The 284649-nt window shown below is 45.8% G+C and overlaps 3 protein-coding genes across 6 annotated transcripts; 1 reads left to right on the plus strand and 2 right to left on the minus strand.

The window, feature by feature from the left end:
- Positions 1-63995: 63995 nt before the first annotated feature.
- Positions 63996-192952, plus strand: ME3 (malic enzyme 3). 2 transcript variants are annotated; one of them, XM_066587184.1, is made up of 15 exons: positions 63996-64112; positions 72159-72387; positions 98241-98374; positions 99972-100121; positions 130598-130673; positions 138743-138904; positions 140594-140697; positions 151736-151845; positions 174927-175024; positions 179524-179637; positions 186913-187018; positions 188265-188407; positions 189705-189878; positions 190189-190287; positions 192633-192952. In XM_066587184.1, the coding sequence occupies exons 2-15, from the start codon at positions 72166-72168 to the stop codon at positions 192792-192794; spliced, it is 1854 nt and encodes a 617-aa protein (XP_066443281.1). In that variant the 5' UTR covers positions 63996-64112; positions 72159-72165; the 3' UTR covers positions 192795-192952. The 2 variants fall into 2 exon arrangements, with proteins under 2 accessions (XP_066443281.1, XP_066443289.1); XM_066587192.1 differs by lacking the exon at positions 63996-64112 and adding an exon at positions 64695-64711.
- An 8340-nt stretch (positions 192953-201292) lies between these two features.
- Positions 201293-240342, minus strand: CCDC81 (coiled-coil domain containing 81). 2 transcript variants are annotated; one of them, XM_066587205.1, is made up of 16 exons: positions 240291-240342; positions 239498-239573; positions 232293-232354; positions 227388-227544; positions 225877-226133; positions 224384-224469; positions 221820-221971; positions 219882-219999; positions 215310-215424; positions 210678-210824; positions 210372-210479; positions 208259-208428; positions 205645-205723; positions 205211-205437; positions 202137-202262; positions 201293-201759 (listed from the first exon to the last, which is right to left on the minus strand). In XM_066587205.1, the coding sequence occupies exons 2-16, from the start codon at positions 239562-239564 to the stop codon at positions 201621-201623; spliced, it is 2010 nt and encodes a 669-aa protein (XP_066443302.1). In that variant the 5' UTR covers positions 239565-239573; positions 240291-240342; the 3' UTR covers positions 201293-201620. The 2 variants fall into 2 exon arrangements, with proteins under 2 accessions (XP_066443302.1, XP_066443310.1); XM_066587213.1 differs by lacking the exon at positions 240291-240342 and adding an exon at positions 239905-239975.
- Positions 240343-248057: 7715 nt separating this feature from the next.
- HIKESHI (heat shock protein nuclear import factor hikeshi) lies at positions 248058-276929 on the minus strand. Of its 2 annotated transcripts, none has more exons than XM_066587225.1 (5): positions 276778-276929; positions 264907-265144; positions 258920-259071; positions 250781-250899; positions 248058-249325 (listed from the first exon to the last, which is right to left on the minus strand). In XM_066587225.1, the coding sequence occupies exons 1-5, from the start codon at positions 276805-276807 to the stop codon at positions 249271-249273; spliced, it is 594 nt and encodes a 197-aa protein (XP_066443322.1). In that variant the 5' UTR covers positions 276808-276929; the 3' UTR covers positions 248058-249270. The 2 variants fall into 2 exon arrangements, with proteins under 2 accessions (XP_066443322.1, XP_066443332.1); XM_066587235.1 differs by having other exon boundaries at positions 250746-250899.
- Between the last annotated feature and the right edge of the window lie 7720 nt (positions 276930-284649).

Consider the following 284649-nt stretch of genomic DNA (forward strand, 5'->3'; position numbering starts at 1 on the left):
TGCCCCTTTTTCCTTGTTGCGCTCCACTTCTATTCTTTCTAGTGTCATTACATGTATGAGTTGTGCTTCTACCTCCATTACATCTGGCATTGTTTGTTCTAACCAGTGCTTAAGTAATGCCCGTTTGGCTGCCAAGAGAAAAATATGTAGGAAAGGTGGTAATGGCTGTTGGTCTGGCGTGTCCATTGTCTGTTGGTCTGTCATGTCCATTGTCTGTTGGTCTGGCGTGTCCATTGTCTGTTGGTCTGGCGTGTCCATTGTCTGTTGGTCTGTCATGTCCATTGTCTGTTGGTCTGGCGTGTCCATTGTCTGTTGGTCTGGCGTGTCCATCGTCTGTTGGTCTGGCGTGTCCATCGTCTGTTGGTCTGGCGTGTCCATTGTCTGTTGGTCTGTCATGTCCATTGTCTGTTGGTCTGGCGTGTCCATTGTCTGTTGGTCTGGCGTGTCCATCATCTGTTGGTCTGGCGTGTCCATTGTCTCTTGGTCTGGCGTGTCCATTGTCTCTTGGTCTGGCGTGTCCATCGTCTGTTGGTCTGTCGTGTCCATTGTCTCTTGGTCTGGCGTGTCCGTTGTGGTTCAGCGTGGAATAGCATGGATTGTATATCTACCGGTATCTTTATCTTCCATTTATTCAAGATATGTTGTGCTATGGTAGTCCAGAAGGCGTTTACATATGTGCACGACCATATGCCATGTGCAAAGTCGGTAGCGTGTGCGCCACACTTTGGGCATTCGACCAATTGATTAGGTCTATGCGGTGCTGCAGGTATGTTGAAGCCATATATAGCGTAGTGCATCACCTTGATAAACGTTTCCCTCCATACCTCACTCTGAACATCTCTACGGATTCCGTTCCAGCCCTTCAGTATTTTCCTTTCTTGATCCGTGTCATTGGTAATCGCTTTCCATTGTGAAAAAAACGTATTTTTACCTTTTTTATTGAAATTGTGTCTAATTGCGTTTTGCATGTCGGCCAATGAAGGTGTTTGCTGTATCTGTGCCATCAATGCGTTAAAATCATTGGCCGGGGTTAAATACATTAGTTTGTCTCTACAGAAAGAAACTGCTTGTTTGATTTGTAGGAATTGTGCGCTGGGTATCTTAGATTTGTCATGGATTTCCTTCTGTGTATACCATCTCCGGTCTTCCTCAGGCATGAATTGCCCCGCTGTTGCCAGCCGCTTGCACTCCAATCTTTGTTTGTGATCTTGGTGGTCCAAAAAGTTGGTAGGAGTTTCCTCCAGCACCAAAGTTTGAAAACATTAATCTTCTTCTGGTCCGTTTTCTTCAGTGTCCAACATCTGCAGCCGTAAGTTGTGATTGGGAAGATGTTTGTGTTGACTATCCGGTATTTCGCTGCCTTGCTTATGACTTTGTTTTTCCAGATCTTATCTATTCTTAACATTGCGCTGCGACCTAGAGCAATTCGTCATTTTATTTTAGGTCTTGATCCTCCATTGTGGTCGATTCTTCATCCGAGGATCGGCTTCCATTTCTTCGATGTTGATTTTTTTCTGTACTGTAATCTGCTGTTGCCATGATCTTATTTTTGAATGTACTGATGCCCAACCAATGTTTTCCTCCAAAGAGGAAGATAGGGGTGGGTCAGTGCACATGGCCAGCCCTCTACAGGGGGATGTGGAAACGGAGGTGCCAGCTACCTGAGTCCACTCAGGAGGAAAAAGACAACGAGGAGGAAGAGGAGGTGGAAGATGATGAGATGCTCGACCCAACATGGATAGACAGGAAGAGTCATGATAGCAGCTCACAGGGGTAGGAGAAAGAGGCAGACATTGCAGGGCAGCGCCATGCTAAGACAGGAAGTAGGGTGTTGCAGAAAAACATGAGGGCCGTACCGTCAACATCAGCTACTACTAGTTGCAGCAGCATCAACATCAAGCCAACAGCTAGGTTTCGCTCACAGGACTGTAAGCAACCTATGGGAACCTAAAAAAAATACCACCACAACCACCTGAAAGCAAGTATTGCACAGCTGCTTGTAATGGAAATGCTGCCCAACAGACTAGCAGACACAGACGCCTTCCGCATGGTGATGCTGCGTGCCAACCCACAGTACCAGATGCCCAGCTACTATTTCTGTGCCCAAAAAGCCGTCCCTGCCAAGCACAGCCATGTGCGGGATAATGTGTCCTTGGCATTAAAGAAAGTGGCAGGGCGCACCCAACCATGGACATGTGGTCCAGCAAGCATGGCCAGGGTCATTACATATTATTAAAGAATACCTGCATTTCCAGAAAAAGTTTGACAAGATGGTATCTCTAGTCGGATTCCAACCAGTGCTGCTACACTATGGAAAATTCTGCTGGGATACTATCATGGGGTTCAGGTGCCTAATGAGCAGTGTCACACACAATTACGTCTTCATTAGGTCCCTGAGCTGCCCTGACAACTCTTCATCACCCCACGATCGAAACTCAGGGGGTGACGGTGTGACGGAGGGATCTCCTTTCTATCTAACGGTTTAGATGTCACAATCGTTATTGACCAAGACCAAATTAAGTGGCACGTTCTCAGTTGTGCTACGGGGCCCTATGACTCTTCTGCATACCCTCAACTGACAGCAATATGGCAAATTATAGACCAAAATCCATTTGCAGTCAGATAACTAATATGTTGCTCTTGCCAATGAAATGATGGAGAGGGCAGAACAAACAGTAACCGGGTATCCTGCAGTTCAGCCCCAAATGTGCTCAGACACTTCAAAAGTAAAGGAACTTTTCTGAAGTCTGAAACATCCGCATTTGTGTCCCACTTCAAAGCCTTCATCTTCAAACACTGTTCCTTAAAGTGACAGCGCAGAGTTTGTGACCCCCAAGTCTTTGTATTCACACTTAATTAGTATTTATTTCTGAAGCTTCGCACTGGCACTTTCCAGATACTGACACTAATGCTGGGAGGATTAGTAGGTACATCACACGGACTTCCAGTGTTTGAATGGCGCAGTGCTGTTCTTTCAAGTGACAGAAAGTGTCAGACTGTGGATTCTCGGGAGAACAAGTCAAATATTGTATAAAAATCATTGCAAGGAGAAGACTCAATGCCTAATGGTAAAGAAATAGATAGTGTTTAGTGTGCGAGGGCTTAAAGGGGTTGTCCCGCGAAACAAAGTGGGGGTATACACTTCTGTATGGCCATATTAATGCACTTTGTAATGTACATTGTGCATTAATTATGAGCCATACAGAAGTTATTCACTTACCTGTTCCGTTGCTGGCGTCCCCGTCTCCATGGTGCCGTCTAATCTTCAGCGTCTAATCGCCCGATTAGACGCGCTTGCGCAGTCCGGTCTTCTCCCTTCTCAATGGGGCCGCTCGTGCCAGAGAGCGGCTCCTCGTAGCTCCACCCCGTCACGTGTGCCGATTCCAGCCAATCAGGAGGCTGGAATCGGCAATGGACCGCACAGAAGACCTGCGGTCCACCGAGGGTGAAGATCCCGGCGGCCATCTTCACAAGGTAAGTAAGAAGTCACCGGAGCGCGGGGATTCGGGTAAGTACTACCCGTTTTTTTTTTTTAATCCCTGCATCTGGTTTGTCTTGCGCCAAACGGGGGGGCTATTGAAAGAAAAAAAAAACGTTTCGGCGCGGGACAACCCCTTTAACTAGAATCTTATGGGTCTCATGGCAAAAGTTGGCCGAGGGTCTTTCCCCACCTTGTTGCCTGGATGCACACATCCCAGTGGCGTTGCCTCAGTTTGTAAAGAGGTGTATACCCCTCCACCAACAAAAGTATTAGTGCCCCCCGGGCATTAATAGCTCTCCCTTTAGATTCTATACAGGTGCCACCATATAGTAATAGTGTCCACAGTGTGGCCCTGTACAGTAGTGCCCCCTTTGTGCTGCCATAAGTAATTGTGCCCTATTGTGCCCCCATATATCCATGCCCCCTTTCTGCTTCCATACAGTAATTGTGTCCCTATACATTAGTGACCCCTTTTGTACACCCATACAGTAATTTGCCTAATTTTTGTCCATACATCAGTTCCCTCTTTGTGCCCCATGCAGTGATAGTTCCCCAATTAAGCCCCAACATAGCATTAATGCTAACTGTATGCCCTTGTATAGTAATAGCAGCCCCATATACTAATAGTGGTCCTATTGTGCCCCCATACCATAACAGTGCCCCCATAAAGTAGAAGTGCCCACATTCTACCCCCTTTAAATTGACAGTGCCCCCATATAATAACAGTTTCCACATTCTGCCTCATATAGTAATTGTACCCCCATTCTCCCCCCAAATAGTAATAGTACCCCCATACAGTATTAGTGACCTATTCTCCACTATATAGTAATAGCACCCCCATCCTGCACCACATAGTAAAAGGACACATATTCTGCCCCCAAACTGTAATAGTGTCCACTTTGTGCCAAATAAAATCATCTTTCTGCAGAACGGAGCCCGACACAGATAGCAAGATGCCGGGATATTATCATGTCGCTTGCACCTCCCAGAACCAAGACAGCTCCAGTAGCCATGTAGGTGACTGGTCAAAAGTTGAAAGTATCACCTTCATCAGTATGTGGATGTGCTCCCTTCCTCACTGCACCTAGTCATGGTTGCAACAGCCTCAGAGGTCTTTGATGGTAGATAGAGATGAGCGAACGTACTCGTCCGAGCTTGATATTTGTGCGAATATTAGGGTGTTCGGGATGCTCGTTACTCGTAACGAGTACCACGCGGTGTTCCGGTTACTTTCAGTTTCCTCTCTGAGACGTTAGCGCGCTTTTCTGGCCAATTGAAAGACAGGGAAGGCATTACAACTTCCCCCTGTGACGTTCAAGCCCTATACCACCCCCCTGCAGTGAGTGGCTGGCGAGATCTGATGTCACCCGAGTATAAAAATCGGCCCCTCCCGCGGCTCGCCACACATGCCTTGTGAGTTAGCTGAGGGACAGTGCTGTTTGTACCGGAGCTGCTGTAGGGAGAGTGTTAGGAGTTAGTGTAGGCTTCAAGAACCCCAACGGTCCTTCTCAGGGCCACATCTAATAGTGTGCAGTACTGTGTTAGCACTGTATTTTTTATTTTTTTTCAAAATTGGATCTGCAGAGCATTGCGCCCTGCAATAGGGACAGAAGTGGTGGTTAGGCAGGGAGAGTGTTAGCAGTGAGTGTAGGCTTCAAGAACCCCAACGGTCCTTTCTAGGGCCACATCTATCCGTGCGCAGTACTGTCCAGGCTGCTGTTAGCAGTGTTGCATTTTTTTTTCTTTCTCAAAACCGGCTGTGCAGAGCATTGCACCCGGCATTAATACTACAGGGATAGAATTGTGTAGGCAGGGCCAGAAGACATACATTATTCATTGAATAGACGCAGTGTGGCTTTTCCTTTGAAAAACAAGGTAAAAAATTCTATTTCGCCTGCCTCTGACAGTCCTCAGGGCTCTGGGTACGTGTGTGCTGCATGCATAACGTTAAAAAAAATCAGACGCAGCCAGCTACGTTTTACTGCAGGCTTGCGCCAATTTTTTTCCTGCATGGGAAATCCCTGATCTGCTGGAGCGAATAACTTTGCATCACTGCAGTTCTGTGACACATTTGCAGGGCCACAACACAGTTATTAAACTTAGTAGTATTCATTGAATACACGCAGTGTGGCTTGTCCTTTGAAAAACAAGGGAAAAAATTCTATTTTGGCTGCAGGCTTGCGCCACTTTCTTTCCTGCCTGGGAAATCAAATCACTGGTAATACACCATGCTGAGGGGTAGGGGTAGGCCTATAGGACGTGGACGCGGGCGAGGACGCGGAGGCCCAAGTCAGGGTGTGGGCACAGGCCGAGCCAGTGCGGTGGCCAGGGGTAGAGGCAGGGCCAGACTGAATAATCCACCAACTGTTTCCCAAAGCGCCCCCTCGCGCCATGCCACCCTGCACAGGTCAAGGTGCTCTACGGTGTGGCAGTTTTTCACAGAGACGCCTGATGACCGACGAACAGTGGTGTGCAACCTTTGTCGCGCCAAGATCAGCTGGGGAGGCACCACCAACAGCATGCGCAGGCATATGATGGCCAAGCACCCCACAAGGTGGGACGATGCCCGTTCACCACCTCCGGTTTGCACCACTGCCTCTCCCCCTGTGCCCCAACCTGCCACTGAGATCCAACCCCCCTCTGAGGACACAGGCACTACCGTCTCCTGGCCTGCACCCACACCCTCACCTCTGCTGTCCTCGGCCCCATCCAGCAATGTCTCTCAGCGTAGCGTCCAGACGTCGCTAGCGCCACAGTTTGAGCGCAAGCGCAAGTACGACGCCACGCACCCGCACGCTCAAGCGTTAAACGTGCACATTGCAAAATTGATCAGCCTGGAGATGCTGCCGTATAGGCTTGTGGAAACGGAGGCTTTCAAAAGCATGATGGCGGCGGCTGCCCCGCGCTACTCGGTTCCCAGTCGCCACTACTTTTCCCGATGTGCCGTCCCAGGCCTGCACGACCACGTCTCCCGCAACATTGTACGCGCCCTCACCAACGCGGTTACTGCCAAGGTCCACTTAACAACAGACACGTGGACAAGCACAGGCGGGCAGGGCCACTATATCTCCCTGACGGCACATTGGGTAAATTTAGTGGAGGCTGGGACAGAGTCAGAGCCTGGGACCGCTCACGTCCTACCCACCCCCAGAATTGCGGGCCACAGCTCGGTGGTGGTATCTGCGGCGGTGTATGCTTCCTCCACTAAAGCTGTGTCAGCAGCACGTCGCCAGCAGTCGGTGTCACGCGGCGTGGCAGCACAGCGGTGGGCAAGCGTCAGCAGGCCGTGCTAAAACTACTCAGCTTAGGAGAGAAGAGGCACACGGCCCACGAACTGCTGCAGGGTCTGACAGAGCAGACCGACCGCTGGCTTGCGCCGCTGAGCCTCCAACCGGGCATGGTCGTGTGTGACAACGGCCGTAAGCTGGTGGTGGCTCTGCAGCTCGGCAGCCTCATGCACGTGCCTGGCCCACGTCTTTAATTTGGTGGTTCAGCGCTTTCTGAAAAGCTACCCACGGTTGTCAGACCTGCTCGGAAAGATGCGCCGGCTCTGCGCACATTTCCGCAAGTCCCACACGCACGCTGCCACCCTGCGGACACTGCAACATCGGTTTAATCTGCCAGTGCACCGACTGCTGTGCGACGTACCCACACAGTGGAACTCTACGCTCCACATGTTGGCCAGACTCTATGAGCAGCCCATTAGTACCTCAGCTGTGTTGGGCAATGCAATGGGATATTTCTATGTACCGCCGGTGGCTTCCTGGCACCCACCCATGCTGTGGGTCCACAGGGAATTATAAATGCATCTGTTTCCACTTGTAAAGAACCCCAGTCAGACTGGGCTTGCAGTGTGGGCCGAAGCCCACCTGCATTAAGCACGACATTACTACCTCAGCTGTGTTGGGCAATGCAATGGGATATTTTTGTGTATCGCCGGTGGGTTCCAGGGAGCCACCCATGCTGTCGGTCGACAGGGACTTCACAATAGGGAGTTGTACCTGCCTGTGTCTATGAATTAAAAAGCCCGGTCTGACTGGGGCATGCAGAGACACCTTGACAGAATGAATAGTGTGTGGCACATAGGTTCCCCATTGCTATGCCCACGTGTGCAGCTCCTGATGGCGGTGGCACAGGATTCTATTTCTCATTGCTTCTGTACAGCATTGTGGGCTATCGCCCCGCCCCTTTTAAAGAGGGTCGCTGCCTAGCCGTGCCAACCCTCTGCAGTGTGTGACTGCGGTTCCTCGTCATGGCAGACGCACTTCTAAATAGACATGAGGGTGGTGTGGCATGAGGGCAGCTGAAGGCTGCGCAGGGACACTTTGGTGTGCGCTGTGGGGGGGAGGGGGGGCGGTTGGGCAGCATGTAACCCAGGAGAAGTGGCAGCGGAGTGTCATGCAGGCAGTGATTGTGCTTTGTTGGAGGTAGTGTGGTGCTTAGCTAAGGTATGCCATGCTAATGAGGGCTTTTCAGAAGTAAAAGTTGTTGGGGGGGGGGGGCCCCACTCTTGCCGGTATTGTGGCTTAATAGTGGGACCTGTGAACTTGAGATGCAGCCCAACATGTAGCCCCTCGCCTGCCCTATCCGTTGCTGTGTCGTTCCCATCACTTTCTTGAATTGCCCAGATTTTCACACAAGGAAACCTTAGCGAGCATCGGCGATATACAAAAATGCTCGGGTCGCCCATTGACTTCAATGGGGTTTGTTACTCGAAACTAACCCTCGAGCATCGCGAAAAGTTCGTCCCGAGTAACGAGCACCCGAGCATTTTGGTGCTCGCTCATCTCTAATGGTAGACCTTCATGCTTAGACAGGACAGAGCAGTTTGGGTGGTATGAGGGGGAATACATAATATTAGGCAGGTGGTCTTCAGGTTCAGGTTGATTGGTGTATATGTGGAGTATGACGTCAAAGCATCTCAGAATGAGACTTTTTCATAGAACTTGGCCAGGCACTTTCTAATAAAGCCTAGGATGAATATAGTGGAATAATTCTGTTCAGTCCACAATAGGGGGCATTTATTTATCGCTTAGCTGGCATTGCAGGTCATGTTTTGTTGCTATGACATCCAGACGACAGTGGCAACATGTACAAAGACATAGAGTAATTCCCACAGAGGAAGAAAGTAACAAATCCAAACAATTGTGCTGAGTTTCCATGACTTACTTGAAAAAAAAAATTTGATTTTTGTCGCCATGTTCTGAGCCCCATCACTGGGGGTTGTGAGGGCTTCTTTTTTGCAGGGTGAGCCTTACCTTTTATTGCTACCATTTTAGGGTGCATTCACACGAGAGTGTGCATGTGCATACATAGGTGCGCACAAAACCGTGCATGCAGGTCTGTGCCCATTGCCTTCAATGAGGCCGCGGCTGCTGCTGGCAGCCCCATTGACAGCAATGGGCTGCTGGCATCCCCTGCAGTGATTTTCGGGGAAGGGCTTGAAATACAAGCCCTTCCCTGAAAATCATCCATGGTTTGTGTAAAAAAAAAAATATATATATATATACTCACCTCTCTGCTGCTACCGTGTAAATGTTCCCTGCAGGGAGTTCCCTTTTCACTGAACACTGTGACAGTAACACTGAGTAAAGAATTCCCTGCCACAGCTGTGACAGCTGTGGCAGAGGATCGCAAAGCTCTCCCATTTAAAAGCAATAGGATGCCGACACCCCTGCAGTGATTTTCAGGGAAGGGCTTTAAATATAAGCCCTTCCCTGAGAATCATTCCTATCTAGTGTAAAAAATAGAAAAATACTCACCTCTCCGCCGCTGCCGGTGCTCAGGCGCATCTAGCCCCTTGGGTTCCGTCACTATAATGAAGTTCTTTCAGCAGACAGGGATTTAAAATCCCCGCCTGCTGAAAGGACTGTATCTGATTGACTGAGCACCCAGCCAATCACAGGCAGTGCTCATTCATTCACTGAATTTTTAAAACTTTTCCTTGAACTTTTCTTTATAAAAAAATAAATCTTGTTATTTGTATATTGCCAACTTATTCCACAGCGCTTTCAGGTAATTTTATTTAGTACCCCCCCCCCCCCCCTTCCCCCAGCAAGCTTGGTACACATTTTACCGACCTTGGAAGAATGAATCAACCTTTACCTTTACCTCAACCTTTACCTCAACCTTTATGAATCAGCCGGCTACCTGAACCACACGGAGTGAGAGCTTAGAACTGCATCTCTGCTGTCGTAACGCTCTGCGCCACACTAGGCTCTAACTTTAGCTTTACATCTATCTTTGCTAGCCGGGAGCAGGGAGGTTTTAAATTTCCCAGTCTCTCCGGCCTTCTGCACATGTGCCCGATATTTTACCTTTGGCGCCCATGTGCAGAAGTCGATGGCAGGACCTTTCAGGACCAGATCGCGGTGGAACATACCCAGAAGCCGGAGGTGAGTAGTTTCAGCTCCCCTCACTGATCCTATCCGTGACGGCAGATGAAACTTTAACTTTTTAAAACTTTTTTTTAACTTTTGTGCCATCGCTGTTATCCATTGGATTGGGTGGCACACACCGCGGCCCCCTGCGACAGCTCCTGGCTATCGTCAACCTCCGGCAGCTGATAGCAGGGAGCTGTCACACTCACAGACCCCAGGGCTTTAGGCCGCTTGCACACGAACGGATGTTTGCTGCAGAAACCCTGGTGGGCGTCCGCACTGCGGATCTGCAGCAAACACTGTTCATAGCGTGCTATGAGAAAATGTCTTTTCCTGCACACTTGCAGAAACCAATTGTGGTTTCCGTGAGCAGAGGAAAAATCCCAGAATGCTTAATTTTTGTGCAGTATCCACACGAACAGCTTACATTGAAGCCAATGGCAGCTGTCCGATCCGCGGTCTGTCCGCAATTAACACTGCGGTCAGGTCATGAATACTGCCTCATTGCCTAGCCAAAGCGCAGGAAAAATAAACATTTGAAAAAAAATCTGTATGTCCGACGGCGGCTTGCTGCAACCATCCACAGCACAGAGGAAGAAGAAAAAAGGGCAGGTACGCAGGGTTGCCGGCCGCTGTCAGGGTCGGATTCCGCTGTGGGCTCCCGCATGCGGAATCCAGCTCTGTCATGTACAGGCGGCCTTAGCTTACAGGGCACTGTAGATTAAAGCCCAGACACCCAGGATGTGAAAACACGTATGACTGATCACTAAGGGGTTAATGCACTTTGGGTAGAATTATCACCCAGGTCTGTGTAGGAGAATATCATCAGAAACAAGCGTATCATTTATGCACAGTAAGTGTCAGAATATTCCGAACATCAAAATGCCAACTCTGTAACATTAAAAGTGGTGTAGTTCTGATGCCAACCAGGTGCCCAGGAACAGTGGCACACAGATATCTGTGAAGCAGAAACACAACGTGCTGCCGCTATATAATAAAAGCAGTTATTGATCCTATTAAACTGTTCCACATGAGTTTCAAATCAAAGCGAATCCAATCAAATTTTATAGCTGCCGCTGTCTGCCAATCGTCTGCCTTTGTAGTGCGACTATACAAGTAGGAGAAACGCCTGGCTGGCCAATATTCCACATTATGTTCTTGCCCAGATGAACCGTTTATATACAATATGCATGGTGTTTCATAGCTAGTTCTGTGCCACGATCAAAGGCGGAAACTTTTTGATCCATCACCAACTGCTCCTACATGTTGTTATATCACACGGTTATTCATTATTTGTAACAATGTATTCATATTCGCTGTATGCAAGGGCCAAAAGTATATGCACCCCTTTCTTCTTAGTAGTGGGTTTGGCTATTGCTTACCAAATCAAGTATGCAATCTCTAAAGGCAAAAATATGAAGGGGGGGGGGGGGGTAATGACCAACTTTCAATGTGGCACGGTCAACCCCTTGGTCATGAATAGAAGGCTACATAACCTCACTGTGCATGGAATATGAAATATTTGTCCTCAGTGACAACTTACTGTCCAATTTCAAAGAGTTTTAGAAGGACCGTTAAAACAAGGAGTCTTCGTAGATTGCTTTTCCATTGGCGAGCGGCCACACCAAGCCTGAGATCATCAGGTTCAATGCTCAGCGTCACCTAGAATGTTGTAAATCGTGCCTCCATTGGACTCCGGAAGAATGATAGTGCCTGGAGTGACGATTCACCATTTACCCACCAGAAATCTGAAGGATGGATCTGGTTGTGGTAGATAACCAAAGGGCTTCTAGCCAATCATACGTTCTAAAGGAGAAACGATGATTAAAGAGTGTGTCCTATTAGAAACAACCCCATTCAGTTTGGAGTTCCTACAGTGATCAACTGATCACATCAGGCCCGACTTACTGCACCCTTCACAAGTGGCTGGTTTTGCCAGCAGAGTCTACATCCAGTAAGGTCACTGAATGGAAAAGGTACTACTACATGGTGGTCATCCATCTAACACATGTAGAGCTCAAGTCCACTAGAACAGTTCCCTGGCTGGGGGCTCCTCTCTATGACATCCAGTGGTATTTCCAACCAAATAGATGTATTTTTAGCTATCCATCCCTTTTCCATGACTCACTTATTGATCTCCCCATTTCTCGCTTTTTGTCATTGGGGAAGTCTTTCTCAGATTCTCACCACCAAATAGCAAAGGTAATTGGATCAACCATTCCTTGATCCCCTCCTACCTGGAACCACATAGCATTTGCATAGGTTACGTCCATGGTACATAACCCTTCTGTCCAGTATAAAGCCTTGACCTCTGAGATGAAACCCAAGCCAATCTTAATATGTAACCTTACAATGGTCTTATGTGTGTGTGACCAACTGCAGATCATTTTGTAATCAGACATCCATTAAGCAGTTAAGGATACTTTGGCCTTGTAACGTACAGTACGCATTCTGTGTGAACTTTTTGGAAGTTGGCTCCCTTATATTGGCTTGTCTGTATTCTACTTCAAATTGCATTAAATTGCTTTTTGCATTCGAGTTCTCATGTAACCTGGAGCAATTTATCTGAGGTCTCCACCCGATCCAAGGGAACAATAATTAACTCTGAGGTATTCCATAAAAATGTATTCCAGAACTTTTGGATAGCTGCAAGGCTAGCATGAGTCAGTCTGGGTGTTCACTGCAGAGGGCAGATGTCAAAATATTGGCTCGACTGCCTTATGTGACTCTTCTGTAAAGGTGGAATGGGGCATGTTTCATGGTTTCAGCCTGTGGTGTTGCTTCTCTAACCCTGTAGGGATTATCTATGTGATAGGCATAGACTTGTCTCCATAACATAACCAGAATTTCTGACCTCGAGGGACTGATGTGTCGATAACGTTCTGCAGGCTCTTTTCACACTGCCAGAATCGTGCGAGATACATGATGTCATCTTTGGAATTTCTAAATAACATTTGGTTGGCATGGGTGCAGACTCTGCAATTCTTCGACCTTCGGACTGCTTTAAACAAAGGATTTCTCTATGTCCTACAGAATAAGCTGTGAAATGAGCAGAGAACAAATATCTATGTGAGAGGGCAAGAATTTGCCTACAAATTCTATTAGGGTATTGTTTATCTAACATTTTAGAATTTTTAATCAAATATATATATATATATTTTTTTGCCAGATGTGGAGTGAATGGCCATTTTTATTAGAGTCCCCCATGTAGTAGAGCGTTGGACCTACTTTGACTTTCAGAACCGCAGGAATTTGTAGTGGTGTAGATTCCGCTAGGTGATGAAAATGTACTGCAGGAATATCAGCTTTTTCAGACCGGAAGCTTCTTGTAGTTGCTGCAGATTAGATGACGGTGCTGAAATGTTCTGACCAGCTGACAGGAAGGGGTCAGCGATTCATGCTTCTTGTGCCGAATTCTGCCCTCCCATCAGCACGGAGCAACAGAAATCTGGATTCATCTCTCAGATGTCTGAAGACGTCTGCGAACCTCAATATGTGTTACATTGTTAACAATGCAAGGAATTGTGTAAAATAGAACACTTCCAGCTGTCTGATGAAGAGGTTTGCGAACCTCGAAACATGTTACATTGCTGGTTTAAATTTAAAAAAATAAAACACCTTTGGATCCTGCACTGCTGATTATCTGTTCAGTCGCAACCGACCTGCGGTCATTTTATGGATCAATGCGCCCCATGCATTCCTGTCTTTCACTGCTACTTTCAGTTCTGTTATTGTCATGTTCATGGTGGCCTATAATAGTTGTCTTGGTCTTCTCTTTCCACCGACCTTGCTAAGCATCAGTGCTGTTTCCAGTGAGTTAGTGTGCATCACCTGGCCAAAAAAGAGCCGCTGTTTGATAATTTTGTCCCCCAGTGATATTTTCAGTTTGACGCAATCTAACACTACCTTGTTCACTGTCAGGGTGGTCCAAGGTATCCGTAGCATTCTCCTCCAGCACCAGAGTTGCATCAATTTTCTTTCTGTCTGTTTTCCTGAGCAACCAAATTTTCCATATGTCGTTATTGGAAAGACGATTGCTTTGACCAGTCTGCTTTCACAGATCTGTTCCATTCCTTGCATTGCTTTTCTACCACGTGTGATCCGTCTCTTGATCTCAGGTCCAGATTGCCCGTTGCGATCGATTTTGGATCCAAGTCAGATGAAATCTTGGACCGACTCGACTTCTTCATTGATATTTTTTATGTTCACTATACCGTTGCCTACGGCGGTCATGACCTGTTTTCTTGCTGTTCAGGTACGGATAAGGTATTCTGTAAGCAGGGTGGTGTCATCTGCATATCGAAGGTTGTTGACGATTCTGCCACTGATTTTGACTCCAATTTTTAATTCATCCAAGTTGCATCGCCTCATGAACGTTTCTGTGTACAGATTGAAAAGGACTGGTGATAGAATGCAGCTGTCAGGTTGTGCTGTTGGGATCTGTTGTACTGCTGGGTTCCAGGAGCACACCTTTCACAGGTAAGGGTTAATTGAGTTGGCTGGGTGTGGTATTCTCCGCCAGCCAATCCCCTTTAGTCTGCAGCATATAAAAACCACCATCGCTCAGTAGTTGATGCGGGTCTTTGTACTGTTTTGGATATATCTGGTTTGTGCCCACTCAGAGCTGTGTTTGCATGTAGGTCTGTTGTGTCTCTCTGCTTCCCAAAGATGGTTTGGACACCTGTAGTCCTTGTCTGTATCATTTGCAGACCCCCCTCTTCCCTTCCCTGTCAGTTGCGGCCTCCAGATGTCTCGTTTGTGTGTTAGATGGGTGATGTCTAACTCAGTTCCCTATTTCGGCTTGGTGGCTGACTGTCTATCCCCCTGGTATGAGGACACTTTAGACTTGCTGTGGAGTTTCATCTGTGTGCATGTGAGCTCTGGGTGGAGTCCGTATTGTATGCATTACCTGTTGTAGTCAGGTGTGAACAGTAACTTGTGTTGTAGGTCTGTGCAAGTGGCCACACATGTTGTGTAAGCAGTCCTGTTCTGTGTACAGTGTGTGTCTACAGTGTCATGTCCATTTGTGTTTTAGTGATTTGCTCGAGTAGGGACTGCAAGACATGAGGAGCCTTGCCGTAGCCTTGCAGCTTAAGTTCACTGGCCAAAGCACGAACTGATTCCTCGCTTTTTATATTCAGCTTTTCCATCTACTGTAGAGTGCAAGGTTTGCGTTTCAGGTGGCCAGTTGTCCCTAAACCGTCTTTTCATGTGGGCGCAGAGCGTAGTTGCCCACACGAACGTAACAGCAGCCTTGCCATATGCCTTTCTCGATTCCAAACCAATAAGCTGTCCTGACTGTTGCTTCTTGGTTGTTGTAAAGTGACCTTGTAAGCTGCTCAATATGTTCTGGGCTTCAGACACTTCCAAAGCTTGTCATACTTGACAAAACCGAATGCTTTTCTCTAGTCGCTGAAATACATGTGCACGACCCTTTGATACTCGCAGATCCAGCACTACTGTACTTTATTGGCAACAACTGACCGATTATACTTATAGGTCGCACCACAGCCCTCACTTTTTATTTCCTCACCAACTCTAAAAGAACACTCACTTGGCCACTGGTTGTTCAGCGTACTAGGCCGGCAGCATATTTCACACTTCTCCTACCACACAGCCTACTAGTGCACCAATCTCATCTATTCCTCTTCGGAGATGATCCACCTGTCTTTTCCCTTTGTATTTATCTTACGTCTAGCACCGATGACCCGGCCTCGTTGGAAGTCACTCAGATTGCTGGATTTTCCCATCTAATGTGGATTCACCCTGAAACTCTGGGTGTATGGCTCTAATTTCCATACAGAAAGCTCCAATTGTAAAAGGGCCATTCAGTGTATATCTCATTATTGATACCACTTCTTCCTGGTCATGTAGGGAAGAGGAGAGATGTGGACATATAATGGTTGACAAGTGTCACCAGTTGAATCCTTGTTTAGACTATCCCATTTCAATGACTTTGTCAGTTCTTCTCCCATGAATAATACAAGCAAAATTGAGGTTGGATCTATTTAGGTAAGATTTTTTTGCTTCCTGTCTTTTCCATGACTGTTGCCCTCTCTCCTTCTATATTCCCTATTTCTTGGCCTTGATGACCTCGAGTCCTTATTCTGGCTTGTCCATCTGATTTTGGTCCATATGCTTCCTGCTCTCTACTAGTCCTAACTACATTTCTTAGCTCTTCTGTTACCAATGGTTATAACTTAAGCTACTACCCTCAACTACAGTGTACCAGCCTGCAACAGTTTTGGCCCAACTATTGTCCTCCACTTGTAAATATGATCCTTATGGCTGTTGGTTATGCCAAAGAGACCAAGACTTAAAGATACTGTGCAACAAAGTCCATACCTAACTGCAAGGCTTAGGAGTGAATAAGGGAGCGTTTCCACAGCCTTTTTCACTATGCTGTTCGATGACGCCTGGGGGTTATGTCACAGGTGCGGGAAATGGCATTGTGATGGAACCCCTGTACAAAACCATTCAGTATCCATGATATTTGGAGTACAGAATAATGTTGTTGACTACGCTATTCTATACTCCAAATATAAGAGGAATTAATGGAACACTTAGTGAAACTGACAACACTTTGGTGGTTGTTTGATAATTATAGTGAATGGTTCCATTCTTTTGCATTTGGGGGTTTCATCAAAAAGCTGATTGTGGCATCTATAACAAAGGGTGAATACTGGGAACCGTTGGGATAACACCCTTAGGTTTAGCCCAAAGTCAAACAGCTAAGTTGGCAAAGTGGGTCCACACCTGCTGGTAGTAACAATCTATATGACTATCCAGTAATACTACATTTTCTCTGCACAGCCATCGTATGAGAAATGTTTAGTTGGTTGCAGCTTCCTCTGACAAAATCAGCTGATTGCAGGGTGCGACTCAGGGCAATCATCTGTTCACTCCATGCCCCACATTGCTGTGGTCTGGAGGGCAGGAGAATGGACCAACACCAAGGGGACTATAAGAGGAGGTCTGTGAGATTACTGGGGTTGGTTAAAGCTTTGACCCTCACACATTGATTTGTAAGTGAGCCCGGCCTCAGCTGCAAATTTGGGTATGTGCACCAAAAAGAGTTAAAAATAGTTAGCCAGCAAGCGAGCCACACTAGGTGAATTAGACTGTAAATGAGCTTTTGTTGCTCAAACCCCCCATCTATGGACCGAGACATTTATGTATGGAGGAAAGTAACATGCGTGCTCGAGTAGTGGGCGAGTCTGAGATAAAAGAGACATTACATATGAGTTCTGTACATTGAATTTCTTTGAGATTCCATTAATACCAGTAAAGTGTAAATTGTTAATTACAAGGTGTTACTATTTCTATGTTTCAGGGCTTTTTCCCACAAGCGTATATTGGCCGTCCGTTTTCACAGCCGGACGATATGCGCTGTGATCTGATGCTCCAGCCCACTCCCCCCTTGTGCATAGCCATTAATGGGAGGAGGCGGGATGGGACGGTGCTTAGCTTCACTCCCTCCCATTGCAAAGAACGAGTGGGGAGGAGAGCAGAGGTGAGCCTGCGATGGGGAAGGAGGGGAAAGCGGCGATGGCATGGTGACCTCGGTGCATATGCCCTTTAAGGGAGTCTTCTCCAATGGCCCACTCCTTTTCAGAACGAAGCCTCTGCTGATCATCTCATCGCCTCACATCCACGTTCTCTGTAGTTTTAATTTCCAATAAACACAGTATGAGCCAAGTAACACGTGGAAATTCACATTACACCCACATAGCCATACATTTTCTGCAAGCAGACACCTGGCACATTGTGAATATGCCACTCAGCACTTTACGATGGCAGGTGCCGTCAGGCAATTTTGCATCAAAGTGAAATGTTTTGTAAAAATGCAATCAAGTTTGTGGTTAAAACTCTGAACCCGAAACTGGGATCATACACCTTGAAAATGTAATTTGCCCCACACCTTATGTTTCCTGGGATCGGGCAACCACAGGAATGCAAACAATTTATTGCATCTGTGTCATAAACACCCGAGTCCTATCAGACAGCCCTATTATACGGAGCCGCCATTACACAATATAGTGCATATTAGGTTTTGTACTGTGCGCCTTTAATTAGCCCAAATCCATTACTGACTGCCATCTGTGATTTATAACAGCCGTGACGTAATCTGCAGCATATTACACACAGTATTTCATTCAAGCAACAATCATATTCGCCGAATTTTAGGTCCATGTGAAGCTGTTTGGGATTATTGTTCTCACTTCCATCATTACTTTATTACCCTGCGGTCCCGATTCATCTCAGCGTTCAGTCCATTACATTATGTAGATTTAATATACATTGTTAACCCTGGACCCATCCTGTCCTCCACCCCAAATCCAAAATCAAGCAATTACAGATTTCACACTTGACTAATGGACAGTTAAGGTGAGCCAAGTCCATGATCCCATTGATTAGCATTTTGTGCCACCCATTATGGACGCTCTCTTGTAAGACATGGGAACTTACACCCCGTACAGCAATCAGTAGTCATGAGAAGAGGCAGCTGTGATGAAGTCAATGACAACATGGATGTTAGATCATGTGCTATAAAATTATGTCACAGCTGGAAAGGGTCTCATTAGTAATGAGAACTGAACAGTAGTATAAGCTCTTGACTAACACATGCAATGGCAACTGCTAATACTTTGTTGGCATAGCAAATATACTACAATAGATAAAACTGCATTTCTGTAGACTAGACCATTTATGCACTGACTTTTCCTTAACTTTTTTGCTGGTCACTATGTTAAAGAATATAACTACTATAATACTGCCTCCTATATACAAGAATATAACTACTAGAATACTGCCCCCTATGTACAAGAATATAACTACTATAATACTGCCTCCTATGTACAAAAATATAACTACTATAATAGTGCCCCCTATGTACAAGAATATAACTACTATAATACTGCCTCCTATGTACAAGAATATAACTACTAGAATACTGCCCCCTATGTACAAGAATATAACTACTATAATACTGCCTCCTATGTACAAAAATATAACTACTATAATACTGCCCCCTATGTACAAGAAAATAACTACTATAATACTGCCTTCTATGTACAAGAATATAGCTACTATAATACTGCCCCCTATGTACAAGAATATAACTACTATAATACTGCCTCCTATGTACAAGAATATAACTACTAGAATACTGCCCCCTATGTACAAGAATATAACTACTATAATACTGCCCCCTATGTACAAGAATAAAACTACTGTAATACTACCACCTATGTACAAGAATATAACTACTATAATACTGCATCCTATGTACAAGAATATAACTACTATAATACTGCTCCCTATGTGCAAGAATATAACTACTATAATACTGCTCCCTATGTACAAGAATATAACTACTATAATACTGCTCCCTATGTGCAAGAATATAACTACTGTAATACTGCCCCTATGTACAAGAATATAACTACTGTAATACTACCCCCCTATGTACAAGAATATAACTACTATAATACTGCTCCTATGTACAAGAATATAACTACTGTAATACTGCCCCCTATGTACAAGAGTATAACTACTATAATACTGCCTCCTATGTACAAGAATATAACTACTATAATACTGCTCACTCTGTGCAAAAATGAATTGGAATCAGATTTATATAAGTCTTAGGCTGGCTGCACATGGGCAGTCCGGATTCCTCATGCAGAATCCGACCCTATGCCCAGCCGGCATCCGCGCCTACCTGTGTTTTCTGTATCTTCTCTGTACTGTGGATGGTCCACACAGTTAGTCGTCGGACATGCGCAATACAGTTTTTTTTTTTTAAACCTCTTTTTTTCCCGCATCATCACCTAGCGATGACATGAAATCCGTGACCATTCCAGAATGTCATTGCGGAAGGGCTGCGGATCACACAGCTTCCATTGATTTCAATGGAAGCTGTCCACACAGAATCCACACAGCAATAAATCATGCTGCAATTTTTCCTCTGCGAACACAAAATCGCAATTGATTTCCGCTTGTGTAGAGAAAAAAGGTGTTTTCAGTAGCATGTTATGGGTAGTATTTGCTGCGGAATCTGGAGGTCGATGCCCGCTCCAGATTCCCCATTGCAAATCCTCCCATATGCAAGCGGCCTTTTTTCCCAGTACTATTATAGAAATAACTTTTTACACTTTGTAAGTTCCCCCTCCACATTAATAAGCTGTTCCCACCAGAGTTGAGCGAACGTACTCTGCCAAGCTTGATGCTCTTCGAGCATTAGCTTACTCGATGGTGCTCGTTACTCGAACGAGCATCAAGCCCGGACTCGAGCATTTGGGTGCTCGCTCATCTCTAGTTCCCACCCATCTTCCTTATTGGTATGGTTCTTGCATCTTGTGTCTTCCCAGCATGGTGTTATCTGTGGTGTTTGTACAACTGATATGTTTATCTGCTGGAGTTCTCTAATTATAGCTGTTTCTATCTTTGCTTGTCTGCATCTTCAGATTGGAGCATCTATGCCACTTTGCACACAAGTATTTCTCAGCTTGGTTCTCTGGATAAGACATCTGAACAGTTGAGAGCAGCAGATGATTAGTGCACAATATACAGAGCTCATCTTACAAATTACTGCCTCACACTTGGAAATCATCTTATATATGGAGGGAAACACGAGCCGTGTGATCAGTAAATCAATGACTTCAAATAGACGCAACTGATAGTAAACAGCTACGTAGAGTAATGGGCCATTGACACGGGATGATTCGCTCAAAATTAGTTCAAACGAATGCAAAAAGGCATTTACTATTTGTTCATTCGTCGTTCTTGCTGACTTTCAGTCAACATAAAAACCATCGCTGCATCCCGGGCTTCTCATTCAGTGTAAACGCTCCGTGAATTTGGGGGATAATTGTCCCTTGTACACACGGCCACCACCATCAAGAAATCACTCGTTGTCGGAGTCACTTGGTTTTTTAGCAGAACTAAAACCCAAGCAACAGTCGGGGCATGTAGACAGGGGCTGCTCAGTCTTTGAGCAACTCCTCTTTACTATGAATGGTACAATCCAGTCCACTCCACCTCCATTCACCTGAATGACTATCACTCTTGTGTAAAGAGCAGGAGTAATAGTTGCTGGGCCGGCTGTCAGGCGCTAACGCACCCAACTTTCATACCGTTTAAAGGTACCTTAATAGTGGAGGCCGCAGGGAGACATGATGAGCCCCCACATGGGCTGTTAGTAGATGGGCCGCTGCTGGTGCCTTACGGGCTGCACAGCCGTTACATACATTCAAGGACTGACTTCCAAGTTCCAACACAGTACTTTGTCCAGCACAGCATAACTTCGCTCCTCCTACCCACCGGCTTAAGCGTTCATTGTACTGCGTTGAAACTCGGAAGTCAGTCCCTGTGAGTATGGAATGGTAATGCAACCTGTAAGGCAGCAGCAGGGGCCACAGTTCTGGAGCCACTGAGGGAGAATACCATATTTCAAGTGACCATGGACAGGGCCCCTATTATTAAGGCTAAGAAGGGTCATATTCAGGGGCGTAACTATAGGGGATGCAGGGGATGCGGTTGCACCCGGGCCCAAGAGCATTAGGTGGCCTATATAGCCTCTCCTCCCCATATAGGTAGCCCAGTACTATAAATAAAGTATTATAATTGGGGGCCCTGTTACAGATTTTGCATTGAGGCCCAAGAGCTTCAAGTTACACCTCTGGTCACAGTTACTAATTTTGGGCCACAGTGAGGGTTATATGACTAATTGAAGAATTGAAGATGTGAAAAAACTAAGGACTCTGGTCGACCTATAGTCGGTGTAGTATTATAGAACTAATAAGTTATGTAATCTGTAGAGTCCCAGTTAAGGTATCTAGAGTCCGAGTGAGGATTCAGTATAATCAAGTCAGTGGTGTACAACCCAAGTGACGCCTTATTTATTAAAATCAATGTAACACGGTTCGAGGTACACAGCTTTCTTCCTCAGACAGCTGAAAAATGACTGATAATAGAAAATAAAAAGTACAATAAAGAAGATAAAGGAGATAAAGTATCATGTTAATGGGACAATGGTAAAGAAAGGGGAAAAAATCAATTAGGATTAACCCGTTTAGGACCAGACACTGTAAATTGACGGCGGCTGGTCCTGGGCTTAGAGCACCGTCGATAGTACAATTACGGCGGTGCTTTAAATCTCCTGCTCTGCAATCAGTCAGAGGCAGGAACGGGTTATCAGCTGTTAGTGACAGCTGATAATCTGGAGCAGAAGGCAGGAGGGGTTTTTAACCCTTCCTGCCTTCTGCTTCCCTGATATACAGTGCTCAATGAGCACTGTGTGGGGAAAGTGAAAGTAAGATGCACTTTCACTACAGGAGCCCAGAGGTAGGGGGAGGGGGTCATGTGACCTCCCGGGATTCCCTGCTACTGCAGAGCTGGAGGGTCAGACTAGACCCTGGCAGCTCTGCAGGTGACTAATGTCACTACAGGGGTTGCTTTCCCCTGTACCTGGATGCCTTAGCTGCAGTGGAAAAGTGTCAAATAAAGAAAAAAAAATGTGAATGTCCCCCAGAGGTCTTATATGACGTCATGGGGGACACAGATAGTAAAAAACACAATTACCTACATCAGTAAAACAAAACAACAGAATAAAACAACAATACATACAAAAGAAAGAGAATAACACAAAACCAACAAAAACCCACTGTATGCGCCCTGTAAACCAAAACCATACATACTATATATCAAAACGTCCAAAACAAATAGAGGAACCCATTCCCATACTTTATTTTAGTGTAAATATAAAAGAAAAATCTTTTTTTTTAGCTTTTTACCCCCAATAAAACTAAAAAAACGGGAAAAAAAGTCAGTGAAAAAGATCTAAAAAAAAAAAAATCCTACATGTCACGGGAAAAAAACGCAGCAAAAATAATATTGGTAGCTAAAGGAAAAAAAATAGAGCAGTAAAACCACCACATGGGTAAAATCCCTAAAAGTGTCTGGTCCTTAAGGTACAAAACAGCCTGGTCCTTAAGGAGTTAAAATAAATAGTGGGGTAATAATAAAAAGAAGAAAATAACACATTTTAAATAAAACACAAATGAAACAAAAATTTGAAATAAATACAAATAGTGTAAAAATTAGACTGATATATACCTATGTGACAAAAATGTTTAGTTCATTGGTGAAATACATAAAAAAGACTCAAAAGTGAGACCATATTTAGGTTTACACATTTATAAGTGGGGTTTTGGTAGGTAAAAGTAAGAAGAAAAACGAACAGATTATATGTTTTTTGCTATAATAGTAACATTATTTACATATATTCTGAGCCTATTGGGGGTTAAGGTATTTAATTTATAACCCCAGAACATTTCTCTGTGGTTTAATCTTTCAAATTAAATCCACAGTAGGAGCACTATTACATTGTGGGGCCACAGAGGGGACAGTATTACACTGTGGGGCCACAGAGGGGACAGTAGTACATTGTGGGGCCACAGGGGGACAGTATTACACTGTGGGGCCACAGAGGGGACAGTATTACACTGTGGGGCCACAGAGGGGACAGTATTACACTGTGGGGCCACAGAGGGGACAGTATTACACTGTGGGGCCACATAGGGGACATTATTACACTGTAGGGCCCCAGAGGGGACAGTATTACATTTTGGGGCTACAGAGGGGACAGTATTACATTGTGGGGCCACAGGGGGACAGTATTACACTGTGGGGCCACAGAGGGGACAGTATTACACTGTGGGGCCACAGAGGGGACAGTATTACACTGTGGGACCACAGAGGGGACAGTATTACATTTTGGGGCCACAGAGGGGACAGTATTACATGGTGGGGCCACAGAGGGGACAGTATTACACTATGGGGCCACAGAGGGGACAGTATTACATTGTGGGGCCACAGAGGGGACAGTATTACACTATGGGGCCACAGAGGGGACAGTATTACACTGTGGGGCCCCAGAGAGGACAGTATTACATTGTGGGGCCACAGAGGGGACAGTATTACACTATGGGGCCACAGAGGGGACAGTATTACACTGTGGGGCCACAGAGAGGACAGTATTACATTGTGGGGCCACAGAGGGGACAGTATTGCACTGTGGGGCCACAGAGGGGACAGTATTACACTGTGGGACCACAGAGGGGACAGTATTACATTTTGGGGCCACAGAGGGGACAGTATTACATGGTGGGGCCACAGAGGGGACAGTATTACACTATGGGGCCACAGAGGGGACAGTATTACATTGTGGGGCCACAGAGGGGACAGTATTACATTGTGGGGCCACAGAGGGGACAGTATTACACTATGGGGCCACAGAGGGGACAGTATTACACTGTGGGGCCCCAGAGAGGACAGTATTACATTGTGGGGCCACAGAGGGGACAGTATTACACTATGGGGCCACAGAGGGGACAGTATTACACTATGGGGCCACAGAGGGGACAGTATTACACTGTGGGGCCACAGAGAGGACAGTATTACATTGTGGGGCCACAGAGGGGACAGTATTGCACTGTGGGGCCACAGAGGGGACAGTATCACATTGTGGGGCCACAGACGGGACAGTATCACACTGTGCGCCCACAGACGGGACAGTATTACATTGTAAGGCTAAAGCAGGCACATTGTTACTGTAGGTGGGCACTGAGAAATTAACTAGGGCTTGTAGCAGCAATACAAGGATAAATATGCAGAAAGGTGTTGTAGCTGGAAGAAATGTCAGTGGTGATCTGGACCCAAAGAGAGAAAAAAAACAAATATGGATGACACCAAACAGAGAAGATGTCACCTGTGATCACTATAGGTAACTACGCTATCACTGTGTAGACCCGGCATTTGGGTACAATGTATGATAACTGAATTTAGATGTATACTACAACTGAACTGCTTTGTTGATGCCAGTCACTTGTCATATACTGTATATGCAGATTTTTTTTAGGCGGGGGGCATATTCTGAGTTTTACTATGTAGCCCCATGAGTGCTTTGTATGACCCCGCTTCTACTCTCAGTCTACTCACTAGATAGATCCCTGTCACACTGTGAGTTCAGGTCAGCTGATTCGCTCGGGCTAAACACTCATCTGTATAATGTGCCCTTCAAATAATGCTCAAGTTCCTGGATTGGGTGCTGTATTTATGTACTGAGCTTTACTCTACTACAAGAAACAGTAGATTACACTAACATGAACGAGATAAGATAGACTTGATTTACTGTCAACTATGCTATTTAAAGTATTGGAGCGCTCCCAAGTGGAAAAGTGACTGTTGGGCTGCCTCAAATTACAATCACTGAACCCTTCTACCTAGCCCCTTCTGAGCCAGACCTCCATTACTGGGTAATTACATGTAGTATGTGTAAAGTGCCCTAACCTTGATATTCAATATTCTATTAGGGAATTCTAAGTTAATAGGGTTGAGCAAAGTTATAAGGTTATTTCCTGTGCTTCCACCCATCCCAAGAATGGGGATCCGGTTGGTCCCTGAGTGAATGGAGCAGAGGTCACACAAGCGCGCCACTGATGAATGCATTTCAACAATAGTGTCTGAGCTTACCAAAGCACTTGAATTCAGTAATCTCCAACAGTATCATTAAAGGGTATGAAGTGGTGGACAACCTCCGCTTCATTCCCTCCAGGACTGACCAGACCTCTGTTCTCAGGATCAGTGGGTGGGTCCTGCGATTAGAGGATAACTTTAGATTTTGGGACAACCCCTTTACCAGCGGGGTGTCTGTTTCTGAAGGACCCACTCTTCTAGCAAAAAACTGAATATCCAAAGCAGATACCATCTGCTGCCTTCTAACCTGTAATTGGGACAATTTTGTAACTGTTTCTAAAGCAGGTGCATTGCAGTGGATGAGGTTTATTCAGTGCTTAGCCAAACTCGATTAGGGAGGAGATCCTCACTGGCTAGTATCTCTTTAAGTATCCCCGACTTCTGCAGTGTTGTTGCTGGTGATAGCAGTAACAATGTGCATTTAATCTAGGATTCCTTGTTTACTTCTAGGACCTTTTTCTAGTCTGGTTTATTCTTGTTAATGTGGCCATGTTTAGTCCAGTCTTGTTTTCTCCTAGCCTTGTAGTTTTGTCTTGTTTTTATCTGCCTAGCCTTGGTTCGTTATTCTACTTGATATTTTGACTTCTACTTTGGGTCCTAGTGCCTCTTGTTCTCAGGGACAGTAGTTAACATAAGGAATACCAGTAGGGATCTACTTAAAAACAGTGTTGTCTGGTGTTAGGGTTAGTGTCAGGGAGAGATTAGGGAAAGACCTAGGAGAAGCTAGCATTAGGGAAAGGATTTCTCTGCTTGTTATTTCATCGGCGTACCATGTGCTGCAGTCTCCACTGTCAGTTCACCCATCATCCTCATCATCCAGATACCATCACCTTCTGCTTCTGTCACCTAATTGGGAGTCTTTAGTTTGCATTTGTCTTCTTCTCACTATGTTGCTATGTGCTTCGTTGCTATTATTTTTGCAGCATCTAGTTGTTATTGTATATGAGATAATTCATCTTTGTATAAACCCTTCTAATATCTTCCCTCAGTCTGAGTGCTGTACTTATATCATCCAGCCCAAATGATCATCTCGGCATGTCGAGACTGTACACATAACTGGCACCAGTCCTTGCGGTAGAAATCATTCTTACGATCTGCGGTTATACAAAGAATGGGTTTACCACAATGTTGTGGAGAATACAAGATACCATTGTTTTAGATATTAAATTCCAGAAACTGACGCTGGGCTGGCATGTTTAAAAATGGCCGCAGGCAACTAAGTGGTCTGCAGGATTACTTGGCAGATATTTGACATGTGCCAGCTTCAGGTAAAAAAATGACACATCCTCACCGACATTTCCTTGGCATGTCGAAAAATCCCTTTATTGCTATAGAAGTTGAATTGCAACATTGCTGCTTCGATGCTAAAACTGAACCATAATTGGAGAATTTACAAAACTGTTTTAAAAAGTTGCCCATCACAACCAATCACAGCACAGCTTTAATTTTGTATTCTGCTCAGGAAAAATGAAAGCCGAGCTCTGACTGTTTGCTATGGGCAAGTAAATCGCGGTAAATTGCGATTTTGCGCGATTGCGATTTTAACATCACAAGTCCCATAGACCCCTGCAGAACAAAAAACGCTGCGAATTTCGCAGTGAAAAAAAATTGTAGTGGGCAGCCACCCTTAAAGAGAACATGAAATCTGTGCCCCACCCTGGAGCATGATGGGAGTGCAAGCTTATGAATGTCCTTAATGCCTGAACAGAATTTACGATATATCATACATCATGGATGGAGTCTTTAGTGTCACTTTACTTGCTGTCTGTACAATGTCTCCTGATTTACAGTATTTTTCTATCTGCATTTGGCATGAGACCCGGAGAGATTTGGCAGAGAATATCCCCTATCACTGGAGTCACATAGATTACAAGTATTCGGCAGCAGTTTCACGTTCCTTAAGTAAATCATTGCAGCTGCAACCTTTCCAAGTTCGTCTGAATAGTCGTCGTCAGCTCCCCGAGTGTCGGCTCGTTCCACAGGAGTTTGCTGTAATCTGAAAGAAATACTGTGATTTCCAGCACTTTCATGACATTAAGTGAAGCGGCAGAACTGTAGCGGGTGGCAGATACTGGAAACAGGTCAACATCTTATTTGCTTCCTATTAGGCACAGACGATTGCCGTTTAAAGTAACATTTCAATAAAATGAACTAACTCACCAATTTTTCTATGAGGCATCTGAAAGTTCCATCCTTGAGAGAAGTGAACATTCAGCCTTCCTCCCAACTTCGACTTCTCTATTAGTACAACCCGTCTCCTTAGAGAGATTGTACCAAGATTACAAGTTATCCCCTATCCTGATTGGTGGGTCTCATTTCGGAGACACTCATCGATCTTGAGAAAAGCGGTTCAATGTCCCCCGTACTCCTCTCCACAGGGATACTACACCCCTCACAGTCAGGAGGAGACTGAATGGAGCTGGTCGCATAAGCGCGTTGACGCTGCATTCAGTTTCAGTGGGACTGCGGAGACAGCCGAAGGGTTAGCACTTAGATATTTTCATCAGCCCCACTGAAATAAATGGAACGCAAACTGTGCATGCTCCATTAATTCCGACGTCACTGCGGAGGGAGAAGGCAGAGGGGACATGGGACCCCCGTTCTAGAGATCAGCTGGGGTCTCAGCGGTGAGACTCCCACTGATCAGCCATATATCTCCTATCTTGTGGATTGGGAATAACTTGTAATCGTGGTAGCCAGTTGCTGGGAATGCTTGTTCATGTATCAGGATCAGTTACAGTTCTTACCCGGTTACCAGGAATAAAAATACTTTTACACAAGCTGCTGTGGTCGGAAGGGAGGGAACGAGGGAAAGATTGACTCTGAGCACCCATAGGGCAAATGTACTACACCGCTGCAATAGCACTGAAAAGAGACTCCTCTTCTCCTCCGCCTGCAGCGTAGCTGCTCCACTCTCTCAACTTCTGCTTCAGTGCAGTCCCTTTGCTCTTGCCCCCCTCTTATAGCAATAGTATTGCCATATGACATAACATAGTAGAAAACAATAACATTATTCAAGCAAGAATCTGTACCCCGTTCCAATAGGCTGGCCATCCAGGATATCAGAGAAATGTGGGGTGCAGGCGGCTTGTAACATAAAAAATGATGGGCAAATACAATTCATGACTGTCCATCCAACAGCTATCAGATTGAGCTTCATGGCTGCAATGAATCTCCTCCTGCCTTAGGCATCTGGAGAGCTTGTCCCACCTCATAGTAAGATACTATGTAAGGCCAAAAAATAGACAAGAAAGGGGTTCTTTACTGTAAGAGCAGTTAGACTGTGGAACTCTCTGCCTGAGGAAGTGGTGATGGGAAAATCCATAGAGCACTTTAAAAGGGGACTTGATGTCTTTCTGGAGAGGAAGGATATTATAGGTTATAAATCTTAGGTTATTTGTTAATCTGGGTATACAGGCAGGTAGGGACTATTAGGGGTTGATCCAGGGATTAGTCTGATTGCCATTGGGGAGTCGGGAAGGAATTTTTTCCCCAAAAAGGCTATTTGGCTTCTGTTCTTGTTTTTTTTTGTCTTCTTCTGGATCAACAACACAGGAGGATAGACAGGCTGGACTAGATGGACATTGTCTTCATTCGGCCTAATGAACTATGTTACTATGTGTCCATCCAGTTCAGCCTATTACCCCCATAATGTTGATCCAGAGGAAGGCAGAACAAACAATGAGGTGGAAGCCAATTTAACAGATTTAAGGGAAAAAATTCCTTCCTGACTCCAATATGGCAAACAAAATAATCCCCGGGGAAGGGGGGGGTGGGGAGAGGGAGCAGGTGTGCCAGTTCAGAACTAGCCTCCCTGGATCTCTTCCCTCTATACCTCCTCCTGTCACCCAGCTAGCTGCCTGCTCATCCTGCTCTTCCAAGCTACCATCCACCCTCACATCTACTCCAACGACCATCAAACTCCTTTCCATGTTGTCAATGGATCTCAGTGTTGCCAGTCGCTCATTTAGATCCAGGATCTGAGCTTCCAACATGATCCCATCATACAGCAGCATGCAGCCTCAGAGGGCTGTTCAAGGAGTGCATACATGGCACAAGATGTACACTGGACGGCATTGTCAATCATGGGGCACATTCTAAATTAGGATCTCACAGATAGATTAGATGAAAGTAATGTATGCAAAAATTCAGATAGATAAACAGTAATAAAATACAAAATGACAAAAGTCTCTGACTCGAAAGTCAGTAATCCCAAGTTCCACTTACAACACAGTACAGTTATGTCAGCCTGGCACTCTCACTTAGGTTTGGGTTGATATAACACTGTAGCTGTAGCGCTTCTGTTCCACCTCTGTAGGAATGCAGTATCAGAATGACCAGCAGAAGGTGCTAGACAGGCATTCTGATACCTGAAAAAAGAAATAGAAAGGGTTAACATCTGTGGGTGTGGCAGAAACAAAAGGTTAAAAGTGTCCGTCTTGCCACATTCTGAGGGGAATGCTGGCTGCCAGCCAGAGAGGCAATGCATCAGGACTGTGAGCCTGGCATATATCTATATTCCACAACACTTCTGCTCGATTCACAACCTGATTGGTTGTTTGGGTTGGCTGATTCACAGTATGTTACAGTATACTACCCTTGATACGCCAGCCCGGGTGCCCTAGATCTCACCCACAACCCCTGTCCCTGCCTACTTGCCTCCACTCCTGGCTAACTCCAGGCGGGCAACTGGGCGACGGTCCCTACTCTCACTAGGGACCGATAAAGGGACGCTGGCGTACCTGATGGAAGGGTAGAATACTGACAGAAAAGGCAGATGTAAATAACCAACATAAACAATACTAAGCAGAACTGAGGCAGATGGAAAAACCTGGCGGACAATAGCAAAGTATAGCAGACAAGATGACAGAAGCAGGAGACCAACAGAGGCAGACTAGCTAGCACACTGAGGGAAACCAATAACTGGCAGTGATTGCCAGTCTCTGCCCAACCTTTAAACAAAATCCACCGCCCAGGGGCGAAGAGAGGGAGACAGCCAATTCCCAACAGAACATAATAAAAGGGAGCCCGTGCAAGGCAGTTGCACTCACAGGTGCGTGCGCGACCAGCACCACGCCGCCCACACCTGCCAGGCACCCGCGCCCCCGGCAGCTGGATAACAGGCCAGGTGGAAACGCCCCTGACCGCGAGACCCCGCACACCGCCGCCCCGGGAGGACCAGCAACCGCCGCATGGTAACACAGTGATTGGTTGTTTGGGTTGACTGATTTACAGTGATTGGTTTTTTGGGATAGCTGATTCACAGTGATTGGTTGTTTGAGTTGGCTGATTCACAGTGATTGGTTGTTTGGGTTGGCTGGTTCACAGTGATTGGTTGTTTGGGTTGGCTGGTTCACAGTGATTGGTTGTTTGGGTTGAATTGAGCAAAAGTGTTGTGGAGTATAAATATATGCATAAGCTTGAGGTCCAGTGTGAACCAGTCTGGGCTGTCACATGTCTGATAGAGGAGGATGCCCTCTAGACACCCGCCTGGGGTTAGTGATGGTGACCCAGTGGGGTTGTGAATAGGGATGAGCGAACGTACTCGTCTGAGCTTGATGCTCGTTCGAATATTAGCGTGTTCGAGATGCTCGTTACTAGAGGCGAGCACCACGCGATGTTCGAATTACTTTCACTTTCATCTCTGAGACGTTAGCGCGCTTTTCTGGCCAATAGAAAGACAGGGAAGGCATTACAACTTCCTCCTGTGATGTTCCATCCCTATACCACCCCCCTGCATAGTATAGGGCCAGTAGTGCTGAGGCAGGGACAGTGAAAAACGTGAAAGACATATACTGTCTATATAGGCAGTGGGCTTTTCCAAAAAAATTTGGGACAAAAAAATATATTTGGGCTGCCTGTGACCGTCCTGACTGTACTGCGTCTCTGCTGGGGGTAGTAGTCGTAATTAATACGCAGCCAGCTAAGTGTTACAGCAGGCTTGCGCAAAATTCTTTCCTGGCTCTGCGTTGCCCGTTACATCATTGCTGTCATCCTGTCCAGAGGGAAACAGTCTGCAGTAATTTCACATAGTATAGGGCCAGTAGTGCTGAGGCAGGGACAGTGAAAAACGTGAAAGACATATACTGTCTATATAGGCAGTGGGCTTTTCCAAAAAAATTTGGGACAAAAAAATATATTTGGGCTGCCTGTGACCGTCCTGAGTGTACTGCATCTCTGCTGGGGGTAGTAGTCCTAATTAATACGCAGCCAGCTAAGTGTTACAGCGGGCTTGCGCAAAATTCTTTCCTGGCTCTGCTGTGCGTTCCGTAAGTGAAGTCAGCCTCCCACCACAGGCCAATAAGCGGCACATTTAATTACAGCGTTCTGTTTCTGCACTACTGGTAATACACCATGCTGAGGGGTAGGGGTAGGCCTAGAGGACGTGGACGCGGGCGAGGACGTGGAGGCCCAAGTCAGGGTGTGGGCACAGGCCGAGCTCCTGATCCAGGTGTATCGCAGCCAACTGCTGCGGGATTAGGAGAAAAGCACATTTCTGGCGTCCCCACATTCATCTCACAATTAATGGGTCCACGCGGTAGACCTTTATTAGAAAATGAGCAGTGTGAGCAGGTCCTGTCGTGGATGGCAGAAAGTGCATCCAGCAATCTATCGACCACCCAGAATTCTGCGCCGTCCACTGCTGCAACTCTGAATCCTCTGGCTGCTGCTCCTCCTTCCTCCCAGCCTCCTCACCCCATTACAATGACACATTCTGAGGAGCAGGCAGACTCCCAGGTACTGTGCCCCTGCCCAGAATGGGCAGCAATGGTTCCTCTCCCACCGGAGGAGTTTGTCGTGACCGATGCCCAACCTTTGGAAAGTTCCCGGGGTCCGGGGGATGAGGCTGGGGACTTCCGGCAAGTGTCTCAAGAGCTTTCAGTGGGTGAGGAGGACGATGACGATGAGACACAGTTGTCTATCACTCAGGTAGTAGTAATTGGAGTAAGTCTGAGGGAGGAGCGCACAGAGGATTCGGAGGAAGAGCAGCAGGACGATGAGGTGACTGACCCCACCTGGTTTGCTAAGCCTACTGAGGACAGGTCTTCAGATGGGGAGGCAAGTGCAGCAGCAGGGCAGGTTGGAAGAGCCAGTGCGGTGGCCAGGGGTAGAGGCAGGGCCAGACCGAATAATCCACCAACTGTTTCCCAAAGAGCCCCCTCGCGCCATGCCACCCTGCAGAGGCCGAGGTGCTCAAAGGTCTGGCAGTTTTTCACTGAGAGTGCAGACGACCGACGAACAGTGGTGTGCAACCTTTGTCGCGCCAAGATCAGTCGGGGAGCCACCACCACCAGCCTCACCACCACCAGCATGCGCAGACATATGATGGCCAAGCACCCCACAAGGTGGGACGAAGGCCGTTCACCGCCTCCGGTTTGCACCGCTGCCTCTCCCCCTGTGCCCCAACCTGCCACTGAGATCCAACCCCCCTCTCAGGACACGCAAGTACGCCGCCACTCACCCGCACGCTCAAGCGTTAAACGTGCACATAGCCAAATTGATCAGCCTGGGATGCTGTCGTATAGGCTTGTGGAAACGGAGGCTTTCAAAAGCATGATGGCGGCGGCGGCGGCGGCCCCACGCTACTCGGTTCCCAGTCGCCACTACTTTTCCCGATGTGCCGTCCCAGCCCTGCACGACCACGTCTCCCGCAACATTGTACGCGCCCTCACCAACGCGGTTACTGCCAAGGTCCACTTAACAATGGACACGTGGACAAGCACAGGCGGGCAGGGCCACTATATCTCCCTGACGGCACATTGGGTGAATTTAGTGGAGGCTGGGACAGAGTCAGAGCCTGGGACCGCTCACGTCCTACCCACCCCCAGAATTGCGGGCCCCAGCTCGGTGGTGGTATCTGCGGCGGTGTATGCTTCCTCCACTAAACCACCCTCCTCCTCCTCCTACGCAACCTCTGTCTCGCAATCAAGATGTGTTAGCAGCAGCACGTCGCCAGCAGTCGGTGTCGCGCGGCGTGGCAGCACAGCGGTGGGCAAGCGTCAGCAGGCCGTGCTGAAACTACTCAGCTTAGGAGAGAAGAGGCACACGGCCCACGAACTGCTGCAGGGTCTGACAGAGCAGACCGACCGCTGGCTTGCGCCGCTGAGCCTCCAACCGGGCATGGTCGTGTGTGACAACGGCCGTAACCTGGTGGTGGCTCTGCAGCTCGGCAGCCTCACGCACGTGCCATGCCTGGCCCACGTCTTTAATTTGGTGGTTCAGCGCTTTCTATAAAAGCTACCCACGCTTGTCAGACCTGCTCGGAAAGGTGCGCCGGCTCTGCGCACATTTCCGCAAGTCCCACACGGACGTTGCCACCCTGCACACCCTGCAACATCGGTTTAATCTGCCAGTGCACCGACTGCTGTGCGACGTGCCCACACGGTGGAACTCTACGCTCCACATGTTTGCCAGGCTCTATGAGCAGCGTAGAGCTATAGTGGAATACCAACTCCAACATGGGCAGCGCAGTGGGAGTCAGCCTCCTCAATTCTTTACAGAAGAGTAAGCCTGGTTGGCAGACATCTGCCAGGTCCTTGGAAAGTTTGAGGAGTCTACCCAGATGGTGAGCGGCGATGCTGCAATCATTAGCGTCACCATTCCTCTGCTATGCCTCTTGAGAAGTTCCCTGCAAAGCATAAAGGCAGACGCTTTGCGCTCGGAAATGGAGGCGGGGGAAGACAGTATGTCGCTGGATAGTCAGAGCACCCTCCTGTCTATATCTCAGCGCGTTGAGGAGGAGGAGGAGGAGGTGGAGGAGCATGAGGAGGAGGGGGAAGAGACAGCTTGGCCCACTGCTGAGAGTACCCATGCTGCTTGCCTGTCATCCTTTCAGCGTGTATGGTCTGAGGAGGAGGAGGAGGAGGATCCTGAAAGTGATCTTCCTAGTGAGGACAGCCATGTGTTGCGTACAGGTACCCTGGCACACATGGCTGACTTCATGTTAGGATGCCTTTCTCGTGACCCTCGCGTTACACGCATTCTGGCCACTACGGATTACTGGGTGTACACACTGCTCGACCAACGGTATAAGGAGAACCTTTCCACTCTCATACCCGAAGAGGAAAGGGGTTCGAGAGTGATGCTATACCACAGGACCCTGGCGGACAAGCTGATGGTAAAATTCCCATCCGACAGCGCTAGTGGCAGAAGGCGCAGTTCCGAGGGCCAGGTAGAAGGGGAGGCGCGGAGATCATGCAGCATGTACAGCACAGGCAGGGGAACACTCTCTAAGGCCTTTGACAGCTTTCTGGCTCCCCAGCAAGACTGTGTCACCGCTCCCCAGTCAAGGGTGAGTCGGCGGGAGCACTGTAAAAGGATGGTGAGGGAGTGCGTAGCCGATCGCACGACCGTCCTCCGTGACGCCTCTGCCCCCTACAACTACTGGGTGTCGAAGCTGGACACGTGGCCTGAACTTGCACTCTATGCCCTGGGGTGCTTGCTTGTCCTGCGGCTAGCGTCTTGTCAGAGAGGGTGTTTAGTGCGGCTGGGGGAATCATCATGGATAAGCGTACACAGAGAGTTGTAACTACATGTGTCTACTTCTAAAGAACCCCAGTCTGACTGGGGCATGCAGTGTGGGCCGAAGCCCACCTGCATTTAACATGACATTACCTCAGCTGTGATGGGCAATGCAGTGGGATATATTTATGTACCGACGGTGGGTTCCAGGGAGCCACCCATGCTGTGGGTGCACACGGAATTCCCATTGCGGAGTTGTACCTGCCTGTGACTATTTATAAAAAACCGCAGTCTGACTGGGGCATGCAGACACCTTGACAGAATGAATAGTGTGTGGCACATAGGTTCCCCATTGCTATGCCCACGTGTGCAGCTCCAGGTGGAGGTGGCACATGATTGGATTTCTCATTGCTTCTGTATAGCATTGTGGGCTATCGCCCCGCCCCTTTTAAAGAGGCTCGCTGCCTAGCCATGCCAACCATCTGCAGTGTGTGCCTGCGGTTCCTCCTCATGGCAGACGCACTTATAAATAGACATGAGGGTGGTGTGGCATGAGGGCAGCTGAAGGCTGCGCAGGGACAATTTGGTGTGCGCTGTGGACACTGGGTCGTGCAGGGGGGGTTGGGCAGCATGTAACCCAGGAGAAGTGGCAGCGGAGTGTCATGCAGGCAGTGATTGTGCTTTGTTGGAGGTAGTGTGGTGCTTAGCTAAGGTATGCCTTGCTAATGAGAGCTTTTCAGAAGTAAAAATTGTTGGGAGGGGGGGGGGCACTCTTGCCGCTATTGTGGCTTAATAGTGGGACCTGTGAACTTGAGATGAAGCTCAACATGTAGCCCCTCGCCTGCCCTATCCATTTCTGTGTCGTTCCCATCACTTTCTTGAATTCCCCAGATTTTCACAAATGGAAACCTTAGCGAGCATCGGCGATATACAAAAATGCTCGGGTCGCCCATTGACTTCAATGGGGTTCATTATTCGAAACGAACCCTCGAGCATCGCGAAAATTTCGTCCTGAGTAACGAGCACCCGAGCATTTTGGTGCTCGCTCATCTCTAGTTGTGAACCCTAAATTATGGAATGTGTGTTGCATGCTCTGCCCATACATTTTGCTGTGCTGTACCAATAAATGCCAGATTTGAAGTGAAATCAAGTCTCCTGAGTCTCCTTTCTACATGTGTGGCGGCCAATTTCCAGTCTGAGAGGTCGGCGATCCAAAGGCGAGTGAACCTTCTTGCCACACCCCATCTTAAAGCATTCCTGCACTTTTATATGACTCTTCAGAAAAAGCCGCTGTGTGTACATGAGGAATAACACTAGATCCAACCATTATATGAGTTTTATCCTGCATTTATCACCCCTGCAGGCTGTAACTGTACTTTTCTATAGTGAGTCTCCCTCATCCCTCTTCCTCTGCTCTTCATAGACTTGTGTGGGCAGCATGAGTCATTACCTTACTACACTTCCTGTTCTTCATGTTGTTATTTCTGTTACGAGAAAGTGGTAAGGGGGGTTTCACACCTGCAATGGGGTTCCGTTTGGGGAGCAGGAAAGGGGAATCCTTGCAGCCGAATGGTAACAGCAGAATCGTCCCTTTTGACTATGGGGCTTGTTTGGTTTCTGCTCAGCTGCCCGACATTTAGACAGAAGAAAAATCATTGCATGCAGAGCTTTCTCTTCTGGTATTTTGAGCCGGATCTGCGGTTGAACCTCCAGCCGGGAGTTCGAATTCAGATATGAAACATTCTAAGAAGAAGAAGTAGAAAGTAGAAAGCAAATTAGTAGGAAGTGAGACCCTCGTGGCCAGCACTATAGAGGGATTTTTTAGCCAAAAAACATCACTCTAGCCAAACAAAATGATTTGCACTTTTGCTAGTTATTACATTGGCTATCCTATAGGCACAAGTTGTCTCAAAGTGTGCTGACCATTTAAGGGTTAGTTGGTCAGGGTCAGAGCTTTCTCCTTTACTAGCTGTAGTCTTAAAAGATGACAAGACTCAGCCTCATGGAGGACAAGATGACTGGACTCAGACTCACGTATTTTGGTCATTTAATGCGAGCAGAGTCGCTAGAAAAATCTATAGTGCTTGGACAGATCAGCGGCAAAAGAAGACCTGGCCGCCAAAGAACACGATGGCCGATACTGTCAGAGCTGATACTGGCATGGATATCACACAACTGAAGGAAGCCGTGCAAAACAGAAAAACATGGAGGGAAGGAGTCTAAACGGCTAACAACAATAGTCTTGGGAGCGCGTCTGTCAATCACATTGGCGCTCCTGCAGACTCGGGACCTATTGAGAATTTGGAGGTACCACAGAAGTTCTCACGAACTACTCAAATTCCATGTGTTTATTTTGCCTGTCAAATAGATTCATATTCACCTGCCAGCTGCTGAATCCAGCCGGGAAGATTGTCATTCTTGTCCTCCGCTGGGCAGTCCATAAAATCACTGAGCGGGTGTCAGGAGTTTGGTCTTTGTTATGTCTCTTTTGCTATGTTATCACCAAACTCTAATTAGGGAGAGAACAATGCACATTGCAGCAATCCTCCCGTTAGCCCACACGCTTCAAAGTTTTTTGCAACTTTTGCAAAGTTTGTATTGAATCCCGAGATCTTCCTGTGCCAACTCTTTTTTGTACAAAGAAGAATACACTGGAGTACAATAGTGTTATCTCCGCAGGCAGAGCGTATTGTATAATGTATACCTTCTAAACAAATGCCAAACACTGCATAAATTATATAAAAACCGCAATGACAACAAATAAGGCGTTCATTGAATTCAGTATAATATAGAAAATGCAAAAGAGAAGACTGCAGACCTATCCCTGGATGGATAATCAGTGGGGGGTCTGCTGCTGTTTGCCATGCCACTGTTATGGTATTGTAGGCACAGCTTCCACTGTCAAATTGATATGAACAGGAGATGTCCTTGCAATACCAGGACTGGCCACTGCAAAATGTATGGAGCTATTTGCTTCCTACTTGATACAACATAACAGTAGCCTGGTGAACAACGCATCAGACCCCAGCCAATCAGCTACTAATCACCTATCTTGAGGATGAGTCATTAATTTTTCAGAGCTGAACACACCTTTGAGGCATACATATCAGGATAACTTTTTCGACATACATCAGTGCATGCGACCATATGAACAAGGGTGGATTGAGAACTTAAAGTGGCCCTGTATAAAAAAAATCTAAATGTGGCCCCACTTGGGACATGGAAGAATAATATTAGGTTGGGCATGAAGTAGATGCTAAATGGGTACATTTCAACAAGGAGGTATTGGAAGAATATGCCCATAACACATGTTTTTTTTTGTTGGGACAGGACAACAGAATCCAAACTACTTAATAAATACGATACCAAAACTGAGCTTACTACATTTACTACATAGATACAATATCAATACATAGCGTACTACATAGATACGGTATGAGAACCAAGCTTATTACATAGTTATAAGAACAGAACCAAATTTACTGCTTAGGTACGGTACCAAAACTGAGCTTACTACTTAGATATAGTATCAGAACCAAGCTTACTACATGGATACGATGCCAGAACCTAGCATACTGCCCAGATAAGTTATGAGAACCAAGTTTACAACACAGATACCATATCAAAACCATACTTACAACATAGATAGGCATGAAAAGCAGACTTACTATATAGATACAGCATGAGAACCAAGCTTGCTACATAGATATGAGAACTTACTGCATAGATACGGTACCAGAAATGAGCATTCTGCATAGATACGGTACTAAGAATATGCTTATATTTGCAAGTGTCCCTCCCATTGCAAACAGCAGCGAGGGGCGGAGAGGGGGTGGGAGCTCAGTGCACTGCTCCCGACCCGCCTCCTCCCCCTGCAGAGAGAGACAGCGTATATCGGCCAGGCGTAAAAACCCGGACGATATACGCACGTCGGAATAAGCCCTTAGGTTGAGGAATCTGCAACAAAATTTTGCAACTAAGTCCAGTACATTGTTACTGTATGAGGTTTTAACAAACCCCATTCACTAAGGCTGCTTCACATGGCCGTGAAACTCGTGCGAGATTTGTACGTTGCAAGACGCACAACTCTCACACGAATATGAACCCCATTCTTTTGAATGGAGTCGTACACACAAAGGATGCAGTGCCTTCAAAAATCGCAACATGTCCTATTTCTTCGTGTTCCTCAGAACGCTTCGCCTATTGATTTCAATGGGAGCTTTAAAGCATTGCATGGCTGTGCGATGTGCATGCAAGTGCGATCTGAGGTTTCCCACTGAAATCAATGGGAAACACTTCCGATCCTCTATTGCATGTGAAAGTTGCATGAGAGGATCGGAATTTCACAGATGCGATGCGAGATGTTTTTGCCTGAAAACCATCTTGCATCTGCAGGTAAATTGCACGTTCACGAGGAGAATTCAGCACCATGGACAGCAGACACAGTGTGCGGTCCTGCTTATCAGCTTTTCTGCTGGCCGGGCTGAGAACTGAGAACAGCTGATACAAAGTTATCAGCTGTAATCAGCTCTCCCCAGGCAGAGCACAGCATGCGGTCCTGCTTATCAGCTGTTCTGCCAAACAATGGTTTTCAAGCAGAACTGAAACCATGGTCGACTGAACAGTGAAAGATGGGCACAATTACACACAATGATTATCGCTCAAAAGACGGATTTTAAGTGAATTTTGAGCAATAATCATTGTGTCTAAATGGGGCTTTACACACACAACGCTTCCACATGCCTCATGCCCAGGGGCGTAGCTAAAGGCTCATGGGCCCCAATGCAAAACCTGTAACAGGGTCCGCAACTATAATGGTTTATTCATTGTACTGGGCTCCCTATATGGAGAAGAGAGGCCTTATGGGTCCCCTAAGGCTCCTGGGACTGGGTCCAACCGCATCCTGCATTTCCTATAGTTACGCCAGTGCACATGCCCATGGCCAGGTCGGATTCTGAATGTGAAATCTCGCAGCGGAATCAAACCCGGTGCCCCATTAGTGACCCCCAGAGACCCATACCCACCTGTCCAGATCGGCCGTGAGTGTTTCAGCCGGCGAGCTGGCACGCATGCGCATTGCAAGGCAAGAAACGCAGCGATGACGTGGATTCGTGGCGACTCACCGCGGGACTGATGGTTTCCATTGAATGCAATGTAAGCTGTCCGTGCAATTTTGAAAATAGAGCATGCTGTGATTCTTTCCTACGAGCGGAAAGTCACAGTTGATTGGAAGACTCTTTTAACATGGCATGTCTATGGACGGACATTACTGCAAAATTCGTGGCGGGCATCTTGCTGCGAATTCTACAGCGATAATCCATCCATGGGCCTTAGGGCGGTTTCAGATGCCCGTAGGCACAACTACGCTCGCCGATACGGAGCACAGTTGTGCATGAACCAGTTTTTTTTTCTGTCGGCCGTTCAAACTCCATGCCATAGCACAGGAGTTTGAAATAAATACTGGGAAGATCCTGCCCTGTCTTTCCTGCACGTAGTTAATGCTAGGGCAGGTCCTATCTTTTCTTGCCTGTACAATTAACGAGCGAGAATCCCAATAGTGAAAATGAAATCACTGAAATCAATTGAAATCAGTGGTTTGGTTTTGTCCCGTTAAGCGGATGTGATTATCAGGGCCTTATGACTATCAATGGACAAGGGTTTGCACAGCGTTGTGCTCATACCTGCGTGTACACATGTGCAGGATCTGTTTTCTGGTTCCCACAAGAACCACGTGTGCAAAAAAAAAAAAATGGAAACGAGCTCACTAAAATAAAAAAAATATGCTCATGTGACGCCACCTGAAGTAGCATCTTCCTCATCTTCAAGCCACCTATAATTCCCCTTTTCTGGCCTGCAGAATCTTTGTAAATGTTCAAAAACCTCCTTGGTCCCCCAAAAATGTATCTAGCTTAAAGCCATAATAGAAGACACAGCAGACGAGGAGGAGGATGCAGCGGCAGTAAGGCTGCCTGTCCACGGGCGAGTTTGAATTGCGGCAATAATCCGGCCACGGGGAACCCAATTCAAACTCGTGTTGCTATGGAGAGCGCTTCCCCCCTGTCCACGAGCGGAGAATCATTGCGATTCTCCACTTGCGGTCGGCAGATCACAGCATGCTGTGATTTGCCGCGATTCTGCGCTGTCAGCCTATCTATTAGATAAGGCTGACAGCGGAGATCCGTCTGCCGGCGCCTGCTCCCGCGTGGCGGCTCCCGTGGCGGAGATCCGCCGCGGGATACCACAACGCCCGTGGACGGGCAGCCTAAAGGTGCTTTAAGATGCAATGATTATTGTTAAACAATAAGTCAACAACAATGGCCCGGTCTAAGTGCGAGCCGACAACGGGGTGACGAACAAGAATCATTGGCTTTTCGTTCGTCGTTCATTTCATGCAAGAATAAAAATCATTGTTGGCTCCTTTGCTTATTCAGTTTCAACAACGCTTGTTCCATCCCTCTCAGTCACTTAGGCTGGATTCACATGGCCATAGGCGTTTTACGTGCGCCCGCCACAAGTATGCGTGTACGTGCACACAAATTTAAAGTTTGCACACCCGTTCAGATAGTCCGGGACCGGCGCATATACAGCAAGGCCACAATGCCTTACCTCCCCCCTCGCGGGCTCTCTGCCTCTCTCTTCCCCACCGGGTGTTTGCAATGGGAAGGGGCAGGGGGGAGCTAAGCTCCCGGCCCTTGTCCACAGCAGGATAAGGAGGAGCTTAGCTCTACACTCCTCCTGCCCCTGCCATTGGAAATAGCCAGGTGGGAGGAGAGAGGAGAAGGAGGGAGGGAGTTTAGCAGTCACGCTGCTAAACTCCCTCCCTCCTCCCTTCTCCGGCATCTGTCATAGGCTCCTATAGGAGCCTATGCAACGCCTGATGTATTTCGACTGGAAAGATAATTCCAGGACTATCTTTCCTGCCCGGTGTAAAAGTGCCTGGCGCTATATTTGCCGGCCAGGCGCTTTTACACCACAGGAATACGCCCATGTGATGTGATGCATTGCAATCCCATGCATCAGATGGTAAAAGATATTGACCAGCCGTGAAAATGGCGGCTGAAATACGCTTGTGTGAATAAGCCCATATACAGCGAATGTGAGAGACTGAACGATTCTCGTTTGAACGAGCCAACGATGTATCTGCCTGTCTAAGCAGGCTGCAAGCATGCAAACGAGCTAGCGGTGACGTCACTCATTCAATCAGCTTGTCTAAAAGGACCCTAATGCTGGGTTCCCACGGGATCCTTTCACCATGGAAATCTTACGGTTTTGCTGCAATGAAAAACCACGAGATTTCCGCGGGATAAGTGCAGCTTCAAACTCTGCGGCACTTACCCACGGGTTTTGTAGCGGCTTCACCCGATGCTTTTCCATTGCGGCCGGCTCCCCTATATAGGGGAGCGAGGCCGCAATGGAAAAAAAAAATAAAGGACCAGTTGCGTCATGGGAACCTGCGCCGCAGTGCCAGCTAATGCCAGCTTTGGTGCGACGGATTATTCGCCCCGTGTGACCGAGATTTTTGGCAAATCTCGTCCACACGGCTTGGCCAAACCCAGGATTAGCGTCCGCAAGTGGATTTGCCACAGCATACGCAGTACAGATTTTTCTCTAAACTCCTGCTTTTCCCACGTCGTCACCTAGCGATAACGCGGAATCCACGACCTTTCCACAATGACAACGGCCATATGCTTACTGATAGAGGAGGGCAAACATTTGCACTAACGCAGCATGCAGGCAGCCATATGCCAAATGAGGGAGCCAATTACACCTGTGGAGGACACTGATAAGACAGCCACTCACATGACCTCCTATATAGAGGGGGGTGGCTGCTTGGTCCATACTCTTGCACAGAGTGGATACAAAGTGGCAGACCATTCTGATACATGTAGTTCATCATGCAAACAAGCAACCTATTAATGACGCCATAATAGTTCGGCGGACTGCCCTGCACCTTAAAAAGTGAACCACATTGGTACTGCCACCCTGGGCTTCCTGGGCATTTAAAGCCTCACTGCATGTGAATAATACATAATAAATGTGAGGGATTAGTTGGATTTTGGCCAAAATACTTGAGCTCACAAGCCAATCGTCAAGGCTCCTCGCGTTTTGTGAGACCCTACACTAATATAAATGTATCACAGAAAGGGAAATATAAAAACAAATAATCACTGAAAATGGCCATATACTTACTGATACAGGAGGGCAACTATGTGCATCACCTCAGCATGCAGGCAGCCAAATGCCAAATGAGGGAGCCAAGTTACATATAGGAGGTTGTGGGAGTCTCTGTCATAGGCAGAGAGTCCCACATTTACACCAATTGTCATATGTCACATCAGTCTAAGTAATAGCTGGAGTGGTTTATGCTATGTTCAGTTAAAGACGCACACCACTTAAAGGGGTTTACCAGAATGGACCTTTATCACCTATCCGTGGGATAGATGATAAAAGTCTGATCAGTAGGGGTCTCACTGCTGAGTTCCCTGCTGATCCTGAGAACGGGGGTCCCACATCCTCTTCTTCGTGTCACAGTAGGCTCACTGCACCCACCTACAATGACATCAGATTAAATGGAGTCCCATTCATTTCAATGGGGCTGACGGAAATACTGCATACAATCTCTTGGCTACCCTCAGCAGTCCTATTGAAGTTGAATGGAGTAGCGCCCCAAATGTGCAACTCCTGCTGTACTCGGTCTCGTCACTGCAGGGGGTGCAGTAAGACCGCAATAAGAAGGAGAGGGGGACTCGGGACCCGCGTTCTTTGGATCAGTGGGGGTCTCCGCTGTGATACCTTCTACGATCAAACTTTTGTCACCTACCCTATAGATAGATGATAAAGGTCTATTCTGGTACAACTCCTTTAAAAGGGTTCTCTACTTTGGACAACCCCTACAAAGTATTAAATTTCCCTGCAGCGCCACCACAGGTGGAATGAAGAACTACCACCGTGTCCATTCACTTCAATGCATTGCTGTATAATGCAGGGCAGGTCCTGTCATAGTTATTGATGATGATCACACAGCTCCTGTCACAGGGGTATAATAGAGGAGATCACAGCTCATCCTACGGACTGTATACTTATGGGCTGTAGCTTATTCAGGTGAATATAGAGGGTAATGAAAATTAAACTGTCCCTTCAGCAGGCAAAATGGTATAGCCTCAGTTAATTTTATGCTGATGCATGATGGGATAGATTTAAAACTGAACGTAAAAAGTCTCACCATCAAGATGGTGCTTGATAAGCATCAGACAGGGGGCTGCACTGCAGGGAAGGGACTGCAATACACAGAGGATACCTCCAGAGTGTGACAGGCAGCAGGGCAGCAGGTATTGAAAAATGTGTTTTTGCTGGAGTGGCCCTTTAACCAACTCCCCAAGTTACACGTTTTAAAAGAAAGTGGTCGCTTATTGTCATTTACAACTTTTTTTTGGTGCAGTTTATGCCAAAAACTGGCATGAAATGTATAGTAAATCTAGTCCAGAATGTCAGCTAGGTTGCTTCGACCTACCACTAACTATCTCCTATATATACTAGCTTCTATGCCAGCTAACCTCGTCTATACTACTTATATATGCCCAAGGTTAAAGGAGTCAATAGTATTATATGTTAATTGGCTGCTCTTCTCTAGTTATATGCAGCATTCACCAGTAGGGGGCAGCAGAGATAAATCACCACTGCAGGTTTCCGCTACTTCTTGCTGAAGTTGTGTGCTGTATGTTAATCTCCTTTCAATACTTCCCTTGTTGTGTAATGGATTTTTGCACTCATTTTGCTAACTCAGCATCGTCTGCAGCAAGGATTCTCCGGCTCTTGCAAAACCACAACTCTTAGCGTGCTCCGGCGTCCTGCGGCTGGGAGTTGGAGTTTTGCAACAGCTGCGGGGCTATTGGGGTCTTGGGGATAGGCAAAGGAGAATATTAATTGATCCTAAATTAACCTAAATTAATTAAAGAATATTAATTGACCCTTACTGGCTTGTAAAAAAACAGAACCAGTCTAACAGGTTTTGGTGGGTGGTGTGAGTATCCTGCCCTAAGAAAACATGTGCTGGTATGGAGGACCAGCATCAGCACCAGCTCATACACTGGGCATCAGCACCAGCTCAGACACTGGGCATCAGCACCAGCTCATACACTGGGCATCAGCACCAGCTCAGACACTGGGCATCAGCACCAGCTCATACACTGGGCATCAGCACCAGCTCATACACTGGGCATCAGCACCAGCTCATACACTGGGCATCAGCACCAGCTCAGACACTGGGCATCAGAACCAGCTCATACACTGGGCATCAGAACCAGCTCATACACTGGGCATCAGCACCAGCTCAGACACTGGGCATCAGCACCAGCTCAGACACTGGGCATCAGCACCAGCTCATACACTGGGCATCAGCACCAGCTCAGACACTGGGCATCAGCACCAGCTCATACACTGGGCATCAGCACCAGCTCATACACTGGGCATCAACACCAGCTCATACACTGGGCATCAGCACCAGCTCATACACTGGGCATCAACACCAGCTCATACACTGGGCATCAGCACCAGTTCATACACTGGGCATCAGCACCAGCTCAGACACTGGGCATCAGCACCAGCTCAGACACTGGGCATCAGCACCAGCTCATACACTGGGCATCAGCACCAGCTCATACACTGGGCATCAGCACCAGTTCATACAATGGGCATCAGCACCAGCTCAGACACTGGGCATCAGCACCAGCTCATACACTGGGCATCAGCACCAGCTCAGACACTGGGCATCAGCACCAGCTCAGACACTGGGCATCATGTTAGTCTGCAGACTGCCTGCCTCCGCGGTACAGTAATATTAGTCTGTGCATACTGCTGTTTATTCAATATCAGTATGATGGCATTACCTAGTCACAGTATAGTTATTGGCATAGTAATAAAGGTTGCAGTTGCGACCAGGCCCCTAAAGTAAGGGGGCTCAGAGTTCTCCTCGCTATTAACATTGATGAACCTGCCCCCCCCCCTCCCCCACCACACCCCCGTCCAGTCAAGCAGTATGAACACTGACACTAAACTTTTGCACACAGGCCCGTGAGCCTGTAGCTATGAACCTGGAAACACTGGTGTTATTCTATTACTTTATCGTGATACGACATAATTTACTGACAGCGTGAAGATCATAATAAAGATTCAGGGGAGAGCGGGGGGGGAACGGGGGCTACCCCCTGCTCACTCCTGCAGCCCACCGCTTACCCCCACCGGCACCCAAATCTTTTCTGACGAGCAGGCAGGTACTTGAAAAGGACGATACTCGCTCGAGTGTCTGCCCTTAACAAGTATGCTCACTCATCTCTAATTCCTATTGACTTTTTAAATAAACTGTAACTTGGGCTTGTTTTCGGGGTATGGCTTATTTTTCAAGCCTCCCCGAAAATACCCCCAAAAATCATGCTAGGGCTTATTTTCTGGGTACGTCTTATTTCTGACGAAATATGGTAGTAATACTATCATACAGTTAACATATAGTGGCCAGTGGTGACAAGGTGAATGCAGACTTTACACGATAGTACAGAATTGAGCTGACATAGTCACAGAGTACAGTACATAACTATTAGGCCTCATGTCTACGGGGAAAATCAGGCCCGCTACGGATTCTCCATGTAGAATCCATAGCTGGTCCCTCCTGCCCCGCGGACAGGAGGGCTGAAAATAGAAAATACTCACCTGCTGCGGGCTGTGCGTGTCCTCCCTTCTTCCCGGCCGGACCTTCTTTCTTCGGCCCGGCGGATGTGCTGCGTACCGAGCGCATGCGCCGGGCATATCTGCCGGGCTGAAGAAAGAAGATCCGTTCAGGAAGAAGGGAAGACACGCACAGCCCGGGGCAGGTGAGTAAATTCTGATTTTAGGTCTCCCGCGCGGACGGCTCCCGCAGGCTTCTATTGCAGCCTATGGAAGCCGTCCGGATCCGCGGGAGACCTAAAATCAGAATATACTCACCTGCTGCGGGCTGTGCGTGTCTTCCCTAATTCCGGACGGCTTCCATAGGCTCAAATAGAAGCCTGCGGGAGCCGTCCCCACAGGAGACCCGCACCAAATGGAGCATGGTCCGGATTTTTTCCTGCACGCTGATCCGCGTCTGCAGGGAAAAATGACATCCGCAGGTATTTAACTACCTGCAGGTGTCAAAGGCCTCATGTCCACGGGCAAAAGATTATTTAAAATCCACAGCGGATCACCCGCATGCGGATCCGCACCCCATAGGCCTCATGTCCACGGGCAAAAGAAGAATTAAAATCCGCAGCGGATTTTAACTCTTCTCCTGCACGTGGATCCGCATCCCATAGGGATGCATTGACCACCCGCGGATGGTCAATAAAAGTGATTTTTTTAAAAATGGAGCATGAAAAAATCCGGACCATGCTCCATTTAGGTGCGGCTCTCCCACGGGGTCAGCTCCCGCAGGCTTCTATTGAAGCCTATGGAAGCCGTCCGGATCCACGGGAGACCTAAAATCAGAATATACTCACCTGCTCTGGATCTTCCCTTCTTCGCAGCTTGATCTTCTCTCCGTCGCGGCCGGATCTTTTTTCTTCGGGCTGGCGCATGCGCGCGGCACGCAACTGATGTGCCGTGCACATCCGCCGGGCCGAAGAAAGAAGATCCGGCCACGACGGAGAGAAGATCAAGCCGCGAAGAAGGGAAGATCCGGAGCGTGCGGAGAGGTGAGTAATTGCTATTTTCATCCCTCTTGTCCGCGAGGCAGGAGGGACCCGCTACGGATTATCCATGGAGAATCCGTAGCGGGCCTGATTTTCCCCGTGGACATGAGGCCTAATGCATCCCTATGGGGCGCGGATCCGCATGCAGAAAAAACGCCGCGGATTTGAAATAATAATTTACAAGTGGACATGAGGCCTTTAACTTAGTGACTCACAGGTGAGGTCTTCACTTATTACAATTGTTTCCTTTTCTTCTCCATCTGACCCAGACCGTTATGATGACTTGTCCTGACCACTGCAGAGTTTGCACCCCAGTCTTTTTTGGCCCCTCACTTCTGCAGCCATAGTCAACATCTATATCAACACAAAATCAGACCCTAGATCTGACCACTAAATTAATTCATACTGTGGAGCAGATCTCTAAATTAATCAGACCTTAGAACAGACCCTTGCAGTAATTCAGACTCTAGAACAGGCCCCTGTATAAATTCAGAGACAGAAGAAAATAATAGTTAAATTCAGAGCTCAGATCAGATTCCGTAGAATAACTCAGACCCCAAATCAGACCCCAGTATTAATCAGGCCGCAGACTAAAGGGTTTTTTTGGGCAAATACTATTAATTGGCTGTGGCCTGATGCTCGGGACCCCGGCCAATCAGCTGCCTAGGTATCCGCTGTCAGTGCGACAACACACAGGGTATAGAGTGAAAGCTGCTGCTTCAACCCCTGTAAGTGGCCAAAGCTGGTAACCGCAGGTGCAGCTGTCACTGATTTTAATGGGTGCTGTGCCTGCAATTACCAGCGTTAGCCTCTAGACAGGGGTTGGAGCATCGGCTTCCACTCCTTACCCTATGCATTTGGCCGGTGACAACAGGTGCTGGAACAGCTGATTAGTCTGGGTCCCAAGTAGCAGACTCTGATGATAGGTGATCAATAATATTTGTCCAGAAAACATCTTTAATTATCAGACCCCAGATTAGACCCCTGCATATATACTCTTTGTAAAAAAAATCCGGCCCCTAGAAGGAGTTGTTGTTTTGCAAAACTCGTCCTGCAGTTCCATTTCAGGCAGATCTGTAAATGATGAGGGTTGTGGATGATTAGATGAACAGTCTTAACACCTAAGACCCTAAAAGTGGTTTCCCCCTTGGCCTATAAGAGGCTCTCAGAGGCTCCTTGTGTGTGGTGACCTCTTCTTCCGCTTGTGAAGAGTTTGTTGACCACTAGATGCCTCTACGATGCAGAGAAGAGATTTCACCTCCGTTACCAGAGTCTGAGATGGCCGCATTATTCGGATGTAAGAAGCTGGATGGTCATATCTACGAATTGTCCGCTACCGGGCCATTCTGACCAGACTGTTAGGAGGTGTTGGGACCAGTGAATGTGTGAGGACACACAAGGTGAACGGACTCGGAGCACCCCCTACAGACCACCAGTAGAAAGGAGCATCTGACCAGACTGTTGGGAGGTGTTGGGACCAGTGGATGTGTGAGGGCACACAAAGTGACCGGGCTCAGGACGCCCTACAGACCACCAGTAGAGAGGAGCATCTGACCAGACTGTTAGGGGGTGTTGGGACCAGTGGTTGGGGCACACAAGGTGACCAAACTCAGGGCCCCCGACAGGCCACCAGAAGAGAGGAGCGTCAGACTAGACTGTTAAAAGATGCTGGGACCAGTGAATGTGTGAGGACACACAAGGTGACTGGGCTCAGGACGCCCCCTACAGACCACCAGTAGAGAGGAGCGTCTGACCTGACTGTTAGGAGTTGTTAGGACCAGTGGATGTGTGAGGGCACACAAGGTGACTGGGCTCAGGGCGCCCCCTACAGGCCACCAGTAGAGAGGAGCATCTGACCAGACTGTTAGGAGGTGTTGGGACCAGTGGATATGTGAGGGCACACAAGGTGACCAGGCTCAGGATGCCCCCTACAGACCACCAGTAGAGAGGAGTGTCTGACCAGACTGTTAGGAAGTGTTGGGACCAACTATGGTTCTCCGCTCATGGACAGGGGGGCTGCCCTTTCCATAGCAGATTATCGCCGCGGGGAACGCAATTTAAAAGCACCCGTTATGCCTCCATGCCCATCCGTATCACATCTTACATCCAAGCGAGAGGCGGTAAAACAGGGTACTAGAGCCTCTATGTACCACATCTTGTATCCAAGCTAGAGGGGGTACAACAGGGTACTAGAGCCTCCATGCCCGCCCGTATCACATCTTACATCTAAACTAGAGGAAGTACAACAGGGTACTAAAGCCTCCATATCCACTCGTATCACATCTTGTATCCAAACTAGAGGTGGTACAGCAGAGTACTAGCGCCTCCATGCCCACCTGTATCACTTCTTGTATACAAGCTAGAGGTGGTGCAACAGGGTACCAGAGCCTCTATGCCCACCTGTATCACATCATGTATCCAAGCTAGAGATGGCCCAACAGGCTACTAAAGCCTCCATGCCCACCCGTATCACTTCTTGTATCCAAACTAGAGGTGGTACAACAGGGCAATAAAGCCTCCATGCCTGCCCATATCACATCTTGTGTCCAAGCTAGAGGTGGCTCAACAGGGTACTAGAGTGTACATGCCCACCCCTATCACTACTTGTATCCAAGCTAGAGGTGATACAACCGGGTACTATAACCTCCATATCTGCCCGAATCATATCTTGTATCCAAGCTAGAGGCCGTACAACAGGGTACTAGAGCCTCCAAGCCCACCAGTATCCAAGCTAGAGGTGGTACAACAGGTTACTAAAGTTTCCTTGACAGCCGTATCACATTTTGCATCCAAGCTAGAGGAGGTACAACAGGGTACTAGAGCCTCTATGCAAGGGGTCATTTCTCCACATTAAATGTTCCTTTTGCCCTGATATCACTTACTTATAACAACATTACAATCACATAGAGAAAGTTTCATTCGATTTTGACAACCCCTTCCAGAAGATGTATTTTTTTGTGACAACGAGTATACTCCTGGCATGTCTTCAGCTCTGGGATCCATCTTTTGCGTACACTACATCCTGACATTGGACCCGGTGCGGAGGCACATGATGCTAAAGAGTAGCCATAAGAGTAATTATACAATGCACCTTGACACTTTTAAAATAATTTTCCCTTTCGCCTGTTCTTTGTGTATGCTGTGCAATAAAACCATTTATACTTAATAAGCTTATTTTTTGAATGCATCTCTTACCATTTGCAAATACTACCGTTTTCTCTTTTGTGCGCAGGCTCACTCGACTTGTCCCTGCTGTGCAGCTGCGCACCCGCTCGCTTCCACTCAAGGACGAGCAGTGGCACAGCAATGACAAATTCTGGAAGCGCTGTAGCACCCCTACCACCACCAAAGCAGCTGACGCCCTGGGCAGTCTCACCCCCTGGTTGTATGGCGGTGTTAGTCATGGTATGGCGGTATTTAGTTGCCATATGTGTGTATTATTCAGTTACTTCTGATCGTGTCTCCAATAACGATTATTTTTACAGCTTCACGATTCCCGAAAGGCTGACTGAAACCAATCATTTTATTATACATCACCATTACCCAAAAATTAGCAAAATATTGGCATCTGTAAAGCTGCCTTTATTAGGGGCAGTCAGTGTTAGCATCTAGGGCAGCGTGGGCGGTAATCCATCACGACTTTAATAGTAATGATGAAATTGAGGATAATTTCTGTCTTCTACAAAGTTCTGCTGAAAACATAGTTTTTGCTTTGTCTGAATTCTATTTGCTTTTCACAAAGGGGATTGCTGTTTGTAGGAACATGTTGGCAGAAGCTTTCAGCAAGATCAATGTCTGCAGCCAACGGCAGGTGCCAGAGGTCAGCGGGAGTCATTATTGTGGCTGGAGAAGTGACAACATCGCTGTCATAATTGCTGGAAGTAATTGAGGTCATTCGCTCCACAATGTGAGCTGATTAATCAGCGGCTTCATAGAAGAATTCCTCTAAAGCAGCTCCGGCAGCGCCTCACCGCAAACTACTAAAATAATGCTTTGCTTTGAAAGTAAAACCCTGTGTACTATTATATATGGCCACTCCGTATACAAGGGGTTGACCAAGCGCCCCGGAACCGTACTAGTATGGTTGTATACAGGGCCCGGCGTCAGGGTGCAAATTGGGCAGTTACCCAGGCCCTGCATCCCCAATGCTTGGTGTACCAGGGGCAGAATATAAGGCCGGTGATGGGGAGGCTTCACATCAGTTCAGTGTAACAAACAATGCTGTACGATAAAGAATAAGATGGCAATAATCTACAATGGTATCATAGGTATACAATGCAAACAGTTTACTAGCTTTCAATTAATGGTACTACTTGGTCTGTACTCTACTAATAGGGTGTACTTAACCCCTAAAGGACCAGACAACTTTTAGGGGTTTTACCCATGTGGTGGTTTTACTGCCCCATTTTACAGGGCACATATGGCGACAGTTTTGGTTGGCACCGTTGGCGGGTCATTTTCTTTTTCTATGCATATATTTTTATTTTAATCTTATAATTTTACTTATTTTTGTAACTATTTTTTTTTACCATCTATGTCCCCTATGACATCATATAAGTCCTCTGGGGTTCATTCACATTTTCCCTTTTTTTCTTTATTTCACACTTTCCCACTGTAAGCGGGGCATCATAGGAGCTACAGTTACAGGGAAAAAAATCCCCCAGTAGTAACAATTGTCACTGGCAGAGCTGATCTGGGTGTGCTAGGACCCTGCAGCTCTGCTGTGACAGGGGGCTCCCGGCGGTCACATGATCGCTGGGTCATACAGTGGAAGTAATACTTTCACTTTCACTTTAGAGTATGTAGCACTCATTGAGTGCATTGTAGCCGGGAAGGGAGAAGGCAGAAGCGGTAAAAAAACGCTTCTCACTTCTCTTTTGGGTCCTCTGCTGTCTGACAGCTAAGGACCCGACCTGCTCCTGCTTGATTGCAGGAGCAGAGGCTTTAATCCCACGCTGTACCTCAGCTGTCGGTGGGGATTAAAGCCCAGGATCAAGCAACGTGTATTTGCTGTGCTTGGTCCTGTTGTGCAGGAAATAAAGAATTATCACAGTAAGTAAATAATTAGAAACAGAAAAGTGACTGCAGAAAAAGACCACATGGTCCATCTAGTCTGCCCTTACATCATTTCTCTTTTAGGATAGATTTATGCTTATCCCGGGCAGCTTGAATTCATTTATTGTTGATTTTCTAACCACATCTGCTGAAGGTTTGTTCCAATCATTTATTACTCTTTCAGTAGGAAAATATTTCCCATGTTTCTCTGGTGTTGCTGTGGAGCAGCACACTGCCCCCTGCTGGTATGATGGTCTGGGTGTCATCACATACAACAGTCGGTCACCCATAGCAGTGGTACGAGGGACAATGACAGCTCAGCGATATGTTCAGGACATCCTGCAGCCACATGTGTTCCTCCAAGGTGGCTTCCAGCAGGATAATGCTCGGCCGCACACACAAGGGGGTCACAGGAGCCCCCACAACACTGTTGCACTTCCAAGGCCACCCAGTCACCAGATTTATCACCAATAGAACATGTATGGGACCAACTGGGACACCAACTACAACAGCCTGTGAGTTTGCATGATCTAGAGGCTAAGTTACAGCAAATGTGGAGCGATATCCCGCAGGATACCTGTATGCCTCCATGACTGCCAAGCTAGAGGTGGTACAACAGGGTACTAGAGCTTCCATGCCCACCTTTATCACATCCTGTATCCAAGCTAGAGGTGACCCAACAGGGTACTAGAGCCTGCATGCCCATCAGTATCACATCTTGTATCCAAGCTAGAGGCAATTCAATTCTGACAACTCCTTCTAGGTGTTTGATTTTTTGACAATGAACGTATATATATATATATTCCGTACGCAACCAGAATTCCAAAGAGTTGGGATGCTGTATAAAATCTAAATAAATGTATATAAAAAAAGAATGCAATGATTTGGAAATCTCACATATGTCAACATATATTATTCACAAAAGGCCATAGAACACATCAAAAGGGGACGGGATATATTTTTCCATTTCATTGAAAAAACGTAACTCATTCAGAAATTGTTGGCAGGGCCATGTCTACCATTAAAGATGGTCTGGATCCCCAATTCCCCTTGTTTGCATGATTTGCGGGCTTCTGCTCTCTTACCTTTCTGTCAGGTGTGGTTCCAGATGGGCGATGTCTGTAGGTGTGGATGCTTAAACTATGTCCTGTTCACTGTATGTATGCATGCGTGATGTTCTGTTTGGTGTAGTATTAGTACATTGGTAGGTAAGTATTCCTATATATACACCTTACACCAGCACTTCCTGTTCTCATTATGGTTAGAACCAGATATCCGACCTTGATCATAGGAGGAGCAGAAAGTGTAACAGAAGTGTGGCTCTTTCATTGATTTCAATGGGAGTAAAACCGGTGCTTTCACTTTCTCCCCTGGCTACTGGTGACGACGTCCCAAGGCCAAATGAATCTAACCACACCCGTGGACGGTAGGTAATCTGGTGTGTGGGTGAAATCACCTCCTGGTCCCACCAGGTATGGCACGTGAAGAGGACAGGTGATTGCTTGGGGCCACATCATGACACGATTCGTATAATAAATCCTTCTTTATGGCATATAATGGTTTGCTGGTGCAATAGGAAAACAACAGTCCCTTCTCTTGCCAATTGGCGCCACTTGCACGAGGATCTAGGGTATACGACGCTGTGACACAACAAGTAAGTTGTTTCAACTCAGCGATACAACAGCACAGCGAGAACAGAGCAGCGGTGACAACTTGAGGCTTGTAACGGCGGTTCAGCGTGGTGAGTCTGCTCTTTCCTCTGAAAGGCCTTCAAAGTCTCCAGGGGTATCGGGTGGGACACGGCCAATAAGACAAGAACTATTTTAGGTAGGGTTGTAAACCCGTGAGACTGGCGTTACTGGCGGGCAGAACAGAGGATGAAATGTCCACAGAGCTGTAAGCAGGAGCCACAGAACTCACATCCGATCTCTTCTAGTGTCTCCTGAAAACGTCCGGAACTGGCGAAAGTTCCACCTAGGAAACTGCTCCATGGGGCATTATGGCTAATACTTCTCGGGTTCTATGGATAACACACATGGAGATTGTAACTTACAGTTATGGGAGTTCTGTGGCTGACATGTGTGGTCACCGACACGGGGATGATGGCTGAAATGTATTAGGGCTATCCCGGTTACTTATGGGAAATGTTCCACTAGCACCTACTGTATTTGAAATTATGAATTTCTTTAAAGGGGTTTTCTCATTAAAGACTTTTACCCCTATCGTCAGGGCAGGGAATATATGTCTGATCAGAGGAGTTCAACCTCTGTGACCCCTAGAAACCCCAGTGGTACCAAGCAAAAGGAGCAGCAATGTGCATGCTCGACCACCACTCCATTCACTTTGATAGGACAGAGGGAGATGGGCGAGTGCATTGATGTCCCAAAGAATTGATTGGAGTGGTGGCCAAACGTGCGCACTGCAGCTTCATTCACATGCATAGCAGAGCTAGGTACAACTGTGTCCAGTTTTGGGCACCCCACTTTAAATAAAACATAGACAAACTGAAGCAAGTTCAGAGAAGAGTTACCAAGATGGTGAGCGGTCTGCAAATCATGTCCTATGAGGAACGGTTAAAGGATCTGGGAATGTTTAGCTTACAAAAAAGAAAGCTGAGAGGAGGCTTAATAGCGGTCTACAAATATCTGAAGGGCTGTCACAGTGCAGAGGGATCAGCCCTATTCTCATTTGCACAAGGAAAGACTAGAAGCAATGGGATGAAACTGAAAGGGAGGAGACACAGATTAGATATTAGACAGTGAGGGGGATCAATGAGTGGAACAGGTTACCACAGGAGGTGGCGAGTTCTCCTTCAATGGAAGTGTTCAAACAAACGCTGGACAAATATCTGTCTGGGATGATTTAGTGAATCCTGCACTGAGCAGGGGGTTGGATCTGATGACTCTGGAGGCCCCTGCCAACTCTACCATTCTATGCTTCTATGACAATGACCTCCTAACAGTATTAATACTAGCATAGTGCCCCTATAATCACCCAGTTAAGTGAGTTACGAATCAATGGCTTCTTACTGGTAACTTCTAGATAGCTCAGCAGCTGTGAAGGCTGTTTGGAAGGAGACATGTATGACAGCTTGCATCAGCTGGGACGGAGCTCGGTGTCCTGGGACCGTTATATAGTGTCTGCAATGCAGAATGCTGCCGCCGAAATAGTACCAATAAATGCTACAACTAATCCTACAAAAAAAAGAGCTTCATAAAGCTACACTAATGGAATATAAAATGGTTTTATTGTGCATGAAGTACGAAAACATAAAAATAATATATAGTTGGTATCGCTGAAGGCATCACGGTAATGTCATTTATGTCACACCGGGAATAGTGTAAGAAAAATTTCCAAAGTACAATAGCAGAATTGCTTTTTTATCACCACTACCCAATGAAATCAATACAAGTAATACATACTCCAGAATGGTTCTATTAAAGAATCCAACTCATTCTGCACAAAGCCATCCCTCATACGGCGGCGGCGAAAACTGAGATTTTATGGATCTCGAAATGTGGGGATGGGAAAAAGCTGAAAAAAGAAAATTCTTGGTATTGAAGGCCCTAAATAAGCGGTGTCCTCAAGGGTGGTGTCACACAGGGGGTTCATTGAGGCCAGCAATATGTGCCATGAACCTCGTGAGATTTTTAAAAGCATTTTTCAGATGAAATATACAACCCCAATTTCATAAAAGTTGGGACACTGTGTAAAATGTAAAGAAATGTAAAGAAAACAACGCAGTGATTTGGTAACCTCACATAACCATAATTTTTTCACAATAAAACACAGAACACATCAGAGGGGGAAAGGGAGACATTTTTCCCATTTCAATTTAAAATTTAGAAATTGATGGCAGCAACACATCTCACAAAAGTTGGGACAAGGGTAATAAAAGGCTGGGAAAATGGTACTAAAGAAAAACAGCTGGATGGACGACTTTATAGTAAGTCATGTGACTCTGTAAACAAAGAGCATGTTAGAGAGGCAGAGTCTCTCAGAAGCAAAGATGGTCAGAGGTTCACCAATCCCTGAAAAACTACGTTTAAAAATTGTTGAAAATTTTCTGAAATATATTCCTCAATGTAAAATTGTGAAGACTTTGAATATCCCACCATCTGAGGTACTTAATATCATCAAAATATTAAAAGAATCTGGAAAAATTCATGTGCACAAGGGAGAAAGCCAACAGTCAAAATTGGATACCCGAGGTCTATGGGCGCTCATGTGTCACTGCATTAAGAGCAGGCATGATTCTGTAATGTAAGTCACTGCGTGGGCTCAGGCATACTTCCAGAAATCACTGCCTGTGAACACATTTAGCCGTGCAATCCACAAATACAAGTTAAAGCTGTATCATGCAAAGAAGAAGCCATATATCAACACACTCCAAAAACGCTGACGTCTTCTCTGGGCTAAAGCTTGTTTATAATAGACTGAGGAAAAATAGAAAACTGTTCGGTGGTCAGATGCATCACAATTTAAAATTGCCATGTTCTGCGGACTCACGAAGAGAGCAACCATCCAGCTTGTTATCAGCGCACAGTGCTAAACCACATACTGCACCCATCACACCAGCATGGCTTCACAGAAGAGGAGTCTGGGGGCTGAACTTTGACCAATGGAAAATATCTGGCGAATTATAAAGTAAAAAATCCAGCAAAGACGACCCAGGAGTGTGGAGCAGCTGGGATCCTACATCAGACAAGATTGGGAAAACATTCCTCTCCCAAAACCCCAGCAATTGGTCTCCTCAATCCCAGACATTTACAGACTTCTGTAAAAAGACACGGCCCTGGCCCAACCTTTGTAAGATGTGTTGCTGCCATCAATTTCTAAATTAGTTAATTTTTTTAAATTAAATGGCAAAATATCTCACTTTCCCCTTCTGCTATGTTCTATTGGGAATAATATATGGTTATATGACATTTCCAAACCTTGCAATCTTTTTTCTTTATATTTATTTACATTTTACACAACTTCCCAACTTTTTTGAAATAGGGTTGTGTGTAATATATATATATATATATATATATATTGATTAATATACCCCAGCTTCGCCCAAGTTAATTTGGTAGCGTTGTTTATCAGTTGTTCGCATTGAAAATTTTATGGAGTCATGGTTTCTTCAGAGGAACCATGGAATAAAATATGTATACACATAGAGGAGTGTTAGATTTTCCTCAGACTGCATGCATCGATGTCCTTCTGGAGAATGTGCCACCCCTTCCACTACCCTCATTTTTTACCTTTAAGGGTTACACCCCTTTTTATTCAAATTTACCCCCAGACTGGAGGTTGCAGCCCCTTCTTAGCCTTAAGGGCATGATCCTTCCCTGCAGTCCAAGGTCACTTCCTTATGTACTTTACAACCTTACAGTATATTCTCAGTATATGCACATAGAGGTCAGTTATATTCTCCTTATTACATACACAGAGTAGCGTTAGAGTCTCCTCAGTAAAAACATTTATAACGGTGAGGTAGATTCTCCTCAGTATATACACATAGAGATGAGGTAGATTCTCCTCAGTATATACACACAGAGGTGAGGTAGATTCTCCTCAGTATATACACATAGAGGTGAGGTAGATTCTCCTCAGTATATACACATAGAGGCGAGGTAGATTCTCCTCAGTATATACACATAGAGGTGAGGTAGATTCTCCTCAGTATATACACACACAGAGGTGAGGTAGATTCTTCTCAGTATATACACACACAGAGGTGAGGTAGATTCTCCTCAGTATATACACATAGAGGGGAGGTAGATTCTCCTCAGTATATACACACAGGGGTGAGGTAGATTCTCCTCAGTATATACACCTAGAGGTGAGGTAGATTCTCCTCAGTATATACACATAGAGGTGAGGTAGATTCTCCTCAGTATATACACATAGAGGGGAGGTAGATTCTCCTCAGTATATACACACAGGGGTGAGGTAAATTCTCTTAGTGTACAAATCATTTCCCTAGGCTTTAGAGTTTCTGAGAGAAAGAACTACGTTATGCATCACAGATTTTCAGTTTTTCATGATTAGAATTGAATATTCAAGCTGCAACCCCTTTACTTTTCCTATTAGGGTGTAAAGAATGGTCATGCCAAATTTCAAATTTATATGACACCGGGAAGTTACATAACATAGGGGTGCACTTACTTTTGCACTTAGCATTAAATAAGCAAGTTGTGATTCCTTTACTATTCCTATTTAGGACCTAAAGATTGGTTGTGCCAAATTTCAAGTTTGTACGACACCAGGAAGTTACATAGCATAGTGGTGCACTTACTTTTGCACTTAGCTTTGAATAATCACGTTGTGACCCCTTCACTTTTCCTATTTAGGAGCTAAAGAATGCTCCTGCCAAATTTCACATTTGTAAGACATCAGGAAGTTAGAGAATAAGATTAGATACATTACATAGGGGTGCACTTACTTTTGCATTTAGCATTGAATAATCGAACCAATGAACTGCCATTCAATGATTCATCGAGCGCTGTCCCTGATTGGTTAAGCATCACAGCACTCAGCTAATCAGAGGCAGCCCTTCCAGGAGGCGAGAATTTTTCAATCCCCGGCCAGAAGAGATGATGAAGAACAGTGGCGGGGACCCGTGAAGAAGATGCAACAGAGCCGGACAGTGCTTATAGGTGATGTATCCTTTTTTTTTTTTTTTTATCTGCAGCCAGGGCTTAGTTTAGGTCTTTGACAGTAGGATTTCCATTTTTCGTGCGATGCGAATAAAAAAATCTTTTTTCGTGCGATGCGATGCAACAGAGAGGAAGACTCCATAGGGAAACATGGACTACAAAACCTCATGAGTCGCGGGCATATGCTATAAAACATCGCAAAGGAACCCATAGGAAATTTTTAGACGCGCGAAACACTCGCACCTTCAAAAGATAGATATGCGTGGCTACAATTGCCACATCTAAGGTGCATGCTGCGAGCAAAGATAGGACCTGCGTTTTGTGCTTGAGTTCCTATTGACTCCTATGGGAGCTGGATTAACCCCTTAGTGACCAAGCCTGTTTGCGCCTTAATGACCAGACCAAATTCTGCAAATCTGACACGTGTCACTTCAACATAGAATATCTCCGTAAAGGTTTTGCATATCCAAGTGATTCTGACAATGTTTTTTCGCCACATGTTGTACTTCATTTAGGTGGTAAAAATAGTCCGATAGAATTTGTGTATATTTATTAAAAGCGCCAAAATTGGGAAACATTTTTTAAAATTGTCATTTTTTTCATTTTCAATTGTAATATATCAAATATGTGCAAACATACTATACAAATTTTTGATAAGACATATATTTCCATCTGTTTACTTTTACGGTTTACTTTTTTTTTAACCATTTAGGAGACGTACAAATTTAACATTGATTATCAACATTTTGAGGAACACTTTGTTTTCCTACACCAAGCCAACATTGCAAAGGCTCATAGACGCCAGAATAATAGATACCCCCACAAATGACCCCATTTTAAAAACGACACCCCTTAATGTATTCACAGGGGTCAGGAGTATTTTGACTCCACAGATTTTTTTCAGAAGTTAATGCAATTTAAGGGAGAAAAATAAAATTTCAGATTTCTGCATATATGTCATTTTAAAGGCATTTTTTTTCCTAGAGTGCACATGAAAATGAGTATTTGCACCCCAAAATAGATACCCCTGTTTGTCCTTTGTTCAGAAATATACCTATTGTTGCCTTAATATTATGTCCGTATGCACAACGGGGCCCAAAATATAAAGGAACAGCCAATGGCTTTCAGAACAGACATTTTGATTGAAGGCGAAATAGGCCCCATTGCCCACTTGTAGAGATCCTGAGCGGCCAAAACCATAGAGAACTCCCACAAATTACCCCATTTTGAAAACTAGACCCCTTAACGAATTCATCTAGGGGTGTACTGCTTATTTTGACTTCACAGTTTTTGAATGAATCTAAGCAAAGAAGAAGGAAAAAGTTACGATTTTCATTTTTTTGGCAATTGTGTCATTTTAAAAACAGTTTTTTTTGTACAGCACACATATCAATGAAGACTTTCACCGCAAAATGGATCCCCCTGTTTGTCCTGTGTTCAGAAACATACATATTGTGGCCCTAAACTTCTGTTTGGATGCACATCGGGGCCCAAACTGAAAGGAGCAATGGTGGCTTTCAGAACAGACATTTTGCTTGAAGCTGATTTAGGCCTCATTGCCCACTTGTAGAGCCCTTGAGCGGCCAAAATGATATGACCCCATTTTAAAAACTAGACCCCTTAACGAATTCTTCTAGGGGTGTACTGTGTATTTTGATCCCACAGTTTTTGAATAAATCTATGCAAAGCAGAGGAAAATAAATACAATTTTCATTTTTTTGACAATTGTGTCAATTTAAAAACAGGTTTTTTTTGTACAGTACACACATAAATGAAAACTTACACCCCAAAATGAATACCCCCGTTTGTCTTGTGTTCAGAAACATACCCATTATGGCCCCATTCTGCTTACAGGACACATACTAGGCCCATAATAGAGGAAAAACCCGTTGGATTTCAGGGCACAACTGAATAAATTCCAGGCCCCATTGCCCACTTGTACGGAAAAAATTGACTTCCTAAAAATAATCCCCCCCTAACCCCACCCACCCCCCGCAATCCCCATTTTTTGGCATTCCCTAAATATTAGATAAAAGTAATAATGTAAACAGCGCTTTATGTCCGAAGATGGGGGTAATTACAGAGGCTGGTTGGAATGGGCACATGGAGCAAGAAAACCGGGTATCCCTCCTCCTCCCATGCTTTTTTGGGGGTATTTCGTGACCTCAGCGGCGGGGTTGGGGTGTAAAAAGTGGCGCTCTGTGAGGCTTCATACGCTTGCTGAGGTGCGGCGGTCTCACACAGAAGACGCTCAACAAGCTGCTCTGGGAACTGTAGGAAGGCGAGCGTTCCTGGGAACTTCTTGTAAATTACATATTACAGGTAGCGGTCTGAATAACGCCGGGCTCACACAGCCGCATGTGGAATCCGCTTGCGGAGGCCCGCGGCAGATCCCAGCTGTGAGCCCGGCCATGGCGCTGCATACAGCCGCGTAATGTACTGCGCGTAACTGCAGGCGGTCATACGCAGTACACCGTTTTTTGTTTGTATTTCCTGCGCCGTCACTTAGAGATAACCCGGGTACCCGCAGCCCATACACAATGTATTTGCATATGGGCTGTGAGTATATCCATGGTCATAGAGCACAATGGGCTCTAGGTCGTGGATATCCGCGGTAAAATATAACATGTGTTCTGTTTTCTGCAAGTGGATTACGTAATTCCGACCCGTTAATTGAGGGGGGGATTGTGTAATCCAATGCATGCGATTGATTCATGGATTAGCGCTGATCAAGCGCATGCAGAACCTGTAATTCCTATCTGGTCATGTGAGACCGGCCTAATGTTATATCGCTATTTAATCACGTGACCGGGGAACGCTCAACCGCTCAACGAGGCCACCAGTCACTGCTCCAAGCACTCTGTGACCATTGGTCGCCGAGAGCAAGGAGATTTAAAATTTCCTGGGCTCCCCGCCTCCTGCGAATATGTGCGGTGTTTCGCCGGCAGGCGCAGGCGCAAAAGCTGGAAGGGTACATGGAGGATAACCACATCTGGATTCAAATGCGGAAGCCTCCGAAAAGATCACATCGGTGAGGAGAGAGGAAACTTCCACTTTTTAAAGAACTTTTACGTAGTCGCCATTATGCATGGGGCGATCACGTGACCAGTAACTACACACTGCGGCTCCCGTGACATCTCCAGGCTCTTGGCTTCCTTTGGTATCCAGGAGCAACTGGATGCAGGGAGATTTTGAATTCGCCGGGCTCACCGGCCTTCTGCGCATGCGCCACATCGGCGCATGCGCAGAAGCCAGCGGTGGGTGCCGAGAGCGGTGGGAGGACATGGAGGAAGGGGGGTGAGTATTTTCACCTCCCCTCGTGGATCTGATCCATGAGGGGAGGTGAAACTTTTACCTTTTTAAAACTTTTCTTCACTTTTCCGCGATCGCCATTATCCACTGGATAACAGCGATCGCGGTACCAGGGACCGCTCACCGTGGTCCCCGCTGATATCTCCTGCCTCCCGGCTACCTACAGGTGCCGGGAGCCAGGAGATTTGAAATTTCCTACGGCTCCGGGCCTTCTGTTCATGCGGCTGACGTAATGCTGCCTGGCGCGCATACACAGAAGGCTGGCACCAGGGATTGTGGGAACAAGCAAATTATGCGGGAATGTGGATCGCTCCTTTAGCTTCTTTCACACAATTTTTCCACACGCAAGCTGTGATCTTTTTGTGCAGCTATTTGTGCGCACAGATGGAAATTCTGCAGCGCGATGTCCTACAGAACTTTCACCCGTGCCCGCCTGCACAGGATTGCTGCGACTTGTCCACGTGACAACACACGTGGAAAACAAGTCGCGACATGTTCTATTGCTGTGCTGGTCTCGCAGAGGTCCGCACAGAAATGTCACTGGTGACGGGCCGTCCCCACTCTGCACATGCACGGACAGCGCATAGCAGAGATGCAAGACACCAGAAGTGGGTGAGCTTCAGGCCTCTGCAGGGGCACGGGTCCGCATCCCGCGGTGAGAATTCTCACAGCGGGATCCGACCCGGCCGTCTGCAGGCGACCATACTGTGACAATTTTCTGACTTTTAAAAAAGTTACAGTTCTGAAATTACGTAAAAACCTCCCTCTACTCAAACCCCTCCCTCTTTTTCTAGACACCATGGCACAGAGGTCCCCAACTGCAGTCCTCAGGGACCACCAACAGGTCATGTTTTCAGGATATCCTATGGTAAGGACACCTGTGGCAATGTCTGAGGCACCAACAATAATTACATTACCTGTGCAATACTGAGGAAATCCTGAAAACATGACCCGTTGGCGGTCCCTGAGGACTGGAGATGGAGAACACTGCCCTAGCAGACTGTGAGAGGCGGAACGTGTGTTGTTTTAGGCACAAATCAATAGTAAATCTGTCTAAATTGATGTGCACTACAAAAATCGCAGCTTCCACCAGAATTCTGCTGCATCGCCCGTAGATTTACTAAATAGATTTAAGAATTGTAACTTTTTTAAAAGTACCCAAATTTGTTGCAATCTCGCCCCAGCAGCTGGACGATGTACAAAGTATCTCCACATCCCCAGACACATTTACAGATGCAACACATGTATCAACACTGTGCGACATTTGATACATTTGTCACACATCAAACTGGAGAAGAGAAAAAAAACGCTGCCAGAAAGTATCTACAAAAGTCCCCTGATCATAAAAGGTCATAAAACCTTTTCACCCTTTTTGAATAGTGTTCACGCTCTGTTCTACTCAATAAAGTTGCTGTGAAAGAAAAAAAAAGAAAAAAAAAAAAAAAGGCCGCCTTGTCTGTTCCCTAACACAGAGCAGCGCACTTAACTCCTGCCGTGCTGAGTGCAGCTGCTGATGGTCCCTGCAAGGAGCCTGGAGGTAAATGATACGAGGAGGCGGACATGTCTGCAGCCGGCCTTTGTCTTACGTCTTCTTTCCTTGCACTTTGCGCATTCCCTAGCCGTAGACGGTTGCTTGCGTTGTACATTATAACCATATAATGAGTCTGCTCGGTGCCGGTAGATGCGGGGATGGCTTTTAGGTGGGAATATTCTGTTTACATCAGATGATGGCGAATTACGGAACCGAGCGGCGACCTCCATGTTTAACCCTTGCAATGCAGAGCAGCATAAATTAAATGGAGCTATATTTAGCGCAGGCCTCGGGGTATGTAGACTTACGCAATGATATATGTGTATGTTATTTGCAGAAGCGCCGGCTTAACCTGCCCTGACCGAGACGTCTTGTTTACATCTTGGGAGCATTAAGATGTTTCTTAAGATCTGCCCGGTTGGATCTCGTTCTGCTCCTACATAACCTTGAATCGCGTCGCAAAACGAAACATTGATTTTGTCTTGAAATTTCATTAGATTTAAGAATTACGCTTTAAACCTTCCACTTAAAGGGATTGTCTCGTCACGACGCCCCGTCGCCCGGCACCTCTATTCTTAAAGGGATTGTCGGTGATGAGATGGCCGGTAAATATTGATCCTTGCGCCGTCCTCTCTGTCAAGTCATATTTTCACTTTGTCGTGGTTATATTTGTTTTTGGGAAGGAAAGGGGGACGCAAACAATATGGCCGCCATTATATCACCTACACAAGTTGTATTCACACAGGCGATTTTTTTATTATTTTTTTTTCCCGCACGTATTCTGTTCGAATCTGAGATGGGCACAAGTGTGGAAAAAAAAAATGCATCGCTATCGCGTGGAAGGTGATTTGCATGCAAGTGCAATTTTTCTTTTTATCGCGTGTTACTATGGCGACCGCATGAAAGAACAGGAAGCTCAAAGCAGAAAAAAAACGTGCGTGTAAAACGGATGCAAATTGGGCATAAAAATCATATCCCAAACGCATGAAAATTGCACGGAAAATGGTCAGTTTTTTGCACCATGTGACTGCGCCGTCACCCAGCTTTTCTAGAGCCCTGAATATCAGTTCGGCCCGGTTATGTAGTGATCGACCGGCTGCTTCCTTTAGCATTGTCTCATTCGCATGGATGAGAAATGCATGCCGGAAAAATCCACTGCGGATTTCAACGAAAATCTGCCTCAGAAATGTACAATTACCGTAGATATTTTAATGTGGATTTCCACTTCAGTGTGGCGCGGGTCTGCAGCAGGATTGGCGCTGTTCGGTGTGGGCAATCTGCGTGCATCGTGGGTCCATTGTTATTTTTCCCAAATCCGTTTGTGGGAAATCAGTACCAAATGAACTATTGCGCTGATGTCCATTGAAGTCAGCGGAGTCGTAAAATGGCGCAGATTGTAATGCAAATAAGGGCAAGGAATCCATGCGAATAAAGCTCCGTGTGAGTGGGTGCCTAACTATGTCATACAGGACTCTGGGAAAGCTGGGTGCCGCCTCCTGTGCTGGGGGCCATATCCGTAGATTTCCCATAAACAGATATATGGCCGAATAGGGTTGAATTCACACAGTCGTATGCATGAGGTGCCTAACCAACTTTGGCGCAACTCGCATTGCACAGCACATAGAGACCCGACCGTGTGCTGTCCCACCTGCACGTTGCACCCTAAAAACGGACAAGCGTGCAGACCATCGCTCTGCGGGAAAAACTGTCCGTCTGAATATCCTCATTGACTATTGCAGGGATGTGCGCAATATATGGACGGCACATGGCGCAAAAATATGACCGCCTGAACGCGCCCTTATAGATCGTTCAAACGAGACGAACTTACAGGACGGGTAGGTCCTGCCCTGGTATTAACTACGTGCGGGCAGATAGGGCAGGTCTTATCTTTTCTCACTCCTACTATTAACAGGCGAGGATTCCGCTAGCAAAAACGAAACCATTGTTTTGTTTTCTCCCGTTATGCGGTCGTCATTATCAAGATCGCATAGCGGGACAAATGTCCGTCCGTCTGTTTAACCCTCAAGGCAGAACTAATAATGTAAAAAATGAGCGTAAATGCGTGATATCTGCACGTGTAAAAAGCGCCCGTTAGAGCGCTCAATAGTTGAACTCCATTCAAATAAACGAGCGATAAGATAGCGGTATGCCCCGTCTTTTCGTGTTCCTCGGAACGCATCACCCATTGTTTTCGATGAGACGGTAAAACGCGGCGTATTTTACGTACGATGTTTCCCAATGGGAATTACTTGTCCATCCTGTAACGTGCCTTAAAGCTGCGCCGGAGGATCGCAACCTTACCGAAGTGAAGGGAGGCGTTTTTACATCCGTCTAAAGACGCACGTTGGTGAACGCCGCGTTTCCAGGCCCGATATCTCGTTCGCGCGTGAGCAGGTAGCCTCAGACTGTCTCCTCTCACACAGGACCTGCCAAAGCCTCAGCTGCGCAACTCCACACCATAGTCTGCAGGTGTCACGTAAGCGTAAGCGCATTGACGGGCACTTTTGTGCCATGGGTGTTGCGTATTTGTGCACGTGCGTGTTTTACTGTACTTTTGGCACGTGACGATCGTGCGGATTTACTCGCACACAAAAAAAAACCCACAATCACACTCCCACTTATTAAATTGGCAATTAAGTTAATTAGTTCAATATGTGCTATTTTCACGCGTATTTTTTTGCGTGAATGAAATGCGCGCACAAAATCGCGCATGTGAATCAACTCATTGCCCTAATATGCCCGAGTGATACAGGAATAACTGTGGATTTTGATGCGTAATTGCAGGCAGATTGAAATCCTGCGCATTTTGGTGCAGAATTTACCGCGGCTTGCGGTGCGGAATATTCCATCCAGTATGAAAGGTCCCTTAAAGGGGTTCTCCATTAGTAAGGAGAATCGCCCTAAATATCCTCCATCTTTGTAGTCTTTGGCCAATTATAATTAATTTCCTAAATGAGATGTGGCGTGCTGCGTTGGCGCGGGGTTGCGGCGGTAGCGACAATGTCTGCGCACATCTCCGTAGACTAAGATAAATCTACGCATAAGGGTCTGTATTATGGTCCGTCGTTCTGCAGTGCGGCCGGGAGCGTCTCTGGTTGCCATGGTAACCTCACCGACTCTATTGCTGGATTACTACTCAGATAATCCTGTTTACTCTACAAGGCTAAAGACCAAATTCACGGACATTTCACACCGCGGGGTCAGAAGAGCGCTGCTGATAGCAAGGCGGCAGATTCTGATATGGGGAAATTCCTGTAAACCGGGATGAGCAGGAGCGGGGGCGTGAAAGATTCTGAATTATCAGGCAGTCACAGAGAAGCAGAACCAGGCCTGGATTTTTATGTAATTCCTTGCAATTTATACCTCCGGTCATGCTCAAGTCTGCAGGGTGAAGCAGGCCGGCTCCACACTACTAGGAAAACTGTCTAATAGAAAATGTCTTTGTTGCCCATAGCAACCAAGCACAGCTTTCATTTTACCGCAGCAACCAATCACAGGCCAGCTTTCATTTTACCTCAGCACTGTGACAATTCATATCAACCAATCACAGCACAGCTTTCATTTTACCTCAGCAGTATAAGAACCTACAGCAACCAATCACAGCACAGCTTTCAATTTACCTCAGCAGTATAAAAAATAAAAGCTGCACTGTGATTGGTTGCTACAGGTAACTAAGACAGTGCCCAGCTGTGTAGGATATGTCGCCGGGGAGCCCTTGTAGAGAAGCTGAGACACGTGAGATTTACCTCTCATTCATGTGTTTTTTGGCCACGAAGCCGGCTGTGTAAAAGAGGCCGGAGTCATTCCAGATTACTGGATTATTCTGTGCCAGAAATACCTGCACCATTTCTGGACTATCAATTGCCAAATTAAGGGCTTCTTCAGACGAGCATATACGTAAATACCCCCCTCAGTGCAACGTATTTGTGCAGTGAACAAAACTGATTTGCGCGCCTGCCTGCGCATTTTTTATTTTGTGCGCAACCGCAAAAATATTGTTTGTGTGAAACGACCCATTAACATCAATGGTGTTACGTCCACCTGGTGCATTAATGCATCACTCCTCAGAACGTACGCAAATATGTCCCAATTAAACCACAATCGCCCTCATCATGTGTAGCACAGAGCAACTGCACTTCTCCAGGCCAAGTTGCAAGGACCCCTGACCCTAACTAACCAGGGAAAGTGGGGCACCCCTGCCTAAAAGCGGGGTCATCGTCCTGATAAGGTCGGCCCCACTGTCTTCATCTGGGACCTAGCTAACAAATACCACATAGAATAGGAACCCCACTGAGAGCTCACATGCATATAGATGGTCAACCTTAGCCAGTCCAAGTGTCCTCACACCAGGGAAATAGAGAGTCTGCCACCATGCTGACATAGGGAACAGTGTCACCCATCTGTCACACACACAAGGCATCAGATGTCTGGAGGCCGCACCTGCCCAGGGATAGGGAGAAACCTGCAAGCCTCCTGCACCTGTGTGGTCATCGTACCATACACTACACAATGCACACACCCAGAATGCAAGGAGGGGAGGGACAGCAGGTGTCCAGACCGTCTTCAGGGGAGGAGAGAGGGACACTACAGACAAGCATGCAAGGCTCTGAGTGGGATTAACAGTGAAGAACTAAAATGACCAGCAATCTCTCCCAAAAGTTTGCTGGTATTTATCTGCCACAGACCAGGGGGATTGGCTGGTGAACAATACCACACTAAGCCAGCTCAATTAACCCCTACCTGTGAAGGTGTGTACAAGGAAGCCTGTAGAACTATAGGTCCCAGCTGCACAGCCTTAACAGTACCTCCCCTTTCAAAAAGAGCCTAAAAAAAATTATGCAACTCCTCCAAACCGTGCATGTGTACAGGATTTATCTATAAAGGCCCCGACACCACAGCAAAGATGGCAAAATGGGATGGAGTATCAAATAGTGCACCTAAAAGCAGGACCACTGCGCCTTACACAACCGACCTCAGTCACAGTAGCCTGCAAAATGAGTGCACTAGTCCAGAAGGAAAAGATGACAACCCTCCCTACTGACATAGCGTGCACAGGACTTATCCGTATGGGCCTAGTGTGGACGTCAGACAGTCAGCAAGAGAAGGGAATACTAATAGAGGTACATACCGCACAGGGGTCTGCAGCAAACGGTAAGGCTGGTCATTATGTCACGTCCGCTGGACGCACTAAAGCACCACACCCCTGTACGGGCGCGAGATTGTGTCTTTTTTTTAAACCAGCAAACACTCATACAGCATTTGCACAGACATACTGCACCTCTCCAGGAAGATGGAAGGACCCGTGTCCCTTACTAACCAGGGAAAGTGGGGAACCCCTGCCTAAAAGCGGGGTGATTGTCCCGATAAGGTCGGCTCCACTGTCTTCAGCTGGGATCTGGATATCCCTGATCAGGAACCTGGAGAAGTGCACAAAACACACGTAGGACACGACACTGTTCACACATAGAGCACATGTCTGGCCACCTGCACAGACATATCAAACACGTCGCTGTTCACACCAACACACATAGTTATGCATACAATATATAATAAGAACCCCACCCAGGGCTCACATGCATACAGACAGTAAACCATAGCCAGTCCAAGTGTCCTCACACCAGTGAAATACAGTCAGCCACCGTGCCAACATAGGGAGCAGTGTCAGGTATCGCCCATCTGACACAGATATAGGACATCAGACGTCTGGAGGCTGCAGCTGCCCAGGGATAGAGAGAAACCTGCGGGCCGCCTGCACCTGTGTGGTCACAGGAGTCTGCTGAGCTGATGATGTCTGGAAATCAGCATGGATGTACCACAGCAGAGTGTGTGATGGATGTAGAAGAGCTGTGTGTGTGTGTGTGTGATGTGTGGGGATAATAATGGATGTATCGTGTAGCAGAGCTGTGTAGCACATTGCACCACCAGAAACAGTGGTACTATTAATTTCCTAATAATTACAAGTTATCTACTATTGATCATCAGTTGATCCTTCAACCATTGGGGTTGGACCCGGAACTGTAATAGTAGGCATCCCTCCCACAGTATGCCATGGTCAGTGACCTCTGGGGTTTATCTACCCTGGGCACAACAGGATCACAAATGTCAAAATTCAACATATCTGATATCTGCTGTTCATGGAGAGTTGAGAAATGTGCTTGTACATTAGATGGTCAATGGGTCCGCTGGAATTGGCAAGTTCAATCGACCTTCATGAATGTCCTAAATTCAATGTTCTGAATGTTGATACATTTGTAGAAAGTGTAGATTGCTACACCAGAGTACAATCTCTGTAGTTACCATTAGGTGCAGAAATCAGTAATTCCAATGCCCGCACTTTCATCAAAGCGCTTCATAGGAGTGGTGAAGTATGAGATTATTTTCAGAAGGCTCTTATCTAGTCCAGACGTCCATGAGCCTCCAGTACTTGTCATGTCCCAGCTAGCATGGTCCTTGCAGATATCTAGAACTCAATCCGAAAACACAAAGAGACACATCACAGGCCTGTCATCCAACCAACCAGAACCCTACTGTGTACTAATGAGGTGCAAGAACCATGAAACAGCTGCCTGTGCTTGGGCAGAGTAGATTCTGCTTTGGCTTATATCTATAGTCATGCTACAAGGCCTGTTAGACGGTCAGATATTAACGAAGAACTGCTTCACACTGCCGAGGGCGATATCGGACCGCGATTCACAGCCCGATATAACCCTCGCAATCCGTGTGAAAGACCTGGATGCAAGGCGTTTTTATGTGAAAACAGCCTCTCATCATCACTGCGGGGAATCCCTTCATCACTGTGAGGAATCCCTTCACTCCCGCCGCAGCTGAAGGAATTTCTCCGCTGCGTCTCACGGGATTTCCCCGCCATGTCTAAAGGAACTTCCCGCTGCATCTGAAGAGATTCCCTGTGAGGATAAAGGAATCCCCTGCAGCAGCGGTAAACGATCGCAGAGTTCTCACCTTGCTTGCAATGAGGCCAGCACTGCTGTCACCGGCCCCATTGAAAACAATGGGTGATATCGCAAAAAGATAGATCAGAATTTTATTTTTACACAACATCGCATGAGTGAAAATATGACAGATGGGAATTAAATTGTTGAAAATCATTGGTTTCATAATTCTGCGTTTCCACTCACTCTCGCAACACGTGATTTTCTAGCCCTTGTGTAGCCGGCCTTATAAGGAAGTCGCCTTCCTATCGGTGGCACTGTAGAGGCATTAATCCATCTCTTATTTGCATACCAAATTTCCCAGAGAAGCATTGCATGGCATAAAAGTATCTTTGCACCTTCTTGGTGATCTCCACAAGGTGAAACCGTAACCCTCCTGAAACATGCAACCATGAAGCCTTGCTTTTGGCAAATTGTATTGCCTTTTGCATCATAGAGGCAGATCCAGTCTGGGGTCCCAAAACTGCTGCAGGGGGCGCTCTTGAATTCTGCAACAGAAAGGTTACTTTCCTACAGTGTCAGTCAGTCTGTAGGCCACATGCTTCTAAGGTAACCAGTCTTTAGAAATCTTCCAGATGCCATAGGGGTCAATTTCCTCTTGATCCCATTTTCATTTGATAGATGAATGAGGGGCAGGGCTTCATTAAGGGGTATGTCTTGGGGTGCTACTACTGAGCAGGCCATAACTGCTCAATCTGCATTTTGCGGGTAGAAACTCTATTGTGTGATAGCACCCTCAGTTCGTCTGGTTTCCTTTTGCAGGGAGAGCAGTGGGGCAGAGCTTCTGCTGTGGCCAGTTGCCTTTCAGACTATTTGGATCTGAAGTTTGTGACTAGAATGGGGTAAATATTGCAATATGATACAAAATAAGATTAAAAAATATTAAGGGAGGGATTTTCTACATGTAGTGAAAAATCTAGTAATGCAACAGATTTACCAGCAGTCTTATCACATTGTGATTTTGCATCATCTCAGCTCCGCTACATCCATATCCTAGTGGTTGGTACCATATCATTGATGATGTTGTTGCAGGTTTAGTTCATAGATTTCATGGTGTCTCCAATATGATTATTGATTAAATGATATTTTCTTTCTGTTTTAGATAAAAAATGAACAGCTTCATCATTAAACACACAATGTCCATCGGAAGCCAAGTCTCCAGGTGCGCCCTGCGAATGGGATCATGGCTTCCTCTTGTCAAAAACCCTCACAGAGCTACATGGGAGTTGGTGAGAGTGTGCCACTCGGGACCTGCCGCTGTACATCCGACCAAGACCCCGACCATCAAAAAGAGGGGCTATGACATCACCAGAAACCCCCAGCTCAATAAGGTAGGTCAGTGCCTATGGGTACGCTCTCCGGTATATTGTGGTGATCTCTCACACTTATCTACATTGATACATTGGTGCCACCATGGTGTCTCTCTCAGGGTTTATGGTGAGCAGGACGAGGTCAGAGGCTGTTTTCAGCTTTTTTATATAATTGACAATATATTTATTCAGCGACAGTAAGCAGAGGTCTTAAAAGAATTTTCCAGGCAAATACTATGGATCCTAAGGATAGGTCATCAATAGTATTTGGCTGGAAAACCACTTTAAATAAAGCCACTTTCTCCTGTCTATAAATTCTATCCATACCTCTGGTTTTATTATCAGCAGGTCCGTGGCTCAAAAATCGCCTTTTTTTTAAGTCCATATGCAAATTAGGACCAAACTGTTTAATGGGCTGTTGACTCCTGGTCCCCCCCCTTACACCCATTGTCAATTAATTGGCGTCTCCAGCTCACAGGGATGTGCACAGTGACTTGGCCTGCTGTGTGCATCGGGTTCGCTGACGTCAAGCCCATGCGCATGTGGTGCACATGCAATACCTGTACAGCAAGGTGTGTATTGTAGTGATTTGGGGTGCTACACCTGTTCTGCAGCCTCCCAGTCTGACCTCATTGTACATGGCGGTTTTCCTATTAGTAAGTGCTGCAGCTCTGATCTGGTATCACTTGCTAATCTCTGGGGGTCCGACTGCTGGAACCTCTACTCATCCTTAGAACGAAGAGGCCACGGCGCTGGTTTAGTGTTGGGTCACAGCTGCGCAAGAAAAATGCCAATTAGACCTCTATCTCTTTTTTCTCTGGATGGGCAGAGCTTGGACCCTACTGATTTGCCTTATTATTAAAGGGATTTTCCGGGACTATACTATTGATGACCTATTCTCTGGATATTTTATCAGCAGTCGATTGGTGGGGGTTCGCCGTTCAAAATCCTCCCCAACCAGCTGATTGAAGAGGCTATAAAAGTTGGGTAAGTGCCTCAGCCACTTCTCATGTGATTTTACGCACATTGATTATATGGCATGAGAACAACTCAGTCCCATTCAAATGAGCACCGCTGTCACTTCGTTCTGTGGGATCCTGAGCAGCTGACCCTCACCAATCAACTATCGATGGCCTATCCTGCAAATAGGTTGTCAATAGTGTAGTGCTGAAAAACCCCATTAAATGATGGGAAAATCCCTTTAGTCCCTACACATCCCAGTTGATCCCTCTCCATACATGGCAGGTGCCGCTGTTTTTGACAGTTGACACATGTCCGCAACAGCCACGATCGGCATTTAAATGCCCCAGTTGGTGTTCAGGGGTTCCAAAAGACCCCCCCTGCGATGACATCATGAGGTACCGTTGATTGACATGGCAACTTGGGGCCTTCTAAAAGCCCCTAGGGCTGCCATGACTGAATACCATGCCACAGGCAATGCCTTTCAGAACAAGGTATAATGCAATATACACAAAAAAAAGTGCTAAAAAAAGCCCCCCTCAGCTCATACTCGAGTGAGGTAAAAAAAAAAAATCTCAATACTCCCCTCCCCGCCGGCATCTGTGTCCCCGGCGCGATGCTCTCCTCGCAGTGCGTCAAGCTGTTTTAGTCTTCTCCCCTCTGTCATCTCCCTGTCTTGGTTTTGAAATCCCCACTGTCAGCACTGTGATTGGATCGAGCGCCGGCCAATCACAGCCGGCGATCGATAAACCAATCACAGCCACTCAGTGATGTCATTCTGAATAGCTGTGATTCGTTTATCGAGCGCCGGCTGTGATTGGCCAGCGCTCGATCCAATCACAGCGCTGATGGCGGGTATTTCAAAACCAAGCCAGGGAGATGACAGCAGGGAGATATATTGGAGTATAGCTCGGCTTATACTCGAGTCAATAAGTTTTTTAACAATTTTTTTTTGTGGTAAAACTTATTGACTCGGCTTATACTCGGGTCGGCTAATACTCGGGTATATACAGTATGTTCTATGTACGATCAAAGAGGGGAGTTGAAAAAAGTGAATCAACAGTAGAAACTACAGGACGTCCCACCAAAAACGAGCCCCCGCACAATTATATTGTCGTAACCATTAAATCGTTATGGCTGTCAGAAGATGGCGGCAGAAAATAATTTTAGTTTTTCCAAAGATATTTTATTTTTTAAACGTAATACAGCAAAAAAAAAAAACGATATAAGTTTGGTATCTAAGCAATCATACTAACCCATAGAATAAAGTTTGTCACTTTTTAAGTTTTTTTAGCACATTAGCTCGAATATGGTACATTAAATAGTACCATTAAAAATACAGATAGTCCCCGACTTGCGAACATTCGAGTTACGAATTTCGCTAGATACGAACTATCTGTCCTGCACAGTATGATGTAATGCTATGGCATTACATCATGCTGTGCAGGGACCGGACAGGCTTCTATCAAGCCAGATAGAAGCCTGTCCGGTCACATCGCGGTTGCTGGGCAGCCGGGGGCCTTCTGAAAGGCCCTAGGGCTGTCTATGCAGAGCGCCTATCAAGCCGTGCGCTTGATAGGCACTCTGCATAGGCAGCCCTGGGGCCTTTCAGGAGGTCCCCGGCTGCCTAGCAACCACACAGCGTCCCGCGATCTCATCGTGGGACGCTGTACGGGCCCCCTGAATGTCGGGTGCAGGCTGTTTATTACAGCGCGCACCCGGCGGCAGCAGTTCCGACGAGCCGCGCCGCTCGGCGGAACTGTTAACACTTTAAATACCGCTGTCAGAGCGGTATTTAAAGTGTTAACAGTTCCGACAAGCGGCGTGGCTCGTCGGAACTGCTGCCGCCGGGTGCCCGCTGCAAGAACAGCCGGCACCCGACGTTGTATGGAGCGGCATCCACCCGCGATCCCGCTCCATACTACCATTTGTTCGACTTGCGAACAAAACGGACTTGCGAACGGGCTCCCGGAACGGAACCTGTTCGCAAGTCGGGGAGCACCTGTACACCTCGTCCTGCAAAATACAACCCTCAGACAGCAATGTTGATGGATAAATAAAAAAGTTGTGAATTTTTTGAAAGTGGGGAGGAAAAAACAAAAATGGTTAAAAAAAGGCCGTGTCCTTAAGGGGTTAATCACTCCAGGTCCGTTGTGTAGTTCCAGGTTATTCTGCAATGTCCTTGTGAGGAGCTGTTCCTTAGATTACACCCTGGAGTGTGAGCCGTTACTGTCACAATGCCAGGATTGTACTGGAGAAAGATCTCCCTAGAACTTAAGGTCCGGAGCCCCATTAAATATTACATTAGACAACTGCATAAGTAGCAATTCCCTAATATGGGTGGGCCATGGAGAAGTAGGCCGACACCGCACTCTTATGAAAGCTTCTGTGGTCCACCTTGTATAATGTTATTTTGGGAATTTTCTTCAAGAAATAGCCCCATTCTTGTCTATGAGCTTTCCATGAATGGACTAACCTGTAATACCAGACACAGCCTATGAACGAGAGTGGTGCTGTTTCTGGAGAAAACAAAATTGCAGTAGCAGACCCAATTTTTCTAATTTTGGACAAACCCCTTAAAGTTCTGCTAGCAGGCGTCTGAGATTTCGGCTCTTCTCGGTGGTACCGTTACAATGCAGTTCCACAAGGCCGCAGCTTTGTGCTGAGCCTGCAGGGTGTTTCTGTTTTCTGCGCTGTCAGGACTAGATTGTTCCCTTTTCTTTATAAATACGATTATTTCAGCACTTCTGACACCAACGATTCATGCTGAGCTGGCAAAAAGTGATTCTCACTGATATCTGATGACTTTGCATATAATTGGGTTCTCTAATGTGAAAGTTCACTTTGCGTCCGGAAACTCATTATCTTGTTTACAAAATCCCTCAATATCAATATGTGACCCCCAATACATCCATGACCCCCGACACCCCCAGGTATAAGTCAGAAGTTGTCACTGGTGAGGTCAGGGGTCCATCTCCTGTGACTCCGACTGACTCCTAGAGTAAAGGGGCTGTAGTAGAGCCTTTCACTTTTTCTACATTAGGCTACCTTCCCACAGGTGAGCGCAGTATCAGGCCGATATCTTGCTTGCCAACGTGCGTTTTTCATGGCGATGCAAAGCATTTTTGCTTAAAAACCGCATCACATCCCTTCTGTGCAATTGTGATTCTAACACGCATGAAAGGATCGCAAGTGTTTCCCATTGACTTCAATGGGAAACCTTACATCGCACTCACATACACATCGTACAACATGCGAGCGCCATGCAATGGCTTGTAAGGTCCCATTGGATACAATGGATGAGACGTTCCAAAGGAACCCCCAAGATAGAACATGCTGCGACTTTTCTTTTTCCTTCCGGCATCGCTCGTGTGAATGAACCCATTCAAAAGAATGGATTTCATATTTGCGCAAGTTTTATGCGTATCGCATTGAACAAAAATGCATTCCAGTCTGAATCCCTCTTCGTTAAACCCCAATCTAGTGTAAGATGTGGCCTAATGTATACTGGCCATTGTTTTCATCACAGCGGTTGTTCCCTGTCCCCACGTATGATCACTACTGATGTCCCCACATGTGACTCTGCCCACCTGTATCATGGTATTACTATACACTGAATGGCCCCCAGTAGTGCGTCGGACCTCCGTTGGTCTTCAGAACTCAAGCAATTCATCATGGCGTCCATCCAAAGGTATTAGAGGACCCAGGGTGTGCCAAGAAAGCCTTCCCCACCCCTTTACTCCACCTCCACCCGCCGGACAGGAATGGGTCATTGATTCATGCTGCTTGCGCCAAACTCTGACCTCCCAGAATTCGTGAGACCTCTGGATTCTTCTGATCTAGTGGTTTTTCCGCTCAGCGATATAATTTAGCTTTCTTTTGCCCTCTAGCGTCTCGTCTTTCTGTTTCTCTGAGGGGGTATTCATACAGGCGGTTTTCCCATCCCAGTTCTCTCCAATTCCGAGATTTCTCACAGGAAAATAACACGTTCATCCGAATGGGCTGATTCACACAATGATTCTTCTCTCGGATCGATAGCCGCTGTATGTCTATTTTGGGGTAAATTTTGTTAAAGAACAAAATGTTGTTTTGTTTCTATGGGAGCGTGAAAAAACGTATCGCACTGGCTGTCACTCAGATTGCTGGATTTTCCCATCTAATGTGGCTTCTTACTGGCGAGATGAGTTGCGAGGTACACAAATCTCACACACAGATATGAAACCCATTCTTTTGAACGCGGGCATTCACTATAGGAATGTTTTCCTGCATGGCGCTGCTGCGATGCTATGCAGAGGGGGAAAAAAATTGCAGCATGGCGATATTGCCGAAAGATCGGACATTGTTCTTAATAGGGCCGTCAGCAGCAGCGCCGACCCCCTTGAAAACAATGGGAGAACTCCACGATCCTTTGCCGCGGCTGTGACAGGAAATGCCATGGTGGGATAATCCTTCAGCCCCACAGGAATGCCAGGCTGTTTCCACGTGGATATGTCTCACATCCAGGGGTTTCACATGGATTGCGAGGGCGATATCGGGCCGTGAAACATACTTTCGCACTAAAAAAACGCGCAGAATCACGTGAGAAAATTGCAAGCGGTTGCGATGTTTTGGTGAGAAAAAGCAGCACTTGCGCTATAATCGTGGGAATTAAGACATGATTTTGTCGTGATTTTCTCGCAGCGATATCGTGACCGCCGGTGTGAGACTACCCTGAAACTGATCCAGGGACAACTTATCACGGTATTTTAGGCTGCACTCCGGGGTCACGGGGATAGCTTCCATACAGGGAAGCCCCAATCAAGAGAGGAACGGGGGCTCTAATAAACGGGCCCTTCAGTGTATATGCGATTACCTTATAAGTATCTGTTCCTTCCTTTGTGAACGGCGATAGTACAATAATACAACTTGGAAACCGGAAATCAAGCTTATACAGTCCACTGACGAGAAAGATGATGGAAGTCAGTGTCCCTACTGTTCCCATTCTTTCCCACACGATGGCTTCAGCTCTTAATGGGGCGACACGGGTCATAGAAATATACAGTATTCAAGCATTTAGGTGGATGCAGTTTCTTAGTATATAAATTCTATTCATCAATGGGGAACCAATACTTTAAAGGGCTTGTCTCATCTGTGCAACCCCTTCTGTAAACGGGAGCCTGCTGGTGATCAGTTGATTGCAGCAGATCAGATTGGATGCACATAAATAAATAGGCATTGTGCACTACCACATTTGTCCTGCAGTGGCCACTGCAGGACAAATGTGGTAGTGCACAATGCCTATTTATATGAATGGGGAACCATTGGGGGGCTTTTCCTCTGAATACTAGAGGCAATCATGAACTTGGCACCCCCTTCTTTAAACTCCTCCAGGACCGAATACTGTTCATTCTTCCAGTAATGCAATCCAAAGTCCTAAATCTTCCGTGATGGCCTTGATGTCGGCTCATAGATCCTTATAGTAATATATTATCTCTCTTTCCTCATATTAGTGCAGACAGCTCAATTAGTTAATTATTCTCTATGATAAATGCCATAAAAGAGCATATTGAGACCCGTGAGAAGCTGGAGACGCCGCCGTGTAATTACCAGCATCAGCACTTCATTATCTGTTATATAAGGACACTTGTGTTTAGAAAGGACAAAGATGACATTTCTGGTCTGCTCTGCAGATTACGAGGCTGGGGTCACATGGGGGCATTTATTGGTACGGGTCTATTGGCATTCATGAGTGGTTCTGGTCTGGTACTGGTTGGAAGTTGACCTCTTTACATGTCTTGTAAATTAAACTTGCTAGAAATGCAAAAGTTTGAAGATGGACTACTTTTAAAGGGACACCAACTAAAAGTGTTCTCAATTTGCTGCACTCTTGAATGCATGCAGTTTGTTATTCCCTGTTATCAGCCAGGCTACATAAGGGCTACCTGTAGTGTTCTTCAATGGGAAGACTTACATGTCCCCATGATCGCTACTGTATGTCACGTAAGTGTTAGGACCCCACAAAAGCAGTCGCTCCTCTTATAATACAACTCCACTTTTATAGGTTGCCCACTTTTGGTGTAGTCAGTGTTGCCCACTCTGTGATGGAGACGTGAACCTCTCCCGGGCTTCCAGAAAAATAAGGGCCCTTTACACTAAATGATTCCCGGCAATGAACATTTGCTCGTTCGTCGGCTGATTTTTCTGTATTTTAACCAGGCCAATGATCAGTAAAGTGAACATTAAGCCAACGTTCATACCCAATCGTTGACCCGTGTTAAAGGGCCTTAAGCTATTGCCCTGCTTGCCATTGCTGCAGACTTCTACCTGCAGAGGCCCCTTTCACACTGGCGTTGCGATGTTCGGTCGCTCGCATCGCGGCCAAAAATGGCATGAATGAGAGAAAATTCGACGGTGACTACTGTTGTGTGAACGTGCCCTTAGGGTGCCGGCGTGTCATGATTCAAGGCGATTGAGGGTTTATAGGGGCGTGGCTTGTTATTAAGGGCGTAGCACATCAACAGCATTGTTTAACGTAACATACGTATGTGGCAGACAAACCAGAAAATCCGCTTCAATTATTCAATACAGCGATACATTGTAATGGTCCTTAAAGGAACAGTAGCCCTAGAAATGAAACTGTAAAATAACTTCAGGGTATGTTCACACGGCGCGGACTTTCATTGCAATTTCTGCCTGATAACTGCATCAAAATCCATTGGCATTCTGCCAGGGTGTTTGGCACAGATCCGCACTTGGAATGTGCCCTGTCAATGGGCAAAATCCACATGAGTAATTCAGACACAAAAACCAGTATTTTTGTGTCACCTCTGTATATTGTAAAAGCGATCAGGCAATCACTAGTTCTAGTTCCCTATGGGGTTAAATGAAAGGAAAAAGCCAGTATAATAATTTTAGCAACAATAAGAAAAAAAAAATTTCAAACGCCCTCCTTTCCCAGTTTTTACAGAAAAAATCTAAACAATAAAAAATAAGCACAATTAGTATTGCTGCTGTTTGCAATGGGATGGGAGGGGTGGGAGTGGAGCAATGCCCACCCCTGTCCCACCCCTGCCATTACAAACAGCGGCAAGGGGCGGAGAGGGGCAGGAGCTCAGCACACTTGCTCCTGCCCCGTCCAGCCTCCTCCCCTTGCAGAGAGCGGGCAGAGGGAAGGGCTATCTCCCCCCCACCCGACGGCGTATACACTGCCCTGTACATCACACAGTAGCGTATATCGGCTGGCTGTTTTCATGGCCGACTGATATACACTCGTGTAAATAAGCCCTTAAATAGAAAAAAGGAAAATGTAGCAAAACATAATAAAAACTGTATAACGGGTTATTCGGAACTTCCATCACTGACTTCCCCTAGAATACAGGACAAAATAGCACTGCTTCATCCTGTACATTCCGGCAAAACATCGGACTGCTGGATGGAAATGGACCGCCATTATAGTCCGGAGCCGGTCGCTTCTGTCATAAGATGGAATCATTTGGCCTTTTTTCTTCTTCCTGAGCAGGAAAACAGAATCCACTAACTTGGATGTGAACGAGCCCTTAGTTTGGTATCACAATAATCATAATGACTCATAAACTAAAGTTAAGTCGTTTTACTGGTCCGTAAATGCCGTAAAACTGAAACTCCACCCGAAAATGTTGCAGTTCCCTTTTTTCACCCATTTCACCCCACGTAGAAATTCGGTAAAAGTTTTTTCGGTACATCATAAAGTACATTAAATGGTACCGCTGGAAAATATGAACTCCTCTTGCAAAAGCCAAGCCCCTTGTAGGCTGATGCACCAATAATACAGTTATGGTTTGGGGAATTGGGGATGGAAAAATGAGGACGAAAAAACAAAAATTGGCCTTGTCTCCGCGGGGTTAAAGCGTACTTGTCTCCTATTACAGCTGAGAGCGTGCCTGTTGTAGCCAGCGCTGAACTCTTCTGAACTCGCGGAATGTAAATACATAAATTATTTTTGTACAAATGATTTTTTTCCACATGAATTTATAAATATTTATGTAAAATGAAACCTAGTAAGGAAGTGTCTGCCAGTAACACCATGGATCCTCGGTCCTGAGGGACCCCATGACTCTACATGACCGCTGCTCCGATAACCTTCATGTCTCATCAGCCTCACCTTCTCCTTGCATCAGTAATTAGATCAGAATAGGCTCAACAACCTTGCTATACGAAAAGTCATGTTGGTCGAGGGAGAAAGAACATTCCACGTTTGCTTATTTAGATTGTAAGGGTAAAATATTTAGAATCGGAGAGAAATATGCCGTAAAATTTTAAAGACCAAGGAGCGAGGAAAATCTTGTAACAAGAACTTGGCCCTGAATAAACTGCTGAATGCAATATATAATGCAGGGAGGAAAAATCAAGCAGGAATTTTCTAGTAGGAGAACTATTCTATTAATGCCAAATCCTCTCCAGTCTTAAAGGGAATGTCTCATATGGACACCATAGGCCATGTGGACATCGTAGAGGGGCGTCCCCTGCTCATTTCCCAAAATGGAAAGCTATTTTGTACAAGTGAGCCTTCTTGTATTACATGGGCAGCCATTTACCTGTATGGCCACCAAGTCATACTACATGTCCTTTGCAGTGGTCGAATATATCATAGTCAAAACCCAAGGGTCTGGGTGTATGGAACCTAGGGAAAAACTTTAATTCTCAACACACACAAAGTAGGAAGAACATGTTTGCATTTTGTTGGCAGTCTGCTGTTGGTGGGCAGGGGGTCTGCATGTTGGGATTTCGATTACATATTGAGAGGGGATCCTATGAAATCCTAGGAATCACTTGTTCTTGCCAGGAATGGTTTACTTAACTGAAACTATAAACATACATTTCCCACACAGCGGTCGGGCAAATAACTGGGCAACTGTGTAATATAAGGGTAGGACAACGCCTCCAAATTGGGCACCACTGTTAAATATAGAGGGAACAGGGGAGCCTGTGTGCCAGACTTGGACAGGGGGTCTGTGCCAGGCTGAGGCAAGGATATAGGGAGCCTTCTAACCCAACTTGGACAGGCAGTCCTGTGTGCCAGGCTGGGGCAAGTATACAGGGAGCCTTCTAACCCAACTTGGACAGGGAGCCTGTGTGCCTGGCTTGGAAAAGGAGCCTGCATACTCGGGTCCGCCAGTTTGCCCACGTCATGCTTGCCCAGTTTGCCTACATGCCAAGCTCTAACAGTTTGCCTGCTTGGTGGGCTTGGGCAGTTTTCCTGCCTTTTGAGCTAGGACAGTTTGTCTGTGTGTTAGAGTTGGACAGGGTAACTATGCTGAGCATTTGCGCCCCAACTTGGACTGGGTAAAGTTGTGCCAGGCCCGGACACTGTGCTGCGTGCCATACATGCACATCCCTTAGAATACTCTTGACATTTTACATTTCCACAACTTTTTTCTTGTGAACAGTAGAAATGACCGCTCCAAACAAACATGTAATTTCCTTAGTGTCTACGTAGGTGAGCGCGATTCATCTGTACGGTTGGTCAATATCTAGACCTCCATAGCAGTTGCATGGCGGAGGTGGTGAAAGGTAAACAATTTATTAAGTGCTTGATCGCCACACAATAAAGCGGGTTGCTAAAATCCCGAGTCTTAAATAGCCATTTTGTTCTTCCGTTCCGTTAACAGCAATGCCTGCTGGGCTGTGTATGAGCGCAGGTTTTGTAGCCACATTGATCGATGTGATATTCAGTTTTCGTTAATGCCGTCCGCCGGCCCATTCTAGATTGCTATGTAAGCTAAAATAACTTCAGTCAAATGATGAATAATTTGCACCAAAAAGCTAATGTTCCGCTCTGCCCAAATGTAATATTGAATGGTTTTGTGGAGCACAATGGCCGCTTTTATCCGCAGCTGGCGCCATTGTGCTGCAGAGAATTTTTTAATAGACAATGCACAGTTTTAATCACAATCCTTGAATACCGGGCGGCGACAAATGGCCCCTAATTTACCGGCAATTTCTACTAATCAGGACAAAACCTCCGCGGGTTTTAATGCTTGCAGAGATAAAACGTTCTAGCAGCCTGCGGTTCCTCACCTTATGGTAAGGCGAAAAATAGTTAACACTGTGTTTTCACAAGTGTCTCTGCTCCATTATCTCACAAATTTAATTTTATGGCTTTGGAGTGTAGGAAGAAACTTGTAACCTAGTAACATAGTTCGTAAGGCCGAATGAAGACAATGTCCATCTAGTCCAGCCTTCTATCCTCCTGTGTTGATTCAGATGAAGGCAAAAAAACCCAAGGCCAGAAGCCAATTAGCCCTTTTGGGGAAAAAATTCCTTCCCGACTCCCTAATGGCAATCAGACTGTTCCCTGGATCAATCCCTAATAGTTCCTACCTACCTGTAACCCGGATTAATAATTGACCTAAGATTTATAACCTATAATATCCTTCCGCTCTAGAAAGACATCTAGTCCCCTCTTAAACTCCTTTATGGATTTTGCCATCACCACTTCCTCAGGCAGAGAGTTCCACAGTCTAACTGCTCTTACAGTAAAGAACCCTTTTCTATGTTGGTGATGAAACCTGCGTTCCTCTAGACGTAGCGAATGCCCTCTCATTACCGTCGCAGTCCTGAGTATAAACAGATCATGGGAGAGATCCTTGTATTGTCCCCTCATGTATTTATACATAGTTATTTGATCACCCCTTAACCGTATGCCTCTCTGGGTATTCCAGTCCCGTCATTCCATGTATTAGTTTAGTTGCCCTTCTTTAAACCCCCTCCAGCACTGTAACATCTTTCCTTAGCATCGGTGACCAGAACTGTGCGCAGTATTCCATGGGCACAGCGCACATAGCATACATTACTCTACTTTTCTAGTACCAGGAAGACCCTCTACCCGCCCTCAGAACAGCCTGGATTCTTCATGGCATCAAATCCTTTCTTACATTCTAGTCCATACGGACATGACATCCTCACACAGGTACTTCAGATATGGAAGCCACAGGGTTTTTTTTTTTTTTTAAGGTCTCCCTTTCCATTACATCTCTCAGGTGATTTATCAGTGGTGAACAACTGACTGTAAGCTTTAGGAACCAGCTTGTAAGAACTCTGTTACTGTACCGAAAGTCCAAAAACTGGATACCAGTAGCAAAGTTTTAGGCATGTTGGCTTCCTGGATCCTTTAACTTGTTCAGTCCTGCATTACTATATATGTCATTCTCTGTTTTGGACGATCCCAACTTATTAAGAGGGTCTCTTGTCAGTCAACTGATCCTACAGTGTCTCCCTGCTGACCTGGCGATCAGTTATAATCTAGGCCAAAACCTGGCAGTATTTAGTGTTGAATTTTTCTGCAGCGCCACCGCAGGAGAAATTAAGTATTACACAGTGTTCAATCACACAAGTCTGTGTTATGCAGAATAGGACAGGTCCTCCAGTGCAAGAGAGGCTCTTTTAACCCCTCTATTTTGGTCCGAATTCCCTTCGAAGTTGTTCAAACCAGATAGCCCCTTTAAGGTCCAGTAACTGTACTATCATTGTAGAACACTAAAATTTGGACTTGGGCCACACCCCTTTTTGGCAAAGCCACTCCCTTCTCATGAAGCTATGCCTCTTTACAGACTTGGCAAAAAAGTATCGAAAACACATCATAAACATAGTGCAAATCATGTAAGACAGAAAATTGGTGCATTTTCCATTGTAAATCTGCCTTGTGTATTTGTTTTTTCCTTTATTTGAATCTTAGAATATTGGTGATATTAACACATTGTTAATGTCAGCCAGATCACTTAAACGCCAGACTATTGGATTCTTACATCTTAGGACTCTGAATTACAAGAAATGTTCCCGTAAAAGGAGAAATCGCTCTAAAAATCCATGTCCGGCTTCATAGACTCAACATCGTGTTCAGCTTTATCTATTGTCATCGCTGCCCACAAACATAATTCATATCCTTACAATGGGATGGAGGCACGTTCCTACAGCTATTGAACGCCTATAAATGCTCTCTTTTGTCGGCCCTTTCTCACTATACAAATACCCTTGGTTGTGGGACTTTTCGTCTTTATTGGCATGTAAACCTGAGCCATGAATGCCACAGAACACAATATGATCAATTCCACAGCAGGTAATAAGGTCTATGTAGAAGAAGGAACATAAGTGCTACATGTAAAAACAACAAATGACCTGTAATTAGGCCAACCGTAATAATAATTTATGTGTGCCTGTAGGAATCGTATTAAATCCTTATAAGCCATAACCATGGAGAATAGAAAACTGCACAAAACCTACAAAATGTGCATGCGGGGTCCGTAAAGAATGGAGTCTAGGGGGAGATAATCAATGCCTCCTAGAAAAGTCTGCAAAAAGCAGTAATCATAATATGGGCAGTGCAGAAGGGATTATTTGGCAGTAGCAGCCGCTGATTTTACAGTTCCAATTCTGCCATAATGCGTTGAGCACATCACCTGCTGGACGGGCATCACTCCGGATTACTGCATGATCTGAGCCAGAGCTCTGTCATTGACTTGGCCAACTCTCCAACACAACACTTCTGGGCTATCTAGTTCACACAGGCTCCATCAGTGGTTGGGTGAGGTGTCTCCATTAGTGGTCAGGACAGCCCATCGCGTCCAATCAGTGGCCTCCATGACTCAACTAGCTAACCCATCTTTTAGCCATCATCAGCAATGGCGCTGTGACTTCACAGATAGCGGAGATTATTTGCTGGACACCGAAGGAGTAACAACTCCCTCTGGTGTCAGAGCTGATGGGTTGGTTTGCCTTTCAGCCCAGTCAGCCTATCAGCTTCTATGTTAAGGTACTTTAAAATGGCCTCTTGCTATAAGGGGTGCCGGTTATGCGTTCAGTATACTGGCTATCGCGCTGTGCCACGGTTTCTGAAATGCTGTGTTCAGTAGTCTAGGTATAGTGATTTTTAGGCTTAGTTTCTTTAATCTTTGTAGTTGGTGTTTAGTATCAGGTGTCGCCAAAGCATTTTGGATTGGTTCCCATTGAGATCCTCCTTTTTGAGGTGGGTGTTCTGCTTGAGGGACTGGTCGGGTTCGGGTGGTTCTGGTATACTGGCTTACTAATTTTTTTAGATCCTTGCTACATCTCAAGAAAGTACTCTTATTTAGTCCAAATAAACCTCGGAACACTGGCCCCTTGCTTAGACTTCATGTTTGGTTCCAGTAATTCTCATCCGATGATTCTCTCTGGTCGTACCAGACTCGACCCCATCCCATCAAAGCACCATGACTCTTTTATATAATGTAATGCTCCTGAAATTCTGAATATTAATTTAGAAACAGATCTTGTTAATGACAAGAGGCAATGACGGCTCGTGAAATCTCAAACTGGTGACAATTAAAGCATATGCTATTAGCACACCAGAGTCCTGCTGATGGGCTTTATAATCGGATACTAATTATCATGATTTGTGGTTGTTCATGGGGGATTTTTGTTAATTATATTTAGTGTGTGTCAAAATAAACTCATTCTATTCATGGGCCCCATCAAAATGGAATTGACAAAAACTGGGCAGTCAGTCACTTCTGTCATTTACTTGGCCAGGCAGTTACTGCAGTTGAAGAAAAGACCAAATGCCCTCGTCAAGAGCCTTTTAGCATAGAATGCTATACCTCTTCGTTCAAGAAAATAGGAACCTCTCCTTATATAATACTTGCAAATATTACCCCCTTCCGATTTGCTACCCTTTAGTGTAGGTGCATCTATACCTCCCAAACAGTAATGACAGTGCTATCTGCCTTCTTCATTCAGTTGAATAGCATTCTCTGCCAGTACTAATGTCAGTGCCCTCAAAAAGCTATCGCTATTGCGTCCTTGCATCAGTAATCACTGCAACTCCTTCACCGCAAGGTTCTTCCCTCTTTCCCCAATAGTCGTAGCAGTGCCACACCTTTCTCGTGTAGTCCTAGCAGTACCTTTACTCCCTTCTCCCAGTAGTCACGTCGTTGAAGTGGTCCTCCTTTCCCTTGTAGTTATAACCTACAGTTACCAAGAAAGAGACACGGAGGCCTGTCCACCTGTGGCTTACAAAAGAAGGCACTGTAATTGCAGAAGCTGATTTTGGAAAAGGGGGTTCTGTCCAGACAGGAAGTGGATGAGAGGTGCGTTCCTGGAAGAAAGAAGTATGCGCAGAGAAGGAGAGAAACCCAGGGTCTACAGAGAACAATGGTGTGATTCGGCCACCTTGTGCTGTCCAGCAAAGTGATTGCCAGTGCCCAAACTAGTATGGCACAGAAGGAGGCAGCTACAGCTCAAAGCACTACTGCAAATAGTAAGCTGGACTGATATCGGTGGCTTCAACGGTAGCCAGAATCGGCGTGAATTAAGCACCAGAACAGAGACAGTGTCCCAAAAGTCACCATTGAAAACGGTACCTGGTGTATGTTACTAGGGATCTACACAGACTGTCGAATTCCAGGAGGACAATTTGGTTACCTTGATGTCTTTCTTTAAATTAGAACAGATGATAATCTGAGGGTGCCAGATCAAGTGAATAAGGAGGATGATGCAACATCTTAAACCCAGGTCAGACGATTTGCTCTTGGCTGTGGCTACTGTATGGGATGAATTATTGTTGTGCAGGAACACAATACTTTGGTTCAACTTCCTGTACCATTTCGACTTCAATGCCTCCTTCAATTTATCCAGAAGTGTGTGTGTGTAATACATGGGTGTAATAGTAGACACCTTTGGAAGGTAATCCACAAGCAGTGTTCCTTATCCTGGAAGACCGAAGCCATCACCTTGGATGACAACTTCTGCACTCTGAATCTCTTTGGAGGCGGGGAACCACTGTGTCTCCACTCTCAAGACTGTTCTTTTGACTCGGGATCATACATAAAGATCCACGTCTCATCCATCATCACCAATCGAGACAGGAAAGCGTCAACATCCTGATGAAAACGCTGCCGAATTCCCGGGGTGGCTTGCACTCTGCACACTTTGGATCTGCTGACAAACGTTTCGACACCTATTAGCCGGACATCTTCCTCATGTCTAGATGATTGTAAATGATGGACCCAACTCTCTCTGCCGTAGTGTTTGTAGTAGTGCGCCACCACCATGCATGAACCCAGTCTTAGGTCAGCTATTACCCATCCAAATTTTCCTTCAGTTACTTTCAAAGAAGATTTTACTATAATAAATCTAATCTATCCTTTTTTATTTCTAAAACGACCCCATACTGATGCCTGGCATTGTACTTCAATCACTTGGGCCCTGCAGAGAAAAAGATTGCCTCTGCATACTTCTGCAAAATTTCCTTTGTGGAGTGATAAAAAGATTCGAGATTGGCATAGTTCTTAGAATAATGAAAATCATGTAAGTAGCGCTTGTAAGATCATGCCAATAATGCCAACCCAGCAGGTAGAGAAAGTAACAACTGATGATAGTAATCATTATACTCCCTCTTCATCTAGTGAAATTCCTTACAATCCGGCACCTCATGGTCTACCGTCACTCACAAAGAAGTCTTAAAGATCCATCGTCTTGGAATTATCCAGTTCAGAATTTCTAAAGGTGCAAAAGTATACAGAGAAGCTCAGTGGGTGGCCGGAAAGCATGCAAGAGCTCAATGTATGATGAAAAGATGACTCGAACTATACATTTAGGTTACTAAATCTGGATGATTTATAAAGAATGCCCACTTTATTAAAGACCCCCCATTTAGTACCGCGTTGGACCTCCTTTGGCCATCGGAACTGCAGTGATTCATCTACTAGATGCTGAATTCATTCTGCAGGAATATTGGGCCATATGGATGTAATGGGCTAGAGGAAGCATTCCATGCACCCCTCCATACCTTGACTGAGCGGCTGAGCCACTCTGACGAGGCTCCATTGGCCGCGCTACGTCAGGCTCCCTGCTAGTAACCAGGGAGAGGAGAATACAGAGACACTCACTCTGAGCTGGTGCATCACCGCACTCTTGTAGGCAAATGAATACAGAGGCTAGGTTCCACTAGCAGGAACGTTCTCAGTGTTAAGTAGGTGCAAAATAACCATGCCATAGTTCAGTTTGTGGGATGTAGCTACAAAGAGTCGTTGACGCCGCCGGAGCAGCCAAGCAGTCAAAGTGGCAGAGACCATGTCCACACGCTGGGGAGCGGACAGAGAAGGAACAGCCCTGAGAGTCTAGAAATGACTGGACCATTGAGTGCAAAGACCCTGCAGCGAGAGTCTCCCTTTTCGTAGTTCTGCGTAGTGACTGCTGCGCAGACGAAGAGACGAGCAAGTGAGCCATGGTGCAAAATAAGCACTTCTGAGGGTTGTAATGCACCTGACCAGCCCTTGTTGGAAGTCGCTCAAATCGCTGTTTTTCCCATTGTGATATTGATTCACATAGATACCGTAGTGGTGCAGTATCAGAATGACCTGCAGACTGTGCTAGTCAGACAGTCTGATACCTGGAAAGTAAAGGGTAAACACCTGATGGGTGTAGCAGGAAATGGTTGCATTTAAGCCAGTTCCTGCCAGAAGCAAAGGGGGAAGTTACAGCTTGGCAGTGCAGGACAGGCTGCAAGCTGAGGTCCAGTGTTGACCAGTTGGGTTTGTCACCTGGTCGGACGGAGGAAGATGCCCTCCCGACGCCCCAGGAGGGCTTAGTGACAGAACCCTGTGGGTTGTGAACCCCAAGCTTATGTGGACTGTGTATGATTTGTTTGACACGCTGTTAATAAAGGCTGGCAGGAGCCAGATCTAAAGAAACTTCTGTTGCTGGAGCGTGTTTTTGTGTGAGGTGCGTCACTTCCTGACCGTGTGGATGGCGATCCCATGGCAAGCTGACCCCAACTTGTCACAAAAGTGATCCACGGAAAACTACTCAATTGATTTTATGCCCCGTGGTCATGGCTCTAATTTCCATGCAGAAGAGCTCCAATGGTGAAAGGGCCGGTATCTCTAGTAAAGTGGCCATTCATTGTATGATGACCATAGAAAGGAGACGGAAACTAGCCACCAAATGACTAATCATCCAGCAGCATGTTTGACCAACAGTATGAGTATCACAAACCTGTAGGACACTGCGCAGCCAATGACTGAAAAATTAAACATAAATTGTAACACATACGGTAACGAATACAACCAGCCAGATCATTATCTATGGATGGATGGACAATCACTTGACGTACAACTATAAGCTCCGACTTTCCATCTCCCCCACCCAAAGCAAACCATTAATTCTACTCCCCGTCTTGGCTCAGTGGGTATCTTGGATTCGTATGAAGAACCATGAAAGACAAACAACTTTGTACCACAATCCATTGAAGAAATTAATAGATCAGAACACAAATCATAGAGAGATTACGCTGCTATCATACAGCCCTGTAAACAATGGAGAGGTGCCACGCGTCGTCCCCGAAGCACAGTGGAGACCAATTATTCTTGTATGCTACCTTCTATGTGTTTGATGGCGGAAGAGAAAAGCCATTTAAGGTGGCAGATTAATTTCTTGGCTGTTTATCAGTTGTTACACCGCTGACAAGTTAATTCCAGGCAGGAAGTTTGCGGTCGCTTTAAAAGTTAATGAGTTGTGAAGCATGATGGAAACTCTTCTGAGAGATGGTAATATTTGCTTGCATTTTTTACATTTTTCTACTTTTTCCTCTGATTTAAGGTCAAATGTTGTTTGAATCTAAGTTTTAATGCAGCGACCAAAAGAGGGTCTTTTGAGGTTATTCCGAGCTCAAGGAGTTTGGATGCCATATGGCATTCTTCTGAAAAGAATGAACACCCTTCTTGTAAGAAGGACCCTCGAAAATGCAAGCGCATTTGCAAATATTTATCACGCTAGTGTGAACGTTTATTCGCACAAGCAAATGCTTTCATGCTAAAACCAATCTCTGCCCCCGGAACGGGTGGTCTGAAGGATGAGGAGCAAAGATTCTGTTGCGAGACTTGGCGATTCTGTATGGAGCCGGTGACAGAGCACTTTGCTGGCATTGTTTATGTGGGCACTCTGTTGGCTTTGTTTATGGGGGCATTCTGTTAGCATTGTTTGAGGTGCTTTCTGCTGGCACTGATTATGTGGGGCACTGTGGCATTATTTATACTGGCACTCCACTGGCATTGTTTATTGGGTAGACTCTGCTGAAACTGATTATGGAGGCACTCTGTTGGCACTATTTATGGAAGTCACTCTGTTGCCATTGTTTATGTTTGACACTGGCATTGTATATGTCGGCTCTCTGCTGGCACTATTTATATGGGTACACCCTCTTTTCAAGCTATGCCTGTCTTAACGTTCTGTGTATTGCCCCCAACTTGGCTCCATATCCCTACAGCTAAATTTGGCAGCTCTGATTTGCCTAGCGCTGTCAAGCCGGCGGCATCAGTGGATCAAGGCGGGAGCTGTGGAGAGTGGATGCAAAGCGTCTACAGTGCTGCATGAATCACAGCTGTTCAATGCCAGCAGTCTGATTACATCTGATTACAAGGGAGGCTTTATGCATGAAGCGCTTTATTTCTATGTGTCATCTACAATGAAGTCCCGGCTGAGATCTATACATCAGGAAGAAAGATATTATGCAACAGCCAAGCCTAGCGCACCAAAGTGAAGGAGACCACGAGGTTTGCAAAAGGGTTGTCACAGGTGGCTCTGTGGTCCCTCCCGACAGTAGCACCAAAAGTGCTCTGCTTGGGGGTTGTGCAGTGACCTAGAGAACGTACCGTGGTACACTTAACAGGAAGGCCTGTTTTGTCACTTGTGACGCCAGTACTCTAACTGGGACCCTCGGGATGGAATGCCGATGAAATAAAGGAGACGAGTCCAGTAGCTTGTGGTAGTAATCTGAGAGTACACAGACTTACTAAGCGGAAGTTTGAAACAGCTGAACAGTGTAAAATCTCCAATACAGTATTTGCTAGTGGTGCAGAGATATACAGCTATAGTTTTAGACTCTCTATTTTGTAGAAGACCGACATTGGAAAGGTTACCCTCCTCTCTGCTGTGGATCACCAAGGGAGCGGAATGAGACCTCGCTGAACCCTGGGAAGAACGTGCTGATACTGCTTGCTTTCTTCTGTACGAGTACCTCCTCCTCTCCGACACAACCTGACTACAACCTCTCCTCTCTCCTTCCTGGCTGCTCACTGACTCCTCCTCTTCTGCTTCCCGCACTTTCTCAACTCCTCCCACTCTGCATAGGGACTTGTGTTGCTGTCTTCCCGCCCTTGGACTCTACACCAGTGACTTTGAAGCTATCAGCCAATAGGACACCAGCTGACATCAGGCTAAGCTCTAGGCTTAGAAGAGAGGGAGGAACAGGGTTTCTCAGACATACAACACCTTCTATGTCCAAGAATGGCACATAGACAGTCGAGACAGGACACGCGTTGCTGTGAATGTTCTGTAGGACCCGCTGGGTCCAACTCCTGCCACCCATGCGGCTCCCTAAATACTGCAGCTAGAGCTTTGCTCTTGGCATCGATAGAAAACTGACCTGCGGCAATCATTTAATGTCATGATGCATTACATTCATCTTTAGCAATGGAAGGGTTAAACAGGCAGGTGACATCTCTTGTGGAATTCTTGGAGACCCCAAAACTGGGGCACTTATCAACTCCTTTAGTGCCTGTGGTTGTTCTACACCCATTACAAGGTACACTAGAGGAACAGGAAAGATGGAGACCGGTCCAACATACCCTGGACCAGTGATCCCTGGGCCGTCTTCCAGACTGTACTGTAATATCTCTCTGCTCATCTGAACATCGCTGATGGCTTTATTACAAGAAAAGTTTCCAGTTCAGTGATTCACAAGCAAGAAATCGGACCGTCTCCAGCCGCTGCCTGATCTGAAGGAAAACCGTAACACCTGTTCGTGACGCTCAACCGTATCCAATTATTTCATGCATGCAAAACAGGAGAAATGGACGTTTCCTTAAAGCGGACGCATCACCATCAGATAGTAAATCATCGACTCTCCTTGGTGAACTTACTGGTATACATATAGCAGTTCCCAATATACTTGAGTGGTACCCGAAAACATGCATCTGATACTCTGAAGTCTGTACACGTTTACATGGAAAATGTTTTACGGCTTTTTAGATGGTTTTTTTTCTCTATTATTTAGCACTTAAAGGGAACCTGTCACCATCAACTAAGCTGAGTCCATCGTGCGCACCCATAAGTTTGCTGCTATGAAGCTTCCTACTGTAGGGGGGTAAACGGTATGTTGTATGCTGTTTTTAACAATTGTTCAGCATTGACCATGATTATACCTTTAAGTACCTAAGTTCCCGCGAGAGATGCAGCCAGCATTGTAGTGCCAACCTTATAGCGTGCAATGCTCTCTATTAGAGCCAAGCAGATGAAGAGAAAGAATATCGTGCCATTTGGCACATGCCGCTGCCGCCAACAAAGACCACCTGTACTGAGCTACTAGCTCAAGAGACTGCTTGCTGTTTTTACCATTGTTCTGAAGTTCTTCAAGTAAAGTTCATTTGGAAGCATCACGATGTGGGCCTATAGATAGGCTTCACTGCCGAACCACCTTATGTATCATCATCGGTGACCATGTGAGGGGTTAATTCAGGTTTATGCCTTTAAATTGATAAGTGTATTTCACAGAATACTTATGTGTTTATAATTTGCGTCTTCTGCTAAAGGTTTAAGCTTATACGTGTAAGGGCCGACGCTTTAATAATAGACTACAACGACTCCATTTTGTATCTCTTTGCTTGTTTGCTTTAATACATGTATCTGTATTCATTTCAACTTTTACCTAGAAAGATGTTAGATCCCAATTATAATGACCTTGAATATGTTCACATATGTCTTATCAGCTTTCTTTCTCCTCATGACTCCTTTCCTTGAGAAAGCTCACTCCCTTCTAGTAAGAAGCGTCCGAGAACATTTTGTTTTGATACAGTTGTCACCGGACATTCATGTAGGAGACGTCTTTGAAAGATATGTATTGATAATTAAAATCTGCAGATGTTATGTAGCCTTGGGCATGCCTGGGGCATGCGCAGTAATCAAATCAATACGTCAGCAAACCTTTTCTATATCTTCTGTAATTTTTTGAATAAACCTTCACTTCGCTATATGACAATCCATGATGCATGTGACTGTCTATTCGGCGGCGTCTATGGGTACTCATATCTAAAGACCAATTTGGAAGCAGACAGCATCAGCTCAACGGTCTGAGTTTGACCCCCCACAACCAGTATGCCTTCAGTGAGTCTGGAGACCGGTGAGTGGTCCCGAACCAGCATGTGTGGTTGGTCCTGTCCTCCCGGGACCATGAAGCCATGTCCGTCTACACGCTTACAATATGTTACCTTTGAACAATTAGCAAAAAAAGAAGTCACTATGGTGCAAAAAGAAGTCACTATGGTGCAAAAAGAAATAGAACCCATAGAAGCGCATTTCTCGCCACAGGCGCTAGAGAGACAATGAATCAGAAGGGGCTGCAGTGAGAGGCGTAATGATGAAAATGGGAATATCCGCCGTTCAGCTGACTTGCTGGTCATGTAAGGTGAATTCTTGGGTCTTCATTCTCTGAGGCCAAGGCGATGGACATTCTTTATCAGCACTAGCGATGATCTAGGTAATTGTGTCGAGCTCCAGAGGTTTATTGCCGTGGGGCGGTAATGAGTAGAGAGCGAGGTGTGAGGACAAGAGGCTCGCCCGCTAATACATGTTGTGATGGGGCCGGTAAACTCTTCTATAAATTCCATTCAATCAGCACATTCGTCTCCAAGGACACTCGGCCAATAAGAGGGATTTTGACTTTACTCTTGACGAGATGTTTATTGTGTTACAACCAGCTAGAGGGGTCTGGAGAGGAGCCAACTTACTGACTGACCCTATCCTCTCCACTTTCTATCATGTATTGGGAAAATAAAGGCCGGGATTTCTGACTTCATTACATTTGTACTTAAGACACAGATCGTTGTCAACATAGTATTAAAGGGGTAATCCCGTCTTATAAAATGTCAAGCAGATGGGAATCCTGCACCTTTAGGAAGAATGGAGTCCGCTGACCCCTGGTTTGCAAACCGAAGCAGAGGCCACATGTAGTCTGAGACTGGCAGCCACACAAGTGCATAACTCTCAGTTTATCGCCATACGGGCGCAGCCTAGTTTGGTGCGTAATGATTTTTTGGACGTTTTTCATCTACTTTTTTCATAAGCCCTAACTTTTTCCTTTTTCCGCTGACATCGCTGTATGAGGGCTTGTTCATTGTTCATTGCCTGGCAACTGTCATTTTTATTGGTATCCTATCAGAATTCCTTTAGCTTTGGGCTGCTTTATATCCGTGGTACAGAAGCGAACCGCAAGGCATAACTATTAGAGATGAGCGAGCATACTCGCTAAGGACAATTACTCGATCGAGCATTGTCCTTAGCGAGTACCTGCCCGCTCGGGAGAAAAGGTTTGGCTGCCGGCGGGGGTGAGAGGTGAGTTGCGGCAGTAAGCAGGGAGGAGCGGGGGGGAGAGAGATCTCCCCTCCGTTCCTCCCCGCTCTCCCCCGCAGCTCCCTGTCCGCCGCCGGCAGCCGAATCATTGCTCCCGAGCAGGCAGGTACTCGCTAAGGATAATGCTCGATCAAGTAATTGCCCTTAGCGAGTATGCTCGCTCATCTCTAATAACTATAGGTCACATGTTTTGCTTTGGAACTTCAAGCTTCTTTTCCCCCTGGATTATGAGCATCCGTAAATATTCCTGGCATCTCTCCATGTATAAAAGCCTTCAAGGGGGAATTATTTTTATCATAAACAAGCCAATTGAGATAAAATATAGGAAGTGTAGGTTATATCGACCAGTCAGATGTTATTCTCTACTAATCTGATGAAACCTGAGTGCTGATATTTATCATCTGATTGGTTCTGTACAGAATAACTAGAGCCATCTGTGTATCTGGAGAAATGTTCAGCACTGACCTCTAGTGGTGACATGCGGTATAGCCACAACTGGGACAGTTCCCAAGGTTCAAGTCGCTGGCCTTATATTTCCTCAGGAAAAGAACACATCGTTAGCCGTATAGGAAATGCGTGATGTCCTGCGGTCATGTAAAATAAAACACTTAGATGTATGAAAGACAAACTCAGCATAACTCCTAATGATCCTCATTGTGTTTGCAGAAAGCACAAAGTGAATTTTCAAATGTAAAATTCGATATTTTTTTACATTCTTATTAATCATGTAGTAATACAAGATCAACCACAGGTAGCGGTAATGATGGGGAGTGTGCACATGAGAGTACATATATGGCTTATCCTGTATTTTATACTCCAGAGCTGCACTCCCTATTCTGCTTGTGGAGTCACTGTGTAGATGCCTTACTTATCCTGTACTAGTCCTGAGTTACATCCTGTATTATACCCCAGAGCTGCACTCACTATTCTGCTGGTGGAGTCACTGTGTACATACATTACTTATCCTGTACTGATCCTGAGTTACATCCTGTATTTTATACTCCAGAGCTGCACTCCCTATTCTGCTTGTGGAGTCACTGTGTAGATGCCTTACTTATCCTGTACTAGTCCTGAGTTACATCCTGTATTATACCCCAGAGCTGCACTCACTATTCTGCTGGTGGAGTCACTGTGTACATACATTACTTATCCTGTACTGATCCTGAGTTACATCCTGTATTATACTCCAGAGCTGCACTCACTACTCTGCTGGTGGAGTCACTGTGTACATACATTACTTATCCCATACTGCTCCTGAGTTACATTCTGTATTATACTGCAGAGCTGCACTCACTATTCTGCTGGTGGAGTCACTGTGTACATACATTACTTATCCTGTACTGCTCCTGAGTTACATCATGTATTATACTCCAGAGCTGCACTCACTATTCTGCTGGTGGAGTCACTGTGTACATACATTACTTATCCTGTACTGCTCCTGAGTTACATCATGTATTATACTCCAGAGCTGCACTCACTATTCTGCTGGTGCAGTCACTGTGTACATACATTACTTATCCTGTACTGATCCTGAGTTACATCCTGTATTATAACCCAGAGCTGCACTCACTATTCTGCTGGTGGAGTCACTGTGTACATACATTACTTATCCTGTACTGCTCCTGAGTTACATCATGTATTATACTCCAGAGCTGCACTCACTATTCTGCTGGTGGAGTCACTGTGTACATACATTACTTATCCTGTACTGATCCTGAGTTACATCATGTATTATACTCCAGAGCTGCACTCACTATTCTGCTGGTGCAGTCACTGTGTGCATACATTACTTATCCTGTACTGATCCTGGGTTACATCCTGTGTTATACTCCTGAGCTGCACTCACTGTTCTGCTTGTTAATTAATACGGTACTTTTGTAATTTGCACTGTTAGTAAGCAAGAAGTAGAGTGTGCTGGGCTATAACAGCAAATTACTAGTTCCCTACGGAGACATCCTTCACTGATCTGGCGGCTGAGGGATCTTGGGGACTGCGGCATCGGTGCACTGCAAGACACCTCAGCTGGTCGTGTAAACCAGCAGAGAATAGCCGCAACTTGGTCGTGGTTATTCGTTCCTGCGATTTAGCGCTCTGATAGCCGAGATTTTTTAGCGTGGCTATCACTGACCCCTTCATGTCATGTCAGCACCTCCATCTAATCTGTGGTAACTACAAGAAGCTTCCTGTCCACAGGGGCCGATATTCCTGCAAAACAATTTCATCACCTAGTGGAATCTATGCCACAATGAATTGCTGCAGTTCTGAAAGGTTTAGACCGAATGCACACGGCCGTTTTCCATAGCATGTCCTATGGGCAGTGTTTGCTGCGGGATGCAGAGGCATACGCTCACTCCGGATCCTGCAGTGCAAATATGCCCGTCGGCATTCGGCCTAAGAAGGGTCTCTAATAAAGTGGCAATCCGTGTATATTATCATTGTTCTGATGTTCTCCCACAAGACAACTCCGATCTTGCATAGATGTTCATTCATGGTTCAGCTTTGTTTTTCTGCATTTTCAGGGAATGGCCTTCACTCTTGAAGAAAGGCTGCAGCTCGGTATCCACGGTCTTCTACCTCCATGTTTCTTGAGTCAAGACGTTCAAGTGCTCAGAGTCATGAAGAGTTACGAAACCAAGTCCAGTGATCTAGACAAGTACGTTACATTCTGTACCTTTATATCTGCAGGGTCCTTCAGGGACTGGCCTGTTTCAGATTGGGCCGGGGATGACAACCTGGTCCAAAACCGGGCCACAAAGTACGGCAGTGCGGGCGGCATGTTCCAGACCAGCAATCTGCATCCTGTGCTGAAGCTGCTGGTCCAGAATGTCGAGTGCAGATCATTAGATTAGGGGAAGGTCGAACAAAACAACCTTGGGGCTGGAGTTGCCAAGCAGCCAGTAAACCACCAACCTGGCTGGTGAGTTACTCTAGATGCCGGTGCTGGTATAGGCTGGGTGACACTGTACCTCAGAGAAGATCCCTACTCCTCGTCCCGTCACCTACGCTGTGTACAGTGAGGGTGGTTTCACTTCTGTATCGGCGGCTCCTGTTTCCTGCTTCGTTCGGGGAGCAGGAAAAGGGAATCCCCTGTTGGACCGTCTTCGTCTTATGACAGAACTGAACATTGCCGAACTGACACCAATTGACTATAATGGGTCCATTTGATTCCCTCTCAGCTGCTTTTTGCTATTTTTTTCCGATATGTTGTGCCGAATCTGCGACAGAACCTGCAGTAGAAGGTTCCAACGCAGATGTGAAACCAACCTAAGAATGCAGACACTGGGGGGGAGCAGTGAGGATCTTCTCTGTGCTACAGTATGTCCCGTCCCGATCTGAGCTTCAGAGTGAGTTAAAGCACTTGATGATAGGGTTGCTGCCTAGCCAAAAGTTCACGGGTGAAGAGGGCACCAAAATGGGGCACTATTACTGCTGGGTCAACTAAAGGGGGAACTATTAGTGTTGAGACCACTGTTACTACTAGGGTCACAAAAGGGGGCACTATTACTATTGGGGCCAATAAAAGGGGCACTATTACTATTGGGGCCACTGAGAGGACACTATTACTGTTGGGGCCACTAATACTATTGGGGCCACTTAGATCGGGCACTGTTACTACTTGGTCAAATGAAAGAGGGCACTATTACTACTGAGGTAACAGAGCAATATTACTATTGAGACCACTGAGAGGGGGATACTATTACTATTGGGGCCACTGAAAGGGAGCACTATTACTACTGGGGCCAATGACATGGGGCACTATTACTACTGAGGTCACTGAAAGGGAGGGGGCTATTACAACTGAAGCCACTGTAAGGGGGCACTATTACTACTGAGAGGTGGCACTAAGACTACTGATGTCACAGAGGGGCACTATTACTATGGGACCACTGGAATAACAGAGGTACATCATGATAAGCCATGCTCCTAACCACACCCCAAAGCACACCCCTCTTTGGTGACAAAGGTGACATCCCTACTTGGGGCTGTTGTAGCTTGAAAAAGACCATGAAGGTCGAAACGTAGCTGCCTGACTTTTCGTTATGGGAGAATAAAGCCTGATCCATTGCTTTGCACCACCTTATCTGTTTATTCTTTTTACTCAGGGCAGTTGTGACCATTTTGCCCCACAAGTAAAAAATTGGCAATCCATGCTGACCTCTCATGTAATCATACCTTCACTGGAAGATATGATATCACTCCGTGTCTTGTAAGATATTACTCTCCTGATTATCCTCTCCTTTATCCTTCAGGTATATCATCCTAATGACCTTACAAGACAGGAACGAGAAACTCTTCTATCGCGTGCTGACTTCAGACATCGAGCGCTTCATGCCCATAGTATACACCCCCACCGTGGGCCTGGCATGTCAGCAGTACGGCCTGGCGTTCCGGAGACCGCGGTGAGTCATGTTTATTGATTCCCCTCCAACCCATGCATACAGTGTGCCCTCTGTTCAGGGGCTGCGGACACCTGCACAGGTACGCAGGTGAGGGAATATGTACCCAGCATAGTTTACATTCCATGTACGAGGCTGGAGAATAAATGCCCATTATGGTTCTGAGAGCGTATGCCGGCACGGCACCAAGACGTAGAGTTATGATGCACTCACAGGGAAGGCATTTGCAGATGTCATGAAGCTGATGTATAAACCTCTGTTGCAAACTAGGATAGTGGGTGAGTCCTATATATGTGGTAGTTACCTGATGATAAGTCATCTTGGTGCTTCAGGGCTTCTATACTTGCACGGTTGAGCTTGTTCTAATCTCAGCAGCGAGCAGAGCTTCAGTGTAAAGCATGAGGAAGAGAGACAGCAGCGACGACACAGGGGCCGATTTCAGACAAACTCAGGCTCACATTAGCTATTTCACCTAAACCTGAATCATAGATGGACACTTATGTGATAGAACCAGTGCAGACCTAAGGTTAGATGGCATCCTATCCAGAAAGTTTTTTGGCGCCCTGTATTCTGCTTGTGCAGACAGCAACAAGATGGTGGCATGACCACACCAGAGTGAATATATACTGTACCCGAACCAAACTCGCAACATAAAGTCACAGAACCAGGCTCATAACATAGATACATCACCAGAATCAAGCTCAGTACATAAATACATTACAAACCAAATTCAGCACCTAAATACAACACCAGATGCAAAGCATAGAACAAAAATACAGCACCAGAACCAAGCTCATAACGTAAATACAGCACCAGAACCAAGCTCATAACATAAATGCAGCACCAGAACCAAACTCAGAACATAAATACAGCAGGAATAGAAGGAAGTTCAGTACATAAATACAGCACCAGAAGCAAGCTCAGGAAAAACGCAGCACCAAACTCAGAACATAAATCCAGTACAAACCAGCATCCATACATATATACAACAACAGAAGCAAGCACTTTAACATAATACAGCACTAGAACCAAACTCATAAATACAGCACCAGAACCAAGCTGATAATGCAAATACAGCACCAAAACCAAGCTCAGTACATGGATACAATACCTGAACCAAGCTCATAACACAAATAGAAACTCATAACATAAATACAGTAGCAGACTTAAGCAACTGTGTTGTGGAGGTGAGGAGACTGGGCCAGGAGGAGGATGATTCATGCAGCACACGATGCTGACACATAGAAATAAGAAGATCGCCCCCAGCCTAAATCCGCCTGAAGCCTCCCACACAGCACTTGGTATAATGAGACATTTGTCGTCTTGTATGCTTTGACTCTACTCACTCATGAAGGGCGACTCCTGTTGATAGCCTTACAGTACTTTGGGTGGTGACCTAATTTGTTCCACCACTGCACCCTCGCACACATATAGGATACCAATGTAATGTTAGCACGGTCCCTCTAGACATCTCAAAAATGGTCTATTTATTTTGATTAGCCTTCTCTATGGTATCATTATTGCCCATGGGCCACATACTAAGTCGGGACAATATGTCATAACTGACTATACAATAGCGTTTTTGATCAGTAAATGGGAAATCCCATAAAACACTCTGCAGATGTCTGAAGAATCACAGAAGAATTAGATTTTCAGGAAATGCCCTGGTGGGACTTGCATTGTATGCTTCACTTAAAGTGTCAAGAGTTTAGTGTTTTTATGGTGTCCACGGAAACACGTAATCCCACCCAAAGTAATTTCCTTCTCCTTATTACACTCTTCATCCGGGACTACAAAGAATTTTTGTAATTATTTAGCTTGAACTTGATGGTGAAGTTCTGGAGCCTTCCCTATAGCGTCTCTTATCCCAATTCGATCATCGGACACCATGCCAAGTCTTCTATAAGAAACATTAACCTAAAGGCGTGATCTGTTATGTCCTCGTAGGAAGGAAATGGTAATGGGCCTGGACTTCCTAAGGTTTCGTTCTACCTGATCTTGTGTTCAGCACAGTACAGTGGGTTTAGATAAGGTCATGCGATATGTGCCTCGTAGCAGACAGCAGAGGATCTCTCTTACAGTACAACTCATTTAAGATTATTTTTGGGGCAAGCAGAGTCCCATATCTTGGACCAAAAGTTGAAGTTTTTTACTTGGACGGACCCTTTAGTATTTGCAGTTTTGCACTGTCTATGGAACTAGTAGGAATCCTAGTTTGGCTCTCTCTGTAAAACCCCTGTGGTATTGTGGGCTAACTCTGGTTCACTACAACAGTCAAGGACAGCTTGGGCCCAGAACTCATCAACTTCAGAGCGGCCGAATTTAGATGGACCCAACAGGAGATAAGAAACTCGGATCCACATGTTTGAGACAATCATGAAAGTCTTTTTTTTTTTTTTTTTTTTTTTTTTTACCGTTCTCAACTTACAATGTTATAAATCACAAACTCTTCACAGAGGCGGAAGAAGCACTAGGCTTACTTGGGCTAAAGTTACTTAAAGCTACCCGGCGGGTCTGGACAAACAAAATGACCGCACCACGGCATATGCATTGGTAGTCTAAGACACTACAAGCTGCTCTGACTAGTCAACACTGCTCATATGGGCAGCATTGGTCAATCAATGCAGGTGTAGTGTCTTAGACTAATGATGTATGCCAATGCACTGTGTGCATCAGGTAGTCGGAGAAGCTGGTGCAGCCATCTTTGTTTGTCCAGACCCGAAGAGTCGCTTTAACTTGCGTGGTCCTTCCAACTCTCGCCCACACCACGTCACTTTGTGGTACTTGCATGCCTCCAGGCATTTGTTTCTGGCAGGTTACTGGGCGCTCTGCTCATCGCACTGTCAGCACTTTCCAAGGATATCTCCACAATGCCTCCGTGTTGCTGTTTGGCACGTCTTATATCTCTCATTGGCTGGTCAAACACAAGGTTTACACAGGAAATGGGTTCTACATTTCACTATGCCCCCTGTAGAGACACACTCATACAAGTACGTCGCATGCAGACGGTACTCCACCCGATGTTGCTTTGTGTTATAACAATATGCTTTCTCATCACGTTTAAAGGAATGGTGCGATGCATAAAAATAACATTACAATATAACTAAACCATATCACTACTGCACGCTATCCTACCAAAAGTATTGAGCACGTGAGCAAGAATCAAAAGTAGTGTTTATTTCCATATTTTACTACTTAGTGGGGCTCCTTTGGCCCTAATGACATCGGATACTCCCCGTGGTATACTTTTGACTAATGTCTGATACACTTCAGTTGGTATTTCCCTCCATCCTTCCTGCAAATATCAAGCGACTTTTTTCAAACAAGATGGACACTGTTCATATTTCCTGACCCGATGATTCAGCTCGACCCAAAGATGTTCAGTAGGTTCAGGTTGGGACTCTGTGCAGCCGGTCCAATTGTGGAACATCCATATCTTCAAACCAATGTAAAACAGTGGTGGATTTGTGACAAGGCATGTTATCTTGTTGGAAGTATGGCTGACCATTTCCCAGAGTGTTCCCCTCTATATCATCTAAATGCCCTAATTAGGTTTCTAAAACAGGAGTTCTTTGCATGGCAGTACACCAGACAGACCACAGAGGTGCCAGTGGCGGTAATGGTGTCGGCGGTGGCTTCACTGCCTCCACCCCCCAAAACCGCTGCTGTAGAGCATTGGCAGTGTGAATAGTTCTCTAATGTGGCTTGTCCTTTGGGGTGGGCCGAGACCCGTGCTGGACAAAAAAAATAATAACAATGGGAAAACAAAACATAATGGGAATTATCATTTTCCCTGGAGAGTAGTGTGGTACCTCAGTGCAGATGTTACGGTGGTGAGAAGGGAATCCAAGAGGCAGGATTTAAACTTTCAAATAGTGAAGTCCGATTCCACGTAATGCTGTCTTTGCCACAGAATCAGTGTTGAAACATCTGTGCTACTGGAAGAAGAGAATGTGCACAGCGAGGAATCCAAGGATTTGTGGAAAGGAGAACTTTGACTATGTGAGTGTGCAGCAGCTTGCCAACCATCCTGTCGCTGCCCAAGGGCTTTCCAACATCACTTCCACTGCATCTCCTCTTCTTATTAGCACCCAATGACTGGGAATCCCTTGTAACAGGAATAACACCCTACCTCCTGCAGCCCTGGGTCCTGTCCACTGCTTGACATTTTTCGAAGGCCTGGGGCTACAACATCTCTCCAGGACTGTTTCCAGTCACTCTAGCCACCTTGTCCAGCACCAGTTCCTCCACTCTGTCAGCCATGACACCGGACCATCTTGACCTCTTGCTGAACAAAAGATAACATGGCAGTTGTCTTCCTGCTTCTATATTAATATAAAAATGATAACCCCTCCTATGCACCAATCACCTCTGGACCCTGTTCCCACTCAGAAACCCTCAACTCCTTAACCCATGCAGTTCTTGACACTCTTCTTAGGCAGTCCAGTGCCTGCAATTCTTAGTAATTCACAGGGCAGTATTCACCATAAAGGCAAAGGACTACTATATCAATGGCAAGATACAAGCTTTGCCATTGCCTTTACGGTAATTGCCACTGTGTGTGAAGTCATTAGACTGAACAGAGGCTGATTTATCCAGGTAGTGCGCGTCTGTTACCGTCTCACCAATGTTCTTCATACTCTTTGTGACTAATGAGGTCCTGACTTCTCCTGTGCTACTTGGCAGAGACTATTGCTTCCTAACACTTCCCATAGTTTCTCTACCAATTAATCATTGTGTGCGGTAAAGAATGGAAGTGCTGTTTGAAGTGCGATGACCTTCCAAGCAGCCGCCGCCCGGCGCACTTTTTGGGTTATGAACACTTCATTTGTTTTAAAGGAAAATCTATCACCAGATATAACATAGTTTTACTGCCAACAGGCGCAGAAGACGTTCTCAGACAGACATTGGATAGATTATCTGTACGAGTGTTAACAATTATAGGGGGTGACCGGGATTTTTACTATTGATGACTTATCCTCAAGATAGGTCATCAATAGTTAATCAGTGGAGGATTGCTCTTCAGGATCCCCTCAATCAGCTGATTGTTGAGGGGGTAGACAGTGCTAATAGTGCCGAAAGCAGATAATACTGTAGACTTTGCAGTGGCCTGGTTTGATACTATCGTATAAGCACAGCTCCCTGTGTCTGCAGTACCAAACCGGGCCAATTCAATATGGACAGCGGTATCTGCTTCCAGCTCTGTGTATACTGACAGCAGGCTCAGCAATCAGCAGAGATCACAGGCCGCAATTTCTTCCCGATCAACTATTGATGACTATGCTGAGGTTAGATCATCAATAGTAAAAGTCTAGGACAACCTCTTTGCTCTATAAGCCCCAGGACATGATCCATAAGCAGAGTCCATAGAAGGCCAAAGTACTGAGTGGATCAGTTGCATTGATTCATCTACAAATGTAGTGGCCCAGCGTTAATAGGGCCCCTCCATAATGTTCTATGTTTGTTTCATGTCAATGTCTTGTCAGTGTCTTGTTTGTTGAGTGCATTTGATTTATGTGTATTGCATGGCTGCAGGACTGAGAGGGTTAATGTATGGTATGTTCTGTCCTGTCTGGGAAATGTATTGTTTTGTGTGTCACATGGTGTTGTTTTATATATATATGTTGGTAAGGAGACAAGGAGTTAGTTAGTGCCAGTAAAGGCCCATTTACACCAGACGATTATTGCTAAAAAATCGCTAATCGGCGATCGTTTTAGCGATAATCGGTGCGTGTAAATGTGCGCTCATTGTCTGCTTTTCGGCTGATCGTTAAATTCAGTCCAACATAAAAATCGGCGCTCACTTTTATCAGTAGTTCTCCAGGAGGGAGTGCTGATAGCATTGTTTCCCCATGAAGAACAAAGGATCTGAGCGCAGATAATAGCCTCTGCTATTAGCTATGTTCAGGGAAGGCTCCATTTGCACACCTAATTGGTACTTAAGTAGCTGAGTAGCTACTTAATGCTTTATGCAAAATGATCACTCCAAGCTGTCACTAAAACTGTCCTTTGAGTGATCTTTGAGCGATTAGCGGCCCATGTAAATGAGCCTTAAGAGTGAGAAGAGTGAGATTCGGCAGCGAGTGAGCGACACAGGCATCGATCAGAGTGTGAAGAGAATGAAGGAAGCCGAGTGATGGCTTGATGCTCAGCCTAGCCTTAACCTACCCAGGAATCCTTGGCGTTTCTGGTGAGCGCCGGGAGTGAAACCAACCGCTCCTTAGTGAGACTACGTAGATCTGTGGACTGTGGATTGTCTGAATACCCCAAAAATCCTCCCTGTTGCACCACTTTGGCTTGTTATATCTGTACCAGGACTGTTTGTTGGAATTTAAGTTTGAGAGTTTGCAGTAAACGGACACGGATGACTGTTCCCGGTTCTCATTCAAAAAGTTACCCTAAGTGTGGACTATTTTTATTACATCTGGGAGATCCTCCACAGAGAACGGAACGGTGGCGTCACGCGTGACAATTAGACCTAAGGTAACCCCCGGTTACTATCCCCTTGATCTCCCCCAGCAGCACCTTGGCCAGGTCCTGCACTGTCCCCAGGGGAGGAGATGGCATAGCCCCGTGACAAGGCCTTTCTCTACCCTGCTGTCTCCTCGGCTATGGGCCCACTCCTCGGATGCTGCAAAATGCACAAGGCTTTACAAACTATCATCTGGCATTGACAAGTACACTTAGAAACGTGTGTACATATTGTGGTCCATCCTAACATGATCCTTGCAGAAAAAATTAACTTTAAATCGGTATGCTAATTAGGTGGCAAGTGCCCAAGAGCGGTCCCGATCTCACTTGCTAGTCCTTTCCAATATCTATCCTTTTATCTTGATGGACAGTGCCAGACTTTTCTAATTTCACTTGTATCCACAATGAGATGTCATACATGCACTGTTCGTTCTGGCCCAGCTCAAGTGTGGTACGCTCACTGTTGTGAGCAACAGACTCTTAGATATACTGTACATGCGCCATGGACATCATTGTTACATCCAAGCCGGAAGCAATAATAATGTCCTGAGAGGACGAATATATACAGTCTGGGGGTCACTTACTTTGGCCCTTAAAATGGAATAATCAAGTCGCAATCCCTTTACATTTCGTATTTACGACCTAAAGAATGGTTGTGCCAAATTTCAAGTTTATGTGGTACAGATGTGTATTATTAGTTACATTATATAGGGAACACTTACTGTAGTGCTTAGAATTGAATAATCAAGTTGAGACTTTACTTTTCCTATTCAGGACCTAAAGAATGGTTATGCCAAATTTCAGGTTTGTATGACACCGGGGAGTTAGAGAATTAGATTAGGTACATTACATAGGAGGGTCACTTACTTTTGCACTTAGCATTCAATAATCAAGTTGCATCCCCTTTACTTTTCCTATTTAGGACCAAAAGAATGGTTGTGCCAAATTTCAAATTTGTGTGGTACAGATGCGTGCTATTAGTTACATTACATAGGGGGTCACTAACTTTTGTACTTAGCATTGAATAGTCAAATTGTAACCCATTTACTTTTCCTATTCATGACCTAAAGAATGGTCCTGCCAAATTTCAAGTTTGTACGACATCAGAAAGTTAGAGAATTAGATTAGGTATATTAGGGGTGCCAATACTTTTGCACTTAGCATTGAATAATTGAGTTTTGACCCCTTTACTTTTCCTATTCAGGATCTAAACAATAGTCGTGGCAAACTTCAAGTTTGTACGACAACGGGAAGTTTGTGTGGTACAGATGCGTGTTATTAGTTACATTACATAGGAGGTCACCTACTTTTGCACTTAGCATTGAATAATCAAGTTTTGACCCCCTTCACTTTTCCTATTTAGGACCGAAAGAATCGTCTCGCCAAATTTCAAGTTTGTACAACACCGGTAACTTAAATAATTAGTGGCGAGTCAGTCAGCGAGGGCTTTCACCTTCGTATAGCTCTAGAGAGAGAGATAATCTTATTTTTTTTTTTTCTTTTTGAGTGCACCGCACCAATACACACTAGACCTATAAACCCATTAGAATACACATTTTGGAATACCCAAATGAGGGTATTCTGGGTTGATAAAGGCTCCCACTTCCTTATCTATTAGCCTAGGAAACAGTGGCTACGAACTATTTATCTGCTACTATATTGTCTGTAGTAGTGCAATTCTCAATTTCCCCTGTGGAGGAGCTGTAGGGAAGTTGAACATATACTGCCTGATTCCCCTACAGATTACACTGTAGCTGATCACTGGAGGTCTGAGCAGACAGACACCCTATGACAAACTCATCATCCAGGATCCTTCCCAACTAGACATCCCCTTTACATGGTTTCTCATAGGCTACAGAAATCCCATACGGGTGACACCATTTCAATATGCCTTTACCAGATGAATAATCCTATAGAAATATTATGCTATTTCCTTGACAACCCATCTGTTTCCTATATGTTGTCGTCTCAGCTTGTCCCGTGATTCTGCAAGGAATTCTAAATGTTTTTCATGTGGATCTGGCGCTTTAAGTCTGTATGATTTCATACAAGTCATGCTTTGATTAATAAAGTCGTCTGCCGGAGCTGCGCTGTTTATCCTGCGCTGATAATATTCTGATGGCACACCAAAGAATGACACATTTGGATATAGAGTCTGTACACAGCGTCGCTCACGGCGCTGGCCTCCGCTGAATAAACCTCACACAATGTAAGAAAGCAGAGAGATTCGTGGAGAGATAAATATTTGTTGGCGTTCGATGTGTTCAGCTCCAGTTATTGTCCTCAAAATACTGATTTCTATACAGATAGACGAGCGAACGCAGACGGCGCTCTACTACAGATTAGGCAGAGGTGCTGACGTGTTCTGACCAGCTGACAGGAAGGGGTCATCGGTTCATGCTGCTTGTGACGAATTCTGACTCCCATCAGCACGGGGCAACAGAAATCTGGACCCATCTGACCAGGGGATGTTTTTCCACTACTCAGTGATACAATTTTTGTGCTCTTTTGCCCACTTTTCTGTTTCTTTTAGATTTGATAGTGCAGGAACTGGTTGTTATACCCCATCCGTGCTAGGAAACGGCGAGATGCATGTTCAAATATATTCATTGGAGCACCAGCATTCTATTTTGCAGTAATTTCTTTGACTGTGCAGCGTCTGTTTGTCAGAACAATTCTTGACATCCTCCTCTGACTTCGCTGGATGCATTTCTTTGACCACACCTTTCTCTGTATACACTCCACATTGTTGTATAAGAAAATGCCACAGGGTCAACAGGCTAGTCCAGCACCAATGATCAGGCTTCAGAAGTCGCTCCGATCGCTGCATTTTCCTATTGTAGTGCAGATTCACACTGAAACTGATTGTCATGGCACCGCCGGCGACTTTCAGGCGTTGGTTCAGTGGGATGTCATGATTCAGTGCCAGACCACATGATGTGCCTGCCGGTGCATGCCTAGGCTGCCTATCATCGCCACCAGCTATCAGTAACTTACACACTTTGAACAGAGGATGCCGGTAATACTCATGTAATACCATTTGCAATCATTTTTGTACACAGTTTGTGCTCTGGGTTTTGGAGTTTCTCACTTTGGTAGTTCAGGGTACTTCTTGGTGCCTTTTATCACTGTGCTTTGTACTTCAGACCTCCATTGTCCGTCTGTCTCTGGAACCAACCTTTTTTTTAAAGGAGCTTTTATTTAGTCAAAATAGACAGATAAACAAAAACAGGGGCACAAAAACAGAAGAATCATAATTATTTGTATGTGCGTGCATTCCTCCTAAATCATAACATTTGGCTATGCATTTTTATTTTTACTTTATCCATTCTCCTACCTTGGTTTATTTATTAGTCTATCTATCTGTTTCATCCTGTCCTGGACTTTTAGGGAATCTAATTAGGTTCCTGCCGTGGGGTCACCCTTTTCAGGGCAGGTACTCCCCTTTGCTGTCAATTTCAGTCAGGGCAGTTCCAGGGAAAGTACCTTGGACTTGTTTCTCTTTCTATCACTGTCCATTGTTTAGTTTTGCACATCTGGCAACTCAGTTTCCTCCTATACTTTACATGTCCTTCAGCCTATCATTGCACGTTACCCTTTTATTTGCTCAGTTTTGAATGGATGTGATACTGATCCATGGAAAAATGTTTTTTTGTTTTGTTTTTTTTAATGCTGCACTCTGGGGGTCACCGGTCCGATGGTCCCTAATAAAATGGTCATTCAGTGTAAGAGAAGGGGTTGGTCAACTGAGTCAAACTCTATAAATGGTTTATTATAAAAAGGGTTCCAGAGAGGGCCTTCCCGCTTGCACACAAGATGCCCTTCACCTGCGCTGCACAAGAAAACAATTTTAAACTCCTCTCCAGATGGTACAGATGCCCAGATGTAATTCGCCGCATTTTCCCCTCTGTCCCAGAGGAATGCTGGAGGTGTGGGTCCGAGCGAGGTACCATGCTGCACATTTGGTGGGTTTGCTCACTCATCCAGCCTTTCTGGAAGAAAGTATTTGAGTTGTACGAGGGAGCGTCGCATTGCGCAGCAGAGGTCACCCCGCAGCTGGCACTGCTGTGAATTATCCCGGGCCCATTCGCCATCATCAAAAAGGGGCTACTACGGCATTTTCTTACAGCAGCCAGGGGGGTAATTCCACGCCACTGGCGCCGCAACTCAGCCCCTTCAATCCTGGAATTTGTTCAGGAACTGAACCAGTTAATGTATATGGAAGAGCTAAGCGACAAAGGTGTGGAGGAACCCAGGGTAAGTAATTAAGCCTGGGAGTTGTGGAACACCTACCGTGATTCACCGCAGTTCCAGCTCGCGGTGGGATGGTGACGAGATAGGTCTCGGGGGGTGCGGGGAGCCAGTTCTGTGACATAGATAAAACCAGACGACTATTAACAGCGGGACCCACGTGGGGCTCTTCCCCTTTTGGCCCTTGTGCTGCTTTCTCTTTTCCTGAGATTCTCCTTTTTTCTTTATCTTTTCTATCTTATCTCTAATCTTCCCCCAAGTACTTTGTGTGTGTTTGGTCCTTTTCAACGTTGGTTAGCAATTTCGATGTTTGAGAATACATCTAGTTAAGAGTTGATCCGGTTAAGCAAGTGTAAGGAGATGCTGCTTACGAGGGCCTAGTGACACACTTTAATTGCTTAAGAAGGCGGCCCGCAAGATCTCACGAGAAGGACCCTTTAAATGATGATACAGTTTATCCAGTTGTGGCGACATTTGTCATCAAAACCCTCAATCGCAAGCTGCGGTCCTGCGGGACCTGCCATAAAACCGATTTCTCTATTTGTTGTTTTGTTTTATATGTGATTTAATATGTGAAAATTTTAATAAAAACATATTAAACATGAAAATGGTTCCAGGAAGTGTCTGAGATTAGATGGGGAGCCCCGCTGGGCACCGATGTATTTGCAGTCTGTTTATAGAGCTGCAGATTACGTTTAGCGCTGTATACGCAACTGGAAATTAAATTATCACAGTTCCAAATTTTGTTTTGCCTCCTCTTCTGATAGTTTGGCTCTTATGATATTGAAAGAGTAAGATTTATTATTGCAGTTTTATTAAGAAATATGGAACCAAAGGGGAATCCCAGCGTAGGTCTAGTTTTGCGAACGGGAGGGCACAGCTTTACCAGTAATGAATTCACCTTTATTCCCCGGTCCCGCTGTGAACCATCATCTGCCGGCCTGTTGGTGGTTAATACGTTACCTGGCGTCTCCCAGCACATTTAGGAAAATGTTTCACAGCGGACTCTTTTACTGCTGGGAAATTTAATAGAGTTGTCAGCCGGGAGCGGCGAATGTTTTTATACCCTAGGTAAAAAAGAAAATAAATTTGATTTTAGCGAAAAAGGAACAGTAAAAATTACAGTCCGGTCCCAATGAACCCCATTGACTTGAAGTAAGAAAACATGTATAGATTTGGGATCCCCATAATCCCCTAAAGTATAAAGTAAACATGTCATTTGCAGTGTTTACTGAAAACACAAAAAAAAACAAATGCGGAATAAAAAAATAATATAAATTAAAATCTGTGTTACATTCACTGCAAAATAATGCCGCAACTAAAAAAGGCAATAGAAAAACAAAACTGCAATATTAACAACAGCAAAAAGTTGTTTTTTTTTTAAAGTATGGCTTTCAGAATGTGGTGAAGCTAAAACAAAATATGCCGTATCTTAAAGTTACTTAATGGGGATATCAGGCTACAGATTCCTTCCATCATATACACTGAAGACCCTTTTTTTAGAGACCCCAGTTCTTTCAAGATTGGGGCTTCCCTGTATGGAAATTCTCCCTGGAGTGCAGCATGAAATCACGTGACAAGTTCTCCGTGGAACAGTTTCAGTGTGATGGGAAAATCCAGCGATCGGAGCGACTTCCAACGAGGTCGGGTCATCGCTGCTAGACTAGCCAGGCCGGGATGTCACTGCCAACCTTGTGAGGTTTTCTCGTACAACATTGTGGAGAGTCTAGAGAATGGTGTCAAGAAAAAACATCTAGTGAAAGGGGATCCTGTGGACAAAAGCAACTTGGAGAAAGATGTCAATGATCATCCTGAGAAACAGGCACTGCACAATGAGGCAAGTTGGAGCCAAATACAACATTGGTGCTCCAACTAACATATCCAAACACACAACTCAACGTAGCTTAGCATGTATGGGCTATGATTGCAGATGACTATTTCCAGCACCATTATTGTTTAAGAGAAAAAAAAAGGTGAAATTCCAAGGAGCAAATGAGAGCAAAAATTGAATACTAAGCAGCGGAAAGACGTCTCCTGGTCAGAGGAATCCAGATTTCTGTTGCACCGTGCTGGTGGGAGGTCAGAATTTGGCACAAGCGACATAAATCGAGGACCCCTTTCTGTCAGCTGGTTCAAACATGTGAGTACCTCCATTTAATATGGCAGAAATTACTAGTAGCTTCCTGTCCGCATGGGCCAATATTCCTTCAGAATGATTTCATTATGTAGTAGAATCTACACTACGATGAATTGCCGCAGTTCTGAAGGCCAAAGGAGGTCCGAAGCGCTACCAGATGGGGGCTCGAATAAAGTGGTCATTCAGTGTACATATCAACACATCCTAAGTTCCACCGAGTGACAGAACCATTTAGCACAGAATTTTAGACCTATTTAGATTAAGAGGATTGTCTGGAAATTGGGTGTTTCATAAATAAAGTACATTAGTAAGTTTAATTTACATTTGCAAAACATCCAAAAACCTATGTCATTGGACAACCTCTTTGAGCTTTACAAGGTGCCATTTTGAACTAACTGGGCAGCACATATAATCGGTAGACATGCCAAGTTTTTCAGATATAAAACGTCTCTCACTAAATTAATGGTTGTCCTAAACAAGGACTAGAAACTAGTCATTAGAGATGGGCGAACGTACTCGTCCTAGCTTGATACTCGTTCGAGTATTAGCGTGTTCGAGATGCTCGTTATTCGAAACGAGCACCACGCGATGTTCGAGTTACTTTCAATTTAATCTCTGAGACGTTAGCGCGCTTTTCTGGCCAATAGAAAGACAGGGAAGGCATTACAACTTCCCCCTGCGACGTTCAAGCCCTATACCACCCCCCTGCCGTGAGTGGCTGGCGAGATCAGGTGTCACCCGAGTATATAAATCGGCCCCTCCCGCGGCTCGCCACAGATGCATTCTGACATTGTTCAGGGAAAGTGCTGTCTTGCTGGAGTTGCTATAGGGAGAGTGTTAGGAGTTATTTTAGGCTTCAAGAACCCGAACGGTCCTTCTTAGGGCCACATCTAACCGTGTGCAGTACTGTTGAGGCTGCTTTTTGCAGTGTTGCACTTTTTTTTTTTTTTTGTATATCGGCCGTGCAGAGCATTGCGTCCAGAGCATTGCGTCCTGCAGTAATTTTACATTGTCCAGGGCCAGTAGTGGTGAGGCAGGGACAGAAGACATATACAGTCTATATAGGCAGTGGGCTTTTCCAAAAAAATTTGAGAAAAAAAATCTATTTGGGCTGCCTGTAACCGTCCTCAGTGTACTGCGTCTCTGCTGGGGGTAGTTGTCCTAATTCATACGCAGCCAGCTAAGTGTTACAGCAGGCTTGCGCAAAATTCTTTCCTGGCTCTGCGTTGCCCGTCACATCACCGCTGTATTCCTGTCCAGAGTGAAACAGTCTGCAGTAATTTTACATAGTCAGGGCCACTAGTGGTGAGGCAGGGACAGAAGACATATACAGTCTATATAGGCAGTGGGCTTTTCCAAAAAAATTTGGGAAAAAAAATCTATTTGGGCTGCCTGTGACCGTCCTCAGTGTACTGCGTCTCTGCTGGGGGTAGTTGTCCTAATTCATACGCAGCCAGCTAAGTGTTACAGCAGGCTTGCACAAAATTCTTTCCTGGCTCTGCTGTGTGTTCCGTAAGCGAACTCAGCCTCCAACCACAGGCCAATAAGCGGCACATTTAATTACAGCGTTCTGTTTCTGCACTACTGGTAATACACCATGTTGAGGGGTAGGTGTAGGCCTAGAGGACGTGGACGCAGGCGAGGACGCGGAGGCCCAAGTCAGGGTGTGGGCACAGGCCGAGCTCCTGATCCAGGTGTATCACAGCCGACTGCTGCGGGATTACGAGAGAGGCACGTTTCTGGCGTCCCCACATTCATCTCACAATTAATGGGTCCACGCGGTAGACCTTTATTAGAAAAGGAGCAGTGTGAGCAGGTCCTGTCGGGGATGGCAGAAAGTGCATCCAGCAATCTATCGACCACCCAGAGTTCTGCGCCGTCCACTGCTGCAACTCTGAATCCTCTGGCTGCTGCTCCTCCTTCCTCCCAGCCTCCTCACTCCATTACAATGACACATTCTGAGGAGCAGGCAGACTCCCAGGAACTGTTCTCGGGCCCCTGCCCAGAATGGGCAGCAATGGTTCCGAATCCTCTCCCACTGGAGGAGTTTGTCGTGACCGATGCCCAACCTTTGGAAAGTTCCCGGGGTCCGGGGGATGAGGCTGGGGACTTCCGGCAACTGTCTCAAGAGCTTTCAGTGGGTGAGGAGGACAATGACGATGAGACACAGTTGTCTATCAGTGAGGTAGTAGTAAGGGCAGTAAGTCCGAGGGAGGAGCGCACAGAGGATTCGGGGGAAGAGCAGCAGGACGATGAGGTGACTGACGCCACCTGGTTTGCTACGCCTACTGAGGACAGGTCTTCAGAGGGGGAAGCAAGGGCAGCAGCAGGGCAGGTTGGAAGAGGCAGTGCGGTGGTCAGGGGTAGAGGCAGGGTCAGACCGAATAATCCACCAACTGTTTCCCAAAGCGCCCCCTCGCGCCATGCCACCCTGCAGAGGCCTAGGTGCTCAAAGGTCTGGCAGTTTTTCACTGAGAGTGCAGACGACCGACGAACAGTGGTGTGCAACCTGTGTTGCGCCAAGATCAGCCGGGGAGCCACCACCACCAGCATGCGCAGACATATGATGGCCAAGCACCCCACAAGGTGGGACAAAGGCCGTTCACCACCTCTGGTTTGCAACGCTGCCTCTCCCCCAGTGCCCCAACCTGCCACTGAGATCCAACTCCCCTCTCAGGACACAGGCACTACCGTCTCCCGGTCTGCACCCACACCCTCACCTCCGCTGTCCTCGGCCCCATCCACCAATGTCTTTCAGCGCACCGTCCAGCCGTCGCTAGCGCAAGTGTTGGAGCGCAAGCGCAAGTACGCTGCCACGCACCCGCACGCTCAAGCATTAAACGTGCACATAGCCAAATTTATCAGCCTGGAGATGCTGCCGTATAGGGTTGTGGAAACGGAGGCTTTCAAAGGTATGATGGCGGCGGCGGCCCCGCGCTACTCAGTTCCCAGTTGCCACTACTTTTCCCGATGTGCCGTCCCAGCCCTGCACGACCACGTCTCCCGCAACATTGTACGCGCCCTCACCAACGCGGTTACTGCCAAGGTCCACTTAACAACGGACACGTGGACAAGCACAGGCGGGCAGGGCCACTATATCTCCCTGATGGCACATTGGGTGAATTTAGTGGAGGCTGGGACAGAGTCAGAGCCTGGGACCGCTCACGTCCTACCCACCCCCAGAATTGCGGGCCCCAGCTCGGTGGTGGTATCTGCGGCGGTGTATGCTTCCTCCACTAAACCACCCACGTCCTCCTCCTCCTCCGCAACCTCTGTCTCGCAATCAAGATGTGTCAGCAGCAGCACGTCGGCAGCAGTCGGTGTCGCGGGGCGTGGCAGCACAGCTGTGGGCAAGCGTCAGCAGGCCGTGCTGAAGCTACTCAGCTTAGGAGATAAGAGGCACACGGCCCACGAACTGCTGCAGGGTCTGACAGAGCAAACCGACCGCTGGCTTACGCCGCTGAGCCTCCAACCGGGCATGGTCGTGTGTGACAACGGCCGTAACCTGGTGGCGGCTCTGCAGCTCAGCTGCCTCACGCACGTGCCATGCCTGGCCCACGTCTTTAATTTGGTGGTTCAGCAGTTTCTGAAAAGCTACCCACGCTTGTCAGACCTGCTCGGAAAGGTGCGCCCGCTCTGCGCACATTTCCGCAAGTCCCACACGGACGCTGCCACCCTGCGCACCCTGCAACATCGGTTTAATCTGCCAGTGCACTGACTGCTGTGCGACGTGCCCACACGGTAGAACTCTACGCTCCACATGTTGGCCAGGCTCTATGAGCAGCGTAGAGCTATAGTGGAATACCAACTCCAACATGGGCGGCGCAGTGGGAGTCAGCCTCCTCAATTACTTACAGAAGAGTGGGCCTGGTTGGCAGCCATCTGCCAGGTCCTTGGAAAATTTGAGGAGTCTACCCAGATGGTGAGCGGCGATGCTGCAATCATTCACATCACCATTCCTCTGCTATGCCTCTTGAGAAGTTCCCTGCAAAGCATAAAGGCAGACGCTTTGCGTCCGGAAACAGAGCCGGGGAAAGACAGTATGTCGCTGGATAGTCAGAGCACCCTCCTGTCTATATCTCAGCGCGTTGAGGAGGAGGAGGAGAAGCATGAGGAGGAGGGGGAAGAGACAGCTTGGCCCACTGCTGAGGGTACCCATGCTGCTTGCCTGTCATCCTTTCAGCGTGTATGGCCTGAGGAGGAGGAGGAGGATCCTGAAAGTGATCTTCCTAGTGAGGACAGCCATGTGTTGCGTACAGGTACCCTGGCACACATGGCTGACTTCATGTTAGGATGCCTTTCTCGTGACCCTCGCGTTACACGCATTCTGGCCACTACGGATTACTGGGTGTACACACTGCTCGACCCACGGTATATGGAGAACCTTTCCACTCTCATACCCGAAGAGGAAAGGGGTTCGAGAGTGATGCTATACCACAGGACCCTGGCGGACAGGCTGATGGTAAAATTCCCATCCGACAGCGCTAGTGGCAGAAGGCGCAGTTCCGAGGGCCAGGTAGCAGGGGAGGCGCAGAGATCAGGCAGCATGTACAGCACAGGCAGGGGAACATTCTCCAAGGCCTTTGCCAGCTTTCTGGCTCCCCAGCAAGACTGTGTCACCGGTCCCCAGTCAAGGCTGAGTTGGCGGGAGCACTGTAAAAGGATGGTGAGGGAGTACGTAGCCGATCGCACGACCGTCCTCCGTGACGCCTCTGCCCCCTACAACTACTGGGTATCGAAGCTGGACACGTGGCTTGAACTCGCGCTGTATGCCCTGGAGGTGCTTGCTTGTCCTGCGGCTAGCGTCTTGTCAGAGAGGGTGTTTAGTGCGGCTGGGGGAATCATCACAGATAAGCGTACCCGCCTGTCAACCGACAGTGCCGACAGGTTTACACTCATCAAGATGAACAAAGCCTGGATTTCCCCAGACTTCTCTTCTCCACCAGCGGACAGCAGCGATACCTAAACAATGCGTAGGCTGCACCCGCAGATGGAAGCATTGTTCTCTATCACCATCAAAAACGTGGACCTTTTAGCTTCATCAATCTGTGTATAATATTCATCCTCCTCCTCCTGCTCCTCCTCCTGAAACCTCACGTAATCACGCCAAACGGGCAATTTTTCTTAGGCCCACAAGGCTCAGTCATATAATTTTTGTAAACCATTTTTATACGTTTCAATGCTCATTAAAGCGTTGAAACTTGCACCTGAACTAATTTTTATTTTAACTGGGCTGCCTCCAGGCCTAGTTACAAATTAAGCCACATTAACCAAAGCGATTAATGGGTTTCACCTGCCCTCTTGGTTGGGCATGGGCAATTTTTCTGACGTACATTAGTACTGTTGGTACACCAATTTTTTGGGGCCCTCGCCTACAGTGTAATGCAATTAATTTTTTGCCCACCTGCATTAAAGCTGACGTTACATCAGCTGTGCTGGGCACTGCAATGGGATATATTTATGTATCGCCGGTGAGTTCCAGGGAGCCACCCATGCTGTGGGTCCACAGGGAGTTGTAACTGCATGTGTCCACTTCTAAAGAACCCCAGTCTGACTGGGGCATGCAGTGTGGGCCGAAGCACACCTGCATTAAACATGACATTACCTCAGCTGTGATGGGCAATGCAATGGGATATATTTATGTACCGCCGGTGGCTTCCTGGCACCCACCCATGCTGTCGGTCCACAGGGACTTCACAATAGGGAGTTGTACCTGCCTGTGTCTATGAATTACAAACCCCGGTCAGGTTGGGGTATGCAGTGTGGGCCGAAGCCCACCTGCATTTAATCTGACGTTAGCTCTACTGTCCAGGGCACTGCAATGGGATACATTTATGTACACCCGGTGGGTTCCAGGGAGCCACCCATGCTGTGGGTGCACACGGAATTCCCATTGCGGAGTTGTACCTGCCTGTGACTATTTATAAAAAACCGCTGTCTGACTGGGGCATGCAGACACCTTGACAGAATGAATAGTGTGTGGCACATAGGTTCCCCATTGCTATGCCCACATGTGCAGCTCCTGATGGCGGTGGCACAGGATTATATTTCTCTGTACAGCATTGTGGGCTATCGCCCCGCCCCTTTTAAAGAGGGTCGCTGCCTAGCCATGCCAACCCTCTGCAGTGTGTGCCTGCGGTTCCTCCTCATGGCAGACGCACTTATAAATAGACATGAGGGTGGTGTGGCAAGAGGGCAGCTGAAGGCTGCGCAGGGACACTTTGGTGTGCGCTGTGGACACTGGGTCGTGCGGGGGGGGGGGTTGGGCAGCATGTAACCCAGGAGAAGTGGCAGCGGAATGTCATGCAGGCAGTGATTGTGCTTTGTTGGAGGTAGTGTGGTGCTTAGCTAAGCTATGCATTGCTAATGAGGGCTTTTCAGAAGTAAAAATTGTCGGGAGGGGGGAGGCCCACTCTTGCCGCTATTGTGGCTTAATAGTGGGACCTGGGAACTTGAGATGCAGCCCAACATGTAGCCCCTCGCCTGCCCTATCCGTTGCTGTGTCGTTCCCATCACTTTCTTGAATTGCCCAGATTTTCACAAATGGAAACCTTAGCGAGCATCGGCGATATACAAAAATGCTCGGGTCGCCCATTGACTTCAATGGGGTTCGTTACTCGAAACGAACCCTCGAGCATCGCGAAAACTTCGTCCCGAGTAACGAGCACCCGAGCATTTTGGTGCTCGCTCATCTCTACTAGTCATAAAAGGAAATTGTCCCAATTAAAAAGGTGTAGACTCCCAAATACACACTGATCTGATACCTCCAGAAATAGTATTTTAGAGAAAATTTTACACTACTTGGAAGCAATAACAATAACTTGGAGAAAAGACTTACCATAACTTATCAAAATTACGGGAGAGTCATCAACCAGAGTCCCATTGATGATTGAGTCCTCAGGAACAAACATCACAAAGGCCCTTTGGAAGAAGCATGCAGGATGAGTATGACTGAACTGCTTCCAGACGTAAAGTTCACATAGGTTATAAAGAAGGAAGGGCTTTGCCGAATTCTTCATCTAAACATGACCATTACGGAGGTCAATGGCATTTCTCATACTTGTTTGGTTAGAAAATGTGCAGTTGAAAGACTCCTCCTTCCCTTAAGATGACTGAGACCCTTTGTTGAACATGACCTTGTTGTTCTGCACATTCCCATCTCTGATCTACCGCTAAAATAATATTTAGAAGAATTACTTCTACTCCAAACATCTCCCAGGGGGGCCATCGTGGGGATGAGAACCACCGTTCACTTAATCATTAACTGATTACTTAAGTTATTTTAAACACATATTAACTAATAATGTTGTATAGTTTTAACTTTTTAAGGTCAATGTCTGGCTTTGGATGCCATTTTGTTTTCTTTAAGCTTCCTCTATTTCCACTGTTTATCCTACGGCAAGATGAAAAGGCCATTAGGTCATCTTCACACGGTGGAACTTTCATGTTGATTTCATTATGTATTTAGCACCAAGATCCATATTAACATAGTAACATAGTATGTAAGGCTGAATGAAGACAATGTCCATCTAGTCCAGCCTGTCTATCCTCCTGTGTTGATCCAGAGGAAGGCAAAAAACCCCAAGGGCAGAAACCAATTTAGCCCTTTTGGGGGGAAAAATTCCTTCCCGACTCCCTAATGGCAATCAGACTGTTCCCTGGATCAACCCCTAATAGTTCCTACCTGCCTGTATACCCGGATTGACAATTAACCTAAGACTTGTATCCTACAATGTCCTTCCTCTCCAGAAAGACATCAAGTCCCCTTTTAAACTCCTCCATGGATTTTGCCATCACCACTTCCTCCGGCAGAGAGTTCCACAGTCTAACTGCTCTTACAGTAAAGAACCCTTTTCTGTGTTGGTGATTAAACCTGCTTTCCTCTAAACGTAGCGGATGTCCTCTTGTTACCGTCGCGGTCCTGGGTGTAAACAGATCTTGGTAGAGATCCTTGTATTGTCCCCTCATGTACTTATACATGGTTATTTGATCACCTCTTAGCCGTCTTTTTTCCAGGGTGAATAATCCCAATTTGGATAGCCTCTCTGGGTATTCCAGTCCCTTCATTCCATGTATTAGTTTAGTTGCCCTTCTTTGAATCCCCTCAAGCACTGTGACATCTCTCCTGAGCACCGGTGACCAGAACTGTGCGCAGTATTCCATGTGAGGCCTAACAAGTGCCTTATATAGTGGGAGGATAATGTTCTCGTCCTTCGCCCCTATGCCTCTTTTAATGCACCCCAAGACTTTATTTGCCTTTGCAGCAGCTGACTGGCATTGGTTACTCCAGTTCAGTCTACAATCCACTAGTACCCCCAGATCCTTTTCCATATCACTTTTCCCTAGTGGTACCCCATTAAGTGAATATTGGTGACATCCGTTTCTCCTGCCCATGTGCATAGTCTTAAATTTTTCAACATTGAACTTCATTTGCCATTTTTCTGCCCAAGCCCCCAGCTTATCCAGGTCCGTTTGTAGCCGCACATTGTCCTCCGTTGCATTAATTATATTGTATAATTTTGTGTCATCTGCAAATATTGATATTTTGCTGTGCAGCCCCTCTATCAGGTCGTTGATAAATATATTGAACAGAATGGCTCCTAATACTGAACCTTGTGGCCCCCCACTAGCGACTGTGGTCCAATCAGAGTACAAACCATTTATTACCACCCTCTGCTTTCTATCTCTGAGCCAATTTTTTACCCATATACACACGTTTTCGCCCAGTCCGAGCTGCCTCATTTTGTATATTAGCCTACTATGTGGCACGGTGTCAAAGGCTTTAGAGAAGTCCAGACATACGAGATCAATAGATTCTCCCTGGTCCAGCTTAGAGCTTACTTCATCGTAGAAACTGATCAGATTTGTCTGACATGAGCGACCCTTCATGAATCCATGCTGGTGAGGAGTTATTCCCTTAATCTCCTTGAGGTACTCGTCAATGGCGTCTCTCAGAATCCCCTCGAAAATTTTTCCCGTTACTGAAGTGAGACTTACTGGCCTGTAGTTACCAGGCTCACTTTTGCTCCCTTTTTTGTAAATTGGAACCACGTTGGCAATGCGCCAATCCAATGGTACTACACCGGTCTTGATAGTGTCTAGAAATATTAGATATAGCGGCCTAGCTATCTCGTCACTTAGTTCACTTAGTATCCTTGGGTGTAATCCATCTGGGCCCGGCGATTTATCAATTTTAGTCTTCTTTAGTCGCTTCCGCACCACCTCCTGCGTTAGGTATGAGATATTTTGTGATGGGTTCATTTTATTCCCCTGCATCTCGTGTGGCATTTCCTTTTCGTTTGTGAATACACTTGAGAAGAAACTGTTTAGTAGATTTGCTTTCCCTCCGTCATGATCAATGATCTCTCCTGCATTATTTTTTAAAGGGCCAGTGCTCTCCCTGCAAATCCTTTTGCTGTTAATATAGTTGAAAAATAGCTTCAGGTTGTTTTTGCTCTCTTTGGCGATCAGTCTTTCTGCTTCCTCCTTGGCAGTTTTGATCTTATCTTTGCATATTTTGTTTTTTTCCCTGTACGATTTTAGCGCTTCTTCGCTGTCTTCTTGCTTTAGTAGTTTGAACGCTTTCTTTTTTTCATTTATTGCCCCTCTTACCGTCTTGTCGAGCCACATTGGTTTCCTTTTAGTTGAAGTTCTTTTATTTTTAAAGGGAATGAACTGCTCACATGAGGTGGTTAGGATCCTTTTAAACTTTTCCCATTTGTCCTCTGTACCGTCATTTTTGAGGATGTTGTCCCAATTAATGTTACCGATAGTAGTTCTAAGCTGATCAAATTTTGCTTTACTAAAGTTTAGTTTCTTTGTCGCTCCTTGATAAGGCTTCTTATTGAATGACAGCTGGAAGTTGATTATATTGTGGTCACTGTTCCCCAAGTGCCCCTCAACCTGCACCCCCTTTATACGTTCCGGTTTGTTAGTTAGTACTAGGTCCAGAGTGGCTCTCCCTCTTGTTGGTTCCTGCACAAGTTGGTTCAAGTCATTGTCTTTAATTACTCTCAAGAACTTATCACCCCTGTGTGATTTGCAGGTTTCGTTTTCCCATGTTATATCTGGATAATTAAAGTCCCCCATGATAATTACTTAGTTGCGGTTTGACACCTCTTCTATCTGCCTTAATCGTAAGTTATCAGTTTCTTCTGTTGCTTTTGGTGGTCTATAGAAGACCCCCATCAGGATTTTGTTATTTTTTCCTCCCTGTATTTCTACCCACAGAGATTCCACCTGTTCGTCTCCTGCACCTATATCCTCCCGTAGCCCCGGCTTCAAGTTCGAATTGACGTACAGACATACCCCTCCCCCTTTCTGGTTCCCATGGTCACTTCTGAAGAGATTGTACCCCTGCAAATTCACCGCCCAATCGCACTTATCATCAAGCCATGTTTCCGTAATTCCGACTATATCATAATTTTCATCAGTCATTCTCGCTTCAAGCTCACCCACTTCACCGATCAGACTTCTTGCATTCGTGGTCATACAATTTATATCGTTTTTTTTGTTTTTTAAATTTGTTTTGTTGCTATTCGTACTAATGGCTGATCTATCACTTCTAACTGTACTAACCCCACTTCCTGCTCGACCCCCATTCCCTTTGCTTGGACCCGGGTCGCTAGTTACACTGGCTACCCCACTATTTCTCTTTTTGCCCTCCCCCAGTCCCTAGTTTAAACACTCCTCCAGCCTTCTAGCCATCTTATCCCCCAGCACAGCTGCACCCTCCCCATTAAGATGCAGCCCGTCCCTATGGTAGAGCCTGTAGCCGACAGCAAAGTCAGCCCAGTTCTCCAGGAACCCAAATCCCTCCTTCTTACACCAACTCCATAGCCACTTGTTTACCTACCTAAGATCCTGCTGCCTTTCTAGTGTGGCTTTAGGTACAGGTAGTATTTCCGAGAAAACTACCCTGGAGGTCCGCGCCCTGAGCTTGGACCCTAGGTCCCTGAAATCATTTTAGAGGGCCCTCCATTGACCTCTAACTTGTTCATTGGTGCCAACGTGCACCATGACCGCTGGATCCTCACCAGCCCCCCCCCCCCCCCCCCCCCAGTAATCTGTCATTCCGATCCGCGATGTGTCGAACTCGAGCGCCAGGAAGACAACACACTGTTCGACGATCCCGGTCTTTATGGCAGATTGCCCTCTCTGTCCCCCTAATAATTGAGTCCCCCACCACTAGAACCTGTCTAGCCTGCCCTGCACTCCCCGTCCCCGTCTCACTGGAACAGTCATCCCCCTGGCGTTCAGAGGGCATGTCGTGCTGCAGCGGTGCTGGCTCTGTAATGGCATCGCCCTCATCTGCCAACGTTGCAGACATGTTGGGTTGTGCCAGTTCAGGACCAGCCTCCCTGGATCTATTCCCTCTACGCCTCCTTCTATCTGACACCCAGCTGACTGCCTGCTCCCCCTGCTCTTCCGTAGCACCATCCGCCCCAACCTCTACCCCAGCGAGTGTCTGCTCAGTGAGCACCAAACTCCTTTCCATGATGTCAATGGCTCTCAGTGTTGCCAGTTGCTGATTTAGATCCAGAATTTGGGCTTCTAAATGTGCGACGTGCACGCATCTTGCGCAACAGTATGCACCCTCGATCGGCTGATCAAGGACCGCATACATTGCACAAGTAGCACACTGGATGGCATTGCCAGGCATGGAGCTCATCCTAATGGGGATCTACAATTTACTTGTGGAAGTAGTGAAGATAGACTTGTTCACACTCTGCTCACCCGCTGCCGCCTCCGCTCACCCGCTGCCGCCTCCGCTCAAACGCTGCTGCCTCCGCTGCAACCACTCACACGCTGCTGCGACCGCTCAGACGCTGCTGCGACCGCTCACACGCTACTGCCTCCGCTCAACCGCTCACACGCTGCTGCCTCCGCTCAACCGCTCACACGCTGCTGCCTCCGCTCACACGCTGCTGCCTCCGCTCACACGCTGCTGCCTCCGCTCACACGCTGCTGCCTCCGCTCACACGCTGCTGCAACCGCTCACACGCTGCTGCAACCGCTCACACGCTGCTGCCTCCGCTCACACGCTGCTGCCTCCGCTCACACGCTGCTGCAACCGCTCACACGCTGCTGCAACCGCTCACACGCTGCTGCAACCGCTCACACGCTGCTGCAACCGCTCAACCGCTCACACGCTGCTGCAACTGCTCAAACTTTTTTCTTTTCCTTTTTTTTTTTTTTACTTTTTTCTTTTTTTTTTCCATTGACATTACCGCCAGTCAACAGTCTATTTACCTGCAGCTTATTACGTGTCATCTGCCCACTGTAGCCCATCACTAGCCCCAGCAGTCTTGTGCCAGGACTCAGTGATCATGTGGCTCCACAATCACAGGTTCGCTGGACAAGGTTGGTTTCTCCACCCATTGCTTGGGCTTACCTTGGCTGGCTGATATAGGTCTGCCCTCTGTGACTGTTGATGTTGCTGAGTATAACTCAGCCCTGGGCTCGGGCCATGTGGTTTCTAATGGGGGGGTATGAGGAAAAGGGCCTGGCTACATGGGGTACAAAGGAGGGTCAGTCATATATTCAGGCTAACAAACCATATTATTAATAACACATGAACTTCTTTTATTGGAACAGCAATAGCCGTCTTAGATAGGCAGAACTCGGTTTACTCAAAATGTTTCAACAAGGACTGGAACAGGAGCTAGGTACGCCTGCAAGGTCCGAGAGTTTGCCACACCAAGCCAAACAGTTGCCCAGAAATCACTTTTCTATTCCTGACACGGGGAAGTGATCCATAGGAACATAAGTGGTCTACACTGCACCACGTTGTTCTGGGGAGAAGCTCCCTTCCATTGTTCCCTACTTCCTCCCACTTTGTGCCCCCCATTCTCTTCTGTTCCCGCCCCCACTTAAAGGTACATTACTCAACAAGTTTTAAAAGTAATACACATAATACAACCTAATGTGAACTACGCCACCAACTCAGAGCTCCGGAGCAAAGCTTTAGATTGGAGTAGCTCTACAGTGCAGAAGGAAAATGTAGATGATGGCTAGTGCCTTGAGATGAATAGAAATGACTACCAAAAGCCTTATTGCTGTCATTTGTTTCTACTCAAGCTGTAAATGCAGTCATTCAGAAAATTGGTTTTCTTTCTGCTTTCCTCAAAAATCTCCCTTCTTTAATGGAAATATAAATTGAAGGTAATTGCTTTTCTCTGCAATAATAATGTTTACTTCCTTATTTAGTAACATTGGAGCACAGTGTGTGGGGGTGGGGTGGGAGGGGTTTACTTGCAGCACAATAGTGGAGTCAAAAGGTCACTTTTAGGTGCAAGTGCCAAAATTGCAACTTTTTGAGCATTTAGGCTGCCCCGCCCCATTTTTTTAGAGTGGGCAGGGCATATCATTAGAGGGATGGCAGCATGTGGACCATCACATTTACTGTAATGTACACCAGAAGCTGGCGCAAATAATAGCTGAAGCCTATGCCAGCTCGTAGCTGGGTTTGATTTCTGGGCAACACAAATAGTGGGGTCATTATCCCACCTCTGGAACCCGGACCACCTCACCTCTTATAGCAACTACATATTAGAGAGGTGACTGTGCATGGGAATTATAGAAATAGCTGATGCAGCAACTCCAACTTAAAGAGGTTTTACCAAAATTAACTTTTATCACCTATCCACAGGATATGTGCTAAAAGTTTGATCGGTGGAGGTCTCAGCAATCTTAAGCATGGGAGTCCTAAAACCCCTTCTTCTCATCACTAGGGATGGTTGCTGCACCCACCCACAGTGATGTGGAAATTGAGGGGAGCAGTAGCTGCACATGCGAGATTGCAATAACCATTCAATCTTCTCACTGCAGGGAGTGCAGGGAGCCAGCAATAAGGTATGACAGGGAGAAATTAGACTTTCATTCCTGGGACTGGTGGAGGACTCAGCAGTGAGACCTCCATCGATCAGATTTTTATCACCTATCCTATGGATAGATGAAAATATCTATCGTCAAACTCCATTGTGGCTGTATAGGCCTACACTATACTGGCAAAAGTATTGGGACACAAATACGGTGTTGGGCCGCCTTTGGCCTCAATGACCGCAGTAATCCTCAGATGCTTTTCACCACATTCCAATAGATGTGTGGATGGATTTGCCTCCATTCCTCGGGAAGAGCTTCAGATAGTGATGCGGAGGATGATGGGCATGTTGGACTTGCACAGATGCGGTGTTCTAGTTCTTCCCAAAGATGCTCTATGTGATTGAGATCCAGATTTTGGGCAGACCAATGAAGTTTGCAGACATTCTGCCCTGCAAACCAAGCCTCAACACTGCATATTGTATGACAAGGTGCTCGGTCATGTTCGTAAGAGACATGGAGCTGTACCAAAATATTGCCACAGTTTAGGTAATGCCACATTGTCCAAAATGTCTCTGTACCCATTGGTGTTTAGGGTGGACTTCACTGTAACGAATTACCCTAGTCCTTCCCAGCAGAAACCCCCCACACCATAACAGAACCTCCTCCAAACTTCACTGTTGGGACGATGCAGTCTCATAGAAACCACTCTCCAGGCAACCGCCACTCCCGAATGCGTCAATCCAAACAGAAGATGATGTACTGTGCTTCAGCTGTCTACAACACTTGCTTCTGCTCACTTACAGTCCAAGAACAACACTCCAAGCCCTATCGCAGGCGCCTCTGTGCATTCCCTGATTTGATATTGGGCTTGTGTGGAGCTGCTCATCCATGGTAACCCTTCACATGCGGTTCCCTGTGGATAGTTCTGGTGCCAACGGGTGGATTTTCCCAAGGTCTGTAAGACCTCCAGAGCGCGTGTTGCAGCAGACGATGTGCGTGATGCTCATACAAGGTTTCATTGTCCACATTCTGTCAGTTTACGAGTTCTCCCCGAATGTGGCTGCCCTGCACACACAGATGGTTTCCATTTACGAATAACATTGCCAACAGTGGATTTGGTAGGTTCAAAAGCGCTGCATTGTCCCGTACTGATTGGTTGCCCAGGTGTCATCCCACCACCAGACCTCGTTGGAAGTCTACCAACTCTACACCTGGTGGTATTCTGATGGTTTCTGTACTGGGATACCCCTGTGTGATACTCTCTTTTATACCTAATAATCACACATCTGATTTTCATATCTCCTTCACATCAAATTTGCGTCGGCTAATGCTTTTTTTACTGGATAACTCTGTATACAATAACATAGTCCACTACGCTATTATATGCAGCAAAAAAAAAAGGTGTCATATACCGACCTTAGCAAAAAGAGAGGGTTTTTTTGCATCCGTCAGGCGATGGATACCTTTAACATATACAGTATCCTGGGAGATTTCAGCAAGCACAGAGCTCTTATGGGACGTGGAGTATACTGTATAGGCAACGCCTTCTCTTTTACGACGATTCACTGATTTTATTGAACCTGTTGAAATCTGGGAAAAGGCAAATCTATTTTTTCCAGATCACGCCGTGTAACCAGACACAATGCGGTATCATAGAGCGACCGGAGGCGGTTTTATCTCACCAGCTATTTACTCAGGGAGAAGTTTCATGGCTTCTATGAAAGCTGGCAGAACTTTGTGACCTCCTTGTTTCCCTTTAATTGTGCAGCCTAATTATTGGCTCCGTCTCTCTCAGCTGTGATATGAATTGTGGGAATTAAACATCCCGGAGCGCTGTTGATTCTTTATAAAATATCTGATCTCTTCCCATTACATAATCGCTTTCTTCTGCCTCTCCACCATCCGTGCACAGATCAGCAGTGTCTGCTCAGAAGCAACATCATCCTCCTCTGCAGCCCGACTCTCTCTTCCCTCTGCATGCCTTTGTATAAAGGACCTATAAAATGTCTTCAGCGATGCCAAAAAAGTACTTTAAATCTTTAAAGGGACGGCATCCGATGTGTCTTCACTGAAGCTTCCATTGTCATCTATGAAAAGAGCAAATTGTTACATGTATTAACTGGGTTATCTGCTTGACACTGTATCATTCGGGCGCTCTGCGGTAGAGCTGGGGGGGGGGGGTTCTATGCAGCGGATTCCCCAGAAAATTTGCAACATTTGTAACTTGTAAAATAATACAAAGATTAGAAAGACCCAGGAATCATTGTATGCGCCCATAATTCTCTCTAATCCCATTCTTATCTCTGTGCAGTGAATTGGAATTGTGACCCAATGGAGATTATGGTATATGTGTTTTTTTGTTTTTTTTACATTAAAGAGGTTATACCACAATTGCAAGTTATCTTATTTCAAGATGAGGTGGGGGTCTCACCGCTGGAACACTCGCCGATCTCCAGAACAGGACTCCTGTGTCCCACTCTGCCTGTCACTGCAGGGTCACTTCTCCCCCCACAGTGGCGCCACTTTGAATGGAGCGATGGCCGAGCATTCGCAGCCAGCACCCCATTCATTTTAATGAAGCTGACAGAAATACTGGAGCGGGACTCTTCTCGAGGTTTGCAGACTTCTTCATCAGACAGCTGGATGATTGCTAACAATTGTGGTGCAAATAGGGTAATGGAAGGCTTGGAAAGAGTCAGTAGTAATCATCCATCTGTGAACCTTGAAACGCGTTGCCTGCTGGTTTGAAATAAAACGTCTTTGAACATATTCCTTTGTCTTCAGTCTACTTAAAATTGCTACCTGCCAACAGGTCACGTCAGTGCCTTAGTAACTTTCATCATGATGCTTATATCTGAGCTGTCTGGGCCTGGACTCCACAAGACCTCTGAAGTGTCCTGTGATATCGGCACAAGACGGTACCAGCAGAACCTGTAAATTGCTCCACGCGGGCTCCGTGGATCGGACTTGGTTTTCCAGCACATGCCACAGATCTGGAGAATTTGGTGGAAATGTCATCACCCCAATCTGTTTGTCATGTTCTTTCTCCAATCCTGAACAGTTTTTGCAGGCCTGGCGCCTTCATCCATTGCTCCATGATCCAGTTCTGATGCTTATCTGCCCACTGTAGGCACATTCCACAAGGAGCAAGGGTCAGCCTAGGCTCTCTGACTGGTCTGTGGATACGCTGCCCCCAGACAGTGAGTTCCAATACCCAGATAGACTAGTCTTCACTCCCCACGTGCATCCATGAGCCTTGGATGACCTTGACCCTATCGCCAGTTGTTCCTTGAACAACTTTTGGTAGGTACTATGCACTACATATTGGGAACACCCCATAAGACTCCGTTCTGGAGATTCTGTGACCCAGTCATCGTAATTTGACCCTTATCACAGTCACTCAGACACTTGCCCATTTTTCCTGCTTACAGTGCAGCAATATCAAGAACTGGCTAATCACTTTATGCCTAATATATCTAATATATCCCACCTCTGACGGGGCCATTGTCACCAGATAACCAGTGTTACTCACTTCTCCTGTCAGTGATTGGCAGAGGCCCCAGGCAATGGCCCCCCACTGATCTACTATTAGTTTAGAAATTAGACACCCTTTTCCCGTTACTGGATCAGTTCAGTGCACAAGTATCACACAGGTCCTGGAACCAATCTGTGCTTTTGGGATATTCATTTATTCATTATTCTACTCATTGTTTCTTGTGATGAACAACTGCAGCATTTACACCGAGTGCGAGATCAATTACAGAGACATGAACCTGTGTCATTTCCTCTTTTACAGAGGCCTGTTCATAACTATCCATGACAAGGGACATATTGCAAACATGCTGAACTCTTGGCCAGAAGAAGATATAAAGGTACGGTACATAGTGTAATATTCAATAAGCAAGCAACTAAGACATGATTTTTGCCATTTTTTAAAAATATTCTCAATAGTATTATAGTAGTTATATTCTTGTACATAGGGGCAGTATTATACTAGTTATATTCTTGTACATAGGGGGCAGTATTATAGTAGTTATATTCTTGTACATAGGGGACAGTATTATAGTAGTTATATTCTTGTACATAGGGGGCAGTATTATAGTAGTTATATTCTTATACATAGGAGGCAGTATTATAGTAGTTATATCCTTGTACATAGGGAGCAGTATTATAGTAGTTATATTCTTGTACATAGGGGGCAGTATTATAGTAGTTATATCCTTGTTAGAGATGAGCGAACATGTCCGTTACGGACACATCCGCACCCGGACACCGGCTTTGCCGAACACTGCAGTGTTCGCGCGTAAAGGTCCGGGTGCCGCCGGGGGGCGGGGAGATGCGCGGCGGCGCGGGCGGCAGTAGCGGGGAACAGGGGGGAGCCCTCTCTCTCTCCCTCTCCCCCCCACTCCCCGCCGCACCCCCCCCGCGCTGCCACGGCGGCCCCCGAACTTTTTCGCCCGAACACTGAAGTGTTCGCAAAGTTCGGTGTTCGGGCGAAAAAGGGGCGGGGCCGAACGTGTTCGCTCATCTCTAATCCTTGTACATAGGGAGCAGTATTATAGTAGTTATATTCTTGTACATAGGGGGCAGTATTATAGTAGTTATATTCTTGTACATAAGGGCAGTATTATAGTAGTTATATTCTTGTACATAGGAGGCAGTATTATAGTAGTTATATTCTTGTACATAGGAGGCAGTATTATAGTAGTTATATTCTTGTATATAGGGGGCAGTATTATAGTAGTTATATTCTTGTACATAGGGGGCAGTATTATAGTAGTTATATTCTTGTATATAGGGGGCAGTATTATAGTAGTTATATCCTTGTACATAGGGAGCAGTATTATAGTAGTTATATTCTTGTACATAGGGGACAGTATTATAGTAGTTATATTCGTGTACATAGGAGCAGTATTATAGTAGTTATATTCTTGTACATAGGGGCAGTATTATAGTAGTTATATCCTTGTACATAGGGAGCAGTATTATAGTAGTTATATTCTTGTACATAGGGGGCAGTATTATAGTAGTTATATTCTTGTACATAAGGGCAGTATTATAGTAGTTATATTCTTGTACATAGGGGGCAGTATTATAGTAGTTATATTCTTGTACATAGGAGGCAGTATTATAGTAGTTATATTCTTGTACATAGGAGGGCAGTATTATAGTAGTTATATTCTTGTACATAGGGGGCAGTATTATGGTAGTTATATTCTTATACATAGGGGGCAGTATTATGGTAGTTATATTCTTATACATAGGGGGCAGTATTATAGTAGTTATATCCTTGCACATAGGAGCAGTATTATAGTAGTTATATCCTTGCACATAGGGGACAGTATTATAGTAGTTATATTCTTGAACATAGGGAGCAGTATTATAGTAGTTATATTCTTGTACATAGGGAGCAGTATTATAGTAGTTATATTCTTGTACATAGGGAGCAGTATTATAGTAGTTATATTCTTGTACATATGAGGCAGTATTATAGTAGTTATATTCTTGTACATAGGGGACAGTATTATAGTAGTTATATTCTTGAACATAGGGAGCAGTATTATAGTAGTTATAATCTTGTACATAGGGGTAGTATTATAGTAGTTATATTCATGTACATAGGGAGCAGTATTATAGTAGTTATATTCTTGTACATATGAGGCAGTATTATAGTAGTTATATTCTTATACATAGGAGGCAGTATTATAGTAGTTATATCCTTGTACATAGGGAGCAGTATTATAGTAGTTATATTCTTGTACATAGGGGGCAGTATTATAGTAGTTTTATTCTTGTACATAGGGGGCAGTATTATAGTAGTTATATTCTTGTACATAGGGGGCAGTATTATAGTAGTTATATTCTTGTACATAGGGGGCAGTATTATAGTAGTTATATTCTTGTACATAGGGGGCAGTATTATAGTAGTTATATTCTTGTACATAGGGAGCAGTATCATAGTAGTTCTATTCTTGTACATAGGAGGCAGGATTATAGTAGTTATATTCTTGTACATAGGGGGCAGTATTACAGTAGTTATATTCTTGTACATAGGTGGCAGTATTATAGCAGTTATATTCTTGTACATGGGGGTCAGTATTATAGTAGTTATAGTCTTGTACATAGGAGAAGTATCATATTAGGTATATTTTTGTACATATAGGGCAGTTTTATAGCAATTTTCTTTCAGCATTGTTATTTTACTTTTATTTTACTTTGTATATATGATCAGTATACGGATGGACTTTAAAAATTTCACATTTTTAAGCACATGCATGGATAATGAACATTTGGCATCCCTTCCCCCACTCCTAAAGATCATAGAAAGTCGATTTCTGTCTTTGAAGCCTCTCTGAATGTCTCTCCCATCATGTCTCAGGATTTGTGTATTTTGTAGTAAGCTGGATTAGTGATCTAAAGGCAAACAAGAAGATTTAAAGGTAACTTGTCATCAGTCCTGCAGCTATTAATCCCCTTACATCGATAAATCAGTAATGAAATGCACATTTTAAAGTTATTTTGTTAGACTTCCTAGGCAAACATACATTAAAAGTGGAGGTAGTTACATTTCCCTTGCTGCATGGAAATTATTGGCGTGCGGGTCGGACCTTCTCTGCAGGCCTGCTTACCTCCCCTAACTCCGCACAGAGATCAACCTCTTGCAAATGTGCCAGGGGCTCAGGACCAACACATGCATGTATAGTTGAGTGAATCTGGCCACAAAAGGGATAGATGAATTGCAGTTTGCTGTTCCTGGAGCTCCCAGCAAACCTGTGAGCGTTTGATCACTGCGTTAACGACGTCTCCCATGAAAGTAACAGAGAGGGGCGGCGTAGGGGAGGTACACAGGCCTGCAGAAACGGTCCGGTCAGCGCATCGGTCCGCTTGGTGGTCATTTATATGTGGGGCTTTCCTTCATTTTTAAGTTTTGCTTTACCCAGGAAAACCAACAATATAACTTTATAAATATGCGCTACATGATTGTTTTATCCGTTGAGGGGTGTAACGGCTGTAGACCTGATGACAGCCTCTCTTTAAGTAATACGTCTTACTTTTGTGACTATTTCAAGCTTCAAAAAAATGAGAAAATGTAGATTTCACTCTGAAAGGAAAATCTCCTGTAATGGCAGGTTACTGCATGGATTAGTGAGGTCTGTACAGGTAGAAAGTCTTTCCTTAATACATCTTGTGATCCGCACACTCCTTTTTTATAATGTCTTGGCAATCTGAGCGGGGTAAGTACGCCCTGTCAGGAATTAGTCTATATAATCACACACTGCACTATTTCGGGCTGCAGTTCCACCTTCCGCTGAAACTTTGTGACAGAGGGAACTTTTTTAAATTTAAGTCTTTAAAATATTTTATCAAAACAACTCTGCCCTCATCTGCCAGTAAGCGGGATATATCCTACATCAGGGGGATCAAACTCCTCCTCGCCAAGGGTCACAACTAGAGATGAGCGAGTATACTCGCTAAGGCACATTACTCGAGCGAGTAGGGCCTTAGCCGAGTATCTCCCCGCTCGTCTCTAAAGATCCGGGGGGCGGGGAGTGGCGGGGAAGAGACTGAATGAAGCACAAGTTGCACAAGCTCACCAGCGCTCCATTCACTTTCAGTGGGACAACCGACATACCTGAATGGCATCCGGTGTTTGCATATTGGGTATTTCAGCTGCACTTCAGTAGCGGTGAGCCTTTCCAGCAACCTGATTGGTTGTTGGGTACACACCCCCCTTTTGGAGATGTCCACAAGTGCTACTTCACGAGACCAGGGTTAGGTTTAGGGTTAGGTCTAGGGGTTAGGGTTTAGGGTTGGGGTTTGTTGCCTACGGCCCTGCTGCTCATTTAACGGGCTGGCCACTCGTGCACATCTCCAAAGGGGGGGGTGTACCCAACAACCAATCAGGTCGCTGGAATGGCTCACCGCTACTGAAGTGCGGCTGAAATACCAAATATGCCCGATGTTTCTATCAGCCCCTTTGAAATGAATAGAGTCCCGTTTTTTAGGATCGGCAGGGATCTCAGCAGTGAGACCCCACAATCAGTAAATTATCCCCTATCCTAAGGTCAGGAGATAACTGCGATTCTAGTACAACCCCTTTAAGAGCGTATGCAGAGTGGACTGTATATGATGGGGAACAATGCAGGATACAAGACATTTAAGTCCATAAATGAGACATGAGCAGCAAGTAGGTGCAATAATCACATCCTCATGTCCAGAGGAGGCTCCTTAAATCAAGTCCACATAGAAAACAACCTTTTCAGCTGGAGCACGCAGCCTTTTTCAAGTTGGGTGCTCCAGCCGAAACGTTGCTGCTCAGGTCTTATTTATGGACTTATCTGGCTTATTGATGCATAGTCAGGATCTTTATATTGAGCGTGCATCTACACCCTGCGTCCCACAGGAATTGTGGCATGTGTGTGTGCTGCTGTCTATACCTGCAGATATTCTGATGGATACAAGTCATATAACGGACAGATATGGTGCATCTAGAAAAATGGGAACACTTTCATTTTCCGGCCAGCAGTCCAGCATTTTGCCGAAATCTGCAGGACAAAATAGTGCAGCTTGCTAGACTATTTCGTTCTTTTTTTCTAGCGGAAACCAGCAATGGAGGTTCAGAACGGAACCTCTGACACGGATGTGAACAAGACGTTACAATTACAAACAGCCCTTTGACAGCAACCATGATGCCGTTGTGAAAAGAGATGAGCGAGTATACTCGCTAAGGCACATTACTCGAGCGAGTAGTGCCTTAGCCGAGTATCTCCCCGCTCGTCTCTAAAGATTCGGGGGCCGGCGCGGGTGACAGGTGAGTTGCGGCGGGGAGCGAGGGGGAGATGTTTTCTGCACTGAGCGCCCGACTGTTATACAGGCGAGCGCTCCAAGCAGGGTATGGAGAAGAGAGCTGGACCACTCTGTACTTCATACCCAGCCTGTTATCAGGGAGCGGGATACAGCTGAAACAATAGTATCAGCTGTATCCCACTGTGAATCCCTGGTAAGGCATGCTGAAAGACAACAATGAGCGATGGGAGAACGAAAACTGGCATTGTCAGTGCAGTTACAGACAACGATTATCCCTCAAAAGACGGCTTCTGAGCGAATTTTGAGCGATAATCGTTGTTTCTAAATGGGCCTTAAAGGGGTTGTCCCGCGCCGAAACGGGTTTTTTTTTTTTTTTTTTAACCCCCCCCGTTCGGCGCGAGACAACCCCGATGCAGGGGTTAAAAAAACAAACCGGAGAGTGCTTACCTGAATCCCGGCGGTCCGGCGTCTTCATACTCACCTGCTGAAGATGGCCGCCGGGGTCTGCTCCCTCCGTGGACCGCAGCTCTTCTGTGCGGTCCATTGCCGATTCCAGCCTCCTGATTGGCTGGAATCGGCACGTGACGGGGCGAAGCTACATGGAGCCGGCATTCTGCACGAGCGGCCCCATTGAAGACCGCAGAAGACCCGGACTGCGCAAGCGCGGCTAATTTGGCCATCGGAGGCCGAAAATTAGTCGGCACCATGGAGACGAGGACGCCAGCAACGGAGCAGGTAAGTATAAAACTTTTTATAACTTCTGTATGGCTCATAATTAATGCACAATGTACATTACAAAGTGCATTATTATGGCCATGCAGAAGTGTATAGACCCACTTGCTGCCTCGGGACAACCCCTTTAAGCCCTCATGCTGCGTGCCCGTCTGACAGCGTGTGATTGTTCTCAGTGAGAGAAACCAAGTGATCTTGTAGATATGATACCTTTTAATGGCTAACAAAATGACATGATGTTACAGCAAGCAAGCTTTCGGGGATATCTTGCCCCCTTCATCAGGCTATTGAGGGGGGTGAGATATCCCTGAAAGCTCGCTGTAACATCATGTATTTTTGTTAGCCATTAGAAGGCATCATATCTACAAGATCACTTGGTTTCTCGCTCTGAGAACAATCTCACATTGCTCTACTGGATAACACCATAGCATACCCCTTTTTTGTTTTCCTTTCACCAGTCTGACGGTGGAACGCTGGATATTGCACAGAATATTCCGGATCTCAGACAGTCATCCTGCGGTTCCCCTTTTCGTGGCTTGTACTTAATGCACGTTGGGGACTCTTGTGATGAAATTCATGGGTGTTTGTGCGGATCATTGATTTTCCTTCCCATTGTGGCGCGGGCTCTTGGGAGGGTTATTTAGCTAATCGTCTATGATCAGCGGCCTCGCAGGTTGAAACTGTGATGTATTTATCGAAGCTGAAGAAACTGAGACTAGAGTCCTTTCTCTTTATTGAAATGTAACTCCTTATCGTCCTACAAGCCGCTGCTTTGTAACCAGTCAGCAAAATTGTAAACCCTATATAGCATTTTATAGATACCCCTACAGCACCATGTGCCATCATATACATGCTTACAGAACAGGAAGAGTAAAGCTCCAGCTGCCCTAAAACTCATCACAATGTCCTAATACACTATTCTAGTCTACCGTGTACAATGTTATAATGGCAACCTATATACTCCTCCATATGGACTCTCCTAATGGTACCATATATAGTCTACCATGCACTCCTACAATGACACCATATAGAATTGTCGGTGAGCAGATGTGGATCCGCTTTGCCACACATTGATTTGGCTTTGGTCTGGATTTGGAAGTAGCACTTGGGGTATCCTGGTTTTCACCCCTTTCACCACACAATTGGGATCTGGTCTTGGCTGCAGGCCGTTACTTGCAGAAGTAGTCTCCATTATGTGACAGCTGGCACTACATGAGGCCAAGACGCAGAACCGGAGGGTATGAACAGAACAGGAGACTTACCGGAGGTCAGGGCAGGTAGCATAAACTTCAGTACAGGAGTAAGGCAAGAAGTCAGAGGTTAGGAACAGGTGCCATACAATATGGAGTCTGGGTTGGGGCAGGCAGATGGCAGAGAAATAAGTCCAATAAAGGTAGCCGAGGTCAGAGATGGAGAAGTCAGAATAGTCAGGAACAAAAAAACCCCACAAACTATGGACCAGGCTTTACCAAAAGGTGGAACCAAATTGCTTAAGCAGTCTTCTTAGGGGGTGGATGGCTAATCTAGCTAGGATTGTGTGGGGATCGATTAGGGACAATGTAGCAGAGCATGCACTGGCCCTTTAAGTATGGGGTGGTAGCACATGTGTAGCCTACAGGTGGAAGCAAAGGATTGTGCATTGGGGAGGACGTGGCCAAGGTGAGCCAAGATGGCAGCTGCTGCAGCGTGCCTTGACTATAAGCTACCATGTACATATCCTATCATGCACTCTCTGTTGCGATGGCTCCATAATCTACCATGTGCACAATACCACTTTATATGGTCTACCACATACACTCTCATAGTGGCCCCATATAGAGTCTACTATGTACAGACTTATAAGGGTATATGATGTTTACACTAAAACTGCTTTACACTAAGGCTGGGTTCACATGGGGCGGATTCTCGCTGGAAATCTCGCGGTTTGGCCGCAGCGAAAAACCGCGAGATTTCCGCCAGGAGAACCGCTGCTTCAAAACCCGCGGTGGTTTTGAAGTGGCCCGGCCGCTCGTTCTTCCACTGTAGCCAGCGCTCCTATAGAGGAGAGCGCGGACGCAGCGGGAAAAGAAATTAACATGTTGCGGTCGGCAAATCCGCGCCGCAGCGGCGGCTTCTGCCGGCTTTGCCACAGCGGATTTGCCATCCCGTGTGGACGAGATTTCTGAGAAATCTCGTCCACATGGCTGGCTAATCCCGGGATTTGGCGCGGCGAAATTCCGGACGAAATTTCCGCAGCAAATCCGCCCCCTGTGAACCCAGCCTTAATGCGTTTAATTGCACATTGAGCAAGAATGTATCTAATTTTGTATCATGTGGAATTGGAGCCTTCAACTAAATTTGCAGGAAGCTAAAGATGGACAAATCCGTAGAAGACTTTTCATGATCTGATTGTCTCTTGCAGGCCATAGTGGTGACGGATGGTGAGCGCATTCTAGGACTTGGTGACCTGGGAAGTTATGGGATGGGGATTCCTGTGGGGAAGTTGGCCCTCTATACCGCCTGTGGGGGAGTCCACCCCCAGCAGTGTCTGCCTGTGCTGCTGGATGTCGGCACGGATAATGAGGTAAGGCGCCGCTTACGGACAGATTGATTCATCTACTTTCATTTTGGTTTAAAAGGGTTTCCAGGATGAGAAAAATATGGCTGCTGTACTCCAGAAACAGCGCCACACCTGTCAAGAGGTTGTATGTGGTATTGCGGCTCAGGCCTCATTCATTTCCATGTAGCTGAAGTGCAGTACCAAACACGGCCCATAGGTGGTGAGATGCTGCTTTTTAAATAAAGCAGCCATAATTTTGTAATGCTGGACTCCAGGAATTGTGCGCAGGAGACCCGCTCATGAGAATGAACCCACTGAAATTATATTCATTGAAATCAAAATTTTCCCTTAACATGAGGGCTATTTTTTAAATACCTTTTTCATTTAATTTTTTTGTTTTGTTTTATTGGGGCAAATGTGTGCAAAATGTAAAAACATAAAAGTTTTTATTTATAGTTCTTTATTTCTAAAATTAGCATATCAACGCTAAAATAAAGACCTGCACGGGTTCCACATCGGCTGTTTATTTATTTTTTTATTAAATTTATTTGTATTTTATTCTACAATTTTTTTTTTACCTATTATTAAAAAAATCTCTATCTCCATGACATCCTATCAGACCTCTGGGGCACATTCACAGTTTTTTTTTTTTTTCTTTTTTAACAGTTTTTCACTGTTAGGCCCAATGTCCACGAGCAAATTTAAATTGCCCCATGCGGACGATCCGCAATTCAAGCCGCCCCATCGGAAGACATGGGTATCTGCAGCCGAATTAAATTGTGGATTTGTTTTGCGGACCTTTTGGTTCAGAAAAGAAATCGCAGCACGCTCCATGTTGCTGTGGTTACCGCTCGGACAACTTTCATTGAAGTCCATGATGGGTCGCAAATAGAGATGAGCGAGCGTACTCGGTTCGGGTGTTTTTGCACTCGAGCACCGCTTTTTCCGAGTAACTGACTATTCAGACGAAAAGATTCGGGGGGCGCCGGGGGTGAGCGGGGGGTTGCAGAGGGGAGGGGGGGAGGAGAGAGAGAGCTCCCCCCGAATCTTTTCATCCGAGTAGTCAGTTACTTGTGGTGCTCCAGTGCAAAAACACCCGAACAGAGTACGCTCGCTCATCTCTAGTCGCAGATTCACGGGTTCCCACAAGCGGACTCTGACCCACCCCTGGACATGAGACCTAACGGGGATGTCCATGAGAGCAGCATCCATGGGAACCTCAGTTGCAGGGAAAACATCCCCCAGTAGTGATAGCAGTCACTGGCAGAGCTGAGCTCAGTCTGCTGATACATTGCCATGTTAGGGGTCGCCAGCGATCACATGATCTCCGGGTCTCATTAAGGAAGCGGCAGAGAGATAATGTATCAAAGGGCAGCTACAGTACAAAGCACTGCCTATATTAGAAAATAGGAACTATCTATCTCGGTGAACTTAATTTCTATTAAAAATGTAGAAACAAGCAGACCTGCAGTGTAAAGCATCAAACAGCAGTCTGTGACTCTGATGACACGTGTTTTAGAATACATCATACTGTAATAGAGAACGCTGCTAATTCACTAAGTCAGTGAGCAAATAAATATCAGAACATATGTGACTTATATATCACTTCTGCTGGGGGGCTGCGGTTCGGGGGGCTCTGACACTGCAGCCACATTCTCTTCTTCAGGTTTCCTGACAAGGAGAATCTCAAGTCACTTATGATTTTTTTTCCAGACCCTCCTGAATGACCCTTTATATATCGGACTGAAGCATAAACGGGTTCGTGGTAAAGCGTACGATGAGCTGATTGACGAGTTCATGAAGGCCGTGTCCGACAAGTAAGTGGAGCAGCCGCCATGTTTCAGTCTTTTACTCCTTCGTGTTAAAGGGGCTTGTGCAAAATAATGAAATAAGGGCTCGTTCACACCAGAGTTAGGGATTTGGGTTTCTCTGTTCCGTTTTTGGAGTAGAGAAACGTAAATAAAATGGAATTTTATTTTTTTATTTTTTTTTCCCATTGATTTCAATGGGTTTAAAACAATAGAAATGTTTCTTTTTAAAAAATAGAATAGCGATATTTTTTCTGTCTTTTAAAAACAGAAATGAAGCGCAGCGGCGGCAAACAGAAACATTTCCATTTTTTTTAAATTTTAAACCCATTGAAATCAATAAGAAAAAACTTAAAGGGGTTGTCTCGAGGAAGCAGTGAAAATTTTTTTTTTGCCCAGTCCCCCTAATTAAGCATACATTGCTAAGCCCCCTGTAAATGACTTTTCTAGCTGGTTTGTACTTACAGTTCCAGCGTTTCAGCAACTTATAAAAAGTTTCCCCAAGATGGCCGCTGGCTCTTTTCCCGTCGCTTGCTGTAGCCCGACGTGCGCGCTCCCGAGACGCTACCAGCTGTGTCTCCCTGACAACCAGACGCCCCGCAGCTGCCGACCGGACCCCGGGATTGAACGCGGCCGACCACGGCACACAGTCACCCACCGCCAGGCAGCAGGTAACCGGCGCTAGGCCTCGGCCCCCCCCCCCCCGCGCTAGACCCCGGCCCCCCCCCCCCGCGCTAGACCCGGCCCCCCCCCCGCGCTAGACCCGGCCCCCCCCCGCGCTAGACCCGGCCCCCCCCGCGCTAGACCCGGCCCCCCCCCCGCACGCTAGACCCGGCCCCCCCCCCCGCGCTAGACCCGGCCCCCCCCCCGCGCTAGACCCGGCCCCCCCCCCGCGCTAGACCCGGCCCCCCCCCCCCGCACGCTAGACCTGGGCCCCCCCCGCGTGTTAGACGGAACCATGGAGACGAGGACGCTAGCAACAGAACAGGTAAGTGAATAACTTCTGTATGGCTCATATTTAATGCACGATGTATATTACAAAGTGCATTAATATGGCCATACAGAAGTGTATAACCCCACTTGCTGCCGCGGGACAACCCCTTTAAATGTTTAATTCTGTTTTATTTCTGTTTCTCTGGTCAAAAACGGAACAGAGAAACGGAAATCACTAACACTGGTGTGAGCGAGCCTGAGCCGTACTCCCCCCCTTTAGTGATACCCCAGCCAACGCATCAGCCCTGATCCCCAACACGCAAATCCCGTGGAAGATGAGTCGGTCACAGTGCGCACGTTACCGCTCAGCCAATCAGTAGGCTTCAGCGGTGATTCTACTATGAATGTCACATGACTGCTGCAGCCTGTGATTGGCTGAGCAGCGTAGGGTAGAAAAATCATAGTGCTTCCTAATTTTTGGGTGATTACGACCATTATCTTCTATTGGACCCAAAAAAAAAAATCGCAATCATACTTGCGTGCGGATACGATTTAATGCGAGTGAGATGCAATTTTTATTTTTCCTATTGAAACAACATGTGATTTTTCACACGCGCATTTTCCTCGCAACACACATCCCACTCGCAGGGAAAATTGCACTCGCCCATGTAAATCCGCCATATGGCTTATATATGTTTTTTACACCATTCTCTGGCCACGAGGAAAACATTTTGTGAGTCCTGAAAAATCTGGGTTCACACGGGGCGGATTTGTCGCGGAAATTCCGTGCGGAATTTCGCTGTGGCAAATCCGCATGCGGCCACTAATCCCGGGATTAGCCAGCCATGTGGACGAGATTTCTCATGCCGACCGCAGCATGTCTGGTTTTTTTTTTCCCGCTGCGGCCGCGCTCTCATCTATGGGAGTGCTGGCTGCAGTGGAAGAGCGAGTGGCTGGGCCGCTTCAAAACCGCTGCGGGTTTTGAAGCAGCGGTTCTCCTGGCGGAAATCTCGCAGTTTTTCGCTGCGGCCAAACCGCAGGATTACCGTCGGGAATCCGCCCCGTGGGAACCCAGCCTTAATATTTTATTTTGCGCGTTCTTGCTGATGGTTCTTTGCTCTCAAAGTGGATATAATTTCTATGGTCGTCCAATAATCCTGATTTATTGAATAATTCTTCACCAATGCTGCCGGTTAGCCATGCGGAATAGCAGGACGACATATTCCGCAATGCTGTGAGAGGTCCATATCTCGATTCTTAGCAGGTCAGTAGCAGAACCCTCTGCCGTTCCCCACATGGGCTATGGCTACACTAAGGTTTACGCTGTTTTCCTGCACGGGTGCTGATTTGTACAAAGGTAATCAGCGTTAATAGGAACCATTAGGGAGAATCTCTCAGTTTGGGATTTCTCGGCTCAGGATGAAATCTCCGATGTTATTTTTCCTGTTTCCAATTATGAGAACTGAATGGAAAACACGTGAGGCGCGGTACGGAGATCTGCTGCGTCACCACATTGGAGGCGCTGACAGACGTGCCGGAGACTTCATCGTCCATCTGTTATCTCACATATTTCCCTGGCCCAGGAATTATCCTGCCTGACTGTACTGTACCGTACTCCCAAATATCCTCAGAAGGACTGTCTATAACGTGCGACTTGTTTATCATACTTTTATTATTGTCTGGGGTCAGATCACACTATCTTGTTGCCATGGTAACTGCAATACTTTATAGGGAACGTGAGAACCAAATATATTTTTTTTTAACAGTGATCTTGACACTTCAAGGTATCCTAGTTTTACAACAGTTTTCTATAGTGGCTAAGAGCACCTTGGACTTCAACTAAGGATGCCGTTAAAATTACTCATCCTGTACTGATCCTGAGTTACATCCTGTATTATACTCCAGGGCTGCACTCACTATTCTGCTGGTGGAGTCACTGTGTACATACATTACTTATCCTGTACTGATCCTGAGTTATGTCCTGTATTATACTCCAGCGCTGCACTCACTATTCTGCTGGTGGAGTCACTGTGTACATACATTACTTATCCTGTACTGATCCTGAGTTACATCCTGTATTATACTCCAGGGCTGCACTCACTATTCTGCTGGTGGAGTCACTGTGTACATACATTACTTATCCTGTACTGATCCTGAGTTACATCCTGTATTATACTCCAGGGCTGCACTCACTATTCTGCTGGTGGAGTCACTGTGTACATACATTACTTATCCTGTACTGATCCTGAGTTATGTCCTGTATTATACTCCAGCGCTGCACTCACTATTCTGCTGGTGGAGTCACTGTGTACATACATTACTTATCCTGTACTGATCCTGAGTTACATCCTGTATTATACTCCAGGGCTGCACTCACTATTCTGCTGGTGGAGTCACTGTGTACATACATTACTTATCCTGTACTGATCCTGAGTTACATCCTGTATTATACTCCAGGGCTGCACTCACTATTCTGCTGGTGGAGTCACTGTGTACATACATTACTTATCCTGTACTGATCCTGAGTTATGTCCTGTATTATACTCCAGCGCTGCACTCACTATTCTGCTGGTGGAGTCACTGTGTACATACATTACTTATCCTGTACTGATCCTGAGTTATGTCCTGTATTATACTCCAGCGCTGCACTCACTATTCTGCTGGTGGAGTCACTGTGTACATACATTACTTATCCTGTACGGATCCTGAGTTACATCCCGTATTATACTCCAGAGCTGCACTCACTATTCTGCTGGTGGAGTCACCGTGTACATACATTACTTATCCTGTACTGCTCCTGAGTTACATCCTGTGTTATACTCCAGAGCTGCACTCACTATTCTGCTGGTGGAGTCACTGTGTACTTACATTACTTATCCTGTACTGATCCTGAGTTACATCCTGTATTATACTCCGGAGCTGCACTCACTATTCTGCTGGTGGAGTCACTGTGTATATACATTACTTATCCTATACTGATCCTGAGTTACATCCTGTATTATACTCCAGAGCTGTACTCACTATTCTGCTGGTGGAGTCACTGTGTACATACATGACTTATCCTGTACTGATCCTGAGTTACATCCTGTATTATACTCCAGAGCTGCACTCACTATTCTGCTGGTGGTAGTCACTGTGTACATACATTACTTATCCTGTACTGACCCTGAGTTACATCGTGTTCTATACTCCAGAGCTGCACTCACAGTTCTGTTTGCTACTGTGAACAGTCAGTAAGATGGCTGACTGCATTTGCACCATGAAGTAATATCTATACACCTTAAATCCACCATCTTCCTGCAGATACACTGGATGCCGCCATCTCTTTGACCTAAGAACGCACATGTATTTGCTACTGTATTTGTTATGATCTTGGTTCTGGTATTGTATCTATATACTGAGTTGGTGCTGGTGCAGTATTTATGTAATAAGCTTGGTTCTGGTGCTGCATTTATATACTGATCTTGGTTCTGGTGTTTGTATTAATGTATTAAGCTTGTTTTGGGCTGTATTTACGTACTAAGCTGTGTTCTGGTGCTGTACTTCTGTATTGAGCTTTGAAAGAAACATAACAAGTATAATAATGGTTCCTGTGAGTTCTGACTCCTGATAAGTGATGACATTCCACTCTCCAGCATCATCTCGGTTTAATGGATTTCTTATCCGCTACAGATGGATGGGCGGTTGTCGGCCCGCGGGGTTCACTGCGATCACTCTTCCTTGATTTGCCTCCATAGATCATAGCCTGATGGTAATTCTCTGGCTGCCCACACTCCTCCATACACTCCCCAGGGCTGATGATGTTGTTTTTCTTTCTATGATTGATTGGTGCAGGAACATCATAACGGTGGGAAGGCATCGCCCAAGTGCTGACTGATATCTTCCCTACCAGACACAATACCGGGCCACAGTGCCAGCCGCCATCGCATAACTTGTGTAGTCATTACAAGACGTTTTCCCCGATCTTGTAACTTTTATTACACAGGAGAATGTTTTATTTTCTTGTACCATTTGTTTTTTTTCTTTATATTCCTGAATTGTTCTTTTATAGATATTAATTAGTGGGTGGAGAATTCTAACACAAAGGGGAGAAAGACGTTTCCAAGCAGGAAAGTTTTATTAGCTTCTTTCCTCTCTGTGATGTGGATGTTGCCACCCAGCTTTCCCAGTATACTGACGGCAGGGCTGCGCCAAAACTTTAAAGAGGCGTTAAAAAAAAATGCTGTAAAATAAGAATGCTTTCAAAAATAGAAGTGTAGGCCCAATGTCCTCTTGCACACACGGATTGCACTACTGAATCCCACAGCAGAATCAAGCCGGGCCTGCGGACATACCTTCCACATAGAATCAATTTCAAGTGACAGAACTATACATGAAAACAGGGGAACTAGGGAGCAGATAAAGGTCATCAGGTTTTCTGAACTGAGGAGTCACAATGTGAAATACTTGTCTGAAAGAGAAAGCAGTTTGTTCTCTGAAGGGGTGGAGAGCGGTACAATAATGAGTGTCCGCAGGCAGCAGTTAAGCATGGTGGAGAGCGGTACAATAATGAGTGTCTGCAGGCAGCAGTGAAGCATGCTGAAGAGCTGTACAATGAGTGTCTGCAGGCAGCAGTGAAGCATGGTGGAGAGTGGTACAATAATGAGTGTCTGCAGGCAGCAGTGAAGCCTGGTGGAGAGCGATACAATAATGAGTGTCTGCAGGCAGCAGTGAAGCATGGTGGAGAGCGGTACAATAATGAGTGTCTGCAGGCAGCAGTGAAGCATGGTGGAGAGTGGTACAATAATGAGTGTCCGCAGGCAGCAGTGAAGCGTGGTGGAGAGCGGTACAATAATGAGTGTCTGCAGGCAGCAGTGAAGTGTGGTGGAGAGCGGTACAATAATGAGTGCCTGCAGGCGGCAGTGAAGCGTGGTGGAGAGCGGTACAATAATGAGTGTCTGCAGGCAGCAGTGAAGCATGGTGGAGAGCAGTACAATAATGAGTGTCCGCAGGCAGCAGTGAAGCATGGTGGAGAGCGGTACAATAATGAGTGTCTGCAGGCAGCAGTGAAGTGTGGTGGAGAGCGGTACAATAATGAGTGCCTGCAGGCAGCAGTGAAGCGTGGTGGAGAGCGGTACAATAATGAGTGCCTGCAGGCAGCAGTGAAGTGTGGTGGAGAGCTGTACAATAATGAGTGTCTGCAGGCAGCAGTGAAGCATGGTGGAGAGCGGTACAATAATGAGTGTCTGCAGGCAGCAGTGAAGCGTGGTGGAGAGCGGTACAATAATGAGTGCCTGCAGGCAGCAGTGAAGCGTGGTGGAGAGCGGTACAATAATGAGTGTCTGCAGGCAGCAGTGAAGCATGGTGGAGAGCAGTACAATAATGAGTGTCCGCAGGCAGCAGTGAAGCATGGTGGAGAGCGGTACAATAATGAGTGTCTGCAGGCAGCAGTGAAGCGTGGTGGAGAGCGGTACAATAATGAGTGCCTGCAGGCAGCAGTGAAGCGTGGTGGAGAGCGGTACAATAATGAGTGCCTGCAGGCAGCAGTGAAGTGTGGTGGAGAGCTGTACAATAATGAGTGTCTGCAGGCAGCAGTGAAGCATGGTGGAGAGCGGTACAATAATGAGTGCCTGCAGGCAGCAGTGAAGCGTGGTGGAGAGCGGTACAATAATGAGTGTCTGCAGGCAGCAGTGAAGTACTGTGGAGAGTGGTACAATGAGTGTCTGCAAGCAGCAGTGAAGTGCGGCGGAGAGTGGTACAATAATGAGTGTCTGCAGGCAGCAGTGAAGCATGGTGGAGAGTGGTACTGTATTTAATGTTTGCAGGCAGCAGGGAAGCATGGTGGAGTGCAGTACAATAATGAGTGTCTGCAGGCAGCAGTGAAGCGTGGTGGAGAGTGGTACTATATTTAATGTTTATAGGCAGCAGTGAAGCATGGTGGAGTGCAGTACAATAATAAGTGTCTGCAGGCAGCAATGAAGCGTGGTGGAGTGCAGTACAATAATAAGTGTCTGCAGGCAGCAGTGAAGCATGGTGGAGTGCAGTACAATAATAAGTGTCTGCAGGCAGCAGTGAAGCGTGGTGGAGAGTGGTACTATATTTAATGTTTATAGGCAGCAGTGAAGCATGGTGGAGTGCAGTACAATAATAAGTGTCTGCAGGCAGCAATGAAGCGTGGTGGAGAGTGGTACTATATTTAATGTTTGTAGACAGCAATGAAGCATGGTGGAGGTTACTGGCAAGTTTGGGGCTGATGGGAATTTGGTCAGGATTAATGAAGTTTTCAATGCAGTAAAAACACAGGCAGATACTTCTCCATCATTTATTACCATCAAGGAGGCATCTGATTGGCTCCAAATTTGTTCTGCAGCAGGACAACATCCCCAGACATCCAGCAAATGTCATTGGTCTCATAATTCTGCTCTTTTACTTACTCTCACATCAAGCGAAAATCGCACAATTTTATCGCCCGTGTGAAGGCACCCTGTATGAAAACATAATTGTACTGCCCAATGCCCATATAACAGTGCCAGTATGGTCCCACACTAGTCATTAAGCAGTGTGGGAAAGCTGGGTAACAACCATTGTGGGAGCTGTAATGGCCCAAAGAAGAAAGACGAGATGTCTAAGAAATAGCTAAAGGTGCATTTACACACAAACATGATCGTTCAAAAGATGGCTTTTGAGCTATCATTTTGCATAAATTACTAATTGGTACTAATTCCTAGTAGCTGAGTGAGCCGCTGTAAACTGTAATCAGAGAACAGTGGGTGGTCTGTTCTCTGAATACATTCCCTTTGTTCTGCAGCGGGGCTGACAGCTAAGACAATATAATCAGCGCTCACTGGGCAGAACACAGTGTGCGGTCCTTCTTATCAGCTGTTCTGCTGAATGATGCATTTTATGCTGAAGTAAAAATCATTGTTCAGCAAAAAATTGAAAGATGGGCACATTTACACGCAGCTATTATCGCTCAAAAGATGGATTTTGAGCGAATTTTGAGCGATAATCATTGTGTCTAAATGGGCCTTAACTATAAATGTTACCTATCTGACTAATGACTTGAAAACAAAACAATATGTTCCTCCTTATTTGTAACACTCACATCCTCTGTAGGTTTATACTCTCTGCAGATCTTAATGGCCCAGAAAAGCATAACGTTTTATTACCAAATGACCTTTCGGATTACACTAAAAGTTTCATGATATAAACAAGGTTACTATCTGCAACCTTTTATTAGTCCCCGTATAACACTGAAAACTGAGATGTTTGTTAGCACAAAGTCGTATAGTAATTCATCTTTATAGGAATTGTGAGCAGTCAGCATAACTCATAGTGCAGTATTATAGAAGTTATATTGTTGTACATAGGAGGCAGTATTATAGTAGCTATATTCTTGTACATAGGGGGCAGTATTATAGTAGTTATATTCTTGTACATAGGAGACAGTATTATAGTAGTTATATTCTTGTACATAGGGGGCAGTATTATAGTAGTTATATTCTTGTACATAGGGGGCAGTATTATAGAAGTTATATTGTTGTACATAGGAGGCAGTATTATAGTAGTTATATTCTTGTACATAGGAGGCAGTATTATAGTAGTTATATTCTTGTACATAGGGGGCAGTATTATAGTAGTTATATTCTTGTACATAGGGGGCAGTATTATAGAAGTTATATTGTTGTACATAGGAGGCAGTATTATAGTAGTTACATTCTTGTACATAGGGGGCAGTATTATAGTAGTTGCATTCCTGTACATAGGAGCAGTATTATAGTAGTTATATTCTTGTACATAGGAGGCAGTATTATAGTATTTATATTCTTGCACATAGGAGGCAGTATTATAGTAGTTATATTCTTGTACATAGGAGGCAGTATTATAGTATTTATATTCTTGTACATAGGGGGCAGTATTATAGTATTTATATTCTTGCACATAGGAGGCAGTATTATAGTAGTTATATTCTTGTACGTAGGGGGCAGTATTATAGTAGTTATATTCTTGTACGTAGGGGGCAGTATTATAGTAGTTATATTCTTGTACATAGAAGGCAGTATTATAGTAGTTATATTCTTGTACATAGGAGGCAGTATTATAGTAATTATATTCTTGTACATAGGGGGCAGTATTATAGTAATTATATTCTTGTACATAGGGGCAGTATTATAGTAGTTATATTCTTGTACATAGTGGGCTGTATTATAGTAGTTATATTCTTGTACATAAGTGGCAGTATTATAGTAGTAATATCCTTGTACATAGGGGGCAGTATTATAGTAGTTAAATCTTTTACAGAGGAGCAGTATTTTAGTAGTTATACTCTTGTATATATAGGGGGCAGTATAATAGTCAGTATATTCCTGTACATGGGGGCAGTATTATAGTAGTTATATTTCTGAAGAAAAGAAGCACCAATTATCTGAGGTCCATAATCTCATATCCTAATTAAGGCAACTGAGAGAGTGCCTATAGATCCCATTGATGGAGACTGGATGGATTTACATCTTTCTCTTAACCCTTATGTGGTACCAGTTTCAAAGTGTAGGAATATAATGAACAAGGCTGGGGTCAAATAGACCCCATGGTAGCATACAAGGGTTAATCTAAGTTATTGAAATCCTCAACACCATTTTACCACTGTTGAACACACCTGAAAATCTTTACCTCATTTCCTTGGGCTTGCTTGACTTTGAATTGGGTAATCAACCCTAACCCCTGAAGACTGGGAAGTAGAGCAGCCGGTTATGAATATTTTCATGATGTAGACTTGTGTTGTGGCATATAGTACCTAGTGTAGGGGTATCACAACCATCACCAGCCAGAATACAGCCTACCATACTCCTGCAAAGCCTATAGCTAGGTACACTTGCTATTCAGACTCTAACAGTTGGATAACAGTTATAGGAACTGTCATAACAGCCATATTGGTGTTCCTACAAGAAGATATAGATAGCCAGCAAACTTCTCCAGACTTGTCTGTTACAGCCAGTTATAATTTATTACACCTGTAAACCAAGACGGTTTCTCGCAATGTGCGGACACCTATTCTTATGGAACAAAACATCTGAGGAAATGCATACAATACACCGGGTGTTGGAGCTGACCTCATCTTCACTTGGGAAGAAAAGCTGTCTCCATGTTTGTCGGAATGACATAGCACCTCATTTTTCCATACAAAAGACCCCATTAATGCCAGAAGAATGATTCAACACAGATCTAGGACACCTGTCTACAGGAGCGGAGGTGCTGTCAATGGAGCGTTTCATGGGGAGGGTCACTATCTCAAAGAAACCATGAAGGTTCTGTATCAGTTTTCGGGTATTAATCTCCCTGAGTGTCTCCCATGTGTCCACATCAAGTTACAGTGGACATAAAAGAGGATGATGAATGACAGCACTGTCTATGGCATCGCCCGCAGCCAACAGGAGAATCCCCAAGATCAGTCCTTTCAACTGACTTGACATTAGGAGAGCTGTCTGATGGCTCGCTTGTTCTCCAAGTCATTGTGTCTCAGCTATTTTTGTATTGCTTCTCTTTTCTGAAAACCATTATTGGATTGTCTGCTGCCAATAAAGTCTTCAACCCCTTGAGATCTAGAAACTGAGTCAGGAACAAGGCCAAGGTCTTCATGCTGTACGTATAATTGCTAAGGTGAAGGATGAGGTCCATACATCCGAACTTTAAGAGATGTACAGGAGAAGAACTTGAATATGCCATGCTCATCTTCGGGCCCTTCATAAGGATGGGGGAGGGGGGGTTGTCCTCCTTCCTTTTTTTTTTTTTGCACAAAACAATTTGCATAATCAAATTTTTACAAGGTGATTGCTTATGATTGATGCAAGTAGCTATACAGTCTCTACAGGGTTCAAGTGTAAAACGTTTGTTCCATATATAGGCAATTTAATGGCCTGGTATAAGATTAGCAAAAAAGGGTCTTCTTACTTGTTTTTTTTCCAAAAACAGCACCACTCGTGTCCACAGGCCACGTTTGGGATTGCAGCTCAGCTGTATTCATTTGAATAAGGCTAAGCGACAACATCCAAAATAGCTGATGGACAATAATGGCGCTGTTTCATGACGTAGGATTTGCGTTGTACTTAATAAACAGTGCATATATTTCTTCTTTCAGATACGGAATGAATTGCTTGATCCAGTTTGAAGATTTTGCAAATTCAAATGCTTTCCGGATCCTCAATAAATACCGCAATAAATATTGTACCTTCAATGATGATATTCAAGGTAAGACGAAAATATCTGGGGTAGAATGGAGACCTGAAAAAGTGCTGATCTCTGTAATTACAAATTTCCTCAGGCACACATGACTAGAAGAGGCGGAGTTGTGACAACATTATTTGTTCTACCTTGCAGCTGTAGTTGTCACCATTAATAATTGTGGGCCAGTGAAAATTTTTTCCACCTGTAATCCAATGTGCACCACTTTTACCACTCCTTGCAATTCAGCTGAAGAGCAGACCATCACCCAGCACTACAACCCCTCTGTTATGCCGATGTACTAAAGACCTCCTGCCAGCAGGGCTTCTGACCGAAGCTCAGAGAATTGTAGATGTCACTGTGGACCAGATAGGGAGCTTAGAGGAAGTTCCGGTGTGTTCATTTTGAGTGGCACCGTGGCTGGCACTGTTATGAGGAAACTGTGGCCGATACATACTGTTGGGCTCTATGGCTGGCCTGGCGCTGTTATTGGGACATCGTGATTGGCACTATAATGCAGGCACTGGGGTGGGCGCTATTATAGTGGCACTAAAAATGTTTGCAAAGGGCTGCATGAATATTACGGATGGGTCCTAAACCTAATAGATACCAGCAATTTTGACTGACTGATAATTGTCACGTGTAAAAGCGGGACTCGACAAGGTATTGAGTGAGAAATGGCTCATTGGTTACTAGTCGCTGTGTTTCAGCTCATTGAAGCAAAATGATAAATGAGTGACTGCTCGCTTCGTGTAAACAGGCAGTCGCTCATCTATTAACAACTGCCGGTTTACTGTGAATGTAGGTGGGTGGACAGAAGAGATCTCCAGCGCACTCCGCCTCCATTTACTGAGCAATTATCTCTCTTTTGTAAATGCACAGGAGCGATAGTCATTGGGACAGCTTTTGGCGCTTAAAGGGGTTGTCCCGCGAAAGCAAGTGGGGTTATACACTTCTGTATGGCCATATTAATGCACTTTGTAATGTACATTGTGCATTAATTATGAGCCATACAGAAGTTATTCACTTACCTGTTCCGTGGCTGGCATCCTCGTCTCCATGGTGCCGTCTAATTTCAGCGTCTAATCGCCGGATTAGACGCACTTGCGCAGTCCGGTCTTCTCCCTTCCGAATGGGGCCGCTCGTGCCGGAGAGCTGCTCCTTGTAGCTCCGCCCCGTCACGTGTGCCGATTCCAGCCAATCAGGAGTCTGGAATCGGCAATGGAGCGCACAGAGCCCACGGTGCACCATGGGAGAAGACCCGCGGTGCATCGTGGGTGAAGATCCCGGCGGCCATCTTACTAAGGTAAGTAAGAAGTCGCGGGAGCGCGGGGATTCGGGTAAGTACTGGACGTTTGTTTTTTTTTTACCCCTGCATCGGGTTTGTCTCGCGCCGAACAGGGGGGGGGGGGGGGGGCTATTGAAAAAAAAAAAACGTTTCGGCGCGGGACAACCCCTTTAAGCTCCCGACAATCCCCCAACACCATGTCCTCTCTCTACCTGATACTGAATCTTTCAACAGCCGAACTTCTTGTGTTTCTATCATCTACTAACCAACCTAACCTGATATCCCCTTCTCACCAAATGGTACCACCACAACTCCTAGGCATCACGCCTGCTGACATGGGGTCATATTTGACTCCAATCTTTATTTTGATCCCTATATAAAGTCTTTTGCATGCTCCTGTCACCTTCACCGCAAAGACAGCTCCAGAATCAGCTGGCCGGTGGGATCCCAAGTGGTGGACCCACTATGATCAGATATCGGTTGCCTGTCCTGATGATAGGCCATCAATTTTACAGGGTTGAATAACTCCTTTAACATAAGTCTACATTAATTTATGTACAGTTGTATCAGCCACATAGTAATGTCCACACCGGTGTGTCGGCCACATAGTAATGTCCACACCGGTGTGTCGGCCACATAGTAATGTCCACACCGGTGTGTCGGCCACATAGTAATGTCTACACCGGTGTGTCGGCCACATAGTAATGTCTACACCGGTGTGTCGGCCACATAGTAATGTCTACACCGGTGTGTCGGCCACATAGTAATGTCTACACCGGTGTGTCGGCCACATAGTAATGTCTACACCGGTGTGTCGGCCACATAGTAATGTCTACACCGGTGTGTCGGCCACATAGTAATGTCCACACCGGTGTTTCAGCCACATAGTAATGTCCACACCGGTGTGTCAGCCACATAGTAATGTCCACACTGGTGTGTCAGCCACATAGTAATATCAATGCAGTTGTATCCATCATAATACAATTAATAAGAGCCATTCACATGTTCAAGTTACACCATGTAATGGTTCCAATTGCATAACAGTATCCATAAAGTAGTTTCTGCCATAACAATATCAACAATAAGTATAAAAGAGTCTATAAAGTAGCGCCAGTTAAATACAAATTTCCGTATAGTAGCACCAAACCTATTTGTGGCTATACATTTGTCTCTTCTTATGTCAGTTTCTATTTACAAATGCCAGTCACAGACCGATGCCTGTACTGTCAGAGCTGGACTGACCCTGTCTGGATAGAGAGACCCACCTGGGCTTCACCATCTACCTAAGCGGCCGTCCAAGCAACACCCAGAGCTTAAGGTCTAGATTTGGCTTCTCCTTACCGAAGAGCCATGTTGCATGTAAAAGAGGAACCTGATGTCCAAACACATACCCTAGATCTTTCAGAGGGACACCCATAAGGGCATCGCACACTAGGAAGTCCTCGTGGCATTAAATTAATTAAATATGAATGTGTGTCTAGAGTCTCTAGAGATTGTTGGGAATTCGAGACAGTTGAAAGATCTGGCCAAAAATAGGGTCATCGTCATTGACGAGTACTTGATGTTACTGAAATAAAACATCTCTGTCATCACTGTGCCAGTAATTTAAATGAGAGGAACATTAGTGAAACATGTGTACAATGAGTAAAATATGCAAATCATTAAGAATGGATTGAAATGCGGAAACTGGGATTTGCATGATATTAATTACCAGTTTCCAGCGCCAAGGAAAAAAAAAACCTCCTCACTCTTCTATTATCTGCTCTTGTTACTGAAGTCTCATTTCCTGCCACATCTGTTCTTACAGTAGGATAGAAAGTTAGCAGAAATCTGCAAAGATAATATCAGTCTTTATTAACAGCGATGCCAATAAGAGCCCCCTAAAGCCCAGGGATGTCAAAGGCAGACTTTGAGATGGAAGCATAGAAATAGCAGAAATGATGGATGCAGATGTTCCAAGTACACAACATCCAGAGGATCTTATTTCAAAATATCCCGACTGACAAACACAAGCCAAGGAAATTTACTGAATATATTATGTTCCCTTCTGTTTTTTTCTTCTAAATTGACATTAGTATGTGGGACAGTTTTTGGATATTTGACTCCAATTCCCATGATGTGCATATTTTGATGAAGACTTCAGCTGTTGCTTATTATTATTCTTTGTAGACCTATCAAGATTCGTGGAGGCGGATCAAATATTTCTCATATTTGTTGTTTTGTTTCACATTCTTTGTGATGATATTTAGTCCTTTGTTTAACCCACTCACCTTTTCCCACAATTCCCTTTCTGATATTTCTTCCATCTACACCATTTCACTCGAGTTGACCTTTTGGAGATCCGGCTGGTACCTACCACCAAACCTTTGCTTATACATTGTGCTATTAGGACACATTAATGTCAAAGAGGTGGGACCTTCCATTAAGAACTCCGAGCGAAGAGTTGCTAACAACCAGCAGTCTTTCTTAATCCAATCTCCCAACACCTATGATCATTAAAGGGGTTTTCGGGCAATTTTTATTGATATCCTATTTTAAGGATGAGTAATTGATAGTTGATCGGTTGGGGTCCACCACTCAGGACACCAGCCGATTAGCTGTTCAGCTGCCTGCTGTCAGTACCACAACACAGGATTTGAAGCGGAAGCAGATCATGCCGACCCTTGTATAACGGCCAGCATTGCTAATTGGAGGCACAATTCCCCTTAAAATCAATGAGAGCGGCACCTGCAATTACCAGTGTTGCCACTACAAAGGGGTCGGAGCAATCTGCTTCCGCTCCTTACGCTGTGTTGTGCAGCTGACAGTGAATGCCCCAACAACTGATCAGCCAGGGTCCCTTGCAGATCGACTATTGATGTTCTATCTCGAGGATATGGTATCAATAGAAAACACTTTTAAGTACTGTTCTCAGAATGATCATTTCTCCTTTGTCTTTCATCTATTCTTTAGACTATCTCCACTCGCGTAACTATAGGGGATGCAGTTGCACCCGGGCCCAGGAGCCTTAGGGAGGCCATAAGGCTTCTCTTCTCCATATAGGGAGCCCAGTATTATGACTAAAGCATTATAGTTGGGGCCCTGTTACAGGTTTTGCATTGGGGCTTCAAGGTACGCCTCTGCATTAAGGGGGTTAAGAGAAGTTGGGTAGCCCCAAGATAAACTTTTGCACCCAGGCCCATGAGCTTTAGCTACGCCCCTGACTATTTCGCTCCTTCATCCAGTTTGTACTGCTGAGCAAATATTTCCTTTACTTCTTATCCATCTCTCCTTCATGCAGTTGCATGATAACCCATATTTGCGTTTTGCTCATCTTTACTTTCTTCTTTGTGGAAACCCTACCATTCATCTTCATCTAGTTTCTAAGCATTTATGCTTGTGAGAGATCTGTAAGAGCCCCTGGGTCCTTGAGTGCCCTTATTATGTTCACTGGATTAGTGGGCAGCAGTGGAACATACCATGGGTACACAAAGCCTTCAGATTCTTCTGGTCCGTCACAGTTACCATCCAGGAACTGTATAAAATCTTATCGTCGTATCGGGTGACTCTCGCTGTGAGGCGGCATAAAGGCCGGGGTAATATTTCTTTCTCGAATAAACTTCTTATTCACAACCAAAAAGTATTTTCAAAAATACAGTATTTTGGTTGGTGCCAGCACTTCCAGGCTCACTTAGTCAGATGGCCACTCTGGCTTAGGTTCTTGGCAACATCAACGGGGTCACTCAACAGCTTCTGCCTTAGCGCTCTGGCTCATGATCCAGGCAACACTCCTCTGTAGATCTTTGATGGTCACCTGTGACCTAATAGTACTCTTTAGAGTATGTCTCCACAATACCAGCATTTGTCCAGAGCATGCGTGCCCACTGCGACACGCCATACAGCCCACCACTTAACTACACATCAGCTTAACTCCGCTTACATACCATCCAGACTTACTCCACCAGTAACTGCTTCCCACCATCCATATGTCTGCAGAGTTGAACCAACATGCTATGGAACAACATCATTATAACGATCAACACAACAATAAAGGGATGCTGCCGAAAGCTTCTTGACATCCAGCAATAAAGCGCATTATAAAAACATGACACCGTATAAATGGGGTTCAGCATGCTCATGCATGCTCTTACACATCTAGTCTTCTCAGAACTCATGATCTCGAAACAAGGATCTCATAATCTTAAGGAGGTTTTCAACATGTTTTATAACACTTTTTCTGCAGACACATCTGACAGTTGGAAATGCTCAGTGTTCCTTCATACATGGTCATATTTCAGCTTAATCATCTCATCTGGCCAAAGAAAATTACAGTAAGTGTGGCCAGTTGTACCGATATCCATTTTTCAACTGGCCTTTTCTCCTTGTCCTTCGTTGCTCCTTCTACATTACTTACTTCATCACTCCACTCGTTCTAGGATTCCCAGGTTTTGGTCCTTCATCTTCATACCACCTTCTCTCTAATGTGCTCTACAGGTGTCAGATAAATGGGTTCACGAGAGATGATGGACAGGGAATACTGTGGAAACTTGACCCGTTGTGTCTTCTCATGCAATCCAATTGCCCTTCCCAAAACCTAAATCCACACCAAATACGACAGCAGAATATTGTTTTGTTGTGGGAAGATATTTTAACTTTATCTCATTAGAGTTTTACTTTCTAATTTATAATTTATCTAAAACTAAACTTTGTTATTTTTGAAACTTTTTTTTTACATTTTCTCAGCTTAAAAATACATTTTTTTAGTGTTCCTTGGATGTAATTCCTGCCAAGAAAAGCGTAGACAGGTTTAATACAAACTGCGCGTATTTATTTTGGTTCCTACACAGAACTTGTGTATTTACTGCAGTCTGAAGGGAATTATAGCCTTATTTTTTATTTTCTTTTTAAACAAGACTACAAGCAGCGATCCCTGATGGTAGAACTCTCTGAGGAGCTGCTTTCTTATCTGATTCTCAGAATAAATAGCGTTTCAATTAATTAAAGGACCACATTTTTACATCCTTGTACCCCTCACTCTGGTGGTCTCCTCTGTATATTGCGGTCAGTTCCATGCAGTGCAGCCCCCTGTCTGATGCTTATCAAGAACCATCTTGATGTTGCTTTCACTTTCGCATCATCACAGCATTACATGAACAGCCAGAGACTGTACTATCTCTGCTGCAGAGAAATCACTCACATTACATTCTGTATTTACCTTAAAAAAAAACAAAAAAAAAACAAACTACAGACCATAAGTATACAGTCAGGAGGATGAGCTGTGATTGCCTGTATTATAACTGTTTGACAGGTGATGTGTAATTATCGTCACTAACTGTGATAAGTTTCTGTGTCCCCCTCTAAGCAGCTTCTGTAGTAGAGTCCATGAAATGGCATCACATGGACTGAGAAACTGACTAAAAACTGAACACATAACCCCAAGTAAATTTCAGCTAGTGAGAATTGGGATCATATAACCATCTGAGGAGTTTCAGGTAGAAAGAAATAACTAAACAAGGTAATACTAGCCTACATGTATATACTGGGGGGCTAGCTACATAATCAGTGAAATGATGTTTAACCCTTTAAATCAAAAAGATCAAAAGGTTCTATACTTTCAAAAAACTTCACTGACACTTTCACAGGAATTAATCAAAATCGTTAAAATGTCACATTTATTTCATTAGTACCATTGTGTTACTGGCTGATTTGGCTTTGGGTTACCCCTAAGGGCTGCATTGCTTTTCACCTTTTTAACCCATTTTCAGAGATCTGGCGTTTGCTGCATATAGCCCGGGGTTGCTCTCCCAGAAGTAGTCTTAGTGCAGTCATAAATGACCCAGTAAAGCCAAAAGGCACTAGAGCATGGTATAAAAGAAACAGGCAGGGACATAATCTGTATTATAGGCCAAGGTTGAGGCAGGTGAACTTTATGTAACACATTAAATCAGGCAGGAGGGCACGCAGCAATTGGGCAAGACATGGTCAGAAAGCAGGCTGAGATCAGGACAAGCAGAGTTTGGGAAAGCTAAGTATACAGGCAAAGGTCAAAACGGAATGGTAAGCAGAATACTTTAACATCTTCACTTGGAATACTTGGAACCTTTTGCTCAGGCAGTGGGTGCCTTAAATAACCTGGAAAGTGTTTGGATAGGCTGGAGGCTCACTGCCCCTTTAAGAGGCGGCCCAAGCATCTTCTCACTCCGTATGGTGAGAGGCAGAGCAAGGACAGTACAGCATCTGCCATACAAAGAAATCAGGGGATGCTGATAGCTGTGATTGGTGGGAGGTGAAGAGAGGCACATATCACAAAGCATGAATAAGCAGGAGATTAACTTGCTGCCACTCCCATTTGTCAGTCTGAAAGATTTTCTGATGTTCCTGGGGAACACATGAACAGTTTAGGTGACAGTGCTCACTTATTTGTTGGGACTTAATCTTATGTGTGCAAGTAGAACAGTAGGGGGAGGCTCCTGCTGCAGCCAGTTGTCTTACAGCCAGACATGAGACAGTGGGGACTCGACCGATCTCCTGAGTAGACATTTATTTATTTGTCAGTTTTAGTTGTAATATGTGACAAGATCGTTAAAATGCATCATATCTACAAGACTAGTTTCTTCCGCTTAGGTTTCCTGCACACGAGTGGATGTTTGCTTCGGAATCCGTGGTCGGTGTCTGCACCGCGAATCCGCAGCAATTACTGCCTGTTACTTCCTATGGAGATCTGCTGCTTGCTACAGACGAGCGGAAATCAAATGCGATTTCTGCTCGCAGAGAAAAAAAATCGCAGCATGTTGCATTGTCCTGCAGGCTCCACATGGATGGCTTCCATTGAAGTCAAGGGAACCCGTCCAATCCTAGGCCCGTCCACAATGAACATTGCGGACAGGTCGCGGATTCCACGTCGTCGCCTAGCGGCGGCATGGGTGGGTGAATAGTGTTGAAAAAAAACTGTACTGCGCATGTGCGACAACGAGTCGCTGGGTCCATGTCCAGTACGGAAAAGACAGCGACAGGGCAGGTAAGCATGGACGCCGCTGCTGCCAGAGCTGGATTCCGCTGCGGCATTCTGCATGTGGAATCCGGCTCTGCCGTTTGCAGGCGGCCTTAGTGAGAGCAATAACATTTTGTTCCAATTCTTCATTCGTATTTGGGTCCCCCTGCTATACACTGTGGTTTATATGCTATGCAAAGTAATCCGAATCAAGATAACCGAGTAGGACAGATGACGGATCTTTCTACTGCTCTCTGCTGCCCCCTGCAGAGACAGAAATCCTGTCTGCAATCGTGACCTGCGATAACCTTTCTGCTTGGCAGACGACACCAGCTGTACGTCATTTAATTGTAGGGTTCCACTAAATGATTTACGCCGTTAACGAATGCCACATCCTGTTCCATATTAATTGATGTTCTTGCAATCCTGCTGCTTTCAAGCCCATTAAAAAGGATACAGAGAGTATTTTGCTGTCAGTCAGTCAATCTTCCTGTGTAAAAACATGGTTTCTTAGATAAGATTCCCAATTCACGGCCATGGTTTGTATGGAGTCCTGTGCAGTAACTTGTATCGACAACTCCCTTCTGGGTGCATAGGTGAAACTGGGTGGTATCAGAGCCCACAGCAGGTTGGGCAGATAGGGGTCTTACCCCAGCTTGAGCCTTTCCGGAGGACCTGGTGGGTACTGCCAACATTGGAGGAACAGCGACCTCTTCCCAAGGAATGGGTTCTGGGATCTGTGGTTTAGGGTCAGTTGTTGGACCGTAGGCCTGGTAATGGGCTCCAGTGCAGCTCTTCGTTATGACGCTACATAGTAACAGTCCCAGCCGGTATGCTGCAAACCATTCATTGAAACAACAGTAATAACGAGATAAACTGCTCTCGAATCTTTGAAGGTTCGTTTGCTTAAACATAACAGAACAAACATAAAGTCCGTGTCTCACTCGCCCATATTCACGAGGTAAACCTTTACAAAGTCCCGGTTTCTTCCAAGAAGGCATAGGCTGGTATGAGTCATTTATATGTTTCCTCTGTCTGAAAGGGAGCAATATAACAATTCCTAACTCTTCAAGGCTCTGGTTACTAACCAATGGAGCCCGTGCCTCTGTGGCAATTGGGGAACAAGGGGACAGCCTCGTACGTCCAAGAAGACAGCTTCCGAACGACAGCATCGTGGATACCCTGTAATCACCAAAAATCCTGGTTTCTAGAGGCTATAGGCCTGGCTGTGATGTGGCAGTGCCCGAAGGCCTGGTGCGGCACCCAGCAGGTAGCCAATGCTCCAACTTCTTCTTTGGTATAGACTACGTCCTGGCATGTATGGGCGTCTATTTATTGCACATACATGCCCTAGACATCCTCATGTCTTCAATGATACCCACAGGAATTGATATACAGCACCCTAGGAAGACCTATACATATAGAATGGCCATAAGAGGTCACGCTATGCCATACAGAAAACATTAATGAAAAAACTGTGTTAGACTCGTTACTACATGAGCTTGGCAAAGAAAGTAAACATGGTGGACATGTAAGTGTCCACACACCCTTACATAGGTCATCGGAGTCAGCGGCGCACCCTTCTGTACTGATAGATGATGGGCCCTGACGGACGCGGCTGCCCTTGCGTAGTGTGCCTGATGGACTCTTGCCATAGTTGTCTTGTGAGACAAATCTTTTTACTAATATAGATTACTAACGGTTTGAGACCCCATTCTTCTGCCTGCACTGCCACCTAGAAAATAATCTGACAATTCGGCATGCATGTTTGTTGCCGCTGCGATAGATGAATACGAAGCAGCAAGATACACTCTGGGGGCACTTACCTCCTAGCTGAGTGATGGACACACTCCATTAACATCTAGAATTATCTGAAAAGTACAGGCATGAATCCTTTAGGCTGCCTTCACATGGGACGCACAAATATGAACCCCATTCTTTTGAACGGGGTCATACACATGAGCGATGCTGTCCTGCATAGCACCGCGATGCAGGAAACCAATCACGGTATGTGCCATCTTTTTTCGCGCTCTTGCATTTCATCTACCATTGTCTCCAATAGGGCCAGCAGCAGCAGCCCACCATGTGTTAGGCGCACACTGTGCAATGCCAGGTCTGCCAATAAAAAGAATGTGAAAGACTCTACGATCCTACCGCGACAGAGGATCAAAGCGCCTCGAATCTGCTGGGAATTCTCATGTTGGTGAGCATGATATGGGGTCGTGAATCACTGCCCCATATCGCGCTCAGCCCTTATGTGATGTGAAATTAGTCTCAAGCACATGGTAAGATTGTGCCGCCGGCATGCAGAATACATGCGAGCAGCCGTCAGACACAGACAAAGCCTGCCTGTGATAAGATGGCTACACAGAATGGCACCCTGGGCTGCATGTGGCTTCCCAGCTGCAGGTTGTTCACCCCTGATATAAGGGGTAGCGAGGTATAGTAGCCATTGTACTAAGGCCATGGTACCTGATGGGGTTCAAAGACCCCTCTATCACATAAGAAGACACTGGAGTTATCAATAGCACATGTTAACTGGGTCCTCAGTACATATTTTGTTTGGGGGCCTGAAGTTTATTTTCTACCTTTCCTCATTTTGGCCACTTTTTCACCCATCTGCAGCCGTCCTTCGTTTTTGTTTTTTAAAATAACTTTCCCCCTAGTTTCGCGGGAAAGAAATATTTTTACTCATACGCTAAATGTGTTCTTAGATTTAATATCTGTCCCGATATCTTTTCTGTCTTCTGTATCCACTCCAATCCCCTCCGGAGGATTCTTTAGTTTGTGCTGATAGACTATTTCAGTCATTATGACACTTTATAAAGTACATCATGTATCCTGAAGTAAAGCAGACGTCTCTGAGTAACGTTCTGAAAGCAGATACTAAAAAGCTCCTTCTATGAGAAAATGGTCTGAGTGCGGACCCTGCTGAAGAGGCATGTTAATAGGCCAGGGAACGTACATTGTGAGGCACTATATACAACAGTAATATCAAAGGATAAATGGTTATATTAAAGCAATCAGAGTTCCCGTATAGATCTCTTGGCCAACACTGATGCTAATTACCATCCCTCGCCGGATGAAGTATCATGGCTTCTCACATGTGATTGTTCTCAGCAAGAGAAACCAAGTCATCTTGTAGATATGATACCTTTTAATGGCTAACAAGAAGACCTGTTACAGCGAGGTTTCGAACCTACTCAGGGTTCTTCCTCAGACATAATGGAATATATCCAAAGAGGCATGCATATATACACACATACTTATGACAAGGCACAAACATGATGTGATTAATTTGTACTTTATCAGAACAGGATGAGTAGAGAAATAAATACTTAAATAGTCCACTGATAGACATGTGAAAGTTTTATGCTCTCTGAATTAGTGTTAGGGGGTCACCAGGCCAGAGTGTTATCTGTGCTATAGATTTCTCATACTTCGCAGTCACGCATGAATCCTCTTGAAGAATTAAGGCCTCTGTTGAAAGTGTCAAAAGTTATAAGTTTGTACTGCCAAATTCTTCTATGGCTTTGTGAATTGAACTTGCCTTTTAATATGGTGACTTTTATGTGTTCTATGGTGTGTCCGTGACTAGAAAAATGCTCGACCACAGGCAATTCTGTCTTTATTTCCTTTAATCGTGTGGTGATGAGACCTCATTCTCTCTTTCAGTTTTTGTCCTGTTTCCCTAACATAAAGCCCCCCAACAGACCACTTACTGCACCGGATCAGGTACACAGCATCGGACGTGGAACATATGAATGTCCCCGGGATCTAATAGTCCTGCTGTTGGGGATTTGTATGCTGTCCGCGGTCAGTACATGTCAGCAGGTCTTGCAGCTCCTTACATTGCAGACATAAGTTCCTTTTTGTGTCTCAGAGGACAATACACTGCGGATTATAAAGTTCCTCAATTTGGAGGTTGTGTTACTACAACAGGAAGGCTATGAATCAAATAGAAAAAGAAAGTTCGTTTGACTCACCTTCTCAAACGAGACCTCCAGCAGCCTGATGCAGATCCTCTATGGAGCTCAGACTTAAGTCTCAAGCTTCAGCAGGGCAAGCAATGTGAAAAAGGCTGGTTTACAGCCAAAACATGTCTGGCACTTGGGAGGTTGTCATGTCTCTCTTTTAAAAGTAACGTTAATAAAGACGATTACCCCACGTGAAGCTGACTTTTACTGAAACTTTTTTTTGCATACAACAGAGAGGCACATGTCTTTAAACATTGCAAACACTACAGGCCTACATTTTCAAACAAAACAGACCCAGCGCTCCTAAGGATATAATCTCTCATGAGATATATAGCTACTATAATACAATTCCCTCTGTACAAGAATATAACTACTATAAAACTGCTCCCTATGTACAAGAATATAACTACTATAATACTGCCCCCTATGTACAAGAATATAACTGCTATAATACTGCTCCCTATGTACAAGAATATAACTACTATAATACTGCTCCCTATGTACAAGAATATAACTACTATAATACTGCTCCCTATGTACAAGAATATAACTACTATAATACTGCTCCCTATGTACAAGAATATAACTACTATAATACTGCTCCCTATGTACTAGACTAAAACTACTACAATACTACCCCTATGTACAAGAATATAACTACTATAATACTGCCCCCTATGTACAAGAATATAACTACTATAATACTACCCCCTATGTACAAGAATATAACTACTATAATACTGCCTCCTATGTACAAGAATATAACTACTATAATACTGCCCCTATGTACGAGAATATAACTACTATAATACTGCCCCGTATGTACAAGAATATAACTACTATAATATTGCTCCCTGTGCACAAGAATATATCTACCATAATACTGCCCCCTATGTACAAGAATATAACTACTATAATACTGCCCCTATGTACAAGAATATAACTACTATAATACTGCCTCCTATGTACAAAAATATAACTACCATAATACTGCCTCCTATGTACAAGAATATAACTACTATAATACTGCCCCTATGTACAAGAATATAACTACTATAATACTGCCCCCTATGTACAAGAATATAACTACTATAATACTGCCCCCTATGTACAATAATATAGCTACTATAATACTGCCACCTGTGCACAAGAATATAACTACTATAATACTGCCCCCTATGTACAAGAATATAACTACCATAATACTGCCTCCTATGTACAAGAATATAACTACTATAATACTGCCCCCTATGTACAAGAATATAACTACTATAATACTGCCCCCTATGTACAATAATATAGCTACTATAATACTGCCACCTGTGCACAAGAATATAACTACCATAATACTGCCTCCTATGTACAAGAATATAACTACTATAATACTGCCCCTATGTACAATAATATAACTACTATAATACTGCCCCCTATGTACAAGAATATAACTACTAGAATACTGCCCCCTATGTACAAGAATATAACTACTATAATACTGCCCCTATGTACAAGAATATAACTGCTATAATACTGCCCCCTATGTACAATAATATAACTACTATAATACTGCCACCTGTGCACAAGAATATAACTACTATAATACTGCCCCCTATGTACAAGAATATAACTACTATAATACTGCCCCCTATGTACAAGAATATAACTACTATAATACTGCCCCTATGTACAAGAATATAACTACTATAATACTGCCCCCTATGTACAAGAATATAACTACTATAATACTGCCCCCTATGTACAAGAATATAACTACTATAATACTGCCCCCTATGTACAAGAATATAACTACTATAATACTGGAATTGAACAGAATCCTGTTAGAACGAAGTCTAAAGTCTGCAGTTTTGGCCCCTATGTTACTAATAGCAGCTTGTCCAGTTGTCCAGGTACTCTTGGATGCCATTTTTGGCCATCCAGATGGAGCCCCAGGACTGGACGCTTCTAAGAGGGTATAGACACTGGAGCAGCAGACTCGTAGTTTCTGTATTTACTATTAGATGACTGTCTTCACATTTAGCAGGGCTCTTCCTGTAGTTTGCTGTAACTCCATTCTCTGCTGCGGTCCATCAGTAATTAGAGGAGAGTTGTGTGACCAATAACTCCCAATAAACTCAGACAATGTATTTTTTCCTGACTGATCATCCAGTACTCTCCATGTGCAGCCGCTTCTCCAAAGACTTTTAGGGGCATTTTCTGAAGGCTTATTGTTTCCATTATTTTTGTTTGGTTTCCCGCCAAGGCATTCGGTGATCAGGAAACTGATATACAAAGAAAAATATGGACACCCTTAATGTACAAGTAGAATTATCATTGTGACACCGGGGCAGGACGACAGCCCCAGCTGTGAGACTGATGAGAGTTGTGTGGAATGTGCATCCCATAGAGTAACAGAGCCGCAGAATGTGTGACACGACGCCACCAACAGTGACTGGTCATCAGGTCCCTTAGCCGACTACAACTCTGGTCCTTTCCGTTATACATGCCTCACTGCAGGGTCCTGGAATCTAAGCACTTAGTCAGAAGGAAGGGGCTTCCTCTGCCACCCCATTAACACCCTATGGCACAATTATGGTGTACCAATGGGCTTGCATGCCAGCTGGGTGCCCAGTGAAATCCCCCTGGGTCTGTCATCTTTGTACTCCTTTTAAAGGGGTTATCCAGATCTGAAATATCAATGGCATATTCTTAGCGCAGGTCATCATTAGTTGGTCGGTAGGGATCTGCAGCTCAGGACTGCAGCGCAGTGGCTCCGCGAACAGCTGATCACTGGAGATCCTGAGTGGCTTACACCGCCAGTCCACTATTGATGACCTATCCTGAGGATACTGTTAACCACTGGCATAACTATAGGGGATGTGGTTGCACCCGGGCCCAGGAGCCTTAGGGGGCCCATAAGGCCTCTCTTCTCCATATAGGGAGCCCAGTACTATTAATAAAGCATTATAGTTGGGGGCCCTGTTACAGATTTTGCATTGGGGCCCAGGAGCATTAAGTTACACCTCTGCTGTTAACTATATTTTAGGCTTCGACAACCCCTTAAGCCCTAACACAGTGTATGTCAGTTTTAATGGACAAACATAGTACACTGGATTACAGAAATGATCAAATAATCAAAGGTTCAAATCCCAGAGTAGGACTAAAAGGAAAAAATGGTGAAAACAGTTTAAAAAACTTTTTAGGATGAAAAAAAAATCTAATGTAATTTTTTTGTAGGGCTTAAAATGTAAAAATTACACATTTTATATTGCTGCTTTCTGTTTTTTCCTACCTCCAAAAAAACAAATAACAACCCGCCCTCCAATGGGCCTTGGAATATGGCAGCACAAAAACTGGGGATCGGGCATGTCTAGCCGCCGCTTGTTCTCCCTGCATTTTTAATCCCCGCCCTCTGAAAAACTACAGAGCAGTGCAGAGAGAACAAACGGCAGCTAGATGCGCCTGAACCCCGGCAGACAGGTGAGTATACTGTATATATTTTTTAATTTTTTTACTACAGCTAGGGATGGTTTTCAGGTAAGGGCTTATATTTAAGCGGGGGTGCTGGCGTCCTATTGCTTTCAATGAGGCAATGCCATGCCCGCTGAAATCGGTGTGAAAGCTTTGCGATCCGGAACGGATCAATGGCTTTCCCATTCATTTCAATGGTAAAAAATTGATTTGACTTCCGAGTGTTTTGGGTTAAGAGCTCCGTCAAATTAAACTCCTAACCCAAGGCACCGCTGTACTTTTTGTCCCTATAGTGTATACTGCCCAGTAAGCGCACTAAAAGCAAAACTCCAAATATAGTGCTGGAATTATTACTTTTTCTACCACGCCCCCCTCCCCCAATAGAAAAAAAATTGATAAATGCTATACATTATATGTACCGAAAATCGTGTCATTAAAAAAAACCTCATCCCACAAAACAACAAGCCCTTTGTATCCAGATCTGCCATGGAATTGGCCGCTGTGGAAATCCCAACCAGTATGCAGATGTGGATGCAGAATTTAGCCCTCTTCAACTCAAACGCATCAAAATCTGCACGTTTATTTGTGGACTTTGGCGCAGATTTTTCTGCACCGCTGTAAATCCCGGTACATGTGAAAGCGTCCTTTAATGGCCGTATCAATAAAACGTTTATGGCGTTTGGACTCGGCAGATAAAAAAATGGCAAAACAAAAATTGCTGCATTCCTAAAGCTGAAACGATCTGCATCCCTAAAACACGGATCCCATCCCAGACTTTATGATCTTTGCGCAGTTTATGCTGTGAAAGTCTCATAGATGTAAAGCCCACGTTAGATCGAGCGGTTTGCACTATAACTGTGCAGCACGAGCGCAGACCGTGAAAGAGCGATCAGATCCGTGGGGTCGGCACCCGTCTCCGGTTCTGGCCCTCACTGTAGGTGGGAAGCAGACAGGCGTGCCTGGCTACAGTGTTTCCGGTGGACCGCTCCTCTCGTGGCCGTGTTTGGCTGAGACGGGCTCACCCCTGTAGATTTAGGTGCGCAGTGCTCGGCCCCCATCGGTTTGTGCTCCTTTAACGGAAAACTCCTTGGAATTTGAACTATAAAATGAATAATAAATCCTCACTGAATGTAAATGACAACGGAAGCGCAGAACACCGCGGATATCCTGCATGCTGAAACACTGCCCCCTAGTGCTCGTATAAGGAACTGACGCTCCTCTGTTTTCTGTGTGATTAATCCGGGGAGCACATAGGACTATATAATATATACCGTATATATCGCCACTACAAAATAACTCAATGATGTATGGGGGTTTTCCTAATTATGCGGCTAAAAAGGTGCAGGCTGCCACACCAATGGTCCTAAATGGATTTTCCCGTTATATACCGTATACTTGCTCATAGTGTTGTGAACGTTTTTTGAGTTTCTAAACAAATTTAATGCTTTCTGTCAGTGAATGGGAACATTCTTGTTTGTATCCACTGGCTGAAAATCACTAGAAAACTGAGCAGTTTGTACAACTGAGGGATTGTACAGATATAACGGCCCGGATACAACTGCTAAGAAATCTGTGCGCTTTTAGCCTCTGTCAGACATCCATAACCAGACAGCGGAACTGATGCCACTAGGAAACCACGGATTTAGTTTTCTCACTAATTATAATCTTTATTTCTGTAGTGCCAACATATTGTACAAATCGGAGCGTAGCTGAACAGACAAATCCGACATTACATGCAGTATTATACTATAGGGGTGAGGGCCCTGGTCACAAGAGCTTACAATCTATGAGGAGATGGGGGGACATGAGGTAGCAGTGCTTGTTCTGTGAGGCCCCCTGCACACGGGCGGAAATTCCGTGGCTAGATTTCCCGCAGAATTTCCGCCCGTGCCCGCCTGAATAGGATTTCATTAGATAAAGCAATCCTAGGCAGACAGCTGTGATTTGTCCACGTGAAAACACATGCGGAAAGCAAATCGTGGCATGTTCTATTTCTGTGCAGGTCTTGCTGAGGTCCGCACAGAAATGGCAGTGGTGACGGGCCGGCCCCTCTTTGCGCATGTGCCGGCTGCCCGGCAGGAGACGCTGGGAGCAGGTAAACCGCAGGCCTCTGCAGGAGCACGGGACCGCATCCCGCTGTGAACATTATCGCAGCAGGGTCCGACCCGGCCGTCTGCGGCCTAAGCCATCTTTTATATAAATATTGTAGTATACATAAAGCTGTAAGAGTCGCTCGCCAGTACATAAATACAGATATGAGGTGCGTTGGGGTGTACGGGTTGTGGGTGATACACTGGGATGAAAGGATTAGATTCTGTAGGGAAGTGTAGAAGAGGGGTAAACAGAGGAGAGTTAGCTTAGGGAAAGTGATAGACCTCCGGAAAGAGATGTGTTTTAGGTCTCACTTTAAATTGGATATTGGTGAGGAGCCTAATTCTGGGGTAGAGCATTCCAGAGAGCTGGTGCAGCTCGGGAGAAGTCTTAGAGATGGGAGGATTGGATTATGGAGGAACTCAGTCTAAGATCATTAGCAGAATGGAGAAATCTGTATGGTGGTAGACACAGATGCGGAAGGAGATATAGAGCGATGCAGCACTGTGGAGGCCTTATGGGTGAGAGAAATCAATATAAACTGTATTCTATTAGTGGATGGGCAACCAGTGTAGTGACTGGTATAGGGTGCTGGCATCGGTGTAGTGACTGGCACAGAGTGGAGGCATCAGTGCAGTGACCAGCACAGGGTGAGGCATCAATGTAATGACTGGCACAGGGTGGGAGTATTGGTGTAGTTACTGGCAAAGGATGTAGGTATTGGTGTAGTGACTGGCACAGGGTGGGAGTATTGGTGTAGTTACTGGCAACATATGTAGGTATTGGTGTAGTGACTGGCACAGGGTGGGAGTATTGGTGTAGTTACTGGTAAAGGATGTAGGTATTGGTGTAGTGACTGGCACAGGGTGGGAGTATTGGTGTAGTGACTGGCACAGGGTGGGAGTATTGGTGTAGTGACTGGCACAGGGTGGGAGTATTGGTGTAGTTACTGGCAAAGGATGTAGGTATTGGTGTAGTGACTGGCACAGGGTGGAGGCTTTGTAGCAGTGACTAGCCCAGGGTGGAAGCATCAGTGTAGTCACCAGCACAAGGTGGGGGATCAATGTAATGACTGGCACAAGGTAGGAGCACCGGTGTAGGGCAGAAAGATGAGCCTGGCTCACTAGCAAGTTACAATAGTACTATGTCACAGGTTACAAAAGACCGGATAAACAGACACCTATGAACCAGCCCTTACAAATATCCAGTCTATACACTCATCTGTGAGCCAAACTACAAGGACTCTATACTGATTATATATATATATATTACCTGCACTGCTACATTGTAGCAATAAATCTGTGCTGTTATAATCAGATGATAGATTGTCTATACTGAATATTTACTACTCAGATATAAGATGTAATACATTGTTAACGGTTTTAAGCCTTGGGATGCACAAAGAACGTTTTAGTTTATTGACAGCAAGCAGAGATCTTGACAGAAGTATATTACAAAGTTGCAGAACATTTCAGTGTACAGTATACTTTCTGACCATAACATTTCCCATTAGTTCTCGCCTCGCTGCCTTATGTGACTGCACTGTTTCCCATCATGTAAGCGGCTGATGTCACCCTCTGGGTACTACGACGGGCATCCCGCCATGTGTCTATAATGGTTTCCTCTTAGTAAGTGAAAGCCTGAAAGTCCTACTGAATTTCTAATCCCTCCAGATCCCGAGCGGCTATAATATGGAGGTGTAAATTCCTTTGACGTTTTTCTCGGTCACATAATACACATAATATGGTAATGATCCTCGCTGAGCCGCCGAGGCCTCCGGGATTGTGAACTCCACCCAGCGCTCGCTATATAATAATAAGCTCATCTGGCGCGGCTTCTTGGCTCACTTTTCCTATTTTAATGCCATTTCCATTAAGTAGTCACAATATGAATATTCAGATCTTGTCATAGTGTTACTACTAATTCTGAGGTCTCTTATATCCATGGGGTGCACAGAACCTATAGGACTCCATGGCAAAATCAGAATGGACCCTACACCCCACTGAGTGTCCTGCAAATGCTACACATTTATTAAAATGGAGCGGTCACATCCTCTGATCAGCCGAGCCATCTGCATAACTTTGCAGCTGCGTCTCCGTTAACTTTATCACAGTTGGTTTGTTTCTATGATACCCCCCCCCCCCCTCCAATTCTCCTACAATGGCTCCTATTAGATTTGTAGTACAGCGCCATGGAGGGCGAAAGGGAGAAACCTATCAAGAGAAAAGTAGGTCAAGCCAACCCTTGTTGGGACCGTCTTCCACTTGGAAACAGATATCCCCATTGCGAAAGAACCTGCGGATCAAGAATAGGTCACTATAGTCACATATGGAACCACCGCAAAGCCCCTATACATGGAAGGCAATCATGCTTGGCCACGAGTGATAGCCTATGACAGCGCCAGTATTCCGTCAGGGGGGCAGTATCCACCACTCACTGTCAATAGATAACGTCAGGTTTGATTGACACTCGACAAACGTTATAATTCTGGTCACCTGCAGCCGCCACTAGTGGGAGCTCACTGTATATGACATATATAGATAGTACTGAACTTAAAGGGGTTGTACCACAATCAACTTTTATCCACTATCCTTAGGATCGGTGGAGTTATCACTGCTATGGTCGCTGCTCCATTTATTTCCATGGGGCTGATGCAACAAGCCAAGCACTTGTACTCGGCTATGTCCCATTGAAAATGAATTGAGCAGCACTGCGTATGTGTGACCAGCACTCTATTCAGTCTCCTCAGTGCGGCGAGTGCAATGAGTAGTATGGAAGAAATTGGACCCCATTTTTGGAATTGGTTGGAGTATCAGCAGTATACCCCCATCAATCAAACTTTTATCACCTAGTCTATGGACAGTTGATAAGACTTTTAAGATAATTAAGATAATTTTTGAAGGTGTAGTTCTCTTGCAGACTGCAGCAGGTTTTTTTTCTAGTATTTCCCTATATGTTAGTGTATTAAAGGGGTTTTTGCAGTAAAAACTTTTCCCCCTCTTCTCAGGATAGGGGATAAATGTCTGATTGTTAGGAGTCTGATTGTTGGGACCCCAGAGATCCTGAGACCGACCTGAATGTCGCATGTGAACAGAACAGCACTGCTTATGCTTGTCAACTACTCTAACTGCTTCTGTGGGACAGAATGCCACTCCATTCACATGGGGCATTTGAGTGCGTTGTTCTCGGCATGACTGGGGTCCCAGCGGTCGGACCTCCACCGGCCAGACATTTCTTGTGGCTGATATCTCTGAGGTAAATGTAGTTAATGATAAAAAAAAATCCTTTCATTTTACTTTCCACTTCACAAGCCTCACAGACAGATTGTTTTAGAACTCGTCATCTTTAGTGACATCATGTCTTGCATTCCAGAGATCTTTTTCCTCTTCGATAGTCTTAATATTGTTCAGCCATAACTTCTACATCCCCTTTAAAGCCCCCAGCAGAGCAAAGCCACTGACCCTGCAGGAAGGCACAGTGGGATGTGAGGTCCTGAACCCTGAGGGTTAACAGCAGACCAGCACATTTCGGAATGCCTAAGTCAATGGAGCATAGAGCATGATGTAACCATAGATCAGCAAAAGATAAGTTAATCATTAGAAGAGTATCTAGATAGAAACGTATTTCTTGTCTTGCAATTCTCCAGCATCTAATTGGTTGATTTGGTTAAAGTCTTCATTAAGCGATTATCTGCTCAGTTTATAATCTTCGCTCTCTATATGACCCAAAGAATGGACTCCTCTATAAAGGAGTCATAAGAAAAACGAAGTACACCCCTAGGCTTTATTTACACAAGTGTATATATGCAGCTATTTAATGGATTCAATGCATTCCTTCTGATGGCCGGCATATTTAGGTGGGTAAATAGCTGCGTATATACGCTCGTGTGAATAAAGCCTTACTGTTTCCCCAGGAGTTAAAGGGTAAGTATCAACCAGCTGCTGCTAATCAAATACCGTCAACTAATTGATTGTCAGCAAGTGTGACCACCTCTGTAAAAGCTGATGTTTTGGGAGCTTGCTGGTCTGGAGCATTCAGGCATGTGTTAACACAATACCAGGGACTAGAAACATCAGCAATAATCTTAGAGAAGCAATTGTAGCTGCCTATCAATCTCAGAAGAGTTATAAGGGCATTTCCAAACAATTAGGAGTCTATCATTCTACAGTGAGAAAGATTATTGACAAGTGGAAAGCATTCAAGACAGCAGACCGTTTTCCCAGGAGTGGACGTCCCAGCAAATTTACCCTAAGCTCAAACCGTGCAATGCTCAAAGAAGTTGCAAAAAAACAAAGAGCTACATTTCAGACTGCAAAGTCCTCAGTTAGCATGTTGAATGTTCAAATTCATGACCGTACAACTAGAAACAGACTGAACAAATATGGCTTGTGTGGAAGGGTTGCCAGGAGAAAAGCCCTTATTTGTAAAAAGAAGGTAGTAGCACGGCTAAAGTTTGCAAAGTTGCATTTGAACAAACGACAAGACTTCTGGAACAAAGTCCTTTGGATAGATGAGACCAGAGTGGAGATGTTTGTCCATAATGCCTAGTGCCAAGTTTAGCGAAAACCAAACACAGCGTATCAGCAGAAACAGCTCATACCAACTGTCCGGCATGGTGGTGGAGGGGTGGTGACTTGGGCTTATTTTACCGCTCTGGGCACCTTGTAGTCATTGAGTTGACTGTGAACTCTTCTGTATACCAAAGTATTCTAGACCTAGATGTGAGGTTATCTATTGAAAAGCTAAAGTTTGTCCGAAACTTGGCCATGCAACAGGACAACGATCCCACGCACATCAGCAAATCTACATCAGAATGGCTGAACAAGGAAAGAATCGAGGTTTTGCAGTGGCCCAGTCAGGCTCCAGACCTCAACCAAACCTTAAGAGAGCTGTGCATAGACAAATGCCCACAAACCTCAATAAACTGGAGCAATATTGTAAAGAGTGGGCTGAAATTCCTCCAGAATTCTGTGTGAGGCTTAGTCATACAAAAAAGGATTACTTCAAGTTATTGCTGCTATAGGTGGTTCGACTAGCTCATGGTGTGTGCTTAATTTTCACACACTGCGTCTGCATTTTGACCTAGTTTATGTTAAATAATGACCTGGTATAATTTGTCAGGTGTTGCTGTTTCATCTGAGGTTTTATTTATCGAATTTTAAGACCGCTTAAGGACCAGATTTTTGTATTATGACCCGATACCATAAAACCACAGTATTCAAAGAGGGTGTACTTAGTTCTTCTCATGACTGTATGTATACTAGAGTATATCCCCTATGACATGCAGTGATGATTTGTTCTCTGTGTTGTGTTTCAGGGACGGCATCGGTGGCTGTGGCCGGTCTTCTAGCTGCTCTCAGGATCACAAATAACAAGTTGTCCGACCATAAATTTGTCTTTCAAGGAGCTGGTGAGGTAAGAGCAGAAGAACCCTGCAATGTGACAATATTGTTGTAATGTGCAGCACCTACATTGGCGACTATGGGATCTGACCGCTCAAGAGGTCCAGAGACAACGGCATTTCTCTCTAGAAGTCTTGTCTCAACTTCTCCACCTCATGCCTTTCTTGGGAACCTGTGCTATTGAACCACACCAGAGACCCAATAGGGACCGTTCACAGGGGATGGAATATTCCACAACAACATTGGCATCTGACAATGTTCACCACGCTGGATAAATAATGTGTTACTTTGATAGGTCAGACTGTTACGGACGCAGTCATACCAAATATGTTTTTGAGTTTTTATGGGGTTTTTTTATATATAAATACTAGAATGGGGCGGGGGTTAAACTTTTATTATCTATTGTTTTTTAATAACTAATAAAACTTTTTTTACTCATCTTTTTTAGTCCCTATAGGGGACTTAAACTTGTGATCACATACCTTGATAGGCAATCAGTCACACCTTGGGGGCCTGCAGAAGGCTCCACGCTGTCACGGCCCCTCAACACCCATTTGGGTAGTTGAAAGCCACTGTCAGCATTGACGCTGTTGTAGGTGGATGTCAGCTGTCAAAGACAGCCAGTAACTGCCGTGTATGAGCAAGATTGGCTTCTGATCCCACTCCATACAAACCCCGCACACCCTGAAAGTAACTGTACACATTCATCCCTATGGGAGAGCACACACAGACCTGGCCGAAAAGACTTATGTTGTGCACTCCATCTTTGAGAGGACACAGTTCTGGAACGGGGCGCCCGGTGAGTATGAAGCCCCACTCCCTGAACTCCCCGTTCCCCTACCTTTCAGCCCATGGTATAGTATGGGGATTAAAGGTGATGACAGGTTGCCTTTAAGTTCCCCCCTAAGAAGTCCCTGTTCCCTAAATACAGGCCATGTTCTGCATTACGCAAGGCTCCGCTTACTTTCCCCAGATGTGACCTTTTACTAAACACATGCTAATAGATCACATCAACCAGTCACTTTAAAAAATTCTTTCACTTTTTTTCGCTGAGCCCAAAATGGTCAGAATGTAAAAATATCTTCCCTCCGCTGTGAGACATTTGTGGGTGAGTCAGACCGGGGATGTCTGCTCTTATTTGGAGATTTCTAAGTTCGAAGTGACATTTTCTTCATATTGCTATGTAAGGTGAGTCCGGTACTGATCTGTCCGGGAGACTCATGTCACCTTCTGTACAATGAAGATACCGCAGGCAAGAGTCTGCATCAGAGACTACAATCAGGGGGGACATTTTCTACATGCACCTTCCTCTGATTTTGAGTGACATTGAGTGTTGTTCTCCATTCACAGCAAAAGCTGCGATAAGTTCAGACATTTGCTTTAGCGAATGTTCACACCGTTGGGATTTGCATGAGGCTGATCTGCCTTACATCCGTATCTGAAGTTACTGGAAAAGTTTCAAATATTACTTTTCGGTTCTACTTAAAAAGAAAAAAATCAGAGCTGATGTGCATTGACATGCCAAAAGTCCTGGGATAGCGGTATGTAAATTGATTATGAAGTGACATTACCTTACATGACGCTTGGGAACGTCGAGCCCTGTATAAGCTGTGAGGTGTTATCTAGTGAGTGAGGCTGAACACTGGCCAAGGCGACATAAATCCCATCTGTCTGGCAACAATGCCAAACAGTTGAGACATTCCGTTAGCAAAATCTGTGCGGGCATTTAACAGGCTTCAATCCACAGTGTTTTACCGGGAATATGTCATTAAATACATTACTGGCCACAGTGGACAGCACATTGGCTGTCCACAGTTAAAATAAATAAAATCAACTTATTCCGCATCGCTTTCAAGTAATTTATATTTACCACCAAGCTGGGTACTCATTTTATCGAACTCGGAAGGAACGAAGACTGAGTCAACCTTGAGTCGGCTACCTGAACCACACGGGGATTGAACCCACAACCTTCTGGTCATGAGCAAGAGCTTAAAGACTGCATTTTTGCTGTTGCTTAATGATTAGGACTGGCGGCGTTTGGCTAATATTGTCCATGAAAACAGACCGGTAACTCCAGCAGATATCACATCTATGTTCAATGCAGGAGGCGCTGCACATACTTCCTGTAGGTCAGTGCAGCATTCTTTACCTTCCATGGAATATGGCAGCAGAAGGCCCGCCAGAGGGCCTCTGTTATCACGACTATACTGGACATAGCATCTCACCTGGGCTTGTGAAGTTGATAACTGGGCCCTAGAGGACTGACAATAAGTGGCGTGGTCTGATGAGTCACAGTACCAGTTGTTTTGGGGTGATAGTAGAGCTCAAATGTGGCGCAGATCTAATGAGACTATAGACCCCAGTTTTCTACAAGGCACTATGTAGACTGCTGGTGGTTCCCTACTGGTTTGTGGTGTATTGTTATGGCATAGGTTGGGTCTACCAGTCTGCTTAAATACATCATTGACCAGTGCCTGCTATGTTTCACGGCTTGGTGACCATTTGAAGCCCTTCATAGACTTCACATAACCCCGCCATGATGGGAAATTGCAGCAGGATAATGCACTGTACTATTGGGCACAAGTTGGCCAGAACTGTTTCAAGGAATATTCTGGCGAGTTCCTATGAATATTGTGATTTGCACGCTCATCTGACATGAGCCTAAGCAAACATTTATGGGATGTGGTGGAGAGGTCCATTCACACCCGATCCTCCACCTACAGATACCATGGAGCTATCAGTTGGCTAACCAGACAGCATGGCTCCACATCCCTCCAGATGTCTCCCGTCCACTTGTCGAATGGATGCCACATTGAGTTGCTGCACCTGACTGGGCTAGAAGGCGTCCTACATAATATTGGTTCCTGTCCTCTTAGCTTCTGTCCCCTTCTGTCATGTCGGTGTATAAGTATCAATACAAGGAAAATATCTTAATAAAGTCACTGCTCTGTAAATAACACAGCAGACTCCATAAATCATCCAGGAACGGGGAGCCCTTACTATACTTATGAAAGTCCGGGAACAAAAGAATGTAACTTGAAAAAGGCTGTATCCCATGACCCCATTTCCAGTGAAGTTTCTTGGGCTAAATCCAAGATGGTTGATAGTCACTACTATAGTACAAAAAAGTTTTACCCCATCCATTTAAGTGTTCTACAAAGTACTTCTATCTTCGGAGTGGCCCTGACTTTTGAATCACCCGGTACATGGAACGCAATAATAATGCAGTATTCAATAATCTCTCAAGCCTCTGCTTCTGGGGACTGCCGATAGGCAGAATGTTATCTCGTACCTCTATGACCATGCAGGGGATTTGGAAGCTCATTAAGAAATCATACGCTGAGTTTGTGAAGATTTGATTATGTCACCTGCCTGTAATATAAATCCAAATATTCAGGCATGGAGCCCAGATAAGAAGGCAAATATTATTGAGCGTCTCATGTCAGGCTGGCACACCAGTTATGTAATTCCGACCTGTTATCACATCACTTACTGCCAGAACACTCACAACCAATCTGTAGACCAAATCTCACTTTGTCATTCAAACCGTCTGGGATTTTGGTTTTCATGTTGAATTAATCTGCGTGATCCAAGGCATTTCTAAATTGTTCCTTAACCCCTTTCTACACTATCCTACCAAAAGTATCCGGAGCAAGAATCAAAAGTAGTAGTTATTTCCATATGCTAATTAGGGTCCTGTGGCCCTAATGACTTCAATTATTCTCTGTGGCATACTTTCAACTAATATCTGATACACTTCAGCTGGTATTTCCCAAGTAAATGACCTGTACTCGTATTTCCTGACCTTTTCCAGTTCATCCCAAACATGTTCAGTAGGTTCAGGTTGGAACTCTGTGCAGGCAGTTGAATTGTGGAACATCCATATCCTCAGACCAGTGTAAAACCACACTGGACGTGTTACAAGGCACGTTGTCTTGTTGGAAGTATGGCCGACCATTCCCAGAGTATTACAACATAGTCGGCAGCATATTGTTGTCTATAATGTCAGGGTCATCTCCGTGCTCATGGTTCTTGTCACTACAACCAACGACGGACCGAGACCATGCCATGTAACACATCACCAGACCATAACGGAACCTTTGCATGACTTAACTGTTGGCACAACCCACTCAAGTAAAAGGTGTTCCCCAGAATCCTCCACACCCAGGTATGTCCAATCTGATTTGAAGCTGGAATAGCATGATTTGTCACTCTACAGCCAGTTCTTCCATTGCTCAACTGTCCAATGCCAACTCTCCTTGCACCCTTGTGGACGGGCCAATGTATCTTCTTTGAGAGAGTATATTTGCAGGATGAATGGAGGGGAACACCATCTGAAGTGTATCAGACTTTAGCAGAAAGAATGCCACGAAGAATATCCAATGTCAATAGGGCCAAAGGAGCCCCTCTAAATATAATTAAATACTACTTTTGATTATTGCTCAGATTTCCAATTACTTTTGTTGCAATCACTGTATTGTGTATGTACATAACATCGTCTTTATTCCTCAGGCTGCTATGGGAATAGCACATCTCATTATCATGGCTATGGAGAAAGAAGGCATTCCTAGAGACGAAGCCATCAAAAAAATCTGGATGGTCGATTCCAAGGGTCTTATAGTGAAGGTGAGTGGATACAATCAGACATTGCAGCACATGGGCTAGAACAGTTTATCAAAGGGAAACTGCCATTTCCACCTTCTAGGTATATGGACAATTAGACTATATCTTCTCCCGCCCAAAGATTTTACAGGTTGTAAATATTGCACTTTGTTACTGCGAGAGATCAGTTTGATATTCTACGTTATGGCATGTGTACATACTGTTTGATGCACCCACAATTTTGCAAGTTGATGCAAAGAGAGAATCCAGAAAGGTTTTAATATTTTTGTCTCTTTCCCAAGGGCGCTGCCAGTTATGTGATGTAAGGTAAATACAGTAGTAACATAGTGTAGACCTAACCTTCCTAATAGACGCTCATCACAATAACACTCTAGCACTAATACTAATACAGATCTGTAGTGTGCTCAGTATAGGAGGATGATATTCGCCGCGGCCATTATGGTATATGTCCCTCTGCCACCCAACTATACTACAGTGAAAGATTGGGGAGTGGGTCTCTGTTCCCTTGTGTGATGACTGGGTGTAGCACAATACACCCAGTGTCAGAGAGTTCAGGGAGACAGGAAGGGTAATAGTTAACTCACTTTTATTCAGTCCAACATCATCCAGGTGATAAAGGCTCAATTCCAGTTTTTCAAATCCAGTCCTGAAGGTAGTAGCTTTAATAGCCTCTCCGCTCCATACTGCTGATGTGGGTTTTTTCACCATGGCCCCGGAGTCTTCAGCCTGCACTATGCAAATTTTCTCCTTTAGAAGTCAGATCCAGAAACTGAACTGTCCCCTCAGACCAGCTGACTTAGATGGCCCTGTGCTACACTGCTTTGTAATCTTCTTATTCTCCTTCAGAACTTTCTTGAACACTACATGAATTTATCTAAGTTTTCCTCCATCCACCTTCCCTATGCTGATTGTCTGATAAGTGGGAAGCTGAAAGAAGCGGAGTCCTCCTAAACTATACTGTACTCAAGTCACCACCTTTAAAGGGGTTTTGTCATTTAAAAGAAAAATGATATACTCACCTATTCCTCCACAGACAGTCTTCTTAAGGCATCTTCTCATCCCTGAGCTTCTGCAGTGCCCCGGGTCACTTCACCTTCAGCTGGTCGGCTTGCTATGAAGACGGCATTTCGCACATTCCTTACGTGTAGGTCACATCACTGTGATGTAGCATTCACTGGCTAGGAAGGAATGCTCATCTATTGCAGAGACAGCAGGCATGTGCAGTCTCGGCAATAGCTCGGCACTCCCTGCTAGGCTGTGAACTGTGATGTAATGTACATCACCGGGCAGGAAGAAAACTCTCGGTAATATATGTAACCTCACAGGAAGCAGAGGAATCAGCCAGCTGAAGGGGAGGTGACCCGTCCCCCGGGACTGCAGGAGACAGGAGACTATGGTTGAGGTGAAGATCTGGTAAGAAGACTGCCTGGGGAGGAATAAGTAAGTATAGAATTTTTCTTTTTTAATGATAGAACCCCTTTAAGGCAAAGTGTAGCCGCAGTATAAAACACATTTTAAGGCCTAGTCCCAGAAATGTCAGGATGATTATGTAGTGACCGTTCTGGATCACTACTGATTGCGTCTCTCCAATTGAAAGTTGATCTTGTGAAACCTCTAGAGGTCAATGCTGGATTGTTTCACTTTTATGAATGACTCTTTGGGCTTTATTCACATGTTGCGGTTTGGTCGCTGTGGGGTCTAATAACGTCTGGTTAGAGATAAGCTGATGGTTTTGATTCTCTATCAGCTGATTACTAGGGAAAGTTTCAGTCATCCACATATTTTAGGGGTAATGTCAAGTTAAATGCCAACCATTCAAATTTGATAGGTGAAAGCTGCACAACTCTGCCACAGGCTGTGTTCCAAGAAAAGCGAGTGGAAAGGCTGCTGAGGGATCGACAACTATGGTGGCCCTTACTAGTACGCAGTGGACAACATCATGCCAAAGTAAATAAATGTGGAGAACACTCACTTGGAGATGGAAGGGGGAGAGTAAACTCTCACACTCCTAAGAAACCCCAAGACATTCAGGAGGGTTGTGAAATATAGCTGAAAGCTGGAGTCTTCATGCATCCATTTAAAGACCTTTATTAAACACTCAACACATTTCGAGGAGTTGACAACACAATTGCCTCTCAGGAGTGTTCAATACAGGTCTTTACACAGATACATGAAGGCTCTCGCTTCCACCTGTATGTCACAGCCATCCTCGATGTCTTTGGTGTTGTAATGGGTGAGAGAGTTTACTCTCCTCTTCCCCTTCAAATGAGTGTTCACTGCATTTAATTATTTACTTTGGCATGATATTGTCCACTGCCTACCACTGAATTGTGGTCAGTCCCTCAAGTCCACTTATATTACAACGACTCTGGTTTAGTTGTGGACAGTGGCTGCTGACCCAGACCTGGAGGTAGACCTGCCCCCTGATGGAGTGTTATTTGTGTTACTGCATGAATGGATTAGGTGTGATGCCAACGGGTGCCACACACCCATTGGGTATTGATCTTACATATTCTCTACACATGTCTTGACTCTTGGCACCCAAAGAGAACTCTTGCATTGTATACCCTTATAAAAGCTACTGATGTCACTTCTATATCAACTGGTTGGAAGGTCAAGTCAGTCATATAATTTAGGGACAGTATACTATTCTATGCCAGCCATTCAAATGTAATAGGTCGAAAGCTTTGCAGCTCTACCATAGGCTCTGTTCATATGTCAACATTTTGCCACTGTGCTATAATAAAGCCCGGCTAGCAATAAACCGCTGTTTGAGGTTCAATATCAATCGGTCTCCAGGGTAAGTTGTGGCTTCCCAGATATTTTAGAGGAAATCTAGAATCATGTGCCAGCAATTAAAATATAATAGGTGGCCAAGTCTGCCAAAGAGAGCGACATTGTTTCTTAGATGGTCTCTATGCTGGTTAATAGAGGGAGTTACGAGCAGAGAAAGCCTAATATGAAATCCCTAAAGGGGTTGTGATTTGTCCAAAGCTCTAATCCTGGCTGTTTAGTCCTATAGGTATTGCAATCAGTACTGATCACAGCACCTATATGGAAGAAAACAAAGGGAAAAGACTTCCTTTACTCTCCCCGTCAGCCCCATTGTTTTTGAAACCATTTTAAACATCAGTCTGGGGCCTAACACAGGTCCTAAGGACTGTCCAGTGAGGATGCCTGTCTAGATATAGTTAAGTTTAAATAAAGTTAATATAAAAAAATGAAAAAAGCTAAATTAACAACGTATTTCACAAAAACAAGGCCGTGTACGTCTACCGCAACTCAAAATATAAAATATATCATCAAAATCCTTGGAAGCAAAAAACAGAAATTTCTTCTGGTCCTGAAGGCCAAAAATAGCATATTCCTTAAAGGGTTATAGAGGAACCCTGTTAGACTTTACTGCCCATCTTGGCATGGGAGCGGGCTGGAATTTGCGGGTGATTGCTCCTATTAGCTGTTTGTTGCTTCTCGCAGATGCCAGGCTTTTCTGCCAGGAAATAAAGAGAACCATATTTCTGAAGCCTGGGACAAGGCGGTTTTATAATTTTGTGGGCAGTGAACGATTACCAATAAAATAAATGAGAATAGTGCCATTAATGGCGCACAGCAGATGGGCAAAAGCTCTATAAAGTTGTAGTTGTTGTTCTGCAGAAAAATCCAGAGACCACAATGTGGGTTAGCAAACATCTGTGGTCGCGTTCACTGCTCCCCGGTGACTAGTTAATCATATTGGCTGACACCAGAGGGACGGGACTGCAACTACAATGCAAGAGCTCATTGGTGGTTATTTGAAGATATCAATGTATCCTCTATCCACTAGATAAGGGATTAGTGTCTGATCCGTGAGGTCCGATCCCTGGGATTCCCACCAATCATGAGAACGAAGTCCTCCGTGTATGAATGGAGTGGGGGTCAAATGTGCACTTCATCTTTTTAGGACTTCTGGAGATAGCCAAGCACTTCACTGGGAAATAAGGTCCAAATGCAACTTCCTTTTACAGCTTTGGATTATGTTTGGATATAGCCATGGCTGACCTTAGCTACATGCGACCCATGGGGTCACACATGATGCCAGCCACAAGCTTGTAGAGGAGGAACCAGGCAGACTGTAGGCTGGGAGCGTTAATGACTCTTAGGTCTGCCAGATCAGATGATCTTCTTCCTCTGTGCAATGTGTTTTACTGTCCCATTGAAAATAATGGACGACGCGTTCCAGGTACATCACTCAGGTACATGAATCCATTCAAAGGAATAGGGTTCATATTTGTGTGAGATTTGTGCGTTTTGCAATGCACAAATCTCGTGCGATTTTCTTGGCCGTGTAAAAGCGGCCTACGGGCGGACACCCACTGGTGGTTTTTTTTTCTCCATTGCGCTGCGAGAGCAAGTGAAAACTCTCGCCTCGCAGTGCGCGAAAAAAAATGGGATGACGCTGGGATATCGCTAGTCTTTTCAATGGGTCCAGCGGCAGCAGCGCTATCCCCATTGAAAAGATATGGAGAATACCGCGGACTTCTGCCACAGCTGTGGCAGGAGTTTCCTTCATCCCCGCAGGGACCGGGGGATGAAGGAAAGCTGTGGCAGAAGTGCAGCATGCTATCCCATTGCTTTCAATGGGATCGGCGCTGCTGCCGGTCCCATTGAAAGCAGTGGTTTTTGGCAAACCCTGCAGTAAATTTTTCAGGCAGGGCTTTAAAAATCCCCGCCTCCTGAAAGGGCTGTGCTGATTGGCTGAGCACTCAGCCAATTACAGATAGTGCTTAGCTATTCATTCATGAATAGCTAAGATAGAAAATATCGCCAGTGTGTGTCAGCCCTAAGTCTGATTAGCACTTGTTACTTTATAACATGCTGTATTTATTTTAAAGGGGAGCTACTAAAAGCATTGCATAACATCACTGTTGCTGCACATTGAAGATGTGAAAAAGTCTAAAAGAAGCGATGAGGGAAAAAAATCGCGGCATGTCCTTCTTTTCTCACTATCCCCGGAATGCATCGCCCATTGATTTCAATGGGAGCTTTAATGCCTCGTATGGCTCTTACATGTCGTGTGATGTTCGATGCGAGATTTCCCATTTGGATAAACTGGAAACCCTTCCGATCCTCAATCACATGTGAAAATCACAAGAGAGGATTGGAACTTTACCAATGCAATTTTCCCTGGGAAACTCCTCACATCTGCGAGTAAATCGCACGTTCACGAGCGCAATATTGAACCGAGTTCCGCAGCCTGATATTGCGCTCACCTGTTTGTAGGAAGCCTTAATGTGAATCTTCTCCTCTTATGTCATTTTTAGTTAAAAAAATTCTGGACCGATTAATTTCTTAAGAGCTATTTTCTTATACAAAGCTCCAAACCCCCTGCATAGTTATAATGTAAAAGGTAACATTGTGTCTGCCTGTAGCCACCACTAGGAGGAGCTTACTGTATACAGTGTGCTCACAGTTCAATGTATAGACAAACAGCTCTTGAGCTCCCTCTAGTGGTGGCTGCCAGCAGGCAGAATCTTATCTTGCATGTGTCTATGCAGGGGAGTGACGCGCTGTATCAGAAAATTAATATGTTAAGAATTGTGAACCTACTTGCATTAATATAGGAAGAGTATGAAGAGAATCCAATCTATCAGGAGAAATCTTGTCTCATCGGGCACTAAGCTTCCTAATACGTACATCCCATTGGCACAACTAATGCTGCTCATCCTCCTTCACTTACATTCTGTACCAGATTAGTAATACCAATCATTTCAGCTCTATCATTTGGCGGAGTAATGCTGCTGCATGAAGGTCTGGTTTTCATTGAACTGTGGGTTCCGGTAATAATTATTGATAGAATTAAAGTGAAATGCCCGTCACCCGTGCCCTCGAGGAACACATGGCAATCGGTTATCAACCGAAAAGCCTCGGCTGGTTGTAGTGCTGCAGGAAAAATGTAGTAAATGTACAGAATAAGACCCCACGGCCCATCTAGTCTGCTCTTAAATTATAGCCCATCTGTGCGAAGGAATGATATGTTGTGCATTTGGACACATTAGGTGCAATGTCCACAGGCAGAATTGAATTGCGGAATCTGCAGGGGGCACCCGTGCAGACAATTCGCAGTTCAAGCCGCCCATAGAGAAACATGGACGTCCACACTGTAATTAAATCATGCAGATTTGTTTTGCGGACTTTTTGGTCTAGACAAATTGCAGTATGCCCCATTTCAGTGCGGATCCTCCACACATGGCTTCCATTGAAGTCCATTGAAGAACTGAATTGCGGATGGGCTGCGGAAAAGCAGGTGATTTAAAAAAAAATTCTCTACTGCTTATGTGCGCAGGCGGGCTGGACGACGCTTCCACACACATCCGCAGTGAAGACCCGGACGGGTAAGGCTAAACACTATCCTTGGCCACAGGCAGGGTTAGATTCTGCTGCGGGCTCCGAATGCGGAATCCGACCTGCTCATGGACATTACACCTTAGTTGGAGCACCAGAATTGTATTCAGCGACCTGTGTAGCACCTGTTCATCATATTGATTCCTGATATCCTCCTCTGACCCCTTTCGGTGCTAAGTTGTTTATATCCACAGGATCCAATTTCACTGTATGTTTTTCCTCGATCACGCCATTCTCTGTATACTCTCTACACCGTTACACAAGAAAACTCCGCAATGTCAACAGTGACCTGCTGGCCCGGCTAGTCTAGCACCGATGACCGGCCTCATTGGAAGTCACTCAGATTGCTGGATTTTTACATTCTTGTGTGGATTCCCACGGAAAACCTGTCACGTGATTTTATGCTGCACTCCGGGGTCATGGGGAGAATTTCCATACAGGGCCATATTTGAGCTAATGGGCCATTCAATGTATATGGACAGGCTGGGTCAGCCATTACTGGAGTCATTCTGACTTAGTGAATTACACATAAAAGGGGTCCTGAATGGGGTACGCCCCTCTATGACATCCATACGCCTAATAGGGAATATGGACAGGGTTCATCTTCATGGGACAATCATTTTAATGCTATCGGCTATACTCACACAAGGCAAAGTCAGATTGGCTCTTCCACCCCCTGTATTACTTAGGGAGAGGTGACTATTGACCCCCCCAGCATGTGAGTGAGGATTCTTGGGTAGTTTACACAGTCGTTGGCAGAAATTGACAAGAGAGACGTTAATTCTTGAAGACAATATTGTCTGCAACTTTTGTGTCATCTCCATCTACATCGAGGTTTGTCTCTATTCTGTTGTCAAAACCTCCAAACTTTCTGATCATTTTTCTGTTCTCTTAAAGGGAAGAGGAAACCTGAATCATGAAAAAGAGATGTTCACCCACGATCACCCTCCAGTGAAGACTTTAGAAGAAGCTGTGGAGGTATTAAAGCCTACTGCAATTATAGGTGGGTACAAAATGTAATGCGTCGTTATGCTTTACCTTAAACAGAGGCATGCATAGGATGATGAGGTCTACACCGCTACCTTCTCGGAGATGGAGGTAATTCACATCACCACATGCCCCCAATGTGAGGAACTGCCCTCATCCCAATCTGCAGCTCTTCTACTCCTGTGTCTACATGACAACACTTCCTGCTCAGGTTTTGTTGGTTCGTCCTGATCATGAGGAACATCAAATGACAGCTGTGTGTAGACTGTTGGACGGGGTTCTTTGGGTCCATCACTCATCTCTACAGAACAAGTACACATCAACTTATAATTACATTGTATTCTTTGTTGTCAACGTTGTACATAGAGGACAGATCCTCAAGAAGGTCTAATAGATTATTTGTGACCATCCCATAAGAAATAAACCCTAGTCTCCTCCAAATGGGGTTGTCTTCTGCCGGACCTTTACCAGAAGCTGGGAATCTAGAGGATTTTTGTGGGCCATTCGATCCCCAATGGGTGAACATTGATGTGAATGGTGAATTGGATCCACACAATGTCTTAGTCCCAAGACCAAATAAGGAAATGTTACCAAGGACATAGAGGTAGACTATCTGTAGATATTAGGGCCTTCAGTATCTTTTGTAGGCCTTGTTTAAATTTATGAAACTGAGCTTTAATTCCCTCCACCATTTTTGGTGTGTGTGTGTGTACATGTAGATGGGGTTAATTTTAAGTTTTATTTAAGTCAATATTCATTAGTATGACATCCTTTATATTTAATATACATATGCAGGGTATCCAAGTTAATGTTGTGACAAGACAAATAATGAGGTGGCTTCACTACATTGCTGATGTCCGAAACTATATGTTTGGAAAGCAGGGGGAAAACTAATTTAGGCGTTTTATTTGTAATTGCATGATTTAAGTGGCGGAATAGCAAAAGGTTTATGTCAGCAAGTTCTCAACATGTCCTCCTCCTGCTTTTTTACGACAAAGTTCTTCACAAAGGATGCATTAGCACTCAGCAGCGACGCAGGAAGCAAGCTGAGAAAATCGGGCTTTAAACTACTTGAAATTGACAGCTCAACGCCATCAGCAATGCAGTGAAGCCTACCTATTTGCCCTGTCACAACGTTAACCCGGACGCCCTATATACATTGTATATTATACAATAGTTTCTATTGTAGTTGTATTGACAAGCGGGTTGAACAATTACTGTGCATTGATAAATGATGGTGACATGTCTGTTGTTTCTGGTAGGTGTTGCTGCTATTGGAGGCGCGTTTACGGAAAAGATACTGAAAAACATGGCCGCTTTCAACAAACGACCAATTATATTTGCACTAAGTAATCCAACCAGCAAGGCTGAGTGTACGGCTGAGCAGTGCTATCAGCTAACAGAGGTAATGGAAGACTACTTCTGATGCGGCTGGTGTTCATGTGACCACATCTTCCAATGGTTCTAACTCTGCACAGCACTAGAGCCAATGGCAGATGGTCAGCTGACCAGTGAATGTGATGTCACACTGAACGATACATCATGCTATGATTCGAAAAAGGGGGACAGAATTTTGACAATATACACATATTATATTACTAAATCTCTCTTTTCTTAGGTGATTAAATTTGATTTAGGTTATCTTGGAAATCACTGGCAACCATAAAATAGTTTCCAGCAAGTCCCAGACTTGTTCCAGCCGATGGAACCGCTCATCTTACGAACAATGTATACCATTGCCCAAACAATTATTATTTGGATGTTTGGACACTGGTGCACATAGAGGACAAAGGCTCTATAAGAACGATAAACGATCATCCCCTTTCAGGAGCTGATTGACACCACCTCCCTTGGAAACACCAGTGGTGGGAAGTCCTGGTGCCCGTACCCCAATTTTCATTAGATGAAGAGAGGTCGAAGTAAACGGAGGATCTAAAGTGACCTATTGGCAGGCAATGACTTTAAAGAGAAAGACGTTGATAGTCTTGATTAAAATTATACTTTATTGTAATCCAGCAGGTAACGCGTTTCAAGGTACATAGACCTCTTCATCAGACAGCTGGATTAAATATATAAGAATCGGTCCTCATTAGTGGTGGCCACTGGTTCAGTCATCAATGGTTATGGCTGCTTTTGCATATTGGATCCTGAAGAATTAACACATTATTATATATTTAATCCAGCTATCTAGTGAAGATATCTTTGTATCTTGAAATGTGTTACCTGTTGGCTCAAAATAAAGTATACTTTTAATCAACACCAGTGACTTCACTCTCCTTCAAGTCATCTGTGAACAGGTCGTGCTTGAGCCTCAGCTTACCCTGAACTCTTTACGCTACAGCATACAACACTAACATGACCCTTGGTTGACTAGCATACCAGGCCGACAGCACCTATTCTGTGTTGTCCCCGTAGACACTGCACATCTGTATACCACTTCTGTCTCCAGGCATTCCTCTTAGGGGTGCTCTGTCCAATTTTTTCCTCCTTTGTTTCATCCCATTTTTATGACTTTGCTAAAATTGAAGCATCTATGACCATCTCACCACCAATCAAAATGGGGCTAAGACCACCATGGGATGGGCCTCCTCTCTCCCGAGGCCCCATGATAGAGTTGTCCTTACCTACTGATAACCACTAAATGTATCTATTTTTTTAAATCTGGATTATTAAATTCATAAAATGTGTCTTTCATGCACCAGGGTCGTGGTATATTTGCCAGTGGGAGCCCATTCTCCAAGGTGACTCTACCAAATGGACAGACCTTCTACCCAGGTCAAGGAAACAACGCCTATGTCTTTCCTGGCGTGGCTCTGGGAGTCATTGCATGTGGTGTCCGCCATATCTCTGAGGACATCTTCCTGACCACAGCAGAGGTACGTATTTCTAGCCTTTAATTCCTGCAAAGCTCCACTTCTCATAAATGTTTTCTATATGGCGTGTAAAAATCCAGTTACTGTGTAATATATCTACCAGACAGGTTTTTTTCAGTTCACTTTATAATGTAACCACATGGAAATCATCAACAAGCTGCAGTTGTCAGACCTTCTAATAGATTTTTGCCAACTACCCAGGCTAGCTCAGCTCAACAGTACATGGACAAAGAGATGGGTCAACACCTGTCCTACTAACTTCTCTTTCATCTAATACCTATCTGAACCCAGCTCTCATGTTGTCTCCTCATAGGCTATTGCAGAAGATGTGACTGAAGAGAACCTAGCAGAGGGTAGGTTGTATCCTCCACTAAGTACCATAAGGGAAGTGTCCTTCAAAATTGCTGTCAAGGTAAGTGTCTCCAGTCCTGTTGATTTGTCTCCATTGAGTTGATTTTGACTTAAGTCCTTCAGTCTCCCTCTCCTTTCCAAGTAGTCATAAATTATATTGGCTGCTGTGATGAATAGGTTAATTGATAGAGAAATATCATAAACTATATTATGCCCATCAGCCACAAATGGCGGTGCCTCCATGCACCTTTCTCCTATGCAGCAGAGGCCTCACTATCCCTACATCTGCTTCCTCTGCTCTTAGGACATGCCCCCTTGAACCGCCATTTAAAAAGGCCAATGTGCACACCCAGCTTTTCCGTTTCCAGCCTATCTTGGCTCTTCACTGGTTATTTAATGCAGCTTCCCCCCTAGAAAGTTACCTACGCAATAGTTTCCTAGTGATCCAGTAAAGCTGTTTGAGTATCTGCTTGTGTCCCACTTTTGATCCGCTGCTTGATTACCCAATTTTCCCGAATGCTGCCTACCCTGACCTTCTGCCCATATTAAATGAACTCCGGTTGCCCCAATCTTGACCTGTTATACTGACTGCTTCTTTGCCTCTGGTATGACAATCCAGTGCCTATTGACCTTCCTGGGTCAGCTGTCACTGAACTGAGACTATTCCTGAGCTAACATCAAGGAGGTTCCCTGTTGCAAAAGCTAGGTTCCTCTAATAAAGGGGTATAAGGGTAAGAAGCTGGGATCTCTTAGAGCTGCACACAGGATTAGCTAAAAGTCAGAATATGAATGTTCACTAAGCCAACAATAGGCCTGTATAAAAGTCTATCTAGTTAACCAGCAGTACAATAGCTTGTCATTAATTTAATCACCCTCTAATGAGAAGACTCTGCTCATACTGTCCCAGACTATGTAGTAAAGCTGGTAAGTAAGCTGCAGAAAACAGAAAGTGATAGTCTGTTGTGACATTCTAGTGGTTAGTGTGAGAACTGCAATATTTCAGGATTCTCTTTTATGGAAATAGTAAAAAAAAACTTGATTATTTACTGTAAATGTCATTTTCCGATGATACATTCCCTTTAATATAACAGTTTCACATTACGGCTTTATGTAATGTCAATTATGTTGATTATGTCTACATTACTGTAGATTCTCAAACATTTATGATGCAAGTGTCTGTTTCAGGTTAAATGAATAAATACCATAAAAACACAGAGTCTGGAAATACAGTCAAGAGCCAGACTGCACATCATCATATTATATAATCTCATTGCAGAACGCACCTGCAGAGGATTAACGGCTCCAACATCAGTTAATTACCACAATAGAACGTAAACAAGTGTTCCTGTAATGTGCAGCCTGAAGTTTGCTGCTCACATTAGGCATACTTTCCAATTTTTAAACAATTAAAAGAGGGACAATGCTTAGGCCACACCCTTTGTGTCCCCTTACAGTAATAGTGCCCCTTAGTGTCCCTCTAAGGGTGCATTCACACGAACGTATATTGGCTCGGTTTTTACGCCGAGCCGATATACGTTGTCCTCGTGTGCAGGGGGGGGGAGGATGGAAGAGCCAGGAGCAGGACCTGAGCTCCCGCCCCCCTCTCCACCCCTCTGCACTATCTGCAATAGGAAGAGGCAGGGAGAGGGCGGGGCTAAGTTCTGAGAATTAGCCCCGCCTTCGTCCCACCTCTCCCCATTGCAAATAGTGCAGAGGGGCGGAGAGGAGGCAGAGAGGGGGCGGGAGCTCAGGTCCTGCTCCTGGCTCTTCCAGCCTTGTCCCTCTGCACACGAGGACAACGTATATCGGCTCAGCCTGAAAACCGAGCCGATATACGTTCGTGTGACTTCACCCTAACGGCAATAGTGCCCCTACATGACCCCTCAGTAATAATGCCCCCTTAAAAGCAATCAAATTGGGCAAAAAAACTCAAAACCTGTCCTCACACTCGCCTCTTTCGCTCCTCCAGCTGCTCCAGTCTGCATCACTCCAGTCCCCTGCTCACTTCTGGGTAGCGCCGTCACATAATCGCTGTGGCCAAACCAGGCCTTAGTATTAGTATAGCAGAGGCCAGTAATTGTGCTAGATGGCATGTGATCATGCTACCTGGAAGTAAATACGGGTTTGGAGTAGGGGGGGCGAGTGAAAGGGACGAATGTAAGTTGCTTTTTCATTTTAGTCCATTCTTAGCCACTCTTGCAAGACATGTCTGCCACTTCCTGGAATGGTGGAACAGTCCCCAAAATCTGGGACTGTCCAACCAAATCCAGGATGGTTGGGGGAAATGCAGTAGATGAGGGGCATTATCCCTGGCTTGTTACACATGTATTCACCCTAAGCTGACCCTCCACTATCTATAATACTTCTGTACTCCATAATCAATTGTTCTTCTTGCCGTCTTCTTAGATTGTTGACTATGCTTACAAGAACAATTTGGCTTCCTGGTATCCAGAACCTGCGGACAAGGAGGCGTTTGTGAAGTCCTTGGTCTACAGCCCGGATTACGACTCCTTCACCATTGAGAATTACAAGTGGCCAGAGAATGCCATGCAGATACAAGATGTGTAGACGGCCCCCTGGGATGGTCATTGTGATGTTGAACTGTTAGACGCTCCACCAGGAGGACATAAGAAACAAACTCATATCAAAGCTATCCAAAATCCATAAAGCATGAAGGAACCGTCATCTGGAGTACAATGAATGTAATACAGGCTTGTTCTCAGCAAGTCATTACCTGATCAATGGGTTTAACGAGAATCCATCATGGGGGACAACATATTTTTATTAGTTAATTATGACTCCACGTGGTTTAACGGCTATCAGCCCCGGTCAGAGGGTTCAGGAACGTCTGGATGTTAACCAGGTTGTATGCAAATGGTCACCATCCTACATCAATCTCTGCCATTTTTGAGTGCAACTCAACTATCCATGAAGCAAACACTCAACGCTTCACTAAACTATCCAAGTAGAAGATGATTGCATACAGGGTGGGTAACGATCCCGATATCCTCACCTCCAGACCAGGGTTGGTGGAAGTAGGAGTCACAGCTGGGCAAGTTATCTTTAAATCTGTGATACTCAATTTTTTTCCCACAATGTACATTAATAACATATTTATTGGCATATTGACTATTGGGAACCCAAGTGAAGCCTGGCATGCAGGGCACTTGGCATATTTAATGCCACCCCAGCCAGGCACTGTGTCAGGAATTATAACGCGGCTCTATCAAATTGAGTGCAACATACTAAGACTTAAAAGCGACCGTCCAGGCCTGGACAAACAGAAATCGCTGCGCCACTTCTCCGACCACCTGATGCACATTGTGCATTAGTATGCCTCGTTAGTATAGGACACGACATGCCGCCAGCTTTGATTGGCCAGTTCTGCCCATGTGAGCATGTAGTACCTTGGACTACCGATGACTACTAATGTAGAGTGTGCATCAGGTAGTCAGTGGAGCAGCGTGGCCATCTTTGTTCAGGACCAGAGGGTCACTTTAAAGGGGTTTTCCAGGCACAAATACTATTGATCTATATAGTACTTATGCCTGGAAAACTCCTTCGAGGGTGCGTTCATACAGTGCTGATTTGCTGCAGATTTTGGTGTGAATCTGCAGTATGTTTTATCCTGTCAATTGAATTCAAATTGAACACTTAATCTTCCGCCGATCTGCAGCAAAATCCACAGCACAATCTGCAGCAAATCAGTGATGTGTGAACGCAACCTTGGTAACTGTCATTCTAGGTGTCATAGGGGTCCCAGCGGTCAGGCACCTACTGATCAGTCATGGATGACCCAGCTAATGGCATCAGTGCTTATTGTGGGACAACCTGCTGCATTACAATTTAATGAGGGAACTTCCCCTGAAAACACTATTTGTCCTAAATATGGCCGATCCATCCTCATTCCCCAGAAGGAAATATCGGGTCTCGCTGATTCTCTCGGAACGATTATATGGCACATTCATCTATTTTACAGATGGGGTCAAGAAATCAAAATGGGCTCTACAGCTTTACACCATCACACCCGCCCCAGGATAGTCCAACTGCTTGTTGTCACCGCCCTCCCCAGGTGATTAAAGTGACCCTCTGGTCCCAGGACAAAACTAGATGGGGGAGTAAGATTACCTGATACCCTCTGTGCTGCAGATCCACCGCTTCCCAGGACCCACTTCTTTCTTTCTCCGTGACGCACAGTGCCTGCCGCTGATTGCCTGGCACAGATTACTTGGCGCTTATTACCTGATGCACATTACCTGGCACTGATTACCTGGCTCTGATTACCTGACACACATTACCTGGTGTTGTTTACCTGGCCCAGATTACCTGACACTAGAGATGAGCGAACGTACTCGGTAAGGCCGATTTCGCAATCGAGCACAGCGATTTTCGAGTACTTCACTACTTTGGTGAAAAGTACTCGGGGGCGCTGTGGGTGAGCGGGGGGTTGCAGAGGGGAGTGGGGGGGGAGAGAGAGAGAGCTCCCATCTGTTCCACGCTGCTACCCCCCGCTCCACCAGGCCACGCCCCGCCCCGCCCCACAGCGCCCCCGAGTACTTTTCACCCGAGTAGTGAAGTACTCGAAAATCGCGGTGCTCGATTGCGTAATCGGCCTTACCGAGTACGTTCGCTCATCTCTACCTGACACACATTACCTGGCGCAGATTACCTGATACACATTACCTGACCCTAATTACCTGGCGCACATTACCTGAACCTGATTACCTGAACCTGATTACCTGAACCTGATTACCTGGCACAGATTACCTGGCACACATTACCTGGCACACATTACCTGGCACACATTACCTGACACACATTACCTGGCGCAGACTACCTGATACACATTACCTGACCCTGATTACCTGACACACATTGCCTGGCGCTGATTACCTGATGCATATTACCTGACACTGATTACCTGGCGCTGATCACCTGACACACATTACCTGGCGCAGATTACCTGATACACATTATCTAACCCTGATTATCTGACACGCATTACCTAACCCTGATTACCTGGCGCACATTACCTGACACACATTACCTGAACCTGATTACCTGGCACAGATTACCTGATACACATTACCTGACCCAGATTACCTGATACACATTACCTGACCCTGATTACCTGACGCACATTGCCTGGCGCTGATTACCTGATGCACATTACCTGGCACTGATTACCTGGCGCTGATCACCTGACACACATTACCTGGCGCAGATTACCTGATACACATTACCTAACCCTGATTACCTGACACGCATTACCTGACCCTGATTACCTGGCACACATTACCTGAACCTGATTACCTGGCACACATTACCTGACCCTGATTGCCTGACACACATTGCCTGGCGCTGATTACCTGATGCACATTACCTGGCACTGATTACCTGGCGCTGATCACCTGACACACATTACCTGGCGCAGATTACCTGATACACATTATCTAACCCTGATTATCTGACACGCATTACCTAACCCTGATTACCTGGCGCACATTACCTGACACACATTACCTGAACCTGATTACCTGGCACAGATTACCTGACACACATTACCTGGCGCAGACTACCTGATACACATTACCTGACCCTGATTACCTGACGCACATTGCCTGGCGCTGATTACCTGATGCACATTACCTGGCGCTGATCACCTGACACACATTACCTGGCGCAGATTACCTGACACACATTACCTGGCGCAGATTACCTGACACACATTACCTGACCCTGATTACCTGACACGCATTACCTGACCCTGATTACCTGGCACACATTACCTGACACACATTACCTGAACCTGATTACCTGGCGCACATTACCTGACCCTGATTGCCTGACACACATTGCCTGGCGCTGATTACCTGATGCACATTACCTGGCACTGATTACCTGGCGCTGATCACCTGACGCACATTACCTGGCGCAGATTACCTGATACACATTACCTAACCCTGATTACCTGACACGCATTACCTGACCCTGATTACCTGGCGCACATTACCTGAACCTGATTACCTAGCACAGATTACCTGACACACATTACCTGACCCTGATTACTTAGCGCACATTACCTGGCACAGATTACCTGACATACATTACCTGACCCTGGTTACCAAACACACATAACCTGGCACAGATTACCTGACACACATTACCTGACCCCGATTACCTGACGTACATTACCTGACCCTGATTACCTGGAGCACACTGTGCATCGTGTGTATCGGTCATCTAGGGGTGCTTTTACGTGGGTCAGCATGTACGTCAGCACAGGCTAATCTGCTCTCTGGGGCCAACTGGTCATTAATATAATCGTTTGCCCCCCCATAGCTGGGATTAATCAGCTGATGTCTCCCCATGTAAATGCAGAAATGTGCAGCCGACTAGCCAGCATTTTCCAAAGAATACGATCAGCTGAGGAATGAATGTTTCCTCATTTGTCAGCCGATTGTTCGTCCTTTTATATGGCGCAAATGTTGTGCAAACGAGCGATGGCAGGAACATTTGGGCCGTTAATCAGCCTGTGCAAGAGGACTCGCGTCTCACGACTATGGATGCACAGAGTACAGGAGGAGCTGCGGCCATCCGGGAAGATGGAAGAGGCCGTAGAGATGATGCATCCGTGGCATCAGATGATATCACTCCCGTCCAGTCTCTCCGGACCGCAGGATAACTGTATGTTGTATATTGGCGCAGCCACGCCGTGCGGGCACGTTGCTGACACGAATCCTTATATGTTCATGGGGGTCAAAAACTCTCAAGTCTCGGCAACAATATTTTGCCCACAACGATCTCTTATCTACTGTAACGGTGGACATTATATAACAGAATGACAGACTCTGCCCATGTCAGGAAGGACGAGGCCCTGTTGCCCCTAGCAACACATAAGACTGCAGCTTTCATCTTCCCAGTACAGACTAGAGAAACTAATCTGCAATCTGATTGGTTGCTACGGGCGGCACGGCCACTTCCTGTCTGTCCTCGTCTCTGCACATCGGGCCTCAGAATTAGTGGATTTATTAATATTTTTAAAGGGATTATTTTACTTTTTTCCTACACATGGCGGCTGTACGGAGAGGCCGTTCTCTCAGGCCTCGTTCACACGGGATTCCACATCATAAAATCTCTTATTAACCCTTAAGGGCCCAGTCCCACGGTGGATTTACTGGCCATCTGCTGTCCCTATTTGTTACTGACTGAATACGGACAGCCCGCGGACCCCTTAAAATAAATTGGTGCCTCCACATGTGCGTCTTTTGTGCGGACCGTCCTGTTTTAGGCCAGCTTCACATGCTCTCAATGGCCAAACTCTTTGACGAGTGCCCAATGTCTTCTTTAATTTTTTATATTTTTTTGCATAGTTGACAGGTACGCTCGTGTGAACGAACCAACTGAAATCCACGGCTTCTATTTTCTGCATATTTTGAAGGGCGTGCGAAGTCTATGGAAGCGATTAACAGCCCCACACCATACGGATGTTACGCACATCTGCGCTGCATTTTTTATGCATCTTGTCAGTCAAAACAAAAGGGAAATCAGTTTGGCCTTTTTAAAAAAAGATTTTTGCATATGTGAAAAATGGATGACACACAGACGGCACTCAGACGTAAAAAAAAAAAGCATGTATGCAACAATAACGCGTGCCACATGCAGGGAAATTGGTCTGTGTTGTACAAATCAAAATCGCATATGCCCATGTGAATGCGCCCTAATGGAAATCCACGATGCGGCCTTTACTGTGCGGGTTCTGCCTTGGGAAAGCAGCATGTAGATTTGGCCCATTTGAATTGGGCTACATCCCTGTGTGTGATCATAGCTTAAGGCCGGTCTCGCATCGGTGTTGGAACCGCCGGTTAGACGTTCCATCGCAGATCTGGCTCAAAATACCGGAAGGCAGCTGGGCAGAAATCGAGCAGACCCCATTATAGTCGTGAGACGGAGCCGTTCGTCCATAGGGATTGCCCTTTCCTGCTCCCCGAACGCAGATGTGAAACCACCCCGAGTATCACTGCAGCTTTAAGGCGTCCATCAGCAGCTACAGGCAGATCCTATAGACCGCCATAGACAATAACTATCGGCCTGTACTTATCCGTAAATCCTCCGTTGATATGTAAATGTGGCGTATTCAAAATCACGTGCGGGAAAGAGGAAGTGATAAGTAGCAGCTGGACATCTCTGGCACCCCTTATCTCAAAGGGAAAACGAGGCATCAAACGGGTAATATTCAACCGGTGGTACCTGTGTTGTGAGACCCCCGAGTCATTAGGTTATATGTGCTGATATGTAAGTCTTACATATTTTTACCCAAACTGTCATCATGTATCGTCTTCTGCACTGTAGATTCAAGGCCAAGTCTTGTAAGCTTATACACTATGTGTTGGGAAGGAGATGTTGCCTGGGTCTAGGGGCTTTTCTGCCCATATGTCACACTGTTGGGCTCCGGCAGCAGGGACCCCTCTGAGTGCTGACCGCACATGAGCAGCCAACCACCATCAGTTGGCGCTACTGAGACCTGTGAGGGCCGACCTCGTCAAGATGGAAGAAGGCACCCATCTACAGTGTAATGGTGTACACTGTGTCCTTATACCCAGATGTTTGTGGAATCGTAGCGTACAACCCCTAATCGGTGCAGAGCCCTGCAGATTCCTGAAGCCCCATGTCCGGATTCTTCGCCCTTGTGATGGTGACATGTATGTGCACTGACTTCCCATGTGACCGAATGTTTCTATTATACTCGGACCACCGGGAAACTTTTCTACTTGTAACTTCTTTTAAAATAAACCTGCTTCTTCTTCTAGTCGCTGCTCCGTGTCTTACCGCCGCTGTGTCTCCGGCGCCGATGTCTTGGCGTAGTTTTATCCTTTGGCTCTGCTACATTTACAGACACTTTTATATAAACTCCAAATTCCTGCTGAAAACACTTTCATTATTGTCAGAAAGAGGCTACAAACCGCCCTATGCGGACGCCATGGGTCACCTAAAGAGCGGTCTTATATCGTGCACATATGGAGGATGCTCGGGGGGTCTTTGAAGCCCTAGGGCCCTTTTACAAGGAACGATTATCATTCAGTTTATCGCTGGACCATGCAAAACTGAACAAGAATCGTTCAGTGTAACCACTGACAACAACTGAATTATGAATGAATTCATTCACTTATTGTTCATCATTCAGTTTGTGGAGGCATAAAAATCAAACCGCAATCAGCCAGTGTAAACAGGCAGTTGCTCATCTAAGAATGGCTGCCTGTTTACTGTGAACGGTGGCCGGAAGTGATCTCCGCTCTGCATCCATTCATAGAATGAGTATCGCTCCTCTGTGACCAATAGTTGGGAAGACTGTCAGGTGCTTAAGAACCCAACAATGAGGGTCCTTTTACACGGGGTCAACTATTGTCCGAAAAATCGCTCAAACAAGCAATTTTTGATCAAGGGTCATTCTATATAAAAACAGGACCCAACAGGGTACTGAGCGAGAAAGCTCCCCCCCCCCCCACTCCCCTCTGCAACCCCCCGCTCACACCCCCCCCCCCAAATCTTTTCGTTTGAGTAGTAAGTTACTTGGAAAAAGCGGTGCTTGAGTTCAAAAACACCCAAACCGAGTAGGTTCACTCATCTCTAGTAACTACTCATCAGGCTCCCTTCTGGACAAGTGTAAAGGGGTTGTCCAAGATTAGAAGGCATGCCTGCTTTCCTCTATAAACAGCGCCCACCTGTCCACAGGTTGTATATGTTATTGCAACGCAGCAGCATTGAGTTCTAGAGAACTGAGCTGCAATACCAGACACAAGCCATGGATAGGAGAGGCGCTGTTTCTGGAACACACAAACCCTGCTTTAGAGAATCCAGATTATACTAATAGATGAAGACAGAATATTTGTGCGTACTGGTGTTGGGGCATATTTACTTAGATCAACGTTTAATATGCCGGTCTAAGTAAATTATGCACCAGGCTAAGAGTGATAAGTGTATTAAGGGGTGTAAGCCTCTTAATACATTTGTCGCATCCGACAGGACCTCCGTTCGCCAGACTGAAACCGACCCTGGCTGCAAAGTGGATTATGTTCCAGCCATAATTTTATACTGCTTTATGACCTCAATTACAGAAGATTTGATGGCAGCAAATGGCCACGACCGCTAACACGAGGTCCCACCCACTCTTTGAAAAATCCCTAAGGCCTCATGTCCACGGGCAAAGTAGCATTTTAGATCCGCAGCGGATCACCCGCATGCGGATCCGCATCCCGTAGGGATGCATTGACCACCTGTGGGTAGATAAATACCCGCGGATGGTCAATAAAAGGGAATTTTAAAAAAATGGAGCATGAAAAAATCCGGATCATGCTCCATTTTCGTGCGGGTCTCCAGCGAGGACGGCTCCCGCAGGCTTCTATTGAAGCCTATGGAAGCCGTCCAGATCCGCGGGAGACCTAAAATAAGAATAACTTACCTGCAGCGGACCGGGCACCTCTTCTCTTCTTCACGGCCGGATCTTCTTTCTTCGGCCCGGCAGATGCGCCCGGCGCATGTGCGCGGCACGCAGCCGGCGTGCCAAGCACATCCGCCGCCCGAAGAAAGAAGATCCGGCCGTGGAGAGGAGAAGATCTGCCCGGTCCGCTGCAGGTGAGTTAATTCTGATTTTCAGCGCTCATGTCCGTGGGGCACGAGGGACCCGCTACGGATTCTCCATGTAGAATCCGTAGCGGGCCTGATTTTCCCCGTGGACATGAGGCCTAAAAGTCACAATTTTGGTGAGTGCACCAAAATTGCTATTTTTTTTTGCACCGAGTTCTAGAGTAAGATGTTGAATACATATGACCCAATAGGTGTGTTTGGGTGTAGTGCTGGTTTTCTGTATAGGCATTGTGATGGGCTATATGATGAGTAACGTCAGTGCCTACTATTGGCACCTATGCATTCTCCAGTGCCACAGCCGTTGGCCCGTGTAGAAGAACCCAAGGAGAATTCTAGCTAATCCAATTAAATAAACTATTGTTCCCACCAAAGTGGAGTAAAAACTAATTAATCCTGTGTTAATGAGGAAGAGGACAAAAACATGCAAACACAAACGCGGCGTGCCTTTATTGCTCCGTACAGCAGACAATGCTCGCTTCAAGCCGCTAATTGGATTTTACGCCATTTTTCCTCTGAAAGGAGTAATCTGCTTTCAGAACCACAACGGCATCAGTGCGGCTGCAGAGCCAATTAACTGCATCTCCTCTCGGTGCGACCAGAGGCGGCAGAGGTAGAAGACGTCTTTGGGTTTTATTCTTCAAGTCTTATAATAAACTGTAAGGAGACTCTGATCATTGGAAATATCAACTATTACCACACAGGTGCAGCCGAAATCATGTTCCCCGGGAACATCCAGAGAGGAAGACGATATCACACCATGAGTCGGGATCCTGGGATGTATCTGGACTCGCACCACACGTTGGTCTCCCCGCAGTTGGACGTGCGTCTCTTACACTGAAGGCAGCGGCGGTACTTCACAAACTGATCGAGGAGGAGCTCGCTGCCAGCCCTGAGCGGAGGAAAGAGCAAGAGATGTAACCTGAAGCTTCTGGACCCCAAGGCAAAATCTAGAACAGGGTCCCACCTAGCAGATACTTGGCGCTATCTGTGAGTTTTGGATTAGCTGTCCCCGATCCACATACAGCAGATTCTTTGCTGAAATATCCCCCCCCCCCCCAAAAAAAAAGAAAATGCATTCTGTACCTCTGATCAGGGATGTCTCAGCAGCGTCTGCATGGACTTCTGCACCCCGTTCAGATGAAGAGGACAGCAGAATCAAGTCTGCTGTGTGTGAACGTCACTTAATGCTCCTGTGACGTTTATAAACGGGGCCGATGTACCGGAGGGCCAGCAAAGGGGAAGAGACGATGCTGCGGCCAGACTTACTGCATGTAGAGCTCCTCTCGGTGCTCCTTCTGTCTCTTTAGTTGTGAGCTCTTTGTCCAGTCTTCCTGCAACATCTTCTGTAATCTGTGAATCTTCTCAAACTGCAACGCTCGATCTGACAATAACCTGCAGCAGATGGAAGAAGCAACAAAAATAGGAATCTTAAGGAGAGGTCTACTTCTAAAAGCTCTGAGTAAAGAATATCACAATCCACTCTTGTAGCCACCTTATTTGCATCATTAACTATTTGTAAATAATGTACGTACAGATAGTACTGCCTCCCTGTCTCTCCCTGTAAATGATGTAGGTACAGATAGTACTGCCTCCCTGTCTCTCCCTGTAAATGTAGGCACAGATAGTACTGCTTCCCTGTCTCTCCTTGTAAATTATGTATGTACAGATAGTACTGCCTCCCTGTCTCTCCCTGTAAATAATGTAGGTACAGATAGTACTGCCTCCCTGTCTCTCCTTGTAAATTATGTATGTACAGATAGTACTGCCTCCCTGTCTCACCCTGTAAATGTAGGCACAGATAGTACTGCTTCCCTGTCTCTCCTTGTAAATTATGTATGTACATATAGTACTGCCTCCCTGCCTCTCCCTGTAAATGATGTAGCTATAGATAGTACTGCCTCCCTGTCTCTCCCTGTAAATGATGTAGGTACAGATAGTACTGCCTCCCTGTCTCACCCTGTAAATGTAGGCACAGATAGTACTGCCTCCCTGTCTCTCCCTGTAAATTATGTAGGTACAGATAGTACTGCCTCCCTGTCTCTCCTTGTAAATTATGTATGTACAGATAGTACTGCCTCCCTGTAAATGATGTAGGTACAGATAGTACTGCCTCCCTGTAAATGATGTAGGTACAGATAGTACTGCCTCCCTGTCTCTCCCTGTAAATCATGTAGGTATAGACAGTACTGCCTCCCTGTCTCTCCCTGTAAATGATGAGGTACAGATAGAACTGCCTCCCTGTCTCTCCTTGTAAATTATGTATGTACAGATAGTACTGCCTCCCTGTAAATGATGTAGATACAGATAGTACTGCCTCCCTGTAAATGATGTAGGTACAGATAGTACTGCCTCCCTGTTTCTCCCTGTAAATGATGTAGGTACAGATAGTACTGCCTCCCTGCCTCTCCCTGTAAATGATGTAGGTTCAGATAGTACTGCCTGCTTGTCTCTCCCTGTAAATGATGTAGATACAGATAGTACTGCCTGCCTATCTCTCCCTGTAAATGATGTAGATACAGATAGTACTGCCTCCCTGCCTTTCCCTGTAAATGATGTAGCTATAGATAGTACTGCCTCCCTGCCTCTCTCTGTAAATGATGTAGGTACAGATAGTACTGCCTCCCTGTCTCACCCTGTAAATGATGTAGGTACTGATAGTACTGCCTCTCCCTGTAAATGATGTAGGTTCAGATAGTACTGCCTGCTTGTCTCTCCCTGTAAATGATGTAGATACAGATAGTACTGCCTGCCTATCTCTCCCTGTAAATGATGTAGAAACAGATAGTACTGCCTCCCTGTCTCACCCTGTAAATGATGTAGGTACATATAGTACTGCCTCCCTGTAAAGGATGTAGGTATAGATAGTACTGCCTCCCTGCCTCTCTCTGTAAATGATGTAGATACATATAGTACTGCCTCCCTGCCTCTCCCTGTAAATTATGTAGGTATAGATAGTACTGCCTCCCTGCCTCTCTGTAAATGATGTAGGTACAGATAGTACTGCCTCCCTGTCTCACCCTGTAAATGATGTAGGTACTGATAGTACTGCCTCCCTGCCTCTCTCTGTAAAAGATGTAGGTACAGATAGTACTGCCTCCCTGTCTCTCCTGTAAATGATGTAGATACAGAGAGTGCTGCCTCCCTGTCTCACCCTGTAAATGATGTAGATATAGATAGTCCTGCCTCGCTGTAAATGATGTAGGTACTGATAGTCCTGCCTCTCTCTGTAAATGATGTAGGTACAGATAGTAATGCCTCCCTGTCTCTCCTGTAAATGATGTAGGTACAGAGAGTGCTGCCTCCCTGTCTCACCCTGTAAATGATGTAGATATAGATAGTCCTGCCTCGCTGTAAATGATGTAGGTACTGATAGTACTGCCTCTCTCTGTAAATGATGTAGGTACAGATAGTACTGCCTCCCCGTCTCACCCTGTAAATGATGTAGGTATAGATAGTATTTCCTCCCTGCCTCTCCCTGTAAATGATGTAGGTACAGATAGTACTGCCTCCCTGTCTCTCCTGTAAATGATGTAGGTATAGAGAGTGCTGCCTCCCTGTCTCACCCTGTAAATTATGTAGATATAGCTAGTCCTGCCTCCCTGTAAATGATGTAGGTACTGATAGTACTGCCTTCCTGCGTCTCTCTGTAAATGATGTAGGTACAGATAGTACTTCCTCCCTGTAAATGATGTAGGTACTGATAGTACTGCCTTCCTGCCTCTCTCTGTAAATGATGTAGGTACAGATAGTCCTGCCTCCCTGTAAATGATGTAGGTACTGATAATACTGCCTACCTGCCTCTCTCTGTAAATGATGTAGGTACAGATAGTACTGCCTCCCTGTCTCACCCTGTAAATGATGTAGGTACTGATAGTACTGCCTCCCTGTCTCACCCTGTAAATGATGTAGGTATAGGTAGTATTGCCTCCCTGCCTCTCCCTGTAAATGATGTAGGTATTGAAAGTACTGCCTCCCTGTCTCTCCTGTAAATAAAGTAGGTAAATATAGTGATCAGATCAGTGAGTCAGATTCCTACTAGAGATGAGCGAGTATACTCGCTAAAGGCAATTGCTCGAGCGAGCATTGCCTTTAGCGAGTATCTCCCCGCTCGAGACAGAAGGTTTGGGTGCCTTTAGCGAGTATGCTCGCTCATCTATAATTCCTACTAACATGAGGGATCACCTACAGGACTTTCATACTAACTCAGAGATGCTTGTTGTTGGCATGGTTAAAGCTTTCTCCAATTCTTGCCCAGTGTTGATTTTAACAAATATCTCTTTGGTACACATTATGTAAATTACTACAAATGATGTTAACCCCTTCCTAGCCAAGGAACGTACAGTTCTTTCGAGCGCTGTAACATATCGGCTTCCTTCCTCTGCTGCACTAGGTCGTTCAGGATGGCCAGGCGTTTCCGTTCCTCTGAGGTTTGTCGCTGATGCTTGGACACCTCCTGGGCCCGCCTCCTCCTCTCTACCAGTTTCTCATTGGTCATATCATTCCGGCCAAAAACTGGTTCTGAGTCCTCGGTTGCAGGTGGCGGAGCGAAACTGGACTTCATTTTCACCTAAATCAATAGTAAATGAAGTAGCTGGCAATGTGTAATCGCAAAGGATAACCTGTCATTATAAGGGACGGTCAGCAGGGAGCGGCGGGACGGTCAGCAGGGAGCGGCGGGTCGGTCAGCAGGGAGTGGCGGGATGGGCTCCTGGCTGTGGTGGTCTGCAGTGGGGTGGGCGGTGTAATCCTAACGTTACTCGGATTACACGCTTACCTGGGTGTCCAGGGCGGATTTGTAGGACTGAATCTGTTCAGTTTTCTCTCGCATATATTTAGCCCTCTGAGTGGCGAACCTAGAAGGTAAAACACACAGATGAATGACTGGTCCTAAGTCACTGACTACAAGCACTAACATTACCGCAATATACCTCAGTAAACAGTACAAATAAAGACTCATTGAGCACATGTTCTGTCACCGTGCTATATTAGGGCTTAAAAAAATGATCTTGCCATTATATGACAGTATTATCTTACCACTGTAGGACAGTATTATGTGGGCTTACCACTATATAGCTTTGTTATGTGGCAGTATTATCTACCCAATATGTCACTATATGTTGGTATTATGTAGGTTTTTTTTTTTTTGCAGTATTATCTCACCACCATATGGCGGTATTATCTTATTACTGTATGGCAGTCTTATTTAAGTTGTATATGTATGGCAGTATTATCTTACCACTATATCAAAATAGGGTGGTATTACATGTGGGCTGCATAAGGCAGCATTATCTTACCACTATATGGTGGTATTATATAGATTACATATGGCAGTATTATATGGGTTGTATGTGGCAGCTTTATCTTAACACTAGATGACATTATTATGCGGGTTGTCCATGGCAGTATTATTATTGTATGGCAATCTATATGAATAGCAGTCTCATCGTTCCACAATACCTCTATATGGTAGTATGATATGTGCTGCATGTGGCACTATTATCTTACCACTATATGGTGATACTAAGTGTGCTGAAATAACAAGAACTATCTCCAAAATGGCAAGCATGTGGTACTTTGATAGTTGCTCAGGGCCCTATTTTCTATAAAACTGCCTCTGGGTATACTGCAACGTCATCACACCTTGTCAGTTGGACATGATTTTGACTTTTCAGTCTCTGGATAGAAAGAAAGAATGCTCCTAATCACTGACAACAAGCAGAGATCTTGAAATTTAAACATAAGATGTAACAGAAAGTTGCAAATCTTTTCATTTTACAGCAATTATGTTTTTAGCATAAAAACAGAAATCCAAAAAAGACTGCCAACAGCGAATATCATCCCAGAGCCTCTATACTGTATACTGTGGAGCTTTTCTATGTGCGTGAGTCTGTGGGAGTACATCTAGCACCATCTAGTGGTGGAGTTAGGTAAAGCCATTAAACGTTTCTAAAGACCTTTTCTCTTCTGCTTATCATGTTCAGTAGTTTTATGTGCGATAACCATTTTACAGAATACATCTACTTATAATTTTGAGTAATTCTGCAAATACCTTACTTTTGTTGTCTTGTACAATCTCATATACTACATTCACAACCAGAGCTGCATTCAGAATTTTGCTTGTTCACACCTCTATCAACCTGTAAATACCTTGCGGTTCATTGCCTGTATAGAAGACTTATACTACTAAGTGTGTGTCTATCAGTATAGTGCTAATGGATTCCGAGCAGCCAGCAGAACTCTGAATGCAGCTCTGGATGGTATTTTAAGACAGGAGTAAAAAGAATCGGACAGGCTGTAAGGCATCCCGTGTGCGAGTTCTATCTGAAGATGCCAGTTCTCAAGTCCTTTCAGATCTGGACAAATCTGCAGACTATGAGGTGTAGAAGACAGAGAACGACAGACATTGTGTGCTGACCCATATACACTGAATGACCACTTTATTACTAACACCGGTCCTTTAACAATTGGCGCTTCCCCGTATGGAAATCCTCCCTGTGACCCCGGAGTGCGGCATAAAGTCAAGTGACAAGTTTTCCGTGGATCAGTTTCAGTGCGAATCCACATTAGATGAGAAAATCCATCATTCTGCGTGACTTTCAACGAGATCCGGTCGTCAACCTTGTGGGGTTTTCTTGTGCAACGGTGTGGAGAACATACAGAGAATGGAGCGATCGAGGAAAAGCATGCAGTGAAGTCACATCCTGTAAATGTAAGCAACTGAAAGGGGTCAGAGGAGGATGTTAGGAATCGTTCTGATGAGCAGGCTGTGAACAGTCAACCCTGGTGATCCAGGCGAGACTCCGGGGGGCAAAAGAGCACTAAAATGGTATCACTGAGCAGTGGGAAAACTTTGCCTGCTCGGATGGATCCAGATTTCTGTTGGCCCGCGCTGATGGGACGACGTAGTCACACAAGTAATATTCATGTATGAATTCTGTCACATTCAGGGACGGACAGAACTCACACAGGAAAAGAACCTTTATTTGAATGAGTTGATTTACACAAGCCATTCTTCACATGGAATAAAAAAGTTGCTGCATGTCCCATTTTTTGGTATTATTTTCTACGCAAGCCACGCGATTCGCCTGCAAGTGCAATCCGTTTATAAGCAATTTTTTCCATATATGTCAAAACAGCTGTAAGTCTGATGCATATTTATTGCAAAACGCATGACAAATCGCAGTGAAAGCGCAAGTAAAACGATCTACACCCTAATAAAGTAGCCATTCAGTGTATATCCACTATAGAGAGATGTAGCAGAGCTGACTTGGTCATTTGGCCTGATGTGATGATGTGTAATTTTACATGGGACTGCTGTAAATGTTCTGCACTACCACTCAGTACAGGAGCAGCTCTGCTACATGTAGAGAGAACAAAACAGTCATTACTCTTCTGCAAGCTGGACTTTCTCGAGCCGGGCCAGTAAGTCCTGGTCCTCCTTTTCCTTTCCTTCCTTGGCTCTTCTGTCTGCCATTTGGTTAGTCAGCGACTGGTAGTACTGCTCGTGTTTCAGTAAGGCTAGAGGGGTCAGCGGCCTTTGCTGGAAGATGTAGGATCTCTGCAAGAAGGAGAACATATCTGAAAGGTAATGTAGACGTTACTATTGTTCCAACGCATCAACAATTAAAAATGAAACCACTTCACAGGGAGAGCTCATTAACCCCTTCAAAAAAAATCCGCTCTTCTACTTATCCCTCGCTGTCTGAGGGTTGTATTTTACACAAGTTGCAATTTATAAATGTTACTATGTAATGTACAGTATGAAACATAGAAATTACCAAGTGGACTGAAAAGGAAAAATAACCTAATTTCGCCATCTTTGGGGGTCTTGTTTCCATAACATGCACAGTGCAGCAAATGACATTATGACTAGAGATGAGCGAGCAGGCTCGTTTAAGGCTGATGCTTGAGAGAGCATCGGTCTTTTCGAGTAACTGATTACTCGTCCGAGCCCCACATAGGGGGGCGACGGGGAGCAGGGGGGAGAGATCTTTCTTACTCTCCCCCCACTGCCTCCCCACATGGTGCTCGGACGAGGAAACAATTACTTGAAAAGACCGATGCTCTCTCGAGCATCAGCCTTAAACGAGCCTGCTCGCTCATCTCTAATTATGAATTTGTTCCGTCACTATAGCTGTGCTAGGGCTCGTTTTTGCAAGTTTCTATTTGTACCAGTTAGAGATGAGCGAGCACCCAAATGCTCGGGTCCGCGTTATTCGAGTCGAGCTTTTCGTAAAATTCGAGAGCTCTACTCTAACCCCATTGACTACAATGGGAGACTCGAGCAATTTTGTATGTGGGACGCCGGGTGCCGAGCTTTTTTTTTTCTTGGTTCGCCTCTCTCTCTCATGGCTTGATGCTCGTTCAAGTAACGAGCACCATCGAGTACGCTAATACGCGAACGAGCATCAAGCTCGGCAGAGTATGTTCGCTCAACTCTAGTACCAGTTTGGAGTACGTCCAGCTTTTTTATTATAACTTTGTGTGAAACGAGGTGACCAAAAAATGGGCGATTCTGGCAATGTATTGTTTATTTTTTTATAGATGACGTTCACTGTGCGGAGTAAATAATGGGTTGCTTCGATAGATCGGACTTTTACGGACGCAGCGATACCAAATTTGTGTTTTGTTTTTAGGTTTTGATTTTATTTATTAAAAATATGGGAAAATGCCAAAATGCCAGCTGTTACCATTTTATACCTTTTATTTTTCTAATAATTAATAAGGCTTTTATTAATCAAATTTTTTTCCTTTTTTTTTAGTCCCCATAGGGGACAAGAACTTGCGATGGTTTGATCTCTCTTGCAGCATAATGTAAAGCCATAGTATTACATTCTACTGCAATCTGACAGGCAATCTATCAGCCACGCCACAGGCTGCCATGACAACACAATAGGACCTCATGACCTTATCACAGGGAAGCCGTTCAGGACCCCGTGAGACTGATTGGGGGATTTAAATGCCAGAAGCGACTTTTCGTCAACTAACTGCTTGTTGTGGAGGTGAGCTCATGGCTTTCTGTAACAAATCTGCCACATATATTCTTATACTATGTAACAAGGTATTCCCACTACTTTACAAGTCAAGCTGTCACCATTAGTAGATTTGGTCGCCATCACTGCAGTATAAGGGGTTTATTATCCCCTTTAGCGGAACGCCCGGAAAGTCTCCGGGGCTTGCTGCACTGACCATGCAGTTAAACCCCAGAAGATTTCCGTGGACAGCTCTAGTGCTGTAATGTGTAGAGCGTTGAGCTGTCATCTGAAATCTTCTGGGGTTTTTACTGCATACTCAGGGCAGCAAGCCCCGGAGATTTATTTTTATTTTCCAAAATTGTTATAATGTATTCTTTCATTACAAAAAATGTTGCAATGTGATTGTTGCATTCCTTACTAAATACATGCGAGATTAAATTGCATTGTTGACTCATTTAAAAAACCTGCCCTGTGAGGCATTACATGGTGGCAATAAACCTGCCACTGAGGGGGTTAAAGGTCTTACATAGAACTCAGTGCTTCTAGCGTTCCTCCCGTTTCTGACGGCCTCGGCCACACCCCGGTTGTACGCCGCGTCTTTCTCTCTCTGCTCTCGATTGGCTTCAGATTGCAGCTATGGAAAAAGAAAAGTAGAAGAAACTGGTTGAAAAGTTGCATAGATATTATGGAGGAAGAATAAAGTTCTACTTACTAAACATGATGCCGGATTGAGGTCCTGACAGCTGCACCCCTATATGTATCGGGGTTTTCCTGATGTCATGACCCCTCAATGGTGCTGTGGGTACGGTATACATCATGTTACAGAACTTACCTGAGCCTTTAGTATGGCCTCCTGGTCCTTCATGTGTTGGTACTGCTGCAGTACTCGCTCCTCTTCCTTCTCCCTCAGCTTCCGCTCTTCTGTGAAGTACACTGGGATGTTCTTCTGGGCACGTTGTAGGCACAGGTAGCATAATTCCTGCAGAGGGGCACAGACAGCGCTGCTGACGGCTTTGGAAATGATAAACGCCCATGGTGGCCATAGTATGGGGCCCGCACGGCACAGGAAGAGATCAGTATATTCGAGTGGCTCCTGATTGGTTGTGGCAAAACCCCATTGATATACACTCATTCAGATGCCATTTTAGCATTCATAATACGGCCTGTACGCCCCTCTGAGGATCTGAACTAACTGTGTTATGGATTGCAGATATGTAATAACCTGCTCATTATGTCTGCTGTCACAACGAAGTGTGTCGCAAAGTGCAGAAGACATCTTGAACAAATTTACAGCAGGAAAGAGTGAGCTCCGAATGAGCTGAATAAATCCAATTGTAGTGAGCTCCCTCTAGTGGTGGCTTAAAGCACAAAGAATTTTATCATGAAACATAATGGCTCTGCGCAGTAAAGCAAAAATGTGGAGCCCCGACCCACCGGAGAGATATAATTACGTTAAAGGGGTTTTCCATTCTTATGAAGTGATGTCATAACACTAGAGAAATGCCATCACTTTATGATCGGTCCGATGTCTGGGACCCCACTCATCCTAGCGCTGGTGCAGCGCTTCCCCCCTTTACTCTTCTTTTCTGTACCATGTCACTCCTGGTAACCCCATCGTGCCGGGAACAGAGGTGAATGGGGGCCGAGTGTCTGCAGCACCTCTTTGCAGAGAAAAGCTCTCAGACGGACAAATTGCGACCCCAGCACTGTGACCCCCAGAGATCAGATCCTAGTGAAGGTATAAGATGGGAGCTTCTCCCTTAACCCCTTAACAACCAGAGTGTTACAGTCCTAGATAACCAGATATTTAGGTGGTATTATGCATGTGGAGGTTTCATGACCCAATTTTATCGATGCGGTTTTGAATACCTTTTTCACTGGCTTTATGTGTATAAAATGTTTTTTTTTTTTACATTTTTAGCTCTTTATTTTTAAAATAAGTACATTTACACCATAATAAAGCACTGAAAAGAGTTCCCCATATTGTTTTGGACATTTTGATATACAACTTGTATATATTCGGATTACAGAAAGGCTATGGAGAATGTTTGGGTTAGGCCAAGTTCACAAGAGTGTTGGTATAGTGTGTTTTGCGCACGGAATATGCTGTACCCATCACCCATGGGTCGGCCATGTTACCGCTCACACGAATTACACAAAATACGTGTTCAAGAAAAATGGCAACATGTTCTATCTTAGCACGTTACGTTCACATACCCGCCAAGGAGTCGGATATTCAGTGCGGCCCACAAATGTCAGCGGTGGGCACCGCGAGAACCAGGGAGTGCGTGAGCATAAAAGGACATCCCCCGGCTCCCTGGCAGCTGCACTAACAGCGGTATAACTTAGTTTATGGTGCTGTAGGACATGACAGGTTCCCTTTAAATGACTCTAGACCACCAGGGATATTACATATTAAACTACAACCACTCTGGAGCACTAGGGAAATTACCACTAACCGTTTTATTAACGACACCACCAGTTATTAACCTTCTAACCACTTTAGACCCCCAAGGATTTTACTTACCCTTTAACCACCAGGAGTAATACATGCCATCACTAAGGGTCCTTTGAGACGGGACGAAAATCATTGATTACCGTACAGCTCTAATATGTGCATTTCCCATGAACATCATGTATCGCGACCTCTGGGCTCCAATGATCACTGATTGAGCCCCTTTTACAGAGATGTGATCCTGCGCCGAGTCTGCGGACTGTGACACGATGCTCTTGTACGAGTGGAGCAGAACGCACGCGCCTCTCGCTGTCGGCCGCTGCTCACCACTCGTCACACTCATTTCATCCAATTATGGACTAACGGGATAAAATCCAATCTTGTAGCTCTGCGGGATCAGCCAGCAGAAAAGCAATTTCACAAACAGACAGAAAGTCATTTAAGCTGACAAGACAACAGGAGCCGCACCTCCAATTGGATCCCGGGGTGACAGATTACACGCAGCGGGCGGCCGCAGGAATGATAGCTTCCATGCAGCAGCCCGCTTGTGGATGTTCTCCTTCTTGAACTAACAATAATGTAACAGTCTGCTGAAAAGATGCGCTGAAGTCACAGCTTATTGCTGCGATTACCATGAAACTGCGGCAAAACACGGACCCTGAGGAGTCTGTTTAGCGCCGTGGGCGCCTTGGTAGCTGGATATCAAGTCGTATATTAGGGAGAGATTTGGCTGCAAGAGATTTAAGATTCGCAAACGCACTACTGACAAGTGCAAAGTAACGTCTTGCAGCAAGTTTTACCTGCCTTACAGACACCCAGCTGCGGTTCGCCCCAAAGTATATTGCAGCGAGTGGCGGAGCGCGCGCACCATTGCTCCAATGTGATTGTTCTCAGTAAGAGAAACCAAGCAATCCTGTAGGTATAAGACCTTTTAATGGCTAACAAAAATACATGATGTTATTGCGAGCTTTTGGACCTCTCAGGATCCTCAGGCCGGCCGATATACGCTCATGGGAAAGAGCTCTTATTTGTAGGTCTGAAGGAGAGATAACACACAGGCCTGTGATCCCCTAACACCAACTGAGGGATGATAAAACTGTCCCATTCCTTACCAGTGGACTAATTAAGTATTTACTACTCTGCTCACCTTGCCTGGTATTGGTTTAAGTGCAGATTAGTCTCACTAGGTCTGTGCCTTTTCATGTGTGTCCATTTGTATATATATGTGCCCCATCCAGATCTGTTCCATTTGCCTGAGGAAGGATCCTGAGAGGTTGGAAAGCTCGCTGTAACATCATGTATTTTTGTTAGCCATTAAAAGCTATCATATCTACAAGATTACTTGGTTTCTCTTGCTGGGAACAATCACAGTTTGCTCTACTGGCTAACATTGTACTAAACTTTTTTTAGTTTCCCCATTACTCCATTCACTTCAGTGGGACCGCCAGAGTTAGCCAACTCCACCATCGCCGGCGCTCCCACTGAAGTGAATGGTGCGAACGCTCAGCCACCCGCTGCAATATACTGTGGGGCGAGCCGCAGCTGGGTGTCTGCAAGGCAGGTAGAAAACTTGCTGCAAGAAAACAACTTCAGGGCCCTTTACAAAGCCTGATTATCAGGCATGAGATTCATAATTGAAAACTCAATAAAAATAATTGTTATAAAAAAATAGATATATCAGGAAGTTGCCAAGAAAGCGATCATGGGCCGTTCTGCGGATTCTGGAAATAAGGAAATGGCGCCATCTGGTGACGAAATATAATAATACAGGCTTTGCATATTAGACAATTGCTAGATATGTCAGACCTCTTTCACATGACCATATGCGTTTTTACACTCAGTCGATTAAGGCTAAAAATTGCATGAGTGAAGAATAGCGTTTTGTCAGCCATTCACTATGGCGGCTGCGGCATATAGGTGAAGAAACACACTGCAGCGCGGAAATCCATCGATCAGCAGAAATCCTCAGAATGACTGTTAATGCTTCAATAGAGCCGGCTGTCATGCTTTCCCAACGTTGGACACAACAAAACTTCCCCCCCACCTTCCTGTTCAGCTTCCACTGAAGTCCATGGGACCTTCCAGCGTATCTCGGCCAAAGATAGGGCAAGACCTGTTTTTTGATGCTGGGTATAAAATCGCCGTTTTCCGTCGTTGATGTGCTATTTTTCCCAGCATAATTTTTTTACGCGCCAAAAAAATAAATAAATGAATTAAAGAAAAAAAATGCTCATCTACATGAATACACTGGAATCCAACGCTTCAGATGGTCGCGATTCTTTACAGTGTAACAATGCCCCTTCAGGTGTGTCATTATAAGGTAATATTGCCCCTTCTGTGTCCCCAATAAGTAATAATGCCCCAATGTGCCCTAAATAGTAATAGTGCCCCTATGCTCCCTCTGGGGCCCCCTTTAGTAATAGCACCGCTTGGTGCCCCCTCTGTAGTACCCTTTCCAGCACCCTGGACAGCTGCAGAATCATAATTACTCTTAATGTCTGACACCGTGCTCTGTGTGCGGCCTCGCTCCTCCCCCCGGCTCCAGCTCTCAGAGTACAGTGTGCCAGAGCTGAGGATAGAAGTCACCTTGCACACAGAGCGTGGCATCACACATTAGCAGTAAGTATGATACTAATGTCAGACAGGGTGCGGGAGCGGAGGTCCAACAAGTGGGGCCATGGGAGCTGGAGCCATTAAGTCTGGGCCCATGGGCCTGGTATCAGCCTTGACAATATTTAAGCCAGGGAGGATGTATTTATGGATGATGATTTGGAGCCACACACAGCCTACATGACAAGACGGCACCAGAGAGTAATCTAAAGAGGGGATGTTGTCATAAGAATCTCTCAGTAGTGCAGCCTCAGGCTACGGACCTCTAATATCAAGCAATCAGATCTCAACATAGACGGTATTAAAAAATGGTTTTAAAATTGGGCTTTTTCTAGGTCTCCTCCGTAGTATCTGTGTATTACAGCCATTATTGCGTCCTATCACCATCCGTGCCCGTACCTGCCCTGCCCGACAATGATCCCGACACTCAGCGGGTGTTCTTATGGGCAGCCCGTTGGTCTGGTTGACTTCAGCGTCCGCTCTCGGAATATTCATAGAAGCTGATGATCCCAACCTGAAGAATACAATTAAAGTGTAAATTCAGTGACAGAACGCCATGGGGCAGAATATCCTTAAAGGGGTTGGCCAACTTATTGGTAGATACTGCCGCAATTAATTTAAATTAGGTTTTAACAAACGCATTTATTTGCAGTGGAAAAAAATCCCCAGTGGTAGCTGGGAGTGCGGGATTTTTTGCAGAAATGCCGTAGAATTCATCCACTCATGGCAATGCATTGGCACACATTGCTCTCATGTCCCACTGCATGGATGGAGGGCGCACGGTGTATCAATGGAGGAGGCATGCGGACGTGTTGGCCAACGACTGTCAATAGGCAGCTGTGTGCATGCCCTCACTAGTCCTAACACCCCCTAACAGTCTGGTCAGACGCTCCTCTCTACTGGTGGTCTGTCAGGGGTCCTGACCCCGGTCACCTTGTATGCCCTCACACATCCACTGGTCCCAACACCTCCTAACAGTCTGGTCAGACGCTCCTCTCTACTGGTGGTCTGTCAGGGGTCCTGAGCCCGGTCACCTTGTGTGCCCTCACACATCCACTGCTCCCCAAGACCTCCTAACAGCCTGGTCAGATGCTCCTCTTTACTGGTGGTCTGTCGGGGTCCTGACCCCGGTCACCTTGTGGGCCCTCCCACATCCACTGCTCCCCAACACCTCCTAACAGTCAGGTCAGAGGATCCTCTCTACTGGTGGTCTGTCGGAGGGTCCTGAGCCCAGTCACCTTGTGTGACCCCATCCACTGGTTCCAACACCCCCTAACAGTCTGGTCAGACGCTCCTTCTACAGTTGGTCGGTTGGGGGCATCCTGGGCCCGGTCACCTTGTGTGCCCTCACACATCCACTGGTCCAACACCTCCTAACAGTCCGGTCAGAACCACCAGTGGGGGACAATTCATCAATAAGATCGTCCAGCTTCTCACATCCCAATAATGCGCCCCTCTCAGACTCTGGTAACGGGTGAAATCTCTTCTCTGCGTCGTAGAGGCATCTATTGGTCAACAAGCTCTACACAAGTGGAAAAAGAGGTCACTACACACAAGGAGCCTCCGAGAGCCATTTATAGGCCAAGGGGGGAACCACTTCTAGGACCTCTGCTGACGAGACCTTTCATCTAATCACAACTCTCATCATTTGTACATCTGCCTGAGATGGAACTGCAGGACGGGTTGTGTAGCAAAACAACAACTTATTCTAGGGGCTGGATTTTTTTTTGACAGAGTGTACTTACATAGACCTTAGTTTAATTGCTGTGTGGAATTAAGAGACAGATTGTTTAAAGTGACTCTCAGGTTTTAGGAAAGAATTCCATCCTTGGACAGGAAGGTGAGGAGCTACATTACCCACAGTTGTTCTCTGCGGCCCCTCTGATCCACCAGTTCTAGATCCCAATTTTCAGCCATCTCAGATGTATGCAGCAATTTTCTATCGACTGTACACTGCTCTTTGATTGGTCAGTTTTCATAACAAGAGCATCTTTGTCCAATCAGAGAACAGGTATAGTGCATTAGAAGTCTAACACTACCAATGCACTATGGGGATTAGCCCCTTTAGTGGCACGCCCGGAAATTTTCCGGGACAAGCTCCACTGCTCATAGCAACATAGCCAGGAAGATTTCCGGGCTATGTATCACTATGGGAGCTGCAGAGCACAATGCCACAAGCTGTGACAGTGTGCTCTGCCTGCACAGACCCACACAGAGCACTGCAAGGGCTTTGAAAAACCAGCAGAAGATATTGCCGACATGCCGGCAATCTCCTGCACTGGTTTGTTTACAGGTTGCCATAGAGACCATCGGCTTGTCAGAAGCAAGCCGATGGTCTCTGTGACAGGGAGAGCTGGTTGTTAGCTGTCAGAGGACAGCTAGGTACTAGCTCTTACAGCAGAGATCAGAGAAAACCTCTGATCTTTGCTGTGTTAACCCTTTACATGCTGCAGTCTATGTGACTGCAGCATGTAAAAGGGCTGTCACCATCGGACCCCCGGAATGTGATCAGGGGTCCTGATGGGTCCCTGTGGAAGTCCCCTAAAGGGACAAAAGAAAAAAAAATTTAAAAAAAAAAAAAAAGTAAAAAAATTATAAAAACACTTGTTTCCCTTTACTTTGTAAAAAATCAAAAATACAATCACACATGTGGTATCCGTGTGCATCGTAATGACCCAGAGAAGGAAGTTAATACATTATTTAACCCCTTAATGACATGGCCCCTTTTTTTCTTTTTTCCCCATTTCTTTTTTTCCTCCCCCCTGTTTAAAAAAATCACAACTTGTCCCGCAAAAAGCAAGCCCTCATATGGCCATGTCAATGGAAAAATGAAAAAGTTATGGCTCTTGAGACACAACTGCAAAACTAGTTGAAATTCAATGATTAGACCATTTTAAAAAACCTGCCCTGGTGGGCACGACAGGGTGGTAGGAAACCCGCCACTCAAGGGGTTAGGTAGTCTAAAGATTGCATTGGCCATCTTGGATGGCCAAAAATAGAACCAGGAACCATCGGAGCAAAGAGATGGCAGAGAAGAACAGAATTTGGTCTCAAAACTGGAGGGTTGCTTTAAGGGCTGTGCGCCTCAACTGTGGTATAAAAAAAGTCACCAATTATGGCACATGATAGTAAAGAGGTGCGCACCTTTTAAACAGTATACATTGCTTATTTTTTTTTTGCCAGATAGTGAAACTTTTTATTTTTTCTATTCCGCTTTTTCATTTCTGATTGTAGATTTTTTATTCTATTCTCTGTACATGACTGTAGAGGCGGCCATATTGTCTGAGCTGCAATTAACAACAGAGAGATATTCTTTACAGCAGAACCCATGGGTCATAGACACAATGGACAGCAGGGGGCCCACTGATTTCTATGGGAGAATGTTGTAGGCATGCGCTGTGACCTGTGCAAGGAAGGGGAGGAGGTGCGCTGTGATCATCACCTATTATGCATGGTGGGTCCTGTGTTACCTATAGGTTATACTCTGCATTGTAATCCTGTCTGTGATGATTATGAGACGACTGCTGAGAGATGATCTCTACGGAACAAGAAATAGACTATTAAAATTAACGATTAGAGATGAGCGAATATACTCGTTTCGAGTAATTACTCGATCGAGCACCGCGATTTTCGAGTACTTCCATACTCGGGTGAAAAGATTCAGGGGGGCGCCGGGGGGCGGGGGGAGGCGTGGCGGAGCGGGGGTAGCAGCGGGGAACAGGGGGGAGCCCTCTCTCTCTCCCTCTCCCCCCCACTCCCCGCTGCAACCCCCCACTCACCCACGGCGCCCCCGAATCTTTTCACCCGACTACGGAAGTACTCGAAAATCGCGGCGCTCGGGTGAAAAAGGGGCGTGGCCGAGTAGGTTCACTCATCTCTATTAACGATCAATGGGAAAACTGCAGGATTTTGGGTTTATTTTTTAAGTATGGATCATGACATCGAAAATGTAAAAAACAAAAATCACCACAAATTCTGAAAAATGTAACAAAAGGTCATTTTCTGATGACACGTTCCTTTAGCTTATTCTTAGGACAGGAGAATAGACAGCTTTAATTGGCTCGTGGGTTTTCTATCCTTGGGGTAAAGTAGGGCCCTAAAAAACAAGGGGCATAAGCATTTGCCCGGGTTACCACTTGCTCAGACTATTCTTGTCAGCTCTTTTTGAAAGTCTGACCACTAGGGGCAGTGTTCTGCTTCACTTTCAATAAAACAGGGTGGTCCAAAGGTGTAGAAACACCTAAATAAGTGAAAAATGGTGGTGAAAATGCCATCCTGTGTGCCATGTTGTGCAGAGGAAGGGAGCAAAAATTATGAGGGGCAGTGGCCAACACGGCAGCCATTTTGAAAACTATAATTTTGCAACCAAGTTGATATTTTTAATGGGTAGAGTTCCATGTGACATATGTATCTGATAGACAATTTGACGAGGAATCCAAATTTGTGACTTTCTTTTATTTCTGCCAAATTTATTATAATTTTTTCTTTGTTTCAGACACAGATATGGCTGCGAGATTAATACGCAAGAGGAGGGCACAAATTAAGCTGATCTTCAGGGAGCGCACTACCAGAGTCATTGCAGAGGATTTCAATGGTCGGCACCCTATGGTAGAAGAATATAACTACTATAGTACTGCATGTATGGTGAAGAAGGTTGTTAGTGTGTCAGACAAAGGCAACTAGAGTTTTACATACTGTCAACATATAGAATGCCAAATTTGGGACATTGAAGCCCACTCCCAGGGATGCCCCTAAAATATACTGGAACGTCCAACCCCCTCTTTCTTTTATGCCTCTCTCCCCATGGCAATTGTGTTATGGTTTTCCGGAATGTTTCACCAAAATTGGGATATTAGCACATATGTTTTTAAAGCAACCACCAGTGACTACATTGTTGGGCCGCTAATGTCACATATATACTGTTGCATCAGTATTATAAAGAATAAAGCACAACCCCCGACTCCCTCCTACCGTTCTGGAGCAGTTTTTGGCTTTGGGACTTTCTCCAGAAGTTCGCTCAGGCTGACACCGGTAACTCTGGCAGGCACCATGCATGGTCTGCTCAGCAAACGCTTAGCTGCAGAGTTCTCTGTAAATGGGAGAAGTACAATTTTACACAATGCAGTTAGAGACGTACATGCAGACTGGAGATGGAGCCGCAGTAGTTTGAATTATAAGTACATTAGTCGCACACTGGAACCTCTTCTTGGCGGGAACATCTTTGTGGGTTGGCAATCAATGGCAGAATGAGCTGAGAGGTCCAGCGGCTTCTCTTCAGTAGACAACTCCTCCTCTTGGGGGCTGTCCTGTTGCTCGCGCCAAAGTTCCTCAGTGGGGTTCCCCGGGGTCCCCCCCCACACACACACACTTTCTCTGTAGTCAAGACGGGACTTCTTGGTAGGGAACGTTTGGCAGGAATCACGTGGCGGGAAAGTCCTGTAAAGAAGTAGAACAAGACGGCTGGGCGCCATCTTAAATGTCCATCTTGCAATCTTCTCTGGCTTCTGTATGAAAGTCAAGCAACTGTACACCATCCAAAAACATGATGATATCATCTCTCATCATGTAGTGCATTCTTGCTACAGCGGTCTGAGAGGGATTTTTTTGGTCACTCTGCTGTTCTGGTAGGAAACTCAGTCCCGACTCTCCTGAGTCTTCTTGGGTACTGGAATGAGACATTTTTGATGACGGACACTTGAGTAGAGTGTAGGCTCAGAGGTTTGATCCTGTTCGTAGGATGCCAGCAAAGATGGGTCTCCTGCAGCGACCGAGGCAAAAGCTACACCACTATGGAGATGGTGGGGTAGCTGTTAGGTATGTCACGGTGGCACTACCAACTCCTCCCCTGAGGGACGCCTGTGACCCTTTGCCAAGACCCTGACAGGCCTTTCCAGGCAACGCCAGCAAAGTGGTTTCCTGAATAAACTTGAGTAGCTGAACTTCAGATTTTGTCACAGGTGACGCCACCGTTCCTTACTCAGCGGTGTATCCAACATGAAATAATAAGAGTCCACACACACGGAATAACTTGAAAACACTAAGTTGCGGTTAACGGTCAGCAACCAGAACTTTACTGATAGAAGATACATTGACATGGGATTACAGCCTATAGATAAATTCACACGCCAGTGCAGGAAAAACAATTGAGGAGGTCAGAGAGGAAAACACAGGATGAAACCGGGCCTACAGTCCAAGTTACCTGTATGACTCCCCTACTGGACACACACACTCCGGAGGAGGACAAGAACACTCCACTGAACACTCACTCATTACTGAAGGCTTTGAACACTGCATGGTGGACTCTGTCTCTACTTCTCTCCACTCTCTGTAGGGTAGGGGTCCTGGACTTCCAGAGTGCCTCTCCTCAGCATCCATTCTTCACCGCATGAGGGTTGAGGGTACCCCCATGTGGCTGGCACTCGCACTCCAAACGTCACTCCACCAGACTAGTGAACACAGACAGGACCCAGCGCAAGAACAAGAGCTCACATTTCCACCTTACAATCACATAGATCCTTCATACTCACGTGACATCATTGGATACATGGAAACGGTTACATTTCCAGACATATCCCAGACATTCATAGACATTAACCTCTTCCATGCTGCAGCTGTGCAATACACATAACTAGTGACAAGACAATTTGCACAGAGCATCCACACTGAAGACATGACAATTAAGATAATTATGGAGGGGCCAGATATGCACATTTCGGGCCACTACACCGAAGACAGGAAGAGGAGTCGGGCCGGGTGTGCATGCAGTAATGCTATGTAGTGCAGGGAGAGAAATGAAGTTTTGTACGGCTTGAGCAGCAGTGAACCGTGGCATCTGACCAACCTTACCGGGTGCTGACACAGCCCTGCTTTCATGTCACTAGACAAGTCACGTTTTTACTCATCTCTTACCTCTTCTGCTGGGCACTGACTCCTCCTTGTCTTGCTCTTCTTCCCTGTCTGCTTGTTGGTTACACTTTGACTCCTCTGCGCTCCCTACCCCTCCGGTTTCCTCTGGAATCGTCTCCATACTTGTTGATTTGTCCGCTCCTTTCATGTCAATTCTAATGCAAAACAGCATAGGTGAACAGGTGAGGAGACGGGATGGAGGAGGCTACAACTAGCTATGTCTATGGCTCTCAGAGAATGCATGCTGCTGTCTTGAAGAGTTTGCCTTATCAAGAATGCATGGGCATCATAGAGGCGAGTATCCTCCTCAGACCTCCCCCATGGGTTGGAGCACAAAAAGTAGGTGTGCATCATCATCTGTCTTGGTCAAATGTGACCCATGCATACACGCCACACTCAACCATTCATTTAAATGGCGGCATGTAAAATTACATTTTCCCTATGGCGGTCAGTTTCTGACACCAGACCTCCAGTGACAGCTGATAAAGCTCATCAAGAGAATTAGAGTGTCTCTCTTAGCGGCACTCAGTCCGTTCATAAAGGGAGTCTGTAAGGAAAAATATGCCTATTAACCCCCTAAAAGTCACATTAAAATTTAAAAATCCTCCCAAAAATCCAATTTTTTTATTGTAAAAATTTGAGTTTATGTCTTTTATAAAAATATTTGGCGCAGAACGCAGTCGCTTTGACTAATTTTAGTCTTAAGAACCAGTAAATCATTTCCCCTTTTGTCTTCCAGCAGTCATAACTTTTTTATTTTTTGGCCATTGTAGCTGTGTGACACCTTGCATGTTGTAGGACAAGTTCTAGTTTTTATAGGAACTATATCATGTATTGAATAACTTTTTTTTTTTTTGTGGGAGAAATGGAAACAAAGCTATTTCCCGCATTGTTTTGGGGATTTCTTTTTATGGCATTCCCCATGTTGTATAAACAATATTTTACCCCTATTCTACAGGTCATGTATGAGGGATTGATTTTGCAGGATGACTTATAGTTTTTATTAGTACTATTTTGTGGAATACAAGACTTTTTACTTTTTTTTCCTATTTTGGGAAAGCGAAATGAACAGAAAAAAAACTATTTTAGCATTTTCCTTTTTAGTTTCATTTTACGAAATTTACTGTGCTAGACAAATAATCTAATATTTTATAGTAATGGTTGATACGGATGTGGTAATATTAATTATGAGTAGGTTTTAAAAAAAAAACAAAAAAAAAAATTTTTTTTAAATCTATTTTTCTGTAAAAATCTTTAGATGTCGCAGTTAACATTGACTGTGGCATCTGTGGAGTTAAACAGCACAGAAGTGATTAGATGAACAAATGTTCATCTTCTCACTTCTTTTCTGGAAAAAAAAAAAGACCCCCTCGTGTAACAATCAGAGAGCAAATATGTTCGCCGATTGATAAGCAAGAGTGATAACATGAAGAAAAATCCATGTGACCCCTTCCATGGGACAGACAGAAGAGTCACAGATTGTTATCTGCTGCCTACTCCTCCTCCACTGCCCCCCTCTGAATTCAGACATGACAGCTGTAAATTTAGAATTCCCATCCCCACTTCAAATAGCTGTAACTCCAGTTGTGTCTTAGCTTTATAATGAAACCTAAATCATGTCAGTAGTACTAACAGAATGGAGCTACAACCGTTTGAATTAGAATTAGTTCAGTTCGTCCAAAACTGTAATGTCTGTTTCCTGTAGAATGAGCTTTGTTCAGGGTAAACTGTAAGAGGGGCTTTAAAGCCTTACAGCAGGGCATTTACGAACATGTCAGACATGTTGTCACATACCTTTCTTCCTGTTCAAACCTTTGATTGCAGAGAAAAGGTAGTCTATTACAAAAATGCTAATTACCTAAGGCTGCCCGCCAATCAAAGCCAAAGGGGGAGGCACTGGGTGGAGTTTTATGAGAATTGGATCACTTTTCATGTCTCTGTAAATGCTGTGAGACATTCAGTAGGCATAAACATCCCGACAGGCTCCCTTCAAATGAAAAACTATATGATCCCTACAATGGCCAGGTCATGTCCAGCCGCAATATCTGATGCCAGGCCTTCAGTGATCAGCTGATGAAGATGGCCTCTATAAATGTAGCAACTCCTAAAAATACATTTAAAACAATCCACAAAAATCAGAAATGACAGGAAAGTGGGAAAGAAAATGTACGGATGCCTTTGAGACCAGCAAGGAAAACACTTACGCTAGATGTTCTTCACATGACTAGACCGAAGAGTCATCTTATCATGGACAGGTTATGATAAGTTTGTTGGACAAGATGGTTAAGCTCAGAGTGTTGGTGAAGACTTTCAAGAAGGTGAAGAGTTGGATCTTTTATCTGAGGCGCTTGAAATCACGATGTCCAGACTGAAGCTTTATGTTATTCTGGACATATTATGAAAAGACAAGTCTCGGAAGAGTTGAAGGAAAAAGTGGAGGAGAATGACCAGCGATAAGATGGATGGAGGTAATCAAAAATACCATGAGCACCCCATAGAGAAGTCTGAAGAACCGGACAGATGACAAGATATCTTAGAAGACAACTTCTCCAGTCTTTCCAAATTACCTAGGGAACAGAAGAGCGCTGGAGGATCGAGGGCGCAGCATAACGTCTTCTCCCGAGGATATGACAGAATCAGCTGTCCCTGGCCTCTAATGAAGAAGCACATTATGACATTCAATGGGTTCTCGAATTACTTGATGACCATTTAGTTTCAGCTGGAAAACATTGTAATCTAACACACCCTGAAATTTTCATTGGTCTACTAAAGCCTGAGTTTGGAGAAGAGCTTTCCTGTGTGGCCCATTTATGGGTGTGTTGACTTGACTTTGCTCATTAGTAAAGAGTCGCTTGACACTATATGTCATTATTGGGAGACTTCACAGTTCCAGGAAGGGAGGCTGACTGTAGGGGGACTTTTGGGTGGAGAGACTTGCGTTTAGCAAAGCTAGACACATCCATTCCACATAAATGCCATCAAAAGTGAACTTCAGTGCAAAACAAAGAGGCAACTTACAGAGAAGCCAATTATAAAATGACGACCAACTTGGCTGCACTTCCTGTTGTCACTTTTACCGACTCTTCTGTCTAAATCAGTGCAAGCACAGTACATCTGAGTGCAAGGACGGCTTCTGAGATGGATACAGTTGCTGTTGTGTTACATTGAGCCACAAGGGCTGATGAGGGTCAGTATACATGATGTCAACAGAACTGCAGGATCACGTAATGATTAATTAACACGATCACTAGGTCTAATTCTAGATGTTCAGTTGTGATGTGACGCCATTAGGCTGAATTTACACAGGCGCGGCTTGTAAGGAAATACTTTACCAATGTGTAGTAAGGCCTCCTGCACACTGGCGGAAATTCAGCGGCGGGATTCCCCGCAGAATTTCCGCCCGTACACGCCTCCATTGGATTGCATTACAATACGCAATCCTATGCGGACGGCCGCGATTTCTCTGCGCGAAATCACGTGCAGAAAAGAAACCGCGGCATGCTCTATTTCTGTGCGGGGCTCGGCCCATGGAAGATCCGGGGCCCGGCCCATGGAAGATCCGGGGCCGCGGGAGCAGGTGAGCGCTGCGCTGCTCTCTGCAGGGACTCGGGTCGGGTCCCGATGTGAGAATTCTCGCAGCGGGATCCGACCCGGCCGTCTGCAGGCGGCCTTACATAGACGTTTTTTTCTCCTGTAGTTATGGTGCGAGATAGAAAAATCTCAGCGTGCGCTATTTTTTTTAGAGCGACCCCTCCCATTATTTCTATAGGACTACAACAAATTTGCACCACAGTCATATACAAATGAATTTTCATGTGATCAAAATGCGCACGTGAAAACCGCTTGTACTGGGAAGAGTTTTTCTTGCAAAATGCGCTGGCATTGAGAATTGCATATTTATCAGCAAGGTATCACTCCGAGATTCTCAGACTGATATCGCGCTTCTTATATGGTTTTTCTAGGAAATCTTCTAAGGAAAAAAGGTTTTAACACATTTTTCTTATTTTGCGTTTTGCGCAGCATGTCATCTACGCAGGCATCTACCTAAACCGCTACTTACATTACAGAGGGATTTCATTAGAGCTCCAGTTCCGTCCATATTATTCACAAACTCCTTATAAAACTTCATCTTGACCTTCAGGTCCCGGATGAGAAGACTTCCGATGCCCTTAAAGGTGAACTCCACATTTTGTTTGGAAGCGATGGACCGTGAGTAAGCGATGAGGGTCTCCCTGACACAAGCCTCAATAGTGTCTCTGCTGTAGGGGCCGGCGAAGGACAGGGCGATGAAGTTAAGAGGGACGACCGGGATCTCACCTGAAACCAGAGGAGCGGCGGCACATCAGGTAGTTGTATATGGCGTAAAGAATAAGAGGAGACGTAGAAGGAACACACGAAACAGACGCAAATTACTGGGCTGCTTTTACACGGAGCGAGAAATGGTTAGCAGACGCCAACAATGATGGGGTTCGCTCGTGCAGCCACTTTATACCCACTGATGACCCTTTCTCATTTTGTTTGCTACATCGTTTGGTCGTTAATATTTACTGTAACAGTGAATGCGAACAATCGAGCGATCACCGGTCACACGAGCTGTAGACGAGCGGAAATTATCCTTATGGCTGCATAAAATAAACGACGATTGATAGGCCAATTATTACACCGATTATCCTTCACAATTGCGTAATCCAACAATTTTTTTAACAGTAATCCTTCTATTTAAAAGGGCCCTTAAAGGTCTTCTGGAGGGGCCAATAACAGACACAAATGTTCACCTAATGAGCTCTGAGGTATAATACATAATGTCACTCAGGATAAGTAATATATGTACACAGTGACTCCACCAGCAGAATAGGGAGTGCAGCTCTGGAGTATAATACAGGATGTAACTCCGGATCAGTAATGTATGTACACAGTGACTCCACCAGCAGAATAGGGAGTGCAGCTCTGGAGTATAATACAGGATGTAACTCCGGATCAGTACAAGATAAGTAATAATGTACACAGTGACTCCACCAGCAGAATAGTGAGTGCAGCTCTGGAGTATAATGCAGGATGTAACTCAGGATCAGTACAGGATAAGTAACGTGTGTACACAGTGACTCCACCAGCAGAATAGTGAGTGCAGCTCTGGAGTATAATACAGGATGTAACTCAGGATCAGTACAGGATAAGTAACGTGTGTACACAGTGACTCCACCAGCAGAATAGTGAGTGCAGCTCCAGAGTATAATACTGGATGTAACTCAGGATCACTACAGGATAACTAATGTATGTACACAGTGACTCCACCAGCAGAATAGTGAGTGCAGCTCTGGAGTATAATACAGGATGTAACTCAGGATCAGTACAGGATAAGTAATGTATGTACACAGTGACTGCACCAGCAGAATAGTGAGTGCAGCTCTGGAGTATAATACTGGATGTAACTAAGGATCAGTACAGGATAAGTAATGTTATATATGTGCACAACCTATGTATGTATACAGTATGTATGCAGTATAGTGATCAGATGTAATCATAGGATTTAACATAACTATATGATCTTTTCCTAAATCTAAAGTTACTCACCCGTTGTGAATACTTTGTTAAACTTCAACCCATGAACTTGAGCCAGTTTTTCTGACAGAAGGAAGACTGGACGTTGTAAGATGATGAACTTGTTGTTGCCGACATCTAATTTCTGTCTTGAGAGAGTAAATGTTCCCAGTCCTGGAATCTGCACCCCCTAAGACAGGAAGGACAATAAGCATACTTTTGTGTCCGCTCTATTAATATGACACGGATGTAATAACTGCATCACCTGAGCTCCAGGGTCCCTGCGGGATTCCTCAGGTCAGCCGGCTAAGTACAAGAACAGAACTAGCCAGAGCAGATAGTTTGGTGCTCCGATGCAACATCTGTGCTGTACCCCATTACTGTAGGGTGCCACTATGTGCAACCCCTTCACCCGGTGTACTAGGAGGACTACAGTTATTACATATTGACTCACCATCACGCTGCCCCCTGTCGCTCCAGTGCAACTAAACTGCTTTGCAAATTGTTTTAACAGTGTTGTCTGGGTGTGGGACTATTTTTTTAAAAATGGGTGAGATGGTTTCAAAATAGAAAAGCAGTCGTACTCACCCATTTGTTCCACTGGCGATCCAGCGCTGCGGCTCCCGCAGTCCTGCCGGCCATTGCTAACAAACGGCTATCATCTCACCGCTACACCCAATCAGAGATCGGAGCGGCCATATGCCATTCTCCTGGCATCATGGCTCCCAGCATCTTAGTGGTGATGCCAGGAGAACGGCATGTGATTGCTGTGGCCTCTAATTGGCTGCAGCAGTCAGGTGGCAGCCAATCATAAACAAGAAGGACCATGAGAGCTGCAGCACTGGATTTCCGTGCAACAAATAGCCAAGCCCGACTACTTCTAGTGTTTTAACACACTTGAACCCATGTTTTAAAAAAAATCATCCACACCGGATCACCCTCCTTATTAGGGACCTTTCACAGGACAGAATTAGTCCGAACGGACACAATGTTAGCTCTATGGGGCTTGAATTCCGCATCTGTTAAAGTCTGCGCATCTTTACTTTAAAATTTCAAGATTACTTTCCACAATAGCAGGACGACTTGCGCAATTGTTATTGCGAATTTCTAACATACAGGAGATGGAATTCCCCAATTAAAGTCTGCAAAAAAAAAAAAAAACACAAATTTCCATAGAACAAATTCCACAGTTAAAAACACAACAAAGTCCGCACAAATTGACAAAATCCGCTTCTCCGTTTTGTCCTGCGGATAATTCCATCCTGGCTGAAAGGTCCCTTAAAAAACTTGCTAACATTCTGTGTTTACAGCTCTTCTGTGGTCAGAAACGCTATCTTTTCTCCTGAGGCCTTAGTCACACGGGCGTTTTTTCACGCGATTTGCGGATCGTATGACGGATGCGCATCCGCAAATCGCGTGACCGGTGCGCGCAAGTCGCCCGCAAATCGCCCGAAAATCTGCTCCTAGCCGCGTTTCATTAGAAACGGGCCGGAGCTGTCCAGCGCATTGCATTCAATGGAGACGGCAATAGAGCCGGCTCCATTTAAAACAATGCGCTGCGGGCGAGCCCGGGATGAATTGTCGGGAAGGGCTTAAATATATAAGCCCTTCCCTGCAATTCATCCTAAAATGTGTAAAAATAAAAAATATATATATACTCACCTTCTCCCGGCAGCCGGAGCTCCGCGCGGCCGTCCTGCAGTGGGTGTGAAGGGGGTGTGAGTCAGACCTGCCCCCTGATTGGCTCAGCGCTGAGCCAATCAGAGGCATGTCTCACTCACACCCATTCATGAATTCATGAATGGATGTGAGTCAGACCTGCCCCTGATTGGCTCAGTGCTGAGAGGCAGCAGTCACTCACCCATTCATGAATTCATGAATGGGTGTGTGAGTGAAACCTGCCTCTGATTGGTCAGGGCTGTGACCAATCAGAGGCAGATCATTCAGCAGGCGGGGATTTTAAAGCCTCGCCTGCTAAATAGTGCCGAGAAGCAGTTCAGGAGAACTGACAGCGGCCACGGCTGGACTCTGGCTGCAGCGGAAAGGTGAGTATACAATTTTTTTTTATTTTAACACATTTTAGGATGAATTGCAGGGAAGGGCTTATATATTTAACCCCTTCCCGACAATTCACCCCGTGCACGCCGGCAGCCCATTGCTTTCAATGGAGCGGCTGTATTGCTGACTCCATTGAATTCAATGGGCAAACATCGTTCTTCTCTGTCACAGCTGTTACAGCTGTGGCAGAGAAGAATGATTTCTCTTCTATATGTTCTCAATGGGGTCGGCGCTGCTGCCGCCGCCGGCCCCATTGAGCGCATATAGAGAAGAGAACAGGAATCGCAGATCGCAGATAGGTGCAATCTGCGATTTCTGTTCTATAATTTATCGGACGAGCGCATAAAAAGCGCTCATGTGTCCGATACCATTGCAAAGCAATGGTTTTATAAAATCGCCGGACGCATGCGCATGCACAAATCGCGGCTAAAAACGCCCGTCTGACTAAGGCCTTAGGGAGGGGAACTATATACGGTGAGTGAGGAGACTCAAATGGCCATGCACGCTCCTCTGGGTAATATGCAAATAAGGGAGATGGAATAAATCCTCCACAGTGCCACCTAGTGAAAGGCAGCATTCCTTCAAGCCAAAGTCAGACTTTTTATACAAGCCTTGTAACAATGACCAGGAATTAAAAGCAAAGCCAGACTCCATGTACATACAGCTGTTTCATCTCCCTTATTTGCATATTACTCAGAGAAGTGTGCATGGCCATTTGAGTCTCCTCACTCACCATATATAGTTTCTCTCCCTAAGGCCTCCTTCCCACGAGCGTGACGGGCTCCGCAGCGTAATATTCCGCTGTGAAGCCCGTCACGGCGCCCCCCAGAGCCCCTATACTTACCTGCGGGAGATAGCGTGAAATCGCTTCCCCGCCCACCACCGCCGCGTCACCGCTCGTCACCGCTCGTCACCGCCCACCGCTCTCGCGTCACCAGCCGTGTCACGTGACGCGGCCGGACCGCGTCATTTGGCGTCATATGACGCTCGGCGGTGGGCGGGAAAGCGTTTTTTCACGCTATCTCCCGCTGGTTACAGCGGGAGATAGCGTGAATGGACGGCTTCCATTGACTGCAATGGAAGCCGTCAGTGCGTACAGCCCGTCCTCACCCGCAGAAAATAGAGCATGCTGCGGGTGAGGACGGGAGAAATCGCGGTGCGTAATTCCGCGGTGGAATTACGCATCGTGAGCATGGAGCTATTAGGTTCAATAGAACCTAATAGCTGCGTGCAACGCAGCGGATTTTCGCCGCGAATTACGCGGCGGAAATCCGTTCGTGGGAAGGAGGCCTAAGGAGAAAAGATAGCGTTTCTGACCCCTGTCCCAGGCCTCTCACTAGCAAAGCCAGACTCCTACTGAACACTGATGAAGGGCAAAAACCCTGAAACAGCTGTATGTACATGGAGTCTGGCTTTGCTTTTAATTCCAGGTCATTGTAACAAGGCTTGTATAAAGAGTCTGACTTTGGCTTGAAGGAATGCTGCCTTCCAATAGGTGGCACTGTGGAGGATTTATTCCATCTCCCTTATCAGCTCTTCTGCAACATGATGTGTTTTTGTGGTTACAGACTACAAATCAACCCCAAGTAGGCGGATCCTGCAGTTATCCTTCTGTCTGTCCCCTACTGATTGATAGCATTTTCTTTCCGGTCGACTATACAATATAGCGCCAACATACGCCACAGTGTTGTACAGTCGCTCACACTTGCTATGTTAGTAAGCAGGGGATTGAAGGATGATGACAAAATCATGCTAAATACCTAAGCGAATGTCCTCAGACTATAAAGGGGACTCTAATAAGGGTCAAAATATGCTTGCGTTTTGGAAAAGGCGCATTCTCTGGGTTTCAGCGCAGGTTACGTGACGCGGGTCAACTGCATTTTCTATAGTTTCGGTGACGTCCCATTCAGTGATCGTCCCAGGCTCTCCTCTGGCTCACTCAGCGTACAAAGCGTCATTAAAACTGGAGCCGGGAATACGCGGTCATGCTCTGTAGAAGTGCTAGGCGGGACAAGTGTTTCCTCTGAATTGGGGGCAATGCTCACTAGGTTTGGTGACCGGAAATTGATGCTAGATGAAAGCATTGCACCTAAACAAATGGGTGTGTGCTAGGAGAGCCATAATTGGGTCTGAGAAGCAAGAAAACTTTGAAAAAAGGTATTTATGTATTTTTTAGGGGTCAAAAATGTTACATGGGGAGAACTTTTAAAAAATGGGTTGGAAGACCCTTTTTAAATGGATTTCCCAGTACTATAACATTGATGGCTTATCATTTAAATAGCTTAGTGAAGGGGTTCATGTGAATATCGCAGGTGCTCTAGATTAGTGAAGGGCTTAATATCAGCATCATTAATGGTCTAGATTAGTGAAGGAGTCAATGCTTGCATTATTGATGGTCTAGATTAGAGAAAGACTTAATGCCAGCATCATTTGTGATCTAGATTAGTAAAGGGGTTAATGCCAGCATCATTTGTGGTCTAGATTAGTGAAGCAGTTAATGCCAGCATCATTGATGGTCTAGATTAGTGAAGGGGTTAAAGCCAGCATCATCGGTGATATAGATTAGTGAATGGCTTAATGACAGCATCATTGGTGGTCTAGATTAGTGAAGGGCTTAATGACAGCATCACTGGTGGTCTGGATTAGTGAAGGGGTTAAAGCCAGCATCATTGGTGGTCTAGATTAGTGAAGGGGTTATTGCCAGTCATTTATAGTCTAGGTTACAGCAGAGTGTTAAAGCCAGCATCACTGATGGTCTACAGTAATGAAAGGGTCAATAAATACCCATTGTCCTACACTTGTGGTGCTGACAGAAGAAACTACAAGCAACTTTAATAATGTATGATAATAGTAATAATGTAATAAGAATTGTCCCATTACCTTCTGCAGACTCATTTGCTGCTCAATGAACTCAGAGACGGAAGTCCAAATGGCACAAACATCTGCAAAAACCACATTGAAATATAGTCATAAATATTATATATTAAAGAGCAGTTGAAGGAGTTGTCCACTTACCGGACAACATGGCCCTCTAGCTCTAACTGGGTTAAAGTAACAAAAGTAGCAGGACCTACCCCTCCTCTGCAGATGAGATCCAGCACTGCGGCCTCGCCATGGTCCCCGGTATTTGTTGTTGCTGATGATGTCATAGGAAGTCCCTGACCACTTTAGCCAATGAGTGGCTGCAGCATAACCAGATGACACAAGTTCTGTGTGGCCACTAAATCATTCTGCGAGCAGCTCAAATTTAACCCTTTTGAATTTGGAACACAAGAATATACCTGTAGTACTCCACTGTGCTAACAGAGCTATAGGGGCAATGTTGTTGGAAATTGACTTAAGGCGTAGCTAACATTCCAATGGGTGGCGCTATGGAGGATAATTCCATCACTCAGTTGCATGGCACAATAAGAACAAAAAAATAATATATAGTGACATCACCTTCATCGGTCACATGGCCTGAGAGCAGCTCATTCTCAGTCAAACGAATAGGATTGACCTGCTGTACCAGTCAGAGCCGCTATACATGTCCTAACTGCACATACCCAGTCCAGTTAGGACGTGTTCGTCCACAGCCCATGCTGCATATGGAGCCACCTCTAAACTCTGATCGCACCTGTTAACCCTTTAAATGCCGCTGACCGTTCTGACCGTGGCATTTAAATGTCCTGATCGAGATTTAAATGTCGTCTGGGTATCATGGCCGCCTGGGGGCTTCTTAAAGTTCCCTGGGCTGCCATGATTATTTGTCTATTAAAGAATTGACTGTGACAGGTCTTTAATAGGCAGGGTGTTAAAATACAGAAGAACGCAATACCATAGTATTGCATTATACTGTATTCGTGATCAGATGATTGTAAGTTCAAGTCCCTTGTGGAAAAAAAAAATTAAAAGAAAGATAAAAAAAATTTATTTTTGTAAAATTAAATATTAAAAGCAAAAATAACCCTTTCCTAAGTCATCGCATCTAAAATATTAAAAAATAAAAGTAAAATCTAAAAGAGGATTACTACATCCATAATGTTCCAGTTTATTATTAATTATTATTATCAACAAACCCACATAATTAACTTCATCGGGCAAAAAAATAACAGTTAGTTTTTTGTTTAATTATTTCACCTCCAAAAAATGTGAATAAAAAGCTATTAAGAAGTCATATGTTCCCCATTATGGTACAATTCTTATTTAAAAAATGTTAAAGCCTTCCAATAAATTATTGTACCATTGAAAAATGCCACTTGTCCTACAAAAAAACAAGCCCTCAAATAGGTAGGACATCTGAAATATACAAATCCTATGATTTTTTTTAATGTGGGGTCTACTAGAACTGCAGAATGCCAATGGCCCTTGATCATGAAAGGGTTAATTCACTTTTATAACGCCCAATGATCAGGCAAGAACCTTCCTAGGACAGTTTGTTTGCCTGCTCATTGGGCCGTATGAATCTACCACTGATCGATCATCCAGCAAACAAGGTGATCACAGCACCTAAAATCAGCATTGTCAGTGGCACACCCCTCCGTGTAATTGGGGGATGTGCTGTTAACAATGACAAAACTTTATGGGGGACGAATGTTCATATGAACTTTTTTTCATCCCCCACAGAGTCTAAATCAGTCCATGTAAAAACCAGGTAGTGGAGAGCCGATCTCATTCATCAGCGCTCGTCATCTCCACCATTTTTTATACAGTTTTTCAAACCACCCTATGACGCACCCACAGAGGTTGCAATAAAGTTCTCCTAGACACCATTAAAGCAACATTGCCTTTGTCCCTTAACAGTACACTTCACCGCATAGCAAGGCAGGTTTGTTATTCAGGGGTCTTGCAAAGCTGGGTGCTGACCCCTAAACCAGCTGTAATGACGGCCATATTATTTACCATCAAATTTTGTCAAAAAATGTTCCATGTTAGGATAACCTGGTTTTACTACTGAACGTTGACAGAGACAGCAGCGAATACAAAGAATGCAAGGTCATCATGTTGCAGCTAATGGACTAAATTAGAGGATATTACGTTTCCCTCTATTCTGTCTGTCACATATGAGCAGCAGATGTATTACCAGGTAACCCAATAGGCCCGCCTGAGGAACAATGCTCCTAGTGAAACGCGTTGGAGGCTCATTAATGGTCAGAAGACATGGCTAATGATCAGAAGATGCAGAAAAGGGACAAGAGTCCTGGGGTCAGATGGAAGATCTGGAGGGGACGCTGCTTAAAAAGGGAAGCCCCAGGTGTAAAGGAATACTCTGGACAAAACTAATATACTGTGTTATATCTAGCGCATGGCCTGAGGGGCCAGAGTATGACACATGGGTATAAAGACCAGCAAAGTGTGTATCATCAGGTTCGGCTTCACTGTGGGGACTCAGAGGCAACCATGTGATCCCTGGGGGTCCCCCGATTGTACATTTTTCACCTATTTTGCAAATAGGCAATAAATGTATTCAGTGGGAAAACGCCTTCAGGGTCTGACCTATTGGGGTTTTACCACCAAAGACATTAATCTCCAATCCACAATATCGGAGGCTAAATGTCCAATTGCTGAGAGTGTGACTGCTGGGACCCCTAGTAATCTTGAGGACAATGCCCCCAAATGCCTCATATGAATAGAGATGCCATGGAGCTCTGTATTCTTAGTGCCATTACTTTTTAATTTCTCAGTCGAAACAGCTGTATGAGGGCTTGTTTTTTTCAAGACAAATGGCATTTTTTAATGGCTGAGCCTCATATAACCATATAATAGACTGCAATACTGAAGAATTGCAGTGTATTATAGGACAGATAAAACAGCCGTAAAAAGGTGCATTCATCAGAATAAAGCCCCATTAAGAGGTTAGAGGGGTTGTCCAATGAAACCCAATCACAGGGTAGGGGATAATTTGCTGATCGGTGGGGTTCCGACTGCCAGGACCTCAACAATCTTGTGAATGAGGGTATGGAGAGTCACATAATGAAGGCAGAGGTGGTCTCACATGCACACTGCCTCTTCATTCATTTTAATGGTACCGTCAAAGATAACTGACTTTAAGCGCTCTGCTATATTTGGTGGACCCATCAAAATGAATGGAACGAAGGTGTGCATATGTGCGACTGCTTCTGCCTTCGTTGCTGGATACTTCCGACCCTCATTCTGGGGATAGTTGGACCCCCACCAATCAGCAACTTATTCCCTGTCCTGTGCCTATGTTTGGCAGGAACGTAGGGTGAGGCATGCAAGTGGAATGTATTAGCAAAGGTAGTGGAGTGCGCAAGCAGCAAGTATGAGAGGTCGAAGCAAGGTTGGTTGTGTCCTGAGTGGTGGGCTGTGAGAGAAGCCCTGGAGGTCAGCTGCGGAAGAGGTTGGGTGGAACATGAGTGTGTGAGCTGAGAAGCCCTGGAGGTCAGCTGCGGAAGAGGTTGGGTGGAACATGAGTGGTGAGCTGTGAGAGAAGCCCTGAAGGTCAGCTGCGGAAGAGGTTGGGTGGAACATGAGTGTGTGAGCTGAGAAGCCCTGGAGGTCAGCTGCGGAAGAGGTTGGGTGGAACATGAGTGGTGAGCTGTGAGAGAAGCCCTGGAGGTCAGCTAAGGAAGAGGTTGGGTGGAACATGAGTGTCTGAGAGCTGTGAGAGAAGCTCTGGAGCCTCCTGATCAGAGCTGAGAGTTCCAGTTGTGGCCTGCTGTGTTGCTGAGAGAGAGTGAAAGTCCACCATAGAGATTGATAGAGAACTGTCTTGTGAGTCCTCGGAGCTACACGCGGCCTGCTGAGAAGTTAAGAGACTGTGGCTTGAGCCCTCAAGCGCTGAAAAGTGTTGCTAAGTCTAGCGTCAGCATTGGCAATTATTGAAACTGTGTGCCGAGTTATAGAGACTGCATTACCGATTCAGCTGATAACACTGGTCAACAGATCAAAAAAAAATTCTGTTTCTGGTTTGAAAACAGGTGTGGAGGACGATGGGGGGGTTGTTGGGAGGACGATGGGGGGGTTGTTGGGAGGACGATGGGGGGGTTGTTGGGAGGACGATGGGGGGGTTGTTGGGAGGACGATGGGGGGGTTGTTGGGAGGACGATGGGGGGGTTGTTGGGAGGACGATGGGGGGGTTGTTGGGAGGACGATGGGGGGGTTGTTGGGAGGACGATGGGGGGGTTGTTGGGAGGACGATGGGGGGGGTTGTTGGGAGGACGATGGGGGGGGTTGTTGGGAGGACGATGGGGGGGGTTGTTGGGAGGACGATGGGGGGGGTTGTTGGGAGGACGATGGGGGGGGTTGTTGGGAGGACGATGGGGGGGGTTGTTGGGAGGACGATGGGGGGGGTTGTTGGGAGGACGATGGGGGGGGTTGTTGGGAGGACGATGGGGGGGGGTTGTTGGGAGGACGATGGGGGGGGTTGTTGGGAGGACGATGGGGGGGGTTGTTGGGAGGACGATGGGGGGGGTTGTTGGGAGGACGATGGGGGGGTTGTTGGGAGGACGATGGGGGGGTTGTTGGGAGGACGATGGGGGGGTTGTTGGGAGGACGATGGGGGGGTTGTTGGGAGGACGATGGGGGGGTTGTTGGGAGGACGATGGGGGGGTTGTTGGGAGGACGATGGGGGGGTTGTTGGGAGGACGATGGGGGGGTTGTTGGGAGGACGATGGGGGGGTTGTTGGGAGGACGATGGGGGGGTTGTTGGGAGGACGATGGGGGGGTTGTTGGGAGGACGATGGGGGGGTTGTTGGGAGGACGATGGGGGGGTTGTTGGGAGGACGATGGGGGGGTTGTTGGGAGGACGATGGGGGGGTTGTTGGGAGGACGATGGGGGGGTTGTTGGGAGGACGATGGGGGGGTTGTTGGGAGGACGATATGTCACTGATAGCCGGCCTCCCGCTGCAACAGCGGGGGTGCATCTCTGCTGTTAACTCCTTCCTTGCTGCGAACTAAGTAGATCGCGGCAGGGAAAGGGTTCACAGAGGGAGCGTGCTCCCTATGTGACTTAAGCTGGCTCTCGCGATGTTATCGCAGAGAGCCCGGCTGCTTGCTATGGCAACAGGACGTCAGATACCGGTGTCCTGTATTGCCAGAGCCTGTGATCGCCGTAGAAGCGATAAGGCATTGCACGACAGAAGTCCTGCAATGCCTTATCGTAGCGATCATCGGTGCTACAGTGTAAGTCCCCCAGAGGGACAAAAATGTTGTAAAAAAAAAAATCTAAATAATGTACAAAAAATAAAAATGTAAAAAAAAATACTTTTTTTATGCTTTTTCTCATATTAACATAGAAAAATAAAAGAATCCCACATATTTGGTATTTAGAGGTGATGGATAGCGCTCACTTGAAGGATATTCGAAGATGAGGTTGATGAAGGGTTTCTGTTTCAGGAGAAGGCAGATGTTCGTAGGTGCTTGGAGGATCTCATACATGTATGAGAGAGCGGCTGAAGGAGGCTCCGATCATATGGAATGAGAGAGGAGAAATAAATGCAAATAGAAAGAAAAGTCCTCAGCGCTCAACCAAACAAAGGAATTAGTGAAGTGGAGAAATAAGTTAAATGACTTACTTCACGGAGGCGCCTATGCGTTTCGGCCAAGGGGCCTTTTTCAAGTATATATAATACATAAAAGCATTCATTTTTAAAACTTTATATATATATGAATGCTTTTATGTATTATATATACTTGAAAAAGGCCCCTTGGCCAAAACGCGTTGTATTTTACTGTGATTATTAAACCGTGGAACTTATCATCACCCTCGGTGTCCACTGATCTTTTGACACGCCATCCCAGATCAGGAGGCGCCTACGCATAGGCGCCTCCGTGAAGTAAGTCATATAACTTATTTCTCCACTTCACTAATTCCTTTGCTTGGTTGAGCGCTGAGGACTTTTCTTTCTATTTGCACATATTTGGTATTGTTGTCTCCGTACAGACATCTACAATAAATTGAACACGCTTTTTATCCGGCACAGCAAAAAAAAAAAAAAAACGTTAAAAAACTGTGGCAAAATGCTAATTTTTAGCATTTTGCCTCTCAAAAAACGCAATAAGTGATTAAAAAAAAACGTATGTACCCCAAAATTGTAACAATAAAAACTACAGCTCATCTTGCAAAAAATAAGTCCTCACAGAGCTCCGTCCATGGCAAAATAAAAAAGTTACAGGACTTTGAATGCAGCAATTTAGAAAAAAAAAAAAAGATTTCCAAAAAAAGGGTTTTTATTGCAGAAAAGTGGAAAAACCTAAAAAAATATAAGAATTGTGGTATCGTTGTAATCGTACCATGCTGCATGATTACCGCTTTAAAAAAATCTATGGCAGAATTGATGCGTTTTCTCTCCCTACGATCATAAAAAAAATAATAAAAGTTTTACAATGTAGTCTATGTACCCAAAAATGGTACCAATAAAAACTACAGTTTGCCACGCAAAAAACAAGCCCTTATACGGCCGCATCGACAGAAAAATAAAAAAAGTCATGGCTTTTGAAAAATGGAGATGAAAATCTACCGAAAATCGTTTGGTCCTCAACGCCAAAATAGGCCATGTCATTAAGGGGTTAATGTGCATCCCAAAACAAGTCTTCTGCCAATGTGGCCCAGAGACACAAAAAGTTTGGACACCCCCGGCTAAAGTGATTTACTCACCGAATGGAGGCGGAGCGGGCAGATTTATCGCTGATCGTTCTTTCATTGCCTGTTTTCACACCGCACAATTATGGTGCGAACCGCTTGATCTAACAAGTGTTTTGCGTGATAACCGCGCCGTGTAAACGGGGCTTTAGACTTAATCCCTGTATAAATGACTTTGTTTGGTGACCTAGAATCACCCCAGGCTGCTTGCCGTGCGTCAGCTGAACAAAGGCCGGTATCCACAACCCACACCTTGTAAACGCCACACGCTGGTAACTACACGGAGGGAGAGAATGACCAGCGCTGCGAGGGAAGCACACGGCTACAGATGCTTAATAGTATACTAGGATATTGCATAAATAGCAATCGCTGCCTGCCCACAATGCTGCTGCAGCGCACGGATATAACCGATCAGAATGGGAATAACCCAACATTATGCTATTAGTTCTCCGTTACGGAGGAGTTCTACTTCTAATATTCTGTCCCTAATTAGTGTAATTACCGTCTTCTGTGAGTTTTGGGAGGGTCTGAAAGCCGCTCCGTCCAGAATCCTGCAAGAAGTCCAACATCTTCTAGACCTAAAAGATACGAGACAAAAAGAAGGAAATCTGTTCTGCTAAATGCCGGAGAGATGCGAGACGCCGAGAACGGAGAGATCACCGAGTGACGCAAAACATTTTAATGTGCAAACATGGAAAAACCTAAGAAATATATCATTTTGGGATTGTAATCGTACCGACCCGCAGAAAAAACGGATCATGTCATTTATAGAAAATGAGAATACCACAAAGTAATAGCAGAATTGAGGGGTTTCCTTCTCCCCGCCGTCGGAAAAAAATGATGCAACACATTATATGTACCCAAAGATGATACTAATAACATCTACAGCTCGCTACGTAAAACACAAACCTCATACGGCCGCGCCGCCAGAAAAGGAAGAGTTATGAAAAGTGGAGATGAAAATCCCCCCAAAATCATTGCGTCCTTTTTAAGGGGTTAAAGATACATGGTTTCCCTGATAATAAGCCCTACCAGGGGAGACAATGAGAGTATATACATATATATACAGTATATGTACAGCACCATGTAGTATATACAACATACAGTGCAGTCTATGTACAATACTACATATACAACATACTGTACTATATACATACAAGTGTATGCAGAGGACAGTATATAACAGGGTACGTATGACAGCGGTGTACTGTATACACACGGTACGGTATAGGTGGAGGACAAGCGGCATCCAGTACCGCCTCCCCCGCCGCCCGCACACCTCCCCCGGCTCTCACCTTCTCCCGGGACCGGACCGCTCGGGGATGTCCGTCTCTAGGACGCGCAGGGCGGTGCCGACGGTTGCTAGGTGTGACGTCACTGCGCGCTCCCGCGTAGACCCCGCCCCGGTGCACTGAGGAGGAGGATGCAAGATTGCGCATGCGCGCTCCCCGCTACAGCAGTCGCTGACCTCCATGTGGCAATGCACTCTATATCCAGTATATTACACGTCTGTGAGGCCAGGACGACCCAAGAGGGTATCAGAGCGTCCCTGTATACAGTGCCAGCATGGTCAGCGCCATGTAACCTGCCCCTCTAAGTACAAGGGATAGACAGTGTATAGTGTGATGGAGGGACTGTCACCGCTGCTCGTCCGCTGTCACGCAGGCGGTTTAGGCAGGCAGATCCATCATTGGCGCGCTCAAACGAGAAATCGTTCAGAATCGTCCTGTCTTTCACATTCGCTGTATGAGTGATGAGAACGACCGAACGAGCGCAGCGATAACCCACGAGCCAGCGAGGGGCGCAAGAGGAAGCGTGAAAACACATCTGGGCCTCATTAGCCTAAATCACCTTATCAAATCAGGGCGGGGGCGCATATGAACAGGCCCTGCGTGCGCAAAATCCTACAGTACCGTACACGGACGCGCACAAGTCACCCTCATTCTCTGAAACGTACGTATTTGTGAATACGCTGGTCTGCCGGAGCCTCCGCCAGAGATTCCTCCATAAAGACCCTGATCATATGGCGCGTTACCACGGAGACCACCAGTTCCACGTGCCGCTGGTTGGAATTGGAATCCGCGCCAAAGTCTTCAGGGCAGGGATCACAGGTTGGGGCCATGGGAAAAAATGATGTCACTTCTTCATATGGAGTCCGTATCGGGTTTTCTGCACGCAGATTGGCGCAACTGAATGCAGCTAGTCCGCCCGTGGATCCGTCGGGAGCGGGAATGCAAATCCCCATCAGGAATCTGCATTTATTACTGACGCCGGCTACCAATGAAAGAAATCGGCGTTGGGTTTTCTGACACACATTTGGCCGTGTGAACATGCCCTTACAGCGTGCCGCCCCCGATGCCCCTAGAACGCGGATCTGCCATGGCCCTACCTTAGGATGGAGATGCCCCACAGGTCGTCCCAGCGATAATCATCCATGTGCTTTTACACAAGAACGATCATCGCTAGTCAGTGCCGGTGGAGGGGATCGGGGATCGTTCCGGCCGCCCGCCTCCATGCACAGTAAACAGGCAGTTGCTCATACCGACTGCCTGTTTACACGGAATGATACGCCATTCGGTTTTCTGCATGCAGGAACTGAATAATCAATGAGAAGCGAATGAATTCTCGTTCGTCGTTCCACAGGAGCGCTTACACGGCACGATTGTGGTTTAGATTCTCACTGCATGCCGGAACCTCAACAATCTATCGGGCCGTGTAGAAGGTCCCTCAGTGCCGAATCCCGCGGGCGCTGAACATGAACACGTCGGGGGGTGATTTTGAAAATGAGTGTATATAAAAAGTAATTTCTATTTCTGCTCTTTGTGCGGCCAAACGACGGAACTAATCTGACCAAAGTGCCACGTAGATAAACCAGGCGCTACGGAGATTTTACACCGAGCTCCAGCTCTCTACAGTTTGCAACATTCACAAAAAACGGAAACGCCACACGACGGCACCTGATGCCTGAGTACCCGTTCAGCCGCATCCGACCCTCGGTCACTCCATGGATCGATGTTCTCCACGTTCCTGTCTTTCACGGCTTCTTTCAGTTCTGCGATTGACATGTTGGTGGCCTTGATTGTATCCAGCCATCTTGTTCTCTGTCGTCCTGAGCTTCTCTTCCCACTCACCTTGCCGAGCATCAGTCCTGTTTCCAGTGAGTTAGCGTGAATCACTTGGCCAAAAAGAGCCGCTGTTTGATGATTTTGCCCTCTGGTTATATTTTAGGTTTGATGCGATCTAACACTACCTTGTTCGTTGTCATGGCGGTCCAAAGTATCCGTAGTATTCTCCTCCAGTACCAATGCATCAATTTTTCTTCGGGTTTTCTGAGCATCCAGCTTCCGCAACCATCCGTCGTTATGGGAAAGACGATTACACTGACCAGTCTGGCTTTTGTTGCAATTAGAGATGAGCGAGAGTACTCACTAAGGCAAACTACTCGAGCGAGTAGTGCCTTATGCGAGTACCTGCCCGCTCGTCTCTAAAGATTCGGGTGCTGGCGGGGGAGAACGGTGAGTTGTGGGAGTGAGCAGGGAGGAGTGGGGGGGATAGAGTGAGAGAGAGATTCCCCCCCTTCCCGCTTTCCTGCGCCACTCCCCGCCAGCAGCCGAATCTTTAGAGACGAGCGCCCAGGTACTCGCATAAGGCACTACTCGCTCATCACTAGTTGCAATGCTAATATCCTTGCTTTCCCAGATCTTTTCCATTCCTTGCATTGCATTCCTACCAAGTGTGATCCGATTCTTGATCTCAGGTCCAGACTGCCTGTCGGAATCGATTTTGGATCCAAGTCAGATGAAATCTTGGACCGACTCGAGTTCTTTGTCGTTAATTTTTATGTTCTCTGTCCCGTTGCCCACCGCGGTCAGGACTTCCGTTTTCTTGCTGTTGAGGTACAGTCCCATGCGTTCGCTTTCCTTTTGCACTCGTTGGATAAGGTGTTCCAGGTCCCTTTCATTTTCCGTAAGCAGGGTGGTGTCACACCCGGACCAGTCTGCACTAGATTTGGCAGTTAGGTAAATCAGGCGCTCTCTAGGACTTACCGTTCTGGACATCTTCACAAAAAATTGGAACCACCACTGGCGAGACGTCACATTTCTGCACATAACCACCCTTCCTGCCATTGCTCAGGGCAATGTTGCCTCCCAGGAACAATGCAGTGAATTCTATCAACGCTCAATGTTTTAGAGTGACACCAGGACAAGTCTTCATACACGCTCCTGTGGACACCGCTCGCTATTTAGAGGAAAGCGTAAAATAACATTTGTGCTGGGGATTCCACTTTCCTGCTCCCGGGGAGCAGGTAAGGGGAATCCCCGCGGCTGAATGGTTCTGTCTCTGGAAGGAATCGAACAGCGCCAAACGGACCCCCTTATAGCCCGCTTTCCACCCAGCTGCCTGGTTTTGGGACAGAAAGGGCTGCATGCAATGCTTTCTGTTCCAGTTGCAGCTGGATCTGCGATAGAACTGCGGGCTGAAGGGTCTGACGCCGATGTGAAACCACCCGAATACTGTTGGGGAATTTAGATGCCTAGTAACTTTTGCAATGGAACCCGACTGTGTGATTGAGGCTGCAATGCTGACTGGCTGTTCTCCGAATGGCGAAGGCTTTATTCCTCGGATGCCTCTAATCCACGATGACCAATTGACAAGAGCAGACCCTGAGAATTGCTGGTGTGGACTTGGAACAACCCCACTTCTCGAAAACGGTTTACTTAATTGGACATGTTGGCTTCAGATCTGTAGCAAACTAGGTTTTTACCCGCACACAACAAAGTTATACGAAATTGACCCGCGAAAAACGGGGGAATTCTGCTAGTAGGTATGTATCCACCGGCCAAGAGTTCAATGTATTACTGTCATGGAAGACTCCGTTACTTTAGGACTGGATGCCATCAGGAAGGAACAAAACTTGAGGCTTAGGGCTTATTCCGACGTATATCGGCCAGGTTTTCACCCCCGGCCGATATACGCTGTCCCTCTCTGCAGGGGGAGGAGGCGGGCCGGGAGCAGTGCATTGAGCTCCCGAACCCTCTCCATTGTTTGCAATGGGAGGGGCAGGGTGGAGCTAAGTCCCATCCTCTCCCAATGCAACTACTGGTGACAGTCGGAAGCTCAGTCACTAGCTCCAGGTCCGCCTCCTCCCCCTGCAGGGAGGGACAGCGTATATCGGCCGGGCGTGAAAACCCGACCAATATACACACGTCAGAATAAGCCCATAAGGACATAAAAACGTTTTTCTGTTTTCCCATATTGATATCTGATTTCAACCTCACACGCACTAACGAACGCTCGTTCATCAGATAACTGTTTCCACCAGCTTTGGCTCAGTTGAACATTTCTGCGTTTAGGGAGTCCGCCGGACAGCTCACCTCTCGGGGAACAAAGGGATCGAACGTTGGAATTCACCGTTCTTGATTCTTTCCCCCACATTCATCTGTAAGAACAGTTGCGCGGCCCCCATATACATTTTAGAATTGTCCATCTCTGCCAGTAGCAGCTAAGTTTTTCAGGTGACTAAACTCTGAAGGGTATATGGCCGCCTTTAGGGTATTTTTACATGGGCCAATAGGCACCCAAGTAATCAATCAAAACAGCGGCGCGGCGGCTGTCCCATGTTTAAGCATGGGACCCAACAGAGTGAGAATTACTTAACAGCCATTTACACAGGACGATTAGGATGCAAAAAACGAACAAAAACGTGCGATAATCTTTATTCCTAAATGCAAAAACTTTGTTTGCTTTTCGTCTGTCGCTCAGTTCCAAACAGCATTAACCCTTTAGTGAGCACTCGTATGTTTCACATCCTGGGGGTCTGGGCTTTATTCCACATAGCCGTAAAAACTCGCTGGCCCTGTAGAATAAAGCCCCGTGTCTGGGAGTGTGAGAGCCTGGAGCCGTCCTCGGGGGCCGCAGTGTGCCGTCCCTAGTCCCTCGGTCAGATCATGGCAATCGCATACATTTTTAAACCGTTTAAGTTTCATCTCCCCTTACATATCCAATCGGTGAGCGGAGATGAAACTTCTTACCTAAGGCATCTGATGATATCCTCCAATGGGATCTTTATGGACAGAGCTTTCCGTGGCTACTGCACATGTGCCCATCAGCAAAAGGGCGGATACAAGCACAGAAGCTGGGAAGGGCTTGGGAAATTTAACATCTCCTTGCTACCAAAGGTAGGCAAGAGCCTGGAGCAGTGACCGCGGTGAGCAGGGTCTGGGAGAGTAATGACTCCTGGCTATTGGAGATAGCTGAGAGCCTGGAGCCGTGACCGCGGTGAGCAGGGTCTGGGAGAGTAATGACTCCTGGCTATTGGAGGTAGCTGAGAGCCTGGAGCAGTGACCGTGGTGAGCAGGGTCTGGGAGAGTAATGACTCCCGGCTATTGGAGGTAGCTGAGAGCCTGGAGCTGTCATCAGGGGCAGCAGTCTGTGGTCCCAAGTTACACGGTCGTAGTTATCATGTGGAAGTTAAAAAACAGTTCACCAATGCAATCAGTGAAACTTCTTACCGCAGGCCGCCGCATTTGTCCCTCGACACGATCATACTTTATGGATCTTCCCCGACTTCTGCGCCTACCAGCAAAATGGTGGATACATGCACAGATGCTGGGGACGGCCCAGGAAATTTAAAATCTCCTTGCTCCTGGCTACCAAAGGTAGCAGAGAACAAGGATCAGTGACTAGGGGCCCTGTTACTGTGGATATCTGCAACATAGAGCCCATTGTGCTCTATGGTCATGCATATACCCGCAGCCAATACGCAATTACATTGTGTACGGGCTGCGGGTATACCCACGGCCATAGCGCGCACACACAAAAAAAAGGTGTACTGCGCATGACCACCTGAGTACACAGTTATGCGCAGTACAGTACGTGGCCGTACGCAGGGCCACAGACGAGCTCATAGCCAGGATCCGCTGCAGGCCCCGCAAGCAGATTCCACATCCGGCCGTGTGAGCCCGGCATTATTCACACCGCTACCTGTAATGCGTAATTTACAAGAAGCCCCAGAACCGCCCGCCTTCATGCAGTTCCAGGAGCAGCTTGTTGAGAACCTTGTATGCTAGATCGCCGCACCTCAGTAAGCTTATGAGTCTGAGGAGGGGGGGGGGGGGGGGGGGGCAAAGGCTCACAACGCAACTTTTTACATCCCATCCCACCACTGAGGTCAAAAAATACCCCCCCAAAAAGGTTCAGGTTTGCAGCAAGCATTGGAGGAGGGGGGATAGCTGGTTTTATTGGCTCATGTGCCCATCCCAACCAGGCCACCGTAATTACCCATTTTGAGACATACCACACAGTTTGCATTATTACTTTTGTCTAAGACTTAAGGAATGCCAAAAAGCAGGGTAAAGGGGAAGGGATTATTTTTAGGGAGTTCATTTTTTTTCTGCACAAGTGAGCAGTGTTGCCTGGAATTTATTCAGTTGTGCCCTGAAAGCCAACGGGTGTTCCCTGCATTATAGGCCTATTATGTGTCCTGTAAGCAGATTGGGGCTACAATGGGGGTATTGCTAAACACAGAAAACCAGTGCCATCCCATCCCATAGTGCAGAGGGGGTGGAGAGGAGGCAGAGAGGGAGCGGGAGCTCAGAGGACTGCTCCCGGCTCTTCCAGCCTCCTCCCCCTGCAGAGAGACACCGTATATCAGCCGGCGTGAATGCCCGGCCAATATAGGGTCGTCTGAATAAGCCCTAAAGTTGTAAATATTATTGATCATTCCAAAAAGACTCGGCCTCCTCTAACACTTCTAGCGCTTGATATTGAGAAAGCCTTTGATTCGTTGTCCTGGGAATATCGGTTTTATATTTTGAAACAAATGGCGTTTGGGGGTCTCTTTATACAAGCCCTTAGATCCCAGGATTCAATTCCTTCTACTCTCTTAAAACTTCCTACTAATAAGGAAACTCCTATTCGGATCAGACGAGGTACTCGACAAGGCTGCCCTCTTTCACCAGCATTATTTGCACTAGCCATCGAACCTCTTGCAATAGCTATTCAACAAAATCTTAACATTGAGGGGATAAAGGTTGGGGGGGGGGGGGGGTACAGAGTATAAGCCAAGTCTATTCACAGATGATTTCTTACAATAACTCAGCCGGTAACGTCTTTACCTAACTTAATGGCGCTTCATGAGAAATGGGCAATTCTGATGGGTCTTAAGTTTAATACCGATAAGTTACCTAAACTCCTAGATCTCCCTAATAAAACGTATTAATTAAAATTTGGGTTTTCAACATCAGACCCATTATATCCCCTACCTGGGCATCAGCCTCACCCCATCTTTATCAACCTCATACAAATGTAACCAACCCCTTATGATACAGAAACAGTCATCTGAGCTAGTAAGATGGAATGACTCTACTATGATGGGTGGGAAGGATCCATGCTATTAAAATGAACCTCCTCCTTCGTATATTATACCTTTTTCATTCACTATCCCAATTCCACGCCTCGTGTTGGTAAGGTTTCAGCGGCTTATATTATTTTATTTGGGCCAGTACGCCCAGATGTGGTCAGAAGGTATGAGGTGCCGGGACTTAAGACACAATCTCCTTTCTACTTAGGCCTATCCGGATGTATATGTGACGCGGACGGCTTTCCAGGAGACCATTAGGAATATAACTAATAAGAAGCAAGAAGACCTATATGTTATGTAGAAATGTTTTAGTTTATATTTTATGACGTAAATGTTACTTATACTATTGCTTGTGATAGAATGGTAGATATTGTAAAACAAGATTAAGTATACGAGTCTAGCAAGATTATCAACTATGACTTTATAGCCCAATGTGCAGGGAAACAGATCGCTTGATTGGAATATGTACCATATTTTGCTACTCTGAATTATAAAAAATAAATAAATAAATAAAAGAACACTTTGTAAGAAAAAAAAATGCTGATATCTGAGCAGCAAATGCTGCAGAGTTGAGTCTTAACTGGAAGAATCTGTCATGGTGGTCTGGGCACCGTGTAGGTCTGTGTGCAAAAGAGCAGAATGGTCTATTATATACCTTTGTCAGCGGCTTCTGGACTTTCTTACACAATGACATCTTACAGATTTGTAGATTTACTTTAATGGCACAAAAAGTTTATTTAAAGCATAAAATTATAGTAAAGCTCAAACTGTCATTTCACCAGCTGTAGCGCGATCCCTCTATTGAAAACGCCATTTATACAGTAATATATAAAAGCTGCAGGTCAGCTCGGGCGGAGCAGTAGATTTGGCCTCATCTGCTGAGAGAAGAGCAGAGTATAATATACTAGTACTGTACATACAGCTGCCATATGGTTGGCTAAACTAAACTTCTTACAGGTAGCATATAAAATTACACACAGCACAGCGGGGGGGATTCGGTATCGCCCCAAGCAGAAAAAAAAATGCTAAATACTTGTCCTTATTTAGACGCAATAACAAGCAGCCATGTCATTTCACAAAAATGTTCAATAAACTAGTCGGAGATTAAAAATAGGAAGAAAAGCACCGTTTCATTAAGTACCTTAACTAATCCGTCGTTAGGAAAGTTAAAAGAAAGAAAAAAAATGTGGGAAATTTTACAGTGCCGCGAGAGGCATCAATTTAGGGGGATGGTGAAAACTGGTCAGGATTTATCAAAAGAGTAAACGTGAGATTAAACATTTGGCGCAACCAACTAGACGGTCCAGACATTTCTATTCCATACTCCATATGTGCGATAATCTGCTACAAAGCAAAACAAAAAAAACACAAAAACAAAAATCAACTTTAATACATTTGGCAACATAAAAAAACAAACTAAAAAAATTTTTTAGACCAGTTTGGAAAGCAGCACTGATTGGCTTTGTAACCAATCATAATGTAAACCCCCGGTAAGACAAATTTGTACAATTAGCCGAAAATTCCCCAATTTTTTTTTATTTTGTCATTAAAAAAAAAAAAAAAATTCTGATTTTCATGGCAAACGGTGAAATATAGCACAAACGTGTAGCAAAGAACCTTAAAACAGGTTTAGTAAGATACTTATTGAATAAGACGTGTGACAAGGAGATGGGCCCTTGGCCACTACCGTATTAACACTTCCATAGCCCTATAAAGCAGCTGCCAGAGCCCAAACCACCAATATATCCTCATCATCGTGATCCAATATCTGCAGTTAGAGCGGATATCACTGTGCCCGAGGGTTTCTAAACACACGCTGCTGGAGGGAACGAAGGAGGGTTCGTCCAGCAAATAAAGTGTTAAGAAGAGGCACACAATGTTGTTCAGAAAGCCAGTTGTGGACATCTCCCGGTTTACGTCTTCCAGAAGAACGGGTTCTGTGCCAGACGCCGCTGAAAGTTCTCGTACCTAAGAGGGGAGAAAGGAGGAGGTTGAACGAATTCTCTGATGCAAGTCATTCGGGTAGAAGGGCACAGAGGACAGCTTAGAGGGGTTGTCCAGATCTGAACTTACTGTTCCTTTAAAAAGGGGGTCATGCCATTGGCTGCTGTGCCTACTATACCAACCCAGGACACTGCAATGTGTACAGAGCCATTAGCTTCCAGCTACGTACACTCCGACAGCGGGCCAGATAACAACTGACCGCCAGGGGTCTTAAGCAGTAGATCAATCTAAAGGATAGGTCATCAATAGTTGATCGGTGGGGGTCCACCGCTCAGGCCTTCGGTCAATCGGGCATCCACTGCCTGAGTACGGAGCGGAAGCAGTTAGCTACGACCCCTGTGAAGTAGCCAGCATTCGCAATTGCAGAAACAGCTATCATTGATTTTCATAGGAGCTGCACCTGCAATTATGAATGCCGGTCCCTACACTGGGGTCATAGCTAACTGTTCCCACTCCATACCGGTGTGTTGAGGCGCTGACAGCGGGCGCCCGAGCAGCGGACCCCCGCCAATTAACTACATCAATAGTATTTGCCTGGAAAACCCCTTTAACGATCACTCCTATCACTAGTGATTGGTACGTGTACAAGGAATATCAGGGGAAAATACATGGGGGAAAGGGGTTAAAGGAACACTACACCTAGAAATAAGCGATAAAAGTAAACTGAATGGAAACTTGCCCACAAAGTTCATTAGTCTGTAGGATTGTCTGCAACTCAGCCTTGTAGAAATGCTATACAGAATACAGAAGACAGTTTCTTACAGGTCAGTTCCATTTTCAACTGGCAGTTCAGGGGGTGGAGCTTAGCAGAGAGGGTGGAGCTTAGTGCCTACTGTGGATAGTAGTGGGGGGGAGGCTCCTGCTGCAGCCAGTTGTCTTAGAGCCAGAGACAGGTCTGGTCTGAAGTATGTGACCAGAAGGAGAGGGAACGGCTGTTATATACAGACAGTCTTATATTCATTTCGTATCAGTGTGATTAAGAAAGGCCAGAACGGAAAAAAGATACTCCCCAAAATAGCTTTATTTTTTAAATGTTAGTGTTTAAAGGGGAAGATGTTTTGAAAATAGGTCCAGAATGTGGTCAGACTGCACCCCCGAGCTGCCATCTCAAAGACGACAGAGGGTGTAACTCCTGTGCCCTAATGCAAGATCTGTGATGGGGCCCCTTACCAACTGGGTACCATTTAAACACATAGAAGTCTACAGATGTAGCACAAGCATTCGGGCCCCCTTAGGCATCAGGGCTGTGACTACTATTTTTGGACGCTATATAACCACAACTGGGAAGGAGGGGGGGGGGGGGAAGTTGCCAGACACATTCGACCACCTATATGCTCGAACAAGTGTAAGTAAATATGAAGCCAAACATAGCCCCGTACGTTACCGTGTCAAAAACAGCATTCCCAATCCCCTCCTCACCACTTGAGAACAACATTTGATGGTATGAAGACCTCTGTTGGGTTCGGGGTCATCTGCGCCTGAGTCACGGCAAACGATGAAGCAAAGTTATAAAAGTTGTCCAGCATTTTCTGGGTGAACTGCACAAAAAAATAAAATATCAGAAATTAGTAAAGTAAATTTAGAAGGGATTACAAAAAAAAAAATAAAAAAATAAAAAAAAAGCATCAACACCCATGTGATTGATGATATGCAAATCGGCACGGGCCTGTGTGTTGTGTTGGCAGTAGGTGCTCAAGCCAAAAGATTTAGTGCCCGCCCTCCACTGACCACAATGAGATTTTTTTTTTTTTTTTAAACTCGTTTTATTGAAAACATTGTATTTTGTACAACAACTGAATAAAGAAAACTTTTGGTTACATCATTAGCTCATTGTATTCCTAACAAGTGTTTTAGTACATTCTATTGACATATTCCTTTGTTACATTTTCCTCTGGTAATATAATTTCTTTGTGGTGTCGGCGGAGGGTGTGTTCCTTTGTTGGCCCATCTAAGTGTTTCTAGGCATCGCTGTTCTCAGCAAATTATGGAACTGGTTCTGTGTGTACACCGTACTTGATGACCCACACCATCTTTCCCACACTTTATCGAATTTTTCAGGGCATTTTCTATTTTTATATACCATTTTTTCATATGGCAGAACGGCGTTGACAATGCTCTGCCACTTTGTGAGTGTCGGGGGGCGCCTATCCATCCAGCGTAAGGCTATTGCCTTCCGGGCGTAAAATAGAACCTTTGTAAGAAATATCCTGTCATGATATTGCCATTGTTCTTCGTCTAAAATCCCCAACAGGCACACTGCAGGATCATGTGGTACTGGTATTCCCAATATTTGTGTTAGAAACTCTATAATCTCTCTCCAGTATGTCTGAATATCTACGCAGTTCCATATCAAATGGTTGAAGTTTGCATTGGGCATTCCACATCGGTGGCAGCGGTTGGTGGTTATCCGATTCATTTTATGAAGTCTGCTCGGTGTTAGATAACACTGATGTAAGATATATAGTTGTGTTAGTTTGTTATTTGCCGCCGGTGATACTGTGGTGTATATGGACATGGCCATTTCCCAATCCTCACTAGTGAGGGTGGGAATAAGTTCTCTCCATCTCTGCATTACTGTCATTGGTATGTCAGGGATTTTAGCATGTAGTAGATGGGTATACAGCACTGAAATCAGGCCTTTGGGTCCTTGTGTTCGCAGTACCCCTATCAATGGATACTGTGAAAATATTTGTCTAGGTCCTGGAAACTGTGCGGTCAGTGCGTGTCGGAGTTGCAAATATCTAAAAAATCCCGCCCTTGGGATCTGGTATAGCTCTTGCATTTGTTCAAAGGAAACCAGTGTTTGGTCCCTATAAACATGCTCTAGTGTGGTAACTCCTGAGTTTATCCAGAATTGTTTACCTGGCAAATTCACCAAGTGTGGTAATGCCCTGTTGTCCCACAGGGGAGTCTCCAAGGGGGTGTTCTCTTGTCTTGTTAGTGATTTGCATATCTGCCACACGTTCACTGCCAGTCTGTGGACTGGCAGCATTTGTTTGGTTATCAATTTTGGTTTTTCCAGGAGGATCCACAACGAAGTCTCCTCGAGGAAGTACATGAGATGGTGCTCGGAGTTAGGGAGAGGCGCACCCGACAGCCAATGACGGAGATACCTGACCTGTCCCGCCAGATAATATAGTTTAAAATCTGGTAACGCCATACCTGCAATTTCTTTAGGGCGTTGTAGGGTATCCAGTCGTAGTTTGGCTCTAGAGTTTCCCCATATGAATGACGTTATTAATGAGTTAGTTTTTTTAAAGAATTTCTGTGGTATAATTGTTTCTGTATGTTCTAGGCAATATAAGTATTTAGGGAGTATTATCATTTTTATGAGGTTTATTCTGCCTGCTACAGATAGTGGTAGGGTGCTCCAGCCTTTCAACTTTTGCTGCAGAGTTGTCAGCAGGGGGGCAATATTTAACTCGAGGCTCTGGGTGTGTTCTCTGGTGATATATATACCAAGGTACTTAAATCTGGGAGTGATTTGTAAGTTACAAAATACATCCCCCGTCTGCCATCCCTCTGATCTTAGGGGCATGAAAGCGGATTTTTGCCAGTTAATGCATAGGCCTGAAAAAATTCCAAACTTGTCTATTAGAGATATGGCCAGTGGTAGGGTGTTTCTAGGGTCTGACATATACAATATTATATCGTCCGCATACAAGCCTATTCTATCCTCTCTGGGTCCGATTTGAACGCCTTTGTATGAGTTGTGTTGTCGAATTCTCAGGGCTAGGGGTTCGATTGCAATTGCAAATAGAAGGGGGGAAAGTGGGCATCCCTGTCGTGTCCCCCTGTGTAGTGGGAAGGAAGTGGAGACCAGGCCGTTTACCGTTACCCTTGCGGTCGGGGCTTTGTACAGGATGGTGACCCATTTTATAAACGTTTCTCCAAACCTGAATTTACGCAGCACCTCTATCAGGTACTGCCACTCGACGGAGTCGAACGCTTTAGCCGCGTCTAGTGAGGCCAGGGCCCAGTCTGCTCTCCACCTCCACCCCACCTGTGTGATTACCTGTGTTCTTCTGATATTGTCCGATGTCGATTTACCCGGGATAAAGCCAGATTGGTCCGGGTGTATAATTTTCCCTATTATTTGGTTTAGTCGGGTCGCTAGTATTTTAGTAAGGATTTTATAGTCCGTGTTTAATAGGGAAATCGGCCTATACGAGCCGCACTCCTCTGGGTTTTTGTCTGGTTTAAGTATGAGGACTATGTTGGCCTCTAGCATCGATTCTGGTAGGTGATGTTTATCCAGGATGTATTTGTATAGGGTAAACAATTGTGGTATTATTTCTTTTTTGTAATGTTGATATATTTCCACTGGCAACCCATCCATTCCCGGAGTTTTGTTTTTAGCCATCTCATTTATTGCTTCTTCAATCTCTTCCACTGTTATGGGGGAGTCAAGTAGGGACCTATAGTCGTCTTGTATTTCTGGAAATATTATGTCATTTAAGTAGGTCTCTAGTTCTGCCGCTGTGTAATTTACCCTTGATTGGTATAAGTCTTTGTAGAATTGCTGAAATCTATCTAGGATTTCTTTCGGGTCTGTAAGCACTACTTCCTCGGTTGATTTAACTCGCAGTATGGTTGGGGGGGCGGTTTCCTGTCTCGCCATATAAGCAAGTAGTTTACTGGATTGGTTTCCTTGTTCAAAAAAGGACTGTCGGGTAAAGAATAGATTCCTTTGGGCTTTCTCTTTCAGGTATAATAAGTAGTCTCTGCCTGTCTGAAGCCATTTATCTCTTTTAGTGTCTATAGGGTCAGCTATATAATCTCTTTCTAGTTGTTGGCATTGCTCTGCTAAAAGTTCACCTTCACGTGCCGTGGCTCTTTTGACAAATGAAATTGAGGACCTTAAACAACCTCTAAGGTATGATTTAAATGCCTCCCATACTAGATTTATGTCTCCATGCGTCTCATGTGCCTCATAGTATATTTGGATCTGGTCCGGTATGCGGTCATTAGGTCCAAATAATGAAAGCCAGAATGGGTGCACCCTTGGTCTCTTGATTGTGATTGGGCCTGGGTTTTTAAGGGTCATACGTATTGGCGAGTGGTCTGAGATACCTCGAGGTAGGAACTCTATTGAGTCTATTTTAGGGAATAGTGAAGGGGACCCGAATATATAGTCTATTCGGCTGAGAGCGTGGTTGTGGGCTGCATGGCAGGTATACTCTTTTTGCTGCGGGTGAAATGTTCGCCATAAGTCTAGCCAACCCGTTACCGAGATAATAGAGGCCAGGCGAGTCTTGCTCGCATCCCCCTCCCCCCGAGCACCACCCCCAAATCTATCCAAGGCGGGATCCATCACCATGTTCATATCTCCCATACAGACAACTGTTGCGTCTGGAGAGAATGATGCAAATTGAATGCCGTCTGCTAGAATGGTTGTTGTTGCCGGCGGCGGGTTATAGTAACATAGTAGGACATATGGGTCATTGTTAATTTTAGCTCTTACAAAAATATATCTGCCCTCTGTGTCCTTCTTAATCTGTTCCACCTCCCATCTAAGTGTTCTTCTTATTAGTAGAGACACCCCCCTGGAGTATGATGTGTGGTATACATGCGCGGACCATTGTACCCATGGCTTCAGTAAGACTTTTGTGGTTTCAGGTGTAAGGTGGGTCTCCTGTAAGCACAGGATGTGTGGTCGCCAGGAGCGCAGCAACGTGTTCATCGCTGCCCGTTTCCTAGTAGACCCCATGCCCCTGACGTTCCAGGATACAAAGACTATCTCCGCCATTGGCTAAGAGATGTTAATCTGATCCGGATACTATTCCCCATGTTATTCTGCCCGTCAGGCGACCCCCCCCGACACTCAATTGCATTTTTATCATCTATCATGTAACAGTACTTCAGCACATTTTCAATATCATCATAGAGCACTTGATGCATACAACTTAAAAACATTTTGATAAACTACTATCAACTGTAACTCTCAATCAACCTGTAATTAACCAGATTCGAAGATTATCTTCTTTATCACATACGTATTCGTGGCAACCTGTATTTAGGGGGTACCTACATAGTATAGCTTATTACAAGACTATACTTGTGGTATTGTTGTGTTGTTAAATCAGTTATGTGGACCGGCATTGGTTAGGCTGTCATTTTCTGGGTGGGTCCCCTTAAGGATAGGGAGCATATGGGGAGGGGGTTCTAAATCACCCCGCAAGACATCGACGAGGGGAATCGGTGGAGGAGGAGGATGGGGGGGGGGGGTTAAAACAGGTGAATCTCGCCGGGGCCGTAGAAAGGGAAGGTTTGTCATCTTCTCCTGGGAATCGTAGATTACTTGTCTGCCACAGATAAAGAAAGTCTCGGTTCTGTGCCATTTGGCTAGAGTGTTCTTGTGGCGTGTTTAGAGGATAGTCACTAGTGTGCAGTTAGGAACTGTAAGGGAAATGTTCATCTTTGTGTATTGGTCTCTGCACCTAGAGAGGGGAAAATAAATGGTTATGTATACATTACGGCCCTTCTGGTCGTCGTCTGGTGTTCAGCCAATTTCCTGCTTCCGTTGGTGTGGAGAAGAAGCGGGCACGGTCCCCGTCGATCACCCGCAGTCGAGCCGGATACACCATCGAGTACGGGAGCTGCAGATCTCTTAGTTGCTTTTTGACTCCGAAGAATGTTGCTCGCTGCTTTTGGAGATCAGCTGAGAAATCCGGAAAAATGGACACTGTGGCGTTGTCATGTCGCAGGGGCCCTCCCTTTCTGGCAGCTTGTAGGATTATATCCCTGTCACGGGAGTTGAGCAGCTTTGCTAGTAGGGGTCTGGGTGGGGCTCCTGGTATTGGTGGCTTCATGGGCACTCGATGCGCACGTTCAATAACAAAGACTTGCGATAGTCCAGCATTGGGAAAGAGTTCTCGAAGCCAGCGTTCTATAAATTCTTCAGGTCTTTGCCCCTCGGCCCGCTCTGGTAGCCCCACTATGCGCAAATTATTTCTTCGCGACCGATTTTCCAGATCGTCTGCTTTTTGTCTCCAGTATTCAGCTTTCTGCGTAAGATCTCGTATTGCATCTGTCATTGGGGCGACAGTATCATCTAGGGTAGATATTCTGTTCTCCGTGCTGGCAACACGTTCTCTTAGGTTTTGGAGATCTTGTCTCAGCAGACTCACATCCACTTTAACTTCATCAATTTTGCTGGTGAGCGTGGCTGTAGATGTTTGTATTGCGGTCAGAAGCTGTTCAGACAGTTGTTGCAGCGTTTGCACAGTTCCCTCAGTTGGGTCTGGGTTGGTATGCTTTGTTGCTGCAGCTCCCGCCGCAGCGGGCGCAGCGGGTTCAGGGCTGGGCTCCTTCCGGGTTTCTCCTCTTGCGAAGACTTTAAGTTTGTCTGCAGATGAGCTTTGTCTAGTGGGGCCCATGTCGCGGTTGTTTGGTTTTCCGTTATAGAAATTGAATGTTCTATAGGGGTCTGCTGCTGCCCCTGTTTTGCCCCTTCTCCTGGTTCTCCGAATTGTATGGTGTTTAGTCCTCTTGTAAGTGGAGGGGGGGGGGGGGGGGGAGGGCCTCCCTCTATGTCCCCTTAAATGTGTCTTCTCGCTGCTTGCTTGCTAGCTGCGCTTGTTCGCTTGATGGTCACTTCGCTGCGGGTCTGAGGTCGTTGTGCGCTGCGCTGCCTGTGCCTTCTGTGTAATTCTAATGTCTCTGTCCTCTTCCCTTTCCCTGCAGCGGTGCTATATTGGGCCCGGGGGTAGCTTTCGGCCCTGTTTTAAGGGCCTTTCTGTTCCGGCGCCACACGCAAGATGGCCGCCGCAGCCGCGTTTTCGCGGTCTTTTCCCGCCAGCAGCTTTTCCTATGTCCACCTCTCGGTTATACCTTCCGGATCTCGACCTTCTCTTCCCCCTCTCCGCACAACTCCTTACCGCGCCCGGGAGCAGTGCACTCTGGTGTTCAGGGCCCTGCACCTCCGCCTCTGCCCTTCACAAGATGGCCGCCGGAGTCGCTGCCTCTCGGACTTTTCTCCCGCCGGCGGTGCCCGCTATGTCGGCGTCACAGACGTCCCTCCGGGGGGTCTATCCGCCTCCTCTCTCCCCCCTCTCGGAGCAAAGTCTGGCTCGGAGTCCCCGCCGCTCACCGGTGTCCTCCGCAGTACGTCCGCGGCGGCTATGGGTCTCCGCTCTCCCCGCTGCCGGTACCTCAGCTGCGGCCGTCCGGGAGCGCCGTCAGGGGCTCTATCCTCTCCTCCCTCCGCCGGTGCTATTCTGGGTCAGGGGACCCTCAGGATGTCTTCAGGATTAGGGTTTTTTTGCCGGTATGTGGAGGAGCGCTCCTCACATGCGGCCGGTCAGATTAGCTGCTTGGCCACGCCCCCCACAATGAGATTTTTTTGATCTACACTTGACATCAGATTGATTGCTTTCCGCAACAATCCTTTTCAGAATGCGGTGTCCGCGGCGATCAGCTGATCACTCCAGGATCCCGCACTGCCGGCAAACAGCCGATTTTGTCAGGGAAAGCAAGGACAGCAAGATAATTCCAAAAAAAATGAAGGATGGCACACACTCCACCCAGCGGAAACCCCACTCTAAGGTCACATGATTATAATCGCCAATGAGCTGGGATGCCATCTTGGCACAACAGCTTTAGGGCTCTCACATGAGCGTGTTTTGCCCATGTAATAAACTTTACATTACTTTCAATTGTGCCTCTCACACCCAATGCGCATGCAAAAAAGATCTCAGCATGCACTATCTTGGCGCGTATTACGCGTTCATACAGGAAAAGATAGCGTATCAGGATTGTCGTCACACAGTAAGGATGCACTGCATTTCATACTGTTGGGTGCTCACACGTGGGAAATATGCCCGAGGCATGCAGGAAAATTGTGTGAGAAAGCCCTTAGTACACACCTAATTTGTTTTCTCCTCTACTCCTGATCTCCTAACACCAGCAATAAAGTAAATATTGTGCTTGCTCTGGGGTTGCCATGGCAGCAGCAACAAACTATGAGGAAAGTCTAAAAGGCATGTTTTTAAGCATGCAGATAAAGTGTTCCGGTGGCTTTACAAGAGACGGCTGGAGAGGGCATAAATGCCCAGACAGTCGTGCCAAGACTTATCGCTCCCATGCTTTCACACAGGAGCGATAGCCGTTCAGACCTCTTCCGGCCGCCCGCTGTGAACAGGCAGTCGCTCAAAGACGAATGAATGCCTGTTTCGCTGAGTGAGAAGTCGCTCACTAAACAATTTCTTTCAGTGAGATGAAACAATAGTGACTAGTGAGCAGTGTCTTGCTTGGCCTGTTGGGTCCGAGCATTGCTGAAAAAAATAAAGTAATAAAATTGCTGGTTTCAGCAATTTTCCGGCAGATAACCGCCCCATGTAATGCCACCCTAATTAAGATGACGACCATGATAACACCAGAGCAAGCACAGCATTACCATTACTGCATTAATGTCAGACAATAGTGGCTCGCTGAGAACAACGGAGACGTCATACAAGTCCCGTCCTGCATATTACAAGGCAGCAGCTCAGATCCACATCAGTGAGTCCCGGGTTGTCATACATCTGCCCGCTGTATTGACTCTTACCCCCTACTGACCTGGGTGAACGAGTCCACGTTTGACACAGCTGCATTGGCTACTGGAGTCTGTTGTGCCAACTGCTCCAACAGCTCCACAGAGATTCCAATCTGCGCTACTGAAGGCGTCTGCGGTAAACACATCGCTCCAAACGGGTGCTGCGTACCTTCTCCTGCAAGAACCAAAGCTGGAAATTATATTTTTGTACACAGGAGACAGTATCAGTCCTATTCTCATCCGCACAAGGAAGGACTAGAAGCAATGGGATGAAACACAGGAGGAGAGACAGATTAGATATTAGACAGTGAGGGAGATCAATGAGTGGAACAGGTTACCACGGGAGGTGGTGAGTTCTCCTTCAGTGGAAGTGTTCAAACAGAGGCTGGACAATATCTGTCTGGGATGATTTAGTGATCCTGCACTGAGCAGGGGGTCGGACCAGATGACCCTGGAGGCCCCTTCCAACTCTACCATTCTATGATTCTATTCTAGTAGTTATATTCTTGTACATAGGGGGCAGTATTATAGTAGTTATATTCTTGTACATAGGGGGCAGTGTTATAGTAGTTATATTCTTGTACATAGGAGGCAGTATTATAGTAGTTATATTCTTGTACATAGGGGGCAGTATTATAGTAGTTATATTCTTGTACATAGGGGGCAGTATTATAGTAGTTATATTCTTGTACATAGGGGGCAGTATTATAGTAGTTATATTCTTGTGCATAGGGGGGAGTATTATAGTAGTTATATTCTTGTACACAGGGGGCAGTGTTATAGTAGTTATATTCTTGTACATAGGGGGCAGTGTTATAGTAGTTATATTCTTGTACATAGGGGGCAGTATTATAGTAGTTATATTCTTGTACATAGGGGGCAGTATTATAGTAGTTATATTCTTGTACATAGGGGGCAGTATTATAGTAGTTATATTCTTGTACATAGGAGGCAGTATTATAGTAGTTATATTCTTGTACATAGGAAGCAGTATTATAGTAGTTATATTCTTGTACATAGGGGGCAGTGTTATAGTAGTTATATTCTTGTACATAGGGGGCAGTGTTATAGTAGTTATATTCTTGTACATAGGGGGCAGTATTATAGTAGTTATATTCTTGTACATAGGGGGCAGTATTATAGTAGTTATATTCTAGTTCATAGGGGGCAGTATTATAGTAGCTATATTCTTGTACATAGGGGGCAGTATTATAGTAGTTATATCCTTGTACATAGGGGGCAGTATTATAGTAGTTATATTCTTGTACATAGGGAGCAGTATTATAGTAGTTATATTCTTGTACATAGGGGGCAGTATTATAGTAGTTATATTCTTGTACATAGGGAGCAGTATTATAGTAGTTTTATTCTTGTACATTGGGGCAGTATTATAGTAGTTATATCCTTGTACATAGGAGGCAGTATTACAGTAGTTATATTCTTGTACATAGGGGGCAGTATTATAATAGTTATATTCCTGTACATAAAGGGATAGTATTATAGTAGTTATATTCTTGTACATAGGGGGCAGTATTATAGTAGTTATATTCTTGTACATAGGGGGCAGTATTATAGTAGTTCTATTCTTGTACATAGGGGCAGTATTATAGTAGTTATATTCTTGTACATAGGAGGCAGTAGTATAGTAGTTCTATTCTTGTACATAGGAGCAGTATTATAGTAGTTTTATTCTTGTACATAGGGGGCAGTATTATATTAGTTATATTCTTGTACATAGGGACAGTATTATAGTAGTTATATTCTTGTACATAGGGGGCAGTATTATAGTAGTTATATTCTTGTACATAGGGGACAGTATTATAGTAGTTATATTGTTGTACATAGGGACAGTATTATATTAGTTATATTGTTGTACATAGGAGGCAGTATTATAGTAGTTATATTCTTGTACATAGGGGACAGTATTATATTAGTTATATTCTTGTACATAGGGGGCAGTATTATAGTAGTTATATTCTTGTACATAGGGACAGTATTATATTAGTTATATTCTTGTACATAGGGACAGTATTATAGTAGTTATATTCTTGTACATATAGGGCAGTATTACAGTAGTTATATTCTTGCACATAGGGGGCAGTATTATCGTAGTTATATTCTTGTACATAGGGGGCAGTATTATAGTAGTTATATTCTTGTACATAGGGGGCAGTATTATAGTAGTTATATTCTTGTACATAGAAAAAAATAAATACAAAATAAATTAATTTTGTTATTTGTATGGCGTCAACTTATTCCGCAGGTAATTTATCCAGTACCCACCACCAAGCTGGGTACTCATTTTACCGACCTCGAAAGAATGGAAGGCCAAGTCGACCTTGAGTCGGCTACCTGAACCATGCAGGGATTGAATTCGCAACCTCCAGATCATGAGTGAGCTTAGGACTGCATTTCTGCTGCCTTAACACTCCGCGCCACACGAGGCTCTAGTGGACAATATTCTAGTAGTTATATTTTGATCATACACAACCAGTCAAAAGTTTTAGAACACCTCAATTTTTCTGGTTATTTTTTTACATTAAAACACTTCAAGTCCAGCAAATTTAAGTTAAAAACATAATATGAAACGAACAATAGTCTGAATTTATACATTTTAACCTAAGGGCTGTTTTGAGGGAACACATCAAGGACGGCTGCTCTGCAGCACAGAAAGCAGATTATGGTTTGAAATTGGGTGCAATCTATTCCTACAAGTGTCTCAATTTTTGTAAATTACTTTCAAACCCTCTGATTCTATATTATCAGTGTTGGAACAGACTGCATTACAACCCCCCTTATCTAGGGCAGGATTTGGACAGTTTTGTTCTTCAGGACAGAGCACATATGATAATGACAAGAAAAAGACAATTAAAGACGACAGACAATTATAAGCCTTAGAAGTGTAGGTCTGTCATACAGAAAAATATCCAAGAAAACCAACTTAGCAGTCAGTACAGTTCCCTATATCAACTGCAGGAAACTCTAGAGGTCTGACAGACCAAAAGCAGTCAGCAGTTTGCACGATCGGCACCTGACAGCACAAAATCTTCCAAGTGCAGGTTAATGTAGCAAAAAATAAAAGGTTTCCATTTCAACTGTGAAGAGAAGACTTCTTATCTGCAGGTCTGACAGAGTATCAGCAAGAAAGCCACTGCTAAGATTTCAAAATAAAGAAGACTTGCCTGAGCCAAGCAGCACCTCCGGTCGACTACAGAAGACTGGAAGAAGGTCTTATGGACTGATGATGTACCAAAGATGTGAAATTGTGATTCATGTAGGGTTTTTGCACACAGTCAAGTAGGTGAACTGATGTGACAACTGTCAGAATGAGGAAAAGTGATGGTCTGGGGCACTTTTGTTGGATCCAGAGTTGGCAACTGGCACAGTTGGATCAGGGTGACTGGCACATTGGACAAAAAGGCCTACCACACCATTTTGATACACCATGAAACACCCTCTGGCGTACGCCTGTTTGGTTGGGGGTTCATGCAGTAAGTCAATGATCCAACACATACTTCTACATTCTGTTAGAACTACTTCAGGCTTCAAAGAATGGAATGGCTGCAGAGTCTACAGACTTTAACCCCGTTTAGCTTGTTTGGCATGAACTGGACAGAGGGGGAGGAGCAAAGCAATTTCCAAGTGCAGCAAATTTGTGGGAAACTCTGCAACAATGTTCAGAACAATTTTCTTAACAATATCGGAATGCAATTGTAGAAAGAAACCCTCGATTGTAAAACTGTTCTATCAGCCTGAGGGAGCTAATTAGAAGAGTCAAAACTCTAGATTTAATTTGGTTGTACAAAGTGGGGGTGCATTCAGACTACCGTATATCGGCTGGGTTTTCACGCCCAGCCGATATACGGCGTCTCTCTCTGCAGGGGGAGAAGGCTGGAAGAGTCGGGAGCAGTACTCTGAGCTCCCGCCCCCTCTCTGCCTCCTCTCTACCCCCCTACACTATTTTCAATGAGGAGAGGCGGGATGGGGGCGGAGCTAATTCCCAGAATTTAGCCACACCCTCTCTCATTGCAAATAGTGCAGAGGGGCGAAGAGGAGGCAGAGAGGGGGCGGGAGCTCAGAGCACTGCTCCCGATCTTTCAGCCTCCTCCCCCTGCAGAGACACGCCGTATAATCGGCTGGGCGTGAAAACCCAGCCAATATACGGTCGTCTGAATGCACCCTTAATCCATTATTTGTATTCATCTTAACTTGTTTATTTGCTCTCTGCTTTCATTTTAAAGTACATTTGTGACATTTACACGGTTTAAGGTCAATAAAAACTGGAAAAATTGAGGTGTTCTAAAACTTTTAGCTCTTAGTACGTGTGGCTGTAGGCGGCAAGTATCAACTGCAAAGTCTTAGCTTTTACTTTCAGGACGTAATCTGCACCTCAGATTTTTAGCCACAAATGAGAATTATGCTTTTACACAAAACATTACGTTTTGACAAAAAAAACTGCATGAAGGCTTCCATGAACGTTGGGTGGGGTTTGCCAGGCGCCTCCTTTCAGAAACATACATGGGTCTAGGAATAGATTATAATTTGTTTTATTAGTCTATAATCCAGCTTTGATTTGCATCTTCAAACTGTCTTGGAGTGTGAAGGTGAAGAACGGCATTTATAGGGGCGGCACCAGCCATTAGTTGGGGAGACGACATGTGTTTCACAAAACCACATTAACCCCCTCAACAGACACATTAAAATCGGAAAAACCTTCATGAAAACGTCATGTTTTACTGCAGATTTTGAATCTATGTCTGATGTAAATATGTTTGGTGCAGAACTCGCCTTAAGTGCATTTTAACCCCTTAGTGATAGAACTAATTTAAGCCTTAAGAGCCAGTAAATCATTTCCCCTTTTGTGTTCCAGCGGTCATAACTTTTTCATTTTTTTGTCAATGTTGCTGTATGACAGCTCGCATTTTACAGGTAGAGTTCTTGTTTCTGTAGGAACCAATTTTGGGGGACATATAATGCACTTGTTTTGTTTTTTTCAATTGCTCTGCAGCAAGAAAAAAAAAAATTTATTTCCTCGTTTCTATTTAATTATTTTTATGGCATTCACAGTGCGGTATAATTATGTTACTTTTATTCATTACGATTGTGACAACACCAAGTTTTTATATAGTTTTAGGTTTTACCACTTTTGCCCATTATAAACATCTAGTTTGTGTGGCACCACATTGTAGGAGCAGAGATTTTTTCATTTCGCAGTTGACAGTTGTACGAGGGATTGGGTTTTTTTGTGGGAAAACTTGTAATTTTTATTGGTACCATTTTGAAGGTATACAACTTTTTTTTATTAATTTTTACTCCTGTTTTAGGTGAGTGAGATGATCATACAACTGCTATTGTGGCTTTTTTTTTACATGCTGACTACATAATGTAATATTTTATAGTACAGGTTATGTATGTGCCGATACTAATTAGGAGTAGTTTTTTTATTTTTTCAATATTTAAAGCTTAGGTATAAGCAGGGGGGAAAAATTACTTTTTTATTCTGTAATGTTTAGATGTAATGGTCAGCAATGACCGCAGTATCTGCGGGGTTAAGTGATGTATAGGAGTGATTAGATGAGCAAGTCCTCATCATTTCACTCCTTTTCTGGGGAAAACCCCACATGTGACAATCAGAGAGCAAATATACTCTAAGTGATGTGGGGTTGCTAACGAACAAAATTCATGTCGTCCCTCTCCTGGAACGGAGACTGGAGAGTCACAGATCTTCTCTGCCTCATCTCGTCTCCCCTCCCTCTTAGCTCTGCACAGACTGACTGAAACGGACAGCTGTAAATTCAGTATTTCTAGCCCGACCTAGAACGGCTCCAGCTCCGGTTCTGTAAGGACATGCTTAGGATGCCATTTTAAAGCCAATAATCTTGGGTTTAGAACCCAAACTAAAAACGTTTATAACAGAACGAGCTCTGTTCCTCCAAAACTGTAATGTCCTTTTGCCTCAGAACAAACAGGGTTCATCCTAAATTGCTGGGGGGGTTAAATCAACACTTACCAGACTTTAAGCCGGAGATCTTGAATATGGCACTGGGCTTTTCATTTGTGATGAATCCGAGGAGCTGCCAGACAGGCATGCCGCTGTGATCGGGGTACGAGATGTACACAGAACCCCCCATTCGCTCTGGGAAGGGTACAGTTCCCAGCATGAATACCACCACATGGTTGATGCTCTCATAGTCAGGCAGGTTAAAGACGAACTTATCCTCTGCTACCTGCTGGGCATCTGTCTGCACCTATGGGGACAACAAAGCACACTTTAGGTAACACTTCTAGACTGTCTTATACTGTAGAGGAACAGCTGGCACCAAGTAGAGCATCAACCAAGCATCATGGCCAAGATCTAATATATCACAGAAACTTCTGGTCTTGAAGGAAGGCAGGATGAGAATTAGCCCCCCCAATTTGGGGCTGCTTACTGTTAAAGGAATCTATCGCCAAAATTTGGCCTATTAACCCAATATATAGTTACATATGCGCTGTCATTAAGAAACCCTGAGTTACCGTTATTACCGTTATCTTTAGCCAAAGTTCCTCTCCCACGCCATATGCTAATGAGCCCTGGACCGTCCAATGGGCAGGGAGGGGGGGGTGGGGGGGGAGAGCTTAGCGATGCTAAACTCTCTCCCCCTCCCTTTGCTGGCTGATCACGACAATAGAAGCTCCTATAGAGGCCTATGGGAGCTACAGGCAAAGGGGGGGGGAGGGAGTTTAGCAGCGCAAGCCGTTGCTGAAGTCCCTCCACTTGCCGGCAGCTCCCATAGGTTTCTATGGGAGCTGCCGGCTAATCGCGGTAAAAAGATAGGGCAAGACCTATCTTTTCCGGTCGCGTGTAAAAGCAGACTGATAGAATCCGCAGGGGATGTGCTATCTTTTCTGGCCATCCAATTTTAAGCGCCAGAAGATCGCCGATCGGAACAAATGCATTGGAATCCAACGCTTCAGATGGTCGCGATTTTGGGCCAACATTTTATAGCGGCAAAATAGCTACAATAAAACATTTGTGTGAACGAGGCCTTACTAGAAGCTGCGTCTGACTCTCCACAGCTGCTGCTCCACCTCCTCCGCTCTCCGTAGACCTCTGGGGAAGCAGCTACAGCTCCAACTACGTTAAGTTCAAATTCCATATCCTCTCTGCCTAGACTCTACGGATTTCAAATTGCAAGTGAGTGACCAGTGCTGGAGTCTGCGTTCAGATGGGCGTATGCGAGTGGCGTTCACGAGTTTCAGGCGCATGCGACAGCACGTAGGCACCTGTCCTTGTGCCGTTTCATCTCTGGCGACAGTCTATGTCCTATTTTCTTTCATGATGCGAAGCAGAATGGAGCAGGTAGCGATTTTTTTCCACCAACTATCGGTCCATGTGAAAAATCATCTATGCGAATAAACTCATCCTAAAATGGGTCTGTGTGCTGTCCGTAAAATGTATGAGCGAAAGAAAAAAAAAAAAGTATATATATATCCATCTATCTGCATGTCCTATCTTTGGGCGTTCCCTCAAAACAAATCGTACATTGTTTTCAATGGGGCCGGCATCGCATACAATGTGGATGTGAGAACAATGGGAAACACTCAGCGATCCTCCGCTGCAGCTAAAAGCCGCGGCAGCGGATCACTACTGCCCTGAAGTGATGCATTTTTAGACAAAAAAAAAAAAAAGGAGTCTGACATCCGCGGGGACATCGCACGTTGGCGGGGGTGATACCGGGCTGAGTTTCACAGTCAGATATTGTACTCGCCAGGTGAAATTAGCCTAATGCCTAAATCAATTAATGAAATACTGAAAAAGACTTGTGTTCTGGAACAGCCACGTCAAGCCTGACCTTAAAGGGGTTATCCAGGATTAGAGAAACATGGCAGCTCTCTTCCAGATACAGCGCCTCACCTGTCCATAGGTTGCCTCTGGTATTGCAGCTCCACTGAAGTGAAGGGGGCGGCAATACCACAGATAATCAGGTGAGGGGCTGTTTTTGGAAGAAACCGCGACATGTTTTTGTAGTCCTGATCAATCCCTTTAACGCCTTGTCCACATGGTTATATTTTCTGTCTATTTCAAGCAACATAATGGAAGCTTGGTGGACGCCATTAGAGGCAGCAGTTGCCGTTCAGTATGTGGCGTAGGAGTGTGTGCCAACCAGGGATTCCATTTTGCTGCATTTCCTTCATCACAGATTATAAACTCTGGCTAGCAGGACCCTCCGCCTCATCCCCCCCAGATCATAAACCTTTGCGTCCCCCCTTGCCCTTTCCGCCTCGTAGATCGTAAACCTTTGCGTCCCCCCTTGCCCTTTCCACCTCGTAGATCGTAAACCTTTGCGTCCCCCCTTGCCCTTTCCGCCTCGTAGATCATAAACCTTTGCGTCCCCCCTTGCCCTTTCCGCCTCGTAGATCGTAAACCTTTGCGTCCCCCCTTGCCCTTTCCGCCTCGTAGATCGTAAACCTTTGCGTCCCCCCTTGCCCTTTCCACCTCGTAGATCGTAAACCTTTGCGCCCCCCCTTGCCCTTTCCGCCTCGTAGATCGTAAACCTTTGCGTCCCCCCTTGCCCTTTCCGCCTCGTAGATCGTAAACCTTTGCGTCCCCCCTTGCCCTTTCCGCCTCGTAGATCGTAAACCTTTGCGTCCCCCCTTGCCCTTTCCGCCTCGTAGATCGTAAACCTTTGCGTCCCCCCTTGTCCTTTCCGCCTCGTAGATCGTAAGCCACTTCGTCCCCTCCTGCCCTTTCTGTCTCGTTGATTGTAAGCCTTTGAATCCCCCCTGCTCTTTCCTCTTTGTAGATTGTAAGCCTCTGCGTCCCCTCCTGCCCTTTCCTCCTCGTAGATTGTAAACCTTTGCGTCCCCCCTATCACTTCCTCCTCATATTGTAAGCTCCTGCATCCCACCCATCATTTCCTCCTCATAGATTGTAAGCTCCTGCGTCCCCCGTTATTTCCTCCTCATAGATTGCAAGCTCCAACGTCCAGCTCTATCATTTCCTCCTCATAGATTGTAAGCTCCAGCGTCCCCCCCCCTATCATTTGCTCCTCATAGATTGTAAACCTTTGCGTCCCCACCCAGCCCTTTTCTCCTCGTAGATTGTAAATTCCTGCATCCTCCCCTGCCATTTCCTTCTCATAGATTGTAAGTCCTTGCGTCCCCCCCTGCCATTTCCTCCTCATAGATTGTAAGCTCCAGCGTCCCCCCTATCATTTCCTCATAAATTGTAAGCTCCTGCGTGCCCCCTATCATTTTCTCCTCATAGATTGTAAACTCCTTAGTCCCCCCTATCATTTTCTTCTCAGATTGTAAACCACCCCATATGCCCCCCCATTGGCCTTACCTTTCTCATAAATGGTAAGCCCTCGCGTCCCCCCCTATCATTTCCACCTCATAAATGGTAAGCCCTCGCGTCCCCCCCATCATTTCCACCTCATAAATGGTAAGCCCTCGCGTCCCCCCCATCATTTCCACCTCATAAATGGTAAGCCCTCGCGTCCCCCCCATCATTTCCACCTCATAAATGGTAAGCCCTCGCGTCCCCCCTATCATTTCCACCTCATAAATTGTAAGCCCTCGCGTCCCCCCTATCATTTCAACCTCATAAGTTGTAAGCCCTTGCGTCCCCCCTATCATTTTCTGCTCAGATTGTAAGCCCCCCTCATATCTCCCCATAGATTGTAAACCCATGCCCCCACCCCCCATTGGCCTTGTCCTTCTCATAGATTCTAAGCCCTTGCTATCATTTCCTCCTCATAAATGGTAAGCCTCTCCGTCCCCCCTATCGTTTCATCATAGCTTGCAAGCCCTTGCGTCGCCCCCGCCATCTCCTCCTCGTAGATTGTAAGCCCTTGCGTTGCCCCCGCCATCTCCTCCTCGTAGATTGTAAACTCTTGCGTCCCCCCCGTCATTTCTTCCTCGTAAATTGTAAACCCTTGCGTCACCCCCGCCATCTTCTCCTCGTAGATTATAAATCCTTGCGTCCCCCCGCCATCTCCTCCTCATAGATTATAAGCCCTCGCGTCCCCCCCCCCCCCCGCCAATTCCACCTCATAAATGGTAAGCCCTCGCGTCCCCCCCCGCCATTTCCACCTCATAAATGGTAAGCCCTCGCGTCCCCCCCCCCCGCCATTTCCACCTCATAAATGGTAAGCCCTCGCGTCCCCCCCCCCTGCCATTTCCACCTCATAAATGGTAAGCCCTCGCGTCCCCCCCCCCGCCATTTCCACCTCATAAATGGTAAGCCCTCGCGTCCCCCCCATCATTTCCACCTCATAAATGGTAAGCCCTCGCGTCCCCCCCATCATTTCCACCTCATAAATGGTAAGCCCTCGCGTCCCCCCCATCATTTCCACCTCATAAATGGTAAGCCCTCGCGCCCCCCCCATCATTTCCACCTCATAAATGGTAAGCCCTCGCGCCCCCCCCATCATTTCCACCTCATAAATGGTAAGCCCTCGCGTCCCCCCCATCATTTCCACCTCATAAATGGTAAGCCCTCGCGTCCCCCCCATCAGTTCCACCTCATAAATGGTAAGCCCTCGCGTCCCCCCCATCAGTTCCACCTCATAAATGGTAAGCCCTCGCGTCCCCCCCATCAGTTCCACCTCATAAATGGTAAGCCCTCGCGTCCCCCCCATCAGTTCCACCTCATAAATGGTAAGCCCTCGCGTCCCCCCCATCATTTCCGCCTCAAATGGTAAGCCCTCGCGTCCCCCCCATCATTTCCACCTCATAAATGGTAAGCCCACGCGTCCCCCCATCATTTCCACCTCATAAATGGTAAGCCCACGCGTCCCCCCCATCATTTCCACCTCATAAATTGTAAGCCCTTGCGTCCCCCCTATCATTTCCACCTCATAAATTTAAGCTCTTGCGTCCCCCCTATCATTTCATCATAGCTTGCAAGCCCTTGCGTCGCCCCCGCCATCTCCTCCTCGTAGATTGTAAACTCTTGTGTCCCCCCCGTCATTTCTTCCTCGTAAATTGTAAACCCTTGCGTCCCCCCCGCCATCTCCTCCTCGTAGATTGTAAACTCTTGCGTCCCCCCGCCATTTCTTCCTCATAAATTGTAAACCCTTGCGTTCCCCCCCCCCCCCGCCATTTCCACCTCATAAATTGTAAACCCTTGCGTCCCCCCCGCCATCTCCTCCTCGTAGATTATAAACCCTTGCGTCCCCCCCGCCATCTCCTCCTCGTAGATTATAAACCCTTGCGTCCCCCCCGCCATTTCCACCTCATAAATTGTAAGCCCTTGCGTCCCCCCTATCATTTCCACCTCATAAATTGTAAGCCCTTGCGTCCCCCCTGCCATTTCCACCTCATAAATTGTAAGCCCTTGCGTCCCCCCTATCATTTCCACCTCATAAATTGTAAGCCCTTGCGTCCCCCCTATCATTTCCACCTCATAAATTGTAAGCCCTTGCGTCCCCCCTATCATTTCCACCTCATAAATTGTAAGCCCTGGCGTCCCCCCTATCATTTCCACCTCATAAATTTAAGCCCTTGCGTCCTCCCTATCATTTCAACCTCATAAGTTGTAAGCCCTTGCGTCCCCTCTATCATTTTCTGCTCAGATTGTAAGCCCCCCTCATATCTCCCCATAGATTGTAAACCCATGCCCCCACCCCCCCATTGGCCTTGTCCTTCTCATAGATTCTAAGCCCTTGCTATCATTTCCACCTCATAAATTGTAAGCCCTTGCGTCCCCCGTATCATTTCCACCTCATAAATTGTAAGCCCTTGCGTCCCCCCTATCCTTTCCACCTCATAAATTGTAAGCCCTTGCGTCCCCCCTATCCTTTCCACCTCATAAATTGTAAGCCCTTGCGTCCCCCCTATCCTTTCCACCTCATAAATTGTAAGCCCTTGCGTCCCCCCTATCCTTTCCACCTCATAAATTGTAAGCCCTTGCATCCCCCCTATCCTTTCCACCTCATAAATTGTAAGCCCTTGCGTCCCCCCTATCCTTTCCACCTCATAAATTGTAAGCCCTTGCGTCCCCCCTATCCTTTCCACCTCATAAATTGTAAGCCCTTGCGTCCCCCCTATCCTTTCCACCTCATAAATTGTAAGCCCTTGCGTCCCCCCTATCCTTTCCACCTCATAAATTGTAAGCCCTTGCGTCCCCCCTATCCTTTCCACCTCATAAATTGTAAGCCCTTGCGTCCCCCCTATCCTTTCCACCTCATAAATTGTAAGCCCTTGCGTCCCCCCTATCCTTTCCACCTCATAAATTGTAAGCCCTTGCGTCCCCCCTATCCTTTCCACCTCATAAATCGTAAGCCCTTGCGTCCCCCCTATCCTTTCCACCTCATAAATCGTAAGCCCTTGCGTCCCCCCTATCCTTTCCACCTCATAAATCGTAAGCCCTTGCGTCCCCCCTATCCTTTCCACCTCATAAATCGTAAGCCCTTGCGTCCCCCCTATCCTTTCCACCTCATAAATCGTAAGCCCTTGCGTCCCCCCTATCCTTTCCACCTCATAAATCGTAAGCCCTTGCGTCCCCCCTATCCTTTCCACCTCATAAATCGTAAGCCCTTGCGTCCCCCCTATCCTTTCCACCTCATAAATCGTAAGCCCTTGCGTCCCCCCTATCCTTTCCACCTCATAAATCGTAAGCCCTTGCGTCCCCCCTATCCTTTCCACCTCATAAATCGTAAGCCCTTGCGTCCCCCCTATCCTTTCCACCTCATAAATCGTAAGCCCTTGCGTCCCCCCTATCCTTTCCACCTCATAAATCGTAAGCCCTTGCGTCCCCCCTATCATTTCCACCTCATAAATTGTAAGCCCTTGCGTCCCCCCTATCATTTCCACCTCATAAATTGTAAGCCCTTGCGTCCCCCCTATCATTTCCACCTCATAAATTGTAAGCCCTTGCGTCCCCCCTATCATTTCCACCTCATAAGTTGTAAGCCCTTGCGTCCCCCCCTATCATTTTCTGCTCAGATTGTAAGCCCCCCTATCTCCCCATAGATTGGAAACCCATGCCCCCACCCCCAATTTGCCTTGTCCTTCTCATAGATTCTAAGCCCTTGCTATCATTTCCTCCTCATAAATTGTAAGCCCCTCCGTCCCCCCTATCATTTCATCATAGCTTGCAAGCCCTTGCGCCGCCCCCGCCATCTCCTCCTCGTAGATTGTAAACTCTTGCGTCCCCCCCCCCCCGGCATTTCTTCCTCATAAATTGTAAACCCTTGCATCCCCCCCCCCCCCCGCCATTTCCTCCTCATAAATTGTAGACCCTTGCGTCCCCGTCCCCCCCCCCCGCCATTTCCTCCTCATAAATTGTAGACCCTTGCGTCCCCCCCCCGCCATTTCTTCCTCATAAATTTTAAACCCTTGCGTCCCCCCCGCCATTTCTTCCTCATAAATTTTAAACCCTTGCGTCCCCCCCGCCATTTCTTCCTCATAAATTTTAAACCCTTGCGTCCCCCCCGCCATTTCTTCCTCATAAATTTTAAACCCTTGCGTCGCCCCCGCCATCTCCTCCTCGTAGATTGTAAGCCCTTGCGTCGCCCCTGCCATCTCCTCCTCGTAGATTGTAAGCCCTTGCGTCGCCCCTGCCATCTCCTCCTCGTAGATTGTAAGCCCTTGCGTCGCCCCTGCCATCTCCTCCTCGTAGATTGTAAGCCCTTGCGTCGCCCCTGCCATCTCCTCCTCGTAGATTGTAAGCCCTTGCGTCGCCCCTGCCATCTCCTCCTCGTAGATTGCAAGTCCTTGCGTCGCCCCCGCCATCTCCTCCTCGTAGATTGCAAGCCCTTGCGTCGCCCCCGCCATCTCCTCCTCGTAGATTGTAAACTCTTGCGTCCCCCCGCCATTTCTTCCTCATAAATTGTAAACCCTTGCGTTCCCCCCCCCCCGCCATTTCCACCTCATAAATTGTAAACCCTTGCGTCCCCCCCGCCATCTCCTCCTCGTAGATTATAAACCCTTGCGTCCCCCCCGCCATCTCCTCCTCGTAGATTATAAACCCTTGCGTCCCCCCCGCCATTTCCACCTCATAAATTGTAAGCCCTTGCGTCCCCCCTATCATTTCCACCTCATAAATTGTAAGCCCTTGCGTCCCCCCTGCCATTTCCACCTCATAAATTGTAAGCCCTTGCGTCCCCCCTATCATTTCCACCTCATAAATTGTAAGCCCTTGCGTCCTCCCTATCATTTCAACCTCATAAGTTGTAAGCCCTTGCGTCCCCTCTATCATTTTCTGCTCAGATTGTAAGCCCCCCTCATATCTCCCCATAGATTGTAAACCCATGCCCCCACCCCCCCATTGGCCTTGTCCTTCTCATAGATTCTAAGCCCTTGCTATCATTTCCACCTCATAAATTGTAAGCCCTTGCGTCCCCCGTATCATTTCCACCTCATAAATTGTAAGCCCTTGCGTCCCCCCTATCCTTTCCACCTCATAAATTGTAAGCCCTTGCGTCCCCCCTATCCTTTCCACCTCATAAATTGTAAGCCCTTGCGTCCCCCCTATCCTTTCCACCTCATAAATTGTAAGCCCTTGCGTCCCCCCTATCCTTTCCACCTCATAAATTGTAAGCCCTTGCGTCCCCCCTATCCTTTCCACCTCATAAATTGTAAGCCCTTGCGTCCCCCCTATCCTTTCCACCTCATAAATTGTAAGCCCTTGCGTCCCCCCTATCCTTTCCACCTCATAAATTGTAAGCCCTTGCGTCCCCCCTATCCTTTCCACCTCATAAATTGTAAGCCCTTGCGTCCCCCCTATCCTTTCCACCTCATAAATTGTAAGCCCTTGCGTCCCCCCTATCCTTTCCACCTCATAAATTGTAAGCCCTTGCGTCCCCCCTATCCTTTCCACCTCATAAATTGTAAGCCCTTGCGTCCCCCCTATCCTTTCCACCTCATAAATTGTAAGCCCTTGCGTCTCCCCTATCCTTTCCACCTCATAAATTGTAAGCCCTTGCGTCCCCCCTATCCTTTCCACCTCATAAATTGTAAGCCCTTGCGTCCCCCCTATCCTTTCCACCTCATAAATTGTAAGCCCTTGCGTCCCCCCTATCCTTTCCACCTCATAAATTGTAAGCCCTTGCGTCCCCCCTATCCTTTCCACCTCATAAATTGTAAGCCCTTGCGTCCCCCCTATCCTTTCCACCTCATAAATTGTAAGCCCTTGCGTCCCCCCTATCCTTTCCACCTCATAAATCGTAAGCCCTTGCGTCCCCCCTATCCTTTCCACCTCATAAATCGTAAGCCCTTGCGTCCCCCCTATCCTTTCCACCTCATAAATCGTAAGCCCTTGCGTCCCCCCTATCCTTTCCACCTCATAAATCGTAAGCCCTTGCGTCCCCCCTATCCTTTCCACCTCATAAATCGTAAGCCCTTGCGTCCCCCCTATCCTTTCCACCTCATAAATCGTAAGCCCTTGCGTCCCCCCTATCCTTTCCACCTCATAAATCGTAAGCCCTTGCGTCCCCCCTATCCTTTCCACCTCATAAATCGTAAGCCCTTGCGTCCCCCCTATCCTTTCCACCTCATAAATCGTAAGCCCTTGCGTCCCCCCTATCCTTTCCACCTCATAAATCGTAAGCCCTTGCGTCCCCCCTATCCTTTCCACCTCATAAATCGTAAGCCCTTGCGTCCCCCCTATCATTTCCACCTCATAAATCGTAAGCCCTTGCGTCCCCCCTATCATTTCCACCTCATAAATTGTAAGCCCTTGCGTCCCCCCTATCATTTCCACCTCATAAATTGTAAGCCCTTGCGTCCCCCCTATCATTTCCACCTCATAAATTGTAAGCCCTTGCGTCCCCCCTATCATTTCCACCTCATAAGTTGTAAGCCCTTGCGTCCCCCCCTATCATTTTCTGCTCAGATTGTAAGCCCCCCTATCTCCCCATAGATTGGAAACCCATGCCCCCACCCCCCATTTGCCTTGTCCTTCTCATAGATTCTAAGCCCTTGCTATCATTTCCTCCTCATAAATTGTAAGCCCCTCCGTCCCCCCTATCATTTCATCATAGCTTGCAAGCCCTTGCGCCGCCCCCGCCATCTCCTCCTCGTAGATTGTAAACTCTTGCGTCCCCCCCCCCCCGGCATTTCTTCCTCATAAATTGTAAACCCTTGCATCCCCCCCCCCCGCCATTTCCTCCTCATAAATTGTAGACCCTTGCGTCCCCGTCCCCCCCCCCCCGCCATTTCCTCCTCATAAATTCTAGACCCTTGCGTCCCCCCCCGCCATTTCTTCCTCATAAATTTTAAACCCTTGCGTCCCCCCCGCCATTTCTTCCTCATAAATTTTAAACCCTTGCGTCCCCCCCGCCATTTCTTCCTCATAAATTTTAAACCCTTGCGTCCCCCCCGCCATTTCTTCCTCATAAATTTTAAACCCTTGCGTCGCCCCCGCCATCTCCTCCTCGTAGATTGTAAGCCCTTGCGTCGCCCCTGCCATCTCCTCCTCGTAGATTGTAAGCCCTTGCGTCGCCCCTGCCATCTCCTCCTCGTAGATTGTAAGCCCTTGCGTCGCCCCTGCCATCTCCTCCTCGTAGATTGTAAGCCCTTGCGTCGCCCCTGCCATCTCCTCCTCGTAGATTGTAAGCCCTTGCGTCGCCCCTGCCATCTCCTCCTCGTAGATTGCAAGTCCTTGCGTCGCCCCCGCCATCTCCTCCTCGTAGATTGCAAGCCCTTGCGTCGCCCCCGCCATCTCCTCCTCGTAGATTGTAAACTCTTGCGTCCCCCCCCGCCATTTCTTCCTCACAAATTGTAAACTCTTGCGTCCCCCCGCCATTTCTTCCTCACAAATTGTAAACTCTTGCGTCCCCCCCGCCATTTCTTCCTCACAAATTGTAAACCCTTGCGTCCCCCCCGCCATCTCCTCCTCGTAGATTGTAGACCCTTGCATCCCCCCCGCCATTTCTTCCTCATAAATTTTAAACTCTTGCGTCCCCCCCGCCATTTCTTCCTCACAAATTGTAAACCCTTGCGTCCCCCCCGCCATCTCCTCCTCGTAGATTGTAGACCCTTGCATCCCCCCCGCCATTTCTTCCTCATAAATTTTAAACTCTTGCGTCCCCCCCGCCATTTCTTCCTCACAAATTGTAAACTCTTGCGTCCCCCCCGCCATTTCTTCCTCACAAATTGTAAACCCTTGCGTCCCCCCCGCCATCTCCTCCTCACAAATTGTAAACCCTTGCGTCCCCCCCGCCATCTCCTCCTCGTAGATTGTAGACCCTTGCATCCCCCCCGCCATTTCTTCCTCATAAATTTTAAACTCTTGCGTCCCCCCCATTTCTTCCTCGTAAATTGTAAACCCTTGCGTCCCCCCCGCCATCTCCTCCTCGTAGATTGTAAACCCTTGCGTCCCCCCCGCCATCTCCTCCTCGTAGATTGTAAACCCTTGCGTCCCCCCCCGCCATCTCCTCCTCGTAGATTGTAAACCTTCGCGTCCCCCCTGCCATTTCTTCCTCATAAATTGTAAACCCTTGCTTCCCTCCGCCCTCCTCATAGACTGTAAGTCCCCCTGTATCGCCCCATAGACTGTAAGCTCTTGTGCCCAGGCCCCGCTGTATAACACTATCTGTAACGTCTGATTTATGTTACTCCGATCTGTAAAGCGCTGCGGAATATGTTGGCGCTATATAAATAAGGATTATATGGCAAAGGGTTATTAGCGCCCCCCATCAGGCAGCAGGTGTAACTGCACCTCTGCACCCCTATACTTACCCACTGCCCAACCACTCTGTGCCCAAGTAATGCCCCCCTATTCCCGTGGGATGCCATTCCCATTATCACTACAACATGAAGTCCTCTGTGTGGGAGCAGATAAGTATGTGCCCCCTCCACAGGACTACTGCTCCCAGCAGCTCCTGTCAGGGCACTTGTAGTCCCCTCTCAGGGCAGCGCCCGCAGCTCGTCCCTACGTCATGTGACTCACCAGCCTCCCCGCCACCAGGCAGCCGAACATGTCCGCGGTCTCCCGGGCTCCGCGTCCCCGCTCCCGGCCAGAAACTTCCAGAAAAGCCTGTGATTAGGCGGCGTGAGGGATCCAAAAACAATACGCGCTCGCGGCCCCGCCCCTACGAGCCGCAGGGCGCCATATTGGAGACTGGCAAAGTGCTACATGAACGCCCGCCTGCCAGTCGCAGCAGCGGTGGAGACTGGGCGGCCACGTGACCCGGGCTAGAGTCAGCCATCTTGGAAAAGGGCAGCATTGGCTGTCAAGGCAAGACAAAAGAGAATCTGAAATGTGTGTTTCTTGTGCCTCAGCTGTCCAGGAAGTGATCGTCAGCTGTTTGGGACGCAGCACCTTTTTAAAAATTCGTTTTATTTTATATTTTTTTTATTATGGATTTTTCTTGATTATGTTCAAGGAATTCCCCAAATCTGCTTTCTATTAGAATTCTTCATCTGTCCCCCGAGACCTCCACCTCTCAGCATAGCACAAGCTTTCAGGGCTCATTCTCAGGGCGTATGCATGTTTCAGTCCGTGAAATGCGCAGTGTTTTCACCGCATGCATAGATGCATATTTTTTGTACGCATATTCACTGCGGAGGTTTTCACACGTGCAAAAAAAAAGCCGAAAGGCCGAATAGATGTGGCTATTTTTTAAATCACCGTCTCCTGCCGACACGCATAAAACCGCAGTGAATACGCATGCGACTGCATGTTTCCTGCATGGACCGTAATGGCTGACTGCAGTCCATCAATGTGAACCAAAATCGGATGTGTGTACGTTATTGTACACAAAAAGAAAACACGTCTGAATAACCGCGTGTGAATCAATGGCGTTTGTGCTGTCCATATTGCGTGCGCAAAAAATACGCACTTTATACAGTGAGAAAATCGCCTATATGAGGGTGCTTATAGGCCTCCTTCCCACGGACGGATTTGAACCTAATAGCTCCGTGCTCACGGTGCGGAATTCCACCGCGGAATTCCGCACCGTAAAATCTCCCGTCCTCACCCGCGGCATGCTCTATTTGCCGCGGGTGTACGCGCGGACGGCTTCCATTGCAGTCAATGGAAGCCGTCCATTCACACTGTAGCACAGCGGAAGATAGCGTGAAACCGCCAGCCGCGTCATATGACGCGGCCGTCGCATCATGTGACGCTGTGGGCATGTCATATGATGCTGCGGCGCGTCACATGCTCTATTGGGCATGCGCGCCGAAGCGTCATGTGGGACGTGGGACTCCGGATCCGGAGGTAAGTATTGGGGTCTCTGAGGGGCGCCGTGACGGGCTCCGCCGTGGAATTCCACGGCGGAGCCCGTCACGGCCGTGTGCAGCCGGCCTTATACAGAACGGATAGCATTCCAAAAATTGGTCAAACGAGCAAAAGTGAATAATCGTTCATCTTAAACGCAGCCAACGACGAACAATAATCCCTCACTTTTCGCTCGAAGCAGCATAAACATCACCGTTGGCTCGTTCGCTTCTCGTTCGGGTTAAACAGCGCTCGTTCTTGTCGTTCAGTCACTGATAGGGCATTGCAGGGCCGCGTGATATACAGTGAAGGGAGTCAATGGACTTTTAGGCCTCTTTCACATAGGCGACAGCGATATCAACACAAGATTTTGTCGCTGCTACCCACGCTAAAATCACGCAATTTTATCACGAGAACGTTAATAGGAATTTCTAATGTTAAAATCCCACAAAAATCAGACATTCGTGCTATGTGATGCGATAAACAAGGAGACTCCAAAGGCAGACATGGGCTACAAAAAAATCGCAAATTGCGGCTGTATAGAGAATGCCGCAATTCTGTATTCTCGCAATGTCGCAGGCTACAAAACATTGCTTATGTGAAGGAAGCCACAGGAAAGCATGGGCTCTACGTACCTGCGGTTTGTAGCGCTGTCACGCGATTTTGTAGCCCGTGTGAAAACGGCCTCATTGATCCATGCAGATGTGCGTATTGATACGCAAGAGAAATAGATCGCAGCATGCTCTACTTCTTGGCATACCACGCAGCCTGAGCCCCATACATTTGTATAGGTTTCGTATGAAACGCTGTCTATACGCAATACATCCGTATGGACAGCGTTTTCATACACAACCTCGCTCAGAAACAGCGGGGAATTTAAAAAAAAAGTCCCAGTGTACATATCCGTGTGATACGCAGCCATGCGCGGTGCACTCACATACGCGGTATCTGCCGGCATAGTTGCATGATATGTAAGGACGAAAAAAGACAATGTCCATCTAGTTCAGCCTGTTTCCAACACCCCCCCCCCCCCTTGTTGATCCAGAGGAAGGCAAAAAAAACCAAAAAACAATGAGGCAGAAGCCAATTTACCCCATTTTGGGGGAGGGGGGGGGGAATTCCATCCTGATTCCAAGTCCAGCAGTCAGAAGATCCTCGGATCAACAACCCTTCTGACTATTTAATGTCTATATCCTGTAATGACTCGCTGTTTACAAAATCGGAAAAGCGCTGCAGAGAGACCGTCAGCGTGTCACCGGTACAGCCGAGGCATTAGGCCATACAGCAAATTGGAATGACTGATGACTCTCATGGGAACGAGCTCACGATGCACGCGCCTGTCTAAACGGGCTGCACCAGTGAACTCTGGCGTTGACATGATAAAAAGTGAAAGGACCCTAAACGAGCCATTAATAACCAATAGTCCCAGATTTGGTAGGGCGGTCCCTACTATTACAGGGCAATCTGGGCAAATATCTGTCGCGGGCGCTGGCCTGCAAAGGTAGGGGCACTTGATGACCCAATAAACTGCATCCTGTCAAAGCCGGAGTGTTTCAAGAGAAAATGTTCCAATCTTGGCACCTTTGAGAAAAGTTCTGCAAGTCGAACTGGCCGCGACCGGGAGGAACTGAGTGGAGAGGTGGCTTCACCACTGTGCACTTTTCTCCATTGAGGTCTATGGGAGATACAGCGATAACGGAGCACAGCGGTCACCTATGTTTCCTCCTCACCCCAACCTCTGACCACCATCTTTATACCATTAAGCCATATAAGCATAGTAAAGGGGGGCCGCAGCTGATTAAAGTCAAAATTCGCACAATTGCTGCCAATTTTAATTCTGTTTTTGATGCAGAAATGTTGAAGATTTCGCCACGTAATTTCCCACTGTGGAAAATCTGCTGCATTTCCACTATGTGTGAACATACCCTAAAGGGGTTTTCTGAGACAGGGGCTAGGTCATCATTAGTTGATTGATGGTGCCGGCTAGTGGCGGACCCCCTCCAATCATCTGTTTGAAGACGCCCGGCACTTGTTTGAGCTCTCCAGCCCCTTCTCAGGCATGTGATGTCACGTTCTTCAATCGCATGGCATGAGAGCAGCTCAGTCCCATTCCAGTGAATTACACTGAGTTGCTATACCTGTCCTGAGATTCAAAGTGAAAGATATAGCCTTCATATGGTGATAACATGCTATATAATATTACCCAGGGAGCTAGCTGGGTAACAGTTAGAAAGAGGGGTAGAGGGAAGAGAACCAGGGAGGCTAGTCCTGAACTGGCACACCCCAACAAGTTTGTAAAGTTGGCAGATGAGAGGGATGCCATTACAGGGTTGGCACTGCTGCCGCACGACACAGCCTCTGACCACCAGGCGGATGACTGCTCCAGTAAGAAGGGGAAGGGGAGCACAGGGCAGGCTAGACAGGTCATAGTGGTTGGAGACTCAATTATTAGGGGGATAGATAGGGCAATCTGCCACAAAGACCGGGATCGTTGAACGGTGTGTTGTCTTCCTGGTGCTAGAGTTTGAGACATTGCGGATCAGGTTGACAGATTACTGGGAGGGCCTTGTGAGGATCCACCTGTCATGATGCACATCGGCACCAATGCCAAACCTAGAGGTAAGTAGAAGGTCATTAAAGATGATTTCAGGCAACTTGGATGTAAGTTATGGGCAAGGACCTCCAAAGTAGTATTTTCTGAAATACTACGTGTTCCATGAGCCACACCAGAAAGGCAGCGGGAGATTAGAGAGGTAAAGTGGCTCCAGAGTTGGTGTAGGAAGGAGAGGTTTGGGTTCCTGGAGAACTGGGCTAACTTTGCTGTTGGCTACAGGCTCTACCATAGGGATTGGCTGCATCTCAATGGGGAGTGTGCAGCTGTGCTGGGGGAGAAGATGGCTACAAGGTTGGAAGAGTGTTTAAACAAGGGACTGGGGGGAAGAGCAACAAGAGACGTAGGGGTGAAGACAGTGTAGACAGTGACCTGGGACTAAGCAATGGAAATGGGGGTTGGGCGTGGGAGGGATTAGTACAGTTAGAACTGGCAGAATAGTTAATAGGGATACACTTAAAACAAAAATAACCAAAACCTTCTAAACTGTATGGTGACTAATGCTAGAAGTCTGACTAATAGAGTAGACAAACTAGATGTAATAATGTCTGAGGAAAACTACGACATAGTGGGAGTAACAGAGACCTGGCTGGATGAAAACTATGACTGGGTGGTGAACTTACAGGGTTGCAGTCTGTTCAGAAGCGATCATAAAAACCAGAAAGGGGGAGGGGTTTGTTTTTATGTAAAATCCAGTTTAAATCCCACATTGCTTGAAGATTTGTGGGAGGGAGATGAACATGTGGAGTCTCTATGGGTCGAAATACATGAAGGGAAAAACAACAAATCACAAGGTAATTATTATATAGGGGACTTTAACTATCTGGATATAAACTGGGAAGCCGAAACCTGCGGATCTCATAAAGGTAACAACTTTCTGTGAATTACTAAAGAAAATTACCTCACCAAACCTGTACAGGACCTGTAAGAGTAGAGACAATAAATGGGAAACGTTTAAAAACATCCTAATTATTTAGTGTGAGAGGTTCATACCTTACAGGAATAAAAGACATAGTAATAGGAGAAAACCAGTGTGGCTCAATAAAGATGTAAAGGGGCAATAAACAGCAGCAGCAAGCGCCGTAACTGCTAAAATAAGAAGGCAGCAAAGAACTAAAAACCTATAAGTAAAAAATTCAATTATTTAAAAAATCACATAAAAGCAGCAAAGATGGAGACAGAGAGACTTATTGCTAAAGAGAGTAAAACTAACCCTAAACTGTTCTTCAACTATATAAATAGTAAAAAGATTAATACTGAAAGTGTTGGCCCTTTAATAAATAATGTAGGGGAAAAATTGTAGAGGTGGTGAAGAGAAAACAAATCTGTTAAATAGCTTTTTCTCCAGTGCATTCACAGAGGAAAATGAAATGTCAGATGAGATGCAGAGTGATAAAGTAAACTCTTCACTAAATCTCACCAGTAGAGATGAGCGAGCATACTCGGACAAGTCAGTTACTGGAGCGAGCATCGCTCGTCTTGAGTAACTGCATACTTGTCTGAGCATGTGCTCGGGGGCGGCGGGGTGAGCGGCGATGCTCGCTCGAGTAACTGACTTATCCGAGTATGCCCGCTCATCTCTAATCACCAGTCTACCCAGGAAGAAGTGCAGAGATGTCTTAAAAAGATTAAAACAGACAAATTGCCGAGTCCCGATGGCATACACCCCCAGCTTTTAAGGGAATGAAGTAATATGATAGACAGACCATTTCTTCTTATATTTAAGGGTTGTATAGTGACCCAGGTCTGTTCCACTGGATTGGCGCATAGCAATGCAGATATTTAAAAAGGGGTCAAAAAGCGAACCTGGTAATTACAGGCTGAACAGTCTTAGGGCTTTTACCCACAAGCGGTTTTTTAACGCTGCGATATCGCTGCGTTTTTTGCTGCAAATGTCAGTGGGACTTTCTAATGTTAAAATCGCATCGCACAAAAATCGCAACTTTGCGCTTCTGCATGATGCGATTTTAACATTAGAAAGTCCCATTGACATTTGCAGCAAAAAAAAACTGCGATATCGCACCGTTAAAAAAACGCTAGTGGGTAAAAGGTTGGCATATAAAGTGAGAATGCTTGGTCCGGGGCGAGAATGTGTGTAAGTCGGTGAGAAACTGGAAGCAGATGGTGGTTGTAAATGGTACATACTCTGATTGGGTCGCCGTTACTAGTGGGGTACCACAGGGGGCAGTATTGGAGGGGGTCACCTTTACTAGTGGGGTACCATAGGGCGCAGAATTGCGGGGGATGCTAGTGGGGTACCACAGGGGGCAGTATTGGAGGGGATGCTAGTGGGGTACCACAGGGGGCAGTACTGGGCCCTATTCTTTTTAATATATTTATTAATGACCGGGTAGAGGGATTGTGCAGTAAAATATCAATATTTGCAGATGATACAAAACTGTGTCAAGAAATCAATACAGGAGAGGATGCAAGGAGACTGCAAGAGGATCTGAATAAGTTGCGGGATGACAAGTGGCAAATGAGGTGTAACACTGATAAATGTAAGGTTCTGCACATGTGCAGAGGAAATACATGTCACCATTACACATTATATGGGAAACCACTGGGAAACACTGACATGGAAAAGGGCTTGCCGAGTTTTAATTAATAGAAGCTTAACTGGAGCAACCAGTGTCAGGCAGCTGCTGCCAAGGCAAACAGGATCATGGGGTGCATCAGAAGAGGTCTAGGGGCGCATGAGAAGAACATTGTTCTTCCTCTTTACAAGTCACTGGTCAGACCACACATGGAATATTATGGGCAGTTTTGGGCACCAGTACTCCAGAACGACATATCTCAATTAGTGCTCCACTGGTCTCCAGTTGTTACGACCTGCAAGCTCCGTTGTTTTACTGGTCAGGCATGCTCAGTGCCTTCTGCACTGAGGACCCAGTTTGTACAATTGTGAATGTGCACTCCTCAGTAACTGGCAGGGGGGATTGTGGGAGATGGAGTTTTGCACTTCCCAGTGGCCATTTGAAATAACATTGAAATCTAAAGCTGTCTGGAAAGCAGCGGCGGCACAGGCCGGGGAAAAATATACTGGAGTCCGGTTTGACAATTTAGGTAGAGATTTGGAACAATGGCAATAAATGTTGCTCAGTCTCCAGAATACAATAAAATAGGAACTGTTCTATTTTTGTGCGCATTTTGGCACCGGGGATCTCTACGGAAGTCTATGGGAGGTGCACAAATGTGCGTTTTACGCACATGCGAATACACAATGCGCTGCGCAATTCCGTTAAAAAACAACACACATCTAGACCTCATTAGGCTACATGGCTATTTAAATCAAAGTGTGTTCGTCAGCAAAAAAAAGTGCAATAAAATGCACCAATGTGCGCAAATATGTTGCGCTGAAGTGTGCACCTTTGCACATACGCTCGTGTGAAGCCGTCCTAAGACTTGGTAAGAAAAAAAAGTATTTAAAAGTGTTGTCCCACCAATCACCACCAGTTTAGTAGCTGATGAGTGGGGCCCAACCACTGGGTTTCCCACAATGATCTCAAGAACATGGCTTAGGTGCCTTCTGAGGTGAGGGCAATGGCAGGCACACACGCGCACCACTATATGTGCCCGCCTCTGCCCTCATCTCAGAAGGCGCTGAAGCCCTGTACTTGGGATAGGTGAGGGTTCCAGTAGACGTACCCCGACCAATCAGCAAGTTATCCTGTATCTTGTGTATTGGGAATAACTTGCTCTGGTAGGACAACCACTTTAATAGAAGACCCTTATGCTTCCATGGCTCTGCACTACTTTGTACCCTCAACATCAGTCAGAGGGATCACAGGACGGGTTTCTTTTGAGACGGCGTCATGAATCCTGGACATTCGTTTGGCCCCGGGTTATGTAGTCAAGAGTCTCATGAACAAAACCTGCAAGCCATATGTGACTCCTGCAGAGGAGGACAACTTCTCCTATCAATACTTTCTATTATCCATTGATGCAGGAGCTCCAGTGGTTGGCAATAGCCCAAGCACACAAAAAAG

The sequence above is a fragment of the Eleutherodactylus coqui genome, chromosome 1 (assembly GCF_035609145.1).
Source record: "Eleutherodactylus coqui strain aEleCoq1 chromosome 1, aEleCoq1.hap1, whole genome shotgun sequence".
NCBI classification, from domain to species: Eukaryota; Metazoa; Chordata; class Amphibia; order Anura; family Eleutherodactylidae; genus Eleutherodactylus; species Eleutherodactylus coqui.

What these genes read in the sequence shown, in the direction of transcription:
- ME3 (XM_066587184.1), top strand. Translation starts at nt 72,166, where the DNA reads ATGAACAGCTTCATCATTAAACACACAATGTCCATCGGAAGCCAAGTC. An exon ending in AAGTCCAGTGATCTAGACAA is followed by an intron (nt 98,375 to 99,971) that starts GTACGTTACATT and finishes TTTATCCTTCAG; the next exon opens with GTATATCATCCTAATGACCT. An exon ending in ATGAAGGCCGTGTCCGACAA is followed by an intron (nt 140,698 to 151,735) that starts GTAAGTGGAGCA and finishes TTCTTCTTTCAG; the next exon opens with ATACGGAATGAATTGCTTGA.
- CCDC81 (XM_066587205.1), bottom strand. Translation starts at nt 239,564, where the DNA reads ATGTTGGACTTCTTGCAGGATTCTGGACGGAGCGGCTTTCAGACCCTC. An exon ending in CTAGAAGCACTGAGTTCTAT is followed by an intron (nt 208,429 to 210,371) that starts GTAAGACCTTTA and finishes TCCTTCTTGCAG; the next exon opens with AGATCCTACATCTTCCAGCA. An exon ending in AATCCGCCCTGGACACCCAG is followed by an intron (nt 205,438 to 205,644) that starts GTAAGCGTGTAA and finishes CTATTGATTTAG; the next exon opens with GTGAAAATGAAGTCCAGTTT.
- HIKESHI (XM_066587225.1), bottom strand. Translation starts at nt 276,807, where the DNA reads ATGTTCGGCTGCCTGGTGGCGGGGAGGCTG. An exon ending in GATCTCCGGCTTAAAGTCTG is followed by an intron (nt 259,072 to 264,906) that starts GTAAGTGTTGAT and finishes TGGTTCTTGCAG; the next exon opens with GAGAAGGTACGCAGCACCCG. An exon ending in TCAAATGTTGTTCTCAAGTG is followed by an intron (nt 249,326 to 250,780) that starts GTGAGGAGGGGA and finishes CTCCCCTCTTAG; the next exon opens with GTACGAGAACTTTCAGCGGC.